This window comes from Puma concolor, chromosome A2, assembly GCF_028749965.1.
Source record: "Puma concolor isolate L17-30 chromosome A2, mPumCon1.1.hap2, whole genome shotgun sequence".
Lineage (NCBI taxonomy): Eukaryota > Metazoa > Chordata > Mammalia > Carnivora > Felidae > Puma > Puma concolor.
The window spans coordinates 100,859,199-101,147,556 of NC_141668.1; the positions used below are offsets into that span (position 1 = coordinate 100,859,199).

General features: G+C 43.6%; 1 protein-coding gene and 1 pseudogene across 2 annotated transcripts; one reads left to right on the forward strand and one right to left on the reverse strand.

The window, feature by feature from the left end:
* Positions 1–10,512: 10,512 nt before the first annotated feature.
* On the reverse strand, positions 10,513–223,547 carry EGFR (epidermal growth factor receptor). Of its 2 annotated transcripts, none has more exons than XM_025923287.2 (28): positions 223,208–223,547; positions 77,509–77,660; positions 75,967–76,150; positions 72,711–72,845; positions 69,202–69,270; positions 68,231–68,349; positions 66,495–66,636; positions 64,329–64,445; positions 60,397–60,523; positions 60,224–60,297; positions 59,292–59,382; positions 56,023–56,222; positions 54,956–55,088; positions 52,866–52,956; positions 51,066–51,223; positions 48,980–49,018; positions 45,849–45,990; positions 44,865–44,987; positions 44,096–44,194; positions 37,130–37,315; positions 25,964–26,119; positions 24,973–25,048; positions 21,592–21,738; positions 20,043–20,140; positions 18,493–18,660; positions 18,041–18,088; positions 17,223–17,325; positions 10,513–16,546 (listed from the first exon to the last, which is right to left on the reverse strand). In XM_025923287.2, the coding sequence occupies exons 1-28, from the start codon at positions 223,293–223,295 to the stop codon at positions 16,188–16,190; spliced, it is 3,624 nt and encodes a 1,207-aa protein (XP_025779072.1). In that variant the 5' UTR covers positions 223,296–223,547; the 3' UTR covers positions 10,513–16,187. The 2 variants fall into 2 exon arrangements, with proteins under 2 accessions (XP_025779072.1, XP_086553190.1); XM_086697064.1 differs by lacking the exon at positions 223,208–223,547 and adding an exon at positions 148,708–149,212.
* On the forward strand, positions 215,748–215,832 carry LOC112860244 (U5 spliceosomal RNA; annotated as a pseudogene).
* Positions 223,548–288,358: the final 64,811 nt, after the last annotated feature.

Below are 288,358 nucleotides of genomic sequence, written 5' to 3' on the forward strand. Positions count from 1 at the left end.
CTAAACTATAGAAATTTACTCTCAGGAAAGTCCTCTCCTCTTCCCTAATCTCTTGCTCCTAAATTAAAGAAGACTTTCTGTTATAGACTGTTTGTGTTTCCCCTCACCCCCAAAGTCTTATGTTGAATTCCCCGCCAATGTGATGGTAATTGGAGATGGGGCCTTCAGGAGGTAGAGTTAGGTGAGATCTCAAGGGTGGGGCCTCAGCATAGGATTAGTGTCTGTCTAAGAAGAGACAACAGAGATCTTGCTTTCTCTGCCATGTGAGGACCCAGCAAGGAAGAGGACTTGGACCAGGACCAAATCAGTCAGCAGCACCTTGATCTTAGATTTCTCAGACTGTGAAAAATAAATGGTTAGCCACTCAGTCTGTGGTATTTTTTTTATGGAAGCCTGAGCTGAGTAAGACACTGTCACACCAGAGGGGTTCTGTCATCCTAGCTGCGTGTCCGTCTTTGGTCATCGCAAGAACCCATGCACTCAGCCCCAGATGCTCTCTGCCCACCACATCCTCCCTGCCACACACAGTGCCCGAGGACTGCATTCTCCTTCCACTGATGGCTTTCCCAGGAGACGCTGCCACAAGGATTTTCTCGGACAGAGAGATCAGGAAGAAGAGAATGCTAAACTAGAAATTGCTAAATGTCTTGTGAGTGGAGGACAGGGAAAGGCTATGAACTGATATAGTTTAAATTTTCTAGCATCAGCAATCAGGCAACAAAAGGAAATCAAAGGCATCCAAATTGGCAAAGATGAAGTCAAGCTTTCGCTTTTTGCAGATGATATGATATTATACATGGAAAATCCGATAGACTCCACCAAAAGTCTGCTAGAACTGATACATGAATTCAGCAAAGTTGCAGGATACAAAATCAATGTACAGAAATCAGTTGCATTCTTATACACTAACAATGAAGCAACAGAAAGACAAATAAAGAAACTGATCCCATTCACAATTGCACCAAGAAGCATAAAATACCTAGGAATAAATCTAACCAAAGATGTAAAAGATCTGTATGCTGAAAACTATAGAAAGCTTATGAAGGTAATTGAAGAAGATATAAAGAAATAGAAAGACATTCCCTGCTCATGGATTGGAAGAATAAATATTGTCAAAATGTCAATACTACCCAAAGCTATCTACACATTCAATGCAATCCCAATCAAAATTGCACCAGCATTCTTCTCGAAACTAGAACAAGCAATCCTAAAATTCATATGGAACCACAAAAAGCCCCGAATAGCCAAAGTAATTTTGAAGAAGAAGACCAAAGCAGGAGGCATCACAATCCCAGACTTTAGCCTTTACTACAAAGCTGTCATCATCAAGACAGCATGGTGTTGGCACAAAAACAGACACATAGACCAATGGAATAGAATAGAAACACCAGAACTAGACCCACAAATGTATGGCCAACTCATCTTTGACAAAGCAGGAAAGAACATCCAATGGAAAACAGACAGTCTCTTTAACAAATGGTGCTGGGAGAACTGGACAGCAACATGCAGAAGGTTGAAACTAGACCACTTTCTCACACCATTCACAAAAATAAACTCAAAATGGATAAAGGACCTGAATGTGAGACAGGAAACCATCAAAACCTTAGAGGAGAAAGCAGGAAAAGACCTCTCTGACCTCAGCCATAGCAATCTCTTACTTGACACATCCCCAAAGGCAAGGGAATTAAAAGCAAAGGTGAATTACTGGGACCTTATGAAGATAAAAAGCTTCTGCACAGCAAAGGAAACAACCAACAAAACTAAAAGGCAACCAACGGAATGGGAAAAGATATTTGCAAATGACATATCGGACAAAGGGCTAGTATCCAAAATCTCTAAAGAGCTCACCAAACTCCACACCCAAAAAACAAATAACCCAGTGAAGAAATGGGCAGAAAACATGAATAGACACTTCTCTAAAGAAGACATCCGGATGGCCAACAGGCACATGAAAAGATGTTCAACGTCGCTCCTTATCAGGGAAATACAAATCAAAACCACACTCAGATATCACCTCACACCAGAGTGGCCAAAATGAACAAATCAGGAGACTATAGATGCTGGAGAGGATGTGGAGCAACGGGAACCCTCTTGCACTGTTGGTGGGAATGCAAATTGGTGCAGCCGCTCTGGAAAGCAGTGTGGAGGTTCCTCAGAAAATTAAAAATAGACCTACCCTATGACCCAGCAATAGCACTGCTAGGAATTTATCCAAGGGATACAGGAGTACTGATGCATAGGGGCACTTGTACCCCAATGTTTATAGCAGCACTCTCAACAATAGCCAAATTATGGAAAGAGCCTAAATGTCCATCAACTGATGAATGGATAAAGAAATTGTGGTTTATATACACAATGGAATACTACGTGGCAATGAGAAAGAATGAAATATGGCCTTTTGTAGCAACGTGGATGGAACTGGAGAGTGTGATGCTAAGTGAAATAAGCCATACAGAGAAAGACAGATACCATATGGTTTCACTCTTATGTGGATCCTGAGAAACTTAACAGAAACCCATGGGGGAGGGGAAGGAAAAAAAAAAAAAAGAGGTTAGAGTGGGAGAGAGCCAAAGCATAAGAGACTGTTAAAAACTGAGAACAAACTGAGGGTTGATGGGGGGTGGGAGGGAGGGGAGGGTGGGTGATGGGTATTGAGGAGGGCACCTTTTGGGATGAGCACTGGGTGGTGTATGGAAACCAATGTGACAATAAATTTCATATATTAAAAAAAATAAAAAAAATAAAAGAAAAATAAAAAACAATAAAACTTCATTCACAATAAAAATAAATAAATAAATAAATAAATAAATAAATTTTGTCCCAACACAATTGCCAAAGTAATACACATTCATTATAAAAATCCAAACAACAGAGAAGTATAGAACATAAAAGGTAAAATTCCCTCCTTGCTACTTTATTATGCACATTTTGCTCCCTACTCGCCACAGGTCTCCTCCATTAATGGGTTGACATTAATGTTTCCAGATGGTTTCCAGATTGTATACGTAGGGGCACGCTCATGCAGTAGGTATATACACAAATATAAGCTTTCTTAGAAAACCAAAAATATTATTCAGCATCTTGCTTCATTTCACTTAAAACCATATCATACAATCTTATATATCATATATCATATATTGTATATCACATATTGTATATCATATATCATGTATTATAAGGAGGGAATATACCTCCATCCCACTGCATATGGATTTATCCTGTTCTAACAACTGCACAGAATTCCATACTACCATGCTCCATGACTCATTTAATAATTTCCCTTTTGATGGACATTGAAAACTTTTTTCCCTATTACAAATAATGTTTTAGTCAACATTCTTATTCATATATCTTTGCATAGTTGTTTGAATATCGTCTTAGCTCAGGCTGCCAAAACATAAAATACCATAGACTGGGTGGCTTAAACAACAGACATTTATTGTGGAGGCTGGGGTCTGAGATCAGGGTACCAGCATGGTCTGGTTCTGGTGAGAACACTCTTCCTGACTTACAGGTGGCTGCTTTCTTGCGGTGTCCTCATCAGGTGTAAAATGAAGACCTTATTTTCTTATAAGGACACTAGTCCCACATGGGATCCCAGCTTCACAACCTCATTGAACCCTAATCACCTCCCAAAGACCCTCCTGGGGTTAGGGCTTCACTATAGAAATTTTAGGGGACCCACATTCAGTCAATAACAATATTTTAGTAAAGTTTTTATTTCTGCAAGTGAAACTGCATATCAAAGGATACACATATTTACTATTTTGATTGTCTTCCAAAAAGATTGTGACACTTCCTGTTCCCACCAAAATGTGTCTTGAGATGACATTATCATTTCATTTTTACTGGCATTTTCTTAATTGTTAGAGGGGCTGAACACACACTTTCATAAATGTTTTAGTCATTTATAATTTTTCCACGAATTGTCCATTTATGCACTGTCAGAGTTTTGGTGGGTGTTTAACTTTTTATGGGCTCATTGGAATTCTTCATATTTTAAGATATTAATCCTTGCTGTATCTTAAATTTTTTTCTTCATATGACTTTTGACTTTTTTGAATGGTGGTTAGTTATTTTTTTTCTTTAAAAACTAAAAAAAAGAAAAAAGAAAAAAGAAAAACAAAAGGAAATTTAGGTGGCCACATTGCCAATCTTTTTCTATGGCTTTGGGGTTTTGTTGTTATGGGTTAGCAGCTTCTCATCATGAGATTCAAAAATACTCACATACATTTTGCCCAATCCTTGGATTGTTTTGGTTTTTATGCTTAGATCTTTAGTCCATCTGCAATTTGTTTTGGGTAAGGTGTGAAATAGAGCTCTAATTAATTTTTAAATGTATAGATGTTTTTTCTAAAACCATTTACTGGACAGTCCTCCATTCGTCCACTCTCCGGAAAGTTATCATTGTCATATGTTGCATTTACACACGTAGTACGTGTCTATTTGCAAACTTCTGAAGTATTTCCATTAATTTGTGTCCTGGACAGCATTGGTAAACTATGCAGCTTCAATTATTAAAGTTTTACATAGTGTGTTTTTTTATCATTGATATCAATTGAAAACTCAATTGTTTTTCACCTGGTCTTGGCTGTTGTTGTGCATTTTCTTTTCTAGATTCCAAGTTCTAATACTTCTACTTTCTGAAACAATAATTGGAATTTTCATTTGAATTGCATTGAATTTATATAATAGAATTGGTATGTTTACAAGGTTAAGTCCTCACATCCACAACTGTAATATATTTTTAAGTGTTCTTTTTTATGCCTTAGCAGAATTTTGTGGTTTTTGTTTTCATGCTCCTCTTGCACATTTAAGTGTGTGCCTAGGTATTTTGTAGTTTTAGTTGCTATTTTAAATAAGATTCGTTCCATTATATTGTCCAGTTAATGATTGGTGGTAAATGCAAAAACTATTGATTATATTTACACATGGCCACCCTATTGAATTTTCTTGTTTTTTTTTTTCAAATTTTTATATAAATTCTAGTTAGTTAACATACAGTGTAATATTGGTTTTGGGAGTAGAATTCAGTGATTCATCACTTATATACAACACCCAGTGCTCATCATAACAAGTGCCTCCTTAGTCATCAACCCTCAGTTTGTTCTCTGTCTTTAAGAGTCTCTCAGGGTTTGTTTTAATAATTTTTTTCCAGCCAGTTGTTTTGGGGTCAGCAAACTCCTGTAAAGGGCCAGATGGGAAATAGTTTTGGCTTTGCAGATCTTAGGATCCCTGTTGGAAGTACTCAACTCTGCCATTATAGTGTGTAAGCAGTAATAGGCAATATGGAAAGGAATGGGTTCAATTGTGTTCCAATAAAGCTTTATTTACAAAAAACAGCCTGCTGGCTGGATTTAGTCCTTGGGTATGGGACAAGTCTTGCTGACTATATTTTATTTTATTTTTATTTATTTATTTATTTATTTTTCAACGTTTATTTATTTTTTTTGGGACAGAGAGAGACAGAGCATGAACGGGGGAGGGGCAGAGAGAGAGGGAGACACAGAGTCAGAAACAGGCTCCAGGCTCTGAGCCATCAGCCCAGAGCCTGACGCGGGGCTCGAACTCACGGACCGCGAGATCGTGACCTGGCTGAAGTCGGACGCTTAACCGACTGCACCACCCAGGCGCCCCTTGCTGACTATATTTTAAAGATGCAAGTATATCATACATAAATAATATGTTTTTCCTTGTTTCTAAAACAGTGAACTTCAGGACAGTGTTGAAAAATAGAAGTGTTCTTGTTCTTATTTAAGGTGCTGGTATTTCACCATTAAATTCAATGTTTCCTTAAAAATTTTTTTTAATGTTTATTTATTTTGGAGAGAGAGAGACAGAGTGTGAGCAGGGGAGGGGCAGAGAGAGAGGGAGACACAGAATCTGAAACAGGCTCCAGGCTCTGAGCTGTCAGCACAGAGCCTGATGCGGGGCTCGAACTCACGAACCGTGAGATCAGGACCTGAGCCGAAGTCAGACGCTTAACCAACTGAACCAGCCAGACACCCCTAATTCAATGTTTCTTATTAAATTTTTGATAGATATTTTTACCCAGTTAAAGATTTTACTTATTTGTAGGTTACTAAGAGATTTTAACAGCAATATGAAAGAATTTTATCAAGAGCTTTGTGAGCATCTCTTAATCTTAACATTTTCTCTATTTTGTTTTTCATGCATATAAACAAAATATCTTATGTTGAATTATCTTTGAATTCCTGGAATAAATGGCTCCATTTCCTTTATTTAGGATTTCTACACCTACATTCATAAATGAAGCCATGATTTCCTTTTTGTGTATTTATTTGATTTTTAGTACTATTCCAACATTGTGGAATGAATTGGGCGACTTTCCATCTTTTTCTATGTTCTGAAATACTTTAGTTTTTAAATTTATTAATTGATTGATTTTTTTTATTTTATAGAGAGTGTGAGCAGGGGAGAGGGACAGAGGGAGAGAGAGAGAGAGAGAGAATGTCTATGCTAAGTGTGGAGCCCGATGTGGTGCTCTATCTCATGACCCTGGGATCATGACCTGAACCAAAATCAAGAGTCGGGTACTCAACTGTCTGAGCCACCCAGTTGCCCCTGTTCTGAAATATTTTAAATGACATAAAAAATAACTGTTCTTCGCACGTTGCCCAGAACGCCCCAAAACTCTTTGAGTCTAGTGAAGTGTTTAGTGATGAACCTTTGTCATTTCAATTTCTTTTATGTTATTGTTCTATGTGAAAAACAGTGTTCTCCCCTGGAAGCCTGGTTGTGTGCTGTATAAGGTCAATTTCACTTAGACTTGCCCTTGTGGAAATTGATCAGCCAAGTGTAAGAGCTGAGGGAAAGTTGTTGTAGGTTAAAATATCCTTGTTGGTTTATCTGCCCATTTCTGTTTGTGGTCAACAGTAGAAAAAGATAAAAGAAGAAGGCTCTGGAAACATAGCAAAGGGAAAAGCAAGCCATTTAGAAATAAAAACAGTTGGTAAGGTGTGGCACTAGGCTCTATCTGAAGTAGAAGGGAGGATGCTATTCTTTTTCCAACCTTTGCTTTCACCTAGATGGAGCATCACTGTTTTGTTTTTGTTTTTGTTTTTTACATCACTATTTAAATTTTTTTTTTAATGTTTATTTTTGAGACAGAGAGAGACAGAGCATGAACGGGGGAGGGGCAGAGAGAGAGGGAGACACAGAATCGGAAGCAGGCTCCAGGCTCTGAGCCATCAGCCCAGAGCCCGATGCGGGGCTCGAACTCACGGACCGCGAGATCGTGACCTGAGCTGAAGTCGGACGCTTAACCGACTGAGCCACCCAGGCGCCCCTACATCACTATTTAAAGAAAAGAAAGGATGGTGCATTTTAGAAACTGAATTGGCCTTTAGGCTCCTGGAAAGTGGAATCAAAGAAACCCAGTTTCTATTAAGTTATCAGGTCTCATTTGCTTGAGCAAATGGGACCACACCTGGTCCCAGGTGTTGGGGACCCTGGGTTGTAGACCTCCCCAGTCTCCCCAGTCTGTTCTCTCGCCTCCCCCTCCCATTCCATGGACTGTACCCTTTCTCAGGCAAGGGAGCACCTACCTGGAGCCTGCCCTCCCTCTCCTGCCCCATGCTCAGGTCCGGGATCCTGGGGATTTCTTGCCAAGTGGTCCCAGGCTGGAGGCTTGTTCAGCATCTTCACCTGCGCTGATCTCATGCCAAAGAGTGGCCTAGGGGTGGCCTACATGGTGGGGGACTGAGCCACAGGTGAGAACACAGTGGGAGGCACCACGGGTCCACCTGTTCTCTTGCTCCAGGTGTACACGTGTTGGATTTAGGACTAGGGATGTGCTTTGCTTGGGCTCAGAAGGGTTGCTTTCAAGAATGGGGTAAAGGATATATTTTTATTTCCTTTAGACCCTAGCATCCAGCTTTTCTAGCTCAGTGTCCCGGGCAAGGAGAGAGATTCAAGGTAGAATCTGTAGAAGCATTTCAGAGTGTGGACTTGGCTGTTCTTCCCATGATCTGTATCTCTCAGGGTTCTCAGTGTGACTAATGGGGAGCAGAATGGGAGGCTCCTTCAAGGGACTAATTACAAATATGCCCATAGGCTCTTTCTCATATTTTGTTTACTATTTTTGAAAGTAGGGTGGACATCAGATCTGTTCTTAGGGCTTTTCTACCCAAGTTTTTAATTTTTTTTTAATGTTTATTTATTTTTGACAGAGAGAGAGAGACAGAGCATGAGTGGGGGAAGGGCAGAGAGAGAGGGAGACACAGAATCCAAAGCAGGCTCCAGGCTCCGAGCTGTCAGCACAGAGCCCAACATGGGGCTCGAACTCACGGACCACAAGATCATGACCTGAGCCGAAGTCGGACGCTCAATTTACTGAGCCACCCAGGCGCCCGGTCTACCCAAGTTTTTAGATGTCCTTTCTGGGTATAGAGGAAAAACCTTGAGAGGAGCAAGGTCTGGAGGACTTGCCCAAGCCCCGAGCAAAGGGAAACCCAAAGAAAAAGAATTCTGTCCTCCTTTTCAGACCCTCCAGTTCTTGGGAAAACTTTTCTCTACCCAGGTAGTTATAATTACTTTCACAAGATTATTGGCCCAGAGCAAAATCTCTTCAAGCTGAAACTCCATTTGTCCTGAGCTTCAGTTTGGAATTATGGGGAGCAGGATGGTGGGGCGGTGGTGGAGATTATGGTGTTAGGGAGTTTGCCCTGAGGTAAGGGCACTCGTCTGGGATCATAAGCCATGACCTTCCCTTGGGCATGACATTGGAGACTTGAGGGGGCCAGTGCCCCATAATGCTCTCCAAGTCTACCTCATTTGCTGACATTTGCCTTTCTCTATGTGGGGCTAAACCCCCTAATCGAAGGCTTTGAGCTCTAAGAGGTTTACTCCTTCCCAAGGTGCCTGACAATACCAGCGTGTGGAAGGTCAGGAGGCCAGGAAGCCAGGGGAGCCTGGGGCCACAATGGGGAACTGGAAAGTTCCCGATTTGCTTATTCTTCAGGGACCCGGTTATCCTGAAGTCTTGCTTCCACATGAATTACAATTTACTCTCAGCCCTCCGTTTGTATGTAGGCGACCAATGATCTTCTGAATGAACAACACAAAAACAAAGCTGCAATTTTCCTGGAAATGATGAGAGTCAACCCTGCAGGGATCAGTGGTGGTCGTGAGCCAGCCGAGCCCCACTTCCTGCTCTCTGTCCTCCTGTGTAACAGGAACAAGGTAGAGCATTGTGTGGCGACCAGCTGGTCCAGGAGAAAGCAGTGGCAGAGGGAGTTGGGGCTTTATTCTCTGGGGTCAGAGCACTGAAAGTCAAAGAAATCTGAAGCCCTGTGGACGATTCCAGGCCAGGGCCAGGGGATTCCAGGTGCTAGTTCCACAATCTAAAGCCAACTTAAAACCGCACGCCCACCTCTTCCTGCCCTGTGCCCTCCCACCTCCCAGCTGGTCAGCTGCTGGTCCCGTTTCCAGTTTCCTCTCCAGTGCTGGCACCTGCTTCATCACCAAGTTGGCTTTTCCTTAGCTGTTGAGATGGGTTTACACCCTTTGACTCGCACTCTGTGGTTACTACAGATGAGAAAGCTGCTTATTCCCTTACGTGTTCAAGTACTTAGCTGGAGAACCGGGTTCTTACAGAACTTTTACCTTGACTTTGGCAGAACAATTTCCCTCCATGCTGGTGGTTACTTTCCTGGCTCACAGGAAGCATAGGATATAAGTGTTTCCGCCACATGGAGTCCTCATGGACTGGGAAAGCCCTCAGATGTAAGGGAGGTGGGTGGTAAGGTGTAAGCCGTGCAGCCCAGAGTGGGGGGGCGGGACCCTCACACAAGGGTGTGCCTCGTTCATTCCTCAGGCTTCTAGCATTTGTGATTTAGCAGAATCGCAACAAAACTTCTGTTTGCTTTGGTGCCTGCCATAGGAAAATCCCGTCCACCGAGGAATTCCCTCTTGGGAAAATGGGTGATGGGCATTGAGGAGGGCACTTGTTGGGATGAGCACTGGGTGTTGTACAGAAGCCAATTTGACAACAAGTCATACTCATAAAAAAATAAAAATAAAGTTAAAATTAAAAAAAAAAAAAAGGAATTTCCCCTTGGCTCTGTGTTTCTCCACCATGAAGGAAATCAGGGGAGGGGAGGTCCTAGGAACAGGTGTGAAGAGGCTGCAGACCCCGGTCAGACCGCACGCTGCTGCCACACAGCACGGCATTGAGGAGTCCCAGTCTCGCACAGGAAATCTCCAAACATTAAAAAGTTCCCAGGCCACTTGGGTGTGGACGCGATACAGTGGAGGCAGGAGTGGGGGGCAGGGAGGATATGGGAACCCTCTGTACTTTCCGCTCAGTTGTTCAGTGTTTGAAGTTAAGACTGCTCTAAAAATAAAGTTTATTAATTAATTTAAAAAAGTTATCGGGAAAGAACATCTACAGTAGGTCAGATATGATTAATAACTACTGTCAACACTGCATCGCTAACGAAGGATACAATATTATTATTTATAAGGTACTTATAAGAAAAGACCAATGAATAATATACATCTAATTTTTTAATACGCAATATACAATCAACATGTTCTGATCAACAGTGTAAACCATATAAAAGAGAATCTTGCTTTTCATTTGTACACATATTGCTTTCATCACAGCAAAATTTTACATTGTTAAGACGTACCATATATAGAAGCTATAAAGCTATTGCTTGCTTGTTTTAGAAATGAAGGTATTGCTGTCTGTTGTTAACTGGACATGGTCACACTGATTATCAGGCATCAGATCTATAGGATCTCTTCATTTCCAAGACATGGTGTTACAGTATAAGATTGTTTTGTAACCAAATCAGGTCAAAGGGTTTAAAAATAACAAATGCACCTAAGGAAAAAAAAAAGTATGCTTTTCCTTGAAGTTTCGTCTGCTAGGTGATAGGGTGGGGATGCATAGTAAGAACTTTTGTGGGCAATTTAGACAGGACAGACCTGTGACCTCGGAGGGCGTAACGTGGCTGTAAAGTTTTAACCGTGGAAGAGAAAATCCTAATTGCTTTAGGTTTTTTTTCCCCAGATGCAATTTATGGAAAATATATAAAAGTGTTTCTTAAAGCAAGAATCCTTTTCTTGGACTATTGTTTTGTAAAAGCCATCCAGCTACTTACACAATCTTCTTAATGTCTCCCCTTTATAATGTAACATATATGTCAATGTTTTATTTTAGCCGGGCAAACAAAAGTTACCTGCTTATGATGGGTGCCATGTTGGTTGGACCAGCAGAGAATGCGCTCTACCTTTATTATACCACCAGTCCACCTTTAATAGGGGGAATGGAAAAACCTATCTGTTCCACATTTCCTTCCCTTTTCAATCAGCTGGTTAAACCTCTCCCTTCTAGTGCTTGGGCAGCTTGTCATGGAACCTGTCCTCCCCCGAAGCAACTGGCACTGAGGTCCTTGAAGTGTTAAGTTGTCCAGGCACCTAGGTTGGTGGTTCTCAACCTTGGCTGTCCATCAGAATGACCATTAGGAGCTTTCAAAGGCACGGATGCCTGGATTTCACCCATAAAGATTTGTATTGAATTGGTCTGGGGTGCAGCTGGACCTCACTAGTTTCAAAAGCTCCCCAAGGGATTTCACTGTGCAGCCAGGGGCTGAGAACACTTTTTCGGGAATGGGAAGGTGAGGTCATGAGGCGGCTTGGGAAACATGGACTTCATCAGTGTACTGAGTAACCAAAACATGCTGAACATTATTAGGGTTCTGCAGATCTGTTTAGTCTATTGGTAAATGCATATCAGCTATAAATATAAAAATAAAAATAATTTGTATCAAAGTCAGATTAGTGTATATAAACCAACAAAGTGCTATATTATTGCTTTTTTTTTTTTACATCGACAGGATCATGCTGGCAGTTGAGTACAGCATAGCATGCAGTTGGATCCGTGTTAGCAATAACAAAGTCATTCTTTTTCTCTAACATGGAGAGAGCCTGCTTTAGTGGAAGACTAAACCATATGTGCTTTTTACCTTTTCTCATTTTATAAATATAAAAGGCATGATTCCTCTTTATCAGGACAATGACCTAGCTTAGCTCTGCGACGAGGCTGTGCCTTTTTACGAGAAAGAGGAGCGTTCCATTGCTTTAATTAAATCCCTTCAAAGATTTCAGTTTCGACTTTTGATTCTATTTCAGTCTAACTTTTAGTAGAAAAATGAGTTTTTCTAAAAACATACCTTACAAAGTTCAGTGCTACAAGAGAGGCTACTATTCCTCAAAAAAAAGTTACAAAAATAGATTAACATTTACAAACCCTATGTGAGTGTGTCTTTCATAGTACAAAAATGTATGCCCCTGATACGGCAGGTGTGGCTGGTAATAGAGGCAGGGATTTCTTTTCAGTAAGGTTTTACAGCCCGTGGGCAGGGAAATATAAACAGATTGTTACGTTGTAATAAAAACGTTCACTTATCAAAAGAGAAATGCAAAGTAGACGTTGAGGGCAATTCTACCAGCTGTCACGCGGTGAGCGCCTCACTGTGAGAGAGACGATTTTTCTAACTTCTTAGAAAACGCAAACTGTTCCGGGGTTTTCTGGAGGCTCAGGTTTGGGTATTTGCCACTTTCAGGGTAAGCTGCCGGTGACGAAGAATTAGAGGCTTTGGAACGGTCACGAGTGGGCAAGTCTCAGGAATATTAAGGACTCCACCACCTTCCTTTACCTGACTCAGGCTTTTCTATTCGGCCCTGACTTGGGGGCATGGTATAGACGACCTTACAGGTCACCTTAGAGGTGAGGGTTTAACTCTGCCCATTAGGATCACGTGGGGAGCCCTGAGAGTCCCCTTCATTGGTCTGCAGGGACCCTGCCCCTGCTTTTTAAGCTCACCAGGTGATTCTGTTTGGCAGCAAGGGTGAGATCTGTGGGTCACCATAACTCAGCAACTTGACCCCTGCTTGTGTAACCTGAGGCCTGGAGAGTGTGCAACAGGCCAGCGGGATGCCTCCAGCTGAGGGACGGGCCTCCCCATAGGCCTTTCCTTTATACCAGTGTTTCCCCAAACTTTGGTGCTCATCAGAATAAGCTGGGGAAGCTCTGAAAAGCCCATGGGCCCAGGCTGCACCTGAGCCAAACTAAGTCAGAATCCTTCAGATTAAGCACTTTCAACAAATACCTAAGCCTTGTTATCAACTGGAACGCAATATGGTGCCTCCACAATGCTCCTGGTTATAAAACCAGTGACAACTGGCACTCAGCAAATCTAGAATTTGGAAGATTCATCTTTTTTACTTTGTGAGGTGACAAAAGTGTGTTTCATAGAGTATGACGGCAGGGACTCCTTAAAGTTTATACGAGACGTGTGAGGACGCTGGCCTATTGTAAGCGTTCACTTACAACTACTTTTCCCTGAACTGTTTCCAAAGACCAAATCTAAGGTGGGGTCAAGGGGAACATTTCCAGGAACTGACTGAGAAGGAACAGGCTCTTTCCAGGGTCTTTGAACCCAGTGTCAACAAGGAGGAACTGAAGAGACAGAGTAGAAGCTTTGAACCCTGGCCAATCAGGGCCATGAAATGGAAATACTGGTGCTGCGGGGAGCCCTCTCCTCATCTGCCCACAGTGACGGCTGGGGCTCTTGACTCGGGCTCTGCATTCTCAGGTTCTGAAGCATCTACAAGCCCCCTCTGCACCTCCCTGGATAGCCATTGTGAGGACATTTTGGGAAACACAGTCCTACAATTAAGAGAATTTAGCAACCAGATTTTATGCAGGAAAGCTGAAATACAAAAAAGAAAAAGCTTGAATAGTTTTTGCCGTTTTATTATGTTATAGTAAAATATTGCAAATTACAAAAATACTAGGATTTAACTGCTACAGTTGAACTCACATTCAGTTGCTCTCCCTCACTAGTCCCTTGCTTCTTGAAAAATAAGTGGTGACAAAAATGTGCATCATTCTGTTTCCTGGGGCTGGAGAAACTTATCAAAATATTTATGTTCTGAGGTGAATAAATAACAGAAGTGCTTTACTGACAATGGCATAAAGTGTTAGATTCTTAGAACGATGTTTAATCTTTTTGCTCATCATTTTCAAATCCCCATAAGGACCCACATGTAGGGCACTTGGGAAATGTTACAGGCTAGTTCCCAGGCTTAAAGGGACAGTTTGTAAAGACTACCTAAGGCAGGCTTTTCTCCCACTTTCATTAGTGGTTCCTCTGGCAGATGCTTTCTTGGTCAAGTTTTCCTCTGCTTGGAACACACGTCCCATTTCCCTTGTGGCTAAGACCCTGGTCCTGTTTTGACCCAACTCCACCACTCCCTCCCCGAAGAGCCTTCCAGGTCCCCCCAGGCAGGGCCCATCCACTATTCCCTGTTCCGTGCTGTCTGTGCTCGGCAGACCTGTCTTGCCTACCATCCCATCATGTTGCTTTAAGGTTGGCCTTTATGAGTCAATTCCCTCGGCCAAATTGTGAATTTCTTGGAATCGGGATTATGTTTTATTTATTTTTCTATCGTTAGTGCTTATGCTGGGCTGGGATAGTTGCTTAAGAGTATTGAATACCATTGGGACAAGATCAATATTTTGGTAACAAAGCTGTGCGGCCCTGACCTGACAGTCAATAATTCAATAATTTAATAGCAAAAGGACAATTGTGTGTGTGTGTGTGTGTGTGTGTGTGTGTGTGTGGCTGAACACATCCGTAGGCTGGAAATACTGTCTGCAACATTCTTCCCTTGATAAGCTGGATGTTGACTAAGAGTGTTTAAAACACTGTATACAAAGCACTGCCGTGAACCGATCGGGTTACAGGGAAACACAGGTTGGAAAAACACTTAACGTCCTAAATTATCTGGATCTTCCAATAACTGGGAAATTGTTTTAAGAGGGAATTTTTTTTTTCTAAAATACCCGTAGATGTCGTTAAGGCATTGTCATCAATTTCAAACTCTGATTTCATATTTACCACTTTCTTCCCCTATATATAATGTTGTCTTTATTTCCACCTGTAAAATGCGCCCCCCAGCGGCGAGGGCTATGCGTTCCCGCACAGGGGCCTCAGAGCCTGGATCCCTTCATTCCCGAAGAGCGAGGCGGGCGCTTTGGGGCAGCTCATCAGAAAGGAAAAAAGTACCCTTTGAGTAAAAATCTTCTAAAGTGACATAAAAAGAAAATTATCTCCCATAAGTAGCCTAATTTGGTGGTGGGAGGCTGAAAGTGTTTTAGGAGCGGCTGTACCTCAGCAGTGTCCCGATATATGGCCACTCCTTGACCCCTAAGGGACTTGATGTATTTCCTTTGAGACTCAAATTTGAGAGCCATGTTCTTGTGTGAACTTTTGCATTATTGTTCCATCTTGATTAAAGGCTATTGGTCTAAATACGAGCTGATGCTGGTTATGGTTTGATGTACTGTCTCCTCCTACTGACAGGGAAAGCATACTGAGTTTCAATGGAATGGAAAATAAACAAGTAAGTCTAATACTTATAACTAGAAAACACTGGACAACCAATGGAGAGTAAGTACCATGAGGAAACCTGTATAAAAAGAAGTCTGAAGAAGAGTTCCCCCCCCTCCGTTTCTTCTTCAGTCAGGAAGGGTTCAAAGTGGCTTTATCCTCTCGTACCTGGTATGACTTGATACAGTACCAATAAGTCCCGCTCAGGACATAGAGCACTTCTAGTTTTGTCTTGCAATGGAAGAATCATGAAGCAGAGTCAGTGGAAGCAAATGTTAGCTGGAAGACGCTGACCCTTGCTTCTTGGTCACAGTTGGGCCTGGATCAACTCAGTGCAGCAAGTGCTACAAGCAAGCTTCTTCCTCATTGGAAAAGCCCATTATAAACAAAATCAACAATGACAATTAAAAACCCCAAGGGCCCCCAAGCAATAAAACTCCTTACACAGTTTGTTTCATCAGATATACCTCATGGCAAGGTGAACTTCTGCCCAAACAGACAATATTCTTGCTGGATGCCTTTTTTGTGGAGGCCTCACAGTTCGAAGACAAAGGAATGTCCCAGAAACTTCCCCAAAGTGCATCCAAGTAGGGGGAACTTCCTGCACGAAAGATGGGTCCCATCGGAGCAAATATGGCTGAACCAGTCCACGGGTCCAAGAGTTAACGTGGGCATGACTATCAGCACTGAGTAGCTGCCGTGGCTTGACCCAGGGACTGAAACATTGGAGATTGTGATGGCCAACACAATCCTCCGTGGTCATGCTCCAATAAATTCACTGCTGGGCGGTGCTACCCTTAGGTAGTCTGCATTTTCAGCTGCAGGACCCTTAAAGATGCCATTTGACTTGGCTTCCTTGGGAAAGAAGTCCTGCTGGTAGTCAGGGTTGTCCAGGCTAATCTGGTGGTTGCCTTTCTGGGCCCAGAGGGTGGGGCCATCGAGCACACTGTTGACGCAAGTGGGGTGGGTGTTGAGATACTCAGGGTTGTCCACTGCATTGCTGTGGGGATTTTGGTAGTGAGGGTCTCTGCCAGGAGCTGGATTTAGAGGCTGATTGTGATAGACGGGGTTCTGGACGGAACCCGCAGGCCTTTTGGGAACAGCCTGGTTTATGTATTCTGAAATGGAAAAGAAATCGCAGGTGAAGTACTCAGCAAAGCATCGTCCCAAGCAGGATTCCTGTGTACCATCTGAACCCTATCAATACTCTTCCCTGAGGCAACCAAGTGTAGGGACAGCTGGGAGGATGATTCTCTGGCTGTTGTTGCAAAGTAAATTACGTTGCTTTCTGTATTTCTCAAAGCAATTGGCACACCTGTCTCTTGCCAATTTAAAGTTTGGAAAAAGATGGCCCGCCTTGAGGCGCATGTGTGCACACAGGTATGGTACGTCTGGGGATAAAGCTCGGATTAGGAAAATACATGTTTCATGGGCCAAGAATGGAGCCAGGATCGAATCTGTCACACGTGTTCACACACTCACTGGCACACACACAATCATACACACGCACACACACGCCTTTAATGCCTGCTTCAAATTCTAGAACGTCTTCTGATTGATTCTAAAAGCACACCTCCAACCTGGACGTGACTTGAGCTCAATACAAAGACCCTCACGTGTGCTCGGTCGGTTTGTATTTCTCTGCCTCTCACTGTCTACATTGTGTCTGTGAATTTGCCAGAGTCCCCACCTCCGGATTAGCCTGAAGGAAGCATGTCCTCTGGGCACCAGGGGACGGAGGCTGGCCCTGCTGCCTGGGGAAGCCTATGACCGTGTTCAGCGTTAGCCACTCACCAGGTGCCGGGAGGAAAGTGTCATCCATGTTGTCCTCAGTCAAGGTGCCAGTGGGGTCTGAGCTGTACCGCTGCAAGAAGCTGTCTTCCTTGAGGGGGCAGCTCTGAGGGGAGGGAAGAAGGCAAGGTTATTAGTCGGTGCTGCTCAGACTTCGATGTGTATAAAAATCACCTGAGATTTTGTAAAATGCAGATTCTGATTCAGCAGGCCCTAGAGAGGGCCTGAGATTCTGCATTTCCAGCAAGCCTCCCCCCACCCCCCGGATGATGCCAGTGCTGCTGGCTCACAGACCACAGAGCAAGTGGCAGGGACCTGGTCAGTGCTGTGAAGCAGGGATTTCGGCAACAACAGAAATGTTCCATAATCTGTGCTCTTCAGTGGTTGCCGACTGAAACTGAAGCAGACTTGTGTGGCTGGCGGCTTCTCTCTTGGTAAGTATGGGTCTGGATCAAGGCTTCATGTGATCAGGCATGAGCACCCCTTGGAAGGCCGGCTCAAACACAGATGGCTCGGCTCTGCCTCCAGCATTCCTACGTAAGTAGGTCTGGGCCGGTGGCTCGACAGTTTTCATTTCTCACAAACTGCCAGGTAATGCTGCTACCCCAAGTCCACAAACCACATACCGAACAGCACTGTGATAAGTGATAGCTATTACTGGCCTCAGAGTAGGGGTCAGGGAAACCAACCAGGGAAGAAAGGAAGGAGATACAGGAAGGAAAATCAAGATTAGTTGGGTTAAGACAGGCATTTTCTATGTCCAAGAGAGCCATGATCCAGAGCTGTTGTTTAATCCTGGTTTATTAGGTGTTCACACATACCCCATTTCTATCGATGCAAGTCACGGTGGAATTGTTGCTGGTGGCACTCTGAAAGAGGTAAACAAACAAACAAACAAAAGGTAAACAAAAAATTGCTGATCGTACACTTGCATCTTCTCTCCCATTTCCACTGACTGGTGGGTCTCATGGAGGGGATATAACTAAAGGTGCTTAATTTCGTCTTGACCCATTAGCTTTAGAAAACTAGGCTTCATTCTGATTTAATTCTAATCCTTAGTAGACCTAAAAAGGTTATGATCCAGTAGAGGCAATGCAATAAGAGAATTCATACACTTAACTGGTTCATTCTGACATTGGCTTGACCATTGGGTTGAAATTTACTTCTTTGACTCTATGTATGTTCCACTAGATGGGTCTCATTTTCTCTCACTTTCTCTCAACATGTCATTCAAATCAGTGGATACAGCTTGAGAGTGAATGACGTTTCCTACCAGAGAACTCAGGAGGGGGGTCCGGGATGTGGAGGGGCTGTGGAAGAAGCCTTGCTGGGGGATGAGGTACTCATCGGCATCTACGACGTCTTCCATGTCTTCTTCGTCCATCAGGGCGCGGTAAAAATTGGAGTCTGTAGGGCTTGGCAGATGCATTCTCTCATCTCCCTGGTGCAGAGATTGTGAGATAGTTAGTGAGGCCCAGAGAGATGCTAGTCCACTTCCTGCCTAGAGGAGGGATCTGTGGTCACAAACAGGGAGGCCTATTTGTTCGCCAATTTAGTTATAACAAAATCACCCTGGTTCTCTGAAGTCTAGCCGCTTCCTTCCCTCCCCTACTGACATTAAGACACTAAAAGTTCTTTGATGTTTTAAAGGCCCTGGACGAGGGGCGCCTGGGTGGGTGTCCCAGTTGGTGAAGCGTCTGACTCTTGATTTTGGCTCAGGTCATGCTCTCACGGTTCATGAGATCGAGCCTTGCATTGGGCTCTGCTCTGTTGGCACAGAGGCAGCTTGAGATTCTCTCTCTCTTCCTCTCTCTGCCCCTCCCCTGCTTAAGCATGCTCACGCTCTCTCTGTCTCTCTCTGTCTCTCTCTCAAAAATAAATAAATAAACATAAAATAAAATAAAAGACCCTGAATAAAATAGAAACAGCATAAGAGGAAGAAGACAGGGGCAAAGCAGCAGCATTTATTGAGTGTTACTATGCTGTTAGGTGCTGTGGTCATTTGTAATAAGAAATTTATCCCTACTCAGGACACAGAACTCTTAGACCCCAGGAATTTCCGAAGTGATGAGAGCTGCAGAGGTGTCTTTTGCTACATTAATGAGTGGCTTTAGGACCACACCCAAGGACTGGAACTATCCGTCTCACCCCTGATGTCTTGGAATGGGGGAGGCGCTGGAGGTTGCATCAGTCCCCATGGTCAGCAATTTAATCATCAATGCCTATTTAATGAAGACTCCATATAAACCCACAGGGACCAGGGTCAGAGAGCTTCGAGGCCAGTGCACACATGGAGATTTGGGGAGAGACACCCAGCTAGTGTCAGAGAACTGCTTGCTTGGAGGTGCGTGGAGACCCCCTCTCCCCCACCCCCCAGCACACACCGGAATGCTAAGCAGCACCTTTGGGTGCTATGAGATATGTTCTGCATTCATTATTTCACTGACTCAATTAAAACAGCCCCGTGAGTTTGGTTTTAACCTAAAGTGGGAAGTGGAGAGCCAGAGATCTGAAGCCAGATTGGTTGACACCAAGCCCCGCTTCTCCATCAGACCGCGCGAAGGCTCTGGCTAACTGAAATGTAAAGGTGACATACGGGAGGGGGTGTGTCTGGGTTCTAGACTTTAGAAGGGAATGGCAAATGAACTTGGAGGCACCACACATGCCCTCCTCTTAGTTCAAGGCTTGCTGCAAATGCATTGAGGATTTAAGGACGGGACCTGGGAGACAGGGAGGCCGAGCTGGCCCACGATGCAACACGGTGACATTTGACGCCCATCAGAGGGACCTCTCCCAGTGGAAGTTCAGACTGTGATCTGGTACCTGGATGACAAGGTAGCGCTGGGGGTCTCGGGCCATTTTGGAGAATTCAATGATCAACTCACGGAATTTCGGGCGACTGTCTGCATCTATCATCCAGCCTGGGGAAGGAATGAGGAAAACAGTACAGTCAGGCCCTGAAAGAAATGGTAGAGATGGCACTGCTTCACGGGGGCATTTATGGTGACCTCTTTGTAGGCAAATAAGTGATGCAGAAACCTAATCTCTGTGATAGACGTTTCTGTCTTGGCAGACGAACGTTGGTCACAGTTTACAGACCGTGATGACACAGTACACTTGAATCAGAATGACAGGAGCATCCTCTAATTTTCTATGCCTACTCTTCCTAGAGCCAGAGTGCCGGCATTTTCACCGCAAGTGACCCAGCATCGGGGGCCGCACTATTTGTGAACTGCTCTGACTGTAGGCAGCCCCCGGCGTGCAGGCTCTCCGGCAAAGTCCTCCCTGGACGTCCACGCTCGTCTATATTCACTTGGCAGTCTTGCAAGCTGGACACTCGATTCAATTTAGAGAAAGTTAGGGACTTTCTTTAACAGCCTCAGGGTTTGGGAACTTCCCATCCTGGTGCTTTCATTGTCTTACATATTCAGTAACCAAGCACGCAAGCGAGGGGGGTGCTCCCGAGTCTTCCTTAAGACACATGTTAACCTCACTGGCACATTTGATTACACAACGATCTAAGTCTGGATCAAACAAGCTGGAGGAACGGTTCTCAGCTGGAAATCCTCGCGTCTCTTGAGGGTTCACATTTACTTTCTATCAGCAGGATGTCAAGCTATTTTTGGACAGACTGCTTATGTGACCTTAGAGGAATCATGTAACCTCTCTGGGCCCCAGCTTCCCCGGCCCAAAGCGAGGAAGTGAGAGTAGCTTACCTCTGTGGTCTGAAGTTCAGAAAGGCAGTAATATTTACATCAACTTGGCCCTGTCATACCCCCTGTGCTCCCTTGTTTCATCAGTATAACGTTACCTTCAGAGCCTGCTGAACGCGTGGAATAACAGCATCAATCAAGTTACACACTCTTATTTAGATTAAAATGCGTACTTGCTACACTGCACAAGACCTCATGTTGATCTATTATTTGAAAGGCTGAAGTCAAGACACAAATGTTGACTCTGTTAGCCTCATGTGCTTACTCATTGTCAGGCATTTAAAAACATTCTGTCTCTCTGGTAACGGGCCTCAAAATGCAGAGTGCCTTTTTCATTGAGCAACTCAGAGACTAGAATATTTCGGTGTAATGGCTTATGGAGGAATTTGATTTTATTTATTTGCTTCCAAACATGGGCACATGCCAGGTCACAGTGCTCAAAAGGTCAAGCAAGTGCTTCCTGAAGAATGTTGGAAGAGGGTGTTTACAGATGTTCCTGGACTTGAGTGCCAGCTGTAAAGATGTGACAATATTTCCTCAGGGAATCAGAGGCCTCAATTTTTTTGGCTAAGGGCAGTGATGCCTTTCCAGGCACAACAAGGGGCTCTGAGTGCCAAGGTCCAGCTAGGCAAGAGTGGATGGCCACAGCAGTCACTCACACTTGACCATGATCATGTAGACATCGATGGTGCATATGGGTGGCTGTGGGAGGCGCTCTCCTTTCTCCAGGATGGTCGAGATCTCACTTGCGGGGATTCCGTCGTAAGGTTTAGACCCAAAGGTCATCAACTCCCAAACGGTGACTCCTGAGAGGATGAAGAGTTGCTTTACGAGTCGATAATAATCACACGGCCTTGCCTTTAGTCATCATTTACATGTTTCTAACATTTAAAAACCCATGTTCCTGTGGCTTTGGGCCATTAGCTTGAGTGCTGGAAAACTCATTTTACCTTTGGGTAAAGTGGGATAATAACAGCATCTGTCTTAGAAGACAGTTGTGCAGATCAAATGAGATAACACAACGGAAATGTTCAGACAAGGCCAGGCGAATAGTAAGTGGCCAATAAATGGTAAACTTCAGTAACAGCAACAATGACAACACAAGCACCGTAATGACATACATGTTATTATGCAAGGAAGCAGGAGTCACACACTCAGACATCTCCCCTAAACGACTTGGATCTACGGAAGATGGAGACCTACAGACAGGGTTATATACACTGCACGTTTTAAAATGATAATAAAAACTGGAAACAGAGAACCCCATAATCTTTTTAACAAACCTAAAAACACCATACCTTTTATTTCAAAAAAATAATCAAGCATCATGATTAAAAAAAAAAAAAAAAAAAGCAAAGCAGTTTTAGAATTGGTGTTTTTCCAGGCCCTCCCTGAGTTCTGACGATCCTTCCATCTCTGTGCCTCCTCCCTTGATGGAATTCTCTGCTCTAGAAACCTGGACAGCGAAGGAGCACTGGGGAGACTAAGAGAGGAGTCCGGTGGGACTGAGCCCAGGTCCCCGACTGCATGGAGAGGGACAGACACAGGATCCTGGCAGTTTCCTGATAATCCAATTGGTCTGATGACAGACTTTCTTTAGAGCTGGCCTCTAGATACCTGTTACCACAGGTCTGCTTGGATCATCCAGAGGCCATCACCAAACTGAATGACCTGAATATGCAACATGCAGGAGTGAAAAATGGAGTAAAGTAATGGTTCAGGGGTAAGAAAGTAGATTCTCCTGTCCTTCCTCACCAGTGTCAATATGGACTGGATGAAAAAATATCTCATCTCCAGATCCATGAAGTCAATGAATTCTCCTATAACTAGGTTTAGACATTGTGTTTAAATATGCACATCGAGGGATGCCTGGGTGGCTCAGTCGGCCAAGTGTCCGACTTTGGCTCAGGTCATGATCTCACGGTTTGTGAGTTCGAGCCCCGCGTCGGGCTCTGTGCTGACAGCTCGGAGCCTGGAGCCGGCTTCGGATTCTGTGTCTCCCTCTCTCGCTGCTCCTCCCCCACTCGTGCTCTGTCCCTCTGCCTTACTCTCTCTCTCTCAAAAATAAAGCAACATTAAAATTTAAATGTGCACAATTCCTCTGGGAAGTCAAGGTTTGAGTGGGCCTGAAACATGGCACAAATTCTCTTTTCAACTCCTAAGCATAACACATACATTCTTAATTTATTAAAATAGTTTGTCTTGAATGGGGACTAGAGAGTGGGGTAACAGGATATGTTTTCTAAACTAAAACTTCAGGCTTATGGTTTAACAATTCCAGCGTACTGCCAGGGACAACAGATCGATCCTAATGGCTGACAGCACATCTTCCGCCGAAATGAAAACCACATGACCGCCATAGTGATGCTGAGTCTCTGATACTGGTAATCATTCAAAGGTATTAAGTCACAGAACTGTAGAGAGTGTTCATCGATTCAACAAATGTGGATCAACTCGCGGACTGTGAGTTGGCTCACGCCAGTGGCAAGGATGGAAACTCGGCCACATGATCCTGGACAAGCCAGACCTGTCGTAATTGTGATCTCACCCACCGTGGTTAGGGGCTCAGGTCTTATTTGGAACATACATGGAAAACCAAAGAAGGATGATACTCAGAGAAGTAAAAGCCTGCTTTAGTTTAAAAATAGTTTTTGCCTGTTGTCTGGAGAATAGATGAATGTGTGTAGAACAGGAAGAGAAAAGACCCATGGCAACTCTTGCTATGGTGTCACTGAGGGAGGGAGGTGACAATGCGGATGCCTCTGGCCGGGATTCAGGATCAGGAAAAGAAGCATTTCCTCCTATCCCTCTTGGGGAGTAGACATATCTTGGAAATGACTAAACTAACAAGGCATCAGAAGAGCTTTATTTCCTCATCTGGTTCATTCATGGCAGGCAGCCCCGCTCACAGGCACGTGTAAAAATTCACTTGTTCACCCACAAAGATCTCTGTCTTTGTAAAGCTTGCATTCTCAGCAGAAGACAAAGATCCATAAAATTAAAGCACATTTAGAATATTAGGAAGTCAATAGTACTATGAAAAAAAACCACTAAACAGATGGTATCCTGAATGATTTGGTTTTGTGATAATAACTAAATTACTCTTGGAAATTTGTTTCAATATTTCTCTCCCCAAGTACCCATTTCTACGGAGGGGGTGGCCCCTCCCCTTCACCCCCATTGCTTTAATAGTGGAAATAGACGGATAATTCATGGATAAATATATTAGATGAGCTGTTTGGCAGCCTTCCAGCAGATTGCTGGACTTGTGAGGGCTGACTGTGAAACAGGTGTGGGTGCCTAGCACAGCAGTCAGTGAAAATGTGCTAGTGACACTTTCTTAAATGGTGAGGCCCTTGTAGGCTCAGGATGTCCTTTGTACAAAGGCAATGAGGCAAGAATGGGAAAGGAGTGTTTGAGAGGAGAGGCACAGGCCTGTGCAGGGCCATGGGGAGATTTGGAGGGGGAAACAGAGAGTCAGTCCCGATGAGATGTCCTCACTAGAGCCACAAGCAGTAACTATTTCCCTTGCCTACTATTATTATTTTTTTCCCCACAGACACATCCTCACAGTGCACTCTTGTCAAGTCATTCTCTCTGATACACACAGACCACCATTCACTGCAGGAAGCAACAGCCACTGAGTTCGTCTGTCACAAGACCTCATTTCTCTACCCGGAAACTCTTCCCCATGAAACCCCATTTGTCATCTGCTTTTGGTTCACTTCAAATCCATGGCAAGAGGTCAAGTTTGGTTTGATGTCGCAGGTACAGGCATTTCCTAAGTCCAAGCTCTCTCTCTCCCTCCCTTTCCCCCCTCTTGACTAGTTCACTGATATCTCCAGTGACAGGCAGTGTGGTAGTTAGACTCAATTTCCTTTGTCATGTCCTTAGTATAATAGACAGCAACGAGGACACTATTATCAGCCATGGTCTCAAAAGACAGTATTTGGATGACAGAGCATATAATGTAAATCAACAAACGATCCAAGCCGGCTTAGTTTCAGTACGCATTCATTAGCATCAAGATTTTGACTCACCATAGCTCCAGACGTCACTTTGGTGGGTGTAAATTCGGTGTAAAATTGATTCCAAAGCCATCCACTTGATAGGCACCTTGGAAGGATGAGAGAAAAAGTAATAAGGTAAACTGTTAGCTTCCCTCTGTTGAAAAAAAACCAGATCACATTGGAACAAATTACAAGTGACAAATGTGGGAGAGCCAGGCCACTGTACCCCAGTACCCCAGGAGCAGTGCTCCCCCCGCCAGCGGGAGGAGCAAGTTTAATACCTGGTAGAAAACAGGGCTATTCTGTTGGTCCCCACATGCAGTTTCATAAATGCCTCAGCTGAGGACCTTTGGTCTGTGGGCTCTTCTGGTGAACTGGGTGCACCTGATGGGGGCTGGGGGCCCTGGTCATGCACTGTGGTCCTAGCCACCTCACGTTTAGGGGTGTTTGAAGCTGCTTGGAGCCATAGAGGCCAGAATGAAGCTTAAGAGGGGTACAGCTGCTTTGGAAATCCTGGGGGACCTGCACCCCTCAGTGTTGGGAGAGAGTCCCCCGGAGGATCCTTAAGCCTGTCTGGGAGGAGGGAGCCAACTCTACAAGAGTCATGGAGACCCTCAGGAGCTCTAGAACAGCATGGGGAATTTTCCATATTTCTAAGATGTCCTCAAGAGCTGTGTGCCACCAAATTGGCTGTAACACTTCCCAGATGCTCCTCTGAAGGTTGCTATATCCTGGAGGAGGAGGCTGAAACCTAACCCTGGCCAACGGTCACCTGAAGACAGAGCTGGCTCGCGGTTGTGGCTTTGGCCTCTGAACGTGATAGAACCATCTATACCCACTCTCCCAGCAAATCCTGTTCTCAAAGCAGCGCCTCCAGCCTGCGTGGCCAGAAGACGACCCTGGCTCGATCCAGGTGTCAGGGCAGCTGCTGTGACCTCACCCAGAACTTCTGAGAAGGTCCCCTACATGGGTCAGTTTGCTGGCAAGAAAATGCTTGCTGGTCTACCAGCCAGCTTCTTACTTTGCCTCCTTCCGCATGGTATTCTTTCTCCTCGGCGCCAAGCAGTTTGGCCAGCCCAAAATCTGTGATCTTGACATGCTGTGGCGTCTTCACCAGGACATTCCTGGCTGCCAGGTCACGGTGCACCAAGCGCCGGTCTTCCAGGTAGTTCATGCCCTGAAACATGGGGCCGTGCGGTGAGGGAACGCACTGGTTAGCCGACTCCCCTGGAGAGCGCGGACCTGGGTTCATACAAAGATGGCAAGGCGCTCCCCTCGGGAGAGCTGGTGCCTGCGCACAGGGATTTGAGGCCATCTTCCCATAGGCTCTGAGCTTTCTGCATCAGGGACTTGTGTTTGCACCCATCTGTGTGCTTCCCCTGCAGGACACAGTTACTTGCACCTTCAACACTAGTAACCACCTACTGAATTTTTTTTTTTTTAACGGTAATTCATTTTTGGGAGAGAGAGAGAGAGAGACACAGAGTGCAAGCAGGGGAGGGGCAGCGAGTGAGGGTGACACAGAATCCGAAGCAGGCTCCGGGCTCTGAGCTGTCACACAGAGCCCGGCATGGGGCTCGAACCCACAAACTGAGCCGAAGTCGGACGCCCAACCGACTGAGCCACCCATGCGCCCCAGTAACTACCTACTAAATAGTGACAGAGCCAGAAGTCTGCTGTAGGGCTGAAACTTGGCTGGACGACTGTCTGGACTCGGGCAACCGTGCCCCCTGCCTGGTGTCCCCTTCCCTGTGCTTAGTTGATCTACGAAGCAGGGAAGGTAAGGGTGCTCACCAGGCTGGGGCAGAGCCCTGCTTCTGGGTGATGTGAAGCCACACTCCCCTCCTGCTTCCCTGGACGACCTGACGGGATTCGCTACCAATGGAGAAGATTGTTTCTTTTTCCAGTTTGATTTTTTTTTCATTGCAATCACGTGGATACCGCATCTGCTTTTACAAGGTGGCCCTTCCCACCCCCTCTTTGGGTTGCCACCCTAATTCTGTTGTAACCAGAGTCACTGCTAAAGCAAAAGAAAGAAAGAATACTTGAGAAGCACCCAGCACATGGCCTGACACCTGAATTCCCAGAAGTGTTACCCCTCAACGTCTGTCCTTGCCCACAGCTTTCTTGGGGTCTGTCGCACTCACTTCCTGCTGGCAAGTGAGGTCACTTCCGGCCGCTACTCCTCCTTGCTCCATGCCTGCCTGGCTCAGCCAAGCGCCCTGAGACCCTCCCAAGCTCCAACCTGTTGACATGAGCGTGGAAGCTCTCACCTCTGTGCAGGGCCAGTCTGGCAGGTGGGAGAAGCCATTAAGTTCTGCAGACACCTTATGTTGTTTGTCCCACATTCTCTCCCACTTATTCACAAATGTGCCTGTCTCTCTCTCTCCAGCCGGGAGAATGGGCCAGGTTTCCAACCTCCTTTACAGACAACACTCATGAGGTCCCCAGTAAAGACAGGCACAGAAATGCTTATTGAAATGCATGAAATGGAGCCAAATGGGCTTCACTGACCCTGCATTACTCTCTAGCTTTTTTGTAGCTATGGCAGGACTTCCATGTTGGGGCAATGGAAGGGAGTACCTGTAGGTAGATATGGATTCCCAGATTTTCTGGCAAATTCTTTGCTTCCTTTTGCACGGATGTTAGGTAAACATTATTAGTGAAGTGACATTAAAATTTTTTTCTTCTTATTTTTTTTAATGTTTGTTTATTTTTGAGAGAGAGAGACAGAGCGTAAGCAGAGGAGGGACAGACAGAGAGAATCCGAAGCAGGTTCCAGGCTCTGAGCTGTCAGCACAGAGCCCGACGCGGGGCTCGAACCCATGAACTGTGAGATCATGACCTGAGCTGAAGTCGGATGCTTAACCGACTGAGCCACCCAGGCGCCCCCAATTTTTTTCTTTCTAGAGCAAAACTAACCCTCATAGGAAAGTAGGATCTTAGGAAGATGCTACCAGTAATTAGTCTTTGCGGGCTATTTTTGAGGGCTTCAATGTTTTTCTTTCCTTGGGAAAAAAATGATTAATTCCCATGTCTCCCTTCTCTGTGGTACTATCTAGAAAGTTCCTGAATGTTTCAGATACTGTTTGACTTAAGTGCCCCCGTTCTAAGATTTCTCAGGTGCTGCATAATAAGGTTAATAGGGCTCACGTCTACTCAAGAGGAAACCAGCAGGCTCTCCATGGGACAGCGTTTCCAAATTAGGGATTATTATTTAGGAATGGCATGTGGAGAGTGAGAGGGAAGGAACAGAAGCTGAGAAAACACTTCCAAACAGAAGGCTGACTTACTACGCCCTGTCACCTCTCCCCACGACCCCTTCACAGGGGGCTCCATTCATCAGCTTCCTTTTCTCCTTTGGTTCCTGCTTGGTCCTCCTGTCTCTTATACAAGAGTAAGTCCTCTATTAAACATGGTGTACTCTTACCCATTCCAAAAGGGTTAACTGAGCTTGGCCTCTCGCCTGGTTAGCACAACATGTGCATTCCAGGCTGTATTAGCTCACTTGTTCTCCCTCCTTCCTTTTCTCTCTTGCCCTTGTTTTCTCTTTTTCCTTCCACCCTGCATGGCTTGTGTGCTCATCAGACCTTTCCCGAAGATTGCCTCAGTGGTAGGGATCACGTAGCTGTTGCACATTCATATAGTAATGATCACACATTAAGTCCTGACACACGGGAGCCCGTCAACCTTGCCCTATCCCTCTGACTTTATTTCAAATTTGTGCTCTGAGTTCACAAGACCCCCAAGGGGGGATGTTAGAGGGTATTTCCAGCTTCATCTAACTACCATCTCAAACCTTTCATTCTGCCTATTGGAATGCCTAACAATCTGTGCACTGGACACATTTGCACAAAAGTTGTTGAAAAATGAATGAATGAATGAATGATCAGAGCAGTGGACAGTTGTGAGCACTGATGATGTGCCAGACATTTCAAATACACCTCCAAAGAAAGCCACTCTGGTGCTGGGGTCCCGGCACCCACATGACCACCTTGAGAGCCGCCCCAGAGGGTCTAGAGGCCGGTCAGACCAAGTGCTCTGGGTCCTTAAGACCACCATTGGGACCCAGACCTAATTTCCTACTGATACTCGCATGCTGGCCCAAAGGCTGCCTCAGATGTCGAAGAAACTCCAAATAAACAAACAAAAAGACCCTCCGGTCTTTAAAGGACCAGAACCACTTTAATAAATTGTGACGTTTTCTCAGAACATCGGTCTTTAGAGAAGCCTTGGGAATGGGGAGGAAAGAGCCATTTACATCCTCTGGAGCACCAGCTAATCAGCCAGAGGGGTTTAAATCAGAGATGATTTGGGGGCGGCAAGATTAGGCTCATTTGAACTTAGATAAAACTCTATTCATCAAGTCTCTGTCCCACACTTATAGAGGCAGTTTCAAAGACCATCTCAGTGCCCAGCAAAGTTATATTTTAACCAGTCAGCAAAGATAAGAGACGTGATAAGAGCCCATCTACACAGAGAACCACAGGAAGCTGTATCATCACGGGCTCAGTAGGGCCTCTTTGGGGAGCTCATTTCCTGAAGAGATCCTCTCTTTAATTTAAATCAACATATTTATTTTTGTTAATTACTACAGGACAGCTAGGATGAATTTTGAAATATGAAGGTTATACGGGAATTTGAAGAGCCAGCTTGGAACCTGTGTGCACACAAGAGAAGCCCAGGGATATGCTTCACACGGATATTAAGGATTTTTCTGGCATACCACCTACGGAAGAAGAAAGGACTGGGGGTGGTTGAGTTTGACATTTGCAGACTCTTTTCCCTGAGGGCTGCAGCATCCTACAACTCTTGGGAGGAGTCCAGAGTGAGAGGCTGGGATCCATTTCTGTTCTATTTCATAAACAGCTATGGGGAGTCCATTGACCCCTGACTTCGTGAGTACGGAAATGGCACAAAGTAGGAAGTAGAGAGGTTGGCAGATGGTTTTGGCAGAGTAAACTCAATAGTATGTTTCATCTACCACTGAGCCCCTACCCAGAAGAGGTAGAAAGTGTCAGAATTTCCAATCCCAGACAGGGCTCGTTTGGCACCAACATCCTACTGTGAGGGGACAGGAGACCAGCCAGGCTCACTGGTCTGTGGGTTCTGCCCTGAGCCATGACAGCAAGTGCAAGAGTACGGAAAATGAAAACCACGATGAGATATCACCTCACACCTGTCAGAATGGCTAAAATTAACAACTCAGGCAACAATAGATGTTGGCGAGGATGCAGAGAAAGAAGAACCCCTTTGCACTGTTGGTGGGAATGCAAACTGGTGTAACCACTGTGGAAAATAGAACAGAAATTCCTCAAAAAATTAAAAATGGAACTAGCCTACAACCCAGCAGTTGCACTACTAGGTATTTATCCAAAGGCTACAAAAATGCTGATTTGAAGGAGCACACGCATCCCGATGTTTATAGCAGCACTATCAACAACAGCCAAAGTATGGAAAGAGCCCAAACATCCAACAGCTGATGAATGGATAAAGAAGATGTGGTTTATATATACAATGGAGTTTTACTCGGACATCAAAAGGAGTGAAATCTTGCCATTTGCAACAACGTGGATGGAACTAGAGTGTATTATGCTAAGCGAAATAAGTCAGACAAATATATGATTTCACTCATGTGTGAAATTTAAGAAACAAAACAGATGAACATAGGGGAAGGGAAGGAAAAATAAAAACAGAGAAGGAGGCAGACCATAAAAGACTCTTAACTATAGAGAACAAACTGAGGGTTGCTGGAAGGGAGGTCGGTGGGGGATGGGCTAAATGGATGATGAGCGTTAAGGAGGGCACCTGTTAAGGATGAGTACTGGGTGTTATATGTAAGTGATGAATCACTGGGTTCTACTCCTGAAACTTTATGTTAACTAACTTGACTTTAAATAAATATATTTTAAAAAAAGAAAAGAAAAGAAAAGAAAAGAATACAAAACAGTATGGACTTGGGAGACTGGCTGCCTGGGGCCCAATCCTGATTTTGCTACTTACTAGCTCAAGACCTCGGCAAGTGACTTACACATGCCTGTGCCTCAGTTTCCCCATATGTAAACTGGGCTCCTCAGAAGGTTAAATAAGTTAATCCATGTAGAACACTCAGGATGGTGCCCAGTGAAAGCCCTTCATCATCTCCCCGAACTGCCAAATCCACCCACACTTCTCCCTCCTTTTTGCCGTGAGCTTGAATTAGGCCGCGACTCCTCCACTTTCCCAAAAAGTCTGATCGTGAACAAATTCCCGAGAGGCGCCCTTTGCTTTCTTCATCCGAAGCTGTCTTCTTGGCCCTGCCGGGGCCTCCCCTCCTCCTCTCTAGCTCCGCACCCTGCCCTTCCCTTCCCGGAGCAGCCCAGCTCTCAGCCCCTGAGCTGCTCTGCATTCCTGACACTGTGGGATGGCCACCTCTCACTGTGTGCTCACTGCCAACAGGCGGGTCAGGCCTCTCACTCACGTCTCCAGCACAGAACTCTCGAGGCTAAGGCACAGGCTGGTGTGCCCATCCCCTGCCCATCCCCCCCGTCCCCTCCCCACTGTCCTCACAGCACCTGGTGCCTGGTTGACAGACTGAGCCCACCTTGCCGGACCCCGTGTGTTCTTCATAGCAGCCTTCGGGAGTCCGTCCTCCGTGCACCCAGCTCTCCTGCTCTGACCATTCACTCCCTGCAACACTGCTAGCTGTGTGGCTCCGGTTCCCTCACTGGCTTATAAACTGGGGAGATAAGAAATTTCATCTTATTTATACATCTATTTCACACGATTCCTAATACTGGCACATACACGCCCAAGAAATGACGAAGTGAAATATCTAAACGTTGGTATTTTGATGCTTTGATATTTTAATAGCACAGTAACTTTTGGCTTTTTAATGACTTCCTGCAAAGCGATCATTTAGGTTGATTAAATGCAACTGTAACTTTTTGTGGAACATTCGAGAATAAGTAAAAAATAATCCAAATAACTGAAATGTCTGGTAACTGGATCTACTGTTTGGCTCTGTTGCTGATCTGTCTTGTTGCCTAGGTGTTTACAGAGGAGGGTGCTTTGCAGTCGTCCTTTCTGAGGACGGAGCAGAGGTCAGTGGTGAATCAGCACCCTTGGGCTGCACCTTGAACCTCACCTTGATGAATCCTGACCTGGAGTGTAGAGGGAGCTGACCTGAGTGGGAAGGCCAGAGCCCAGGCAGGACCAGGAGTCTGTGCATCTGAAGTTCCAGAGAATGGAGTGTCTCTTTGCCACGACACCCTGGTTAGACTAACAGACTGTAGTTCTTTTCCTAGTTCTTCAGCCAGCATGATTTTCATTCTCTCACACCCCTGCTCATCTATTATGACCACAGTAGAGTTTGTCAACGTGGGTTTCATGACGGGGCACCCAGAACCGAACATACGTGGCCTGGAATGTTCCGGCTACATCAGGGTAGAACGAGCACTTCCTTCTCCTCACCTGGACCTGATAACCTGCGAATGGCTCTGCCCATCTTGTCTCCTCCCCCTTTTAGCGGCTCCCAGGCAGTGACGGTTCTGACAAATGTGTGGCCCATGAAAACACCTGGGGCTTCTTCAGATAAACTTACACCACACCAAGTAATCCCGTGTACTTCCAAAATGAAAGCTTTGAACTAACTTTTTAAGTTTATCCTTATTAAACTGTATCTCACAGCCTGACCTAAGCATGGTTTGGTGCCCATCGAGCTGTGGTCAGAGAATGGCCCTGCAGCCCATGTCTTCCCAAGAGCCTCTGCTGCCTCCTGCCTTCTGTCTTCAAACCCCACTGGGCCTGATCCCGAGGATCCGTGATGTATGCCAATTCCCTGAAAACTCAACTCCGTGAGATCTTAATCAGGGTTAGGTGATGAGAAAGTTCTTTTGTCCCAAAGGTTTGGGAAAATGACGGATTAAGCACAGTCTGGAGAGCTTGCTTTCCTGCGGGACTTTGCAATAATGTGCGGGACAACGGATACTCTGAGGGGTATTTTCCAAGAGATGGATGATAGGATAATAGGATCTTTCAGATTAGAACATACTATAACATTATTGTGCCATCTGATATATTTTCGGACTTACTAGCTGCCTTATGTAGCCAGAAAGAGTAGATACACTTTCTGAAGCAGCTAAGTCCCAGCAAGTGGGAGCTACCCGGCCTCATGAGCCAGGAGCTTAGGAAACAAAGATCTTTCTGACTGGGGGCAGGTGGCGGTCCTGAGACCGGAGAATTGAATCCATTTTCACCGTGTGTGGTGAGGGGCTGTGGCTCTCTTCTGCTCTCCCAGTCCCATCCTGACCGAGTCCCTTCCTCCTTCTCTTTTCTTTTCCTTTTGCCCAGGTGATATAATTTGTCCTCTCAGCAGTTCAGCCAGGAAAATAAACTTGCCTAACAGTGGCCAGCTCTCCATCAATATTGAGAAAACTTCCCAAGAGAGCCCATGCCTTTGTAAATCAATGCAGGACGTTTATAAGTCAATGCATCCCACTTTAAAAATGCCACGAGTTTAGTTTCTGGTCAGCCACTAAGTGTTTCTGGGTGGTTTCAAAAACAGCATTTCATACTTAGATAAAGAGTCACTAACCCAAGAGCAAATTTCTCTCTTCACGACTGAGGAAACCATTATTTTCCTTTCCCTCCGGGACAGGCACTCCATCACTACAGCTATTCAAATAGAGTGGGAAAAGATTTCTCTTCTGAATTAGAGAGCAAATCTATCCCAGACCGCTAACAGCCACCACCTGGAAGAACATCAATGTGAAGTAGAGCTAAACAAAGTACAATAGACAGAATAGTGGATTTCAATTAACGGGCTGAAATTGTGAGTAACATTATACGGAGAACGATCTTGCAAAACTCTCAGGCCCTGGAAACTCAACTCGGGGACTCTGGTAACTCCTATGACAGGGCCCAGGCAAAGCTGAATTCCTCCTTGCTGTGGCTACCAGCATATTTATGTTTGTGTGTTTTTTTTCCATTTTGGTCGGAGAAGCTGGTGTTTAGGGTAAAATACACTTCCAACTTTGTAGACACCAGGGGTCAGGCAGATTAAAACGTAAGGTTGCAAAGGAGAGAGAGGAAAAAAAAAAACAAAAAACTCACGACTGCGAGAAGATCCGGAAACAGGAGATGCTCTACTAAATGAAAGCGGATGTACAACTCGAGAAGACAGCACTTCAGCTTAGATTTCAGTTGTTGATGCAACAAAACTTAGCCAAAATACGGGGCAAGAAACGGAGAGAGGGAGCGTTCAGTGAGCACCACATGCATGCGGGAACCATGATAGATGCGTCACAGAGGCTAAATGGGGTTGTCCTCACCACCCAGGAGGACCGATGGCAGAATCTCGTTTACAGCCAAAGAGGCTAGGCACAAAAAGACAAGCAACTTGCCGGAGGTCACATGGCTAATAAATGCCACCACTGAGATTTGAATCTACACTCCGCTGACTCGTAAACACAGTTCTGTATTGGACAAAACTTGCTGAGGCTATGTGCCCCATCACAAGAAATGCCACTTTCGTGGAGCTGGTGGTTGCCATGAGATAATTAGAGAAGAAATGCTCAGTCTCTTGGCACCCTCTGGTGAAGTGGGCCTCATGAATCTGGGAGGAGAAGCCGGCCGCAGATATACAGAAATGTGGACGCTCTGCCCCGGGTGGCGATGCGGCCAGGACACCCACTCTTCCAGGGCTCACCTTCCAGATGGGGCAGGTGGGCACACACTCGAGTGAACAAGTACATAAGCCACATCTTCCCAGGTAGCAAGATGTGCTTAAAAGAAAATAAAGCAAATAAAGCAAGGTACGGAGGGCCATACTCCCAGTTTGTTGCCTTAGATAATCGAGGAAGAAAGCTAAGTGAGAATTTCTGGGTTCAGGAGTCAGCGTATGAGCAGACCTCTAGGAATAATTCTATATTCAGTAAAACCTACTTGGGGCTAACCACCTCCTTCCCCAGATCAGCCACTGTTCCGGACTGAATAGGGTCCCTGAGTTTCATGCTGACCAGGAACCTCAGAAAGTGACCTGGTTTGTTTGGATACAGGGTGCTGGAGATGTAACCAGGTAAAGGTCTTGGATGAAATCACCCTGGATTTAGGGGTGACAGGTGTCTTTTAAGAGAATGGAAAAGGCAATTTTGACTGAGACACAGAGAAGAAGGCTATGTGAAGACTCAGGCAGAGGTTGGAGGGACTCAGGCAGAGGTTGGAGGGACACAGCCAGGAGCCTGGGGATGTCTAGAGCTACCAAAAAAGGAAAGGCAAGGACAGATTCTTCCCTAGAGCCTTCCGACAGGGCATGGCCCAGCTGGCACCTTGATTTTGGACTGCTGAGCTGCAGAGTTGTGACAGGGTGGGTTACCGTTGTGGTAAGCCACCAGTCTGTGACAATTTGTGGCAGCCTCAGGAAACTAAACCAGTCACAGAAATAATGAGCATTTTCATGAAACCACAGCATCGGAGGCATGGCTCCCCACTTCCAGGGCTGTTCTCTAATAACACGAATAACCCCTCTGCTCTGTGGCCAGGGTACGGCTGGGAGAATGACAGGAACACCAGGCGACTAGAGATGGTGAGAGGAGGAGAGCCCTCCCACTTCCCAGGGTACTGGGAGCCTCCAGCAGCTGTAGATGGCACCGGAATAAACAGCAACGTGCTGCTCTCTGGTCATCCTGGGAGGTGGCCTCCCACTTGGCCAACATGGCGCAGAACCCTGGATTCAGGAAAGGAGCCTGCCTTCCCTTGGTGCCGGTGCTCTCAGCAAGAGTCTGTCCTGTGGTATTATGGGCATCCACTGGCTGGCCAGTGCCCCAGACATGTTTTATCTGTCCTATCAGTCACCTCGCACACCTGCTAGGAATTAAGATCAGAACACTGCCAGAGTAATTCCACAGGACTGACTACCACCACGACGCGGGGTGATGTGAGCAGGCAGGAACCAAACAACACCCGGTGGAAGACAGGCTTTCTGACTCTGTGGCCCCAGCACACCCCTCCACACCCTGCTGCACTGGGGAGACAGACAATGTCAATGACATACGCGCTCAGAAAGGGGCCTGCCCACAAATTCCCCAAATTCAACCCAGTAAAACATTGCCAGGAAAAAACAGAATTTGGCCAGTTGGGTTGCAAATAACTGATGCAGTGCTGGGGTCAAGAGAGAGAGGTCTGAGGGGAGCCTGGGCCACTCCATCAGTTCAGTAACCGACTTCGGCTTGCGTCATGATCTCGTGGTTTGTGAGTTCGAGCCCCGCAACGAGCTCGCTGCTGTTGGCCTGTCAGCACAGAGCGCGCTTCAGATCCTCTGTCCCCTTCTCTCTGCCCCTCCCCACCTCGCACTCTCTCAAAAATAAATAAACATTAAAAAAAAGGGGGGGGGAGTTTTGAGATTAAAGTACAAGTCCTTTGGAGGCCAGATGGGTAGTTAAATACCCAGCACATGGCTCTGCTTCTGTCCTCAGCACACAGGTAGGGCCACCTGGCCACTGTCAGCGTTATCTGCCCTCCCTCACTCTGGATCAGGCCTGTTAACAGAGGAGGGGTGGGCACATGAGGAGTCCCAGTGAAGCAGCAGAAGCACCTGTTCACCTGCTGGGTCTCGCACCCAGCACCTGCCCTTGTTGTCACAGCCACACTGCCATCTGAGTCCCAGTCTCAGCCTCAGCCTCCCTGCTTGCCTTGTTATCAAGTCCCGACTGGGCAGAAGCCACATCTTGACCGTAATAGTCAACACAAAGGACGCCAGAGAAATAAGAGCATTGGCCATCAAATCATACTAACACCTAATAAAGAGAAAATTGTTTAAATGTAGTCATATCATTAGATTTTCAACGTGCAGTGGGACAGGCACTGATTTGATGCCAAAGGCAATCAATTCAACTGAAACCAAAATAAAGGAGAGCGAATGCTGTGTGTCTGGGTACACACGCGCACTCACGCGTGTACCCTCGCGGCAAACTTAGTTGTCCCAGGATGGAGAACCCAATTGTCGATTTTCCAGCTATCTTTATTTTTTTCCCCTTGCTGTTTTTCTTCGGGGCTCCCACGAATGACCGCATCATCCCAGGCCATGAGGGACAGGCACCGCGAGCTAAGGCAGCCGCACCTCCTGTTTAGTGGGCATCTCTGCCCTACTTTCGGAGCTGGGCCCTGCTCTGTGCACAACCCCTCTGGGTGGGCTTCCACATCGACTTACCTTCGCAATCTGCACACACCAGTTGAGCAGGTACTGGGAGCCAATGTTGTCCTTGTGCTCTCGGACATAGTCCAGGAGGCAGCCGAAGGGCATGAGCTGTGTGATGAGCTGGACCGTGGACGTCAGGCAGATGCCCAGGAGGCGGCACACGTGGGGATTGTCCACACTGGCCATCACGTAAGCTTCCTGCATGAAGGAGAGGAGAGGAAAGCATTAGAAAGGTCCCCCTATGGTGGCTGACGGGAGAGGCAGGCAGAGCCCTTTCTGGGTAAAAAGAAGCAAAGCGCAAACGTGATTTTGAGTTCCAAAGTGTGTACTTGAGGAGGACGGGGCAGCCCATGAAAGATTCAGTGCAACGGACATTTACATTCATGCGAGGTCTACTGCATACATATTAGGCTGTGAAAGGACCCGTGAGTGGAAGACGGGACCCTGTGAGTGTGAAGCAAGGCTTTCCGTCTACAGAGAGACCCACGCCACGCAGCATTTGGCAACAGCACACTGAATGAAAACGGAACCCGCTGACATCTCTGTTCTTAAGACCTCTGTCCGAAGGCCAAAGCTGCTGCACCCTGAAATGTTGTCAGGGCTGCAGAAATCCGTGTCTGGGCCCCTACGCCTTGGTAATGCCTTTCTCACTGAATGGAGACACACGTGCAGAGGTATGATGGTGAAAGTTCCCAGCAGAGGTCACACAAGTCCGCAAGTGGCCCCGGAGAGAGACCTCACTTCTCAACAAGGCCGGGTCTCAGCGGGCAATGGTCCACCGCACCACTATGGTCCTGGGAGTAGAGCCAGAGAGGCCCTTCTGGGTGGCTTTGAACCAGACAGAGGGCATTACGTTACAGTGACTGCAGACTCTGTTGGCTGCCCGGGATTCATTTGTTTTTTGTTGATGTTGTTGTTGTTTTAAGTTTTTATGTATTTTTGTGTGTGTGTGAGAGAGAGAGAGAGGGGAACGCGCGCCCACATGCGAGCATGTGGGGGAGGGGCAGAGAGAGACAGGGGGAGAGACTGAATCCCAAGCAGCCTCCACACCGTCAGCGCAGAGCCTGATGTGGGGCTCGAACCCACGAACTGTGAGATCATAACCTGAGCTGAAACTGAGAGCCAGACACTTAACCGACTGAGCCACCCAGGCGCCCCTGCCCAGGATTCATTTCTCAAGAGAGGGGGGTCGATGTGGCCGCCGTGCCTCAGTCTCAAGATGGGAAACTGCTGTTCTGCAAAGTGCCCCCTCCCTCATTTAACTGGCTGTCACGGCAGAGGCCTTTTGGGACACAGAACTGTGACTACAGACTTTATTTTAACCCTTCTGTTCTTGGGTGCAAGAAGCAGGTTTTATTTCCAACTGCGCACACAATGGGACCCTCTCTTCTGTCTCACAGCACCCATAAATTCTGTCCTCCCTTCGAACACCTTTAATTCAGATGTGACAGGGACCACATGGCCTGCAAGAAAGAGCTCAGAAGTTCTTTCATATATTCCCACCACTCCTGAGGGCGGAATGTGGACTTGGCCCCCAGGAGAAGGGGGATGCTTGGGTGAGAACATCACAGGAGCCAGGGGTGACAGAGGAGACCGAGGACACAGGTCGCTGGGCTGGGGGTGGAGGGCAATACACATACTCCCAAACTCAAACCTGATCACATCATGTTTCTTGCCTTCAGCCTTTCTCCGGCCTCACAGTTCCTGGGCAGCCCCAGGCCTTGAACGTCAGCCCCTCCTCCGGAACCCCCCACCCCCCCTCCTTCCCCTTCTTCCTGCTCTGGGCTCTCTCAACCTCCCTCAGGCCCTCGCCCACAAGAGGGCCTCTGCCTGGAATGTCTTTCCACCTCCTCTTTCCTTCTCTGACTCCTCCTCCGAGGGGCCTTCCCGACTCCCCAGTCTCAAACTCTCTTGGCATCTCGCAGTTTTTCCTTGGGGGAGCAGGCTCTTTACTGCCTGGGAACTTGCTGGAGATACAAATTCCTGGGCCCCACCCAGGCCTACCCTACCGTGTGAGATGCCGGGAGGTGCGCCCAGCAATCTGTTTGAACAAACCCCCCAGGGGATTCTGAGTGCTCAGGAGCACTAATCATAATCTGCTCTTAAATACTTGTGTGATTCTGAAAATGTCCTCCCTCCCCATCAAGCTCTTTGAGGAAAGGACTACATTCTCAGCTCCCGTCATTTGCCTATTTAGCGCCATATTTTGTTGGCAAACGCTGTTCATTTGTCGCCTCAATATCCCCTGCATGTACCTGAGGCCTCAGCAAGTGGGGTTAATGCCTTGGTGCTAGGGTGGACATTTATTCCTCTTTTGTCCTTCCAGTGGTACCAAACATCTGTCTAGGCACGTAAGTGCCTCAAAATGGTCAGGACTGAACTACACTGAAATCATACAAAGGCAGAAATTCAAAGCAAATCAGAGACCGTGCCACTCCCATTAACAACAGCAACAAAAATTCCCTTAGCTTTTAACATTTGCTGCCAACGTCTGTGTGGATGCTTTCCTGCAGGCCTAGGCCCTCTCCTTGCAGGGAGAGCTGGGAGAGCTGGTATTTCTTCTGTATTATAACCATCGTATCACAACATTTAAGGGCAGGGTAGACATTTGACACTTATGCACATTCAAACATCGTTTAATCTTGGAGAAGGGCTGTTTATAAAACTTAGAACTGGAGGGTCCTGCAAGTCCCATTTCTTCTGAGGCCGTTACTTGCCTGAAAGGGAAACTGAGGCCCAGGGAGGCGAATGGAGACGCCTTGTGTCAGAGCTGGGCCCACAGAAGGGTCTCCTCACAAGGGAGGCACCCTCCACGAGCCCCCTCCTCACCCCACACACTGCACCCCGTGGTCTCCTGTGATGCCTTGTTGAGCGCTCTGGTTAACAGGCTACCAGAAAGCTCGGAGACCTCGTGACACACACAGCACATATATAAATGTTTGCATTCTTTTTCCATTGCCTTCCCTAAACTTAAACTGGGAAGTCTATGGAAAAATTAAGAGGCCACGCGATTGCCAGAAAAGCACAAATCACGTCTCTCCCCCAAGTCTGGGAAACTGTACAACCATAACTCCAAAGAAGTCCTCTGGCCGTCCCTATTTTCTCAAGATCTGGTTGAGATTTGGAAACATGTTGTATTCATTTTCGAGGGGAGAAAAATCTGCAGAGCAGAGCAGTTTGAGCTGCCCATCTGTTGTGGGGCCGCGAGGAGCTGACCTGGACCGGGGGATCGGGGAACGGAGCACGGGGCGTGGGTGTCGGGCCACACAGAGCCTGGAGCCCTGCCAGGTCCCCGATCCTATTAAAATCCGATAGTGCAACAGAACTAGGTCATCGCTTCCGCCCCGCCCCCAAATACAATGGACAGGCTGTTTGGTCGTGTGTCCTGTTTGGTGTGCACAGAAGTTGAAGCGAGCTTTGTTCTGAGCTGTTTATCTTGGAATCTCAAAGGTGCACTGTGACTTGCAGAAAGAATGCATGGTAGTCCACAACAGTGTCTGGACTGGACACGCCAGCCACGCGCACAGACCGGCAGGCAGAGCCCACGTTCAGTTCAGAGACCCCGAGGCTGAGTCACATGGCAGGGTGCCTCTGAGGCTTTGGGACCTTGAAAGTCTATTATTTTGTCCTTTGCCAAAATGATGTTTGATGCCTTCCTTTTCACTTTTCTCCTTTAGCTGTGAACTATTTTAGGTTAAGAATTGGGGCAAAGAGGGGCGCCTGGGTGGCTCAGTCGGTTGAGCATCCGACTTCGGCTCAGGTCATGATCTCGCAGTTCGTGAGTTCGAGCCCCGCGTCGGGCTCTGTGCTGACAGCTCAGAGCCTGGAGCCTGCTTCAGATTCTGTGTCCCCCTCTCTCTCTGCCCCACCCCTGCTTGTGCTCTGTCTCTCTCTGTCTTTCAAAAATGAATAAACATTAAAAAAATAAAAAAAAAAACACAAAAAGAATTGGGGAAAAGAGGGCACCTGGGTGACTCAGTTGGTTGAGTGTCCAACTTCAGCTCAGTATCTCACAGTCCATGAGTTTGAGCTCCGTGTTGGGCTCTGTGCTGACAGCTTGGAGCCTGGAGCCTGCTTCAGATTCTGTGTCCCCCTCTCTCTCTGCCCCACCCCTGCTTGTGCTCTGTCTCTGTCTTTCAAAAATGAATAAACATTAAAAAAAAAATTAAAAAAAAAAAAAAGAATTGGGGAAAAGAGGGCACCTGGGTGGCTCAGTCGGTTAAGCATCTGACTCTTGATTTTGGCTCAGGTCATGATCTCACGGTTCATGGGATTGAGTCCCGCATCAGGCCCTGTCCTGACAGCATGGAGCCTGCTTGGGATTCTCTCTCTCCCTCTCTCTCTCTCTCTCTGCCTCTCCCTTACTGGCATGAACTCTTGCAGGCTCTCGCTCTCTCTCAAAATACATAAACATTAAAAAAAAAAAGAATTGGGGAAAAGGATTCCACTACATTTTAAACTCCTTCAGGAAGGCATACACTGAACCTTAAGAATGAAAGGTAGGTGCCCCTACATTTTTGAAACCGTACCAGTTAACTAAGCCACCAGCATCAGCTTAAACCAGAGGCTGCCTCGTGTATGTTCTGGATCTCAGTGTCTGATCTCAGTAGGGGAAGAAGGGTAGCCAGTATTGGGTGCGTGGGACCATTTACAAGTGAGTATGAACACTTCAAAGGACACGTTCAGCCCCATCGGGCTGTCCTGTCACAGAACTGACTTGCCCTTAGCTCACTGTTGAAACTGGCCTTATAATCACTTCCCTTACCGGCTCCTCCTTTCCTTCAGGGGCTCTCCATCACCCAGGAATCAACCTGCCCTGATGGGATTGCCTGCGAATTCTGGGCAGACTGGGCTTCAGGAAAAGCAAATGACAAGTTCTCAAGTGTGTCACCCATGAACTGTGACAGCTGTGATGTCTGCTATCAGAAAAGATAAGAGTCCAGTAGAAACAAGAATCAAAGGCAGGAACAAAATAATGGGGGGCAGGGGGGGTAGAGAAAAGGAGTTGACACTGTGGTACGGTATACAAGAAAGTTAAGAGAGTAGATCTCAAGAGTTCTTAGGCAGGGAGCAACTTTTCTTTTTTTGCTTTTCTTATTGTATCTATATGAGGCGAAGACGCTAGTGAACCTTACTGCGGTATCACGTCACAGTATGTGCAAGTTAGGCCACCATGCTTTACGCCAATTATATCTCAGTAACCCTGGAGAAAAAAACGCAAAAAACAAAACAAAACAAACAAAACTTCCCCCAAAATGGAGGGAGAAGAGAGCAGGAGAGAAGCAGAGCAAGAGGTAAACAGAGGCTCATGTTTTGTAAACTTTTCAGGGTTTACTTTATTGTCCACCCCTCCTCTACCCCACCACAGCAGATTTCCTCCGGTTTCAGGGGACCTGGAGGTCCTTTTCAGTGAAAACGACTTCTCCCCCAAAGCACACCTATTGTCTTCAAAATCCCCCTTACTCTGGGTTGTAAACATTGCTGAAATTCACATTTCAGCATTGTTTTGTGAGATTTATTGGAATGCCCTGAATGAGTAAAGCACGAATTAAGGAAGCAGACTCCGCAAAAAAGATTTTCTTTTCAAAGCAATACGTGAGGGAGCTGGAGGTTCTAAGTCAAGAGCCTTCGCAAACATATTTCTTGAGGTTATGCCAATGAGAGTTGACGGTATATGTTAATTGGACTTCACGTTAATTTGTAAGCCATTGAAAATGAGAGGTAATTTTGCTCGATACGTATATCTTCAACGTGTGCGATTTGCTACTGCACTTTATTTATTAATACATCATCTCTCATTTAGGGTGTGCCAGAGTGGGAATCTCCTATTATAAAGGAGGGAAGTCAGCTGGGGGTAATTGAAGTGTATACAGTGTTATGCCACTGGGAAGCTCATTGTGTCTAAACACATTTTTTAAAAGGCCCATGTTTGCTTTGTTTGGTATATATCCTGTGGGTTAGATGTAAGATGGGGGAGTATTACATTTGCCTCCTGTCCCTCCCCACTGTAGGATAACCAAATTTTCTAGATTTTTGAGGCGGTCGGTTTTCTTTTGCTTCGACTTTGTTCCCCTAACCTCCTGCTAAGCCTCTCCAGCTTCTCTTTCTCTGGCTCTGCCCTGGGACAGGAGCAAAAGTTTGCATCAACCCACAGCAAACAGAGGCCAATGGTGTTCACAAGGACACCCCAACGGGATTGTCCACTGGATCCTCCTGGGCATCCCTTGAAGCGGGCTTGGCCACATTCCATGGTGGCCCCTCTTTCAGCCAACTGCTGTTTAAAGGGATGCAGTGCCCTTGCCGACTGGTGAGGATCCAGAGAAGATGACAAAAGTTCAGTGGTACCGAAAGTAAAGACGTGCAAATAATCTTGTGGCACATTTCAAAGTCTTGCCCCATAAACTAACGGAGAACACTGGAAATAACATTTAAGCTATTTGGGGGAAAGTACCAAAGAGGGGCAACACTTTACAGAGCTTCTAGAGAGCATCCATACTATAATCCCAGGCACCTTTAAAAAAGCCACTTCAAAGATAACTTGGTAGAGCAAAATGGACACGTGCTTCAGGGGCAGAAATAACGATAGGCTGGAATCCTGTGCCAATCGCATGAACGTGAGCAAGCTTCTTTATGCCTGCAAAGCATACTGAGTGTTAACCCCTGCATCACAGACTCATGGGGAGAGTTCCTCATGTGCAAAGCAACTAGTCCTGAGCCTGGCCCTTGGTGGACAGCCAGCGATTATGAGTTTCTATCCTTTTGGGAGACATAGCAGAATGGAGGACCCAAGTCTTCTCTATCGGAGAAGCCCTGAGAGGGAATTATACCAACTACAGCCTGAAGGGAAAAAAAGACATGAAAGTGAACATTTAGAATGTGGTGATGGAGAAAGTCTAAAACAGGGCAGGGTGTGGCTTCTAAAATGTGGCTTCTGATGTCCACGCCTGTGGATAACTAGGAAACGAAGGAGAAACTCACATCAAGGATTTCCTTGTTGGCTTTTGGAGATGTGGCTTCTCGTAACTCCTTGATGGCCACGGGAATTTTAACCTTCTCACCTTCTGGGATCCAGAGTCCCTGTGACGAGGAGGGAGAGAAGACATTAACTGGCGACTGTCACACTATGCAATATGCTGACTCACAAGATGCACGGACTTTACCAGTGACACCATCCGAAAGGGTGAGGGACCTTGAGCACAGCTCTGTGCTCCAAGGTCACCAGTGCTAGGAGCCATGATATCTCAGCAGCTCTTTGGCTATATCGTGTTCCATGAATCAGAGTAGTTAGATTACAAAAAACCCTAAGCTTGTGTGAGTTATAAAACCAGTGTGGATCATTTTGTCCAGAATTCTGAGATACTGGCTCTGGGTCTAATGGAAATCAGACTTGATATAACAGGATCCAGGAAAAATAAATTAAGAGCTGTTTTGACCTGGGCATTATTTGGATGCTGTCATGCAGTGAGAGGCAGTCCCCCTTCAGACTCCATCCCTGCCACTCACCCCTTTACAAAGTCAATGCTGTCCTCCACGATAACTTTGTTGTCTGTGTACAGGTCTCACAGGACCACTTATACGTCACCAGTATAAAAGATTCCCTCTCGACAACTTGGGGAAAACATCAGAATTTCCCAAACCCTGAGCTACACATAGAGTAGACAAGCTTGATAGACAGTAGACAGCCCAGGACTTTGAATATGCCCACCAACCTGCATCCCCAGAAGTCTCGGTGCCCTGGTGGCCTCACCTTGTACACTGTGCCAAATGCTCCAGAGCCCAGCACCTTGATCTTTTTGAATTCTGTTTCCTTTAAGATCCTCAAGAGAGCTTGGTTGGGAGCTTCTCCGCTGGGCGTAAGAGGCTCAACAAGCTGTGAGAGACAAGGAAGGAGGGTCGCGGCCTCAATGCTCAGGCCCACATGGGAGGAGGTGTGAGCCAGGCCCAGACACAGCCATGTGTGGATGGGCGTCAGCACCAAGAACCCGCCATGCTCACTCGGAAGGAGGAACGCACATGTTCTCTTTAGGACTTCAGAAAAGATATGTTGGGACAGGGACTCCCTGATACAGGTGTCCTCGCACAGAAGAGCTCCATTTCAACAAATGCAATTTCGATTTCTGTTTCCAGCCAATAAGCCGGACTGAGAGAATTCTGGTGAGGGAAGTTTTGATATGGTTGGTCATTTTGGTAGCCTGTCGGGCCTCCTAATGCACACAAGTGCCATTGTGCTATGAGCTGCTACGGGTCCCTCCTCCCAGGGACTCTGGCTTCTGACACACTGCCGGACACAAAGATGCCGGCCAGTAGAGTGAGTCACAAACAGAGCTCAAAATGGAACGGCACTATTGAAGACAATGGGATTTGCCAAAGTAACATCTCAACATGTGCCTTCACAGGAATCACCAGACAACCTGTTTGCAAGCCCTTCTCCTGTGCATGTACCTGAGTGCTGTATGTTAAACAGGACTCCTATGGCATTTGTATCTGTGTCGTGAGACTTATAATAGGAACATTGGCATCTCACTTCAGAGAGGTACCAAAACATCATTAATTGTTTATACCTGGATATTCAGAGATTCTTTCTGGTTTTTCCATCGTAAGCAATAAGGCATAATAATACAATTACATATTTAAAATAGTTGGCAACACTTGGCAGGAGAGCCTTCGTTCCTGTCTGGGGTGCTGGGAAGAGGGGCACTGGTGGGCGTGCGGGGCCTGGGCACCTACTCACCTCTCTTTCCTGCAGCAGTCTGCGAAGTGTGCGCTTGCGGACGATGTGGCGTCGGCGCAGAAAGAGGCCCACCCCAAGGGCCACCACCACCACCAAGAGGAGGCCCCCAACAATCCCAGTGGCGATGGATGGGATCTTGGGCCTGGAACAAGAGGGAGACGTGGAAAAGTGAGGTTTGGTGACAGACTCTATTACATTGGCATTGTATGTATTTCCTGCATGTTTTGGTACATTGACATCATTTAACATCATCTCAGAAAATAGATACCATGTGGCTTCTACAGAGAGGAAAGAAAGCAAAGAGTTTCTAGGGTAGTGTTTCCACCTTCTTGAGCATAAGAGGCTTTGTCCCCAGGTTGTTTTTTTTTTTTTTTTTTTTTTTGCATTTTTTAAATTGACCTATCATCTGGACATCTCCATATGACTCCTTTTCTTTTCTTTTTTCTTTTCTGTTCTGTTCTTTTCTTTTTCTTTTCTTTTCTTTCCCTTATTTTCCTTTCCTTTTCTTTTTTCCTTCCTTCCTTCCTTCCTTCCTTCCTTCCTTCCTTCCTTCCTTCCTTCTTATTATCTATCTATCTATCTATCTATCTATCTATCTATCTATCTACCTACCTACCTATCTATCTATTGAGAGAGAACATGCACACACACACATGGGGCAGGGGCAGAAGGAGAGGGAAAGAGAGAATCCCAAGCAGGCTCCACACCTAGATGGGCTTGATCCATGAGATCATGCATGACCTGAACCAAAATCAAGAGTTGGACGCTTAACCAACTAAGCCACCCGGTGCCCTGACAATTATATTTTAATCTTTTAAGAAACCACATAATTCAAAAAGTAACTCAGACTTCAGTAATGCTTTTTATATGAATTTTCATGTATCCCCAGAGTATCTCCATACATACGAAGCCTAGAACATCACATCACATGTATTAAGACATGCATTGTCCCTAGGTGAAGGGACTCTTTCCATAATGTTGAGATTCTTCAAAGTGTTCTTGGCTTTCAAGATGGGATGACAGCCATGTGGAATGCTTTATGAATAAGCTTGGGGGAGGTTATCATGTGATAGGATTTCAACATAAAAAAGATCATTGTCATAAATGAGTGATGTCACCATGCAACATCAAACCACTCTGCCACATTCTTCTTCCCACAAAGGTGGTGTTTGATTCAGGGACAGCAAAAACTCAAAACTCAGGTTCTAGAGCTCACTGAGGAAACAACCATCTGAATTCGTGGGTTCTGAATTTAGAATCTTCAAATTCCATAAATATAATCTGTATTTATAGATTCTAGAAATACTATAATACAATCTTCAAGTCCTATAAATATAACCTGTATCAATTTAATATAAAATAACTTAATTTTACATATTAAAATTCTATAAAAATCATCTTAAAATTATTGTTCTCAAGTATCTATTCTATTTGAATTTCTGGCAAACTTTGTATTTTTAGGAAGAAATGTTAAAGAACATCAAGATTAATTAGTATCATTAGCACATAAGTATCCCAAGATCCTTATAAATTGCTTGTAAGTGGGTCAAAGGTACTTCATGACAATGATATTTACAACACTTTCTTCTCAGTGAGTGAAAAAGTCATCTCCTGCATTATCCCATCTCCCCAGTGAATGCACTTTGGATTAATGAGTTTTTATTATATTGAAAAGAACACCAGAAACATATAAAGAATAATTGGTTACAGACTATCTGTTCCATGGGGAGCTGTAGTAAGGGTGAGTGAATAAAAAAGGAAGAAAAACATAAAAAGAGTAAATATCACAAAGAATGGCCATTGGCTAGTTTCCAGGTGGGGCTTTGATGGAAAACCTCATTACAAAGGTACCGAGTGTAGCATGAAGATAGGACAAATTTTGCTGACATCCCGGTAGGCTCAGCAAAGAGGAAGCGAGAGACTGCCTTACTTGTCTTTAAGGTTTCACTTGAGAGTAGGGTTAATTCTGGGGCAGAAGAGTCAGCTGACAGGGAAGGCAGGTTATTGAAGGGATTTTGTAGACATGATGAGAAATGGAAGAGATGGAGGTTTGGTTAGTGTTGGGGACGTCAGGAATGACAAAGAGGAGCCTTGAACATCATTCTGAATCCTCGCTAGACAGTGTTGGTCGATAACACCACTCTGTCCTGAGGAGTCTGAACAGCCATTCCCGATTCTGCCTTTCCTAGTGCAGCATTTCAAGCAATGATAGCAAATGAATCAGAACTGAAATGCTAGTGGAAGTCATTGTTTAGAAAAGGGGAGAAAGTCCCCCCAAGCTGGAGCTGTCATCACACAGGAAGGTTTGTGATACGGTCAAATGGATCATCAAGCAGGAAAAGAAGAGAAGCTAGAAGGAGGCTCTAGCAGAACTGGTGTGACCAAGAAGTCATAAATAGACTCCACATAAAGAGGAGCACTGTGTACCAAGTATGAGCTGGGCGTGGAACTGGCCCCAGGGCTCACATCCTGCATCCCTCCCGCCGAAGCACACGACAAAGTAGGCACGGGAGACGTGGGTGCAACCAGCAGGATGGTCTCTGCCAGGGATGCTGTGCCAGCCCAGAGAAGAAATAAGAACTGTGAAGGTAGGGGCACCCGGGTGGCTCAGTCGGTGAAGCGTCTGACTCTTGATTTAGGCTCAGGTCATGGTCTCACAGTTCATGGGACTGAGCCCCACCTCAGGCTCTGCGCTGACAGTGCGAAGCCTGCTTGGGATTTCCTCTCTCTCCCTCTCTCTCTCTCTGACCCTCCCCTGCGAGTGCTCTCTGTCAACATAAAAAAAAAAAACTTAAAAAAAAAATCTGTAAAAGGGGCGTCTGGGTGGCTCAGTCGGTTGAGCAGACCTCTGACTTGGGCTTAGGTCACGATCTCACATTTGTGGGTTCGAGCCCCACGTTGGGCTCAGAACCTGGAACCTGCTTTGGATTCTGTGTCTCGCCCTCTCTCTGCCCCTCCCCTGCTCGTGCTCTGTCTCTGTGTCTCAAAAAATAAGGTAAAACATTTTTAAAAATCTGCAAAAAAAAGAACCTGTGAAGGCAGAGGGGAATCAGAAATGCAGGAAAGCATTATCTGTGCAGATAGAGTGGTCATTTCTGAGAAGGTCCACTAGACTCAAGTAGAACACTTACCCATCTGTTGCACAGCCTTCAAGACCTGGCCCAGAACAGCTGTGGGTATTGAGGGAGAAATACACATTTTGATCATAAGTCAACGTGCTTTAAATTACTCTCAAATCATTAAAATCACCATGAATCTCAATTTGGGGGGGCAGCAGTTAATTATTTATTTATTTTGCATTTATTCATTCGTTCATTCACTCCGCATGTATTTTTGAATGTTGCACTCTGTGACACGGATTGTTCTAGCATTTAGCAGAGTGGACATTTTCTGGCCTCTGTTACTGAAATGCGTTCATGCGTACTTTATGATATAGGTATAGCTGTCTCATATCTGGCTCTAGGATGTCAGTACAGGCAGGGGAGGAGAGGCGGCCAAGACTAGAGCCATACTGATTAAGGGGTAGGAGGAGAGGAACCGATGTGTGAGGATGAGTCTCAGGGGCAGGGCAACGGCAGTGATGACTTCAGACCCTGGAATCCAGGGGCAGTACGGGAGCTGGTTTCCTCTCCTCCCACAGGACTGAAACGTCTTACATACAGCAGAGACGGCATTGGTCTTAAATGACTCTTGAGAAGCTGGGTCCCCGTTCTAGTGAGGGAGGCCACCATCCCTTATTTTGATTACAGAATGATATAAAAAGGCAGAATACATTGGCTTTGAAGTATGGCAACACTTGCCAAGACAAACATCAGTAGGAAAACAGAATATTCCAATTAAATGCAAAAGACAACTCATGCTGTTGCACATGGATGGACCTAGAGAGAATTATGCTAACTGAAACAAGTCAGACGGAAGAAGACAAATCCCGTAAGATTTCATCTATATAATGGAGCCTAAAAAAAATAAAACAAACGAACAAACAAACAACAGCAACAGACTCATAAATACAGAGAACAAACCGGTGGTTGCCACAGAGAAACAGGGGGGATGACTAAAATGGGTGAAGGGGTTAAGGGGTATGAGCTTCTAGTTATAAAATAAATAAGACATGGGGATGAGAAGTGCAGAACAGAAAATACAGTCCATAATGTAATAATTTTGTCTGGGGACAGATGGTGACTATACATATTGTGAGGAGCACTGCATAATGTATAGAATTGTCAAATTGTTATGTTGTACACCTGAAACGAATAGAACATTGTGTGTAAGCTCTATATCAATTTAAAAAAGGAGATGGGGGACACTACCATTTCATGGCCTGGGGAAGGATGAAGGACTACATTTCAAGTATGTGACCAGGCCAGAGGTGCCTGTCAAACACCCCATTTCCTACCTCAGTCAAGGGCTGGGATTTGTACACTCCTCCCGGAGGGTAGGGTCTGTTCCCTCCCCCATTTTCAAGCAGTCCTGCTCCTTTCTCCCCAGTGCCTTTGGGCCTTCCTTCCTACATCTCTCTCTCACACACACACACACACACACACACACACACACACACACACACAGGCTTTTTCAGGAAGTGGATGCATGGGAGTCCTCCCTATTTCACACTCTATTATCTCCTAGGGAAACCAAAACTCAAAGACAAAAGGCATCGCTAATGAGTGACCACTGATAAACTCCCCGCTCACTAGCTTTTTCTCCCCCACAATGCCCCGCAGTCTCCAAGAGGGAATACTACACAAAGTGAGTGCAAATTGAAATTGTCCATTTTGGGACCACATGCGGGGTTTTTTTGTTGTTTTTTTGGTTTTTGTTTTTTTGGTTTTTTTTGGCAGCCTCTGAAGGTGCTGCGGGGGAAACAGCAGGGGTTACTAGGGAGAAGCTACTGATGCAGAAGTAGCTCAGGGGGGAAGAAAAGCCAGTTTACATCTGAAGAGGTGACTTGACAAGGACAGTGACAGGACAGGCGCTAGAAGAGTCTTGATTTGAGTACCCAGCTCGAGCTCCTTGGGAAAGCTGATAACACCTTTGCATAATTTTGCAGAAACAATTGTTGAATATGAAGTACAAGAGCCCATATCACGCTATCATTTAATGTCGTCAGAAAACTGATTCTCTGTCCTCTACTTGACTTCTTCTTTTTTGGTTGCGTACAATGAAAACAGGAAACATTCTGCCCGGCGTCGTCTGCACCACAGTCAGGCTGTCACTCACCCGTAGGTACAGTTTGAATGGCACAGGTGACACATGCGATTGGCGTCTGCAAACTTCCAGACCAGGGTGTTGTTTTCTCCCATGATGCCAGCTGGGCAGGTCTTGACGCAGTGAGGGCCGTCAATGTAGTGTGCACACTGCACGCAGCTGTCTGGTCCCTACACCAAGACGGACAGAGACACGTATATAGGCTTCCTTCTCTTTCGAAACTGAAGTAACTTTTTACTTATAATACTTTGTGTGAAAAAGAAGTCAAACAACAGACGTTCTTAAAGCAGAAACACAACAAGCTTGTGACTGTGAACCACCGTTCACAGCCTACTGAGAAGTCTTCGAATGCATTGACGATATAACAACGGAAAAGAAACTATACTGTACGCTTCGTGACAGTTTACTTAACAGACTGTGGGCAAGTTTCTTTGTCAAAACAATCTTGATGAGTCTACGTGTACGTTTACATCTCTATCGCTCAGATGGCATTGTTTACATATCATATCTGAACTTAAAGAGCAGCTATGTGGGAAGCCAGACTTGCTGAGGTGAACTGAAGAAAGCCCACATCTATGTTTCTCCAGGGACAAGAAGGCAGTAAGTGGAAGTAAGCGGTGGGGGAATAATTAACTGTATACCGTGTTTATTTGATTCCGTTTGCTAAACTCCGAAAAACTCACAGAAGTGAAACTTGACTGTTTGGGTTGTGCCCTACATCAAGGGAGTGAAATAAAGCTGGTAGGGAAGGATGTGCTCACTGGTGAAGTTCTCTGATGTCTCTGTTTTGTCCAAAGACTGAGCGTTCCCAGAACCAGAACGGTCAGATGACTAAGTCAGAATCACCAACAGACTTATTTCAATGATGAAAATTTAACCTAACACCATGTAAACTTATAAACCAATGGTTTACTTTGTAAACTGCCCTGTTAGCAGCTTACACCTCAAAACACAGCCTTCAGCCCGATTTAGAGACAGCTTTTGAAAAATGTGTTCAATTAGAAGGTTTAGATATGGCTGTTGAAGCTCAAATACAAACAGAACTCCTTATAAATAATATTGAGAATGAACAACATTGGGACATTGATGTGAGGAGGACCTGAATTCTCACGTATACTCTTTATGTAAATAGAAACCTGAATTTTGAAAAGTTTTGCTAGGTGTTTGTTTAAAAAAATTTTTTTAACGTTCATTCATTCTTGAGAGACACAGAGACAGAGCATGAGTGGGGGAGGGGCAGAGAGAGAGAGAGGGAGACACAGAATCCGAAGCAGGCTCCAGGCTCTGAGACATCAGCACAGAGCCCAGTGCGGGACTCGAACCCACGAACCGTGAGATCATGACGTGAGCCCAAAGTCAGAGACTTAACCGACTGAGCCACCCAAGTGCTCCGCTAGGTGTTTCTTTAAGAACTCTTCAAATAATTATGAACGAATGTTAAATGAGAATCTGATGATGTTTGATTAAGATGACGAAGCAATGATGACAGATGTCAGAAACAGTGAACACTGGCTGTCGATGTCCCCAGCCTCCCATAGGCATCCCTGGTTTTTGGTAAAAGAGTAGATGTTATTAGATTTGTTGGAGGGTGTTGGACAGAAAGGGTGAATGCTCCTACAAGGTGGGTTGCGTGATGACGTCAACTCAACCACAGCCTCTGTGACCCAGCTGGGAGGTCACAAGGCCCCCTGTATGGGCATGGCTGCCTCTTTGGTAGCCGCAGAGTGATGCTGGCTCATTGCTATGGTTCTGCTGCTTGGGAAGGCTTTTCCCTTGGACGTATGAGTGAATAACATCAAACGTGCTCCTTACTCGTCCTGTGCAGGTGATATTCATGGCCTGGGGCAGGCATTCTGGATGGCACTGTATGCACTCAGAATTCTCCACAAACTCCCTTGGCTCCCTGAGAGAAGAAAGAAAACCAATCAGTGCTATTTCTAGAGATGCTGATTCAAAATGCCGGCAGGTTACCACTGTCTGAGTTGCAATTGTCTGAAATTTCAGGTGACACAGAACACCTTTCTCAGAAATGCGAGAAAAATTTAGGTAAACATTTAACGGTAGGGAATCTAGGATTATATTGCAATATGATAAACCGATTGTATTAACTGAATCCATGGTCATCTCCTCTCCGAATAAATGCACAAGCTTCATTTATAATCAAAATATCTTCCCTACATTTTTCTATAAGGCACAGTTTTTGTCTATTAGGCAAACAGGTCAACAAATGAAAAAAGTAACAGTCCGGAAGAGGTGACCACCTCCCCCACCCCCCACAATATCAGATTCATGGATATTTAAATTAAGCTAGAAGGAAATGGTAACTGTAGATTGACTCACAGGAAAGGGAAGGAGAGCTATTAAAACGTACTCAATGATTATTAATAAAAATAGGAAGCATGGAACACAGGTGTGAACACTTTTGCTTGAACTAGTTTCCCTGTTCCTCAAAGACGTATGGGTCAACATTAAGCAAGAAGATGATGTTTGATTGAAAAGACAAAACAGTTGTGACAGCTATTAAGACTGAATGCCGCCTGGTAATTAACTGCAGGCTTTCACGCCAGTGAACAAGGAAACACAAGGAATGTTTACACCCCGCAACATGTTCCCTAAGTCTTCCCTTATGTCATCAATTAAACCAAATGTGCCCAGTTTTTCCTTCCCTCCTTCTCTGGGTCATGATGCCGGCCAGAGGAGCCCATCTTGCAAACCGAGCAAGTGCTGCCGAAAGGCATGGACACCAACAACATGGTGGTTTTAATTCCCTCTCCCTTTAAAAAGATGTAGAAAACACGACATTCACGTCTACTCATAGCAGTAAGGATTGCATTAATATTGTTGAATTACACAGAGGACTCTGTTAGGTTACTCGGCGTCTCTGCTAAAGGATTCCTACAGAATTAGACTTGGTCCTCTCATTCTGATCCTGAATATTTCTTTTTTTTTTTTTTTTAATGTGTCTTTATTTTGAGAGAGAGAGAGAGAGAGAGAGCAAGCACTAGTTGGGGAGGGGCACAGAGAGAGGGGGGCAGAGGATCTGAAGTGGGTCCTACGCTCACAGCAGTGAGCCCGACACAGGGCTCGAACTCACAAACCGTGAGATCATGACCAGAGCCGAAGACAGACGCTTAACCGACTGGGCACCCAGGAGCCCCCTGAATATTTCTGAATCCGCGCTGTGGCCCAAGCCCTGATAGCAAAATAAGAAGAAAGATTTCCCGTAGCCATTTGTAATTCCTATGGCTCTCCTCTCTCACAAAATGTCCCCTTTCCTTTAAATTAAAAAGGAAAAAGCCTCTGCTTCTCTCTATCCTTATATTTTACTTTCCTATTAATTTATTTTTAGTCATTACTTGTGGTCATTTGTGGTCAGAGCTTTACATCAATATCAAGATTCCCACAGAATCAAGCAACTGTACTTTTAACCGATAGCAAAAAAAATCCAACAAAGTTTATATGATTATTTCTTTGTCCATGGTTATGTTTCAAGTTATTTGCACTGTTCGATATTGCTTGAACATAAAACAAAAATTAACCAGGAAATATAATTTGTATTACTATATTCTGACACACCAGGAAAAATGTACTGCAAAGAAAAGTCTAAGTGACTGCGGTCTTGGCCACATGAACCATTTATGGCTTTTCCATTTCTCTTGGGAACTTTGTGTGGCTTCGAAAGAGATTAGATATTTCCAAAACCGAGACTCTATAAATTAGTGGATTGGATTAAGTAATGCAAAGAGTTTGTTCATTTCCTTTGGTGATTAACAGTTGTCAACAAATAAGCAAAAACAAAGGAAAAAGAAAAAAAGGAAAAGTATCAAAGTGAACAACAGTAAACTTATAAAAACAATCGCTTTAGTTTTTATCAGAACAAAGGGGTTAAAAAATAACCTTACCCCTCCAGAACATTGCACTTCTCCACACATTCCTTGCCACGGGTGACGTTTTGGCAGGACACGCAGTCTTTCGGCTCTGGGCCCCAGCATCCCTCTGATGAGCATAACGGATGACAGACATGGCCTATGGCCTCTGAGAAGACACAGGGAGCCACAAGGAGTCAGCTAGGGGACAGCGACTAGAGGGGCCAGTTGAGACAACACCTGTAAATGAGGCGCTGGGTTCTCTGTGACCCTGAGCTGCACAGACATGCTGGGGGTCCCTGGAAGAAGCAGTGACACAAAATGGGCTTCTAGAGGCCAACTTCAAGTTCCCTTTTCCAGACTGGGAGTCAAGGGCTCCTGGTCCGGACCTGGGTAGCACTTTGCTGATGAGTGTCATAGCTGATGGAGACACAAGGGAAGGTTTGTGGTTCCTTGCCGTGTGCTGGGCACCATGTCAAGAGTTTTATATACAGAATTTCACTTCACTCTCTCACTAGCAGCGGGAATCACTGCGGTCTCCATTTCATGGATGAGGAAGCCAAAGCCTAAAGGTATTAAGTACATTGACCAAGATCTGTAAGCTAGGAAGGGCTAGAGGCAGAATTTGAACTCAGATCTGCTTCTCCCAGTGACCAGGGTCTCGGTAAAAAGAAATGTGCATGGCCTGGCTTCAAGAGAAGCCTGTGGCTCTAAACTCAGATGAGGAAATGTCACTGTAAAATGCTCATTCTATCTGCATGCGTGTGTGTATGCCTCTATGTGTTGCCAGTTAGACTCATTAGAGGCTAAAATGAGCAGGGAGAACGGCTGAAAGGTAAAATAATTAATGCTGAACTTAGTTCTGTACGTTACAAATAATTGACAGCTTAAACCTCCAGGCAAATTCATCCTACAAAATGTGAATGATCTGGAAACAATTCCGGTGAACTTCCCATGATAACTTCACATGTAGGGCTGTACAGATTTCTTTTAATCTGCTTCTTTAGGAATGAAAAATATAATTTAAATGTTTGGGAATCTTCTAAATCAACATACATGACCCACGTGAACCATTTCCATGATCAACCAAAGTGATTACTTACTGCAGCCTTTTTCATCTTTGTTGTTTATAATTTTGGTTTTCTGACTTGAAGTCCCAAACAGTTTTTTCCAGTTTATTGTATTTGCATAGCACAATTTTTGGTTTCCTGAAACGATCACATCTCCATCACTTATCTCCTTGAGGGAGCGTAATCCCAAGGACGTTATGTCCAGGCCGACAACCGCAAGAGAAAACTGACCACTACAGTGGAGGGAAGAAAAATAACATTGTGAAAAATGACCAAAAAATTCTATCACTAAAAGCTTTATTTTAATTTTCTTCTGGACCACCTTATATGTACTACAATCCCCCTCCCGGTGACTGTAAGTCATATTGCAGGAAGTCTGTATTGCAACTTTTGAAAATGACAACAGATTTTTTTAGCTCCTCCAGGGAAAAGCTAGTTCCTTGTCCATTTACTATCTTTAACCCCAGTGGAATACTGAAGGTGAATAAATATTAATGTCATTATTATATTTACTGCATGTTTTTTTTTTTTTTGCCTGGGAATTGAACAGCATCTTCTTCTTTTTTAATGTTTATTTATTTATTTTGAGACACAGAGCAAGAGCATAACAGAGATGGGGGAGGGGGAAGGAATGCATGGGAAGGGGCAGAGAGAGAGGGAGAGAATCCCAAGCAGGCTCCACACTGTCAGCACAGAGCCCGATGCAGGGCTTGAACTCACAAATCTGAAGATCATGACCTGAGCCTATTGAGAGTTGGACACTTAACTGACAGAGCCATCCAGGTGCCCTGAGAGCATGTTCTAATCCCTCAAATATCCAAATACACTTCAAAAATCATAGGTTCATTTTTTCCATCCACCCACCTACCCATTAATCTATCTTTCCATCCACTCACCCATCTATTGATCCATTTGTCCATCTACTTATCTAGGCAGGCATGCTTCCATCCATCCATTTTTCCATCTATCTATCTATCTATCTATCTATCTATCTATCTATCTATCTATCTATCTATCCATCCATCCATCCATCCATCCATCCATCCATCCACCCTTCCATCCTCTCATCTATGCATCCATCTACCCACTCATCTATCCATTCATCCATGGATTCATTCAACCATCCATCCACTCAGCTATCTATCCATCCATCCATTGATCCACTGACCCATCAATCCATCCATTAACCCATCCATCCATATATTGAACAAACATCTGAACCATCCAACTCTGTCTGTGCTAGAACTCTATAAGACTATCCATATGTTTTCATCAAGAGACTAGATAAAAGTAATTCAGACTAAAAGGAGGGAAATCCTGAACCACCAGGAGGAAAAGGAAGGCAAGAAAGCATCTGATGGGGTGCTGAGAACCAGGAGCTCCTGCTGGAGCAGAAACCTGGAGGTGAGGAGGCTTGGGCAAGGGATCTAGGGAGGGTGACAGAAGACCTTGCACACCTTGAGCTTGGTTGTTGTGTGCAAATGATGCGGAACTACAGGAAAGAGACTTGCATTTTTAGGAAGCTCATTGGACACCAGGACAGGGAACAGACCAGCTGAGGCAGCACTCAATGAGGAGTCATCAGACAGGAGATGACAAAAGTTGAATTTGGAGACCCCTCCTCTCCTTGTTTCTCTTTCTCTCCTGACCCTTTTCTCCTCCCTTCCCACAACCCGGCTCCTGTGGAAAGCAAGGAGCCCTGTGTTGAAGACCTGTAACTCTACTGTTTAGGAATTCTCTCTCAACATGTGCCCACAGAAGCCTAGGCACTGGGACAAAGCCAGTGTCTTCTGTGCAGGCCAGACCTGGCTCTGATGAGCTGTACCTGGAGCCAGCGATCACCTTGCCCCAGGAGGGACTGTGTATTTCTGGACTTCTCATAAATGTGAAAAGGAAAAAAAAAAAGTAATTCTAATTTTGTTTAAATTCCAAAACGTAAGCCAACTGGCACCTGCCAGTCACTTAAGAAAATGGATCTGAATCTCTTGTCTCTATGAAAGAAGTGGTTCAAAAGAAGTGGTCTTGAGAACTCAGAACAAAGGGGTCTTTCTGGGAAGCAATGGTTATTATCAGAGATGCACAGCCAAGAATGTTTTTATTTTTTTTTTATTTATTTTTTTTTTTCAACGTTTATTTACTTTTTGGGACAGAGAGAGACAGAGCATGAACGGGCGAGGGGCAGAGAGAGAGGGAGACACAGAATCGGAAACAGGCTCCAGGCTCTGAGCCATCAGCCCAGAGCCCAACGCGGGGCTCGAACTCACGGACCGTGAGATCGTGACCTGGTTGAAGTCGAACGCTTAACCGACTGCGCCACCCAGGCGCCCCAAGCCAAGAATGTTTTTAAAAAGCAGTATATATTTTATGTGTACTATACTCTAATTTTCTTTAATATAATTTTAAAATGTTCATTTATTTTGAGAGAGAGAAACAGAGAGTGCACATGAGCAGGGGAGGGGCAGAGAGAGAATCTGTCAGTGCAGAGCCTGACGCGGGGCTCGAACTCACAAACTGTGAGATCGTGGCCCTGAGCCGAAATCAAGAGTAGGACGCTTAACTGACTGAGCCACCCAGGCGCCCCATGATTTTCTTTAATGTTGAGTGATATTATGTAGTCGTTTTAAAGGACAATTAATGAGTAATAGTTCTCAGCATCAGACTGTTTCCAAGGCAGGTCTGACAAAGAAATTCTCAAACCATTATTACTCTGAACTATATTCAAGATGCTTCTACGTGAGTATGCCACTGTCGGAATTGGAAAAGTGGAACCGCTGAACCAGTCGTGTATTAAAAAGTCTGTCAGCCCCCTCTGACGCGGTGCGCTCATAAGGACATGTCATTTCAGGACTCCTCTTACCAAAACACATACAACCTCCATCGAATCATGAGAAAACATCAGCCCTTCCACAAAATGCTTGGCCAGTACTTTTTAAAAGTGTCAAGGCCATAAACAAGATGAAAAGACACAGGGACTGTTACAGACTGGAAGGGACTAAGGAGACACAGCCACCAAGTGCAGTGCGGGGTACTGGACTGCACACTGACACGCGGCATTCACGAGCAAACTGGTGACATCGGAGTGACGTGTGGTGGTGGAGGTCACAGCAATGTGCCGATGTCAATTTCTTCCTCTGCCTCTCGTGCCATGCTTCGGTGAGAAGCTGGCTGGAGGACTGATGGCAGCTCTCTGCAGGATCTTTGTAACAGCTGTAGAAGTCTAATTTCAAACTCTTCTGTAGGTCTTAACTTAAAAAAAAAATTTTGCTTTTTAATCTACCAGGCTTTGGCTCGGGTCAACTTACTGTTGCTTTGTTCTTCCACGTATGATTTCTAGGTTCTCGAAAGCATGGAGGTCAGTCCTGTTTTCAGGCCAGGCCTGAATCAGCAAAAACCCTACAAAGGCAGAAGGAAGGCTCAGACATGCACCGCTTATACGTTTCTTTTTTATGAGACATTTTAGGATTCTCGAGAGACTGTAACAGGACAAAGAAAGGTGAACATCTGATTGGATTCTTTTTCTAATCTTTACCTTACCCACGTGTTGATACAAGCCAAGGCACAATTATACAGCGGACATCCTGCCTCTGACGTAGAATCCCCCGTCCCTCCCTGCATCTCTCCCACCACCCAACACCCCCACAGGCTGTCCCGTGGTGCCGTAGCCCTGACAGCCTTGCTGGGGTCTGTATCTGATGACCCAGACTGGCTTCTTAATGACAAGTGCCATGTCTTAAGCTGTCACAGAATGAGATTCACAGATTTTCCTGACTTAATTCCAATATTCCAAACAATCTTGTTATTTAGGTCCAATTATTCCCTTTTTATGGATGAAGGCAGTGGAGCTCTGATGGCAGTCATGGACCAAAGGTTGGCCGGTGGCCGAGCAGGGACGTGAAGTCCAGTCTGTGAGGCTCGAGAGCCTGTGCTGTTCCTTCAGCACTTTGCCTTTCCTCTCCCTCTACCCATGAAAGTCACTGGGCCATCAGGATGGCTGGCCGGGGCCGAGAAGACAAGGACACAAAATTGGGAATGACTCGTCTTTGATTAAAGTGTTTACCCTTCATGTGCGGGGGAAAGCGCATTTGTGAAAATGATCAAAGAACCCATTAGTCATTAGTGGTAGACGTTGAGAAGAAATGTCTTTATGCCGAGAGAGAAGAGATTACATCCACAAGTTCTCTCTGTACAACACCCATTTTCCATTTATGTTGATGGATATGTTAGCAGCACACACCTGTAATTTCCTTTACAGTTTTTAGAATATCCAGTTCCTTTGGATCTAGAGGTGGAGTATGCGTGAAGGAGTCACTGAAACAAGCAACAGAATGATTACTGATTAACAATCTCGTCCAGTGAACAAAGTGGATTTTGTGTTTCTCCCTACCAGTGCCTTAATCTGTTACTTACCCTCTAAATGCTACTGGCAGGATATGAAGATCTCCACTGATCGAGGTGCAATTTTTGAAGTGTTTAATATTTGTAGCATTGATGGAAAGTGTGTCTTTAAATTCACCAATTCCTATTCCATTACAAACTATAAAGAGAAGGGAGATGTTTATTCCACTCACATATGTTGGATTAAGAGTAGCTAGGGATCTACAGGCAGAAGGAAGCGGGAAGGGAACTGTAGCCATGACACTATCACTGCCATGCCATCATTCATTCATTCAACAAACATTCACGGAGGCCGGCTGGGCACCATAACTGTGGCAGGGCTTGGAGTTAAGCGGTTGGAGAAGGTGATGCTGTCCTCGTTGATTGCCGTTGCTGCCCTCAACTTGGGTTCTCTTCCTCACGATCTCCCTCCTAGACTTAGTCTAATTGCTCTTAACTACTCTTGCTTCCTCTGGTTTGTGTCCTTGGCAGTGCAATCCAAGGCTGCCGCCAGCACCGCCTCTGTCCGGCTCTCGTCAGGGCATTCCCCTAAAACTCAACACCTTTCCATTGTTCTAACCTGGTTACGTCTTTGTCATCCGTCTTACAGAAACAATGGGCACAGATTTTTTTTTTAATTAGTAAGAGTAAGGTGCATTCCTCTGAGGATGTTGAGAAATAGAATAAAGGGACCAAAATGACCAGAAATTCCACTCTAGGATATTTTGAAAAGTGTTCCTTCCAGCTATCCTCCGTGGTGATGACACGCCAGATATGTATTTTTTTTCGCTTTTTCTGCCGTGAACATTCCTCATATCATATAAACTATTTGTTGAAGGTGATTGTTAATGGCTGTCTTATATTACATCATAGGGAATACTGTAATAACTTTTATCAGATTAACTGCTGTTCTTCCCCTGTGTTTACTTCAGCCAAATGCTTTGATCTGCGTCCTATTGCTACATCAGTCTCAGATGCCCTTTTCCACACCCTGAGCCCATTTATTAATTTATATCCACTCCTAAATTTCCATCTCAAATGCCATCTCTGCCCTAAAGCCCATATTTATCTGCTGTAATTCTCCCTCTAGAATTTGCAGATAAATTTTGGTACCTATCTTCCAGACCTATCTTGACTTTGAAGTACAGTCACTGAAAATCTCATTGCTCAGGATAAGGTCCTATCCTGTCCTCCCCCTGGACTTCTAGGGGGTACAGTCAAGCCCCGCTGTCCCACCGCCGGCCTCTGTGCTCTGCTCCATTGGGAGTCCCTTGTTGCAAAGAACCTTCCACTCTGGCAGCCATGACTGTCCTGCTGGGTCTCTGGGCTCACTCTGTGTGCCAGCCTCCTCTCTGGTCTGGGGGTGGAGGGGGCTCTTCTAAGGACTCCTGTGTCGACTGGCTCACTCAAACCTTCTTTAGGATTCATAGGGTCTGGCTGACAATGGAGAATGAGGTGGCCATATAAGGACTTGCCATTTAATTACAGGTCTGGCAGAGAATTCCATGTGTTTGAGAGAATATTCATTCTCTCTCTCTTTCTCTCTCTCTCTCTCTGCTTGTGTGTGATAGTGGGGGCAGGGTTACTTTAATTCCTAAATTCAGAGATAAATTATGTATTCACCCCTAGAGATTCCTGCACTGTCATCCTTACCCAGTGGTATTGCCCTATACCTGAAGGGCTCTGAATTTGGGATATGCAGAAAAATAGGTCAGAATCACTATGGGAGAATCAAACTGTTTACGTGTTCGAACACATAATGTGTTTGAACACAAAATGGACAAAACCAAACCCAAACCATCTCTGATTATGTCAGTCGTGCGAGGGCGCTGACAGTAACCCTCTCTTTCCTCAGCGGACTCTTCTCTCTTACTCCCTCTGTGCCAGGCGCCGCCCCGCATTCTTATTTTCCTCCTTCTATGTCTCCTCTGCCAGACAGTTTCCTGAAGCCAAAGGACACTCATCCATCAGGGCACTGACCCGCCTGCCCCCCAGGGGTTATAAGACCGGGAAGAGGTGGACCGGGCCGACGAGCTCATGGGTCTGGCCTAGGACCAAGCTTGCATGAACTTCAAATCTTGGCTGTTATTCTTAGCTGTTGAAACTTGGGCAAGTCATTTAGACTCCCTGGTACTCGGTGTCCTCATCTGTAGAATGGGATCATGATAACACAGAGGTGTTGGGAGGGTTCAAAGACATGGAGGCTAAGCTGGCCCCGTGGAGAATGCGTGTCAAATGTCTATGGGAGTAAAAAGGGGAGCAATCAGTTTCAACCGAAAAGACGGATAGCTTCACAGGGAAGGCGGCACCCGTGGATATCAAGGTAAGCAGCTGGGCACTGAGGTGCTGTTTATAACACCGAAATAGTGGAACAATCAAAATGAGCACATAAAGTGAGATGGGTTGAAAAAATTCTGGTGCAGCCACAGAGGGGAGCCTATGCGGCTGTACCGGAGAATGAAGAAGATTTACATGGACTCATCCGGAGTGATTTCTAGGATATATGAAGTTTTTTTTTTTTTTTAATTTTTTTTTTTCAACGTTTATTTATTTTTGGGACAGAGAGAGACAGAGCATGAACGGGGGAGGGGCAGAGAGAGAGGGAGACACAGAATCGGAAACAGGCTCCAGGCTCTGAGCCATCAGCCCAGAGCCTGACGCGGGGCTCGAACTCCCGGACCGCGAGATCGTGACCTGGCTGAAGTCGGACGCTTAACCGACTGCGCCACCCAGGCGCCCCTAGGATATATGAAGTTTAAGAAGCAAAGTACAAAGAGCGTAGACAGTGGCTTTTGAGCAGAAGACACGACTGGGACACAGGAGCCAGCTGTAGGGGCTCCCACCGGCCACATGTTGAGCTAATTTGAGCACCCAAAGGAATGACAGGAATGAATTACAAGAACTTGAATAAAGAAGGATTCCATGATCTCATGTAGGAGGTAAAAAAAAATTTTTTTTAAAGAATGCCAACTAATAAATGTAGAAGAAATGACAGAAATAGGAAGTCACTCTTTTATAACCACCCAAAAATCTTTTCTGATTTGTCATCATTAGTAATGAACTAACATGGCATCCTATGTCCCTTGCTGTGAGACGATGAGAGGAAATCAACATGACGTATAATGCTCCTGCCCAAAAAAGCTCAACGTGAATGTGACCATGAGGAAAAGCAGCCAGTGAAGCCATACTGAGGGACCTACTGCAAAATACCTGGCCTAGACTCTTCACATCAGGTCACGTAAGACAGAAGGAAAGCAAGTGGGGTGAGGGGAGCTGAGCCACAAATGTCAAGTAATGAAGAAAATGGGGGCAAGACATCTACCTGAAACCCATGATTGTTGATTGGGGTCTGGATTGAAAAGCAGCTAAATATGACATAATGGGGACAGAAAGAGGAAGTCTGAACTACGTAAAATACTAGGAAAGAGTATTGAGTCGATGTTCAACAATCCTGAGTGTGAACGTGGTCTTTCTTTACTTAGGAGAATGGCCCCCTTTGTAAGAAAATAGGCTGACAGACGTAGGGGTGAAGTGTTACAATATCTGTAACTGTCCTATAGATCAGAGAACAATTTCACCCATGCATGCGCACATAACATACGCACACACACATACACACAAATATGGAGACAGTGAACGCAATGTGGCAAAATGCCAACCAGTGGCGAATTCATATATGAGAGGTATATGGTGTTCACTGCACCATACCTGCGATGTTTCTGGGGGTTCAAAAATTTTTACAAAAATTATAAAGTAAAAGCCCAAGTAGGAGCACGCTAGCATTGAGGATACTCCAAGAACAGGGCACGGGATGAAGGAACAAATTTGCGAGCCTGAAGAAAAAGACTTGCTCAAATCTCTTCCCGAGTCTGATGCCGAGGGGGGTCCGGCGGAGGTAGGGCAGAAAACCCCCAGCTTTGTGACCAGAGAGAAAGCCTCATCCCCACCCCGTACAGGCCTCCTACCTTTACGGCAAGGCCCTTCACACTTTTTACACTTGCGGACGCCATCTTCCTCCACTTCGTAGCTATCAGAACTGCAGGCACGGACACACGAACCGTGGTCTGTCACCACATAGTTACCTGGGGAGAGATAAGGAAAGGAAGGTGCTGAAAGCAGCAACAGGTGTTTCTGGGCCTCACACAGTTGTCACCTGTTCTCCTACAAAGGGGCGGATGAAAGGGGCCTATCATCCTCTGCTTTTATTTACTTTAAGGACAAAGAACGAAAGGTTGCAAACAGACAAGGTATCTAGTTCAAGAGTTTTTAACAGCTTACGCAGCCATGACATGGAGAAATAGATTTCAGCACGTAGGAGACGGACGTGTCAGGTAGAACGTGGTGTCTGCTCACAAGTTTGGAAACATCTCCTCACAGCTCATTTTTCTGGACGTTCTAACTTCAGGACCTATGGTTAAAGCCTGAATACTTATTAAAACTAAGTGACCCCGAACGAAGCCCACTCTTCCAGCGAAGCTGCCTCATCTGGGGATACGCGTAATTTGTGTGGCAGACCTGCTGCCCTCTGTGGTTCTGTCCAGCCTGACAACCTTCCCTTTGCTGGGGGCTGGGACAGCTGGTGCTGCATGAAGCCAGGCACATGAGTCATCTTGCAAGCCTCCCCTCACGCTGACTTAATTTAACATAAATATCAATGTTTCTGGAGCTCTAAGTGTTCCTGTTTTGACTTCCCCCAGTATGTCCTCACACATATTTCTTGGACATTTGTAATTTTTCTTTCTGTAAATTGTCTGCTTTTCTCCCAGGTTCTGTTTTCCTGTGGATTTATTTTTTTTTTCTTTTTTTAATGTTTATTTATTTTTGAGAGAGAGAGAGACAGATCGTGAGCAGGGGAGGGGCAGAGAGAGAGGGAGACACAGAATCCAAAGCAGGCTCCAGGCTCCGAGGCATCAGCACAGAGCCTGACGCGGGGCTCACACTCACCGACCATGAGATCAAGACCTGAGCCGAAGTTGGGCGCTTAACTGACTGAGCCACCCAGGCGCCCTGTTTTCCTGTGGATTTTTATTTTTTATTTTTTAAAATTTTTTAACATTTATTCATTTTTGAGAGTGAGAGAGACAGAGCATGAGCAGGGGAGGGGCAGAGAGAGAGGGAGACACAGAATCAGAAGCAGGCTCCAGGCTCCGAGCTATTAGCACAGGGTCCGACGTGGGGCTTGAACTCATGGACTGTGAGATCATGACCTGAGCCAAGGTTGGATGCTTAGCTGACTGAGCCACCCAGGCGCCCCTCCTGTGGATTTTTAAACTCTACCTAGTAAGCCCTCCATCAAAAATGATACCTGTGTCATAATTGTGGCAATTTTTAGAAATTTTATTCAGTTAGTCTCCCATTACCATGGTGTACTGTTCAATTTGTAAATTATTTTTTCTGTATAGAATTTAAAGGTTTGCATGTCCACAAATCTGGTAGGGCAATGCTCCCTCTCATAATGGTACTTACAATTGTTTTTTTCTCTTGGTTAATTTTCACTCCTAGAAATTAGGAATGGTTTATAAAGCTTTTTAATTAGACAACTCTACACTTTCTCTTTTAGGACATAATTCCTATCACCATTTACCTGAATACTATAGCCATCTGTAGAGGGCAAATACAAATAAGCAAAACCCAATTCAAAACAATTAAAACAAAACAAACCAATACACAAAACCCCTCCTGTGCAGTGTTAGAACCTCTAGAAGGCACAATTTTGACCAGGATTTTAACCACTAAAGAGGACGGGTCTTGTGACACACTCTTTAACTTAGGTCTACTGGGGCAAGAGCTAAACAGTGAAATGACCCAGTGGCCACGGGTTTGTGCCAGTCAGACAACTGATATTCTGGACCAGTACAGCTGGACCTCGGTCCCAGGGTGTGTTTCTTGTCCTGGCCACCATGGATGTGAAAACTGACAGTGGTGAACAGGGCACCAGCCATCGCCTGTCACCTGTGGCAGTGTCTTAACCCGTCCCCTATACCATTGGACAGGCCTACAGTCACCTGTCTGACAGTGAGGCAAACATACGGACAAAAAGATTACCCAAGACAGAGGGACTCAAGGATTAGGAGATAAAACAGGAAATGGATGCCTGATAACTGAAAGGGTTTTGCATGTGATGAACTCACGGGGGCATTTCTTCACACAGGTGGCACCAAAGCTGTATTTTCCCTCTGGGTTGACGTCCATCTGGTAGGTGGTGGGGTTGTAGAGCATGAGTGGCGGGCAGGTGTCCTTGCACGTGGCTTCATCCCGGAACTTGCGGCAGACCTGTTCACAGGAGGGACATGCACTGGTCAAACTGGCAAGGACGCTCAGCACTGTGTCAATTCTGTGCAGAAAGCTCAGGTTATAGTTCCCAATGTCCAGGAATTTGATTCAAGCAAAAAAAAGAAGACAAAAACAAGCAAAAAAAAAAACAAAAAAAAAACTGGCCAAGTACTTTCAGTAGAGTCAGAAAGACCTTTTTCTTAAAAGTATGATTTTTCTTACACTGTCTTAGCTGTGATAATTTATGGTTTATGATGGAAAAAAATACATCTTTATTAACTACGAAAGGATGCAGGAGTTCACATACTAGAGTGAGAACTATAGAGTGAAATTATATTTAAACTCAATTTACATTGGGTTTCCTTATAAGGAACACTTGAGGATATATGTTAAACATTTATTTTTTATTTTTATTTTGGGAAAGGGCAGAGGCAAAGGGAGACAAAGAATCTCAAGCAGGTTCCAGGCCCAGCATGGAGCCTGACGCAGGGCTCAATCTCGTGACTGTGAGATCATGACCTGAGCCAAAATCAAAGGTCTGACACTTACTGGATTGAGCCATCAAGGTGCCCCATTTTTTAAAAAGCATTTTATTTTTACTTTTATTTTTTTGAGACAGAGATTAAGAGAGAGAGACAGAGGCAGAGGGAGAGAGAGGATCTCAGCAGGCTTCACACCCAGCACAGAGCCTGGAGGATATATTTTAGCACTTACTGCCAAATTACAGATAACCTTGATGAGGAAGGGTACCATGCAGAGGGGACCAGACCATATACGGTCATGGCCCTGAGACCTACATGCCATCTCCCTTCCAGGGGCACATTACAATCAGCCCAGACGAACCAAGTCAAAATCCTGGCCAGGTCCAGCCTCTGGACTTTAAAAATCCTCCCTTCCCTCAAATTGGGAGTCTTCTGGATTCCACCTTAGGTGGGCCTCCTCGCCCGGAGCCCACAAGGGCGTCATAGCACTTGGTGCTGCCTCCAGACACACATCTGCCAGCCCTGGTGTCTCCAGGACTCCCATGGTGCCCACAATTGAGGTACCACCTACATGTGGTGCCCACAGCCCCTGGGACACTAGGCTTTTGCCAGGGACAAAAGCGACTGCTTCAAGACCTTGTGTCGGGGGTGTGGGCAGAGGCTCTGAGCTGTGGTGGAAGGAGCAGAAGGACTCGGTCCGAAGATCCAAACATAGCTCCAAGCCGTGCTGAGATCCGTGTGGCTCTGGATGTGTCGCGTAACATCTCTGTATCCAGGTTGGGGGCCTTACGAAATCAACTCCATAGGTTTATACTGAGACTGACATGGAACAATAAAGAGTGTGAGAACAGTGCTACTGGCCGCAATACACATTAACCCAGAGAGCTCGTATTTATTCTGATGCTCATTCGATGCCCAGGTCCCAGTTATGGATGCCACATGCGCTGTGTCACTTAAATAACCTAACAGGTGGGTATTTGCTATCCATCGTTGTCAGGGGAGGAAACCGGGGCACAGAGGGGTCATATGATTTGCCTGAAGTCACAAGGTGAGTGGTGAAGGCGGGACGATACCAGATGCTGTGGTCGGGCTGGGGGAGGGGTGAGCCTTACCAGGCAGTCGCTCTCTCGGGGCCCCGTGCAGCCGGCAGCACACTGGTTATGGCAGCAGTCGCTGGGGGACCTGCCGCGGCAGCGCCCGGAACACTGCTGGGCGCAGATGATTTTGGTCACTGAAAAGGAGCAAAAGTCACCTGTGAGCTGAAGAGCCAGGGAAGGGTCATTCCTCAGGAACCTTGCAGAGCACTTGGAAACAGATGAAAACGTGAACCAGGTGATGAATTTAGTGATTCCTGGCTCGTTAAAATGTTCCCAAACATTCACGCTCTGCCTAATAACACTGAATCATGACATTTCTTTATTGCGCCTCTGTTTTCTACTTATTTTTAATCACTTAGGAGAACTAACCAGATCAAGTCTAGACTTCTGGACCTGCTCGATAATTACATGTTAGTTAGAACTGAGATTCTGGATGATATGGAAAGCACATCAAATAACAGAAATGCTGCCAGAAAGGAGTGTTTAAAAGGGCGAAACCCTCACATCACAATTAAACTGAAGGACAGATAATGAACTTTTAAGGTGACAGCTCCCCAGATCCCTAGGCCACCCATGCTCGTAAACTAGGATTCCTGCAGAAAAACCCTCCTGAGAAGCATTCCTCCTGCTTTTGTATAGGCGGGCTCCCAAGAGAGAGAAAATAAGAAGTGTTGTGACGCTCAGGTAACATGGCCGAGTCTTCTGTTCCCAGGAAGATCTGCCAAACATACTGCTCAGAGAGAGTGGCTGTATGCGTGTGGCTGGCTTTCACTCACTTATGACAGGCTGGAGTGCCCCAAAGAGCCCACTCTGGATTAACCGCATGCAGGGAGATCTGCAAGAATGTCATTCACATAACTGCTCACATCTGGCCTTAAAACAAGACCGCGTTTAGGAATCTTCAAAGGGAAAACACATACAGTTCGCTAAGCATAAGGGGAAGAAGGTGGGCACACATTTATCCGAAATTTTGTTTGCTGACTTACATTTCTGGCAATTCTCCTTTCCCGGACCCCAGCAGCTTCCATTGGGACATCCTGGATCACACTTTTGGCCTAAAATGTAAAGGTAATAGTTGAATTCGTATCTCAGAGGAAGCAAGCAGGCTGATGGCAGGGACTGCCCAAACCCCTGAGCAACATGATGTTCTAGAAACAAGGAACAGCTTTCACATTTCTTATTCTCTGTTTATTTGCTGGTTGACTTGTAAGATGATTCAAAAGACTTTGATAAGAAAAAAAAAAAGATGAACCACATTCTGCTTTTATTTACATTTCAGCTGTAGAAACTGAGGCAGAGAGTAATTATGGACTTGTCACAGGCTATGAAGACTGGAATTCAAATGAACTCAATGGTCCAGTTTCCCATATTTGTTTAAGCTTGGGAGAAGTTTTCAGCTTCTCCCATGACATTAAGTGTGTCTAATCTGGTGGGGCTGTTATGCACCCACTACATTCTCAGTATTTTTACTAGCATGGTTGTATCATAATTTCTTTAACCAATCTCTTATTTTTAGATATATAAGTTCCTTCCAAAATCCATTATAAATAAGGCTGCAAGGAATATTTTTGTACAAAAATAATTTTTTTATATCCTATAATTTTCATTCTCCTTATAATTTTTTCTTATTCCTAGACATGAAGTTCATAGTTCAGGGGGGTGGGGCATACTTTAAAGCTTCAATACATATTGCCAAAATTCTATCCCTGACCATGTCTTATTATTTTATATGCCCACAAGAAGAATATGAGAATTTCTGCTTCTCCATACCCTTCCTGATCTGAGTATCTAAAAATCAAAAGGAATCCAAATATTTAGCAAAGACAAAAATGAGATGCTTCTTTGTTTTATTTTGACCCTTTTAAAATTACAGTAAGAAATAACTTCTTACTTTATTTCTTGGCCATCTTGTGTGTGGGGAGATACAAACTGTTCATGTCTTTGGCCCATTTTTCTTTTTTTATTGGGAGGTTCACCTTTTTCTTGGGATTCCTAAGACTACTTTATACATTCTTATCATCAAGAATATTAGCCCTTTCCAAGGCAAGCAGATGACGCACAATATTTTCTGTTTGTCGTTAACACGGTTTATGGTATCTGACTGGCTTTTCTCCAACTTGATATGACACACATTCACCTTTAAGTTTCCTTCTAGCACTTACATATATATTCAGTGATTTATTACATATAATATGATTTGGGATTGATATGGATGTACAAAGTGGATGATTGATTTATTTTAGTTTCCTCTTAAGTAAACCCACCTGATATAACTTTGATTGCCAAACAAATCAACAATAACGTAGTGTAGGGGCACCCTGGGTAACCTTTCTGAATCTCAAATCCATTGTCCATAAAATACTTAAATCACCTTATCAGATTTTTTGGCTAAAAATTTAAGAAGACAAGTTCTCAGAAGATATGTGTGGCCTGAAAAGGGCTGGAAAGGGAAGGGTTTCCCTTTCCACAAGGACAGCAGCAGACTCCTGCACTTGTCGCCGGTCAGGGGATTAATAAGGATGGCCAGGGAATGGTGTTCCTTTTTAAAACAATCATTACAGTTCTGTCACTTTGACATTTTCTCCTTAACAGTTAAATAATTCTGGAGGAATTTACTGGATAATGAATTCTTCCCTTATTTGCTTGAAATGTCATTTCTTCATGGACATTTAATTTAGCAAGGTTTATTCTTACTGTCTTTCTCTTACATATTGGTGGCTTATTGTTACATATCTATTCTTGACCCAATATCCTATCAGATTGCAATTTGTGGCTTTGTTGTATTTGAATCTTGTTATTGCGTGCACCTGTCATTCTTCCTTCCCAACACTTTCTTCTGGGTCTTTCCCATGGTCTTGGTGTGATGGGGGCACGTGTGCCATTCAGGCTGTCTGACCTCATGTACAGGAAACCCATATAAGCCTCACAGCCTTCCTGTGTCAGTTTTTGTTTTTGTTGTTGTCGTCATAAATGTGCACGATTTAACTTCCTCATTGTCCATCAGATAGCTAGGGAAAGGTTAACCTTGATGTGATGGATAACACAAAATCTTGTGTCGTAAAATACAGGTTTCAGTTTCTTGCAAACACAGTAGGTGCCCTGCTGAGTATGTGTGGGAATAATCTACTTATTAAACCAAGGGGCTCAAAACCCATGTTCATAGCAGCGTTGTTCATAATTGTCAACAGATGGAAGCAACGCAAAAGCACATCAACTAATGAACGGAGAAACAAAGCATGTGGGATGTGGGTACGTATACACATGCAACAGAATACTGTTCATCCACATCAAGGTAAGAAATTCTGATGTATGCTACAACATGGATGAAACTCGTGGACATTATAAGTGATCGAAGCCAGCCACAAAAAGACAAAAACTATGTGACCCGACCTGTACGCGCTCCCTAGAATAGCCACACTCACACCGACAGAAAGTAGCACAGTGGCTGCCATGGGCTGGGGGCAGGGACGGGGAGTTAATGTTTGATGGGGACACGGTTTCAGTTTCGTGAGATGAAAAGAGTTTTAAAGAATGGAGGGTGGTGATGATTGCACCACGGTGTGAATGTACTTAATACCAGTGAACTGTATACTTAAAAATGGTTAAGATGGTAAATTTTACCTTAGAGGTATTTCACCACAACGAACAAACAAACAAATCAGTAAGATTAAGTGAAATCCCCACAAAGGGGTTCCAGTCTATTTTGAAGAGCCGTGTGCGCTCCAAATTCTTTGAGACCAAAGAAAACAACAACAACAACAACAACAACCAGAAAAAACCCCAAACAAAAACATGCATCCATGGCATAGTTTAGGGAAACAGAGAAGCAGGAAATGGGGATGGCTTCTTATTTTAAAGGATTGAAAGACGAGGGAGATCAGGAAGGGGGATGCTTAGCGGAGCCTGGTAACTGTAGGCAAGTGTCTGCAGATTCCCATACAGCACTGCCAGGGAGCCAAGGGGTACAGCCTTGACCTACAGCCTGGCCCCCTGCCAGCCTCTCCCTGGCACGGGCCGCTTTACTGATGAATGGCAGTGACTAGGTCATGGGCATTAGGGGGAATACGGACAGACTCCCGCCCTGTGTGCTGTGCCCAACCTTGCCTGAGGCTCCGTGTAGGAGGGCGGAGGTCAGCTTAGTGCTTCCGGAGGGACCTGGCATCACTCTGAGGCTCAGCAGCAAGTCAGAAGCACACAAAAGTTTGGTCTGCCTCCTCCAGCCAGGACGGGAGAACCCCCCGTGCCAGGACTCAACGGCCACACGAGGGCTCAACTGTCTCAGGGGTGATCTGCCAAAACAGACTTTCCCTCTGTCTTAAATAGGTGCTCTTCTCGTGGGCAGATCAACTGTCGCTAGATATCTTGGGTTTAGATTAATGTGACTTAAACAATGGCTCAGCTTTCCGCCACCCCCACCCCCTCCCGACCCCAAAGCACCACGGCTCTGTCCCACCACAGGAGCTACAGGCAGAGGGGACGTCTGTAGAACACTTACAGTTGCCCACGTGGTTCTGGAAGTCCATCGACATGTTGCTTATGAAATCGTTGTCAACGATATCCCGCCACTGGATGGTTTCCACGTTGCAGAGGACAGGGTTGTTGCTGAACCGCACAGCGCCTTGCAGGATTTCTGCACGTGCAAAGAACCTCAGTCAGCCATCTGCCACGTCTTTATACTCCCACAAAGTACATACGCATTTCTTTACATTTTGAGTCCTGCTAAAATGCCAGTGTGCAAACGAGACTCCCCATAGAGCTTTAGTGGGGGCAGCTGAAAAATGAGTTGATGATAGTGCCTTGGAGGAGTTAGGTTCCCCCCACCCCGAAATGGGCCTTCGATCAGCAAACTATCAGAATTCAGAAATGTGAGGAGGAAGGAAGCTGTACGATGATGTGAAGGGGCAACCAGGAAGGCAGGGCCACGGCAGTCACTCACTGTGGGCCGGGGAGGCCAGGAGAGGGGGCGATGCTGTGGGCTCCCTCTGAGCTCCTCACTGGAGAAAGCGGGGTGGGGGTGGGGTGGGCAGTGAAGGGGTCTGAGAAGAATCTACATGCATGATGAAGAGATGGCAGACACTGGGAATGCAAATGGCATGAAAAAAAAAACGTATGATTGTTTCAAAGGAAGAACTGATAGGACAGGAAAAATCAGGGCAGATTGAGAAGAGATTCGAGCGTAAGCAAAGGGAGAGCTTTGCGTCGATGACATTAGACAGAAACAGTGGCACGAAACACTGCAGCAAGAGCTGTGGACCCTGTGAGGATGAAGCACATCTAGCTGCCGACAGGCAAGGGGAGCAGGGCAGGTCACATGACGAGGTCACGCCACAGAAGACCGTGCATGCCATGAGACAGGGCCAGGTACTCTGCTAGTTGATTCAAACACATTATCTTAATTAATCTTCAGAATGGTCCCAGGACTCTCTGTGCACAAAGTACCATCAGGGAAAAGGAAGGGGTCTCCCGAAGAAGGGGTCTGAGGCTGCTGGAAAGAATGGCATTTTGCAGAACACAGACAGGAGTGCACTCTGAAGGAGCACGGAGGGAGGGCGCAGTCGGCTTTCTCTCGCCAGGAGACCGCAGCCAACGTGTGTCGGTGAGACAGGCAGGCATTTTCCTCGGCGGGTGGTGGGGAACAAAGGAATCACGGAAGGAAGGCTGGGGAGGTCCAAAGGGCCAAGTTGTGGAGCTTTGGGTATAAACTCAGAGATGACAGCAGGACCATCAAGAGAGAACATCCGGCCAGGCGGCAGCCAGAGTGGAGAGGACGAATCTCTGATGAGAGGTCAGCACTGCATACGCACACTAGGGGCATCAGAGCTGCTGCGACAATCAGGACAACAGACCACGGTGGCAAGAAAGAGTGCGCGATGGAAGGTCACGGTGGGGCCGTACAGAGTACCTACGATCTCCAATCACGACAAGGAAAAGGAAGGCAGCAAAGTGCCGGGCAATTCAGGTGCCCCTGCCTAGGCAGAGAGCACCTAGAAGAGAAAGAGGTGATCCATCTGTGTTATTCTTTTAACTTTCGGTATTTCATGATTATATACCTGGTGCTGGGCCCTGAGTTAATTATTAACAACAGTACTTAATATTAAAAAATTCACAATAATTACTTAATAACATTAACGAATCCGCATTTCTACAACCCCATGCCAACCCCAGAAATAATACCAACAATGGGAGTAACTTCTAAGTGCTTTTTCTATGGCAATCCACTTAATTTTCTCAACACCCCTAGGATGTGTGCTACCATTGCTACCCACATTTTTAAAGAGGAGGAAACTGAGACACAGAGAGAATCTGCTCCAGGAGGCAGGGGCTGGAACCCAGACAGTCTGGCTCCAGGGTCCACGCTCTTAACCACATCTGCCTGTCACCATGAGATACAGGCAGATTGAGGCCAGACAGGCAGATTGAGACACGCTAAATGCACATACTCTTTCGCAAAATGTGTAAATAGCACAAATTAGTATTAGCGTAAACACAGACCGTGTGCGTGGGCGCTCTGAGCAGCTAAAGCGGTGGGTGGAAAGTCTTAGGGCGGTTTTATAGAATGGCCAAACCAGGAGCCCCGCTCGTGTGGTGTGCCAGCCGCCCGCACGCCCGGGTTTGGATGTGTTGGCACATTCCAGCACTGTCGCCTGTCAGGCCTCCACCATCCCCAGGACTCTGTCTTGCATCCTCTGCTGTCACCCCCGCTCCCCTCACTTTCCTGGTGAGCCCCCTTCCCATCAGAACTGCACGGCATGTGGGAAGGGTAAGGACTCTGGGGGCAGACATTTGGTGGCCATTCCTGGCCATTTTTTCACCAACTTGGGACCTTAAGAGAGTTACTTTGCCACCATATCTTTATGTATAAACTGGTGGGAGTTTAAACGCCTGCCCTGAGGGGAGGTGGTGAGCACGGAGTTCCTGATTTAACATGAGTGGCACTGTGCCTGCCACATAGCGAGGGCACGGTCGTCATTATCTTCAGTTTTGTTTAAATCCACTTCCTGTCTCTTCTATGATCTTCCTTAGTTCCCACTCAGAGGATCTTCACAAGTGTCCTACTTCAGAGGAATTCAAACTTCTTCTGTAATCACGTCATTCCCTGCCCTTAACTTACAGATGAATTTCTGTATAACAGCATTATGCCAAACACGGTCTCAAATAGGGGTTGGTTTTTAATGTGTATCCCTTATACCCGAGGTCCAGGTAGTAAGACAGGCAGTTTATTCACTCCCTAGGCACAGAAAGCCTGCATTCCAGCCAAGGTCGTCTGGATATTTTTCCATGAATATAAAGGAAGTGGTACCTGGCTTAAATCTTCTCTTAACATTCATCAGCTACCATCTTCTTAAAAACTTCCATCTACTGTATCTTGCACACAGTTGGCACTCAATACCTTTGTATTTGATGAATAAAAGTCTTCTCGAGTGGCATTAAGAAAAGTGACAGGTTCACTGAGGGGATGCCTGGGTGGCTCACTTGGTTAAGCATCCAACTCTTGATTTCGGCTCAGGTCATGATCTCATGGTTTGTGAACTTGAGCCCCGTGTGGGGCTCTGTGCTGACAGTGCGGGGCCTGTTTGGGATTCTCTCTTTCTCCCTCTCTTTCTCTGCCCTTCCCCTGCTCATGCACGCTCTCACTCTCTCTCTCTCTCTCAAAATAAATAAGCTTAAAAAACAAAAGAAAAGAAAAGTGACAGTTTCGCTGAGTACCACCTGAGTGGCTCTCTGCACCCACAGCCTCCCTGTACCCTCACCATGTAAGTTTCTCATGGGCAGCTCCCGCAGTCCGGTTTTATTTGTGCCATAGTTGGATAAGACGGATAAGGCATGGGTGTTTTCATAGAGCACATTTCCTCGGATGATCTGCAGGTTTTCCAAAGGAATCTTCTCCACTGTGTTGAGGGCAATGAGTACATAGCCGGCAACCTCTTGGATGGTCTAAGGAGAGAAAACATGAACACGTTATTTCTCTTGTGCAGAAGTCAAGAATGCAAGATCTAAAATGGGTCAAGAAAGCCCAGGGCACCTACGTGAGCTATGCACGTGAGTGCTGACAAACATAAAGCATGTAGATAACTACAGTGGAGACACGGGAGGTGACAGAATTTACGATGATTCCTGTACTTTCACCTCTTGAGCCAAAGGGCAATCAATGTACATCATTCAGGAATGCTGTGACTCATTTTACTTGGTGTTCAATATACTCAGAAGAGAATGAAAATGTTTTATTAATTCATTTTGTGTCTTTCTTGCATGCTTTCTTATTAGAAAAAAAGAAAAAGAAAGGAAGGAAGGAAGGAAGGAAGGAAGGAAGGAAGGAAGGAAGGAAGAAAGGAAGGGAGGGAGGAAGAAAGAAAGAAAGAAAGAAAGAAAGAAAGAAAGAAAGAAAGAAAGAGAAAGAGAGAGAGGGAGGGAGGGAGGGAGGAAGGAAGAAAGAAAGAAAGTAAGAAAGGAAGAAAGGAAGAAAGAAAGAAAGAAAGAAAGGGAGGGAGAGAAAGGAAGGAAGGAAGGAAGGAAGGAAGGAAGGAAGGAAGAAAGAAAGAAAGAAAGAAAGAAAGAAAGAAAGAGAAAGAGAGAGAGGGAGGGAGGGAGGGAGGGAGGAAGGAAGAAAGAAAGAAAGTAAGAAAGGAAGAAAGGAAGAAAGAAAGAAAGGGAGGGAGAGAAAGGAAGGAAGGAAGGAAGGAAGGAAGGAAGGAAGGAAGGAAGGAAGGAAGGAAGAAAGAAAGAAAGAAAGAAAGAAAGAAAGAAAGAAAGAAAGAAAGAAAGAAAGAAAGAAAGGAAGGAAGAAAGAAAAGAAAGAGAAGCCCAAAAGGAGGCCAATCAAATCCAAAGTTCAACTATCACCAACATCTGAAGCCTTCCCAGCTGGCTCCTATTGGCTCACAAGAGGCTACTGTGAAATAGCTGGGAGATTTGTGAATTGGTGTCACTGAAACCAACCAGAGTGGAAGTATTTACACAAAGGAAATAGGCAAATGGTACAAAACAGGACTTTTTTTTTTTTTTTTTTAAGAGCCAATATATCAGGATTCCCCAGCTAAAGCACTGGTTAAACATTTAATATCAGTGTCTATGATGATAGAGGAGCGTCAGGCTAGCTTCCTTCTCTTTGACATTATTTCGTAGCTCTAACTTCACACCAGCTGGTGAAGTAGCTTTCTGATAAAACCTGTAATTGGCCCGTAATTGCCATGGCAAAAGCATATAGACTTCCAGTTAAATTCTGTCAAGGTCTTTGTCTACTTCTATTTCCTTCCATCATATGTGGGTTAGACAGTCAAATTCATTGAACTAACTTTTAAGAAGGAAAGGTCATAATTCCTTTGCATGTAGGTGATTTCCAAATTCCCAAGGACCACCTCACAGTTATTAAACATCCTCTGCAGGCTGAGAAAGTGGTCCTCAAAAGTGCCCAACTGGGTGAGCCGGTTACTTGTGCCTTGGCAAACTGCAAAAGAACAAAAGGGAAAAAGATATCACATGAAATGCCAAGTAGAGTAGCAGAAATAACATAAAATGTTCACAAATTTCAACAAACTTTGAGAGTCTCAGTGACTTACAATATTAATTCTGGTAAAGGGTCACTCAAGACAAATATGGCCAAAAATGTTTATCTAAGGTATACAGTTCATAACAAGAAATAGCTCATCCCTATAATGCATGGAATCTTTATAAAATGTTAAAAATTCAAGGGGAAAAGGGAAAATTCTATGAAAATCTTTAAGACACAATAGTCTTTTAGAGCTTTGGTAGACAAAAACATATGTATCATTAGATAATAAGATAATTACAATGTTGAATTAATAACTATATAATGAATGTTTTACATTACGACAAAGACAGACTATCACATTACTGTGAGCCCAAAGGATATTTACAAACATAACATACGCTAGCCGATATTTTCTGACCGCGGTGTTGTACAACTTAAAATCAGTGACAAGAGTGTAAATTAAAATCCAACTGGCCAGAGATTAAAAATATTCTTCTAAACTAATGCATCAAAGAATAAATCAAAGGTCTACTTATACATCTAGAAAATAATGAAATGGCAAGAACACACTCAGGTACTGAGAAACCAATACGTCCTTCTATTTGTCCACACTCTATGTGAATCCACGGTGGAGACACAATTGTACACAGTCTTGGCATGCTCACCTCCCTCATGTTTTAACTTAATACAAGAAGTAAAATGGGGGACAAAGTTAGACTATGGAAATACACTTGACAGTCTATATTTAAAAGCAAAGGAGATTATGATAGTCATAGCTCTTTGAAAGGCATGTTTGAGCAAGCATAACAAAACAAAGAGGTTTGGGGCTTTTGAAGCAGGGAGCTTGTTAAGCGACTATACTTTGAACCAAAATTATCATAAGAGTGAAGAAATATGGCCTCTGGCTTTGGAGGTTAGATTCAGAACTAGCCAGGTTCTTCTACATGTGCGAAGGCATGGCTGCAATCCGTAACCAGGTGGCTGAACGCAAAACCAAGGCCAAAGTCAATATGCAGGTACTTTCCTCGGAAACTCTTTCTAAATTTACATTTCCATTTTATAGACGTCTTTGTTCCCTCCCCATGGGAACTGCTCCGAAGGGCACCATCTGACCGTCTGCCCTCACATTTTGGTGCCACGGCCGTGAGCACATGTTGAGACACCACATTCTCAACCCAAAGCATTTACACCAACATTAAAAATGAAGCAATCGCCACATCCTCTGCAACTCCGTGGGGATTTCCCTCCTCTGCTCTTCTGTGGTCTCATTCAAATCTGCGGTAGAGAGAACGCTCGCATGGGAACTTCGATAGTCGACAAGACTAAACCCCTATCTACTGGCTCCAGGGGCAGAATGATTCCATATTTCTTCCAACTATAACACTGGATGGACCCAACATCTCGGGGCTGCTTTCACTCAGGAGTATGGGCCGCTCTGATTGCAACCTCACTTTGGGACAGCTGTACACAGTTGGGGCCAGACTAATCACATAGATGGGGCCAGACTGCTTTCCCAATTCCAAGGTCCTTAAAGATGCCACCACCAATGTAGGTATGGGGTTGTGACAACAACCCATGACCTTTCAGTCGACACACGGGTAAACAAAAGCTGCTTTCCCTGCTGGGAGACTACGGTCCCTAAATTTCATCCTAACTGATTGGCTATCCTTGAAGTAGCTCAGTATTGGTCACGCCTTCATCCCAGCCAGGTGAACAGCATCCTAGAACTCAGGGTTGGAGTGCGTTTCAGAAGAGTTTCTTCAGTTCACAGAGAAATGAAAAACAGTAACGATTGCTCTCATTTTAAATGATAAAGGATTTCAGCTTGTAAATTTCTCTCAGGGGGCGCCCCTGACTTTTCATTACTAAATCAATGACAAAGTAACTTTTGTCAGTAAAAAAAGAAAACATGCCCTTTAAGTTTAGCCTGTTACATCATAGCAAAAATAATTTCAAAAATGCTGTATTTGTGCTTTCATTCAGTCATTCAAAAAAGTGCCAAATGAGCTCCTAAAATATTTGTTTGATGAATCTCTACCATCATCTGTCATTGTTTACAATTAGCATGAACTACTTCTATATTCAGAAAACCAGATGCTGCTATATTTGGAAGCAATAGCAGCATTGCACAATATTGATATGAACCTTTATTCATAAAACATTTTGGGAAGCAACTAGACAACTTGTGTAAAGAAATAAATATGCTTCAAAAAAGCTTCATGCAAAATGTTTTTTTTTAAATGATGGCAAAAAAAAAAAAAAAAACCGCAAAAAGCCCTAAATGTTCAATTGCCTGTCACGTGTATTCTTTTTTTTTTTTTTTTCAAAGTTTATTTATTTTTGGGACAGAGAGAGACAGAGCATGAACGGGGGAGGGGCAGAGAGAGAGGGAGACACAGAATCGGAAACAGGCTCCAGGCTCTGAGCCATCAGCCCAGAGCCTGATGCGGGGCTCGAACTCACAGACCGCAAGATCGTGACCTGGTTGAAGTCGGACGCTTAACCGACTGCGCCACCCAGGCGCCCCTTTTTTTTTTTTTTTTTTTTTTTTTGGTCACGTGTATTCTTGAGAACAAGAAGGCAGCTGATACGCTGCGTGATTCAGCGTAAGACAAGTCCGTCTTGAATTCTATTCCAGGATTAATTACTAAAGGATCAAGAGAAATCATTACAAAGGTGTTTCTTCAGGGGCTTTCTCCTGCCATGAGCCCCAAAGGGGATGACAGTGTCCAAGTGAAATCCAGAGTGACAATCAGAATGATTTGACCTAGGTTTCCTGATTCAACAAAGCCTAATCTTTGCTCTCTCTTTATACCAAATGTCTCATATTATGACTATAAAGCAATGGAAAGATTTAAATGCGAGACCACTGAATTAGTAAAATTATTATGTTTTAAATCACAAAGCAGGCAGATTTAAGACAAAACTGCCAAGAGCAAGAGCTTTTAAATTCATCCAGGAGAAAGTTTTTGTTTAGCCACTTCCTCATGATGTGACCCTGGATGACTTCTCTAAGCTCTCTGCGGCAGGCTTTCCTCAAGTAGCAAACGTGGTGAAACTAATACTGACCTTCAGAACTGTTTCAAAGGCTGAATGAACACAAAAGCTTTCAGCTTTCTTTTGTTAAAGTTAACTACTGAGAACTGTGACTGTGATACAAGATGCAACTGCACAGATGTTAGTGGACCTCTGTGGACATAAACTTGCCCGAAGGTATTGCCTGAACTGGGAATATTTGTATCTGCAGATAACCTGACTCAACTATTGGGCATTAGATTACTCTGTCTGTAGAATATGTATCAGAAAAGGAAGGGAAAGAAAAGGAACACGTTTAATGATTTCATTAAAATACACATTGAGGGGCGCCTGGGTGGCTCTGTCAGTTAAGCATCCGACTTCGGCTCAGGTCATGATCTCGTGGTTTGTGCGTTCAAGCCCCACATCAGGTTCTGTGCTGACAGCTCAGAGCCTGGAACCTGCTTCGGATTCTGTGTCTCCCTCGCTCTCTGCCCCTCCCCTGCTCGCACTCTGTCTCTCTGTGTCTGTTTGGTATCACTTTAGGGCTATACATTTGAAGCCAAGACAATTAAAAGTGTATCCAGCTCCATACAAAATGCTATTGATTTGCTCTACCTCTTACAAATCTGAAGACAAGTTCTACTGAATCAAGAGCAGCAGTCCCCGGGACACAGGCCCTACAAAGCACTTGGCTTTTCATCCTCCAGTGTTATTATGAAGATTCATAAACGGGCAGACAAGCTGAAAGAAAGATACAGTGTGAATATCCTTAGATTAGCCTTGTGTTCATTTTGTCACATATCTATCCATCTTACTTTTTTTTTTTTTGATGCGTTTTAAAGTAAGGTATAAATGTCAGTACATTTCACCCTGGCATACCACTGATCGCAGCTCAAGATTAATTTACAGCTATTGTTGTTGTTGTTGTTGTTGTTGTTGTTGACATCATCCACAACTGTGCAACATCACAGTACAAACTGTGAGGTAATCAACAGTAAGTATAGCATTTGAGAGTTTCAACAAATGCACACACCCACATAACCTGCACTCCTACCACCACATAGAACATCATCCATACGGGGCCCCCTCATGCCTCTTCCCAGGCAATCCTGGCCCCTGTATACCATAAAACACACGGTGATTTGTTTTCACTAAGAACAGTCCTGCCTATTGTAAAATTTCATATTAATGGAATTACGTAGTCTTGCCCTTTTGTGTAAGGCTTATTTCATAGTCTACTATTTAAAAAAAATTTTTTTAATGTTTATTTTTGAGACAGAGAGAGAGAGAGAGCACGAGCGAGCGGGGGAGGGGCAGAGAGAGAGGGAGACACGGAATCCGAAGCAGGCTCCAGGCTTTGAGCTGTCGGCACAGAGCCCAACACGGGGCTCGAACTCATGAAATGTGAGATCATGACCTGAGCCGAATGGACACTTAACCGACAGAGCCAGCCAGGTGCCCCGAGACAAGTGTTTTATGGGAAGTTATCTGTGTATTATCCTTGGGCATCTAAGGCTGATCCACAGTCTGGTCGTTCTTTTTCTTAAGAACCCCCCAGTTTATCTTAACTGAAAATAAAAACAATACGCCTGCTTGAAGTCTTGGATCCCCCTGACTTTATGGGTTAGGGCCTGTGGCTTTCCCGTGTCATTATGGGGGTGGACATCTCTCTTTCCCCACAAGCCTGGGCAAATATGTCCTGCTGATTAAGACACAACATTAAAACAAGTTTCTCCAGATTTTCCCAAACCCACTTAGACACTTCTGAAATTGCCTAAGAAAATTTATAATTGTCTTAATTCGTTGTTTTCTCAACTACATATTAATGTTTGCCAAAGCAGTTGGGCTCTTGTAAATCTCTCCCCTGGGCCTCCTAAATTATCTCTGCTTTCATCCGTGCCCCATTTTCCACAGAACACCTTGTTTTGAAGCAGAAATCACATCACACTATTCCTTGGCTCGAACCAAAAGCTTCCCAGTGTAATTGGAACACAGTACAAGCTCCTTTCTCATCAGCCCGCCTTCTCTCAGCCTCTCACTGCTCACTCCCCTAGTTCTCTCCAGCCGGCCCAGTTCTGGCCCACTTCAGGGCTGTCCCATCTGCCCGGAATGTTCTTCCATTGCCCTCCAGATGTGTGCATCTTGGCCTCCCTTTTATCATTGGGATTCCAACTCAATGGCCATCCTTTCAGAAAAGCCTATCCTAGAACCAGATCAGCTTAAGTATCTACCATTACATTCTATCACGTCACCCTGCTTTCTTTACTTCTTAGTAAACTTATCACCACTTAAAATTATTGTTTCTGCAAATATATATATTTATTCATTTATCTAGATGGTGAAGAGAGGTGGACTTTGTATAGATATATGGGTATCTCGTTGCCCTGACTACTGCGAGACGTGCGCGTGTGTGCCTGCATGTTTATTTTCGGTGGGAAAGCAACGGGTGGCTGTGTGATCATGGATGACAGAGATGTGACCGTGAAAGTCTTACATGACTCGACATGGGTCTCTTTGCCTTTATTGTTTCCAAATGTCTGATAGAGGAGGTGGAGGCAGGATGTCTTACGAGAGGGTTTGTCCTCACAACCTTCTAGTTGGTCACCGCAAAATCTTTCTAGTCTAAGTAACATATTTCATTAAGCCTTAAAAGCCAGTGGACTTTTTTCCACTTTCATGCTGAAGAGGTTTAAGGAAATCCCAAATAAGATGACATTTATACACTGGATTTTAAAATACAGAAGAAAAAAGGGGCGTCTAGGTGGCTTGGTCGGTTAAGCGCCCAACTTCGGTTCGGGTCATGATCTCGTGGTTCGTGGGTTCGAGCCCCGTGTCAGGCTCTGTGCTGACAGCTTGGAGCCTGGAGCCTGCTTCGGATTCTGTGTCTCCCTCTCTCTCTGTCCCTCCCCCGCTCAAGCTCTGACTCTGTCTCTCAAAAATAAGTAAATGTTAAAAAAAAAAATTAAAAAAAAGTACAGAAGAAAAAGATCATCAGAGAACTTGCCAGAGGTTTTATCATATCAGAACTGCTCATTTCTTTTGCCTTACTGAAACTGTATTGTGGTGGTAATTTTAAAACGTGTATATATGTACATCTCAACTATGCTAAAAATGCCCAGAAAACACACCAAGTTGTTAATGATGGTCTTTTATGAACAGTGGGATTCTGAGTGTTTTATTTCTTCCTTATATTTTTTCAAGTTTTCTATAGTGATCATACATTCCTTTATACTAAAAAAATACCAAGGGGAAAATTTGCAAAAATCCATGTTGAATAAAGCCAAAAGAAAGACATTTTAATAAAATACATTTTTAGAGGGGCGCCTGGGTGGCGCAGTCGGTTAAGCGTCCGACTTCAGCCAGGTCACGATCTCGCGGTCCGGGAGTTCGAGCCCCGCGTCAGGCTCTGGGCTGATGGCTCGGAGCCTGGAGCCTGTTTCCGATTCTGTGTCTCCCTCTCTCTCTGTCCCTCCCCCGTTCATGCTCTGTCTCTCTCTGTACCCAAAATAAATAAACGTTGAAAAAAAAATTTTTTTTAAAAAAATACATTTTTAGAGGAGCAATGATCGAGTACAGCTACGAAGATCCTCAAAGTTTTGCATTATCCGTGTTAAACAGCTTTATAAAAGTGCTTTAAAAATTAGAAATAATTGATGAATGGTGAAGTGCTAGACAGAGAAAATGCTAGAAGAGAGAGTAAGCTGTAGATTATTCACCTCATTGTTCTGAATAGCTGCATACTGGAGCCCTTGGAAAACACCATGCATTACGCAGAGATAGTTCTGTTCCAAACAGTGATGGGCTTCTCAAATTTCATTTTTTCCCTGATCTATAAATTTATTTTTTAGGGGAGCATAGGGTAAATTTCTCCCATGGAAAAATATTATAAATTGTGATTACAGTACCACACTACCCTATGAAACTGATTTAACTCACACAACAGCTTGTAATGGGAACACAGAAAATCTATGGTTGAGCCATAATAAAATAATTGGGAAAACAATAAAAGTAAATACAAAGTAGCATTTAAATTTTCATTGGAGGTGGGGCGCCCGGGTGGCTCAGTTGGTTGAGCATCTGACTTCGGCTCAGGTCATGATCTCATGGTTCGTGAGTTTGAGCCCCGAATCAGGCTCTGTGTTGACAGCTTGGAGCCTGGAGCCTGTTTTCGATTCTGTGTCTCCCTCTATGTGCCCTTCCCCCGTTCGCCTGTCTCTCAACAATAAATAAATGTATAAATAAATAAATAAATAAATAAATAAATAAATAAATAAATTTTCATTGGGGGTTTAACCAAAGGTTTTGTAGGTTTTGTAGAAGGGGAAAAGTCTCTAATTTATTATGAAGATTTTTCCTTATTTTCCAAAACTTTATATTTTATCAGTAGTTCGTTTGTCATATTTGATTTTTAACTAACCAGCAGTTCTCAGCTTGCAGGCATCCAAAGATAGTCATCAAGCTGAATTTGAATCTATGTTGCAATTTGGAAATGCATATGTAATAGTCAAAAAGTCCTCCTGAATATTGGATGATCTACCAAGCTCTGGCATATCCAATACAACGGCAAACTACAGTCACTCCAATTAAGTTATCAAGCAGAGGATTTTAAAATAACATCTCTTTTATTTTTGAGTTAGGGAAGAGAACACCAAAACTGGTTGATTTCCATTCCCATGACCCTCCTCCTAGCCATTAACATAATCCCAAGCCACGTTTATGATCTTTAAACAATATGTGGAGTTGGGATACCTTTGTATAGTGTGTTCAGTCTCCTGGTAATTAACTAATGTGTCCGAGCCTCAGGAAGTCCAGTTCTATGACAGACCGTGGAATATGCTTCCAGTGACATCAAACATCTATCAGAGTGACGATGGCGATAGTATCCTTATGGGATGGTCTCCCGCCAGTTAACTCTCTGGGTCTCAGTGTCCTGACTGGTTAAATGGGACCAACTCAGCATAGTTGACAGGGTAGGGTGAGCAGTAATGAGATCACGGACACAGAAGTACTTCATAAATCACAACTCTCTCAAAACATAAATTATGTCTGACACTGAAGCTTCACCCTAGCAGTATCCACAGCAACCAAACCTTTGCAATCTATTTCTGCCTATGTTTTCAATGATACCAACAAACTATTTTTCCCCCAGGGTCTTAAAATTTTTTTTTTTTTTAAAATAGACTCAGCAGAATTGAGGAGTTGTGTTGAAATCTGGGATGCTTTAAAATTCTGGAATAGGGGCGCCTGGGTGGCTCAGTCGGTTAAGCATCTGACTCTTGATCTGAGCTCAGTTCTTGTTCTCAGCGTCATGAGTTCAAGGCCTGCGTTGGGCTCCTCACTGGGCGTGAAGCCTACTTAAAAAATAAAATAAAATCCTAAGGTAAAATCCTGAAATAAAAGTCATCACTTCTCATTGTTACAGGATACTATCCAAAGGTTGGCCCTAACAATGGAAACTAAGTATCTTAAACCACAGGGCTTGGCAATCCGTTCCATTTTTTAATAGGTAGTTGAATGGCTAGTCAGAGATGAATTTGACCTACATTGTTGGACTATGAGAAACTGATTTGGATTAAAAATGATTTCATAAGGCAATACTCATCCATCTTTTATTCATTCAATCCAATAAATCTCTTTTGAACACCTACTATGTGTCTGGCAGCACTCTGTCTTGGTGGCCAGTGTCTCTGTATTTTAAACATGGTGACACGTACTGAACACAAATCCACAGATGGAGGAATTACGTGTATCAGATTCTCTATCAGCATCTACATCAGGTTATATAGAACTAGGGTTGTAGGTGGCTAACATATACCTTCACTGAATGCTGGATGCTGAGCAGGGCACCCTGAAGAAAAGAGAGCACTGGATTTGGTTTAAAACCTCTCCATGTGAAAATATAAACAATAGTGAATTTAGTGTGTCTGGTTTTTCCTTTCTAGAGATATCATGAGTAAGTTCCTCCTCTCTGGCCTGAGCTCTGTTTTTCTAATCTCCTAGCTGGGGATTATTGCTGACTCATATTCAGGGGCTCTCTCTTCACATATAAGAATACTTCTGAAGTGACTAATACCACTTCCCTTCCAAAAGTCTGGTGGCCAAGCTGCCGCTTGCTTATATCCTTTGCCTCCACTGCAATTTCATACTTCTGACCTATTTCTTCAGAGTTCTGTTGCCTTCTCAGACCTACCAGTGCAGGGCAGTGCAGAGTCAAGAATAACATTAGCGTGTGACATCTGCACAGTCCTTCAGTTTTTAAAGCTCATTCTCATGAAGGCTGCCCTAAAACCTGCCTGTTCCCTGGATGAGGAAGAGCTGTGGCAAAGCCATTACCATAGAAGAACCCACTGAAAGGATGGGCTTGCCCATCTACCTCGTTGTTTGCCACACAGACGATGAGGGGACTTGAAGGGATGGGGCAGTAGGGGGTGGGATGGATGGTAAAGGTTACACAAATGATTGCCACCGACGGTAAGCCCAGAGAAGGGCTGGTGGAAGAAAGTGGAAAATAGAAAATTCCAAGATGGGGTTGGTGTCAAGGACACTGCTTGAAAACTGAGTTTCAAACCTGTGGGAAAGTCTACCTCAAGACTGCCCTCATTTTAGCACCGCCTTTCAATTCTGACTTAGCTGGACTCTGTTCAGTAGAGAACTGGTAAGCAGAACACAGTCTGAAAGGCGAAGGCTGGGTGAGAGCATGCCAGAGCCCTCGGTGTGCTTGGTTGGCGACTTACTACACCTTCAACAGCTTCTCATAGTAGAGTCTAGTGTCACATCTCAGGGTGCAGCTTTTCTCTCCGTAGATACAGCCTCACAATCTATGTCCTTCTCAGCAAGGTGACAGGGAGGTGAAGTGAAGCCGGGCTGACAAGATTTCACTCCTCTGGGCACAGTCCTCACCCGACTCACATACCTTCTGTTTTATATTCTGCCCAGGTCCGCATGACTCACCCCCTAATGACAAAGGGTGAGTAACATTCCTCACATTGGGCTATTTAGTGGCTGGTTGAGTTGTCCCTCCAGAATTCATCTGAATGCCATGCATGGCTGAGAAGCATCATGGCAAGGTACAGTCCTCACCCTTAGGTGTTGCTACAGCCTCTCAGTAAGGGTTCAGTCCCCAGTGCTCTGTGATCTTCACCTGGGCCACGAGGGCCTGGGTGTTCTTTTGTTCATTCACTTAGTGAACTAAAGCATGTTTCATAAAATAGTATAAGCACAGTGGCCAAGAATGGCTCAGAAGTACTCACCGCCCTGAGGGAATATATTCGCTCTTTGGGGAGATGACACATGAAATAATCACAGGATATCCCAAAGATACTCGAGGTAGAGACATACTAAAGGAACACAAGTCAAAAAGCAGAGAAATCGCCAATCTGGAGTCATCTGGGGAAGGGATTCCAGTATCCTTTACTACCAAGCAAATGGAAACATGATACTCTTTTACTTACGTTCGGAGTAAAAGAAAAAGTTGCTCACAGGTGCCAGGTGATGAGCCTGGTGACTACCATACACAGTCCCACAATATACCACACCTAGAAAATCGGGTTTCTTCCATTCCTATATGTTTTTCTGCGTTGTCCTCCTCGGGGTCATTGCCCGTATTCTAATTTGGGGGTACAAGTGACCCTTCCTGAGTTTGTTTATAGTCATCTGTAAGCGTCATGTCTCCATCCATTCTTACTGAACAAAATTCTGAAAAAGATTCGTAATTTGCAAGAAATAAAAGGTTTCCAACCCAAAAACAGGGGACACAGATCTTTTTTGCAAGAGTTTCTCTGCAACTCTATGAGGCAATTCATGTCTACCCCTACCCCAAGATGGCTTAAATGTTCTTTTAAACTTTTTCCTCTATTATTATCCATGTTTTTAAAAAATCAGTCTGCAATGCACAATTGTTTTTAAGTCTGTCTCTAAATACACACACATTTGGAGTGCCTAGGTGGCTCAGTCGGTTGAGCGCCTGACCCTTGATTTCAGCTCAGGTCGTGATCTCACAGTTTGTGAATTCGAGCCCCACACTGACAATGCGGAGGCCTGCTTGGGATTCTCTCTCTCCCTCTCTCTCTTTGACACCTCTCTGCTCGTGCTCTCCCTCTCTCTCAAAATAAATAAAAACTTAAAAACATAATTTGAAAAGTTTAAAAAAAATAAATACACATACATTTAAGTTGGTTTACCAATAAGCACTAGAAAAAAAAACAACACAGAAGTAGCCACCACCACCCCTACAAAAAAACAAAAAACAAAGCAAATGACAATAAAAATTGAAACAAGGGAGCAATCACTAAGACACCAGGAAAAGGCCATTACGCCCATGTTTCCTCCTTAAAACAGTCCCAGCTCTCCTCCGTCCCCTCCCCTAGGCAGCACCTGCCATGGGAAGGTGTGACTAGCTCCTTAGCTAGCCTGCGATCCCAAAGGTGGCTCTTGCAGAACCACAGGCAAGCCTGGAAATGAAGTGCATGGAGATCAAAGGGCACTTCTACCCGGGAACCTCCAGGAGCAAGGGTGGATCTGGAATCTGCCCTGGGCATCGACATAGAACAATCAGTGCCCAAAGGAGCAGGGGGAAAGGAAGCATAGATGTTGGAGGCAAAAGGAAGCAGAACCATTTTATAGGGGGTTCTTGGGAGACAGATGGATTTGGGAGACGGGGTCAGAGTACAGGGGGCTCGTTAGGGTGGGGGGTACAAAGCGGACACAATTGAGGTTTCCAAGCTGCTTCTCCGTCTGAGCTAGCACTGTGCTACTTTGGGGTGGAATTGTTCTCTGTGTCATCATCTCCTCCCTTTTGCTGCTGGGAACAAATGAGAAGCAGGGAGCGGAAGAAAAATAATCTGCTTACAAAGATTAGTGGCTTGATTTCACTAATGAGGAAAGTCTCCCGCTTGCCTTTTTTTTCAAGATACTGAAACATACCAGGACCTCAGCAGAACTGTATGAACCAATATTTCACTTTTATGCCATAAAGGATTTGAAAAGTAAAATAAATAAATAAATAAATAAATAAATGTAAAAAAAGAAAATAAAGCAAAGTTAAGGAAAGAAAGAAAGAAAGAAAGAAAGAAAGAAAGAAAGAAAGAAAGAAAGAAAGAAAGAAAGAAATTTAAAAAAGGAAAACGTGGAAAACCATCCCCTAGCCATTCCGGCTACAGAACAATAAGGAAACTTTCACTGGCATCTGTCAATGATCAGTGACCCTGGAGTCACAAGGTCTGGATTAGAACTCTGGTTCCACCATTACAGAGGCAACTTCTTGATCACGTTTGGTCTCTTTTTCTTCATCTATGAAACAGGGACTTGTGACTCAGGAGGATTCAATGAGACTGCAGAACCCCTGGGCAAAGCACCTGACATGTGGCAGACCCTTAACAAATAGGACTATGGCTTGAATCTGAATTACATCTAGACTGGACCCGAGTAGAATGAATCGCTTCCTTCCTCCGAGCGCTCTCAGTGGTGGACCCTTCTGCCTTCTGCTCGCAAGCTGTGTGTGGCCTGGCCAGCAGATGTGAGCTCTCGCCACTGAGCTACCCAGTCTGCCTGGGTCCAGAGACAAGCCCATGGTGTGAAAGGAAGGTGTCTGGACCCATACCTGCCCAGGGAGTCCGTGCTGGGCACTTAAAGCTGAGGAAGCCACACCTATTACATGCCTTTTAGAATTCCCTTAAGAGAACTCCCAACTTGCTGCTCAGAACATTCTCTACTGTTATTTTTCACTTAGAAAAAGCCTCGTCTGACCCTTTGTGGTGGTTTCGTAAGAGTAGTTGGATTTTTGTGCTGTGTGCATGCACATGTTTTTATTTAATGCTTGCTTTAAAATGGGCATTTTTTCATTTACTCCTACTTAATCTAAATATTCCTTTTAAGTTTCACTTTCAAATGAGAAGAGGAAATAGCAGTGCAGAGAGCAGATTTAGGAGGACAGACCTGGTCCCAGTGGGGGAGGTCCAAAGCCTCTTTCCCTAGCTAGCTCCGTGTGCCCAAGCCCACTTCCCGGGTTCATGGACAAAGATGAAAACAGACCTGAAAATCACTGACACTAAGTTAAGTCAGGAGAAGCCCAAGCCAAGTTTCTGCCACAGGAGAATTTTCATTTTCGCTCATATACTATTGTTTCTAGACCATATTCTCCCCTCCATGAAGAGAGCTGTCAATCAACATTAGCCATTCTCCTATGCAACCATTTGCTATTAGATGCATCACCTGCCTGAAAAAAGGAGGAAATAGCAGGTCTAAGTCTAGAAAAGAGAGAACCTGAAACACCCTTTATCGTATTCCAAAGCAGGGGCTGGCAAACATTTTCTGAGAATAGCCAGAGAGTAAATATTTTCAGGTTTGCAGATCATAAAGTGTCCGTCTCAACCTCTCAGCTCTGCTGTTGGCAGGCAAAAACAGCCAGTAGCTGGAATTCATTTAAGCAAATGAGCAGGCGTGTGGCATACTGTGCCAATAAGCTTTGTTTACAAAAACAGCCAGTAGCTGGATTTGAACCATGGGCTGTGCTTCACCAACGTCTGTATTAGAGGAAAGCCTACAAGGAGGTCAGGAAGTATACGATTAGATTTCCCTTTTCCGTGTCCTTTCTAGAAGGTACGCGTGGTTAAAAAGAATCATTCTCCTCCAAGGGCAAACTCCTAAAGAATTTTCTTAGGGTTTTACCCAAGGGATACAGGAGTGCTGATGCATAGGGGCACTTGTACCCCAATGTTTATAGCAGCACTCTCAACAATAGCCAAATTATGGAAAGAGCCTAAATGTCCATCAACTGATGAATGAATAAAGAAATTGTGGTTTATATACACAATGGAATACTACGTTGCAATGAGAAAGAATGAAATATGGCTTTTTGTAGCAACATGGATGGAACTGGAGAGTGTTATGCTAAGTGAAATAAGTCACACAGAGAAAGACAGATACTGTATGTTTCAACTCCCATGTGGATCCTGAGAAACTTAACAGAAGACCATGGGGGAGGGGAAGGAAAAAAAAAAGGTTAGAGAGGGAGGGAGCCAAAACATAAGAGACTCTTAAAAACTGAGAACAAACTGAGGGTTGATGGGGGGTGGGAGGGGGGGAGGGGGGGTGATGGGCATTGAGGAGGGAACCTGTTTTGATGAGCACTGGGTGTTGTATGGAAACCAATTTGACAATAAATTTCATATAAAAAAAAAGAATTTTCTTAGGGTTAAGATCTTCCTATTTCACCAGCTAAATAGAGGAATTGAAGATAACAAGGTACTAAAAACTGATAGGGAAGCGTAGGGGCTGGGAATCGCCACTGACGTGTGTTTGTGTAGGCGGTGTTGCAGTTCTACGCTAGGCATCGTTTACTTTTAGAAGTGAATGTCCAACTCTACACCTCCCCACCTGAGAATCCTGGTCTTCCATGTTCATGGCAAATGTTTATCAAGTCCTGCTAGTCTGTCCTGAATTTCAATCCTGCTACGAGTTTGTGAAGCAATATACTTGTATTTCTAACTCTATCACATAATCATTCCCTACAGTGATCTGAAGCTGGGCCCCTGATAATTTCTGGCTTAACACAGTTGCAATTTATTTCTCCTCTACCTTACAGCCCTGCAGATATGGGAAGACAATGAATGATTGCTTCTCACTGCTCTCACCCTGTGTGGCCTCCCTTCACAGCGACATCCTCCCGAAAGACTACCCCATCCAGCTAGCTCCTCTTCCCAGGTCCTCAGTCCTGTGGCTGACTCTTACGGACTTGCACTTGCTCATACTTGGGCGGTGAGAGCATTCTGTTGTTTCACAGCACATTTTGTCTCTCTTAAAGAATAATGTGTCATCTGAGAACAACAGCAAACATTCTGTCTCCCTTGGCTCCCATTTAGTTCATTATACTGAGAAATTCAGCAAGGAATGAAAGACGAATAAATACTGCTGAATTACTCAAATTTCTGCATTAACGTCACATGTGAGTTCTCAGACTTGATTCACTTCTTTTAAGTTTAATAACTAATAAGGCAGTTGAGCAATGAAAATGGAATCTCTCTGCTGCATCTATTAATAGTAGGGCTGATGGTAAATTCCTCTCCAACTTGGACGAGGAAGTATTTTTCCTTGCTTGGGTCTCTCTTACATGTTCGTTTCTATCACATCCCAGTAGCCTAAGATAATTAGACTGGCTAGTGACTGCAGATATAGAATTCTGACGTTGAAAGCCCATCTTCTGACTGAATACATCTGAGATTAACCAGCGCAATCAATGTCTTCCCCAAACATAAGTCTGTTAGAATAATAAGAAAACATATCATTGCCATCCTTGCTCCATTATTATTATCCAACAGAATACATAAAAACAACTCATCCAGGTGACTTACAAAACGTATTTCATATCTTCCTTTGAAGAAATTTCTACCGTCCACTTTTCTCTTACGTTTTTATCTTGCTAACAGAAAACATTTTGTGATTCTCTTCTTCCCTAAGCTCTCTTAAACAGCCTTCCCATTTAAATACAATGACTAAGGTGAACTGTTCCACCACGATTAAAAAAAAGTCCAGGCCAAAGAATACTAGAGTGGACTTCCTTACCTCTTAGTAAGAAACTATTTGATTTTTTTCCCTGCAGGGACAATTAAAGACTAATCTCCAGGAGGCACATATGCTGCTTTGGGCCAAAAGTGTCTCTCAAAATGCAGGTGCTATTAGGTGAAGCGATAGGAAGTCCACCAGGATGCTCTGTGGTGAAAGGAACCTGCGGCCAAGTCACCGGGCTGAGAAAAGCACTAAGAATGAAAGCTCCTTACCCCTGTGATCTAAGGACCAAATCCTGGCTCAACAATTCACTCCAGGAGATCGGAAACCTTTCTATTTGTTCTCGTGCCAGCCCTGGCTTCTCTGGCTGTCCCATTCAATCTGACAGAACATGTTGATGAAGATAAAGTCATTCTTGGCAACCCGGGGCTCTGCATGTCCCTGCAAGGCCAGTGCTGCGTGAGGGTGGCATCCGACGGCCTTTGAAATGGCTGGAGGCCTAGGCCCCGTATACTGGACATATTTCAATAACTAAGTAATCTGTAATCTAAACCACTTTTTTGTGGTTTTTTTTGTTTGTTTGTTTGTTTGTTTTTGCTTTTCCAGCTGACTCTCTGGTTATTGAGGCCAGTAACCAGAGAAGCAAAAAACTGTAAGGATGTGCTTTATGCCTTAACGGAACTCATCCTTAAGCTGTTTATTCTGGCAAGTTGTCAAATCTTGAGGGGGGGGGCGGGCGGGGCGGGGAATGGTGGCCACAGAAGGGGGCTGTAGGAGTGCCTTCCAGTGAACTAATTTCTTCTCTGCTGAATGGCCACTCAAATCAGATTGTTTTCCCTGAAGCCGAGAAAGTTTTCTACACAAGCATTTCTTTGTAAGCTCAATTAACTTTTACAATAATTTGTGCTTCTAGTTGAAGAACTACAGATGTTATGTGGGTGGTGGCCAGGGTGAGGGGCTGGGGATGAGAGCATGAGGGAATATGGCCGCCCCTTCTGGAAAATGTGGCCACACTTCCTCTCATGGAAAAAGCACATCAATTTTTAGGATTACTAAAAAATTTAAATCGTTTGTAGAATTAGAGAAAGCCAGGGATGTTTGGTTTGGGGGAGGCCAGACTGGGCCATCTCCCAGCTCCCCTCCCTCCTAATGAAACCCAGATCTTTGTGACAGGATTATCTGGAATTGTAATTTCATGCTTGGAAACAGTCCAAAAGTTGGGTAGCAGAACCCGGTCATTCATCAAATGCTTGCCTCAATTTGCAAAAGAAATACAAAACCGAAAATATCAAATAACAATTAGGAGTAAGTACTAATGTGCCAAGCGAGAGAGGAGCTCTTATTAACTTAATTAATTTTCACTGGGAATGGTTTTTACCATTAGAAATACACTTGCTTTTTTCCTCTGAAGTCTATTCATTTATTACTGAGTGTTGATTTGAGGTTAAATAGGGGTGTCTGTGTTTTGCTGGATGTTGGTGTTATTTCATAAAACAATTCCTAAATCCCACAATACTTGTCATATAATGAATGCTATACTCAGTATACACTCATCCACTCACAAATAAAATCACATTTACAAAATGCCTTATAGTTTATACTTGCAAATCATCTAGACTTTGTAATTCATGTCTAACACGTAAGCTATTAAAAAAAATAAAACTAATAAGGAAACCACTGAGAATCAGGTCCACCAGAATAAAATGCTCCTTGTAATCTTCGTCCACTTGTGACTTCCATGCAAGTGGTTAATCAGATCCAGCTCAGAAAATATTTCCCTTCACCATTCATCCAGCATGGTGGCCAAGTGCACAAAGGTCAGCCATCGGGGCCGAAGGCTGTCCTGCTGAAGCATGTGGGCTCCAGCTCTGGATGCCTGCCTGTGAACAAGCTAATGGTGTCACCTTGGGCAAATTACTTCTTGCTGAGCCTCACTTTGTTCATCTGTGAAATGAGGATAAGAAGTGCCTCCCTCATGGGAGGTGCAGTTATTAACATCTATAAAAGAGTGTTGGGCTCCTGTGAACCATCGTCATTGTTGTCATCATCTCTGTGGTGTTGCTGTGTGCCACACAACACTCGAGGTCCAGGGACATGCACAGATAGCAATGACACTGTTCCTGCCTCATGAAACTTAACAACCCCGTGGGGAAGACAGACTTGCACCAAACTGTTGAACAATTCGGGACCAAACTGCAGTTGTGATCATGGCTGTGCGGATGCTTCTAGAATGTAGAAACTCAACCTGGTCTGGCAGGTTGTGGCAGGATTCCTTGAGGAATGGCCATTCAGCTGAGCTCTTAAGGACAAGAGAAGCTTGGAAAAGTGTGTGGAGAAGTCTCGGGGCTTCCTTGCGGAAGGAGTGGCCATAGTGAAAGGTTCTGTGACTGAGCAGAAATCTAGTACAGAGGAAACTGGGAAAGTACCGGAAATTGGGAGGCAGAGGATGGCCAGCCGAGGAGCTTGTTAAGAAGGATTTTGATTCCATTTTAAGGGCAATAAGAAGCCACTGACAGGTTTTAAACAAGGAGGAACTTGCTCAGATTTGTGTTTTTAAAATACCTGCTGCTTTTTAAAGAAGGATCTAGATGGTGCCCAGAAGTGGGCATGTCTATAAGAGGAGGGGTCCTTGTGGTGAAAGAAATCTGTGTTGCCATTCATATCCTGCTTGTGATATCACATGTTCCTGCTGGGGAAAACTGGGTAAAAGATACATGGGACTTTTCTGTTTTATTTCCTACACCAACATGTGAATCTATACTTCCCTCAAAACAAAAAGTTAAAAAAAAATTTTTAATGTTTATTTTATTTTTGAGAAAGACAGAGACAGAGCACAAACAGAGGAGGGGCAGAGAGAGAGAGGGAGACACAGAATCTGAAGCAGGTTCCAGGTTTTGAGTTGACAGCAGAGAGCCCGATGTGGGGCTCAAACTCACAAACTGCGAGGTCTTACAAAAAACAGTCATCCCTAAGTATGTGTTAGCTTTGCAGGAAGAGCCAGCACCCTAATGCTGGAGGCCCACGGTGCTACTGGTAATGAAATGAGCTTGGGTTTTGGCAATGCCTGGGTGACAGGTGACTCATCCTCTAAGTGGGATGGATAGAGTAACGCATAATAGCTTATACTTTTTAAACACTGTGACTTTTTTTCTTATAGAGATAGAAGCCATCATTTTTTATTTTTCATTTTATTTTTTAAGCTTATTTATTTTGAGAGAGAGCAAGTGGGGGAGGGGCAGAGAGAGGGAGAGAAAATCCCAAGCACAGAGCCCGATTCGAGGCTTGATCTCACAAACCCGTAAGATCATGACCTGAGCCAAAATCGAGAGTTGATGCTTAACCGACTGAGCCACTCAGGAGCCCCCAGAAGCCATTATTGTTTTTTTTTAATGTTTATTCATTTTTGAGATGGGGGGAGGTGCAGAGAGAGAGGGAGACACAGAGTTCGAAGGAGGCTCCAGGCTCCGAGCTGTCAACACAAGCCCAGTGTGGGGCTCGAACTCACAAACCACAAGATCATGACCTGAGCCGAAGTCGGACACTTAACCAACTGAGCTACCCAGGTGCCCCCCCCCTTTTGTCAGTATTTCTTTATTTTTGAAGAAGCCATTATTTTTTAAAGCATGTGGTTTTTCAATGGTGCATACTTGTTTATGACTAAGAATTATTTTTCTCCGTGCCATGCTGCATCTTGGTAAAATTAAATAATCTCCCTCTTCTAACTTAAAAAAAGAAAGAAAGTCCTTGTCACCATGTGGAGAAGGGAGTGTGGCCTCCAGAGGGAGTGTGGACAGACCAGTTAGGTGACTGCAGCTGAAATCTAGAACCTCATGACTCTGGGTGCAGTGTGTGGGCCAGCGACATCAGCCTTGCCTGGAAGCCTGTTAGAGATGGGGAGTCCTCCCCACAGACTCTCAGGATCAGAATCCGAATCTTCACAAGCTTTCCAGGAGATGCCTCTGCACCGAGATTTCCACGCAGTGCGCCAGAATGGTGAAAGGGTCACAGACAACCCTGACAAATATTAAGGAGTCTGAATCAACAGAACTGGGGATGGCTTAGTTCTAGAACTACAAGAGACTGTCAGAGGCCATGGATCTTTCCAGGTAAAAATCTGGAATATTCAAGCAGCAGGGGACTAGATCATAGTTCAAAGGCCTAGATCACAGGGGAAGACTTTAGTTCAGTCTGGCCAGGGAAAGAAGGGCAGACATCCTTGGGCAGTGTGTCCCTGCTAAGGCTGTGGAGAACAGCAGAGCCCTTACGGGACAACCAGGTGGTGATGGCTCTTCACTGTTCTGTTGGGCTCGAGTCAGCAAAGTGCACTGCCCGTGATGGCTTTACCCTCTGCTTAAGTTATACCCTGTCCAAACCCACATATGACAACACACATTTCATCAGGATCCCAAGATCCATAGGATTCACACGGGGTCCCCTATCATTTTCCAACCATACTTTACAACCGAAGAAGATTATACACACTATGATAACTTTGGGCTTAAGTTGGAGATTTTGGAAATCTGAAAACTTCACAACACAGTCCAGTAAGTCTCTGGAGCCTTGCTCAGTCCATAGATGTAGTCTGTGGCCTCTGGTTTGAATGATTTAGTCAATTTCATGCCTAATGTGCCTTAAAAAACCTGGCAGAGATTGGAAACATATTGATATCCATACAACATGCTGAAACAAAGCTTTTAGAGTTGACTGAAGTACCATGGGATGTCACAAGAACATTCTGTGCCAATAGCACAAGGGGAAAATACCAACAAGCCCGGGCATCTGAAAAACATGACCGATCTAGAGCAAAGTTTTTTCCTATAACTTAAGCTATAGTTTTCTTGCTTGTATCCTTGTTCCTTCATGTACGGTCCCTAATTAGACTTTGGAACTACACACACACACACACACACACACACACACACACACACACACACTGCCCTCCACACAAACACATACACAGCTTTGATTCTGTGTTTGAGCTAGGACAAGTCAGCTGCTCTAATGTTTTATTACATTCCCCCCACATTTTGATCCCTGTCTGTGTCTCCTCCTGCAGGCCTTCCTTTTCTTGGATTTGCACTGACATTTAGATCAATCAGATGTCGCAGCTCCTCTCTTCATAAAATGAAGCATGTGATAAATACAAGATAAGACTCCCCAGGATGTTGCCTGCAATTGTTTGCCTACAAGTAAACTCTGAAGACATCTTACAAGTAGGTACACTTCAAATGTGAAGAAATGCATTTCCCCAGACTCTATACTAAAGTGGAATGGGGGACCTAAAAGCTTGTAAGAATACATCCATTCTGGGGCATAAAATCTGAAGCAGAAATGTAAAATACTTTTAGTTAAATTTCTTTATATAGGTTTATAAAAGAAATGATGATGCTAATTACTATCAGTAAATTTTGAACATTAAATTCTTACTTGGTTGAACAGATATTTATGTGCCAAAGAATGACTCTTTGATTCCTTGGTTTCCCCACAATGTCCCTGTTATTTCATTAATTTATCTAGTCTTACTAGGTCATGCCATTTTTTTCTAGACAAGAAATTTAAGATGAAACTGGTAAAATGGAGGCACCAATATCTCCTACAGCAAGCCAGTAGACAAAAAAGGAATTTGTGACCTAGTCTAATGACTTTTTGCTGATCATAGATTAGCCTAGTCGTCATTGGAAAATAACCCAGCATGTGGATTATTTTAAAGTGATCTTTCCACCCAAGGTATGCTACTTGTAAACTATTAATTAAAAAAAATTTTTTTTTTAACGTTTATTTTATTTTTGAAACAGAGAGAGACAGAGCATGAACGGGGGAGGGGCAGAGAGAGAGGGAGACACAGAATCGGAAGCAGGCTCCAGGCTCTGAGCCATCAGCCCAGAGCCCAACGCGGGGCTCAAACTCACGGACCGTGAGATCGTGACCTTAGCTGAAGTCGGATGCTTAACCGACTGAGCCACCCAGGCGCCCCGTAAACTATTAATTAATTAACTAGTCAATTAAATCCTCCATCACTATTTATTTTATTTATTTTATTTTTTAATGTTTATTTATTTTTGAGACAGAGAGAGACAGAGCATGAACAGGGGAAGGTTAAGAGAGAGGCAGACACAGATTCTGAAACAGGCTCCAGGCTTTGAGCTGTCAGCACAGACAGAGCCTGACGTGGGGCTCGAACTCATGGACCGCGAGATCATGACCTGAGCCGAAGTCGGACGCTTAACCGACTGAGCCACCCACGTGCCCCCCTCCGTCACCATTTATTGAAGGCAAGACGCTGCACTGGCCCCTGCCCCAAAGGAACTCAGCCAATGACAGAGACAGAAGGCGACATGCTGGGAAAGACGTTAAAACAAGCACTCACACTGCTGGTTCTCAGCTAGGAGAGGATGGAAGGCACTTACAGACAAAGCTTCCTAAAGGAGGGGATGCTGGAGCTGTACTGTGAAGAATAGCTTGCAGGTGCACAGAGGAAAAGAGAAAGCAAAGGAATGGAGCATGAGAAGACACACAAGCACGCCTACTGAAGAGTGGGAAGGGGATGCTGGTCAGAATAGCCGCTAAGTGAGCCTGACACTGACTGGAAGGGAGGGGGTGCCCAGAAGGCAGCAGGGCCAGAGATTTTGCAGGGGCTGGGGCAGTGAGAGGAGAGGGGGAGCCGCCCCCGATGGGCAAGAACGCTGAGCAATGTAGTCTACTTAAAAATGGCAGTGAGTCTACACGGGAGCTGCTAGATGGAAATGCCACGCTATCAAAGGACAGGGCGACTGTGGTCTGGAGAGCCAGGGGCAAGGCTGAGAGCAGGGAGGAAGGGGCGGGGAGGGAAACGTGGCTGTTTGAGGTCGCAGAGGTGGAGCGAGACTTCTGGGTGTGGGAAGGTCTCAGAGGGCTCTTTGGGAAGAGAGTCCTCTGGTGAGTTATATGCCTGATTCGTGAAGATTACCCAAGTAAATTGTTACCATTTCTTCCAGAAAGTGGGCTCAGATCCACCTTCTCAATCCTTCTGGATATTAAAGAACCCCTAGTGTGGATTAAAGAGACACAAATGGTCTGAACTGATTTTTCAAAAAATCAAACAGTGTGCCTATTTAATTTTTAAACACTTCATTGTGGTAAGACACTTAAAGTGAGATTGATCCTCATAACAAGTCTGAAGTGCACAATCTGATATGACTTGATGGAATCGGACAGCCAGGAGCCCCCTGGACTGAAGAGACCTTAACAGGAGGCTCTCCGTTCCCAGTCAAGGTCACCAGTCACATCAGGATGACAAATGTACTTGTTAGATGACTGAATTAATTACAGCACACACTTGACTGCATCACTGAAACGTCTTTTCACTGTGGTAAGGGAAGGTTCTCCTCATACTAGGTTCCATGAATCAAACGTATCCAGGAGAGCCTGTTAACCTAAAACAAAAGACAAAAAACACCCATTATGCTGCAGAGGGTTGTATTTCTGGTCTGTTTTTAATGGCAAGTCTCTGAACCAGGGGTTCTATGGAAAGAAAGAAAGTAAAAGCGGTTTGGTTGGGCAGGGGAGTGGGGAGGGGGACAGAGCAGCAGAAAGAAAGTACAGCTCCGGCCGGCGGCTTTTTAGGACAAATGAAATCTCTAGAAGGTCTGGACCTTTGTGTTCTTCCCGTGAAGGCAAACACAAAGATGCCTGAGACATTCCCGTCATGGTCAAGCCATTACCTGAGAGGCAGGGAAGCACATGATGCCATTGAGATGACAGCTCGGTTTTGTTCCTGTTCTGGCGGAGGAGTAGGAATGTCTGTTTGCATCGCCTCGGTTGGAATGGCTTCCGAAAGGGCAGAGGCAAGGAAAGGAGAGGGAACAGCCTTTTCCCACGAATACCTGCTAAAGATTCACGTTTCCTTTGGTATCAGCGTTTTATCCCAAATCTACTCACGGCCGTAAACATCCAAGCGCTCACAGTTCTGTGGGCTCTCCAAAGACGACGGCGTGAAGAATTTTTATGTTTAATGTTCAGTCGGGGGCTGCACTGCCCTGAAGTCTGAGACATTTCCCTGTGTTGTAACCCTTGGATCTGGTTCATGGAATCTTCCCCGCTTTCAAAACAGATGACCTCTCACTAGAAGACTCACTTATCTCTTTCCCCCTGGCCCTGTAAACCAGTCCAGCAAAGTCTTCACTTGCAACAAACAGGCAATTCACTCCACCAGAAAACACAGGTTATCTAATCTCCCAAAAATGACACCTGGCAAGTTTCTAACCATCATGCCATTTGACTCATTTCCATCAACATTTCTTCTGAAGAACAATATTAATGATGCCTTTTAAGTCTGAAGGCACTGTAACCAGTGGAAAATAAGACAATAATAACACACAGCCTGATGAGTGAAGATGTGTCAACAGTGCTCCGAGGAGAACGAATGGGTCCATGCGCCACTTATCAAATGTTCACTGGGCCCTGAACATGTGCCAAGTCCTGTGCTTGTGGCTGGAGATACAGAGGATCTTTGCCCTCATGGAGCTGAGAGTCTAGGAAGGGAGACAGACACTCAGTACTGCAGTACGTCTCACAGCACCACTTACTTGCTGATTAACAGGGAAAAATGAGTACTTGCCTTTTCAGGCAGGTCATTTACACGTGAATGTCCTCACTGTTGTCATACATTCTTTTTTCTACCAAAGTGAAGAATCCAGTAGAAATTATTCAAGCGAAAGGATGGGAGCGATTATGTGTCAAACCCAGAAAGTACTTCCCTTGGCCGTTAATCACGTTGCTCAACATCCATGGAGTGAGCTCAGTTTTCCACACAGAACACCAGGAAGTAGACACGAGCCACAAGCCCTCTTTGGCCAGCTAGGTGTAGACAGACAAGCCAAGCAGGCGGGCGGGGACCCCAGTCTTGGGGAACAGGCATGTGTGCTGTGTTATCAGAAATGCCGGGAGCTCATCCTGTCCATGGCCCTCCTGCCAGGAAGGACAGCACCTGAGCTTACAGAGAGACACAGCAATGTGAGAGAGAAATCAAGAAGGAACAGCCTGTTCTGGCCCAGGTGGATGGCCTTGGGTCCATTCAGGCTGGCAAGAAACACAAAGATTCCACACTTATATGTAGCCGCCCAATTAGAACACTGACCTCAGCAATATTTGTACTCCAGGAGCTCATTAGACCCCTTCTCAAAGCCTAAGGAACACACAAAATGCCAGGATGTTGTCCAAACATTGATTCAGAGGTTTCCAGGGAACCTGAGATTCTGCATTTCTAACAAGCTCCAGGGGAAGCTCATCACAGGAGGCATTAGGGAGATTGACCGCTCACGGATTGCAACAGTGTCCTCCTAACAGGAGAGGCCGCTAAAGACATAAGGAGAGACCTCAAGGAGACAGGAGAACCTGGACAGGGAGGGGCCTGTCCCCAAGGCAAAAGACAAAAGCAGATACCATGTTGTCAAATTCTGCAAAAGGATCTAGCAGATAAAGAGGCAAAGGCATGTGCCGGATCCAGCTACAGAGCGACTGTGGTGGTAAATTCTTTGAACCTTTCCGGGTGAGGTTCAGTGGAGTGGCTAGAACAGAGATTGTAACCCGCAAAAATTCAGGCATTGAATAGGCGGGGCAAATGCACAGTGAAATTCTCTTCTCACAACATCTACTGGGATAAGATCATCTCTGACGACACTGAAATTCTAGTTTCCAAGCACTAAACATCTGCCGGAGATGTGCAACTCCAGAGCCAACGTTATTCCCCCGTATTTTTCCCTAGCTTTACTGAGGTCTAATTGACAAGTATAAGCTCTATGTTTAGGGCTTCCAACGTGATGATTTAATATACGTACATGGTGTTAAAGGATTACCACAATCAAGCTAATTAACACATCCATCACCTCACATAGTTAGCTTTTGTTGTGGGGGGGGGGAGTGTGAACACTTAAGATCTACTCTGCTGGCAAATTTCAAGTATACACTACAGTATTATTAATTATAGTCACCATATATTTTTTAAACACTCCAAAGGCTGTGTTGGTATCAGGCACTTATGTCATATCTCTACTGCATCAAAGCACAGCAGAGTCTGACTTCCCTTCTGAGGCTGTATTGTCACTATGTTACAGCTCCTGGGAGAGAGATGTGGCGACAGCTGTACACACTGCATGTGGAGAAAAAAGAGTACTCAGTGTATCACAGTAACACCTGAGGTGTAAGATGAGCAGTAGGGGAAGGGGTGGGAAGGGCCGTCTTTTCAGGCTTGCTTGATCTCTCCCCCCCCCCCCATGGAGCCTTATTCTTTAGTCCTTGACTTTGGAGGAAAGGGAGGCTTTGTTAAAAATAAAAATGTCTTTGGGGCGCCTGGGTGGCTCAGTCGGTTGAGCGTCCGACTTCGGCTCAGGTCATGATCTCACGGTTTGTGAGTTCGAGCCCCGCGATGGGCTCTGTGCTGACAGCTTGGAGCCTGGAGCCTGCTTTGGATTCTGTCTCTCTCTCTCTCTCTCTCTCTCTGCCCCCCCCCCCACTAGTGCTCTGTCTCTCACAAATAAATAAAGGTAAAAAAAAATTAAAAATGTCTTTGAAATGTATTTTTAAAGTTAAACTCTAGCTTTCCAGTTGGAGTTTTTTTAAGCGAAATAACCTGACCAATTTTCCTGACAGTCTGGTACTGAGAAAACATTCACGGGCAACATGTGGGCCTTCTCATCTGTCACTTCGATATTCAGTCTTCCCTGGGAGCCTTCCCGAGGGATCAGCCAGTCTCCCATCCTGGTTGCAGCCCCCTGACTTATGCTATGGCTGTGAATGACTGATTTACTGGTCCATGTGTCCGGGGGATGTGAGATGTCTAGAGGGCAGGCAGGGTGTCTTATCGGATTTGCTATGGCCAGTGCCTTGCCGGTCGCTGACACATGGAGGGAGGTTGCTGATTGATATGTGTTTGCTGAATGACCAAGCCAAAGGTGATAAGCTTTTTAAGCAGCAGGGAGCGGGCATGTTGGTGTGGTGGAAGGGATCTTCCTCCTCTGGGGTTTGAATGGCATCCTTGGCTCCTTACTGGCCTTACACTCTAGCATTTCTGCTTACAACCCGAAGGGGTAACTGGCTTCCTGCTAAGCATTGTATGAAGGCACATGGAGGACTCATTAATTAATAAACATTTAACTTGTGTTAGAGACTTTTAAAGCGACCAGTAATGTAAGGGTCCGACTATTTTTTTTTGCTTCTGAGTTTTCATTCAAATTCCAGTTAGTTAACATACAGCATATTAGTTTCAGCTGTAGAATTTGGTGATTCACCACTTTATACAACACCCAGTGCTCATCACAAATGCCCTCCTTAGTCTCCATCACCCATACAGCCCATCCCTCTGCCCACCTCCCCTCCAGTAACCCTTGGTTTATTCTCTACAGCGAAGAGTCTGTTTTCTGGTTGCCCTCTCTTCCTTTTCCCCCCGTGTTGATCCGTTATGTTTCTTAAATTCCACACACGAGTGAAATCACATGGTGTTTGTCTTTCTCTGACTGACTTATGTTTGCTTAGCATAATGCTCTCTAGTTCGAGCTACCTCACTGCCAATGGCAAAATTTCATTCTTTTTGAAGGCTAAGTAATATTCAATTGTATACAATACCACATCCTCTTTATCCATTCATCACTCGATGGGCATTTGGGTTCTTCCCATAATTTGGCTACTGTCGATCGTGCTGCTATAAACACGGGGGTGCATGTGTCCCTCCGAATCAGTGTTTTTGCATCTTTTGGGTAAGTACCTAGTGATGCAATTGCTGGATTGTAGGATAGTTCTATTGTTAACATTTTGAGGAATCTTCGCATGTTTTCCAGAATGACTGCACCAGTTTGCATACCCACCCACAGTGTAAGAGGGTATAGTTATAATACCGTTCTAACAGCAACTTACAAATACTGAGTCTGGGTGGACAGTCCATATTTAGGTCCTCTTCTTCTCCTCCTTTCTCCAGGTCCCAGTTCTGCATGGGCCCTAACGCCAGTCTCCCTGGCATGAGCACGGAGGGTCCTAACTATGATACCTGCTCCGTTTTTCTGTCTGCAAAATCCAATCTTTTGCAATTTCCAAGACCTCAACTGTACCTTATTGGTGGTTTTCAGCAGCCACTGTATCACTCTCAAGCCCCATGGCACAAATACCCACAAACGTGAACCTTAAGAGACAAGGTTTTCCTTCACACTCTGCTGAGGGCATTCTGCAGAACGCTGTGTGCAAAAGTCTGAGAAAACAGTCTGCAAATTGCTCTCAGCAAGATGCCTGCTGTGGCTTCTCTGGGTATTTTACAGAGTTCTTTCAGTTAGGGCAGGGCCCTGTTCCCGGAGGGCTTTCACTGCTCATTCAGAGCCTTTTCTCCAGGCCTGCCATAGCTTTCCTGGGATCAAATGTCCCCCGCCCCCCTCCCCCACTGCTGCTGCAGCTAGGGCCAAAAGTCCTTCCGTTTTGACGAGTTGCCTTGTTTGTTTTTTGCAGCTTAACTGTAACATGCTTCCTAAATGTGGGAGTTAGAAAGCATGGGTTTTCCCAGAGGAAATGCTTCTCTGTTCTAGATTGTTACATCTTTCCTTGGACGATGGTAACTCGATCGCTCACATTCATTCAATCACCATCTACCGATCTAAGAAGGTAGCTTTAATCATGTCCCGATCCCACTTTATAAACCATTTAAATCAAAAGAGCAAGTAATTTCCCTTTGAATTTGATTTGCTGAATAATGAAGTCATTGGTGTGGCAGATGTACACAGCAGTCTTTTAGGGTTTATTGGGAACAATTTGTTAATTACAGTAACTGCCTTTGTCAGAAGTTATTTTAATTTTCATTATCACTTAAGAACAGATATAGGCCGAATTACCGGAGTCACCAAACACTGTGAAACTGGCACTAGACTAGAATCAGAGAGTTTGAGTTCCGTTTGCTTCTAGACCACAGCTACCTGTGGGGTCTTAGAAAAGTCATTCAACCACGCTGAGGCTTAGTTCCGGTTGAGGGGAGTGAATTGTTGGGCTGGATGGCTTCCAATCTCTCTTTTAAGTGTCATCCTCTATAATTTTAGAAATGGCCATGGGAAAACTATGAAAATTCATATTATCTAGGAAGAGAACAAAGCAGAAACTGTATGTCAGTTCACCATTCTTGGTCATGGTTAATAGTGGCTCATGGCCATACACAACCCTCATACTCTGCTAAGAAAAGCAAGCTTTTCTGTAACAAGTATAAATTTGTGTTTAAAAAAAAAAGAAAATCTGGGGCGTCTAGGTGGCTCAGTCAGTTAAGCGTCCGACTCCTGATTTAAGCTTAGGTCGTGATCTCACAGTTCAGGAAATAGAACCCCATGTCAGGCTCTGCACTGACAGCACGGAGCTTATTAGGGATTCTCTCTCTCCCTCTCTCTCTCTCTCTGCCCTTCCCCTGATCAAACTCTCTCTCAAAATAAATAAATAAACGTAAAAAAAAGAGAGAGAGAGAGAATCTGTTGGGAGTGGGGTATAAACAAGAAACCATGTGGCTCAGGGCTTTACTGGTTTTACACGCTGTCATTTAATCTTCATTCAATCCTGTCCTTTATTCTAATTTTTCCAAAGGAGAAACCTAGGTTTAGAGGTAAGTTACTCAGCTGACAAAAGGCAGAAGCAGTATTCAAGCCCATTTCTGCCTGACTCCATACACACTCATACACTGTGCAAGGTCCCATGTTGCCTCCTTGGCAAAGAAGTCTATATCTATGAATTTAAGGAAGTTAATAAATTTTTTAAAAAGTTGATTAATATCAATTTTCATCATAACATTTCTAGGGAGCACACTCATCAGAACAGCTAAAATGAAAAAGCCAGACAATACAAGCATTGGGGAAGATCCAGAGACACTGAAACTTTCTTTTTTTTTTTTTTTTTTTTAAAGCTTTTTTTTTTTTTTTTTTAAACGTTTATTTATTTTTGGGACAGAGAGAGACAGAGCATGAACGGGGGAGGGGCAGAGAGAGAGGGAGACACAGAATTGGAAACAGGCTCCAGGCTCTGAGCCATCAGCCCAGAGCCTGATGCGGGGCTCGAACTCACGGACTGCGAGATCGTGACCTGGCTGAAGTCGGACGCTTAACCGACTGCGCCACCCAGGCGCCCCGACACTGAAACTTTCAAGCACTTGCAGGTAGACTGTAGTTTGCTAAAACCACTTTGGAAAACCTTATGGCAGTATCGACTAAAGCTGAGCAAATTCATACCCTACCACCTGGCAATTCCACTCGTAGGTACCTCACTCACTGTGGCATACACAAGTGCACCAAGAAACACGTATGATGATTTCACAGTCCCATAATCGCAAAAGAAGAGAAACAACCCAAACATGGGAGAATGGACGCTGTGGTATTCTTTTACAATGAACTGTACAGCTGAGAATGCCTGAAACAACTACACAGAACAACATGGACAGATTTGAACACACGATGTTGAGTGAAAGAAATCAGATACGTAAGGGTACATACTGGATTATTTCCATATATACGAAGTTCGAGAACAGTCAAAGCTAGGGGCGCCTGGGTGGCTCAGTATCTTGAGCGTTTGACTTTGGCTCAGGCCATGATCTTCTGGTCCGTTGAGTTCGAGCCCTGCGTCGGGCTCTGTGCTGACAGCTTGGAGCCTGGAGCCTGCTTCAGATTCTGTGTCTCCCTCGCTCTCTGCCCCTTCCTTGCTCATGCTTTGTCTGTCTCTCTCTCTCAAAAATAAACATTTAAAAATTAAAAAAATATATATATATAATAAGCAAAGCTAATCCACAGATGTGGCATCAGAATAGTGATTACTATATCCCAGAAGGAGGCACAAAAGACCTTATCTGGGTGCTGGTTCCAAAGGGGGTTTGGTTTGTGAAATTCGTTGAATGGTACACCTTTGGTCTGTGGACTTTTCTGATTTTACGTTATACTTGAATTGAAAGTGTACTTGAAAAAAATTCTAGGAATGCTGCTTCCTCTGAGAAAAGCTATCTGGTGGGATGGAATCCCTCATCAGGCATTCAGGGTTTCAGAATGGGGTTGTATATGTGGCTGGCCTGGGACACGAATAGGGGAGCAGAGAAAGGCCAGAATGATGGGATCCAGCTCAGGGCCTCTCACTAAGTTACCCACAGAAGATGAGAAGCTTGGTACAGCCAGACTCCTCCTGGAATGCTGCCATGGGTAGAATTTTGAGCACACTATAGGCTCAGAAATCTCAGTCACCTGCCCTTGAGCACACACAGGCCTAAAGACCTGAACGCTCCCAGAACTTGGTATCAGGGGATCGACCATGCTTTTCGTATGGTAATCTTTCTTTTCCAGCATGATTAAGATATATGTTCAGGTGGCAAACAAGGTTTTAACAGTAACTATGAACCCACATGCCTGCTCCCTATTCCAAACTGAGTAAACTAATAAAAAAACAATAAACCTTCACTTAGGAATACTTCTGTTTCCAACCTGAGATGCTTATCCACATTACTTGGAAAGTGTGCATATGTGTGTGTGCGTGCACACCCATCTTCCTGTACATCACCTGTTGTCCTTTAAAATGTAAAGTTATAACAATACACGATTGCCCTGGGGATTATAAAGGTTACTGAAGTCATTCTCCTCTCCAGCTCTGCAATCAGGGGCCGACCAGTCCAGCCTCGCAGCAGACACAGGCATATTGTTGTGAGTGGACTCAGATGGCAGAGGGATGGGCACACAGGAAGCTCTCCACGTAATTGACAGGACCGATGTAAATAAATAACCAGGTCAGTATTTGTTCAAAGCTCCGTAGCAGCAGCCTGCTCTTCTGGAGAAAACTTGTGGGTGGAAGCAAAACCTGCAGCCTGTGTCCCTGCTGGTCCCTATGCCAGGTGCTGATCGATTCCCAACAGTCTCCACCTTCGAGAAGGCTTCCAGGAAACCCTGGAGATTGGAGATCTGTCACTCTCCCATCCTGTGATTGATTATAGAATCAACTGATTTCTGGGGTGCCTGGGTGGCTCAGTCGGTTAAGCATCTGATTTCAGCTCAGGTCATGATCTCAGGGTTCGTGAGTTTGAGCCCCGTGTGGGGCTCTGTGCTGACAGCTAGGAGCCTGGATGGAGCCTGCTTCAGATTCTGTCTCCATCGCTCTCTCCACCTCCCCCCCTCATGTTCTTTCTTTCTTGCTCAAAAATAAATAAACGTTAAAAATTAAAAAAAAAAAAAGAATCAATCTATTTCTAAAAGATAGAATATCTAAAATCTTAGGTAATGATAATATTTCTGGGTTTTTTTAAGTTTATTTATTTATTTTGAGAGAGAAAGAGACAGTGCAAGTAGGGGAAGGGCAGAGAGAAAGGAAGAGAGAATCCCAAACATGCTCCACGCTGTCAGCACACAGACCAATGTGGGGCTCAAACTCATGAACCTCGAAGTCACGACCTGAGCCAAAAGCAAGAATTGGTCACTTAATCGACTGAGCCACCCAGGCGCCCTGATAATACAACTTCTTAAATGTGATACAGGACAATGTACACTTGTCAAACAGAATTCATAAAAATAGCAACCATTGACTGAATATTTACTTTATGCTGGCAGTACGCATGATGTTTTCACAGTAATCCTAGCAGGTAAAATCCTTTTGTTGCCAACCTATCATGGGGTTAAAAAAGATCATGCCTTTAAAGTATCTGACACACTTTTATTGTACATTTGCCTAAGTAGAGTCTTGGTGATATTTTAACTTAAGGCATTTTTTTGAAATCATCTTTAACTTTTCACATGAACTTAAAGAACAATAAATAAAAGGCAGCAACGTTTCATTATTTCTATGCAGTCTCCTCTCAAAAGTGGACATTTACGGGGCGCCTGGGTGGCTCAGTAGGTTAAGCGTCTGACTACAGCTCAGGTCACGATCTCGCGGTCCGTGAGTTCGAGCCCCGCATCGGGTTCTGGGCTGATGGCTCAGAGCCTGGAGCCTGCTTCCGATTCTGTGTCTCCCTCTCTCTCTGCCCCTCCCCCGTTCATGCTCTGTCTCTCTCTGTCTCAAAAATAAATAAACGTTAAAAAAATTTAAAATTATAAAAAAAAAGTGGACATTTACATAGGTTGTAACAATATATTTCATTTTTTTTTGGTAATGCCAGGAAAAAAACCACATATATTAATACTTCCAGTCTATTGGACACATCTTTTAAAATTATTAAATGGCACAGAAAAATCTCAGTATTCTTGTTAATGAGTAAAAACCATATACATACAAATGTGTTAATAATGGTGTCTGGATAACAATATTTTGTGTGGTTATTATTTATTACATCATGCTTTTCTATATTTTTCTAATATTCCTGAATGGCCATGTCTTACTTTTTAAGTCAAGGAGAAGGTACGAAGTGCAGACAGAAAGGAAAGAAGGCATCAGTAGCATCTTTCTGGAGCAGAGTTTCCTGCCCTGGATCCACAGAGTCCCTGGAAGCTGTTAAAGCCGTCTGCCACCAGAGCAGAGACAAAGGACATCAGAATGTCAGGGTGGGGCTTGGGCAGTCTTTGTTCCAAGCTCCCTAGGTAGGCCCAGGGTCACTGCAGTAAAGCATGTCTTCTGCTTTCTAGAGGTTGGACAGGACTTGAACTTACATCAAAAAATTACAGAGTCCAAACAGCCCTGCTTCTTATCAAATCACCTTGGGGTCCTTGTCAAAACTAAATATTCAGGGATGTTTCTATAGAATTGAAGTTCTGTGAACTTACAGGGCAAGAATGTTGAATAAAAGTTGGATTTTAGGGTGCCCCGGGGGCTCAGTTGGTTAAGCATCTGACTCTTGATCTCAGCTCAGGTCATGATCTCACGGTTCGTGGGTTTGAGCACAGAGCTTGCTTGAGATTCTCATTCTTTCTCTCTGTCTCTCAAAAAAATAAATAAACTTAAAAAAAAAGGTTGGATTTCTGAGCTAGGTTTTCGGGTCAAGAGTGAATCTAACTGAAGCTTTCAATGAATTTCCCCTTATTGATTACTTATTGGAGGAGGTCCATTGAAAAAATATTGGGAATATGGGGAGAAGGTGATTTACTTACCTACCTACAGGAAAAAAACATAATGTTTATATACACCAAAGACTCTTCCCACTATTTTAGGGGTAACATGAAACTAAACTCACCGTCCTGTAAACACATGGGGAAAGTGAGAGCTATCAAGGTGTTTTCAACTATCTATTTCACTTGGGGAAATAAATAAGGAAATGGCCTGGACACTAGTGATCTGACTAGGAAATATTTTTATGGGATAAACATGTTTCCTGACTGCTCACCATACACTAAGCACGCACATTATCTTCTTTAGTCAACCATGGGACCGAGATAGCAGTGTTATCAGCACTGTCTCATGATTAGTCAGCATGTGTATGCCATGAGTTGCTCTAATTCACTGCACTTTCTATTTAACTAGAAGCTGAGTAATGAAGCCTCTTTCCATCTTGACTTTTGAAAAACTTTCTGAAGTGTATGGGACACGCTGTGTTTCCAGGGTCTGGTCATTTTCTCTCTTTTCACTCTCAAAAGTGCCCTGGTTTGGAGGGAAAAATAATATGGACACGCTGAGTCTGTATGGCATTTTATCTTCCTTTGATGACTATCTCAAGATCTCCATGATATAATCGATGCCTATCATAGAAGACCAAGGCTGGAGTCCAAGAACTCTGACTGGAAGGCTCTGGGGCAAAATGAAAAGTGCCCAGGGAAGGAGTGAATAGTGAAGGTCAGGAGACAATTCCAGTGCCTGTGTGACCCTGGCCAGTTTCAAAAGCCCTGTGGGCTGCAGTTTCATAGCTTATACAAGGATCGTCAAGATACCATATTCCAAACAGTATCCGTACTCATCGTTTCTTAGTTTTCAATTCTAATAGCAAGCCTGAGACACGTGTAGGAAAACCCCTCTCCCTTTTCCTGTGAAACTACTGAGGCATAGACAGGGCGGCCCGGCTTTCTGACTCGGACCTGCTGTAGCCTTTCCTCCCTGCTTCCCCGTCTGCCGTGGAGCCTGCCAGGGGGCCCAACAGGTTCTGAGGCCATGTCTAGACGACGCTAAAGCCCTTGATTGAAAGTGACAACCTCCAGCTAATCATCTGTTTGTTTTGACCCCAAATTATGGGTTTGAGGATAGACCCCCTCCCACCAGCTGCCTCAGTCGTCTGGTTGTTGTGCTCTCACGGTTGGCCCGAGATTCTGTCCCCCGCCATGCAGGGCACTGACGTCTTGGCTGCACTCGGAGCACAGAAGTGCTGGGACGCGGGAAGGACACTGAGATGTGGCAGTCAAAACATCATGACTAAACCACCCTTAAAACAGTGTTGACACCAACATGGGCATCCACACGACATGGAAGGACGGAAAGGCACCACTCTGTGAAGGTGTTTTCATATTGCGGCGGGGGTCAGCCGCACAGACTGAATTCTTGTTTCTACTGCGTGGGGGTTTTTCCAGCCTGAGAAGGAGTAGGTAAAAGGAAGCTTCTGTGCATCAGGTGGAATGGCCTGGTTGCCCCACTGCCTATGAATCTCGGTGACTGATCAGGGTGGGGGTGGGGATGGCGGTTAGGTGAGGCTGGAGAGCCCAGGAGTTGGCGTCAGTCACCTCGAGTTCCAGTTCTAGCTCGGTCAGGCATTAGCATGAGATCTTAAGCCCATCCCTCAGCCTCTCCCAGCTCCTGTATCCCCACCCTAACACCAACCCTGGGCTCTCAGGTTGAGCAAGATAATGTGAACAAAAGCATTTAGCACAATGCCTGGCACGGAGTAACATGTAATCAAGGGGCATACATTTCACCTCCTTCCTGTTTTTAAAACCGTTTCCTTTTATTGGCACCATCCCAAGCCCTCCTAAATGTAGTGTTTATACAGTATTTACCTGGTGGGCTGCTAACACAAAAGCCCCGGGCTTTTCACACAGGGGTTCTCTAATAGAAAGGACTCCAAAATGCTTCTCTGGTGAACACTCATCCATTGTGATCTTATCTGAATTTAACTTATTCAACTGAACTCATTTACTCCTGAGGTAAAGCCAGCTCTCTTACACAAGTCCAGAAATTCCTTTCTATAGGATTTTATCCGATCTAGATGGCAACAATATTTTTAGTGATTCTTAGAGCACATTTTGGGCAAATTGAAACCTACAAATACATTCACTGCCACACTGTATTCAGGAAGGCCGGCAGGTCCTGCTCGGAGGCTGATTCCACGGTCACTGAAAAGCTCAGGAAACTGAAATCCAAGTCTAATTAAAAAAAAAAAAAAGGTGTGAGGGTAAAAAAAAAAAAAAAAATCCTCAAGCAAGCAAGATGAAACCCGCCTAGTTGGGCAGCTGTTCCGAAACCGGTTACTGTGGATTGCAAATCATACCCCGGTTGATTGAGCCCCAAACCACAAAATGTCTAAAGAATGAGGCAAAACACTTGAGTTGGAGCGCACTTTGCTGTACGATGGCAGTCCGCGGCGTTAGAGGCCCTGGCAGGACCAGCCCAGGAGGGCATGCACCACTTGATAGCCTAACCCAGCTGGCAGGATTTCTTGGGAAGAGTGCAGTCAGCTGTCTGCTAGCATTCAGCGATTCCAAATCCAATTTCTATGGTTTCTGAATCAGTTCCTGGGATATAAATGGAAGGGGGAAAGCAACAATGATGCTTCCAAGAATAAAAGCGGTGGAAGTCTGGAAACCCCCCAAAACTCTGCTCACTGGAAGGAAGCTTTTCTGAAGGCACTTGAATCCCCTTCATTTCTGCATAGTGTCAATGGAAAATGAAATCACTCCCTTCTTGGCTTTGAAACGCTTCTCCAGCCACTTCACACCTGGGCCCAAGATCTGCCAGGGGCCAGCTGGTCATTGTGCAGTTTGGTGGCCGATGGCCAGCAGAGAGAGGCAGGAGAAAGGAAAGCGGAGCTAAAATGGGTCCCAAATAAAGTCTGAAAAGCAGTATTTGAAATTCAACTTCCGGATAGGAACAGGAAGCAGCATGGAAACCCGGTAATTACAAGATAGTTGCCTGGGTCCTTCATTCTGTTCATGATGAAATAGTCTCTTACGAATTTCTTGGTTATAGATAGATGTTCGTTGAGTTATAAGTAATTTAGTAATCTTAAGACATTTAAGATGTAAAACAAAGGCCTGCAAATCATTGGTTGGTGCCAGTGGAAACCTTGGGCTGTGCCCAACCTCTGCCAGTCTTTTCTGGTGGCCGACGGCAGGGAAGGGCTGTACCATGCTGAAGGGTTGTCCCCAGAAGGTCAGGTGGGCTTGGCTGCATGGACCCAGACACACACTTTTGTTTTGTTATCTACTGGGATTAGTGATGATCAAGTCACAGAGGCATCTATCTCTATAGAGATCCTTTTTCTCTCACTTTGGCTACATTCCTATGAAAATTTAAAATTTCAGGGCCACCTGGGTGGCTCAGTCAGTTAAGCATCCAACTCTTGTTTCCGGATCAGGTCATGATCTCACAACTTGAGAGTTCAAGTCCCCACATCGGGCTCTGTGCTGACAGCATGGAGAGTGCTTGGGATTCTCTCTCTTTCTCTGCCCCTCCCCCACTCTCTCTGTCTCTCTCTCCCTCAAAAATAAATAAACTTAAAAAAACACAAAACACTTCCCTCTCCTTTCTCTCTTTGAAATTTCTCACAACATTCATATGGATCCTCTCTACTCCCTTCTTCCCCAACAGAATCTTATAGCATTACACTTCTCAACAACATAGGTTTATATAATTATATCCCATATTTTTCTATCTTGTTAAGCCTCCCAATGTACTTTCACATTTGCTTATCTAGATAACCTTATTCAGTACAGAGAGGAAACCCATCAGAGGTCACACATAACAGATGCATAGCCAATCCCAGAGTAGGACCCCAGGGTTTCCACTTCCTTCTCAAGTTCACATGAGAACTATTCTGGTACTCATTCAAAAAAAAGAATGGTGTTATATGTCTGTTTTTATTTGTTGAAATGCCAAACAGACGTCTTTGCCATGCAAATAAACAAATGCCCACAATCCCAAGCTCAAAGAATTGATAGGGTATGTCCTTTGAGACAAAAGCTTACACCTAAGCCAAGAGGAAGTATGGCTTTAAAGTCTGAAAGGAATTAAGCCTCTCTGCAAAGGTAATATTCTCACTAACAATGACTCACATGGGAAAAGAGAGGAAGGCTTTGAATTACTGCTTCAGGACCTGTCTTATCTTGCTTTCTGCCTGGTCTCTGGCAGTGGGAGCGCTCAGATCAGGGAACAGCCTTGTGCAGGCCCCTGGTTGTTTTGAAGACAGCCACGAGGCCGCAACTTAAGGGCAAAATCAGCCTGAAGTTACCGTCGCCTGGGAACACATCCCAATGCCCGAAGATCTTTCGTTCCTGTGGATATTCCTCACAATTTTCCCCCACAAGAATGTCAGCATCCCAGTTTAACTACAATAACACTTGATACTTGGGAAGAATAGGAGCCCTTGTCGATAACTTCTGTTTGGATGACATCAATATATCTTATGTGGAAAGAGACTTTAAGCGACTTTGCAGATCCCGTGATTTAATCCTCCGTGCATATTAACATATCCCCTTTGTAACTTCCAAGAATGCAGAACTGACTGTCCAACAAGGCAGCGTGCTCCTCACTGGAGCTTCTGCTGTGTGTCCTATGAAATGTCCCTGTCCTGCCTCCCTTCTCCTCACGCTCTATCATGTTACCCTATTTTTTTTTCTTTTTTTTTATTCAACGAGCATTGACCAACCATTATGGGAAATTTCCTTGTTGTTTTTTTTTTTTTTTTCTTTTTTATAAGTTTACTTCTTCATTTTGCATCTTCCCCACTGAAGTGTAAGCTCTCTGAGAGCAGGCAGCTTGCCCGGCCTGTGTTCCCGTTGCCAAGGCCTAGCGCACGCCGGGCACTGGGGACACTGGTGAGTTCAGATAATTCCAAGCCTAAGGGAGTTGCGTATCAAGTCAAACTTTGGTACCATTCACTACTCATATTCTGCCACCTGAGGTCCTAACAGATTAAAGATGACCCTTGGACAACATTGGTTTGAACTGCACAGGTCCACTTAGATGCAGACTTTTTTTCCCCAATAATTACAGTCCAGCACCATAAACATGTTTTCTCTTCCTTATGATTTTCTTAATAACATTTTCTTTTCTCTAACTTACTTTGTCGTTAGAGTACAGTATATAATACATGTAACAAAAAATTATGTTACTTGCATTACTGCTCACATTATCGGTGAGGTCCACAGTAGGCTATGAGTAGTTAAGTTTGGGGAGAATCAAAAGTTATACTTGGGGGAGCCTGGGTGGCTCAGTCGGTTAGGCGTCCGACTTCGGCTCAGGTCATGATCTCGCAGTTCATGAGTTCAAGCCCCGCGTCGGGCTCTGTGCTGACAGCTCAGAGCCTGGAGCCTGTTTCCGATTCTGTGTCTCCCTCTCTCTCTCTGACCCTCCCCCGTTCATGCTCTGTCTCTCTCTGTCTCAAAAATAAATAAACGTTAAAAAAAATTAAAAAAAAATTTTTTTTTAAAAAGTTATACTTGGATTTTCAACTGTGTAGAGGGTCGGTCCCCCCCCCCCCAATCCCCACGATGTTCAAGGGTCAGCAGAGAATCATATTCTGCTTTTGAATGACAGTTCTTTGAAAATTTGAGGGTGGCTGTCATACTTGCAACTCCCTCCCCCTCTCTGCTTTCAAGATAAATACGCTCAGCCCTTGAGACTACTATACGCGAGTCCCAGGCTGGCTACTTTTCTTCAGTCTTACTGCACTTTCTTACTTTCTTCAAGGGCAGCGCTTAAAACTATCACACAACACCTTGAGTTTTTTTTGTTTTTTGTTTTTAATGTTTATTTTTGAGAGACAGAGCGTGAGCAGGGGAGGGGCAGAGAGGAGACAGAATCTGAAGCAGGCTCTAGGCTCTGAGCTGTCAGCACAGAGCCCGACGTGGGGCTCGAACTCACCAACCGTGAGATCATGACTTGAGCCGAAGTCAGACGCTCAACTGACTGAGCCCCCCAGGCGCCCCTGTCACACACATTCTGACTGGAGATTTCAGTTCTAGCACTTGTCCAAAGGAGACTTGCTCCAGTACATAATAATGTATGAACAAGGATGCTCATTGTAACCTTTTATAGAAATAACCCAAATAGCAGGGGTGCCTGCGTGGCTCAGTCAGCTAAGCATCCGACTTCGGCTCAGGTCACGATCTCACGGTTAGTGAGCTGGAGCCCTACGTCAGGCTCTGTGCTGACAGCTTGGAGCCTGGAGCCTGTTTCAGATTCTGTGTCTCCCTCTCTCTTTGCCCGTCCCTCAACTCTCTCTCTCTCTGTCTCTCAAAAGTAAATAAACAATAAAAAAAAAAAAGAAATAACCCAAATATCAGACAACAGAGGACTTGATGAATTGGGGATCACCCACACACTGCAATACACGGCAGCTAATAAAAGAACGAGATGGGTCTTGATGGATCAACACGGAAATCTTTTCAAGTTGTGGTATGAAGTTAAAGCAAAAAGGGACTTTTAGAACATGGTTATGAACATGAGTCGTAAGCTCTAAATAATGGTTTCAAACATAAATATGATTCTAGTTTTGTTAAAAATTCATTATATATATATGTATATATATTCATGCACACACACATGTGCTTATGAAAGGCAAAATTGGGGGGAAAGCTATAAACTTGTTATTCCTCAATTGGGGAGGGATGTGTTTATGGGGATATTTTACCTCACGTTACGTATTTCTGTAATTTTTGAAGGTTTTTACAAATATATATGTAAGTCTAACGTCACTTTGACTATCGGAGAAGCAAAATGTTATTCCAGAAGCAGTCTGGCTGGGAAACACAGATCAGGATTATTCTGTCCTTTGCTCTGAAGACCAGGCATCCTCCCGCTAACTCCTAAGAGGGTCTCAAGAGGGCTGTTTAGGAACGCCATGAGTGTGCACTAGCTTTCAGGGTGGGGACAGGAGCAGCCACATGTGGCCTCCCATGAAGCCTGCAGTCAACCCCACTGCTGGGCTGTCCCCGTCACCTGGCCCACACTTTGCCAAGGAGCCTACACATGGCCATGTCCCGTCACTCATGGCTTTTTCTAGGCTCCTACATAAAACACAGAGCTAGCTCTGGGTCAGAGAATTTTACATTTGGGATGAGTCATGGTACACAGCAAAGAATCACCTTTCAGAAGTTCTGCCAACTTAAAAAGAATAGAACTTTTGTTGCAATTTCATCTTTCAAGGACAACTGAAGGGGAACCACATATCTTTGTAAGAGATCCAGTGGGATCCAGTAAAAAGATGATTCATTTACACAGCAGTGAAATTGTTTAGGACCTGTTCCTTATTTATTGGCATTTTTACGCATAATGTAAGATAGTATAACTATTTATATGGATTTTAAACATTTTTCTTAGTTTGCAGATCACTTATCTTACAAGTAGGCCTGTCTCGTCAGTAGATTGTTTCAGATAACAGGCAGGGAGGGACAGACTGGACAGGCAAACTGTAGATCACAGGTAGACACTTGTGCAAAAATCATCTTCCGATTTCCTATGCAAACATTGCTCTGTCTCCCAATCTGTGACCTCAGGAATTTGGAAGTCAAATGTAGTCCGGACCCTTGCACTTCACAATATGCTCTGTCCGCAGGACACTGCAAGGACAATACAAGAGCCAGGCAGTCAGGAGTCCCGTACTCATTCCTCACTCTCTATGGCGTCTCCTCCTCACATATTTCCTTTGCTTGTGTTAAATTGCCAATATTTCATGTGAAATCATTAAACACCTGAAATAATAGAGGCTTTATAGCACTTAACTCCATAGGAGTTATGGAGTTTTCTTTACTGAGAGAATAAAACTCTACTAGTGATCATTTGCTTATCCCGTGGCTTGTCAGTGGAAATGGAAAAAAAATAAATACCTAGCATCAGAAAGAAAAAAATGGAGAGGAAGAGGATGCACGGACAGGGAAGGAAACAACTGTTACAACATTAACTATTTTGTGTAAACGATGAGAATGTTTGAGTTTTTCTTATTAAAATTTTTTTAATGTTTATTTAAAAAAAATTTTTTTAACGTTTATTTATTTTCTTGAGACAGACAGAGACAGAGCATGAACGGGGGAGGGTCAGAGAGAGAGGGAGACACAGAATCTGAAGCAGGCTCCAGGCTCTGAGCTGTCGGCACAGAGCCCGGTGCAGGGCTCAAACTCACAGACCGTGAGATCATGACCTGAGCTGAAATTGGACGGTCAACCGACTGAGCCACCCAGACCGCCCCAATGTGTTTATTTATTTTTAAGAGACAGAGAGAGAGAGAGAGAGAGAGAGCAGGAGACGAGCAGAGAGAGAGGGAGACACAGAATCCAAAGCAGGCTCCAGGTTCTGGCTGAGCTGTCAGTACAGAGCCCAACGTGGGGCTCGAACTTACATACTGTGAGATCATGACTTGAGCCGAAGTTGGACACTTAACCGACTGAGCCACCCAGGTGCCCCAAGAATGTCTGAGTTTTAATAAACCAGATGCTTCTTAATTATGCCTCTTAATAGATTTTTTCTGACAAGACAGACTGACTTTTCCTGTATTATAATTTTCTTGGAAAGGTACAAAGTTGGAAGCATTATACATAAGCCTCTATTTACAGATATATATTTAATGCATTTATCATGAAAACGAGTTCAGGAATATTTGAGTTACAACAACTGAAAACAATTTGTGGTTAATAGGGTGATGTCTTGACTCCTCGGTTTTTAACATCTCCAAATACCATTAAAAAAAACCTGATTTTAAACTACACATTGTAAAATGTAGGTTTGGGGGGGGGAAAACTACTGCATTAAGGATACGTGTTGAGGGGCGCCTGGGTGGCGCAGTCGGTTAAGCGTCCGACTTCAGCCAGGTCACGATCTCGCGGTCCGTGAGTTCGAGCCCTGCATCAGGCTCTGGGCTGATGGCTCAGAGCCTGGAGCCTGTTTCCGATTCTGTGTCTCCCTCTCTCTCTGCTCCTCCCCCGTTCATGCTCTGTCTCTCTCTGTCCCAAAAATAAATAAACGTTGAAAAAAAAAAAAAAAAAAAAAAAGGATACGTGTTGATAGGGTGCAACAAAATTCCAAAGTTGGGGGGACAATGTCTTAGAATTAAAGTCCAAAAAGTCATTTTGTATGAATCAGGTGTAGACTTCCACATGAAACAGTTTGAAAGCTTTTACTTTAAGTCTGACGTTGGGGCGCCTGGGTGGCTCAGTCTGTTGAGCGTCCTACTTCGGCTCAGGTCATGATCTCATGGTTTGTGGGCTGGAGCCCTGCATCGGGCTCTGTGCTGACAGCTCGGAGCCTGGGGCCTGTTTCGGATTCTGTGTCTCCCTCTCTCTCTCTGCCCCACCCCCTGGCTCGTGCTCTGTCTCTGTCTCAAAAATAAACAAACATTAAGGGCGACATCAAAGGCACATTCTCTCAGACCTGTGGACTGTGCAGCACACACAGCATTCCAGACACAGGGGCTGATGTGTGAAGGGAAATGACTGAGTGTTGACGAACAACCACTGGACGATTTGGTGCCCAGAGAAATGACATCAATGTCATGTTAGGAGCAGGGCAAAACTCATTATGAAATACAGATCAACTGCTACAAGTACAAAAGGAAAGGACGGGTATGGCCCACTGGAGAGCCTTCCTGACACTGTCCATCAATTCTGACCCAGAATGAATTCGTGGTCTGGGGTGAGAGGTACACAGCTTTCACTCCTGAGCCAAGAGAGGGCACGAGCCAACGGTGAGACACTTGGGCTCGAATTATTCCCCATGGTGTTTGGGAGGGGAAGACTAAGCATTTACGTTTTTCTTTAATATCCAGCTATGTGTTATCAGGATTACCTAGGCTTTGAGTTCGGCATCCTGACACAAGGTTTCCATCTGCTCTTTACAATGGCCGTGGTAGTGGCTTCCTACTGAAGTGGTCCAGCCTCGTGCAAGGCCATACCACCCTGAACGCACCCGATCTTGTCTGAAGTGGTCCAGCCTGCAGGTCTTTATTACTTACTCTCATCATCCTACTTCTGTCAAAGGGAAGAATAAAGATATCTAGTATCAAAAAAAATTTATTTTAAACGATGTCCCATCTATCAAATAGATCTATCTCACAAAACAGCTACATTAAAATAGTTTATACATTTGGAATAATGCTGACTATAAAAGAACTTTAGCATACAATCAGGATTCTTTCACTCTTTTTATTCACAGGCTCTGGTTAGAATAAGTTCTGTGATTCGCCCCGGATACGGATAAATCCCGTAGAGGTAGACTGAGGTGGGCTAGGTTTGCACCAGAGCTCCCTACATGCCCCTTAAGGTGCGCTCATGGTTCATGCATTTCTGTGCATCATTTATGCAGGCCTTATTTTCACGATGAAAAGGAGTGTCTACATGTAGGGCATGAAACTGCTAGATACGGGTTCTTTTTTTTTTTTTTTTTCTGCGAGCCTTACTGAGGAATAATCGAAAAACCTAATTGTATGTTTTTAAAGTGCACAACGTCATGCTTTGATATCCGTATACATTGTGGAATGATCACCAAGATCAAGACAATGAACACATCCATCACCTCACATAGTTAATTCTTTTGTGTGTGTGTGTGTGTGTGTGTGGCTGTGGGGGGGGGGGAGAACAGAAGATCTATTCTCAGCAAATTTCTTTTTTTTTCCTTTTTTTGTTAATTTTAGACAGAAAGAGAGAGAGAACAGGGGGTGGGGAGAGGGGAAGAGAGAAAGAGAGACCGAGAGAGAGAGAGAGCAGGTTCCACGCTCAACTCAGAGCCCGATGCAGGGCTCGATCCCATGACCTTGGGATCATTACTGAGCGAAAATCAAGAGTCAGACGCTCAACCTACTGAGTCACCCAGGTGCCCCAAATTTCAAATCCACAACACCTTATTATTAACTATAGACACCGTGCTGTACATTAGATCCTCAGAACTCATGCGTCTTAAAACTGGACCTACAAGTCCCCGTTTTCCCTCCCCCCCAGACCCAACTTCTGTCTGATCACAGAAGATACCACTAACCCTCTGTTTTATAAGGTTATAAGGTAAATTCCTCTCTCCTAGCAATAGAAAACCATTTTTAAAACTTAGGAGGACTTACAAAACCACTTGGAACGAGATTAAAAAAAAAGTAAGAGCAAATGAACTGGTTTCATCTCAAGTACTTGAAGCAATTAAGGCACAGCCTTTCTGCTGTTTCCCACATGCACAGTCTCTATTCTTCTCAGCCATAAACCACACCAAAAAAGTACATGGAATTGTTCTGAAGAAGCTACATTACAACTGAACATATTACTCCTGCCTAAGTATTTGACATCAGGGCAGATAGCTGAAAATAAGCAACAAAGACAAACAGACAACAACCATAATCCCACACCATAATACTTTAAAACACAGATTATACTCCAAATCCTAAAATCAAAAGCAAATATCCACTATGCAATTAATGTGTAAGGGGGACTCTGTGGTATAAGTTGACCATGTTGACCAAAAAAGGTTGTTATTAATTCTTAATAACATTTCTCTCACCGAAAAGATGGCTAACCCAAATCCACTCCCCCCAAACCTTTTCTTCATTTAACTTTCTGAGAGCAGCTGATCTGCGTTAGATCAAATGATGCCAAAGTATAAACAGGAAGTGATTCTAAATCACTTTCCCTGCCAGGCTGCCCACTTCCTGCTTCATGGGAAAGCAACAGAAAACAAGAAAAATACATTTGAATGAAAGGAGCCAGTCTTCCCCCAAGTTACTGACCTGAACCCTTCCTTACTATGGGGTGCGAGGAGCTGGTAAAGTGGGAAGGTGGGCTAATCACCCAGCACAGCGAGGCCAGGCACAGGTGGCCGTGTGATTTGGCATTTCTGGCCTCTTTCTACTGAGGATAGTACTGAGCACAGCTTTGGAATCCTTAAGATGACACCCTAAAGGGAGTGTCATCTTTTATCTTAATTTATAGATGATAAACGAAGCTCAGGAAAATGACTTTGCCAAGGTCACACAGCCTATAGAGAACTGAGGGAGGCTTTAAACCCCGCCTGTCTCACCATCCGCTGGGACTTCAACTCTCCATCTATCTAGATGGAGCCCATGGGGGCTCTGGAACTAACATCCTAGGGCTTCAACCCGCCTGGCAAGTTGTTGGCTGCGTGACTTTCAGAAATTTACTTGGTTTCTATGCCTCGGTTTCCTCATGTTGAACTGCTTAAAATGCTTCTTGCCACACAGGGTCGTTACTGAGAATCTAAAGCCCACAGGACAGTGCCCACCACACGGTAAGCGTTCAATAAATATTTCCTATTATTAGTAGTAACAGATGTGCTTATATACTCAGTGAGTGTGGGTACTTCTAGGTGCATTATATTTCCTCTAAGCTGGGTTCAGATTTAGGCATGGATTTACACTGCTGTTTTTTATTTTTTTTAATGTTGATTTATTTTTGAGAGAGAGAGAGAGACAGACTGTGAGTGGGGAAGGAACAGGGAGGAGACACAGAATCTGAAGCAGGCTCCAGGCTCCGAGCTGTCAGCACAGAACCTGACCCAGGGCTCGAACTCACAAAACCGTGAGATCATGACCCGAGCCGAAGTCGGACGCTCAACCGACTGAGCCACCCAGGCGCTCCTGCGTGGCTGTTTTTTAATATGAGCACGGGCACGTCTACAGTCTGGCATGGAACAATGAAAATGTAACTCAAATAATGAGTTTTTAGAAACCACATCATTCAAGAAAAAAGAATTCTCGTGAATTAAAAGATGTGACCTTCCCCTACAGCACTGTTCATTCTTGCAAACAGAAATGACAAGACCTGTGTGAATATTCCCAAATCCTGTTTAGGTTCAATGATACGCAAAGATATAAAAAAGAATAGGCAGTTTCCAGAATATTGACGGTTTTTCTATAGAGTATTATTGTATAGACTCTCGTATTCAGAAGAACATAGTCTGATGTCTAAATTTCCTCGGTCATGTTCCTTGTTCAGGTGTGGACACCACCACCAACCACCACCTCGTTTCTTCCCAAAGAGCTCTATCTGCACGGCTCTGTCTATTCAAACTTCCGTCATTAGATTAAGCTTCAAATGAAATATGTCAGCCTTCGACTCATTCTCTTAATGCGACACTACACATTCATGAAGGTTTGATTAATTCTGTAAGGGGATCTTTTACATTTACATGGCATTAGACAGTGTTAGAGGGGGGAAAAAGGTAGAGATATTTTAAGACATATTACAATTAGGAACTTCTTCAATGAGGCCATCTAGTTAGCTAAACCATAATATTAATCCGTAAATTCGTTTTTTAAAGAATGACGCCAAAATAAAACATCCCTTCCCATACATGAAACACATGATTCGGATAATGCTCAGAGAGGACACTTTTTAAAGACTTGTCCGGACTTGGCAATGATTACCAACTTAATAAAACGTTCCGCCTCTCCTATAGAACGGTTCAAAAGGAATCAAAGTCTCGGGAATTTCTTTGGGATTCGTAGTTAGCAATTCAGTCTTTGAAGATACCGGATGTGGAGAGAATCCCTTAGTGAGAAGTATCTGTCTGCCTTGTTGTCCAGGAATGTGCTGCATGTCTACCAACAGAGGAGGCCTCAAAGAAGTTCGAGATTTGAGTTTTGAAGCAGCTCGCCACCTCCACGAACCAATACTGAGACCAAACCTAAGAACATCAATGCAAAAGAGCCTTTGTGGCCCACTTGGGAATTCTTTTCCTTACATTTTTCTCCACCTTCCCAAACGTCCCAGTTTCTTCAAAGGAAAGAGAAAACCACAGGGAGGTATTTAAAATCCAGAGCCAAATCATGTGGCCTTTTACTACACCATCTGAAATTTCCCTCTCGAATATAAGGACTTCAAAATCTGCAGGGACTGATTTTCCATCCTCCACGCGAAGTATGCGATTTTAGCTAAGTACGTCAACTGACAGCTACGTAATGTGTCTTATATTTTCATCAAGGCTATTCTTACTATAAAAAATTAGTTTAAGGGTCACAACAAAATTGAGGGGAAGGTACAGGGAGATCGTTCCCATTTACCTCCAGCCCTACACATGCAGAGCCTCTCCCATTATCAACATCCCTGCCAGAGTAGTGTATTTGTTACAACTGATGAACCTACAGCGATACGGACTTCTCACCCAAAGTCCATAGTTTACATGAGGCTCCTCTCTGAGTGTTATACATTCTATGGGTTTGGGAAAATGTACGATGACAAACACCAGCCATTGTGGTATCATACTGAGTAGTTTCCCTGCCCTAAAAATCCTCTGTGCCCTGCCTATTCATCCCTTGATGCAACCCTTGGCAACCACTGATCTTTTTACTGACTCCATTTTTGCTTTTCCAGAATGTCATCCAGTTGGAATCATACAGTATGTAGCCTTTTCAGATTGCCTTCTTTCACTTACTAAGATGCATTTAAGGTTTTTCTATGCCCTTTCATGGCTTGAGAGTTCATTTTAATGCTGAATTGTATTCCATTGTCTGGATACACCAGTTTATTTATCCATTCACCTACTCAAGCACATCTTGGTGTCTCCGAAGGTTTGCAATTATGAATAAAGCTGTTATAAACATCTTTACGCAGGTTTTTGTATAGACATACATTTTCAACTCCTTTGGGTAGAGACTAATGAACATGAAGAAAATTCTTGAATAATTTTTTAAATCTTAATTCAAGACATATAAATGAAATGGGAACCTGATGGGAAGAACATGGGTCAAAATAGCTGAACCACCATTGCTCAACCTTAGGGAATGTTTTGAAAGATTGAAAACTGTTGACAGGCAAATGCTCTCATTTTCAAGAAGGGAAGGAAGATGAGGATAAACACCTACCTCAGGAAAAATACAGCTATTAAAATCTGGTGTATGTGCCTTTAAAGACAAAGGATTGGTGGCGGGTACATCGAGGGAGTCCAGTAACACAGATCATATGTGGTTAACTTGTTTCACCTTGGGGGCAGCACCACAAAGTTGACAGACCTCAGGCAGTAGCTGAGGTCAGCAAGCTACACAGATAATGATGTACTTGGCAAGTCTGCCTCAAAGCAAAGATGTGCTGGCTGATAGGATTTCACGGATTCCTGTAGTGTCAACAAAGCCCATTGATGGTGGATTGATTTCTAAACAGATGAGGGGTACTACAGTTAATAACGGAAAATTGAGCCTCGTTCCACATTTTCAATCCGATGCAGTACATAAAGCCCTAGGAAGCACAATGAAGCAACGTCAAGCAGAACTCTGTATGCCGGGCGGCAGAACTGGGTCGGAGGTGACCCCGAGGAGCTGGAATTTAGAGGTGTTGACAACAGTAGTAATTTTTAAAAAGGATTTTTAAGTTTCAAAATTTCCGTAGGCCCCGAGCCTCGATTAGACTCAGGTAGAGTGCAGCGGATGGGGGAGGGCAGCAGTGGTAAAGGTAACAGGTCCCCATGGATGCCTTCCACCCTGGGCTGCTCAGAAAGCACCAGGTCCCTTTCCGGGCAGCACTCACAGAGCTTGTCAAAGTGACGCCAACTGTCAGCTGCTTGCAGGGAGGGGGCTGCTCAGCCCCTGGAAGAGGAGAATCAGCTGTCTTTAAATTGAGGGGCTGGCATGACGGAAAAAATCTTAGTATGTGGTGTTAGAGGGCAAGAATAAAGGTGAGGCAGGGACTCATGTTAACAAGTTTTTTTTTTTTTTTTAAAGCATTACAGCTGTCAAAAAACAAATGAACAAAAACCCCACAAAAACATAACCCTCTCCCCCAGACTGTCTCTTGTGGTGGTTAAGTTCCCTGTCATTCTAAGTGTTCAAATGGACTTGAGGGCCCCAGCAGCCCTCGGGGGTGCTCTGTAAGGCTCATGGCTGACTCCCACATAGCACAGAGCATCTGTGGTGGCTCGATGGCTCAGGTGGCAGGCTCCTTTTCATGCGTCCCAGTGAGCGCAGGACTTCAAGGACACATGCAGATTGACAATGAAGTCCCCTGCATCGCGCTCAAAGAGGGTGGGAGCTGAGATCCCCTTTCAAAGCCCCGCGTAACCATAACTGTGAGCAGGGTCCCTGTGCAGTAAACAGCTGTGGTGGCTCGAAGACAATTTAGAGAACAGCAATGGGAAGGAGAGAATTTCCTGCAGACATGTCTCTCTCGAGGGCCCTCCCGCCCACCTCAGACTTCACCCAACCCTGGAGAATCTGAGGAGGACTATGTTTTCAAGATGCAATTAATACAACTGTTTACACAGAACATCTGCTGGGTCATAGAGGATCGTTGTGTGCACAACACAGCTGTGATGGGAGCAATCTCATGACCGTGAGCTCATATGAGGGACCCAAGGGAGCTACCGTCTTTGTGAAGCACTTGACATAATTAAAATTAGAAAAAAAAAAAAAAAAAAAAACCACAAAAAAAACGAGGTCAGGTGGCCCAGCACAGCTTGGGCGGAAAGCTTTGTGATTTTCTAGTGCTTTCTCTTCTCCATGAGCATGGGCAGGAGTCCAGAGGAGGCTCGCTCCACTGAAGAGGCAGGCCACTCTTGGGGCACTCTCGGAGATGAGCTCGTCATTCAGATCGGCCACGAAGTCCATGATGAAAACTGACCTCCTTTTGACAAAACAGCTTGGTGGATTGCATGGAGTGCTCCTAGACACAATGTCTTAAAAAAAATTATTACAGAGAGAAACCATAAAATGCAGCCCACCTTGTAATTTCTGTAAACACCAGTGCATGTAATACATCCGTATTGATGTATTTAAGCAATTGATTAGCTTGTGCTCTTCTATCAAAAATGTTCCGGTTATAACATTGAGAATGAAGGTCCTTAGCCTTTTTTTTTTTTTTTTTTTTTTTTAAATTCCACAATTCCACATCTGTTCATAGAAGTTGGCAGAAGGTACTGGGAACGATTGTGAAACCCATTCGCGCTTTCTCACGGATCAGATTGAGGAGGATGCCTCCCACCCCACCACAGCCTGGTGAGGCTGCTCTCAAAGAGGAGCCACAGCTGGTGACAGCCGGGCAGCCCTCAACAAGGTGGCTTTGGCAGCAGTGAGTCCTGCAGCGCCTGACTGTAGCTCTCAAGGTTACGACGTGCAAAGTGCTCTCTTCCTGGCTAATGCAGAGTTCCTCCAAAGCCTCTGGGACCATGTCCTGCTCAGCAATTTCAAGCAATCATTTCACCTCTTCATAAAAAAGGAATGTTGCCCTCACTCTCATGGCTTGTACTGTCACACTGACTTCAAACTCTGACAGCCAAATGGTGGCTTTTAATTCTTAAAAGAATGTAGCATTAAAAAAATCACCCAGCCCATGACTGCCCCCAAAACACAAGGAGTCAAAGGAAGCCGCCCACCACCCAGAAAAAGCACCTGTGATATCATCTGAAATGTCTGTGCAATTGAAAGAGATGGTGGGGGTGGGGGTGATCAACCACTATATTCACAGCATCCTGGGCATGGAATCCTGACTCAATTAATTCCAGAGAATGGGGCACCTGGGTGGCTCAGTCGGTTAAGCATCTGACTTCAGCTCAGGTCATGATCTCACGGTTCGTGGGTTCGAGCCCCACATCGGGCTCTGTGCTGGCAGCTCAGAGCCCGGAGCCTGCTTCAGATTCTGTGTCTCCCTCTCTCTCGGCCCCTCCCCTGCTCACTCTCTGTCTCTCAAAAATAAATAAACATTAAAAATTAAAAAAAAATTAATTCCAGAGAATGGATCAAGAGAGGAATAGAAAGAAAACGAAGCACCACAATTACATGCACAAAAAACAGGTAAGAAAGAAAACAGGAATATTTAGAAATTGATTTCCTTCTTAAGTCCATGAGAAGGAAGAATGAAAGAGGGGAGAAAACACATCTATTAAGAGCCAGCTAAGGGCTGAATGCTGTGAAGGCACCTTCAAGGTTCTATTCTCGACAGTGAGTCAAAAGAAGACTCTCCTGTGCCCACTGCTGCCTGGGAATCAGAAGACTTTGGGAGTCAGGAGTCGAATTACTTAATAGATGGACTCATGGACAAACACTTGAACACCATTCAAGGTGTGGTTACTCACATATCATTTCATTACCTTGTTGAACATTTTCTTTTTTTAAAATCTTTATTATTTTTTTCTAATGTTTATTTTAATTCCATTTACAGTTTATAGTGTAATATTAGTTTCAGGTCTATAATTTAGTGATTCAACCCTCCCATACATCCCCCTGTGCTCATCACAACAAACGAACTCCTTAATCCTCCTCACTTATTTAACCCATCCCCCCACCACCACCCCTCTGGTAACCATCAGCTTGTTCTCTATAGTCAAGCACGTTTCTAGCTTTGTCTCTCTTACTTTTTCCATCTCTGCTTGTTTGTTTTGCTTAAGTTCTACATATGAGTGAAATCATATGGTATTTGTCTTTCTCTGACTTACTTCACTTAGAATCATACTCTTTAGTTCCATCCAGGTTGCTGCAAATGGCAAGACTTCATTATTTTTTATGGCTGAATAATATTCCATCACACACACACACACACACACACACACACACACACACACACACACACACAATCTTTATCCATTCATTAATCAGTGGACACTTGGGCTGCTTCCATATCCTGGCTACTGTAAGTAACGCTGCTATAAACATAGTGGTACATGTATTCCTTTGAATTAGTGTTTTTGTATTCTTTGGGCAAATACCTAGTAGTGCAATTGCTGTATCATAGGGTAATTCTATTCTTAACTTTTTGAGGAACCTCCATACTGGTTTCCACAGTAGCTACACCAGTTTGCATTCCTACCAACAGTGCACAAGTGTTCCCTTTTTCTTGTGTTGGTGATTTTAGCCATTCTGACAGGCGTGAGGGGATATCTCATTGTAGTTTTGATCTGCATTTCCCTGCGGGAGTGATGTTGAGCATCTTTTCATGTGACTCTTGGCCATCTGGATACCTTTACAGAAATGTCTGTTCATGGCTTCTGCCCATTTTTAATTGGATTATTTTTTTGTGGTGTTGAGTTTTATAAGTTCTTTATGTTTTGGATACTAAGCCTTTATTGGATATGTCATTTGCAAATAATTTCTCCCATTCCATAGGTTGCAATAGTTTTGTTGATTCTATCGTTCGCTGTAGAGAAGCTTTTTATTTTGATGATGTCCCAATAGTTTATTTCTGCTTTTGTTTAGCTTGCCTCAGGAGACATATCCAGAAAGAAGTTGCTATGGCTAATGTCAAAGAAAGAAGTTACTGCCTATGTTCTCTTCAGGGATGTTTATTGTTTCAGGTCTCATACTTAGGTCTTTCATCCATTTTGAATTTATTTTTCTGTATGGTGTAAGAAAGCAATCCAGTTTCATTCTTTTGCATGTTGTTGTCCAGTTTGTTGAAGAGACTATCTTTATGCTGTTGGATACTCCTTCCTGCTTTGTCAAAGAGAAGTTGGCCATATGGTTGTGGGTCCATTTCTGGATTTTCTATTCTGTTCCATTGATGTATGCATCTATTTTTGTGTCAGTACCATACTGTTTTGATTACTACAGCTTTATGATAGAAGTTGAAGTCCAGAATTTGATGCCTCCAGCTTTTCTTTTTTCTTTTTCAGGATTGCTTCGGCTATTTGGAGTCTTTTGTGGGTCCACACACATTTTAGGGTTGATTTGTTAAAATTTTTTTAATGTTAATTTTATTTTTGAGAGAGAGAGAGAGAGAGAGATCATGAGTGAGGGAGCAGCAGAGAGAGAGAGAGAGAGAGAGAGAGAGAGAGAGAGACAGAATCCGAAGCAGGCTCCAGGCCCTGAGCTGTCAGCACAGAGCCCAATGTGGGGCTAGAACTCATGAACCACGAGATCATGACCTGAGCCAAAACTGGACGCTTAACAGACTAAGCCACCCAGGCGCTCCTGATTGTTGTAGCTCTGTGAAAAACACTGTTGGTATTTTGATAGGGATTGCATTAAATGCATAGATTGCTTTGGGTAGTATAGACGTTTTAACAATATTTGTTCTTCCAGTCCATGAGCATGGAATGTCTTTCTATTTCTTTGTGTCATCTTCAATTTCTTTCATCAGCATTTTATAGTTTTCAGAGTACAGACCTTTCACCTCTTTGATTAGGTTTGTTCACAGCTATCTCACTAGTTCTGAGGCAACTGCAAACGGGTTTCTTAACTTCTCTTTCTGCTGCGTTACTGGTGTATAGAAACGCAACAGATTTCTGTACATTGATTTGTATCCTGCAACTTTACTGAATTTGTGTGTAAGTTCTAACAGTGTTTTGGTGGAGTCTTTCAGGTTTTCTATGTAGAGTATCATGTCGTTTGTGAATAACAAATGTCTGACTTCTTCCTTGCTGATTTGGATGCCTTTTTCTTCTTTATGTTGTTTAATTGCTGAGTCTAGGACTTCCAGTATTATGCTGAACAATGGTGGTAAGGGTGGACATCCTTGCCTTGTTCCTGATCATGGGGGAAAAGCTCTCAGTTTTTCCCCATTAAGAATGATGTTAGCTGTGAGTTTTTGTGTATGGCCTTTATTATGTTGAGGCATGTTCCCTCCAAATCTACTTTGTTGAGAGTTTGTATCACGAATGGATGTTGCACTTTGTCAAATACTATCTCCGTGCATTGTTGAACCTTTCCAACAAGTAAGAAAACAAGTTTCACATCACCAAGGATGACAGCTTGGAGGACCAGGTTTGCCTGTTCTTTCTGAATATAATTTAATTATTTTAATTAATTAATTTTTTGTGTCTTTGAGAGAGAGAAAGAGAGAGCAGGGGAGGGTCAGAGAGAAAGGGAGACAGAAGATCCCAAGCAGGCTCTGCACTGTCAGCACGGAGCCCGATGTGGGGCCCGAACTCATGAACCGTGAGATCATGACTTGAGCTGAAATCGAGTCAGACGCTTAACCGACTGAGCCACCCAGGCACCCTTAATTATTTTCTTTTAGATTGATGGAGGAACATGTTCTTCGAAGCAAATTGGTATTACAGATAAGCAAATCGAGAAAAAGACAAAATGAACAACAATATTCATATGGTAATTATATTTTCAGAATTTTTCTTCTATATGTACATGGCAGGTAGGTGAATTTATTTATAAAAAATGGGATTTTACTACATACACTCATTGACACTTGCCCTTTTTCATTCACTATATTGCAAAAGTTTTCATTTTAATATTTATCTACACAATAGTTTTTACTGTCTAGCATATGTAGTTATATACTTAACCATTAGGTACTTAACCCATCCCTCCCTGGTTATTGGAAGGTCACGCGTGTTTCCAGTCAAGCCGGTGCACCACCAGTAGGTGAGTAGGAGTGCCACACCCCCTTCCCACCAGTCCACAAATTGGTTATTCAGAGAAACCCGAGCTCTTTATATGTTGAAATCAATGAGCTGTCAGCTTCTGATAAGGCTACCAACACCCTTATTTTTGTCCTCTCTTCGGGGTCTGAAACCAAACAGAACCTACAGTTAGGAGGCTTTTTCTCCAGCGGCTATATGTATCACCAATGCAAAGGGCAACTCTGGGATCGACGTTGGAAGAAACACCAACTGCATATATGTTAGCGGTAGTTACTGCTACTGACTTAAGAATTTTCCTCATTCTATTTTTAATTACTTTTCAAACGTCCTACGAGAAAGAATCTATCCTTTTCTAATTGGGAAAAAATAATAGAATGAATGTCATTTTTTACATGTTTGGGGATCTCAAGAGTACAGACAGGTATGGGGCAAAAAAATACATAGTTTTTAGAGACACAAATACATATTTTTTTCACAAACAGAATCGTCCTGTGGAGACTGTGGGGCAAAGTGCAAAATCCACCTTGGACGCTGCTCACTGGGCACACTGTCGTCTTTGTCAATCTGTTTGCTGCTGTGCAGTGTCCCCTGGGTGACTGCAAAGGTAGACACGGGGTTTGTGGGTCCTAGGCTGCTGCATACGAATTAGGGACAAAGGGAAAGTGAGTACTAGAACAAGAAGTCCCCCAAATGTGACAAAATGTTTCCTTTTGCAAATCTCGTAACATATAGGACCTTCCCAGCACACTGCTGGGACCACCCAGGGCCTCAGAAGGGGCGTACATTTCATTCGCTTTCGAGTAAATCCCCTCTAAGTGACTGTGGGGTGACACACTGGCCCATTGGCTCCGAAGGCTATTTGGGTTGGTTACAGTTTTTGTGTTGTTGCTTTACGAAAACAATACTGGGTAAATGTTTGAGGGGGAGGCTTTATCCGCTGAAGCCATCCCCACACTGATTTTGCTGTTCCCCCTTCTTCTGTGGATCTGACAACACTGGGGCCACGGGCCAGGAGCAAGGAGGCTGGAGCTCGGCATTCTAGGTGGTAGCACCTTAGGCAAGTGATTTTCAAAGGGTCATCGGATTCACTCCACAGACTCCGATTCTGTATGTTGAGGGGTAGGGCACAGAAATCTGCATTTTGAAAAAAACATCCTCAGAACCTTCTTTGTATGCTAAAGTTCTAGAACCAGTAATTCAGGTTTCAGAAAGAGCAGAGGTCATGTGGCCTTGGGTAAGTCACAATTTCCCTTAGCAGTCACAAGAAGCTAATAACACGTGCCTGAGGATCGGTGAGGAGCTGGGGTAATGGATTTCATTACAGTCATTCCATTCCATCAGGTCCATTACACAAGCCTGGTGCATGAAGACTTTAATTAGTATCTAATCCAGGCAGGACCTTCCAGTACCTTCAGGAAGGGGGCGCTCCAGAAATACAGCCACCCTAAAGCTCTGCTTGCCCCCTGAGCCACACGGGAGCTGACAGGATTCTAAAATGGTGCAGACTGTCACCTGTGTAAGGGAGAGGAGCGCTGTCTTTTTGAAAGGGAACCAATACATTTCTGCTTTACCAATGTGACCGTGGAAGTTTAATCGGGAGCAGCTTGGCCTCGAATTCCCACCGGAACAGAAATTTATGTCAGGGCAGAAAAAACATTTTGGGTTCCTGGTCTCTGTCTGAGATCATAATGCTTCCATCTCTTCCTGGACGTCAAATGGCCATACATAGACTCTGCTGTTTTTAAACAACAGGTGATCTCCGCTATCCAATCCCATCGCTTGATACAATGTTTACGAAGGAGCAGAAAAAGTAAGCATGGATTGGGAAGACATCTTATCTCCATTATACGCATTCACACTTTAATCTACCGGTGCCCCGGAGTTAACCCTAAAACAAATTTCAATACGCATGGGCATGTTTCAGAGGATTCTCACTTGTTACCAAGTACTTCGGTCGATATAAATGGAAAACCATCGGGGCGCCTGGGTGGCTCAGTCGGTTAAGCGGCCGACTTCGGCTCAGGTCACGATCTCGCGGTCCGTGAGTTCGAGCCCCGTGTCAGGCTCTGTGCTGACAGCTCGGAGCCTGGAGCCTGTTTCAGATTCTGTGTCTCCCTCTCTCTGACCCTCCCCCGTTCATGCTCTGTCTCTCTCTGTCTCAAAAATAAATAAATGTTAAAAAAAAAATAAAAAAAAAATAAATGGAAAACCATCTCAACTAAGAGTTTAAAGTCTTCCTTCGGTCAAGAATCTGCAAAGTGAATTTTATGTAAATGAGCAGAAAGAAAAAGGGCTTCTAATTGCAGGAGGAATGACAGTAATTATCAGGATGCTTGGAAAGCTGGACACAGAAGAAATGAACGTGCCTCATCAGCTCGTCCAAATCGCTTTTAGCCTAAGGCCACGGGCAACCCTCAGCCAGGGAAGCCGCCTGCAGCACTTTTGACAGCCCACACACCGCACATCTATAGAAAAGGAAACAGTGTCCGGAGAATACCAAGAGACACTGATCTTCTGATAGCTGATTTCGAAACCATCGTGATGGTGAGTTGCACACACACCAGTTGGTCCCCTCCCACCCCCCCCACCAAAGCAAGACAGAGGGGCTGAACTAGAAGATGTCTGAAGACATGATGAAGACAGATTGAAGACCTGAAGACTAGAATTTAACCAGGAGGGAAAAGGGGTCACATCCTTAAAGGGACGAGAGTTTCACTATGAAAAAATGAAATAGGTGTTGGTGCAACCCTAGCATTTTTTCTTAACCATAGTGTTTAAGTTTGGGTTGGGGATATTAAACTTCAAGATTTCTGTGAAACAGCTCCAATGCCCTGGGAGCGGGGAGAAAATGCCATCTGGAGTGGAAGATCCTTGGAGTTCTGAATGAGTCATCCTCCTGAGTACTGAGTGATAAGCCTGGAGGATGAGGAGGTGGGGACCTAACTGTCTGGAGAGAGCACAGGAGAGCCATGAAGGGCCATCTATCCCTCTAGGAGTCACAAGTGCGGAAGGAAACACAGAGCAGGGGGGTGAGACTAGAGGAAGGCGGGGAGCCACAAATGAGCTGAAGGTAAGTGATTTGTTGCAGAACAGGTTAAGGACCCGGCCAGCAGCACCACAGTAATATTTAATTTTCACATACGAGGAAAGTGAATCCAAAAGATACGATTCAAGTCAACAACAGACAAGGGAGCTGAGAACAGGGTTTGTCACGACACCAAGAGGGGGATTCAATCCACTTAACACTAGCGACTGAGTCGGCCCAACTAGGACTGTCTCAACGGGGGAAATGAGAAGGTAGGACGGGGCCTCCTCCACATCTTCGTGCCCACATGTGCCTGATGATCAATAAACACTCAGTAGATACCTGATAGATGGTGTTGAACAAATGTTTGCTCTACTAAAGTTCCTTTGTTGAACTAAAGGAGCGAATGCATCCATTAGTAACTAGCCACCACTGAAGATAACTCAGGGTTTGTCGACACATTTTTTTTTTAATCCAATGTAATTGTCAGCTGACTAGAAACAGAATTACTGCACAATAATCAGAGAACTGCCATCCGGAAGAAGAAACTTATCAATGTACAAATTCAGCCCTTTTTATGTGCCAAGGAGACAAATCCCCCTACACTTTTCTAGAAACGTGTCGTTAAGTTGAATTCTGACTGGCGGAGCCAACGCTGCTATGAAATAGAATCAAGAAGTACCAGGCCTGGGAGGCACCAGGTAGGGAGCTCCCATGGACAAATAAGAAAATTAAAGGGAAAAAACTTGTCGACGGCTTAATTGAGTCAGATATTCAGTAAGTCATGGTAAGCCACTGGAGGGCTTTTAAAAAATATTACTTGCAGAGTCTGAATTAATCACTGTAGGGTAGGCACTGATGTGTAAAACCTCTTCAGATGATTCCATTGACCAGTGGGAGCTGAGAACCATTGAATTAAGGGTTGGCGAAGGGAAGAGCACTTTCTGGCAGAAGGAAGCGGTCACCTGACTTCTGTGTTCTACCTGGCTTCCGTCAGGATGCTGTATGCTCCCATCTGCTGGGTATTAATATAGGCTCTGATCTAAATAAGACTGACTTTGTGTGTGCCTGTGTGTTTTAATTATGAAGACAGATGCACACATAAGGAATTGTTTGGGGTTCACAGTGCCTTACTGTGCACGAGCCTCTCTGCTCTTTCCCCTGTGCCTGTGACTTGGTTTTCCTAACTTGGAGATTCTGCTTCTCAGGCATGGATGTGTTTTTATCACATTTATCCTCGGTCCCTTTGATGTAACCTGCATAATTATTACCATTTCTTGCTATCAGATCGTGCTAAGACTACAAGTTCGAAAAAAAAAACAAAAAAAGACATTGAAAAATATCTGAGCATGTGTGTCCGTGTGAGAGAAAGAAAATATCACAGAGACAGGGCTCATGGGGGGCCTGGGATACACTTCTGTGTTGTACTTTACTCGCCTTGCACTGAGTCTCCATGTTTCCTTGTGTAAAAAGTGGAGAGGAACGAGATCCACTTTCTCCCTCTTGACTAGTAAATATTACTTCACCTCTGTGAGTGTCTCTGTGTGTCTCTTTGCATGTGTCTGTATGTGTGTACATGTATGAGTGTCTAAGTGTGTGTGTAGTATGTGTGTGTCTGTGTCTGTGTGTATGTGAGTCTGAGTGTGCATGTACGTATATATGTTTGTTTGTGTGTCCCTGTATGTGATCCTTTGACATTGCACAAATCAGGAAACTGAGGCGCCTCGGCTAAGCCGGCCTGAACTCCCACAGCTGCACAGAGCAGGGCCACGGTCACTGGAAGCAGGGCTGCCTGTCCCGGACGACAGGGCCTAACACAGCAGCTAACAGCAGCGCCCCTGCAACAGCTCAGGGAAGTGAGTCCTCTGTGGTGTGCCTGCTTAAAAACAGAGAGGACGCTAATGACAATAAGAACAGCTGCTAATCTTATCGGGCTCATATCACGTGGGAGCTCCAGTTGTTGAATCCATACAACCGCCTCCTGATTTCCGTACTTTAGAGAAAAGGAAATGGAGTTTTAGAAAGGTTAAGTGATTTGACCCTTTGGATTTTGCATGGCGCAGGGACAACTGAGTTACAGGGCTGTGACAGAGGAGAAGACGTGCCTGTAAGGGTGGGTCCTGGAGCTGGTAAGTGTGGGCTGGGGGCTGAAGAAAGCAATGCCAAGTTATGAATGTGTAAGGAGAGTAGGAGCCGGACCAAGGGGCGGGCCCGTGCAAGAGCCGCCCCGAAGCCTGAGTGCCATTAGTTTCTCAGTGAGCCTACCTCCGAGTCTTGGCTTTCTTTAAGACACAAGTCTTTTTTTCTCTTTTATGAGGAGAAATAAAAGCCAGAGATAAGAGAGCCAGGAGATAAGACTGCTGGCGCTAGGCCGCACCCTGGGCTTAGCGTGTGGGGAGGGATTTCCCGGTGCTGCCTCCCTGCTGGATCTAAGGCCAGCCCCGGCCTGCTCGGCCTGCTCATCTACCTCGCTCTGCTAGTCCACCTGGAGCGCCTGACACTTGAAACGCTGACTCTCTGGTGTGCGGGATGCATCTGAGTGGGACCCAGAGAGTTCTCTGAGGTGGATTCCTCTGTCAGGAGACCTGCCCTGTGTTTGTGGAGACAACTGGAATGTCACTGATTTCGGGTGGAGAAAGAGAAGGCAACTCCCGGAAGCTGGTAACCAGGAGCAGAGTGCAAGACGGGCCCGCGTAGGGGGCTGTACAAGCCCCTTTTCCCAAAGTTGTGGTTGGCTCTGTAAGTGCCACTAGGAACTGAAAATTAAAACATTCAGTTCTCACAGGATGGCTTCTAGCAAGGGCATTCCGTAGTGCTTACTGAGTCAAAAGTAAATAAAACACAGACTTTAGTTATAAAATACAATTTTCTCATTTCTCATTTCCAACCAAATCTTCCAGAAAGGCTTCCCTGATCAGTATTGAGAGTGAATAAAGCTCCAGCGTCAACCTGCCTTCATCCCTGATTTTCCTGTTTACCGGAGACAGTGCTGTTTCCAAGGTCACAAATTCATTCTCCCAACAGTTCCCAAGTGTATGTACCCGTGAATTGCGGTGAGCATTATGGGGTCCAGAGATGGTCTCAAGAGATCATGCCATCAATGCCCTGAGTCTGGGCACCGGGTCAGTTACAAACGAGTAAGACCAAGTTGGTATCCTCAAGGAAATCACTACTATCTTTTCCTTCATACTTGCACGGCATTTCAGCTGGAAGGGGGCAGTTCCAAATTATTGGAGTCCTCACTTGAGAAAGGAGAAGAGGCATACCACTCAGGAGGGAGCCCCCTCCGCCATGTCTTCCAAAGTCTACAGAGCAGTAACTCAAGTCTGCACTGCACGCCCCCCCCCAAACTGTTTCTTTTTGTTTAACTAAAGTTAGAGTCAATGAATTTGCGTTACGACCAGTCCTGGTTTCGAACGGTCCAAAACGCTTCTGCAGAATCCATCTGGGGCCTTTCTCATATCCCAAAGATATCTGCCTCATTTGCCAAAGAGCGGGGTCTGTCTAGAGCCTGTAAGATAAACACACGTGAAAATGTAATGCCAGAGCAATTCTGAGGCCAAAAATACACCTACGGTACTGTGCACTCACTTCTCTTCACCCTGTTTCCACACAGACCTGAGATAACAGCATAGATAAGCGGCCTTAGGGGATCTAGCCCTGTGAAAGATGAAGTTCCAAGGGAATTTTTGGAATGCTCTGTAGCACATTCCTTTCCCTATTTCCTATGGACTCTTAACAGAAAACTATGACCTAGACATTGGCTTCCAACTAGGATTCTCCGAGCACTGGTCTTCGGCTGCTCCAAACCTAACTCCTTGGAAACCCGTCTATGACCAGACTTCCCACTCAACAGGCCAGTCTGTCCCCAAATGACCACCTCGAGAGGAGGGCCCACGCCTGTGAGGCGCCACTGCAGTGCTCAGGAAGAGCACTGTGCAAAGCTTCTGGAGTTGGCGCTCCGATCGGGCAGCTGCCTCTCCTGACTGGCCACAGGCTCTCCTGAGAGTAAGGAGCTGCTTGCTAGTTAGGTCAATTCATTTTCCTCCTCGCCAGTCAACGGAAACTCACTCGAAGCCCGATTTCCAAATGAATCAATGTTATCACCAGATGTCATCCTGTCAAGCAGCCCTTCTTGAAAACAAACTTTTCCTCAGCCTTGGAGAAAATGTAACTTTGGTGAGCCTGTGCACAGTTCTGTATGAAAGTTTCACATGCCTCACGTTGGCTGTATTATTAGTTCTTGGTGGACGCGCTTCCTGTCCCACGTATGGTTTTCCCATCATCCGCGATGTAACTGATATTTTATGGAGCCAACTGCTCCATGTCCGTCGGCACCTCCACACTCCCATGCTTCCTCAGCAAACCCCTGGGCTTCCAGGAACAGTTACGACACCCGCAGGAAAATGCTGCTGCCACGAATAGACTGAACTCAAGCATGAGGCCTTAACCCACACCGCCCAAGAGAAACTCAGAGACGTTCGTGCTGAGATAACAGACACAAATTTCCTCATGCCCCTAAATGAAGAGAACTCTCAGATGCTAAGACAAGGCAAATGAAAAGCAAGCAAAAACCCTAACACAAACAAAACCCCGGTCTCCGGCAGAAAGTCTCCTGTCAGAATTAGAATGGGCATAAATGCAGTGTCCTTGTCCAAAAATCACGTCTTCATGATTGATTGTGTGCAGACGTGAGTAGAAATTACTGTTTCCAGGAACAGAAACTTGGGTCACATTGTGAAAGCACAAGGAAACGTAGTGAGAGGTGCCTCACAATCAGGTGAGAGACGTTCTTGCTTTGTGTATCATTTTTTTAAATTTTTTTTTTTTTTCAACGTTTATTTATTTTTGGGACAGAGAGAGACAGAGCATGAACGGGGGAGGGGCAGAGAGAGAGGGAGACACAGAATCGGAAACAGGCTCCAGGCTCTGAGCCATCAGCCCAGAGCCCGACGCGGGGCTCGAACTCACGGACCGCGAGATCGTGACCTGGCTGAAGCCGGCCGCTTAACCGACTGCGCCACCCAGGCGCCCCATCTTTGTGTATCATTAACTAGGACTCAAACCTGCAAAAAAGTAGTGAAATGAGTAGGTTTATTTATTTTCAGAGAGAGAGAGAGAGAAAGCTCAGGGACGGGGCAGAGAGAGAGAGAGAGAGAGAGAGAGAGAGAGAGAATCCCAAGCAGGCTCTACACTGTCATTGTGGAGCCTGACGTGGGGCTGTAACTCACGAACTGCGAGATCACCACCTGAGCTGAAACCAAGAGCCAGCCCCTTAACCGACTGAGCCACTCAGGCGCCCCACCTATGTGATTTATTACTAACCGTGTGTTACCAATTTTGGTTATCGATTCTCCGGGCTACATGACAAACACAACCACCAACACAAGAGCAATTCCATTTAAAAAGCACAGAAATGTGACCTCCATAATTTCAAACATGGAACGTAGAACTAAAAGAGTAGAAGGTAAATCAGCTACAACGGACAAAGGGGCTTTACAGGCCTGACCCCCTCGTGAGCAGTTCACAGGCACGTCCGTTTGGAAGGGACCCATTAGACTAGTGACTACATCTTCTCTCTCTAGATGTCAGTTGAGGAAATCAAGACACAGCCTAAATGGTTTCTCAAAGTACCATTTAAGTTTGGATTCTTTTGATTAAATTAAATGTACCCTGAAAATGTTGGGCGAGTTAGAAAGGTGGGACACATAAAGGTGACCAACTGAGTAAACTTTTGTCCTATATGGGTTTCCATATAGGTTTTGGGGCTAGAACCCACAACACTCTCATTAACCATATAACTGCCAGCGAGAGAAGCCCTCTGAATCCCTGACACCCAATCCAATTTCAGAATGAACAGACCTTTAGCAACATCATCAGAATCACATTCATTATCTGCAAATTGCTCGAGATGCAGCACCAGCTGGCCCCACCAGTGGCTGACGCCAAGGGCAGGCGGCTGTCATTAGCCCTACACAGAAATGACATTCATCTGCTCGCCACTGTGCTCGGTGACATTTGATAGGACAGCGTGTTTTGAACTGTTGAAAAAGTATCTAAACTTGATTCCATAGAGGTAACTCGGGTGACAGAAAATTCAAACACTTTCTTCAAAACCAATGCTTCTATAATAGATATAGAAAAGGCAGGAGCCCCTGGGTAGCTCAGTCGGTGGGGCATCCAACTCCAGCTCAGGTCATGATCTCACAGTTTGTGGATTGGAGCCCCGAGTCGGGCTCCGTGTTGACAGCTCGGAGCCTGGAGCCTGCTTCGGATTCTGTGTCTCCCTCTCTCTCTGGCCCTCCCCACCTTGCGCACGCGCGCACTCTCTCTCTCTCAAAAATAAAAACATTAAAAATGTTTCTTTCTAAGCAATTTTTTTTATATTCATTTATTTTTGAGAGAGAGAGATAGAGTGCAAGTGGGGGAAGGGGCAGAGAGAGAGGGAGACACAGAGTCCGAGGCAGGCTCCAGGCTCCGAGCTGTCAGCACAGAGCCCGACGCGGGGCTCAGACCCACAAACCATGAGATGGTGACCTGAGCCAAAGCCAGACACTTAACTGACTGAGCCACCCAGGTGCCCCCCCCCCCCCCACCAAAAATACATGTTTTTTTAAAAAAGAAAAGAAAAGGCAGTTCTGGGGAATAAAAACCAGTTTCATCTTATTTGCTGCATTTGTGGGGCTGCATAAAATTTAAGAGCAGTGGACCATAGGTCTAGTATTTGCATGGGCCCTGCACTACGGAATAACAGGGAAACGGGAACACACTTCCCACTGAACGTGGCTTCACCGCAGGACTCCAAATGAGGCTGGAGCTAATGCTACTGATGTAGATCTTGCCACAGTAATTAAGGTGAACACTCAGCCTGACAGGGAGCCACCTAATCTCACCCTCTGGGGCATTTCCTGTACTCCTCAAATACATCTGCAGGACTCAGCATCTAATTGAATTGTCGGGCCAGATGCAAAAGAAGCGAGGGACAAGTGTACCAAATCTCACCCACAGTATTGCGTTACAGGCCATTCTGCTCTCAGCACAGCAGGGATCTCAGGCCCAAGGGGAGGACAGAGGCAGCTTCGTGCCAGTACACCCTTCTCCCGTGGGTGCTCACAACAAATTAGCGTTGGACCTGGTGGCACCAGTATGCAGCTCTTCCGAAGAATGATGGGCCTTCTCTGAGGCAAGTTCAAGTGCTCCTCAAGGACGCCTGCTTGCAACTCGTCAGGGCCAGAGTTTAGAACACAGTCCAGGCTTTTTCGACCGACGGCTTTGGCATTTCTTGAAATATCCCCCTCTCCTCAGCCCTGCTCTCTGGCAGGTGAGGATCAGAGGCACGCACACGAGAGCAGGTCGGAGGGGATGACAGCCGACCATGTGTTCCCTCCAGCCGGTACGTCATCTCGTTTTCCTCGAACTGCTGCTAGTTTTTCAACCCACGTACCTCTCTGCATTAGGAACTGCTATCAGCAGAATCTTTCAAGACAACAGCTTCCATCACTTTTTACCCCACAATTATTAGTAAAAGACTCATTGATGATATTCTATTACCATAGCTCTTTTCTAGATATTGCTGATCCTTTTCATTCGAAGGACCCATTTTGCAAAGTTGAGGGCATCCTCCTTTACATTTAAAGCACAATCCCATAGGGGCGCCTGGGTGGCTCAGTCGGTTAGGCGTCCGACTTCGGCTCAGGTCATGATCTCACGGTCCGTGAGTTCGAGCCCTGCGTCAGGCTCTGTGCTGACAGCTCAGAGCCTGGAGCCTGCTTTGGATTCTGTGTCCTCCTCTCTTTCTCTCTCTCTCTCTCTCTGCCCCACTCCCGCTCACGCTCTGTCTCTGTCTCAAAAATAAATATAAACATTTAAAAAAATTTAAAAAATAAAGCATGATACTGTGAAAATGATACTAATCTTTACATTAGAAATTGGGCTGAAAATATTGGCTTTATTATTTGGCAACCTGGTGATCTTGGGCAACAGGGATGGTGCTCTCCTAGCCCAGGGTGGTGCCTCTCTAGCTGTGCTGCTGAGAAGCTCAGATGAGATCATGATCAAAGGAGAGGTGTCAGGCATGGCGCCTGACATCTAGAAGAATATCCCATATCTGGAAAAATCAAAATCCACACACCCAAAAACCTCACATATGAAAGTATAGTTTGTCTTTTATAAAATGCACAGCTATAGGTTAGGTCCTTGAAAACCAGAATGCTGTTTGGGTTTTCAGAGTTAAAATGAGATTTTCTTCTACAACTAAGGGGTATTGCTGCCTGCAGATAAAATTTTACCTTTCAGTGGCCTCGCACCTTGAAGTCAAGATGGTTGTCTTTAAATTCTTTTTAATGTCTATTTGTTTTTGAGAGAGAGAGACAGACAGGGAGACAGAGTGCGAGTGGGGGAGGGGCAGAAAGAGAGAGAGGGAGACACAGAATCCCAAGTAGGTTCCAGGCTCGGAGCTGTCAGCACAGAGCCTGATGCGGGGCTCGAACTCACGGACCGTGAGATCATGACTTGAGCCGAAGTTGGACACTTAACCGACTGAGCCACTCAGGTGCCCCATGAGATGGTTGTCTTTAAAAGAAAGATGTAGAAAGAGAAGATATATACAGTATTTTAGAAGGCCAAATAGTAACAGATTACTCCTTCAACACACATGGCTTGTCATTCCTTGGTATCTCCAGCCATACATCTAAGTTAAACTTTGACTTTTAATTAGGGCTTAACGTGCGCACTTTTCAAAAGTCTAGTGAATCTTTCAAGCTGTAAACTTGGTGTTTTTGTAAATCATATGTTTTCTACTCTTTTCAAGGCTTCTATGTTATGTTTTCTCTACTATTTGGTCATTGTCTCTGAATCCTCAATTTCACGGCCATTTCATGAATCCCAATTCCATGGGAAGCTGGAAAAGTGGTATTAAAGAAAGCACTCCCTCTGGGACGGCAGACAGAGGAGAGGCCTGGGGACAAGGCTTCTTGCCTGTGTGTCCTTAGCCTGCCACCTCACACCTTTGTACTGGCAGCTTTTCTATCAGCAAACAAGGATGTGCACCTTACAGACCATCTGAAGTCTTTTCTTAAAAAACAGACATTACGATCAAACTAAAAATACACATGTCACCCTTGATGCATTATGAAGTACAGAGCATTACCTAGCAAGAAGTCAGGCTGGAAAGCTGAATTTGCATCTCATCAATGCTTTGGGCAGCTTGTGGTGACAGGAAGTAGAGAAAACAGCCCAGCAATTGGAGGGAAGCATGGGAAGCAAATCTGGCAGGTGGGGCATTCCCCAGCACTGATGCAGCGAACGCCGGTTCCCACAGTCGCCCACACACCACGGAAAGGGGCTGTCCCCTCGAGGGGCTAGAGAGCACGAGGAAAGGTGAGGCGTGGGCCCAATTTGGGGATCAGGGTTCCAGCCATCTACCAGTAAAAAGGCATTTTGAGAAACGCCAATGCACTGGTTGGTACATGACATAAAAGAGTGGTGGTTAAGTCTTGTGTGTTTGAAGATGCTCAGGGTGAAGGCTGGAGTGCTGCATGACTTGATTCCTCAGCTGAGACATGACTGGTTTTAAAATATTTCAGACACGGAAGGGTGGATGATGAAAGGAAAAATAAGCTTGACAGTCAGGGGCTCTGGGTGTGTGTTTTGACTTCTGAGTGTTAAGCGAAATAAAAAATAAGAAGTATTAAAAAGTCCATTGGTGGCACCTCCCCTTCCAGATCTCTCCTGGAAAACCACTTCGGACGTGCACCAGAGCGGCTTATTTAAACATGCTGATGGCAGTGCTCAGTCTATCAGCGAACAAATCCAAAGCAATCTAAGTATCCATCAGTAATCACACAAGTGAGGCTGTCTGTTTGTTTTGTTTATTTTGAGAGAGAGAGAGGGAGAGAGAGTGCATGTGCGAGTGGGGGAGAGGCAGGGAAGTAGAGAGAGAATCTCAAGCAGGCTCTGCACTGCCAGCACGGAGCCCGATGTGGGGCTTGAACCCACAAACCATGAGATCGCGACCTGAGCCAAAACCAAGAGTTGGATGCCTGACTGAACCACCCAGGCGCCCCCAAAGGCGGCTGTTTCATACCTACTGCAATTTGGAAAGCTCTCAAGTAAAGTGAAATTAAGTTAAAAAGAAAACAATGGCACAACAAGTAAAGTATATGAACCCATCTGTACAAAAGTAGGAAGAAAACTTATTTTTATGTGAACATGCATTTGCATGTAAAATACAGAGAAAAACTTCTGGAAGGACACCTCCCACATGCTTGATAGTGTGCGTAGGACCTGAGGGCATCTGAAAGCATGGTTCTTGCTTCTTACTAACATCCAACTTCCTGTAACCACTGAACTTTTCCCCAAGAGGATGTGTTTTTGTATCGTGTCATGAAAATACAGCCAAATCGGGCTCTGCACTGACAGTATTGAGCCTGCTTGACATTCTCTCTCTTTCTCTCTCTCTTTCTCTCTGCACCTACCCCACCTGCTCTCTCTTTCTATCTCTCAAAATAAATAAATAAATTGGGGAACCTGGGTGGATTAGTTAAGCGTCCGACTTCAGCTCAGGTCATGATCTCACTGTTTGTGGGTTCGAGCCCCGCATCAGGCTCTGTGCTGACAGCTCCGAGCCTGAAGCCTGCTTTGGATTCTGTGTCTCCCTCTCTCTCTGCCCCTCCCCTGCTCGGGTTCTGTCTCTCTCTCTCTCTCTCTCTCAAAAATGAATGTTAAAAAAAAATAATAAAAATAAATAAATAAATAAGGAGCAGGAGCCCCTGGGTGGCTCAGTCGATTAAGTATCTGACTTCAGCTCAGGTCATAATGTCACGGTTTTCGGGTTCAAGCCCCACATCGGGCTCTCTGCTGCCAGTGTGGAGCATGGAGCCCACTTTGGATCCTCTGTCTCCCTCTCTCTCTGCGCCTCCTCTGCTCTCTTTCTCTCAAAAACAAATAAACATTAAAAAAAAACTTAAAAAAAATTTAAATACAGCCAAATAAATAAAAAAAACAGAGACAGAAAAAAAAAAGGGAGGGAGTGAAAGACAAAGGGAAGACTAAAGGAATGCAGGACAGCAAGGCAAGCTGGTGAATTCCAGAGCTTGATGTTTTCATATGCAAAGGGCCAGGGGTAAGACAGGCGACATTCTAGTTCAAGTGGCAAAGGCCTTTTGTTCCAAAAAGAAAACAATGTCAGCATTAAAGAAATGGGGTTCATAATAGAGCTAGGTCCCCATTAGCAGAATGAAGGAGGCTTTCATCAGGATTGACAGGCAAGGATGACCACCCCGGGTAATCACAGGGAAAGTCAGATGACTGTGGAGGCCACATGCCCCAGGTGCACCCTGTAATTTGTATCGTAATGAACTATTACCTTAGCAAAATCATGGGCCAGGCATTTAATTTGCAAGTGCAGATGCCTGGCAGTTGACGTGAAAATTACTCTGAAATTACCCCTGTGTAATCTGAACAGCCAGAAGTGTGACCAAGGTTCCTCAGGGAGAGTTGCACATGGGAAATTGCAGGCTGTGGGGTGACATTTCCAGCAAAGGTGTTAGATGCACCTGTGTTCTGACTCATGAGGAAGTCCTAGAACATTTCCTAGGAAATGTTTTGCAGCTTCACAGATTAGATTTTGGGGTCTTCCTGGGGTCCCTGACACCCAGAGGGCCTGCCCTGAATTGATCCCATCTTCAGAGTAGAGGCACATGGGGACCCAGAGTACAGAGTCTGAAAACAGGCTTTCTTCTTGGAGGTGACCATCGTGTTCCTGACTCGGTACTTCAGGCTTCATGGGCTGTTTATGCAGATGAGAGAGGAATGAGCAGGTAGCACAGGTGCCACAGATGTGGGGAAGAATGAGCTTTTTACTCTCCTCCCTTATATCAAGGTTTGAGGAAGAAGATCACGATTTACATTTATCTCCCTCCCTGTGGGCCACCTCAATCAGCTGCCAACACACATTCCCTTCCCCCCTCTGATTACACGATTAAGAAGAGAAGCTACCACAACCAGTTCCTTTCTTCCATGGCCCGCCACACGGGAGGGAGGAGCTGAGGAGGAGGAGGAGGAGAGACCGATGCACATCGGGTGTTAGGATGTCTCCCGCTCACCTGCACAAGTTCCTGTAAGCTTGAGTCAGTCAGCCCTTTCTGCATCCTGACGAGAGCAGGGCAGGGCTGGGGCTAACCTGGGGACACCGGTGTTCACGCACTGATAAACCTCATGGGGAACCTTCTAACTCGTCACAACATCACAAAAATCGTATGAGAAAAATGCCACTCTCTGATTCCTCCTTCAAAGTTTGATCTTGTTCTGAACACTCCTAATAAAAATCATAAATCCTTGGTGTTCATAAAACACGTTTTGCCATACCTTTTAAATGCTTTCCATGCTTCCGGTGCAAACTGCCTTTTGTTAAAGCGATGGCCCTTCCTATTGTGGTCACATAGACTCAGACTCCTAGAGTGAACATCCCTGAGATCCCCACCCTGCAACAACTTCACTCAGTAGTCACCAGGCAGAGTCTAAGAATATGCATTTAAAAACATTTTTTAAATGTCTTTATTTTTCAGACAGAAAGAGACAGAGTGTGAGTGGGGGAGGGGCAGAGAGAGAGAGAGAGAGAGAGAGAGAGAGAAAGAGAGAGAGAGAGAGATACAGAATCCGAAGCAGGCTCCAGGCTGAGCTGTCAGCACAGATCCTGACGCGGGACTTGAACTCATGAACCGCGAGATCCGACTGAGAAGCTTAACCAACTGAGCCACCCAGGCACCCCAGATTATGCATTTTTTTTTTTTTTTTTTTTTAAATTTTTTTTTTCAACGTTTATTTATTTTTGCGACAGAGAGAGACAGAGCATGAACGGGGGAGGGGCAGAGAGAGAGGGAGACACAGAATCGGAAACAGGCTCCGGGCTCCGAGCCATCAGCCCAGAGCCTGACGCGGGGCTCGAACTCGCGGACGGCAAGATCGTGACCTGGCTGAAGTCGGACGCTTAACCGACTGCGCCACCCAGGCGCCCCATTTTTAATAAGTGCCATTGCTGGCGTTAACGCTAAGAAACGTTGGGATTAAAGGGATTGTGAATCATGCTCAGAACACAGACTTATACACACGTAATTGAGAAGCGTCTCGAAATGAATATAAAATAGTGCTCACGTGAACTGCTGTGCTGGGCACCACGACATGGTTTTGCCAACTTCGAGATCTCGATGGAAACGCGCAGCCTCTGAGCATTTGTGGTCAGATGTGAATAGCACCCTCGTGGCGGTGGGGGAAATATTTTCCCTTGTTTCAAGTGGGCAGTGGGAGCAGTGAAAGCCTAAGTAAACTCTGACCATTAGATAATGGGCCATTATAACTCTGGACGACTTCCTGAATGGCTCTAAAAAAATGGGTCTCTCATTTCCTGCCTGCAGGAAAGAGAAATATTAGGATAGGATTGTGTACCAAAAAAATGCAAGCGTGCAAGCCTGCAACAGGAGGTGGACAGAGCGCAGGAGAGGGGCACAGGGTGGGGGAGAGAGGGAGAGGGAGAGACCGATTCATGGCTTAGAAGGGAAAACACAAAGGGAAAATAAAAATGCTGTTCTCTCATGGGCCGTCAAAGCCCCACATCTCACACGTCCCTCCGGCTCGGCCTGCCAGCTGCTGTTTGTCCACAGCTGGGTGGTCACCCTCCATCCTTGCCGCCCCCCCCCACCCCCCGCCTGGGCAGGGGAGTCAAGGTTGCCCAGGCTGGGGGTCTCACCCCGGTACCCTGAGCAGCAGGGCGGGCAGACAAAAGGTAAGGGGAGAGCGATAAAAGCAGGACAGAAAAGAGTCACCCTGCAGCTCCTATTAAAGCAGAAAACTCTGGAATAGATGGTTTCATTCCAAGAGACTGCCAGGAAAGAAAAGACGTGGCCGACAGAAAAGCCACAGCTTCATTTTTTCCCAGACTCTAGTGATACGTCTTTTCATGCTCTCTTTTCCTCCAAGGGAGCAAAATCAACTCACTTTTTTGGATTACCACAGGCTTTTTTTTTTTTTCTTTCTTTCTTTCTTTCTTTTTTTTTTTTTTTTTATAAATCTTACAAGCTGTCATTATGGTTTTAACGCATTAAGAGTGTCCCCAGCTCAGAAGCCCCTGATTCTGTACTGACCAGCTGTGTGAACCTGAGCAAATCACCCTCTGAGATTCACTTTCCTCCACTGGACACTGGAGATATTAAGCAGGGAAATTGTGAACCAATATAGAAATTACACAATTCATGAAAATTACTTAGCACAGGGCCTGGTATATGTAAGTGTTTGACAAACAGCAGCTTTTTTTTTTTTTTTTTCTTACATTTATTTATTTTTGAGAGACAGCGAGCGCACAAGTGGGGACGGGCAGAGAGAGGACACAGAATCCAAAGCAGGCTCCAGGCTCTGAGCGGTCAGCACACAGCCTGACACGGGGCTTGAACTCACAGACCGTGAGATCATGACCTGAGCCGAAGTTGGATGCTTAGCTGAGCCACACAGGCACCCCAACAGCAGCTTTTAAAATACTATTAATAATGGTTTTAAACGAGGTCCAAGGCATAAAGGAAGTCGTTAGTGGAAGAAGGTCATGTGTTCCTGGGGCAGAGTGATGTTCAAATCATGAGTATTGTCCAACTCAGGGTCCCATGAAACATGGGGCTAAATACACATGAGCTTGAATTCTGCATCCCCGCTGTGTCTCGTGGGGCCGGGATGAACCCCCATTTCCTTATCTTCACAGTAAAAAGTGGGTTTGTGAAAATTAGGAGATACAATGTAGGCGTTCAGTCGGTTATGAGTTTAAGCCGCACACAGGGCTCTGTGCTGACAGCCTACTTGGGATTCTCTCTCTCTCCTCTCTCTCTCTCTCTCTCTCTGCCCCTCCCCCACTTGTGCTCTCTCTCAAAATAAAGAAAATTTTAAAAAATTAAAAGAAAAAGAGGTATGATGTATAAAGAACCTAGTGTTGCCAGGAGACAGAAACCTCAAATGCCAATTCTCTCCTCTGTCCTGATACTTAGCAAATCTTATTTAGCAGACTTTCACACCACTCACTTTATGGTATGGCTAAAACTAAATTTCTAAATGTTCAGGGATTCTTGTCCAGTTACATCAGATGTATTTTCAGAAAGTAGGAGAAATATTAGTTTTGAAGCACCAACCAAGTACTGGACTCTTTTGTTCCGTTGGAGAAGAGAATCATCCTCATTTTATAGAGAATCAAATGGGCCCAGTAAGATGCAGCCATGTCTGGGGTTCAAAGAGCACAGAGCCTACCTGACCCCGGAGCCCATGCGTTTTCCATGCCACCAAACAGAAACCCGTGGAAAAACAAATGCACGCTGGAGACCTCAAGAATACAGGAATGACTTGGGTTTTTGTAATATTGAGAGGATTTGTAGGAATGCAGTGCAAAGAGGGCGACTACGTGTCAACTCCCATGCCTCCGGCAAGATCCAACTCATAATGTGGCTGTTAGTATTTTTTTTTTCAACCTGGTATGAGTCCCTTACATGATTAAATACGAACTACCTGTGCGAATGTTTTTATTCAAGGCAGGCTGACTGCTGTCCACTTTCGAAGGCTGCTGGTGTCCTGATTTTCTGTTGCTACAAGGATCATCTCAGGTTCTAGAGACCCAGAGAAGGCAAGGAAGTACCTTCCTTGGATCTGAGCATGCCCTTCATTCCAATGAAAACGTGCCACTGCCACGTTTCTGCTGTTTTTCTGTTTGCTAAAGATTATGGACCGGCCGTACTCCTCTGGAATTCAGACAAGTCACTGAACTGAGGGGGCCACGAAGGAATGCAGGCGAGCACCGGGCTGGAATGAGTGCCCCAGGACACCTCCTCACTCCCATCGGAGGCCAGAACACCAGCATGCCAAATTCCTCCTCCCCATAACTGCCCTCCAGCAACCTGAAGACAACTATTATATCCTCCCTTTGTTTTCCCTCAGAAAAACATCCCGCTCCACCTCTCTCTGTTGCTGTGACTTTTTCCCAGTGCCTTCCCCACCTCTGGGCCTGATCCGGTTTGCAAACACCCCTCCCCCGTGCAGCTCTGGAACTGAGCACTTCTAACCGACAGAAGCTTGTCCAGCTTCCCATTTCCTTCTTATCCCTTACTGCAATTCAACCCAAATGAGAGATGGAGAATACTCTGGCAATCAGGCAAATGGCAGCAGGGAAGGCATTTTGCAGAAGTCATTAAAGTCCCAAAGCGGGGGCGCCTGGGTGGCGCAGTCGGTTAAGCGTCCGACTTCAGCCAGGTCACGATCTCGCGGTCCGTGAGTTCGAGCCCCGCGTCGGGCTCTGGGCTGATGGCTCAGAGCCTGGAGCCTGTTTCCGATTCTGTGTCTCCCTCTCTCTCTGCCCTTCCCCCGTTCATGCTCTGTCTCTCTCTGTCCCAAAAATAAATAAACGTTGGAAAAAAAAAATTTAAAAAAAAAAAAAAAAAAGTCCCAAAGCGAAGTGGAGCTAGCCTGGGTGGGCCTGACTCAATCAGGTGAAAGCTTTTAATAAATGTCTGCGCCCTTCCTGGCAGGAGATACTCGAAGCAAACAGTTCTTCCGTGAACAGGCCCCAGAAAGGGGCAGCCTCTAGGAGCACGGGCCTCAGTCCTTGCCGCCTCCAGGAGCTGGATTCTGCCAACAACCCGGATGAGCCTGGAGAACAGTGAGCTCCAGATGAGAACCCGGCCCGATCACAGCCTTGGGAGTCCCCAGGAACACAGGCATGGAAACAGTGCGATGATATGTGTGTGTTGTTCAAAGCCACGACATTTGTGGTAACTTGTGACAACATCACGGTCTGGGCTTTTATTTCATTATGGTAAAAACTACCCCAACTGTTTTTCATAGGTGCGTTTATTTGTTAGCCAGCTTTCCTCTACCCTGTGTCTCGGCAGCTGGCTTTGGCCTGACCTTGTCACGGATAAAGTCCCTAATTCTGTTCCGTTTATCGTGGGCTATGTTTTAGGATCCTCATCTAGCCAACCTGTGTGTTATCATCTCTCCTCATTTCTTGTATTCAGAAAACCTGGGTACTCACTGAACCTGGACAGTCATTCCTAGCATGCTGCCACTGACCCATGTACATAATAACATACAGACACAGGGGATTTCATTTCACCAAAGACTCCTCAGTATATTTAAATGTTAATGGTTGGTTGCGTTGTATTAGTGAACACACACACATATATATATATGTGTGTGTATATATATATACATATATATATATATTTTTTTTACTTTTTAGAAGTTTATTTATTTATTTTTGAGAGAGGGAGGGAGGGAGGGAGGGAGGGAGAGAATCCCAAGCAGGCTCTGTGTCATCAGCACGGAGCCCGATGCAGGGCTTGAATCCACCAACCGCGAGATCACGACCTGAGCCGAAAGCAAGAGTAGGATGTTTAACCGACTGAGCCACATAGGTGTCCCTAGTGCACATATTTCTAAAACACAATTTTGGCTAATGAGTAGCAATTTATTTTCAGGGAAAAGAGAATTCTCTTTCCTCAGTTTCCAATAATCATCGGTAGACCCACCATAGGTCTCCACTTGGCCTAGAAGCAAGCTCTGGATACGTATGATGCCTCACGGGATCACTTCTGTTACGATGCAGATAGGTTTTCCTGCCCCTGTATGAACTAATGGTTGTCATTCTCATAATGCGCTCATCAAAGGCAGTATTCTACAGAGAGCTCTAGACCTTTGGCACAGGCATCTGCTACAGTCCTTCCGGGACTATGGCGTGGGCTCAGTGTAGTGAGTCATGAAGAACATCCAAAGGAAGTCCTTCACTTTAGAGGGCCCACACTTCATCTGTCTGTGGCCCTGTTGATACTGCAGTGGTTGAGACCACCAAAATCAAAGTCCCCAAGGAGGAGTGTGTAAATGACTGTTGGGAGTTGAATTGTTCAGTAAGACATGTTCGAGTCCTAATCTCTGTCTGGTACCTGTGAATGTGACCTTATTTGGAGACTGGTACTTTGAAGATGTAAGTAAGTTAAAGTGAGGTCACACTAGATTAGGGTGGGCCCCTAATCCAACGACTCGTGTCCTTTCGGGAAGAGGGAAGTTTCAACACGTATACAGAGAGGAGAATGACGTGTGATGATGGAGGCGAAGATGGGAGTGGCTCGTCCACAAGGCAAGGAACACCAAGGATTTCTGGCAACACCAGAAGCTAAGACGACGCAAGGGAGGATTCTCGCCTACAGGCTCTGTAGGAGCCAGCCTCTGCCAACCCCTTGGTTTTGGACTTCTGGTCTCCAAACCTGGGAGAGAATAAATTCCTATTGTTTTAAGCCACCCAGTTGGTTGTAATCTGCTATGGTTGGTTGTATTTGCTATTAGTTATTAGGGAACTAATACACTATGATTGCCCGGAACCAGCCATTCCCACCATACCTCCAAGTGAGGGTCTCAGACAGAGGTGACTTCCAGAAATGCGTGAAGGAGTGGCCTACTGCCTATGTAGACAGAGGGACTGACAGTCTATAAGGGGCCTGAAAATGCAGACCTTGGACAGTAATCCTTCATGAAACAAATCCTTGTTTGAGGTTCTGGAAAATAACCATATGAAGATGCTTTGCTCCCCTCGGTGGTTTTGTGTCTGAGGAATCTGCCACCAGCTGAGTTTAAATACGCTGTTTCTTTGCGAGTCATAGGTAGGAGACAAAGGAAATGAAAGGAAAACAAAGATGCTTAGGAAGAAAGTGTAGGGTAGGGGGGCAAAAGGGAAAAGAAGAGAAGGTGAATAAGGTGAGGTTGATGCATCTCCTGTAGATGCATGAGGTTCAAGGCTACCCCTCTACTCAACCAGGTCCTGTGAACACAGTAATTATGTCATGCAACTTTACATACAGCTATATGTATATGTCATGATTTCAAAATGCATTTTGTACTTTGGTTTGGTTAAAAATGCTCAAAAGCCACTGAACATTTCTATTTGGCAGCCTTTCTGGTGCCAACTTTTCGTGAGTCTACACGTGGCTTCAAAACTCCTTACAGAATAAGCAAGAAAACACTTAACAGCATGTTCTGGAGAGAGGAAAACAGCTTGCAAATTAAAAACAAACAAACGTCACCCACTCTGCTGCCAGCAGGCACCCAGGAGCTGTGCAGAAATGGTCACTCCTGTTCCAGGGTAATCTGGCAATCGCCAATATCTAGGGTACATGTCCCAGGCCGACACTACATCAGAAGATAATGTTCCTTTTGCTCCCGAAAGCCCACAATTGATAACTGCCCTGTTAATCATTTCCACTCCCTATCTGCAAGGAGCCTTGCCAAGCAAGGCACATTTCAAAATGCTTTCTGTTTAAACGGCTATTGCTTTTTCCATGAGGAAAATTCTACCTGTAAAGAAAAAAAAAGTCCTACCTGGAAAACTCTTTGATATAAACGTGGCAATCAGGAGTACCTTCCAAGCATTCAAAATACAGGACTGAGCTTTCATTCTTTGATGTACACCTTTTGCGGGGCATTTTCCTAATGTGCACTGACATGGGTTGGTATGTAGGGGGTGGGGGAGCTTACCATCACCAGCACCCCCACCTCCTGATAAATGATTAATGTCACTGGGTCACCTTAGATTGTAGCTCAACATAGAGGAATCTTCCCCATTTGTTCCTACCACACCCAGTTTGCAGTGACTGATATTTGTTAAAAACACAACAAATATAAACAAGAGCTTCTGATGATTAGAGCTATATAATAACTCTTGAAATCAGGTAGTCTTTTCTCCAAATGATGCTAGAGCAGTTGGACATCAGAGGCAAAAGGATTACCTTCTAACTAACCCTCACACACTATACAAATATTAACTCCAAACGGATCCCAGATTAAAGTCTCAGATGCAAAGCTATGAAACTTTTGGAAGATATCATGAGAGAAAACCTTCAAGATTTGGATTTTGGTACAAGGTTCTTAGATGTGACATGAAAAGCATGAGCCATGAAAGAAAAAAAAAAAATGGAGAAATCAGACTTCACAATTAAAAACTTTTATTCAGCAAAAAACCCCATAAAGGGGTTGAAAAGCTACAGACTGAGAGTAAATATTTGAAAACCACGTGTCTGCTCAAAGACTCATATATAGAATACACAAGAAGCTCCCAAAATATACAAATGCTCACTTCTGGCAACAGCCTAAATGTTTCCAGCTCTGGAAGATGCCCGGGCCAGGGGAGAAAGGGCTAGTTTCTCACAAATGATTGGCCTCTTCCTTTTCTCTCCTCAGGTATTTCAGATGCTTCACCACTGATGGAAGGGAAGAAGAAAACAGGACCCACGTCTCAGGTGTGAAATTTAAGGGGGCACCAAAGACTATAATCAGGACAAATAATATTTATTGCAATATTAAAAAAAATTTTTTTAATGTTTATTTACTTTTGAGAGAGAGAGAGAGAGAGAGAGAGACAGAGTTTGAGCAGGGGAGGGGCAGAGAGAGGAAGACACAGAATCCAAAGCAGGCTCCAGGGTCTGAGCTGTCAGCACAGAGCCCGACACGGGGCTTGATCCCACAAACCGTGAGATCATGACCTCAGCCGAAGTCGGATGCTTAACCGGCTGAGCCACCCAGGCGCCCCCTTGCAGTATTTTTAATGACCTGAATTAATGTCATAAAATCCATGATGGACCAAGTATCGAAACGTAATGCACACAGGTTTCAATGCCCACCTCATTCGTTACCTAATTCTGGCCACAGAAGGAAAAACAATGGAAAGAACACAGCTTTCGGGGTGGGTGTTTCAGTTTATTTTCTCAGGTGATTTTCAGCACATACTGAGGACCATTCGCGCTCCTCCTGCGTCTGATGGCAGCCACTCCAGGCCCCTCTTCTGCCCTGCGGCACTGAGCCCCCACAAAGCGTCGGCTTGCTCCCCTGTCTGCCCCCTTCCGACCCAGGGATCCCTGCTCTGTCTTCTCCCCTCTCCGGGTGCTCCATTCCAAGCCCCTCTGTGGGTGTTTCTTCTCCACCCAGCCCCGGACGTTGGCCCATCTATTCCTGCCTCAGTCTCCCCGGTGGGCTAATTTACTCCCTGCTCCCTCCTGCTGGCCAGGCTTAGGAGCCACTGCGTCCAGAATGCCTGTGGCTCAGAGCAGAAAAGAGTGAAGGACTCCTGAGCGGTGAACTCGTTTTCTCTGAACGTAAGCTCCCTGCCTGGTACCTGGAGGTGGGGAAAGACGTGTGAAAGATACGCCATGCTACCGGAAGACGTGGGGGCTCCACAAAACAGTGGAGTTCTTGAAACTCTTTCTTGTCTTTCTTACCCCATTTCTGTGTGGAGAGGGCGAAGGTGATGCTCTGGGACCCAGAAACCTAGGGCTGTCCACAGGCAGCCCAAACTTCTGTCCTCAGCAGAGCCCCATGTTGTGGGCAGGGTGCTGGGATCAGAGGAAAGGACAAAGTTTGTAAACTCTTTGTATACTTAAGTATTATCTGGAATAGTACATTCAGCATACATCCTAAGAATTAAGGGAAATAAAGTAAAAAATATATGTATATTTTTTAAATGTATATGGTACCTCTAGAGACAGTGTGGTACCTAAAGGTATGGCTGTAAGGGGAAAGCTTTTTGGCACTGCTGTGGGTTTGAGGGAAGGTATGGGGGGCCTGGAGGGCAGGCCCTCCCACCGTTGGCCACAACAGCTGTTCCCCTACCTTCCCCTCCCCACACGCCCAAAGGCAACAGAAGGCTCAGGAACTGGAACGTATCACCAAGGGGGAAGGGATAAAAACTCCAAAGTCTCTAGAAAGCCGGGAGGGGCATACGCAGCCTATTCTAGACTATTTCTCCGCTCAGAGTGGGAAGCCAGGCCCACTGTGTACTTTACCCCAAGAGAGCCAGCTAAAGTGCCTCCCTTCCTCCTCCCCCTCCACGCCCACAGAGCCGCTGGCTCACTACCATGGTGTTTAGCTGGTGAAACATTACAATTGTGTGAAGCCTTGCTACCCAAACAAAACAAAACTCAATGGCGTCAGAGCTTACTCTCCAGGCCCAGCCCAGGGGACAATGTCCAGCTGTCTGCTGCTGCCTTAGTTTAAAAGAAAAACCAAGGCTACCTTCAGAAAAGTACCTCCACAAGGCCTCTTTTTATGAGCATTTAACCAACTCTGGCACTGAAGAGTCTCCGTGGCCTTCCAGAACTTTTCTGGAGGGACCTGATATTTCTGCTCTTGCCTGCTTTCCAGCTCTCTGCCAGACCTCGGCCATTTAGTCTGAAGACTGGGTTAGTTCCACTCAGAGGTCAATGTTTCTGTCATTTGATTACATTATAATCATGCACAATCAATCTAGGTATTAGCCCAGGGATTGTATGGTAGGCCATGTGAAATGGCACACAACACTCACATATTTTTCACAATCAGAGAAGAAAATACAGAAGACAGATTTTTGACAAGACCAAGATCAGAAAATTTAGCAATAAAATTGTACAACTTATTTTGTGCAAAATATCTATTTACTCTTTTCACCACCCAGGAAAATAATTTCACAGTCTTAATATGCTTTCACCTTGAAATTTTATTCTATAATTATCAAAGAATTTCCGTGTGCCCGAGGTCCGATGCTAGGCACACAGATGTGTCTTTTAAAAAATGCCACATCTAGTGCAGAATACTAAACTGCCAATTTTCACTTATATTTACAAAGGCTGAAGATCTGACCTAAATATTCTTTTTGTTGGAATTTTTTCACCTAAATAATTATCTGTAATTGAGCTCATCAAGACATCAAATAAGGTTTATCAACACCTCACTACATGGCTGTTTGTTCAACTGTACTGACATATTGATATGAATGTGGATTTTTGTACAATTTTCATTCTGCCTTTCATGTACTATAATGGTAAGTGAACTCAGTTTTCAAACACCAGAACAGAGAAGTTTCAGACCCTTGGTGGCTTGTCAATTTCCCTCATTCTCTCTGTTTTACTTATCATATATTTATGGACAGCCGACAGGACAATGTCGATGACAGGATGGCAGGCATTACATAGGTCCAAATAAATAAAGGGGTGTTCAGAGTTCTATGGACATTATATTCTAGGAGAGGAGGGACGACATATATACAAATAACTCCTTGAAGAGAGAATGGGCCCTATACTCTACAAATGAAATTCAAAGGAAAAGTATTCATTGCAGGAAAAAGACTGTTGTAAGAAGCAGGGATCAAGTATTCAGGTGAGTATATTTCCTATAAACGAAATAGGTGAAGGCAGGAGAGAGAGAGAGAGAGAGAGAGAGAGAGAGAGAGAGAGAGTGTGTGTGTGTGTGTGTGTGTGTGTGTGTGTGTGTGTGTGTGTTTGCCTGGTTGTTTTTGGCTGGTGTGTATGTGTGGAGAAGTGCGTGTGAAAATAGGTATTCCAGATGATAGAAATAAAAGGATTGATTGTCGACACTGCGTTCCTAAATACAATCCACACAGTATACTGAAAATTTTAATCATAAAAATGAATAAATGCAGTGGTTATTGGGATTCTCTCTAATCAACATGACCAACTTTTACTGGGATCCCTGAATCTTCACGACAAAACTGTCTTGTGGCTCGCCTGGATGGCTCAGTGGGTTGAGCGTCTGACTTCGGCTCAGGTCATGATCTCATGGTTTGCAGGCTGGAGCCCCACGTCGGGCTCTGTGCTGACAGCTCGGAACCTGGACCCTGCTTCGGATTCTGTGTCTCCCTCTCGCTCTCTGCCCCTCCCCCGCCTGCACTCTGTCTCTCTCTCTCTCTCAAAAATAAATAAAACATTTAAAACTTAAAATTAAAAAAAAAAACTGTCTTGTAGTGCCCCTTATTATGATGAGAATCGTATTTCAGTTCAGAATTTCAGTTAGGTATGCCACCTGAAAAACTAATAAAGCTCATATATACTTTGGATCTTAATACACTTCATGCTGATTTAAAAAATGGTAATAGAATGTGATAATAAGCAGTAGCAGTACCTCAAATGTTTTCATTTCCAATGCCCTATTTGTAACTAATTACTAATGGATAATTGCTAGGCTGGAGAAGTAGACAAGGACAATTAATTGAGGGAAACAGGCTTGGACATTTCCAGTTTCATGGAAATTATCATGTAATGTGCTTGCCTGTCTTTTTTAAAGGACTGTTATGCAGAGTTATATTATTGTACCCCCACCAACTGAAAGCCAGTCCATCTAATTTAATGGTCTTCTCAGCTGAGCAAATTCTGATTTGGAGAGTTGATTTGCATGGATTTTTTGTGCAATGCTATTTACAAACCAACTGAAAAACATAAAGCATTCCAACTCCAGAGGACACTGTGTAGCTTGGAGCTTGCCAGGGAAGGCAGCTGTGGGGCGCTTGTGGTAGCCCCTAAGCATCGTCCTCACCACTGTGGCTGGCTCTGCCCCCTGAGGTGTTCCTGTCAGAGGAACCGGAGCTTCAGGTACCCTGTGGTCATCCAGTGCAAGAAGATGTGTTCCCAAGATTCGGGAGGGGCACAGCTCTGTATCAGCTGTGATGTGTGACTGAATCTGGGGAAACAATCGGATGGACAAATTTGTTCCAAAAGGCACTGGGTTTCTTTTTTGTTTGTGTCCTTGTTGTTGCTATGTCCACTCCCCAGTGAGCATATTCTGAAATTCAATATAATTTTTCTATTATAAAAGCCCTAAGACGGGAACTTCTGTCATTGTGTCTACAACTCAACTGATAAAATGGCCTCCATCCGAAGGGCTAAGACACACGCGGACGTGGCTACAGAGGTACTGAGGAAGCCGGAGGCTCTGATCATCCTAAAACAAGGATGGAAACTAGTGAGGCCCAGATTGTCTCAGGTGGTGCCCTCTGGTTGGTGGGATTATTCAAAACATTTGTTTCTTTTAGCTTTGCCTTCTGCTGTGTCAAATCGGTCCTCCCTTTAGAGAATGAAGACCAGAACAGCTGGATCCTGTTCTAGCAGCTAGTTGAGGTTTTAGTTACCTATACACCATTGACCTTCTATTTAGTTACTTACAAGTGTTCTGTAAAAGTTTTAAGAGGGTTACAAATGATGATGCTGGTATCGTGAGGTGTCTTCCTGAGGTTTTTTTTTTTATATTCATTTTCCATTCATGTGACATTTTCAGTAAGAACTTTCACTGAAGATATAAAAACAGTTTTCTAAAATACCGTACAACCCTAAGGTTCAAATTCTGGATGAAAACGTTTTGTTGAAATAGCCTTCCAAAGAGAACTCTTTATTTAGTAATTAGAATGTTAGGTTAGCCATTATTCTTCAGCTGCCTTAAGCAAAAATAATCTTGATTTTGCCAGCTAATCAGCTTGCTACTTAATTACAAATTTCTTTTGACTTCAGTGAATGGATCATTTTGTAGTAGTAGTCTATAATTTTAAAAAAGCATCCCTAAATAGTATATATTCTTTAATAACACTATATATCTTAGGCAAACACATCAGGTGTATGGGGAACTGGTAAGAAGATGCTTAAAATAATTATTTTTTTAAAAATCTGTTAGTGTCAGGCAACCTGGGTGGCTCAGTCGGTTAAACGTCTGCCTTCGGCTCAGGTCACAATCTCGCAGTCTGGTCCGTGAGTTCAAGCCCCGGGTTGGGCTCTGTGCTGACAGCTCAGAGCCTGGAGCCTGCTTTGGATTCTGTGTCTCCCTCTCTCTGTTCCTCCTCGACTTGCACTCTGTCTCTCTCTGTCTCTCAAAACTGAATAAACATTAAAAAAAAAAATTAAAAATCTGTGTCAAAAATCATTCTGAAAAAACTTCCAGTGGTTTTCACAATGAGTGAAATAATACGATGTCACTACTTACACTTTCTGTTTCTGTTTTATATACACAACCCCAACCAGGGAACCAGCTGTCACCCAGGGCTCTGTTTCGATGACATCTTTATATTTTCAACTCTAACCTGGAGAGGGCTAGCATACGAACATAGCAAGGGCGTAAAAGTCATGAAGTAATCGATCAGCTGGGGCAGAGGGGGTGGGATCAAAACGAGATGTCATAGTAAACAAATGGTCCTCTAGAAGGTTTTCGCGGTTCCAGATGAGCACTTATTGTCCACACAGATATCCTGAAACATTTTCAGCATGACTCAGAGTCAGAAAAAAGGGCGGGGAGCCAGGCTCTTTGTTTTCTCTTGGGGTTAATAGTGTGTACCTTGGAGCGAGCCACGGTGCTGTGGGAATGACACAGTGTGGCTGTACACTACCAAAGGACCACAAATCGTGAACAGGAGAGCCACTGGTGACCCCTGGGCCACTGCCTCATGTGCATCAGAACCAGGCTGACAGAGGCCCCGGGCCTGTTTTAACCCAATCCAAGAAATCATTATTTCGATTTTAAAGGGAAAGAGATGTAAACAGTATTGTAATCATAATTTGCCTAAAACGTAATCCTTGTAGAGGACACACATCTCTGTCACTATGCAACGTCTTGAAAGAAAAATGTTATAATTGTTATAATTGCTCGACTGAGGGCACAGAGTAAGCAGCACGTTTGCTTTTTATTATTCTTTCTTTTAATACGAAGCCGATAACATCTTCAGAGGTAGGGAAAACCAAATCTGATGTAGAGGTGGATGTCTCTGTATAATTAACAGTGTGGAAAAGAACAGGAATGGGATTCAGATGACTCTAGAAACTACTTTAATTTTTGTTCCTTGGTGCCCTCAGGGAAAAATGGGACAGCATACATAGACATAAATGTTCTTGACAGCAGCCAAGAGCCAGTAATGTTCTGTAAATTCGAAACTGAGTTCACACTTGAGCTTTATAAAATATCACACATTTCACTTCCCTGTGGGCCACACACAGACCGTGAGCTGCCTGCGAGGTCACGGTCAGGGAGTTTGGGGTAATATGCATATATCCTTGCGGTGTCTACACAAGGCATGGCATCAATCCCAGTGACGGCAGAATTGTTACGGCACGTGCCTTGTCCACATACTGTGCTAAAGTCTTTACTCTCACAAAAAATCCTAGCAGGGAGGCACCATACTCACACCAGCCTCACAGATGAGCAAACAGGCTGACAGGTGAGACGCTATTCCAGGCCACACAGAACCCACTAGCATGATGCGGACGACGGCACTCAGCCATCGCGTGATGCTGTTCCCCGATATCTGACCACCCCTGCTTGGATCCTGGACGTATCCGAGTTGAGTATTTGGGAAAATCGTAATTAAATTGTTAACTAACAGAAAAAAGGTCAGCTAGTTAGCGGAAAGCCTGGCTTGCAAGGGTGATCAGACACAGCAAAGCCTGAATATTTCTGACCTGAAAGTAAATGAGATGTTAACATGAGAAATTTTAGTCTGATTTTTAGGGAACTTTCCAGACGACGGACTGAACTGAACTGCAGCCATGTGCCTAAAATAAATTGGTGGATGTCCGTCGTAGATGACATTTTAGAAACTGGCAAATTTCACTTGGACACGTCAAGGGACTCCTGACATCTCTTTATCTGTGCTGTCATCTTTCAGGGATCTCTTTAAGCACCACAAGAGGACACAAAACATCAGATTTTTAAAAACATGTGTCAGTATTTATGGGGACATAACCAAGCAGTTGACTCCGGCCCTATTCGTGGAAACAAAGAATGGATAAATGAGTTGACACGAAACTATCCTTATGCCTTTGCGAGGACAAGTCACTTCCCTGAAAGGGAGGCCATCGGCGGCATCATTAACCACAGCAACCAACACTCCATGTACCAGGCACCTCTCTACTTACACACACTAGCAAACTCACCCTGCCACAGCCCTCTCAGGGGAAGTGCAATGATCACACCCATGGCCCCATGGGAAAACAGGCACCAGACAACTTACGGCATTTACTAAAATCCCACGGCTGCTGAGTGGGAGAGCCAGGATTTGTACCTCATTCGTCTGACCCCGAGGTACATGCTTTTCCACTACAAATTCCACTACAAATAAAGCACAAACGTCCAAACACGTTCAGGAAGGTATATGCGTCTACGTCTGAGCAAAGTGCCTCGAAGAAGAAAGTTTCAATTTACTTTGCACTAGAGTCACAGCTGTGACGCTTAATGTTATGTAAATTTAAAATGAAGTTTGCACTTGAAATTTATAAAGTATACACATTCCCCTTTCCTGTAGGTTCCACACCAAATGAACGCTGCACTCCAAGTCCTGGTCAAGGACCTTTGGGGAGCATGCCTGTTCGTATTCCTACAGTATACCTATGGGAACTGCACTGATCACTGATGTAGGTCAGGTTTTTCTTCACGGTTTCCTCTGTGTGCTTTCCAGTCCAATCCAAGAGAAAAATGTCCCCGCAATATCAACCTTTATTCTGTTTATGTTGCTAAGTTACTGAATATTTTGCCTTGACTTGCCCAGAAAACAGTGTTGTCTTTAAAGAGATAAGCTGCATTCTGGAACATCTTTGTATATGTGACCTAAATGTGCTGAGAGTATTTTTCTAAAATAAATGTTGGTTATTTTTTCTCTTACACAATTTGTAGAGAATCATGTGATTCTGCACTGATTAGAAATAATGATTCCAGGGGCACCTGGCTGGCTCAGTCGGTTGAGCGTCCGACTTTGGCTCAGGTCACGATCTCGCGGTTTGTGAGCTTGAGCATCAGGCTCGCTGATGTCAACCTGTCAGCACAGAGCCTGCTTTAGATGCTCTGTCCCCCTCTATGCCCTTCGCCCACTTGCACTCTCCCAAAAAATAAATATTTGAAATAAAGATTGCAAACATATTAGTATTTTAGCAGAAATACATCTGTTTAGTGTCCTTGTGAGCTACCCAGTGCATTCACAGACAGACACACACACAGACACACACACACACAGACACACACACACACACACACAGGCACATTGGTAGACTGTTTAGAAAGGAAGAACATTTACACTTGGAAAGAGACAATAATATTGAGGGGAGCAAGTTAATAACCTCTGACTGACTTAGACAGAAAGGTTGTAAGGAACAGAAGAACCTGGGCCCTGTGTTTTAATACACTCAGACTACCGGTTTTCAATTTTCTTTTCAAAAAAAAAAAATTGTGAGAGAACTTTCCATTGATTTCTAAAAGATTCCAAATTTTAAAAAAGAAAAAGAACAGGTGAAACAGAATTATAGGTAACAGAAGGCAAACTGAAGGATACATTCAAAATGATTGCTTCTTTCCTCTTGCCCCTAAAAGCCTTCACACAAAAACACACAAAGTTAATTTCGGAAACAAGCATATGTATTTGTATCTTTTATGAGTTTTCCACTGTCACATATAATTAATGGAATGGGAGTGCCAGCCCCCTTTTACTCACAAGCTCTTCCTGCATTTGAACAGTAACACAAATCCTCCCAGTTCCTTGTCACTTCTTCCTAACGGTGTTGCAAACTGCCCAGACTGTTTGCTCTGCTTCAGTGGTTGGTAGTAGGGAGATCTTTAGGCTGAGACACGGAGGGGATAAGAAAAGAGCCGGCATTTTAACTCTGGGGCTCACCTTCACTGGCTCCAGTTCCGAGAATCTGGCACAGACCTCACCTGCTCCAAACCACTGAAGCGTCCAGCGGGATGTGTATATACCCACGTTGCCATGGAATGAAGCAACACTTTAGAAAGCTGGGATTAAATAAGATTCTTCTGGGAAGAGAGCCCACGCTTTGTCCATTTCTTTTTCTTTCTTCCACCTCCTTTCCTGTCTACAAGACAGGATACGGGGGGATAAGAGAAATGGAGCCTTGGATCAGATAGTCTGTGTATGGACAGAAACAGCAAGATAGGAGGAAATGCAAGCCCTAGCTTGAGGGATTTCTTTTTGCACGGGTTTGCTTGCTAATAAGCACTAGCCATGAATAATGACATACACTGAACCATCCACATTTGTCTCCCGTCTATAAAAGGTGACCACTGAGCTGGAGCAAAGTCCCATCCCAACTCCGGCGTCTTGCCATCACCTTAAGGTCTACTGCTAGTTTACATGAAAAAATGTTCAACATCACTCATTAGCAGGGAAATACAAATCAAATCCACAATGAGATACCGCCTCACACCTGTCAGCATGGCTAACGTTAATAGCTCAGGCACCAACAGATGTTGGCGAGGATGCGGAGAAAGAGGAACCCTTTTTCACTACTGGTGGGAATGCAAACTGGTGCAGCCGCTATGGAAAACAGTATGGAGGTGCCTCAAAAAAATTAAAAATAGAACCACCCTACGACCCAGCAATTGCACTGTTAGGTATTTATCCAATTTTCTTATGGGATACAGGAGCGCTGTTTCAAAGGGGCACATGCACCCCAACGTTTATAGCAGCACTATCGACAATAGCCAAAGTATGGAAAGAGCCCAAATGTCCATCGACGATGAATGGATAAAGAAGATACGGCATGCATATATATATATATATATATATATATATATATAATGGAATACTACTTGGCTAGGAAAAAGAATGAAATTGTGCCATTTGCAACTATGTGGATGGAACTAGAGTGCATTATGCTAAGCGAAGTAAGTTAGAGAAAGACAAAAACTATATGATTTCACTCAGATGTGGAGTTTAAGATACAACACCGATGAACATAAGAGATAGGAAGCAAAAATAATATAAAAACAGAGAGGGAGGCAAACCGTAGGAGACTTAAATACAGAGAACAAACTGAAGGTTGCTGGAGTGGGGTAGGTGGGGGGAAGGGCTAAAGAGGTGATGGGCATGAAGGAGGGCACTTAGTGGGATGAGCACTGGGTGTTATATGTAAGTGATGAATCAGTAAATTCTACTCCTGAAATTATTATTATTTTTTTCAACGTTTATTTATTTTTGGGACAGAGAGAGACAGAGCTTGAACGGGGGAGGGGCAGAGAGAGAGGGAGACACAGAATCGGAAACAGGCTCCAGGCTCTGAGCCATCAGCCCAGAGCCTGACACGGGGCTCGAACTCACGGACCGCGAGATCGTGACCTGAGCTGAAGTTGGACGCCCAACTGACTGCGCCACCCAGGCGCCCCTAAAATTATTACTACATTATATGTTAACTAACTTGGATTTAAATTTAAATTAAATAAATACATAAATAAAGGCTAGTGCTACTCTCTCTTCTGTACGCATTTATGTACGTGTGTACACATGTACTTAAATTCCAGAACTCGATGTGGAAGTTAGATAAGAAATTCCACGTGCTGGTTCTGTTCCCATTCTAGTTGTGGCAACCCTTTAAAGAATGAATCCCTTTACTATACTTTAGGCAGTGGAAGTTTTGCTGAGGCAGGAAAGTTAGCAATTCTTACGATGCCTAAAAGAGAATAAAAAAATCAATGATATTAGCAGAGTCAGAAGCATATAATTTTAGTTATCAACACCTGTGCCTGTCTAACCAGAAATAAAGGACAGTACTGAGCATTGAAAGGTGACTGGCGGGGGGTGGGGGGTTGCAGCGCACGGCTTCATTATTCAAAACAGAGCACATTCCTTTTCTGCATGCATGCAGCCTGGGATGAGAAAGAAACAGAACCTTCAGAGAAAGGTGGGATGAGCCATGTAGCATTATTCTCCATTTTAAGAACTTTGAGAGGCATTTGGCTAGCTCAGGCAGTAGAGCATGAGACTCGTGGTCTCAGGATTGTAAGTTCAAGCCCTATGTTGGGTATCGAGATGACTTAAAAATAAAAAAATCTTTAAATAAATAGTTTAAAACCTGTTTTTCTGGGGCGCCTGGGTGGCTCAGTAGGTTAAGCGTCTGACTCTTGGTTTCAGCTCAGGTCATGATCTCACTGTTTCGTGAATTCGAGGCCCGCGTCGGGCTTTGCACAGAAAATGCGGAGCCTGCTTGGGATTCGCTTGGGATTCTCTCTCACTGTCTCTTTCTGCCTCTCCCCCACTAGAGCTGTCTCTGTCTCTCCCAAAGTGAATAAACTTTAAAAAAAAAAAAAAAAAAAAAAAACCCTGTTTTTCTACGTATGTGTGTGGTCATGTGTTCTCAAGTGTGATGTGTGAAAAATAACACAGCCTGGATCATGTGTTGATCTAAAGAAGCTTTCGGTAATATCTCAGTTTGGTACAGGATGTATCCCTGGAAACTTCTGAAAGAAGAATCTTAAAGCTAAGCAACAAGATTGTGTGTGTGTGTGTGTGTGTGTGTGTGTCTGTGTGAGAGAGAGAGGGAGGGAGGGAGGGAGAGGGGGAGAAGGAGAGGGGGAGAGGGAGGGAGGGAGGGAGGGAGGAAGGGAAGGAGGGAGGAAAGGGGAAAATATGTGGTTGTATGTAATCAAATCTCTAGGGTTGGTGGAAGTTTCAGGCAGGTAACTTTTTGGGGTGCCCTGTAACGATTTTCTCCTTGAAAACATCGGAAATCTATGCAGGCATCTCCCTGGGTTCACCACATCTACCCAATTCTGCTGTCGGTGGTGTATTATTTAAATTCCCACTGACTGTGTCTCAGGGAGCTGGACCGGTGAGGAGGGAAAGGGCAGATCCCTGCCCATCACGGTATCATGACCTAGGAGGTCTCCAGTCCTTGAAAGGAAGACAAGGTTAAGGGGGGACAGGGAGTTGGGTCTTAGCAGGTAAAACAGCTGTGGGTTCTGTGGCCTCCAGGACTGAGCAAGACCCCGGTGTGATGTTCCCTGCTCACCAGGGCCCCGGGGCCCCATGGGGCCAGATGAGGGTTCTAGGCACGGCACCATACACAGGCAAACACTTACTGCCTCTTTTCCTGAGGCTGTTTATTATTCAATCAACAAATTATTTTTGGACATATATGTGTAGCAGAACCCCTGCAAGAGCTAAAAGTCGTCTCCTGCTGGGTAGTCACAAATGACTTTGTTCTGCAGCTGAGCTCATGGAACTCAAGAGACACCTGTGTAAAATGTTTTTCTTTTATAAGCACAACAATTTCAGGAGAATCAGTGGCCTTAATTATCTGAATTTTAGAAAAATGGACTGTAGAGCTTCCACAAGGTTTCTTTGCCTTTCCTGAAATGAGAATTTCATTAAAAAAAAAATACAGTAAAAACAATAGTTTCACACTCCTCTGTATTCAATCTGAAACTGAATGTCTCAAGCTGCTTTATAAGAAGACTTGAGTCCCATGACTTTTTTAATAAATAGTATCAAAAAGAAACAAATACTGTTCCCAAAGCGTCCTAGAAATTCAATAACAAAGCCAGACTTCTCTACTCGAAATACATGGCCGGATACTTCCCCCCATGCTCCCCATCCCATCCCTACTCTCCAAGCTCGTTTTTATACATTTCCAGTAAGCGTGGAGGCAGCCTTTCATGGGTTCCTCTCTCTCTCCTTTCAGCTTTATCCAAGTTTGTTCTCAGATGTTGACAGAATATTGCCTCCTGGCCGATGGGGCATTTCCATACTTCAGTCCTTGGAGGCACTGACATGATGCCTCCCCCCACCCCCAGCACAGTGGTGGAGCTTCTGAAGGACTGGCCTGAGGACAGGACAGCAACCACCAAGGCCAAGACCTCAGGGCGCGTCCAGCTGGCTGACGGTCACTGTGCCCTGCACAGGCAGACACCAGCAATCCTTGCTTTGACCTTGTTGGGTGGCTCGTTCATTCTAGGCTGTCTCTTAGGAAAACCACTGTCTATCTGATGCAGCTACTGCCAGGATTACCGACGCCAGTGAGCACGCTAACCCGAGGAAACCCAAGATAGCAGAAAGTGAGAGATGAAGAGAGTGGGGCCGCCGTCGATATTTCTGAATCCCGTCTTTGTATCCTTCTCTACTTTCAGAAAAGAATTTCACTATCGAGCCCGAAGTCTACGAGGAATATCTGAAACAGAACGAGAGTGTTAACTGAGGAATGTTGTCAATGGAAAATTATCATTGTTCTGAGATTCCAAAACAAGAAGCCAAACCAAAGCAATGACTGTTCTGGAGCGTTCTCACCGCAGGTTTTGAACGCCATCACCCAGTGGCTAGCATTCCGGGGGCTTTTATCACGATTCTGTCTGTTCGGCCGTTCATTCGTTTACTGGACATTTCCAGACTGATGACTTTGTCTAATAAGTGGAATACTTTTTAATAATATTCTCATGGGTTCCATCTCCCCCCTCATATGGCGTCCCTAATTAATCTTGAAAGCATTTGAGGGCACAACAGCCTTTTCCATCTTGGGTTTTTTCCCTGACCTTCGTCATTTGCTCTGAAACAGCAGAATGGTACTCATTCTGACACGCTCTCCCCTCCGACCATCCCAGGGGTAGTGGAGCAAAAGAGATGCCTGAGGATGTGGAAGTGGCCTCATATCTCCTAGTCAGCCATGGGTGATGGAGCTCAGGCATCCACAGGAACCTGTTGGATTGCTACCACCTGTGTCTCACCACCTGCCTCCTGGCAATTACCAACCTCAACCCCAAGTTCTATAATGTCCACTCTACACGAGTACATTAATTAGTTTCAAGCTTTGGGATGTCCTGTGAATGTGAAATGATGTATTTTTGCTTGCTGTATCATTTTCAAGCTTAAGAATTACACACATCAGGGCACCCGGCTGGCTCAGTCGGTGGAGCACGCGACTCTCGATCTGAGGGTTGTGAGTTCGGGCCCCACATGGGGTGTAGAGAGGGCTTAAAAATAAAATCTTAAGAAAAAAAAAAGAATCACACCCATCATTAGCTTAGGCTGCAGTGTATTTCAGGGAAGAGGACCGTGCAGCCAACCTCAGGGGCCGCCAGAGAACTCGACCTTCAGGTGCAAAAGGGCTTTGCAAATCCACAACACAGTGCAGTGAAAGACACTCAGCTCGACTGTGGCCTCCTACCCGAGCAGGCAGGAAAAGTTTATCTTATTTTCCTCATATCAATCTAAGAATCAAAGTTTTTGAATTGCCCTTTTCCGTAACCCAGCAAACCAAGCTTGACAGTGAAAAGAGCCGCCTCTGAAGGACAAGAGAATCTGTTACAGTGAGTTCTGAACTAAACTGCATCCAGAAATCTTGGCTTCATACTGGAACCGAATTCTGTCTGGTACAGGCTCATGACACTCCTCGGCTGTGGTGCATCTGAGATTATGACCTGAGCACACTAGTCCTGCCCCCATCCGCGGCACATTTCACCCAAAGCATTTGTTTGTATTTTTTTTTAAGTACAGCCAAAGTCTGAAAACAATAGAAATCATGGCAATGACTCATTTTCTATCAAACGCCATTTGTATATTAGGACCACAGCATTGATTCTTTAGGCACCAATTCTATGTTGTTGTTTTTTAACCTGGTCTGTAAGTCTCTGAAATGAATCTCGATCATAGTGATTTGCAAATGTTACTTTATATTTCCAAAGATGAGAGCATCACCTGCTGAAAGGTAAGAGAGTCTTTCTAAACAGCGGGAAGATGTTAACTTGCAAAAAAGGGAAGCTAGAAAGGAATGCACAGGGGGACTTCTCCAAATGCTGCTGGAGACATTTTTAGCACTGTATACAGGTGTCACATCTGCACTGTATTTTCATCATGCAGTCACTGCTAGGAAACAATGTGAAACTATTTGGAATCGTTTACTTTTTTTCAGAATACGTAAGGGGGACACACGTCAGGAACCCCTCTCTGGAATTACAAAGGGAGGCAGCAGTGAGAGGCACATAGTAACAGAGGATAGTTTTAGAATGGCAGAGCCTATATGACTCAACTTCATCTGGTAGAAAAATTATCTCACTTACACTGTTGTCCCCCAGTGCCTTTCAGCCCTGCCATGTAGATCTAAAGGCTGTTAGTGGAGAGAAGAAGGGATATTGGGTCCCTGTCTCCTGCCTCGTCCAACACCTTCCAGTGATGCTTCCTCTTACCTTTGGTTTCATTCACAGACCTGTCCCCAGCCAGAGTTCACATGTTTACAATATAATTCACAGTGCCATGATCCCAAGCAATTTCTTGCTCCTTTTGCAACAGGAACCTTTTAATGACTACTCGCAAAAAACGGGGAAACCAGCCGTCAGTTTTTAATGACTTTCCAGCTCTTGCTTTGTACTTTTAATCTTAAAATAGAACCGATCTTAAGGCTACAAATGTGTTAATAGGCACCCAGATACTTCTGGTGAGTCAATTGCTCTGCGGGAAGAGTAAATTAGAGGCTTTTGCAAGTGCATTAACTCTTTAGACTCAGGCAGCACTCTTGCACAGGGAGGGAATTTCCACCCAGCTCATGAGTCACCAAGGAAAGGTTATTCCTTTTCCACCCTCTCCTCTCTAGGGAGTTACTTGCTTTGAACATCCAAGTGTTTACACATGAAAACCCCAGAATGCAGCAAGGATCTCCAGGAAGACTAAAGGAATTCCAGAATTACACTTTACACTTCTGAGAAGGGAGAGAGGAAATCCCCTCCCTCTGTTCTTCCCACTTCTTGGGGATCAAGCCATCGTCAAAAAAAAAAAGTCACCTTCTAGATAACTTAGGTTGACTTCTGTAAGACTTGAGAATCTTGCTTAATGCTTCTGGATACTCACATCCCTAAAACACTTGCTATATGCCTTCCAATGTTACTATGTTGGGTTTGTGCTATGGCGTGTAGTTGAACTTTTCCATGGCAGTACAGGTTGGTTACATTACCCGGGCGATGCTAGGACAAACAGGTCTCCTGGGCTTCTGCTATTTGCCATTACACGAATGACCTAGACTACCAGGTTGTATCCACTTGTCATCATGTCCTTTATCCCCTGACTGTTCCCTTGTTTCAAAATTCGACCTGGGAATTTCTAGAATTCAACAAGAGACACGGAATCCGAAGCAGGCTCCAGGCTCCGAGCTGTCAGAGCCCAACACGGGGCTTGAACTCATGAACCGTGGGACCATGACCTGAGCCAAAGTCAGAGACTTAACCGATCGAGCGACCCAGGCACCCCCAGAACTTGCATGCATTTTTAAATTAAACTGTGAATATCAAGGACACAGTTTAAAGAACTATATCCTGCTGTACATCAAAAACTGTACAGGGGTGCCTGAGTGGCTCAGTCGGTTAAGCATCTGACTTCAGCTCAGGTCATGATCTCACTGTTGGTGGGTTCAAGCCCCGCGTCGGGCTCTGTGCCGACAGCTCGGAGCCTGGAGCCTGTTTCCGATTCTGTGTCTCCCTCTCTCTCGGTCCCTCCCCCACTCGCACTCTGTCTCTCTGTGTCTCTTAAAAATAAATAAATGTTAAAAAAAAAAAAAACCGTACATCAAAAACTGATGTCCAGCTGGTCCTGGAAGTTTCTGTGGTCGGTGAAAGACACAACATTTATTTTTGATGTAGAGCTGACACACGATGTTACATCAGTTTCAACCGTACAACACAGTAACTCCACATGGCCACGGTTTATGCTATGCTCACCGCAAGTGCAGCCATCAACAGTCACTATAAAATGCTATCACAAGGTCGCTGACTGTATTCCCTAGACTATACTTTTCAGCTCTGTGACTTATTCATTGCACAACTGAAAACCTCTCCCTCCCACTCCCCTTCACCCATTTTGTCCATCCTCTCCTTTGGCAACCACCAGTTTGTTCTCCATACTTATGGGTCTACAGCATACCTTAAAAAAATAAATAAATTTCCTATTATGTTCAGGCAAACAAACCTAAAATACTTGATACATTTTTTTCCTGCCACTTGCTCATCACACATGGGAAGGCTGAAATAAGAATACTGAAAGGAATTACCTTCCCATCAGCAACGAAAACCAGTGGCAATCAATGTTTCGTATGAAGGTTTTTACTCTCTGAGGTCTGCATGTGGAGGTGAGAAGCCATTGAAGACTAGACAAAATGTGTAGCACCCAGCAGATCATCGCCAAGAATGGCCGTGCCAATTTAGCGGCATTGTTTAGTTTAAGAAGAGAACGGTTGGAATTCACAATCCAGGACAAGTTAGGAATTGCCTCCAATCTCGAGGCGCCCCTGGTCTGCCTCACTGTTTCATCTCCCTCATGAATAGCATAGCTTCGTAAGTCACTCCATCCACGTGGTTTGCTCCTCTCACTACACAGATCTGGCGCTGAAATCTGTACCTGCTTCTGCGCTCATGACGTAACTTCAGTTGGCCTGGCTGGCGCTATCTGTCCTCCAGTTGATTTCAAGATGGCCCCCACTCAGGAGACTGAGGGTAACCTCTGCGTGTGCCATTGGTAAGATACTTTGAGAGGATCTCCTGGGAAGGGAGTCTTTTCCGTAAGTGCGGGTTTAGTATTCATTTTTTAAAACCCTACTTTTTGTTTATTGTATTTCCTCTCCTACACCTGGTCTTTTACTCTCGAACACACGCGCTCGACCCCTCCACAATTCTACTGCTGTCCAGAGATTTCCATAATCACATCAGCACATGTGGTTCCATCTAAATTATGGGCCAAAGTAATATAAAAGCTTGGGCCTAATGACTTCACCAGGGAAGGGGTTTCAAACAAGATCAAGGAGGAAACACGGGGGAAGAGAAAGAGTGCCAAAAGGCAGAAAAGAATGGGGATGAGAGGAGGTGGACGGAGCCAGTTTTAATGAGGGCAGACGTTCTTTCTTCCGGGCACAGGTTTCTTAATTTCTCTTATTGTTTGAAACTTGACCCCATCTGTTCTTTCCATCTGACCCTAGATGATGAGATTGGAGCTGCAGCGTTGTGTAGAGGGGTAAACACGCTTCGCAGCTCACAACCCTGGGCTCCGGTTTTAGCTCTGTGAGTTTGGAGAAATCACTCTACCTCTCTGATCCTCCATGGAAAGGAACCATGGTGTCTCTCTCGCAGGCTAATTTTAAGCACTAACATGAGGAAATGCCGGGTTTAAAGCACATGAGACAAGCATCCACAACATGGTAAGATTCATCTCATACAAGCAAGAGCTCCATAAATTCTGTATGAAGAGCACATTTTCTAGCACAGGGCCTAGCATTTCACTTGAAGTAGCTTTGCAAAGAGGCCAAAAGTCAGTTTCTGATGTTTTCAAAGAATGGAGAAGAAAAGAAGGTAGCTGGTAATCCAAAGCATCCCCCGGCCCCACCATCTCCGTGTAAAATAACAATGCGAACCTTGTTAAAAAGAAACAGCTGAAAATGGAGTTGCTGACGTTAAGCCCCACCAGACTTAATACCTAACCTAACGGAAGCTTCAGCCAATCACTTTGGAATTTCCTGATCCGCACCACTGAAGTAATCTGCATAATAAGATCCCTGGCCCTAAAGGAAGGTGACCTTGCCTGAAACAATCCTTTCTTTTCTCTCTTGTCTTGCCCCATTTCTGCTTATAAGAGCTTCCATTTTACACAACTCGTCAGAGCCCCCATCTCTTTGTTCGATTGAATACAGCTCCGCTTCACGAATCACTAAATAATGCCAATTAGGTCTTTACATTTACTCCATTTACTCGGGTCGATTTTTGTTCTTTAACAATGTGCAGTAATACATGGCCGTTTGCCTGCATATCAAATATGATCCGTGGCACAAATATAATGGAAAGAAGCATAAAGTTATATTTAGAAGCCCATGCACCCTTTTCCATGCAAATGAGCAGTGATAAAAGAAAGAGAAAACATAAGATATACATGGTCGACAGTGGATTATTTATAAAATAGGTTCAGGGCTGTGTTCTTTTGTTGTTTTCTTAAATTCAATTTATTTAAACTAAAAACAAAAGCAAAAACAGTGTTGCCCATTTCTCTAACTTGTCACCACCGCCCCACCCCCCCATTTCACCTCTGGCAACTATTAATGTTTTTTGTATCTATGAACTTGTTTCATACATATATAATATATTCTATACATATAACATATATAACATATCCTATATGTCATATAGGATATGTTATATATCTTATATACAGTGTGTATAGAATGTGTTATATATCTTTTATATAGTGTATGGAATATGTTATATGTCTAATATAGTGTGTGTGTGTGTATATATTTTATTATTCCACTAGTAAGAGAGATCATATAGTATTTCTCTTTCTCATATTTCATAATGCCCTTAAGGTCTATCCATGTTGTTGCAAATGGCATGTTTTTTATGGCTGAATAATATCCCAGTGTGCGTGTGTGTGTGTGTGTGTCTATATATATCTACTTTGTGTGTGTGTATGTGTATCTACCTATCTATAGATATAGATATAGATATAGATATAGATATAGATATATAGATATAGATATAGATATAGATATAGATATAGATATAATCTCACACCTCTTTTATCCATCCATCCATGGATGGACACTGGATTGTTCCCATACCTTAGCTATTGTAAATAATGTTGTGATGAACATGACAGTACAGACATTTTTGAGTTAGTGAACTCATTTTCCTCCTATAACTACCCAGAAGTGTGTGTGAGGTAACATCTCATTTCAGTTTTGATTTGCATTCCTCTAATGATTAGTAATGTAGAGCATCTTTTCATGTACCTGCTGGCCATGTGTATATCTTCTTTGGAAAAAAAAGTCTATTTAGATCTTCTTCCCGTATTTTAATTGTACAAGTCCTTTATTTATTGTGGGCATTAGCCCCTTATCAGAGATATGATTTGCAAATATTTTCTCCCATTCAGTAGGTTGCCTTTTTATTTCATTGAAGGGTTCTTTTGCTGTGTAGGAGGCTTCTATTTATTTATTTTTTAGCTGCATTATTTTATTGTTAAGGAATCCACTTCTATGATGGTCATGAAGCCCAGACTGGGTTAACAGTAATGAGTCCTGGAGGGCACTGCACCTGGCTTTAGACTTTCTGGTTATAAGCACTGTCTTCTCTTTCCCTCAGCTGAAAACCCAGACTCATGAGGCCTCAAGCCCTGCCTCCCTATTTCCAGAAGATGCCAAATCCAGGTAGCAACCCCACACCACAAGCAGGCTGGGATCTGTGCGGGCCTCGATGGCTGTGCAGAAGCTTTTTAGTTTAAAGGAGTCCCACTCATTTATGTTTGTTTTTATTGCTTTTGATTTGGTGTCAGATTCAAAATATCATAGCCACGACCAATGTCAAGGAGCTTACCGCCTATGTTTCCTCCTGGGGGTTTTATGGTTTCAGATCTTACATTCAAGTCTTTAATCCATTTTCAACTAATTCCTGTGTGTAATTCCTGTTGTGAGGTAAGGCTCCGGTTTCATTCTTCGGCATGTGGCTGTTCACGTTCCAGACACCATTTACTGACGTCTGTCCTTTCCTTGCCATATATTCTTGGCTTCATTGTCATAAATTAATTGACTGTATACATGTGAGTTTATTTCTGAGCCCTTTATTCTGCTCCACTGACCCATGTGTCTGCTTTTCTAATGCCACTACCATACTGTTTTAATTATCATAGCTTTGTAATATAGTTTAAAATCATGGCGCATGGTGCCTCCAGCTTTGTTCTTCTTTCTCAAGACCACTTTCACTATTTGGAGTTTTTTGTGACTCCATGCAAATTTTAGGATCGTGGGTTATATTTCTGTGAAAACTGCTATTAAAATTTTGATAGGGATTGCATTTAATCTGTAGATGGCTTTGGGTAGTGTTGATATTTTAATGATATTAATTTTTCCAATCCATGAGCATAAAATATCTATCCATTTATTTGTATCTTTTTCCATTTTTTTTTCATTAATGTCTTATAATTTTCAATACACAAGTCTTTCACCTCCTGGTTAAATTTATTCCTAGCCATTTTATTCTTTTTGATGCAATTGTAAATTGGATTTTTTTTCTTAAATTCTCTGGTAATTCATTATTAGTGTATAAAAACAACAGATTTTTTTGCGTATTGATTTTGTATCCTGCAACCTTACTGAATTTGTTTATTAGTTCCAACAGCTTTTTTGATGGAGTCTTAACAATGATCTATATATAATATTATGTCATCTGTAAGTAGTGACCATTTTACTTCTTCCTCTCTAATTTGGATGTCTTTTATTTCTTGTTCTTGCCTAAATCTGGCTGGGACTTCCAATACTATGTTAGGTAAAAGTAGTGAGTGGGCATCTTTGTCTTATTCTTGTTCTTAGAGAAAAAGCTTTCAGCTTTTCATTGTTAAGTATGAAGTTAGCTGTGGGTTTATCACATGGGGTCTTTATTATGATCAGGGTATCAGGATACGACAGGCAAAATGAGTTTAGGGGAATACCTTCCTCTTCCATTTTTTTAAAGAGTCTGAGAAGGATTGCTATTCTTTCAATGTTTGACAGATTTGCCGGCAAGGTTGTCTGGTCCTGAACTGCTGTTTGTTGGCAGGTTTCTGATTACTGATTCAGTCCTTACTAGCAATCAGTCTGTTCAGATTTTCTATTTCATCATAATTCGGTCTTGGTATGAATTCAGGTTGTGTGTTTCTAGGAAGTTATCCATTTCTTCTAGGTTGTCCAAATGTTAGTGCGTACTTGTTCACAGCAGTCTCTCATGATCCTTTATATTTCCGTGGTGTCAGTTGTAACAAATCCTCTTTCATTTGGATTCTATTTGTTTGAGTCCTCTCCTTTTTCCTGAGGAGTCCACCTAAAAGTCTGTCAATTTAGTCTATCTTTTCAAAGAACCAGCTCTTAGTTTCTTCGCTCTTTTCTATTGCCTTCTTAGTTCCTATTTATTTCTCCTCTAGTCTGTTATTTTCTTCCTTCTACCTAACTTTGGGCTTTGTTTGTTCTTCTTTTTCTAGTCTCTTTAAAGTTCAGTTGGGGTAAAGTTCAGTTGCTTATTTGAGACTCTCCTCGATTTTTGAGGTAGGCCTATGATCACTATCAACCTCCTTCTCTGAATTGCTTTTGTTGCATGCGATAAATTTTGCTATGTTACATTTCCATTCTCATTGTTCTCAAGGTATTTTAGGGGCATGCAGAAGGAAAGGGAGAGAGAGAATCCCAAGCAGGCTCCTTGCCCAACATGAGGCTCAATCCCATGACCATGAGATCGTGACCTGAGCCAAAATCAAGAGTCAGACACTCACCTGACTGAGCCACTCAAGCGGTATTTTTTTTTTTTTTTATTTCTCTCTTGATATCTTCTTTGACCTACTGGTTGTTCAGCAGCATGCTATTTAATATCCACTTATTTGTAATTTTTCCATTTTTCTTTATGTAATTAATTTCTAGTTTCATACCACTGTGATCAGAAAAAAAGTTTGAGATGATTTCAATCCTCGGAAATGTATTGAGACTTGCCTTGTGGCCTAACATATGATCTATCTTGGAATTGTTCCATGCGTGCCTGAGAAAAATGTGTATTCTGTTGATTTTGGACGGGATGTTCTTTAAATATCTGTTAAGTCCATCTGGTCTAATGTGCCACTTAAGGCCATTAAGTGGCCTTATTGATTTTCTGTCTGGATGATCTATCCATTGCTGTGAGTGAGTAGGGCTATGATCTTAACTAAATAGAGTTAATGAAGGGTATCTGGGATGTGAAATCCTTCATTTCTCTACTGTTTAACCCTTCCATGTTCACGGACTATGCCGATGTTGATTCAGACACATCCAAAGCCAAAACTCCTCGTTATTACATGGTGGACCATGAAGGCAAGAGATAAGTACCTTAATCCTCTCCCGTGACTCTGAAGACTAATCAGGGTTCAGAAATGAAGTTTCCTTCTCTACAAAGTCTTGGATGCGGCTGGTGCTCGGGCTGAGACTTAGTTCTAGAACAGTTCCTCCTCACCTCCTTCTTCATTCTACCTCTAGCTTCTAGCTTTTGGGTTCTCTTGCTCCTAAAGCTGGAGCTATTATTTTTCATTTATCTCCCCAGCACTGAGTTCCTCGCCTGGCTCACTGGGGTCTTTCAGTCCCTCCTCCAGGGTCCTAAATTTTCCCAAATTAGAAATTAAAGTTCCATCGCCCTGGGCAAATAGGGCCCTGCTCCCCCATTCCAACCTACAACTAAAAGTGATCACCAAACACTGGATCTTTTGAGGAATGGTTAGAGCAAACCACTCATCTCCAAAAACCATACCCATTAGTGACTTTGCTGCTTGCAATACATAAATAGACTCATTTCTTGGATGGCACATAAATCATGCCAATCGAGTTATAACAAACTGCCTAGTAGGTCAAGGAGATTAGATTATAGTTAGTCTACGGGTTTCAGTCTTGTGGCTAAGTTCCACTTGTCTTGGTTCCAAAAATTTGCATATGGAAAATGAAGTTTCACACAGAGATATGTTTATATTTATATGGTGATTTGTATCTGTGACATCCTTTGGGACCCTCATCCGTGGTAGGGAAAAGCTTGCCTCACAAACAACCAATCTGGCCTATGAAGCAGTTCAATCAGAGAAGGGAAATTTATGCCGTGCAAGAGCTGCAATGAAAGAGAGAGCTGTGTTATAAAAGCATGTTCATCGTTGTCTCCTTTTCCTCTGTGGTTTAAAATTTGCATCGACATGGGAGAATTGCACTGATAAAGATACAACCCGGGGTTATGTATATCGGGGCTAATTGGAAACAGCTGAGAACAGTGGGAGGCAAAGCCATCCACATTTGGACAATCGCTTTCCTTCCCGTGGGTGGGCCAGTTTATAAAGGCCCCGTAGCCTTCCCAGGCCTGGGACCCGACGGCTGAATTGCAGCACATATCTTACATAAAAGGCAGAATCCCCATCCACACAAGAGACCCAACGTCCATTACGAAGTGGCGTGTTAAATATAACGAGCAAAATCCACTGGATTCATTGAAAATGATTCACAGTGGGAAACTGGTTTTCAACACAAATGTTGCTGGTGGAAATATGGTAAAGAGCAGCCTGCGTGGGGGCTTTGGCTGTGGTCTGCACCACCCTGCTCAAACAGTACAAGGAGTAATTCCCAACATATAGTCTACCTTGCTTAGAGTCACTTTAAAAGACTGATATGTGCCAGGGGGCGCCTGGGTGGCTCAGTCGGTCAAGCGTTCAACTCTCGATTTCAGCTCAGGTCATGATCTCACGGTTAGTGAGATCAAGCCCATGTCTGCCTCTGCACTGACAGTGCGGAGCCTGCCTGGGATTCTCTCTCCCTCTCTCTCTCTGCCCCTCCTGCCATGCATGTGCACTCGCTCGTGCATGCAGTCCCTCTCAAAATAAGTAAACTTTTAAAAAAGACTGTTATGTGGCAGAAGATAAAACACAGTGGATTTGACCAGGTCCATGTGAACAATTGAAAATAAAAATAATTTACTGAGCTCCTACCCTATGCCAACCAAAGCGTGCATGTAATTTTTAAGGATCACATGGTTACACAGTTGGTAATGGGCAGAACTGGGATTTAGCCCAGGTCTCTAGGGCTCCAAAGCCTACACTCTTTCTCCAGGCTATGCAGCATCCAGAGCTCCAAAAGTCTACTCATCGAATTTTCAGAGGAAACTGCATTATTACACTGGGATCCATCTCAAATAATCATCTAAAACTATGGCATCTATTATACAGCCAGCCTCCTGCCCATAACTATCTATGGCTCCCAAAAGTGAAAGAAGGTGAAAAGTTATAAAATGTTTTCCAGAAATGGAGGTTAAATATCAAGAAACCCACAGTGGCCAAACTTATTCAGGGATATTTATTAGATCTTGGGCTCCTGAAGTAGTCAGGTATTCCAAATACAAACATAAATGGAAAAGATACTTTTAAAAGGTCAAGTTTTAAAGCTTTTTTTGTGCCTCAGTACACTTTCCTTATAGAATGTGGAACTTTAAAAATCAACATTACATTGTAGGGGCGCCTAGGTGGCTCAGTAGGTTAAGTGTCTAACTTTGGCTCAAGTCATGATCTCGCGGTTCATGGGTTCAAGCCCCATGTCAGGCTCTGTGCTGACAGCTCAGAGCCTGGAGACTGCTTTGGGTTCTGTGTCTCCGTCTCTCTCTCTCTCTCTCTCTCTGCCCCTCTCCTGTTCATGCGCGCTCTCTCTCTCTCTCTCTCTCAAAAGTAAATAAACATCAAAAAAAAATCAGCATTACGTTGTAAAATTCCAAAATTTACCACAAGACTGCATTAATTTCACTTCTTGAACTATACTGTATGGAAATAACCCACAAGAGAAAACTAATTTTGTGTAAAACTACTGATGCACCATTGGAAACACAAGTATCGCACAACCACAGAAATTGGCCCAATGAAAATATGGTTGAACAAACCAGAACACGTTAACAAAATGAAACAAAATCATACGACTATAAATGTGAATTCCATGATTAAACGTTCATAAACCTGTGCATTGAAAAAGTTAAGAAAACTGAAAGTGACAGAAATAAATTAGAATTAAGCTGCTCTTTGGGGAGTACCTGGCTGGCTCAGTCGGTAGAGCCTTGAGTCTTGACGTCTGAGTTATGTAAGTTGGAGCTACACGTTAGGTGTAGAGATTACTTAAAAATAAAATCTTAAAAAAAGAAAAGAATTATGTTGTTCTTTTGGGGGTAGAGGTGTTTTTTTAACACAGATTAGCCTGTAATCCCCCAACGCTGCCAGCAGGTAACTCAACATATGCTCCCCTGAGGCCGAGCAGGGCCAGGAACTAAGAACTGGCTTTGTGTGTCTCCCACTCAACTTTCCTCCACAACCAGCTAGTTACCTGAGCCAAGAACACAGCCAGTGTCCCCTCCGCACATCTCTGGGACAACGCTGTTTTCTCATAATGATGACGTAATGGAGAAGTCTTACAAAACTCTGCATAGTATTTATTTTTTTAAGATTTCATTTTTTAAGTATGCTACACCTAACACGGGGCTTGAACTCACAACCTCAAGATCAACAGCCACATCCTCCACTGACTGAGCCAGTCAGGTGCCCCCAATCAGCTATTTTAAAATAATTCTTTTTAATTTTATTTTATTTTAGAGACAGAGTGCCAGTGGGGGAGGGGGGAAGAGAGAGAGAAAGAGAGAGAGAATCTTAGGCAGGCTCCATGCTCAGTGGGGACCCCTATACCCCTGGGATCATGACCTGAGTCAAAATCAAGAGTTACACACTCAACCAAATGAGCCACCCAGGTGCCCCAAGAATTCATTTCTTTAGTGAAATGGGCTTTAGTGTTTCAATGTCATCGATCTTTGTGCCTTCTTTGTCAGGTAGTGTTTCCCGCAAAACAGAGGTTCTGTGACTATCCTAAGGCAAGAATGCATCCCCCCCTGGCTTTCCGAAATGCAGCCATATCTCTCGGGTACTGACCTAGCAAAATGTAGGGTACAGCCCACGAGAACTTGGAATGTTCCAGCATCGCCCTTATTTTATGTAAGAAAACCAAACCCCTGGGGTGTCACATTACATGACTTGACCCAAACACAGAAGAAGGCCTGGTGAAACTGTCTTTTGCATAAAAGTGTCAGTTGAAAATAAAGCCACACCCACCACCTTTCTCTCAAATTCCAGTTTTACCCTAACCAAAAATCTTCAATTTTTCTGTAGTGTCTGCAGAAAAGTAGGTACGTTTTACTCAACGGCGTTCCTGAGAAACCCAGGCTGTGGAACTTAACGTAAATAAAACGGCTTCTTTTCCATCCTGAGTTTGTTAACTGACGGAGATACTTGTGCAAAGAGATACTTAAGGCCAGTGAAGCCCAAATTCCTAGCGAATGCTGGCATCTCCTCTCGGGAGAGGAGATTACTAACTGCCCATCCCAACTTTGCTTAAACACTTCCAGGGCGCGGCATTTACAAATTTATGAACCGCAAATTCCATTTTAGGATCGCCGTAGCTGTTTATGAAATTCTTTCTTATGTTGATCCAAAATCTGCCGCCCTCCAACTTCATACCATTTGTCTCTGTTCCGTGCTCTGCAGCCAGAATAAGCCGGCTGCCCTGGCCACATCACAGCATCTCAAATGCTTGAGGACGGCTGTCACAGCACCCAGAAGTCTGTCGGCCGTGCCGAGCGTCCCTCTTTGCACAGACTCTAACCCTCTATCCCCCTGGCCACGCCCGCTTCACAAACTCCACTTGCCGAGGTCCCTTTAAAACGGGCCCTGAATCACCTAGTAACCTCCACACACATGCTGACCAGCACACGGCATTAGCCAGATGATTACCTCCTGAATTCAGGACACTGTACTTTTATTAACATACTCCAACATCAACGTCAGACTGTTGTTGGCTCATATTGAACTCGCAGCCAACTAAAACACCCAGATCTTTTTCACACTTACGCAACCGGTGTTTTTCATTCCGTCAGCCATTCAACAAATATTGCCTTCAAGAAAATTATTTCCACACCGAAAGCTGACAATTTTCCATAAGATGATGGGGCGACAAACAGATTAAGGAAACGCAAGAACGTTTGACCTGCAAGTGAACCTGAAATTAAATGTGTTCACGTTAATTTAACAGTTAGCTGTGTCATTTATCGGCTCGTTGTCAAAGGCAAAACAACCTCACCGAAATCCAGTGGTCTGTGAAATGTGGATTGCACGAGACAAATGAGGTCAAACGTTTCACTTTATGTTCAAATGAGTTTGTTCAGAGGGGCACAAAGAATATTTCTAAGAGTCAGATTTGAAAAGCGGTTTGAAAATCAGTGGAAATCGAACCTTTCGGTCAAAAATATTATTCATAGAAATGATGTAAGTAGCACTGGTAACTACTTTATTGACTAGGACACGTCAGACAAGTTCCTTAGTTTTCCAGGTATGAACTACACATAACCCAGGATGACTACCCTTTTACTTATATATTGAAAATACTCCACAAGTTTTACATAAAACTCTTAAAATAACAATATTGCTACAGAATTATAAGATGCCTTCCATTCAATCTGCCCTCACCTATTTGGTTTTCCATGTTTTGTGAATCATTTGCTCCAAGCCAAAGAGATAACTCACCTTTTGTATTCTCTTTTCAACAGATAAACTGTTGCAGAATCACTTTATTCAGAGCAAACTGGAGGAACCCAGTGGATCAGCCAACCCAATGCTTTATTATACAAATGAGGATACTGAGGCTCCCAGAAGTTGCCTTTCCTTCCTTCAGATTTGTTGAGCTCTTTTCTAAGCATGTGAATGCCTGAAGCTCAAATAAGTGGAAATATAATTAGGAAGAGAAAATGCGGGTGAACAATAGAGTAAATCGCGCAGACTTAAAGGAGTTCAAGATAAAGTTCAATGTAGCTAACGTGGATCCTTGTGTGTGTGTGTGTTGGGGGGACCAGAGAAGGAGGAGAGGACAAGGGGAGAGGGGAAAGTGGATGACCAGATGTGGATCAGTGCAAGGACAGACCCATCTGTCCTGTATTTATGAGGAAAATAACCATGTGTACTATTAAGCATATCACATCTTATCTACAACTACAGTAAAGAGTTCCTAAATAATGCCCGTGGGCTGAATGACTTAATGCACAAGTGTAAATGTGTATCCTAATTCCAGATATGTTTCATTTTGAACTTTAGATAAAGGGAGCTACCTAAAAGAGTGACAGAGTTAGTAACATGATCAGACTGGCATTTTAGAACAATCCTAGCTACACATGCCCACCTGGAAAACTTTCAAAAGATACCTATAAGGCTCCTTTAAGACCCACTATAGCAGAATATCAGGAGTCGGGGCTGGCATTAGGAGTCGTCACGACTCCCCCCGGGGATCCCAATGTGCAGCCAAGGTTGTGAACCCCTGTTCTAGAAATGGTTCTGGCAGCAAAGCAGGGAAGCGCTGAGACAGAGCAGGGGAGACGGGGAGGACACAATTAGAGATGGTGAGGGCTGACCCAAGACCATCATCACAGGGACCCAGAGGACAAGATGGGTGAAATGGGGAAACTGGGGACGTCTAGAGTGGCTCCGGTGACTCAGGTGTGTAAGTGAATAGGAGTGACAGCCCCACTGTACTGCAGGAGGAGGTCCATTGGAAGTGAGTATGGGGTCTGCCAGCATATCCTCCCAGGGGCTCCAAAACAACAATGCAGACAGGATGCTCTCCATCTGTGAGTCAGAGGCCGCCTCCAAACATGAGCATGGAGAGGAGAATTCGGAACAAGGTGGGAAGGTCAAGGATGGGGGTGGGGGGATCCTGACGTGAAAATAAGAGCGGTAATGCCATGAGGGACAGCGAGGACCTATGTACAACCACATGAGGAAGGCGAACACAGATGCACCGGATTATCCGCTGCCCCTTGGTCTGTGTTCAGGGTTTTGGCCTCCAGGTGTTCCAGACTTTCCCAAACATTTTTCACACGTCCGAGCTTGTTGCCAAGCTCTACTTCAGATTAAGTATCCCAATTTTGGAACTAAAGATACCAGCAGTGCCTGGAGCACCACCATAGTTGCTGACCATCTAGAGCGACTGTTGAGAGACTTGAGAGACGCAGCCCCAGCCCCCACAGATGAGCCAGAAATAACGGGGGACTCCTGGCAGGGTGACCTTAAAGCCGTGTCTGCCCAGACCCATGCCATGCCTGTCTGGACAAGCGTGGCCTTTCCTACTGTCTTCAAAATGGGTTTCAGTCCTCAGGTGGTATTTTCCATGCGGTGTTAACTAAAGTCCTACACACCAAAGTGAGGACAACCTGGGGATGAAATTCCCAGAAACTTGCTCAAGGTCACCGAAGGTCAAGTAGGGTGTCAGACCAGAATTCCTAGGTTCTAGCTGCAGGCTGGAGCCCTGGGGGATCTGAGAGACACAGGTGAGGTGGTCTAAAAGAGTAAAGAGGAAATGCCAGCTGTAAGCGGGTTTGCTTAGACCTTCCAGAAAAGGGGGAAGATGGGGACTCCGAGGCAGAGACTGAATAACAGGCAGCCTGGTAGGCAACATTTTCCTCTTCCAGGCTTCACTGAAGTTTCTGACCTGTACTGCACTCAGCAATTGTCATTATAAATGGGAGATTTTCCACTGAGGGGCAGGGAGAGCCCATGTCTTTCTTGCATGTTGGGGAAAATGAAAACTCTTCCTTAGAGACTGAACAAATCATCACTGTCCTTAGGGGATTGGGTTTGTCTGCTTCAAACAAAACCAGTTCAGTGTAAAGCAGATCGGTTAAGAGCTAAAAGAAAGAAGGAAGGAAGGAAGGAAGGAAGGAAGGAAGGAAGGAAGGAAGGAAGGAAGGAAGGAAGGAAGGAAGGAAGGAAAGAAAGAAAGAAAGAAAGAAAGAAAGAAAGAAAGAGAAAGAAAAGAAAAGAAAAGAAAAGAAAAGAAAAAAGAAAATAAAAGAAAAGAAAAAAACACTGTGAGCTCATGTGAATCACCTCAAGGGAATGGCCAGGAATCAAATGTCCTCCTAGGAAATGTGCCACCCCACTGAGGTTACCTGGGACACAGGGGCGGCAGGGCTGGGGAGAAGACAGGGCAGGGCCGACCTGAGCAGGGGAGGTAGGAATCCGAGGGTTCACCAACCCTGGCATTTCAATTGTAACCTCTCCTTTTTGGCTCTGGGAAACCAGCAAATAATTACATAATCCACATTTCTCCCAGGTCTACCAGGGAGGGGACAGGAACAGGCTGAGGATGGCTATTAGAGCTCCTGGCACACAGGCCTCCCAGCAGGCAGCTGCTGCCTGGCTTTTGTCCCTTCAACCTGTCAGCCCAGGTTGACCGCGTTGTTTCTACACGGAAAGCGGTGTAAACGGAGCTCTCTAATGAAATGCCTCGTTCTGTGATCCCTTGGTGAACCTCCTGGGAACAGAAATGAGGCACGGGGGGTGGGGGTGGGGCGGAGGGAGCTCTAAGGACTATCAAAACTGGAACACCCTGGACAAGGCCAAAAGACACCCAACTTGCAGAATGGTCTCGCAAAGTTGCCACAGGCAAACGGAATGCTCTGGAATACACACACTTGCAGACAAGGCATCATCCTTTGGAGCAGAGAACACGCTCGTTTCTTGCCAAAGGTGACCTCGGCTGCGTGGCTGGCCTCCTTTCTAGAGGCACGGCCTTCCCACCCAGTGGTCATGGAGGTTCCCCGGCCTCAACGCGAAGGATTAGTTCCTGCAGGAGGCAGGCTGTGAAGCCTTATTTACCCAAACATGGAGTTAGGACATTGAAGCATGTCAGGGAACCACAGGGATTTTCCTTAAATAAGCAAAGCACACATTAAACTGGTAATAATTAAAACAGTCTGCCCTGAAGAATGTGCAATGGGTTGCATTTTCTCCCTGACCCAAGAAAGGCAAAGATTCTCTAAGAATCAGAAAGCTATGATAACATCTTGCTCCTCAAAATCGTATCCCCCAAATGTCGAAAGGGCACTGTTTTCAGACAGGGGGCTAGGGGGATCGTCCAATGGGGGAAGTCCAGTTTTCCTTGCGTGGGTCCTCTCCTGATAACTTCACAGTCTTCAGGATCTCTGGGGAGCTGACCCATCCCAGGGAAGCAGGAACAAGGAGTGGAGACTAGAGAGCTTACCTGCTGTTTTTCCAGAACAGCCACATTATAACGTGGCAGCCGGCTCCACCCCAATCCCACTGGGAGCCTCTCCTTACCTCACAGCCCTGCCCAGAATTTGCTCCCTGGCCCCTTGGTTCAACTTCCCTGTGCAAAAGCCTGGCAAATGCAGGGGGAGGCCGGGAGCACTTCTCCACCTGCCTGCACCTTTCCTCAGCCATCAGGGACCCACACACCTGAGCGGGGCAATCTCCCTGAGGTTTCTGGGGAGAGCAGCATGTAACTTGCTTTTTTTTAATGTTTACTTATTTGGGGGGTGGGGGAAGAGAGGCAGAGAGAGAGAGAGAGGGAGACACAGAATCAGAAGCAGGCTCCAGGCTCTGAGCTGTCAGCACAGAGCCCAACGCGGGGCTCGAACTCATGAACCGTGAGATCATGACCTGGGTAGAAGTCGGACGCCTAACTGACTGAACCACCCAGGTGCCCCTGGTTTTTTTTTTGTTGTTTGTTTTTATTTTTTAAGTTTATTTTGAGAGAGACAAAGACAGTGCAAGTTTGGGAGGGACGGGGGGGGGGGGGGTGGGGGGAGAGAGAGGGAGAGAGAGAGAGAGAGAGAGAGAGAGAGAGAGAGAGAGAGAATCCCAAGCAGGCTCTGCACTGTCAGCACAGAACCCGATGCAGGGCGTGAACTGTGAGATCATGACCTGAGCCGAAGTCGGAAGCTCAACCGACCGAGCAACCCAGGCGCCCCTGTAGTTTGCTTTTCATACAACACAGCCAGCGCAGGGCAGGATTACTCTCATTATGATTACTGCTATGAAGAATTGATTGATTACTGAAAGTCTTGAAAGACAAGTCTGATTTTTAAAGAATAACAACAAAAGTTGCAACGTGGAGGGCTCAGGCAAGGACATCAAAGACCAAGAGTCGCCATCAGGGCTGAGCATGTATCACTTCCTGAGAAATCATCTCTCCGTACGTATCTAATTAAAGAGCTAAGCTGTGCACAAGGAAGGCGTGTTGCAGCCGTTTCTCTTGCAAGGCTTGGAACTGAGTGTTCCTTGACCTAAGTGTGCAGGCACTGGCTCTGTATCCTTGCACATGAGTCCTCCAAGACAGCCCAGAGAGGGGAACTGGTCATACTTGACACAAAAGGAAACTAAGTCCCAGGGAGAATAAGGGACTTGACCAAACTCACACAGGTACCGAAGGTGCCACAGAGCCAGGATCCGGGTTCTTTCACCTTCAACCCAGCACATCTCATGTCCATCCAGCTGCCACACAGTGCTGGACTCTGTGGGTACACAGGTCAGAGAAGCAGATAGGAGCTCCGCCCTGCTGGTGTTGACAGTCTAGCTAGAGAGACATTTAAAGAGCAAACAACAGGGGTGCCTGGGTGGCTCAGTCAGTTAAGCATCCGACTTCGGCTTAGGTCACGATCTCGTGGTCCGTGAGTTCGAGCCCCGCGTCGGGCTCTGTGCTGACAGCTTGGAGCCTGGAGCCTGTTTCGGATTCTGTGTCTCCCTCTCTCTGACCCTCCCCCGTTCATGCTCTGTCTGTCTCTCTTTGTCTCAAAAATAAATAAACGTTAAAAAAAAATTTGTTTTTAAATAAAAAAATAAATAAATAAAGAGCAAACAACAACTCTTGCAAGGTAAGGGAGATCCTACAACCAAAGTTTTCCAGGCAGAGGGAACAGCTTGTGCAAAGGTGCTTACCTTGCAACAACTCTTGCAAGGTAAGTGAGACCCTACAACAAGTTTTCCAGGCAGAGGGAACAGCTTGTGCAAAGGCCCTGAGGGAAGAAGAACTTGGGTGTGACAAACTAAGCAGAGGCCAGTGTGGCCAGAGCCAAGTGAGCCAGGGGACAGCGGGTCGGACAGCATGCGCTCGAGAGCTGGTGGGGCCACAGCCTGAGTGCAGCTCTTGAAGAGTTCCTTTTAATGTTTACTTATTTTTGAGACAGAGAGCATAAGCAGAGGAGGGGCAGAGAGAGAGGGAGACGCAGAATCCGAAGCAGGCTCCAGGCTCCGAGCTGTCGGCACAGAGCCCGATGCGGGGCTCGAACTCACGAACTGCAAGATCACGACCTGAGCCAAAGTCGGGTGGGATGCTCAACCGACTGAGCCACCCGGGTGCCCCCTGAAAAGTTCCTTTTAATGTTGGACAAGCAGATGTGAGAGGTTCATGACCCTAATTTGACCCAAAAAGGCCGAAAGCCGGTCTTGCACAGAAGGTTCTGAGAGTCACACCTGCCACACGGGCCATTTCTCCGGTGACCAGATAAACTCTTGCAAAGACCTTGGCAGCAAGTGGAATCTACAGAATAACAACTTCAGAAGGGCTCTCATGTGGGCCAGGAGCTGTCACGCCCCTGAAGTAAGTGAGTTCCAGGAAGCTGGTCACTTGATCTGAGAGGAGGATTTCCAGGATTTAGCAGATGCTACGCCCACCATCCAGGAGCCCAGGTCCCAGAGGTGACACGGACACAGACGCACATAACAAGGTGCGACTGTGGAGGGAGGGACAGGGAACAGGCACCCTGCTGAATGCTGTACCTCAGGCCAGGACGCTTGAGCTCTCTAGGTGTTGTGTTGTGTTTTAAGAAGAAATAAGATCTCACCATGCAGAGATCTAGGAATCAGCTTCCAGATGGAGAACAGAGCATGGACACAGGCAGAGGGTGATGGAAATGCAAGGTCCACCCAGCCATGGACACTGGGCTCACTTAACTTGGTCAACATGGCAAATGCTGTCTTGTATGTATTTTATCACAACCAAAACCAGTTTGAGACAGACAGGCAGACAGAGGGTGAGGCTGATCAAAGGAGGCTTGGCAGAGGATCAGGAGACTGTCACAATGCTCTGCTCACAGTGACACAGTGAGACCAGGGTGGTGGAAGGTGGGGGGCGTGAAGGGACAGAGTCAAGCAGCATTTCCGGAGAACGTGGGAGCCTGTGGAGGTGAGGGCACAAGTGGGGATTCTGCAGTCAAGATGATGCCCAGATTCCAGGTCCAGGCTAATTTTAAAAGTTGCCCTCTTGGGGCGCCTGGGTGGCTCAGTCTGTTAAGAGGCCAACTTCTGCACAGGTCATGATCTCACGGTTTGTGGGTTCAAGCCCCACGTCGGGCTCTGTGCTGACAGCTCGGAGCCCGGAGCCTGCTTCAGATTCTGCGTCTCCCTCTCTCTCTCTCTCTGCCCCTCCCCCGCTCATGCTCTGTCTCTCTCTGTCTCTCAAAGATAAATAAATGTTAAAAAAAAATTAAAAAAAAATTGTCCTTGATGCCACATGTAAGGGACTTAGGCTCCTCTGATCGAGTGGACACACAGTCCATATTTTGTTTGAATTTATGCATTTATAAATCAAAGAACCCTGCCGGCCCCCTGTTGGGCCCTGTTCTGTTGGTTCCATGCATCTCAAAGGCCTGGAACGGCCATGATGGATGGCCAGGGCTGGCAGTGGCACGGACCAGACCGGTAAGTGGCCTCAGCTAGTTGCTGACAAGGGAAGGGGCGGGGGGCAAAGTGAAGGAGAAAGCGAGGGCCTGATGTGAAGGAACGCCTAATCCCCAATCGTCAGAAACAAACTAGGAAAGAAGTATCAAATTTCCTTCTCTGGAGGTGTGTACAGGCCCAGGTCCAAGCCCGCGTGCAGGGTTCTGTGGGGAAGGCCCAGTCGGCCGAGTTCTCCAAGGATTCGTGCTGAAGATGAAATTATGAAATCCCCTGGGGCAGAAACGTGCAAGAGTTTCAAGTTTTCCCCGTATGGAAGACATATTAAAATTCTATTTTCTCTGTGCCTCCTACTGAAGGTTACAAACATGGAGTAGAGCTTTCTATGCAGATATCAAAGATCGTTATTCCTATGGTCAGTCTATAAAAGATCATATTAGGATTTATAATGTGGGTGGAATCCATACTTTTACTAGGTTGAGCATAAAAAGCCATGAATACACGTAATTGCGTTAGCAAGATCAAAGTACTTCATATTGCTAAAGCATGCATACTAGAAGTAAATAACACTTCTGTTTATTTTAAAGAGCTGAAAATATTACTTAAAAATCCACTGGAGTATTATTCAGCCATCAAAAGGGATAAGATTGTGCCACTGGTGACAACGTGGATGGGCACAGAGCAGATTATGCTGAGTGAAAAGTCAGACTGAGAAAACAAATACCATATGATCTTACTCCTATGCGGAATCTAAAACAAAGAAACAAAATGAATAAGCCAACAGACAAAAAGCAGAATCAGACCTATAAATACAGGGAACAAACAATGGTTGCCAGAGGGGAGGGGACATGGGATGGGCAAGATAGGTGAGGAGGAATGACAGGGCCAGGCTTCTAGTTATGGAATGAATAAGTCACAGGGCTAAAAGGTACGGGAGAGGGAATCGAGTCAAGGATACTGTAAAGGTGTCGTATGGTGACCGATGGAGCTACACTCATGGTGAGCACAGCACAATGTCTAGAGAACCTGAATCACTATGTTGTACGCCTGAAACTAAAACACTGTGTGTCAACGACACTCAAATAAAACATATATATATATATTATTTTAAAATAGCATTTTGAGTTTCCACTTCTATCTTGGATGTAACCGCGGGGCATTTGGGCTTCCAATTATTAAAACACAGCCTCTCCATGAGTCTATGCTACAGGAATGTCTTCTTAGCAAGAAATAAGCTAGTGAGATTCTGTTATCCTCACAGCCTGGGTTTTTTTCCTAAATGACTTTCTTCTTTCTGATGTTACAGAAGCAACAAAGGTCTAAAGATCTAGGCTTTGGTCGTACGTGTTCGCTAACTAGTCACGTGATCTCCTGACCCTATTACCTTAGAGATACCAGTGCCTGAGACAGCACCCAATTCTATAAAAGCTGGTGAACGCACGAACCAATTCTGGTTACATTTTCACTGATCTTTCACAGCTAATAAAAATATTGGCGCAGCACCTTTTTCTGACTAATAAAAGAATTTCAACCTGCTTTTCAGATTTATTTTTCTTTTCAAATTGCAAGAGAGCGTGTGTGCATGTAATAGTTGAGACTGGACGAATGTGTCTCGTATGGCAAATCTAACCACACACGCTTAATTTTAATTGTGCAGAGGGAGGTGGGTGTTAGACATAACAGACACTCATAACAAAGTTTTTTCTTCTTTTTTAAAAGTTAAATATAGATTCAATTTTCAATGAAGGCTGGTTAAAAGTGACCCAGTAATAAACATTTGGAAAAGTGAAATATGGCTTCTGTACAATTTAAACTCAGAGAACATTTTAAGCATCGGCTCAGTTAAAGCACAGCCAAGACAATAGACCCTTGCCTGTCTGTAACACAGTGTGCAGAGAATTAAGCGCTTTAAAAGGCAAAAAGAACAAGAACTTGTTTGGAGTTGATTTTACACACGTGGTCACCCTTTGTATGTTTCAGAGACACTGTATCGGCAGCCAGGTTGTCACCAGCATCACAATATACTTGTGGACAAGATTTAACTGCAGTGGCTCCTGGGGCGCCTGGGGGGCTCAGTCCATTAAGCGTCCGACTTCAGCTCAGGTCAGGATCTCACGGTTCGTGGGTTCGAGCCCCGCGTCGGGCTCTGTGTTGACAGCTCAGAACCTGGAGCCTGTTTCAGATTCTGTGTCTCCCTCTCTCTCTGCCCCTCCCCCGCTCACACTCTGTCTCCCTCTCTCTCTCAAAAATAAAGAAACATTAAAAAATTTTTTTTTCATAAACAAATGTTAAAAAAGAATTTTTTTTTTAAATAACTGTAGTGTCTCCAAGTTCAGGCAACAACAGTCGGGTGATTTTATTGCCACTTTATACAAGAATTCAAACACCCAGCCCCTAAAACTAACGATCCCCTCTGGGTCCTTAGCAGGTATTCTTGAGAGCAGGACCCACAACTTGGTGTCTGCACCAAAAATCAGAGTGGACAGTTTGGGAAGTATTCATTAAAAGAAAAAGGAGATCTTGGTGAGCCTTGGTTCGAGGTGCATATACATGGCTTGTTCATGTTCACACCAGTTGTGTTAATAGGCTGCATTTCCTTTAATTAAGGGACAGGCCATGTTTGATGCACAGCTCCTTCCTAGAGCCACAAGCATCTTAGGCTATTTTAATTCTGAAAGTCATTCAAAAGAAGGAAACCTGTTTTAGGTCCCTTACTTCACTTTCTCCTTGTTTGAATTCTGAATCGGCTGCTACTGTATTTTACCGAGCTGGGCCACAGCTAGTGCCATATAATCACCATGGACCTTTGTACTAAGCTACCCCATTCAGTGCCTCCAACAGAAGGCAAAGGCTCAACCCTCCCTCCTAAGCTGAGGAATCTGACACTGGACCACATCCAAGGTCTCAGGGCCAGTGAGATGCAACCCCAGTTTGAACCCAGTCTGTCTACAAAGAGATGCCTCTAACCACCGTATTCTATTGGCTCCACAAAAAGTCTGTTGAGCAAAACAAACAAACAATCAAAACCGCTTGAAAAGCATCATGGAAGGTCCTATCATACTGAAAAGATGTGCGTGTGCATCTCCAAAGGTAAATTACAGCGATGTCCAAGGTCACCCAAAGGCTATCAGGGCAGTCCCAGCTGTGTTTCCCTAAACTTCGCCAACTTCGTTATTGCTTGTAAGACACATTCCTAGCAGGACCCAGATACCAGCTTACACAGCTTTCCACGACACACGACTGTCACCTATGACCTGTCATCCCATAATAAGGCATATGCCATTTTAAAAACTTCTTATAAATATCCCTCATTACTGATAAGTCAGTGGATCAAATAGAGCAGGAAGGTCTAAATATTCTTAATCATCATTCCTTGCTTGCAAAAAACATTCTGAGAACATCCCTCTACTAAATGTTATTTAATTATAATGCACTTATATAGTGTACTAATGTATGTTGCACATTAAGAAATAAGAAATGATGGGGCGACTGGGTGGCTCAGTCGGTTGGGCTCAGTTGACTTTGGCTCAGGTCATGATTTCAAGGTCTGTGAGTTCGAGCCCCGTGTCAGGCTCTGTGCTGACAGCTCAGAGCCTGGAGCCTGCTTCGGATTCTGTGCCTCCCTCTCTCTCTGCTCCTCCCCTGTTCACATTCTGTGTCTCTCTCTCTCAAAAATAAATAGACATTAAAAAAAAAAAAAAACCAAAAAACATTTTCATTGAAAGCATTAGGTTTCTTTATAGGCATTAGGTTTATTCTATCTTAAAGAATTTCTGCATTACAATTTCTCCAATAATGCAAAGTCCTATAAACTGAAATCTGCAGTAACTACATGTTCGAGGAGATACTCCCAGAGCTGACCTTGCACACTATAACTTAGGCAGCAATCAGGTCAGGTCTGGAGTGGGGGTCAGGAACCTGCAGAGGCTTCCCTGCAGCGGGGAGGCTCAGAACTCACTTTCCTGCTCAGCTGCGTTAGCCTCTAGTTTCTAATAGTGCCATCTCTGCTCCTTTAGGACTGCATTCTCCTTACCTAACCATTTTGCTGGAATGGTGCCCTGTCATATTTGTAACACTTATAAGATGTGTCAACTCTTTTCAGAAAATAGACTATAAATAAATACAAATTTAAGGCAGAACTTTTGTAATTTTTTCCTTACTTATGTCAACAAGGCATTCTTTTATGAAAAGGGGACGTATTTACAAAACAGCAATCCCCCTGTTTTCTCACCTTCCAGAGACACATACTTATCAGCGATTTCTTCCTGCAAACAGTGACCTCGCAAACATTTTCAGAGGAACTGTTTCCACCTACCCTTCCCTAAAAACACTGCTCAGGTGAGTGGACCTTTTCATTATATGAGAGTGTTTCTGAAACAGTGTTTCTGAAGCAGTGGGGTGTGTCTTAACAGGCGTTCTTTGAAAAACTGATCTGTAGTCAAATAAATGTAAGTAATTGTGGGTTGTAACATGTTAGACCGGCCTCTTTATTGCAGGACTTCTCAGAATCTTTAATATAAAACATACACAAGGAGTGGTCTTGTAGACACAGTGCTTTCCAAGCTTACTTGACTGCAGAATACTTTTTTTTCAAGAGCATCTATTAAGACTAACATGTGTCTAAGGAATACAGCTGGGAGCCACTGATTGAAGGAGTACCAAGCAAAGTGCTGCCCTTGATAATGACACCCAATCCCATTAAGGATACCCCAGCAAGTTCAGTGACATTTTCTCAGTGGGCACCCTGAAGAGGAAGGGATTGTGCCTCACTTTAATTACTGGAGGCAGATTCACGCCTAGATCATATTTCCTCTTGGCCAGAATAGAATGGTCAGAAAACAAATTAAATTCATGTTTGCCTAGATGTTTAGGTTTGTTTTTGTTTTTGTTTTTTTTTCAATCTATGCCAACCCTTCAGAGAAATAAAGCTAAAAAAATAAAAGATTTCAGGTCCAATGAAGATGCAAGGGCTGGAGGCAGAGGAGACTAGGAGATACTTTAAGGTTATAACAAAACAAGCAGCACATTTTGCAGACCATAACCATATAGATTACTCACTATACCATTTCTAATGCAGTGAGAACCACATACATCATCAAAATTTTTTTAGTAGCCACATTAAAAACAACAAAAATGGAACCACCAAAATGAATTTTAACAATATATTTCACTTACTGCAATACGCTCCAAATATTTTTATTTCAATGTCATTAATTCAAAAAAGCTTTAAATGAGATTTTTTACATCCTTCCTCTCATACTGAGTCTTCAAAATCCAGCGTGTCTCTTATACTATCAGCACATCTTAGCTTGGATGAACCACATCTCAAGTGCTCAGCAGCAACCAAATGGGGCTCACGGTTACCATATTGGATGGCAGTCATCTAGAAACTACAACAGCAATAACTGCAGCAGCATTAAAGGATTAAGATCTATTGAGCACCTTCTATACATCTTGTACTTTTCATATTCTACCTCTCTGAATCCCCATGACAGCCTTCAGCCTTAGATCCCATCGTATTGGGTGTTTGGCAGGTGTGGAACTAAGGCATACCGAGGTGTCTCCACTGGACCACACAGCCACCAAGTGATGGTACTATCTCTGGGGTTCTGGGACCCCTCCCCCACCCCCTGCCATGAACACTGTCCAGAATCCTCCCTTTAGGCTACTTTTCTTAGACTTGGAAGACCTTAGCCACCATGCAAGCTAACCCCTTCTTTTTACAGATGGGAAAACTCGAGTCTTTTGTTGGAAAAAACATCATATACAAATTCAAATTAAGTTCAATCAGTTATATAGCTGGGTGTAGTCACACTAAGTTTGATTAGAATGTGTCCAATGTATTTGGAAAATTATGTTTGATTCTCTAAAACTTATTAATTTATACAGGATACTTGCATAGCATTTACACACAGCAATTACTAACATATGCTGAAGTAAACTTTAAAAAAAATCTTACTTAATGGAGTCAAACATTTGAAAATATCTATTTCAGGGGCTCCTGGATGGCTCAGTTGCTTAAGTGCCCAACTCTTGGTTTCAGTTCAGGTCATGGTCTCATGGTTTGTGAGTTTGAGCCCTGCATCGGGCTCTGTGCTGATGGCATAGAACCTTCTTGGGATTCATTCTCTCCCTCTCTCTCTCTCTCTCTCTCTGCCCCGCCCCTGCTTGGTCGCTCTCTCTCAAAATAAATAAATAAACGTTTAAGAGAAGGAAAAGAAAATATCTATTTCATTGTTTTGAAACTAATAATTATACTGAGGTCTTCAACCCCCTGACTATTCATTCTTTTGATTTTCTCAACTGGGTGTGATGCAGATTTGGGGGAACTTAAAGCTGAAGCAATTTTGGAGGCCCTTTTATAGAAAGCTGGGAAGAGGACCAGGAGGGTACCCGTGCCAGCAGGGTGGCTTGTCGCGCGTGTTTTTCTGGGTGTACGAGCACATGATTCACAGGGCCACACAAACCACAGGCCATGAAAGCACCCTTTTTCCTTTGTAATTACAGAACCTCTGTGGACCTTGAGTTTCTTTCCGTGTTAAATGAGAGACTTGGACCAAGATCCCATCCAGTTCTGAGCTCATTCATTCACCCAACAAATATTTATTGAGCACCTGGTGTATGCTAGGCATTATTATAGGATGCGGCTGTAAAATTAAAGAAATTGTTGTGTTTTATGGTACATGTGAATTACAAGGGAAAGACCGGTGTTACTCAACTCAAGCTCACAACCCGATTTGGTTTTCAAGTTGGCCTCTAAATTCCAACAGGACCAATGGTCATCTGTCCTGTGCAAATGTCCAGGGAACACCCCACAGGTGTGTGGCTCTGTTGCGAGACTCTGGTAACTCCCTTCAGGTATGGCAAAAGGCATGGGACTTCTCAGCCCTTGGGGGGATTTCAAGAAACTGGTGGGTCAAGGCCCAACTCTGACCTGGTGACCTCTGCCTGGAGGAGGCTGCCTGTCCCTCTGCTAAGCCATTAGGTGTAGTAATCTAAAACCTTAAGGGGGTGACTGGGTGGCTCAGTCAGTTAAGCACCTGACTCCTGATTTCGGCACAGGTCACCATCTCACGGTTCGTGGGTTTGAGCCCCATGTCGGCCTCTATGCTGACAGCGCGGATTGGGATTCTCTCTCTCACCCTCTCTCTCTCTCCGCTCCTCCCCCGGCTCACACTCACTGTCTCTCTCTCTCTCTCTCTCTCTGAAAATCTATAAATAAACTTTAAAAAAATAAGTAAATAAAACCTTAGCCCAAACAGCATACCACAGAGCAGGAGCAGGCATACATTTACGGTTCCCTTGTGCAACTCACACTATTCAACACGTTTTCAGCCTCGGGCAGGCTGCTACCCAGAGAAAGGAGACTTCAGAATAGGGCAGCTGCCGTCTGTCCATGACAAAGCTGTGCTAGAACAAGCTGGTTTTTCTTTGGGTTCTGAGAGAGCAGCGTGGTGAAAGATTTCTTTAGCCAATGGCGCTCTTACATCGCCTGGGAGGGGGAATAAAGAAGGAAAAAGAAAAGCACGTGCTTTATGTTAAATTTCCGTTGATTCGACAACAGCGAAGGGGCCAATTTCCAACTCCCAGGGCCTTGCCGATTCCTTTTTAAGCAAGTTTACAAGTGGGTATAATTAAGGCGTCTTCACATGACTCTTGCTTTCACTTGGTGAGTTTTCAGGCTGGACAAGACGGTGCAGGTGAGGCTGGAATGCTGGCAAAGCGACTTGTCTGGAATGCCAACCTTCACGCTGGCTGCTGCACTTCTGGGTGCATACAAAACTCAGGCAAAGGCACAATTAACCCCACAGCAACAGGCATAAAGAATACAAATGGATTCTGCTGTTATATTAAAGAAATGGCTAAGAGCTGAGTATGGTTGGCCCGGCCTAGCCCAAGGTTCCTCAATGTCGGCACTGTTAACATCATGGGCTGGGGACCATTCTTTGTGGTGGGGGCTGTCCTATGCAGCATCCTGGCCTCTACCCGCCAGATGCCAGTAACACAACCCAGGGTGAAAACCAAACACCGCTCAGAGGGGCGGAGGGGGGCAGGATGGGCAAAACTGTCCCCAGTTACGAACCACTGGTCTCAACCTCCATATGCCTGAAATCTATTAGCTTGACTGGTGACGCAAGTCTTGGCCACCTTTTAAGTCCTAACTTTGAGGGTAACACCTTGCAGGTAGCACACAGACACTAAATGGCAGCTTGAAGGACAGATGCTCTACCATTTGAAAGAGGTGGAATGCACACCAGAGGGCTGTGCTTTATGTTTCAAAAGGATGACAATTTATCCTAATTTTTCACACTTGAAATGGAGCAGTCCATTTTTTAAAAATAACAAAGGAAGTTTACAGACAGCTTCCACATCCCAATAAAGGCATTCACAGTGCCAATTTACATTTCCAGAGGTAAAATGAAAAATAACCATTTTTTTAAGCTTGTACGCACAAGATCAAGCCAATACTCCTCTCCAGACTCACGTGTGGCAGCAAAGTTTGACCCACTATTATTATTTTGTTTAAATATTTCTTTTGATTCTCTCAATTTTATGTCTTTTGCTTCGAAAATTCAAAATATCATCTGATCATTCAAAATCTGATCATTCAAAATTTTCTATCTTACTACTTTCTCATATGCTTACACGGAATAAATTGCATTAACTCTTTTTCTAAATGAGATTCCTACCCACATCCATGCCACATGGAAATATAATTAAAAATGGGGTATCTTGGGGTGCCTGGGTGGTTCAGTCAGTTGAGCGTCAGACTTCGGCTCAGGTCGTGATGTCACAGTTCATGAGTTCAAGCCCCGCACTGGGCTCACTGCTGTCCGTGCAAAGCCCACCTCAGATCTCAGAACCTCTGTCCCCCTTTCTGTCTGCCCCTCCCCCACTGTCACTCTAGCTCGAAAAATAAAATTCAATTAAAAATAGAAAATGTGATATCTTGCACTGAATGTGTAAAAGCATATGACACTTAGGACATGAATCACAGAATTAAATAAACTTCGCTTTCCCTGTCCTTGAAATTCAATTTTATTTCACTAATAACTCGTCATTTAGTGATGGTGGCCTTATCATCGCTGTGCCAACTCTGGGAAGTTCCAGACACACAACGACACACAGCGCATGACTTCTGCCTCTTGTTGTTAGTAAATAACCACCAGCCATTTGACTTTTACAACGCTCCGGTTGTGTTGTTTCTTGAGGTTACAGTTATTATACACCATTCATAGTGTTTCTTGAGGTTACAGTTAATTATTATTTCCAAGTAAATGAAAGTCAAACTTACTTTTCTTTGATGTAATATTTAAGAGTTATCATGGTTATGACCTTTATTATGCACTTAAATTCATTTTGTCATAATTGATGTAAAAATAGTTTTCCTTTCATTACTGAGAGGACTCTGAAGTCCATATATTTCTCTGAACTGCCTGCTAATTTCTACTAACTTGAATTAAAAACAAAAAAGGAATCTATACCTCTGTGTTGTTTGGATGATGGCAAATACTGCAGGTAACTCTTAGACCCCTCTTTATGAAGAGATCTAAGCATGATTATATGAAGTGAAGATACTCTTCCTTGATAAACTACCAATTCCTTAAAAATACTTTTAAACCAATGCATGTTTATACTTTACAGATGAATTGTCTGAAAAGTAAAACAAGTCAGAAAACACTTGCCATACTCTTTTAGACATGCTTGTTTCTCTATATTCTGCAAAGTAAGTATAAGGAAGGCCAATGAGGAAATTCACGAACTGAGATCACTGTAATCTAATAATCTGCTGCTTTAAACAAAGTCTACCACCCGCCCCCCTTTTAGAATTACATTCATGCTTCTCAGTGAATGAAGATATGTTAGGTTTTCAGAGCTTTATTTGAAATGCAGTCATGCCTTAGGTATGTTCAGTGTATGCACTCAGTACTTATTTAGTACCCACTGTATACATGGCATGATGCTGTGAGTTATGAGGCTGAATGAACCATTCAGCTCCTTTTTGCGTGGAGTTTACGATCTAGTGAGAAAGCTTTACCACCAGAATATAAACAATGATGATGCAGTAGAGAATGTCGGCAAAGAAGTACAGGGTACCTCAGGCTCACCCCGTGTTTATTTATACATATATAACTTTGACTCATAATCAGTGACTCTCATATCACGTGTGTAGTTACAACACTTACCACAACAGAAGCTGAGACTGAATTTACTAAGGTCGCACACCTTTGTGAACAGTCCAGACAGATGGCCCTTGTTAACTCTGGAAAAGACTTGAAGTTTGGTCAGGGTTTCTGTCACTGGATGGAGATTTCCAAAGAGAACCACATACATTTTTTCTCACATCATTAATTTTATTCCTAGATGAATAACAGACATCTTCTGATACCAACACAGCAGCCCTCACCTGATATTCTTAGAAGTTTATAAGGGAATTCTAAATGTTCCAATGACCTCTTACCCAGTTAACAGCATAAAGTATATACAAGGTTACTGAATTTCTCATGCTGCTATAAACAAGATCAGATAAACAGCCAGTGCCTATTTAATGTTAACCTGAGATTTTTCTGGGAAAAGGCATGCTGTCCCCAAAACACGGTAGTTAAAAAACAACAACAACATATTTTTATTAAGTAGACACCAAAAAAACAAAAACAAAGAAAGTTCTCTCTCCAGTTATTTACTCATCCAATGATGAAATGCAGAGTAAAGGAGGGTTTAGGAAAGCACTTTTACATTTTATTTTGTAATATTTCAAATCAGTTCTGAAAAAAAAATAGCAATGGGTAAAATGAATTGCAAAAGCCTAACCCACCCATTTTGTATTTACCAAAGCTCCTCTCCAATGGAAAAATGTTCCCAGGGGCGCCTGGGTGGCTCAGTTGTGTAAACATCTAACTCTTGATTTCGGCTCAGGTCACGATCTCAGTGTTCGCAAGTTCAAGCCCTGCATCGGGCTCTGTGCTGACAGTGTGGAGCCTGCTTGCATTCTCTTTCTCTGCCCCTCCCCTGCTTGCATTCTCTCTCTTAAACTTTAAAAGAAAGATATATATGTGTGTGTATACACACACACACAGACACACACACACACATATATAAATAAATGTATGTGTGTGTGTGTGTGTGTGTGTGTGTGTGTGTGTGTGTATAATCAGCTCCCTAACATATCATGTGGAACAAGACGGCCCATCTCGTTGCTCCTCTGAGCTCCACGACATCTTATACATGAGCTTCTAGTGATACTTCTCAAATTTAATAACGTACTGGTCCTTTTTACAGAAAAACAACTTCCACAGACCCCAACTGGAGAAGCACTGACCGTGGGACTAAGTTTTTCAGTTATGAAATTTCAGCCATACACTTCTGCTTCTAGCAACTAGTCGACTGTTCCCTGATGTACCCTCCTGCTGTAAACAACCAGAAAACCGAGCAAAATATTTGGGGCAACTGTTTTCAGGCAACAGACAATGGGGCAGGGCAGGACTGAATGACCTAAGAGAAGGGAAACACATGTAAATATGTGAGTCAATACATATTTTCTCCCTCGTGATTCCCTTAGGATACAAGTGACTGTTTAGAGTATCACTGCAAGGTGGAGTTTACCATATACGCACATATGCGATGATCGTGATTTACTGCTATAAAGCGGTCTGCACCCAAGTTCGCAAGAATTTAGATTGCCCTCGAAAATGAATAAACACAATGTTAAAGTAATATAAAAAAAGAGGATAAAATTCCAGGTCCCTTGTCCAAGGGTACATTTGTGGCCGTCAATTTGAGAAAATGATCCTGGAGCAGGTTCATCATTGTGCCACTGCTTCGTTATAGCCTCCCTGACGGGGGGATAACAAATACACATGTGTGTGCATCCCAGGTGCAAACGCGGGTCATGACACATAGCAGCAGGTGCTCAGTGCAAGGCTGCCGTATAAACCGACTCACCTGCGGTGCGAGGGGACCCAACAGCACGCATGGTACCCAGGGGCCGGCGCTTCCTCTTTGGGAAGCTTCCTGACAGCCAAGAGTGTCAAGTGTTCCCTTCAGTCTCATCGGGTGTCAATTCCCACCACGGCCTTGTGGCTTGTCCTCGGTCCCGAGGTGGCAGTCCCCAAACTGGGGTGTCTCCCTGCAGTGCAGGGACGTCCCAGGGGGTAGGGGCACGACAGAGCCACGTCCAGGCTCTCACCTTCCATGTGTGCTCCTTCCTAAAGCCAACCCGCCTGCGTGCGCCACGGGCTCGGGCTCTTCTCCCCTTCCCAGTCCCCCTGCTCACCTGCTCCCACCGGAAGTGCTTCAGGCCTCCAGGACAAGCCCTTCTAGGTGCCGCACGGAGGGACAGCAGAGAGGCTAACTCAGCGCTGAAATACTGAGGCCGAAGGTGACCAGCTCACCATGTGTCACTTTGCCTCACCTTCCCATCCGTGGGGTCAAATACCCATCCTAGAATGGGCAGTCAGAACTTAGATCTTTTGAGAAAAGTATGAACAAAAACTTTTTTTGACAACAAACTTTTTTTTGTTTGTTTTTGATCAGGAAAACAAATCAGAATCTCTCTGGCAGAAAATCACTTTTAAAAAAGTCAGAATCAGGGGCGCCGGGGTGGCTCAGTCGGTTAAGCGTCCGACTTCAGCTCAGGTCATGATCTCACAGTTTGTGAGTTCGAGCCCCGCCTTGGGCTCTGTGTGGACAGTTCGGAGCCTGGAGCCTGCTTCGGATTCTGTCTCTGTCTCTCTGCCCCTCCCCTACCTGCTCTCTGTCTGTCTCTCTCTCAAATATAAAACATAAAAAAAAAAATTTTTTTTTAAAGTCAGAATCAATTTGGTAGAAAAGCAGTTGACTACCTGCTTTAGCAAATGATTCAAATTCTCTCTCTTACAACTATTAAGCCTGTCACAAACAATTCAGATGTCAACTTAGAAATGTGAAGAGAGGGCCCCTGGACGGCTCAATCAGTTACGCAGCCAACGCCTGATTTCAGCTCAGGTCATGCATAATCTCACAATTCATGGGATCGAGCCCCTCATGGGGCTCTATGCTGACAGCACGGAGCCTGCCTGAGATTCTCTCTCCCTCTTTCTCTGCTCCTCCCATGCTCAGGCTCACTATCTCTCTCTCCAAATAAATAAACATTAAAAAAAAAAAAAGAATTAAAAAGAAAAAGGAATGTGAAAAGTGTACACAGATTTTCAGAACTACTTGAGTTCTTCCATGAGCACAGAAGCTGGAGGCTTGTTACCTCTTGCATCTCCCTGATCAAGAGATCAAAAAGCGAATTCAGGTCATTATCACATGATTATTCAAGTGAGATCAAGTGTGTCAAAGGCTCTGAGAAAGCTATAAAGTGCTCTGCAAAATTATGTTCCACTTAACATTCATACACACCCCCCTGTGGTTTCTGTGACCATCATTCAGTTTTGAAGTACTCACAAACCACACTAGACTAAATTCTCACTTCTGGGAACGTGGCAGAATGAACGGGGTGCTGGACTACAGCTCCTTACGGGCAAAGGCTACATTTTCTATGTAGCCCAGCACCCAGCAGCTTTTTAGTATATGGGATGCAGGAAACATTTAATGCATGCCTACTGAGTGGAACCAAACTGCAAACTCAAAACAAAACATGCACAGAAGATTCTGCCAAATTATACCCATCTACTAAAATAAACCGCCCTGCCATACTGCAAACCTAGTTTGTGGCTGTGCAATAGGACAGGTATAAGAATCAGGGCTCAGAATGCTCGGAGAGCTGGAAGGTTCTGGACACTCCACAAGACGATCTGCAGTGTGGTGTGTGAAGGTGGGAGCTTTCCTGTAGCATGGGATCGACTTTCTTTTCTCTTTCCCAGGGTTGGTCTGAATCTAGCCCCACAAGAGCCTGACATCGGGAAGTAACAGACAGGGATGGAAGCTGTGGTTACCCTCAAAGACATGGTCTTTCCGCAAAGATTCTGCCCTTGGTTAATACCTGTTACCAGAGACCTTCCCTACAGGGATTTAGAGATGCATGTAAAGGGGGGGAAGCATGCTACTTTGTTGCTACTCTCTTTTAACCGGATTTGTAAAATAATTAATACCTTAGAGCAAACTGAAGTAGGAGTCATCTCACTTTGAAATTTCTTTTAATGTTTATTTTTGAGAGAGAGAGAGTGAGACAGAGTGTGAGCGGGGGAGGGGCCAAGAGAGAGGGGACACAGAATCTGAAGCAGGCTCAAGACTCCGAGCCATCAGAGCCTGATACAGGGCTTGAACTCACGAACCGTGAGATCGTGACCGGAGCCAACGTCGGATGCTTAACCGACTGAGCCACCCGGGCACCCCAGAGTCATGTCACTTTTAAAGAGACTATTGTCATACAGACCAAAACCGAAGAAATGCATTGCCTTGACTGAAATCTGACACCTTCTTTGAGATCCTGAATTTTCTCATAAAATATGAGCTTTTCCTGTAAGTTATCTTCTCTAGGAAGTGGCTGTGAGTATGGTATGTAAAACTTTCATTGCAGTATAACATAAATGTAGAAAAGGGTACGAATCAAAACTGTGCAGATCTATGAATTCTTCACCAAATGAATACATCTGTGTAATCAGGATCTATATCAAAAACATGACATTATCAGCATTCCAGAAGACCCTCATCAAGGGCACCTATAAACTTAATATTAAGGCGGCAAGTTAGGCCAAATAAATGAAAATAAATAAAGAATGAACAAGAATGAATGTGTATTCGGTGCACACACAAAAACCCAACCATTAGTGATTTGAATAGAATAGAAACATAGCTTATGCAAATTGTCCAAAAACTACAAGAGGGCGTTTGGTTGGTCCAATCAATGAATGACTCCATCTCTCTATCTCACTTTTTCTGTCTCTTTTTCTTTTTTTGTTGTTTCAAGTTTTTATTTAAATTCTAATTAGTTAACATATAGTGTTCTGGTAGTTTCAGGAGTAGAATTTAGTGGTTCATCACTTACCTACAACACCCAGTGCTCATCACAAAAAGTGCCTTCCTTAATACCCATCACCCATCTAGCCCATCCCCCTGCCCACCTCCTCTCCAGCAACCCTCAGTTTGTTCTCTATAGTTAAGAGTCTGTTTTATGGTTTGCCTCTCTCTCTCCGCCCCCGCCCACCATGTCCATCTGTTATGTTTCTTAAATTCCACATAGGAGGAAATCATACGGTATTTGTCTTTCTCTGACTGAATTCTTTTGCCTAGCATAATACATTCTAATTCCATCCACGTCATTGCAAATGTCAAGATTTCATTCTTTTTCACAGCTGAGTAATATTCGTGTGTGTGTGTGTGTGTGTGTGTGTGTGTGTGTGTGTGTGTGTACCACATCGTCTTTATCCATTCATCAATTAATGGACATTTGGACTTTTTTCCATAATTTGGCTATTGTTGGTAATGCTGCCAAAAACATCAGGGTGCATGTATCCCTTCAAATTAATATTATTGTATTTTTTGGGTAAATACCCAGTTGTGCAACTGCTGGGTTGTAAGGTCGTTCTATTTTTCACCTTCTGAAGAAACTCCATACTGTTTTCCTATTTCTGTGTCTATTTGTCTGCCCGTCTGTCTGCCTACCTAGGCTCTCCCTCTAGCCCTCCTTCCCCTTTCCTCCTCATTCCTGCAGAGCCCCAAATGTTAAAGGCCAAAAAATTTCATTAAAAAATTAACTTCTAAACAGTATTGTGAAGGCTCTGAATTCTAGAATATCTTCTCACTAGTCAACGAAAACAGTGAGCGTTTAGCCTAGGTCAATACTAGATAAAGATGCCAAACTAAATATTTAAAACTTTGTATGAAGATGTTACCACTGAGGGGAGGTTAGGGAGAGGGTGCACCGACCTCCCTGTGCCTATTTTGCAACTTCCTGTGAATCTGTAATTCTTTCAAAATAAAAAGCTAGCAACAAAAAGCTTTTGGTCTTGCAGCAAACCACTATTCTTATTTATATAACGTGGGCAGTGCTTTGTTTTCAGTATGATTTTTCCAACAACGACAGCAAATTTTAAAACTTTTCTTAACTTCTGTACTAACTTCTAAAAAAGTACTGAGAAGAAATAAGATCAAAATATTAAGTTCAAATACTGACTCTAAAATGTGTTTTGAAAGTGAAGAATTTAATGCCCAAAAACATTATCAAGGGTATGCATGATAGTTAACTTCCTTAATCCTTCCTTCCTAACCCCACATCCCCCATCAACTGCTTTAACACTAAAAAAAAAAAAAATGCTAACCATAAAGTTAATGTTCAAAGAAAACAAAGTTTGCCTCCCAAGCCTCACGTATTAGGAGTGATCGTATCTTCCCGTTGCGTGTCATGTTTTCAAATAGACCGCGCCAAGCATATCACATCTCCATGACTATGACGTTATGGGTCCAGGGAGCTCAGAGAAAAGTGGCACAAAGGTTGGACCTCCCTTCAACCCATTTGTAGATCAAATCATCTCATAAATCATCTCACTGTTTAAAACTGTGATGCTGCCAGTAGGGCTTCTGAGATAAATGATCATCTTTGAACTGTTACCTTTTCCATTTTTGGTGTTTCTTGCAGCAAAAGCAATTTATTTTTGCTCGCAGATTTAAAACAACTTTTACAATAACTTGAATAATATACTGCTGGGAGGAAACAGCAAGTCTCTAGCATGTATTAATGCACGACCAGTCCGCCACTTTGCAAAATTTGAAAACGATGATAGATGAGTTGATGTGTTTTCATGGTCCATATAAACACCTGCAGGCTTTGCTATTATGGACATTACAGGACAGCAGCAAAGGACATTGTGAGGGTGGAGTCCCAGATGAAGGTATCTTGGGTAAGGGCATGCAGTGGCTCAAAACCCACTGCCAAGTGCACGAAGCATTCCCTGTGACAGCGTAATTAGTTCAGGTCAAACAATAAAAGAGAGAATACAAGGGGCGCCTGGGTGGCGCAGTCGGTTAAGCGTCCGACTTCAGCCAGGTCACGATCTCGCGGTCCGTGAGTTCGAGCCCCGCGTCAGGCTCTGGGCTGATGGCTCGGAGCCTGGAGCCTGTTTCCGATTCTGTGTCTCCCTCTCTCTCTGCCCCTCCCCCGTTCATGCTCTGTCTCTCTCTGTCCCAAAAATAAATAAAACGTTGAAAAAAAAAAAAAAAAAAGAGAGAATACAGATTCTATTTTTTTCTCTCTTTAGAAAACTTAAGTGTTGCTGAAAGGGCCAGGGGCTCCGGGGCGCCTGCCTCCCTCCTTGGGAGGTGGTCCAGGTATCCAGGGGACCACGAAGACATAAAGGCCAGACTGGGTAAGTATGCGTGGCCATGACTGCCACGAGTGCCGTGAAAGGGGAGAGAGGATGGCAGGAAAAAACAGACAAAACAGTAGCCTTCACAGTAGCCATAACAAAAGTCTGAAAGTAAAAACAGCACAGGAATAAACCATTAGGCTGCACATTGTAATGAAGAGCATGTTAAAGGTGCCCTGCAAGGAAACAATGATCCTCTTCTGAGGGAAAGGAAGGCCCACCATGGAAGGAAACAGGGGTCAAGATGGTTGGGCTCTGGGAGTCCTGAGATAGGAGGTGAGGGGGGCAGGGCGAGCTGAGCCTTCCCCTGCCTGGGTCCTGTGGCCTTTTGAGGGCCCTGAGGGCAGGGCAGACATCTAGGGCAGGGGCAGGCGGCCACTAAGGGCACAGCCTCCAAGCCGGAGGCCAGGGTCTCCCCTTCCTAGGCAGATGACCTTTGGAGAGTGACACAACCTTTGTAAACCCCAGGTTCCTCACCTACAACAGGGATCATAAGGGTCACGGTGAGGGTTAGAGGTCACAGTGAGAGTCAGCACTTCAAACGGTGATCATATCTACCATTTCTGGAATGTGCTCGGGGACAGAGCCCTGTGCTCCTTCCTCTACATGAATCATCTCATCTCATCCTCTCACCAGCTCTGTGAGATAAGGGCCATTATTACCTCCATTCTCCAGATGAGGAAACCAGGCCTCACGGTAGTTACCCAACTTGGCCAACAGCACCCTGAAACCAAAGGGGTCCTGGGTCCGAGACAGCACCCCTATCTATCATAGCCTGCACCGTCCTATGTGTGTGGAGGAGACAAAGTCTTAATGCACCACCTTTGTCCAAAGAAAAGCACCACATAGAAAGTCTAGACATTTTTTTTTCTTTGGCATATTGTTTTGTATACTTATGTTTTAGTCCCACGTATACATTTTGGTTTTCCTCCTTGTAAAAAAATTTAACATCAAACGGATGCTAGATTTAAGAAGGGTTATTATTGCCTTTTCTGGAACACCACCAACAAAAACATCCATCAAATGTTAATGATGATTAGTTACATTCTTTAGCCCATCATAACAATGTTCAGATTGGGGAAATTATTCACATACACGATCATTGGATACACTTAGAGGGAGTGGAACTTCACAAACACCCACCTAGGGTAGCCTTTGTTTTAAGAGCAGAGTTATTCCAAGAGCCCTGAAAAACTGGCACAGGTGACTTGGGTTTTGTTAATGTTTATTTATTTATTTTGAGAGAGTGCGCGCATGTACGAGCAGGGGAGGGGCAGAGAGAGCGAGGGAGAGAGAGAATCCCAAGCAGGCTCAGTGCTGTCAGCACAGAGCCCTATGCGGGGCTCCGTCTCACAAACCATGAGATCATGTCCCGAGCTGCCATCAAGAGTTGGACGCTTAACCAACTGAGCCAGCCAGGTACCCCACAGGTGGCATTGTGACCTCTGGCTTGGTCACTCCCCTTCACCCCCAAATTGTAGTCAACTCCTGGCTGAGGAAGTATCCCCTTTTCTTCTCTGAGTTGAGAAACCCCAGAACATTTTTCCCATTTTAAGAAAATGACATACGCATTCCAGTTTACAACCAAGAACAAAAAAATGCAAATGGACAGAGATTCTTCAGGAGAATCAATTCTATGCCAGCAAGTGGGCACATCTAGCTGATAAGCGACCATAAGCATGTGCTGGCAAAATAATACCAACAGGGAGAGCATGCGGTCAGAGTGCCAGACGGAGACACAGCGACCCGTGTACATAGCCAGGAGAGCAAGCCGCCATGTATCTCTGGGCTCAGCATGTGCTAACCATAAATGTACCCTGGTCACCCATGTTATGCTACACCACCCCCGCCCCCCGAAATATTGGAATCAATGTTCATCATACCAGGGTTCTGCTGGCTAACCTCTGAAGGCACAACGGAAGTGTGTGCAGGTGAAGCTCTCCTCGGAGAATGAAACTTCACTGGATCGAACTCTCTTCGAAAGGAAATTCATCCGCAGACATACTTTCCTCCCCCAGAGGTGCACTGAACACTCTGCCCGGCCACACTACGGGGCTTCCTCAGAAACAGACACGGACTTGTTAATTTCACTGTTCTCCCTTCATCTCTAAGAGGACCCTGCTGAGTTGACACATGTGATGGCTCATTTCAACATCAGTGGGTATTCATTATCCTCTGTTACTTGTAAAACTACTCTTAAACTTAGCCTAGGCTTTTTTTTTTTTTTCGGCTTAGCAGGACATCTTGTGAACAGCACAAGTGACGATCATAAGATCAGGACTACTGTTATTATACTACGTGACACCTAGTGGGTTCTCTTTTAACTGAAAGTCAACCTTGTAAATAGTGTTCAGAAGTCACCCAGCTCGTAAAGCTTCTGCCAGATGATGCCAGACGGCAAACTCGCGTTCAGCTTCGGCTACCTATCTGACCAACACTGTGCTTCACCTGTGGCTGGCACCTCCCCTACCTCTTCCCTTATCACCTAGATGAGAGAATGCAAGCCCAGAGGGGAAATAACGTCCAACCTCTTCCCAAAACAAGGTCCAAGGAGGAAAGAAAAAAATCTCCCCAGTTGCAAAAGAAGTGTATACACTATCGGCAATTTTCCTCACTCAGGCACCCCATTTTCACGGGCTTCCTTAGCATGGTTCAGGCCCTGACTACCTATTTTCCTGGCTATTGTTTGAACATTCTGTTTTTGCAACTGGGCAACATTATGAATCTGTAGTAGCCACTGCCCAACACTCTAAAAGCCGGTCGTTTCTAGCCAAGACTTTAAGAACCAGACTGTCATGAGGGAAGATGGACGCCAATAACTACCCGGGTCTTGGATCCTTCTGGGACTTTTCCCATCCAATGCGTCCCCTCCAAACCAGGCACAGCGCTGAGATTTGCATGTAAACGAGAGTCCTGAGAAGTCAAAAGTGAAGTGAAAAACGAGCAACTAGTCTGACTCTACGTTGTCCCATTTCAGCAAATTGCTCAACTTTCCGTTCTGCCTTGGCTGGGCAGATTTCTGTTGATTGAAGGTGAAATGCCATAGCTTTTGCCCAAATAACTTTTGCAATGCATAGAGGCCAGTTACGAAGCAAGCCACCCTGAAATCAATACGCTAACTGCCTGTTTGCTGCAAGAATTTACTTCTTCAGCAAGAGATACATCATCTTTGGCTCTAAAAAAAAATCAACATCTTCCCTTCGTGATGTTCTCTAAACCTACACTACATGGATGACAGCTAAGGATCAACTATTGTTTACATATGAGACTTTTTCCTATTCTGCTTTATAATTAAGAAATGTAAATGTGTTGGGGTGGCTGGGTGGCTCAGTCGGTTAAGCATCCAATTCTTGATTTCGGCCCAGGTCACGATTTCACAGTTCATGGGATCGAGCCCCATGTCGGGCTCTATGCTGACAGTGTGGAGCCTGCTTAGGATTTTCTCTCTTCCTCTCTCTCTGCCCCTCACCTGTTCATGCTGCTCTCTCTCTCCCAAAATGAAAGAAAGAAAGAAAGAAAGAAAGAAAGAAAGAAAGAAAGAAAGAAAGAAAGAAAGAGAAACATGTGTTTGAGGGGAAAATCTACTAGAGTGCTGAAAAGTTTCCATGATGTTAGAAATAAACAAGAACACAAAAAGTTCTTTCCTTCCTAATGGAGGAAAACACATACTGTATTTTGCAATTTCTTGTGGAAAAGGTATATTGCCATTAATGAGAGACCCACTAAGTGTCACATTCCAAATTCTATTCGTTCAAACAATGAAGCACCTCAAAGTGAGAATTATGACTTCTGTAGTAATTTCTCCTTAAAGTCAATGCTTCCACATATCATCTCGGGCAGAAAACGTTCTTATAAAGGGTCTGATACAGAAAATGAGCAATCCTGGAATACACACAACTTGTTAAGTTTGTCTCTCTTCATAGGAGCTATTTACACACCCTAATGAGTTTAAGCGTGTGCTTCATTTAAATCACATAAATGACTCTACAGATCTGTGTGAGTGAATTACCACATCTTGCCATAGGCACTGCTCACTGACTCAGCTGCTACATCAAGTTGCTTTCTCTCCTTTTTTTAAAATGTGTTTTTAATGTTTATTCATTTTGAGAGAGAGACAGACACAGAGTGTGAGTGGGGGAGGGGCACAGAGAGAGAGACACAGAATCCGAAGCGGGCTCCAGGCTCCGAACTGTCCACACAGAGCCCGATGTGGGGCTCAAACTCACGAAACGTGAGATCATGACCTGAGCTGAAGTCAGATGCTCAACCAACGGAGTCACCCAGGCGCCTCTCTCTCCTCCTTTTTACTTCAAGTATTTATAGGTCTGGCAAACTTACAGAAGTTTATGACATAACTGCAAAAAGCCACAGTTCTAGTTTCTAAAGTAGATGTTTTCAAGGTGCATAAATGTATTGCCCTGTATCTTATGAAATGGGCAACTACAATACACAGATGAGACTTAACTCTAGGAAAAACTGCTTCACAACAAGAAAAAAGCAGGAAAGAACAACACTGGAGCAGAATATACCAAAATTGGAAGGGGCACTGGGTGTAATAGAAATGTAACAAAAAACTTGAGAATATTTTATGTTAGTCTTTTGACTCACAAATAAGACTCAAAGTGAGAGGAGACATCAAAAACAGAAAAGCAATGGTGTGTTAAAGGAGGAAGAGGGAGACTTTTGGAGACATTTGGTACCGGTGTCAGGAGGCAGTGTTTGTCCCCGCACCTAAATGTTGACCATCCTGGTGATCGTCGGCAAACGGCAGAATTTGAGTCCTTCACCTTCAAAGGTAGATAATTATTCCCACCCTGTGGGGTTGTTAGGAAGCTTGGAGAGATGGATGTTAAGGCATTGGGTAAACTGTAAAGTGCTGTACAAATGCAAGGTGTTATTATGATTATTATGACATCAGTGTTTTGGCATCTAAATTATAGGGACAGCATACTTATTATTTAAATGTTTAAATACATATCTTGCATGCATTTATATTTGCTTTTAATTTCATAGATGTTTCCAGCAGGAAGGCTCCATCAAACAATCTGGTTTAGTTATTTTATGGAAGATGACACCGGGAAGGTAGGTTCTAACCTGTGTTCTCTTCCTATCATAACTAACAACAGATTACAGGGAAAAACACGTGAAGCCATGTCCTCAGAAAAACTCCTTTAGCGATACAACTTTTGAAGGAATGACACATGCATATTCATATTTGTATTAAAATCATCATAAACACCGAATGGCTTTGACGTCCTAACTTTTAAAAATTACACAGTATATTTTTCCAGCCGTTTGTCAGGGTTTTTCATTTATAATCACACGTCAAAGTCTTTCTTTGTGAAGACTTATCCATAACAGCTTGCAAAAAAGAAAGAGAGGAAGGAAGCAGGAAAGGAAGGGAGGGAGGACAGATTAAGGCAATACATTATTCTCACTCATAAATATGCTCCATGCATACAATCTATTAAAGTACCAGGAAACGGAGGCAGAGTTAAAGAAATCAAGAAGTGCTGTAAGGATAAGGCTTCTGATTCTCCATTCACTTTGCAGCAAATCAAAGCCAAGAAAAAGTTCTGAAATTCATCATAGTCAAAAGACCCTTAAAATCAGTATCTTAAAAACCAAACAGGTGGAGTGATAATTCTTCAACAACCACCTTTTGTTTTTCTGGCATTCATCTGGATGCAATCAAAAGTCGATGAAATTCGGGGGGTTCTGGTTTTTTTTTTTTTCTTTTCCTGGAAAAGTTACGATAATTTAATTTCTAATGTTATATTAAAATCTATTTTTTAAAAAGGACCTTGCAAGTGAATACTAGAACACACCTAAAATAGTTTGTCTAATTTATCTTGCTCAAAACAGTGTATCCATCCGCTATGGCTTGCAATATATAAGAATGAATCAGGAGACGCTGTAAATGCAGAGAAGCCATGGTGATGAAATTCCCCTGCAGTTGTCAGGTATTGAATGTTTCCTGGTAAAGAAGCAAAACCAGGTTTTTGATGTTACAAAAAAATCCTGAAACCCTTTCTGAAATCTCATTCACGATGGTAAGAATTTTTCCAGGCGCACACGCCCGCCCTTGAGGATTAGCACAGATTCAATAAATGATTGGTTTTTATTCCAGACTCTAAAATAGCAATAAATTTATGACTATGGGCAAAGAAACTAAAACACGCACAGTTTTTCACATAAAAATGTCAGTGTGTCATATCGGAGAGACTGATGATAGGCACTGCATTGATTTTCTACGAAACCTGGGGTGAAAGGACTTTCAAACAGTTCTAATGGAATCACATGTTAAGAAAACACAACCGCTAAGGGAGTCATGACACCACCCAGCACGTGCAGGCCTCCATGTGCAGAGCGGTACACCTTCAGGTATCACCTGTCTGGGTTTCTTTTTTATTACTATCTTAAAAATTTTTTAATGTTTTATTTATTTTTGAGAGAGACAGGGTGTGAGAGGGGGAGGGGCAGAGAGAGAAGGAGACACCGACTCCTAAGCAGGCTCCGGGCTCTGAGTGCTCAGCACAGAGCCCCACGCAGGGCTCGAACCCACGAACCGCGAGGTCATGACCTGAGCCAAAGTTGGACCCTTAACCGATTAAGCCACCCAGGCACCCGCGTATTTCTGGTTTTAAAATAAAATCCTTCAAAAATGCTCTTAAAACAACTGTGCAGCAAAACGGTCTAGAACCACTTGGATATTTCCTCTTGCATAAAGAGAGGCCTGAGTACCCAAGGTAGCACCAACAGCCACATGTTACTCTTTGTTTCCACATGATCTCTGCAAATAAACAGGTCAATTTGTGCAATTATCAACAATGAATCAGGTCACAGATGTCTTCAAACTTACAAGTGGCAGGAGCTCAATTAATCTGAGAGACGTTTTCTGATTCAGTGTGATTCAATGGGTATTTACTAAACGTCTAGAATTACCCAGACTTTTGTTTCCTTTCTCCCTTTGCTCTCTGTGGTAGGAGTCAAATCAAGAATGTAAAGTAATCATTTTTCTTATTCATAACAAGTTTTAGGGGCCAAGTCATGCTACTGGGAAGAATGTTAAAACTATCAACTATAATCCAGATTCTAGTTCAATTCTTCACATCCGGCCATAAGTTTTTTAAAAACTGCCATTTTCATTTTTAAATGTAAAATGTGCTACCTCTCAGGCACTTTACTTTTGACATTGTAAGTTTCCTCATGGTCGTTTAGAAACATAAAGCAGGAAATTCTAAAACTTTAGCCGGAGCTCTAATAAGACACTCACGTTTAGAAAATGACCAGTGATACTCTGGTTTCTCTTCAGATCGTATAAATCTTTCGCCTTTTACTAAAGATTTCCGTGGAGAGAAAATGACCAGTGATGGGCTTGCTGATGGATCGCCAAGTGCACAAACTGTCCGTCTGCTTTTCCCTTTGCCTGGAGGCGGGCAAAATCTCATGGTTGAGATCCAGCTAAATGTTCTCTTTCTGAGAAACCTCCCCCCTCACAGAAATAGAATTAACCCCATTTGGGGGGCTAGCACTGAAATCCCAAATCACAGTTCTTATGAGATGTTGTTGCATTACAATAGGTTCTCCCTGTTCAGCCCTTCCAAATGTGAGTGCTTCAAAGACAAGCCGTTATCCTATTCCCTTTAAACTTCCAGAACCCAGCATGAGGTCTGCATGTAGTGTCTGTGGTTCTGGAACTGTCATGTGTCAGTGTCTCTGGGAGGGTTCGTGTTCTAGTATCCTGTTCAGAGGTCCAGGTAAAGGATCCAAGAATGTGCGTTTCTATCAGCTTTTTCAAAGTTTCTTGGGTAACACACTCTGGGAGCCACTGCAATAGACTTTTCGAGAATTCGTGAGAAAAAAAAAATCAACTTCGAGATGATTTACTAAAGAAATCTAACACAGTTCCTGGATCTTGAGGAAGCTCAGGCAGTGAGTCTGAGAACAAAGACAAAACTTCTTCTCTGCCAGAAGTGAAACACACTACTTATTGCACTCATCGGGATCACCTAGCAAATTTAAAAAAAATTTTTTTTTTCAACGTTTATTTATTTTTGGGACAGACAGAGACAGAGCATGAATGGGGGAGGGGCAGAGAGAGAGGGAGACACAGAATCTGAAGCAGGCTCCAGGCTCCGAGCCATCAGCCCAGAGCCCGACGCGGGGCTCGAACTCACGGACCGCGAGATCGTGACCTGGCCGAAGTCGGACGCTTAACCGACTGTGCCACCCAGGCGCCCCGCAAATTTTTAAAAACACGTATGCTGGCACTCCTTCCCCTGGAAATCTAGGGTGCTACGAGGCACACTCTTTTTCATCCTCCTCCTGTGATTCTAAGGTACATTCAGGGTTCAAAAGCTACTGCTTAAAAAAAAAAAAGGAAAAAAGTCACCTCTAGTCTTTTCAGTTCAGTCCCTAACGCACACACCAAGTAGTCTGATGCTGCCTTAGATAGAACTGGGGGATATCCATCTAAGGATATGCAGTATCACACAAATAGGAATCCCAATGTACTTATACGCATAATATATTACTTATCAGTTGCTGATAACTGCAACTAATTGGGCTGGTAACCACAGCAGCCTAATGAAGAAAGAAGCTGGTAATCCAGAAGAACCCAGCCTGACTCAAAACAGATGGAGACAGTGAGCCTGAGACAGGCTGGAGGCGGGTTGTGTTATGGCCAAAGACAATGCCTGCAATTGAAATATCTAATAAAACACAATTCAAGGCCACGCTGCTCTCCTGGGCTCCAGACCTGTATACTCTACTGCCCCCTGGATTTTTCCATCTGAGCCCTTCACATCCCCCTGGCTGACTCTACTCCCCGCCCCCCCACCCCAGGAGCATTCACAACCTGTGAATGGCTACAGTGTTTACCCTGCCTTCCAAGTGAGAACTGCTGTGTGTCACCTGGGATTCCATGTTCCTTGCACTGGTTATACATTAACTGCCTCCAGGTCAGCCTGAGTCATTTTTTCTGCATCCTCGCTACTCCCTCTTCTGTATCTCTCCTGGCCCACAGGAATCACCTATCTCCCCATTTTTCACTGCAATCTGCTCCCCGTGCTGCTGATAGAGTCCTCGTTCTTAAACCTCAAAGCCATCATGTGGGTTCTCAGCTGAGAACTCCCCAGTGAGCTCCCCTTCACAGGGGAGGACGGCAAAGCCCTTATGAACTGGAGCCTCCCCATCTCCCCCTTGTCTTCCCAGTGCACTAAATAACCAGTGCTCCTCAGACCTTTGCTACTACTGGCACTACTCTTGGGATGCCTTCCGACTATATTCTCCAGGGAAATACCTACAGCTCTCTGCAGGCTCAGATGAGTACACCCTTCCGTTGGGGGATATTCCCCTCTGCAGGTAGAATTAAAAGCAAAGACTAACACCAGAAGAATTTATCATCTTGTACCTACCATTGCTTCTTTGATGCTGTTCTACACTTGTCACCTATAGATTCCTCTTTCCCGAACTGACTTCCAGATACTTAAGGGCAAGTGCCAACTCCGATTCATTCCTAAATCTCAAAATGTGGGTAGAAGAGTGTGAACTGCTCACTGTAGCTCAAACACAAAGGGGGTGGGGGGAGGAAATAAAGCAAATAAGATCCTAAGTTGTAATAGGTAGCAATACTCGCCCTTATACTCAGAGGACAAACAATAGTGGTGAACTTAGGTAATTATTTCTACTAAATCAGGGCCAGGTGTGCTGGCCCACCAGCATGGGCTAGAACTTGGAGCGAAGTGGGAAATTCGATCCCCCTGTGTTAGCTTTCACATACTACTTTCCGAAGCAAGCTGCTGAAATTTGGTAGGAGTAAAATTTATTTTAAGCGTATGCAATTCACAGATGCTTGGTCAACAGGGCCAGTCAGGCATTTGATATTATACTTCAGGGCCTTCAGAGATTAAAATGTCAAATCCAGCACTTAGCTTCTAACAGGGCTAAGTAAACAAGCCACCACTGCTCACTGGCCCTAGATATCCCTCCTGCTCCCAGCTGGCTCAGGGAACTTTCTAGACAACTGAATTCAGTGTGTCTATCTACATGTGTAGGAAGGAGGCTGTACCTAACGACTCCGAAAAAGTGAAAATCTCAGTCAAACCGGTTATTTGACGTAAGACTGGATCCTTGCCCAAATTCAAACTAACCTGCTCATGGCCATGAGCTGGATGGCAGACTCAGATGTTGTGCAAAGAGCAACTGTGGGAATTGTCTTAGAAAAGACAACCTTTGGAGGAAAATGAAAAGGAAGGAATGAGCAGAAGTGCTGATGTCGAATAGGAATGGCCCACAAGAACAAGATTGATACTCTATTCCATGTGTGTTGATGGTGTGAGAATAAACCAGTAATAACTGAGGCCAAAAATGTCTTTTGTGACAATTTCAAATGTCCAAAAGTGACAGAAGGTAACAAAATGAAAGTAGTTCAGTACAGATCAGAGGAGCAGACTCTAGTTTTGAAACTGTGTACATGGAAATGATGCATGGGTGAACCATATTCTAGAATTCGGAGCTTTTCTCAAAACATACCTCTATTACTAAAAACCTAACTTTAAATAAGCCCGTTTCAACTGTACTAAGTCCAAATCAAAACACACACATAAACACACAACTTTCACAGCAAGCTACATGGCAAGGGCCAAATGATTTCCCAGGTGCGTCCTTCAACAAGCCGCACGTCCCCAACATTCTGATCCCATCCTAATCTCGGGACCTGGGGCACCAGGGTAGGGCTATCTTCTCTTAACATCCATAATCACCAACTTAATATTAGAGTTGGCTCGGACCTCCTGTCAGTAAAGTTTCAGACTAGCTGCTGGCCCTGGAACTTAGATCAAAGGGAAAAAAGAAAAAAAAAAGTACTTTCTTTTTAAACAGGGCGGAATCCTTCATCTTTTACTGACACTACCTCTAAAAACATTTCAAAACATGTTAGTGCTGTCACGCGGACCAAGTCTAATTATGTAGCACAGTGGATTCTGGCCATCGGTTTCTTCAAACTTGAGAATGAGTTTTTGAAAAATTACAGACTATGAAACTAAATAGATACAGCCAGAAATAATGGTCAAAAACCTACTGGAGCTCAACCAGTTACTGCTAGACAGAGCTACCCACAGCTGTGAATGTATGATAGACACACAGACCCCTGGTCTCCTTTTCGGATTTGAAAAGCAATTTCCAAATACAGAATTTTCTTGACTTACAATGGAGTTATGTCACCATAAATTAGAAACATTAGTTGAAATGCTTTTATCATACCTAACATCGTAGCTTAGCCTAACCCACCTTAAACGTGCTCAGGACACTTACATTAGCCTACGGGTGGGTAAAGTCCTGGAACACAAAGCCCCTGTTTTATATGAAGTGTTGAATGTCTCATGTATCACGGGACAGGACTGTACCACATATCACTAGCCCGGGAAAAAGAAAAAACCCAAGTTTAAAATTCCAAGTCCCGTTTCTACTTCACATGCATCGATTTCACACCCTCATAAAAACAAAAACAAAAACAAAAACAAAAAAAACTGTGAGTCGAGCCATCGAAAATCTGGGTCCATCTGTACTTAATTAGGGACTTAAAGAATCACACTGTGGAAGCAACAGTAGAAACTATTAAAATCACCCCTGCCTCTTTTAGCCCATAATGTCTGGTACACTCTGTACACTCAATAAACACTTCTTGAATTCAGAAATGAGGACTCAGGAGCCTGGAGCTGGTCGGTGACATGTCCACCTTGACTCAGAGCTGCAAGGAGAAGGCAGGTGTCCTGGCTTCAGGCCAGGACTGAACTGAACTTCCTCACATCTGAACTCCTTAGAGAAAGGCAGGGAGTGGATCCTCACTCGGGATACAATTCAAAATACCACCCAGCGTCTCTTCCAGAGCGACACCTCTACCGTTCCATCCCCCAAGCGATCTCCAACCTCACCACTGCTCTGGTGCCTGAGCTGCCTCCACAACAGGCAAGCAGAGCGACTACTGAGTACATGAGCAAGAGTCTAGACCACCGCACAGGCCGATGTTTGTTCCAAGTTTCACACAGAGTCCAATCCTAAAACGCGCCCGTTCCTGTGCTTTTCCTCCCTGCTCCCAGCATCTGACATGAGACGTTCACACACACCTGACCTGGCTCTCCCAGATTTCACACAAGGCAGTGCAGCTCAGTTAGGTGGTTGGGGGAGGGCAAGAGGGTGAGAAGGCCCGAGTTCGAATCCTGGTTCATTCCTACTAAATGTGGAAGTCGCTTTATTTCTCTGTACCTCAGTTTCCCCTTTTATAAACAGAATACCCGCCACATATGCTTAATGTAAGGAATAAAAGGACACTTAAAACAGTGTTTGACAGTAGCAGGTGCAGTGAGAACAGAAGATAACCGTCTTAGACCGAACAAGTCTCTCTAAAATGAGCAAATTTTCCTGCACAGCACTGACTGAATTTGATACGGGTCTTTAACACCTTTTGTAAAAATGTTTCATTTTTTATTTTTAATGATTTGCCCTTTGAAATGGGTGTTTTAATGTTACTTTAACAGAATGACATTTGTCCGCCTACTCTCGCAATTTTATTCAGGAGCATTCTGTTTTAAGTGGATACGGGACAGTCAAATGAAGTGGTATTTATATTTTTCTCAGAAACAAATCTCCAAGCGCTAATAGCAGTGTTCAAAGGGGTAACAAACAGCAAAGCGCTGTGAACATTTCAAGTAAAAAAAAAAAAAAAAAAAAAAAGAAAAAAAGTGATGCTTTGGAGGCCTTCCAAGAGTCCATTTAAAATTTAAAATTTAAAAAAGGAGGGGTCTCCTGTGACAGAGAGGGAGAGATACCACCTGCCTAAGAGGACCCAATTGCCAGCTGATTCAGGAGCAGGACCACAGCCCCCAGGGCTCATAGCAAAGTTGGAGAGGGAGCCCTTCAGACTCCTTAGAGGACAGAAAGCTTGCCACCAGCTCTCTCAGTGAAAAGACTAATCCCTGATTACTGAAGTCACCGCCCCCCACCTCCTTTTTCCTATATTCTGCAAGACTGTTAAAACTCCAGACATTCAAAAAGAGTTCCTTACATTGGCAGGTAATCTTTCCATACACTTTACCAGCTTCTCCTCTATGCCAATGATTTCCAAACCTGGCCACCCCACAGAATCACCAGAGGTGCTTTTTCTAATTCCTGAACACTCAGATTTCATCCCAGATCAATGAAATCAGAACGTCTGCGGGTGGGAGCCAGACATCAGTTTTCGTTTTGTTTTGTTTGGTTAAAATCCCAGGTGATTTTAACGTGCAACAAAGTTTGGGGAACCACTGGTCTATGCCTTACCGCTCCCCTAGCAAACTCACTCAGTTCCAGCCCCAACTCCCTATGCCAATGACATCAACAGCAAGTACAGACCTGACTCTTGGAACCCGGGTTGCTTGATTTTGAAATTGTGTAATTAAACCTTCTGAGGCATGTTTCTCATGTCAAGTGGGTTTATGGTCGGTAGTCACGAAGCCAGACTCGCTCATGTTTGGTCTGGACATTTGGCACACATGAACCACGGACATCAATTCCACCACCACCCCCCTCCCGCTTTTTTAAATTATGTTTAATATTTTGATTGGCCCAATGTCAAATTCTTCAAAAAGCTAAAGGAAACATCCCAAAGAGAAAATCTCGGGATTTTGATTAGGAAAGTTTGCTGTGAGCCTTATTTTGAAAAACCGTGGGGACCTGACCAGGATGGGTCCCGCCCCTAGGAAGTCCCGGCAGCAGGACCCAGCTGTCCCCTGGCTGCTGGCCCCACCTCTGGGTCCGGCTCCACAGCAAAGCCTGCAACCAAAGGGCTGCAGGTGGGGACAAATCTCAGGAGTTCCCGTGAAGCGACGAGTTCACAAAAGCCCATGGACCCGAGGGGCGTGGATGCCTGGGAGGGAGCCCTGTGCTGTCGCGGAGCCCGACCGATAGGAGGACCCACAGCGGGGCGAGCGTCGGGGGTCTGCGCCCACGGGGTGGGTCCGACCCCACCCCCTTTTTGCCTAAGAGGAAACGAAGCCCCCGGTTCCCTGTAGCCACGGGTTGAGGCAGACACGAGACGCTCGGGCGTCTCACTCAGGTCAGGGCTGCAGCACCACACCTAGGAAAAGGGCTTGCAGGGTCCTGCGACGTGGGCCTGGCAACGCTGGCAGGGCCAGGGCCGGCGGGGTGGCTTAAGTGCGAGACGCGGGTGTAGGCAAGATGTGAGGTGGGTCTGCTCGGGAAACCGCCCGTCCTAGGAGGTCCGAGAGGGGTGCGATGGATTCCCGGGGGCTGTTCCCTAGCTTCCCTAACACCCCACCCCGGGCGCGCGCGCCCCCCGGCCCGGCCCCCCCCCGGAGGACAGCGCGGGGCGCACGTGCGGGAACGCGAGCCGGCACCGCGGGAACCAGAGCCGCCTCGCGCCAAGTGTGTGCGCTCGGACGCGGAGCCCGCGCGGGAGGCCAAGGAAGTGAGGACAGAAAGTTGCGAGCGCTCCGGGCCGCCGGGCTCCGGCCCGCGGCTCCCACACCCCGCCCGCAGCCCCGCTGCCCCGCGCAGGGAGCCTCGGGTCCCGGGCCGCCTCTGCCTCGCCCAGCCCAGAAACGAAACGTCCAGTTCCTCCCACGGTCCCGGCCAGCAGCGCAGCTGATCCTCAAGGAAACAGGAAAGGAGGGGCGGGCGGCGCGGGACGCCGAGCCGGTGCGGCGGGTGCGGGCCGGGCCGGCTGCGGCTCGGGGCCGGCGGGACTCGCCCTTACCTTTCTTCTCCTCCAGCGCCGGACTCGCCTGGAAGTGCGCAGCCAGCAGCAGCAGGAGCGCGGCTCCCGCGGTCCCGGAGGGTCGCATCGCTGCCCCCCTGCTCCGGCTCCGGGTCTCCGCAGTGAGTCGCGAGCGAGTCGGACGGCCGTGCGTGGCGAGGCGAGACTCGGGTGGACGCGGAGGTGGCCTGTCGTCCGGTCTGCGAGGCGGTGGCCGCCGGGGCTCGCTCGGGACCAGCTCGGCACCCGCTCGGACTCGGGCCGCCTTGGCCGCGGGCGTGCACACCGTGCCGGGGGCGGAGGCTGCTGCCGCGGCGCTGCGCCGGGGGCTGCCCAGACGTCTAGCTCGCGGGGGCGGGGGCCCGGGAGGCTGGGCTGGAAGGAGGAGGGACCAGGCGGAGGAGGAGGGATCGGGAGGAGCAGAGGAGGAGCAGAAAGCGCGGAGAAGGGAGGAAGAACCGGCAGTTTGGACCTCGGGCGGGCGGCGACTAGAGGTGGCGGACAGCGGTGGCCCGCGTGGGGTCCAAGCGCTCGGGGCAGGGCTGGGGTGGCGGCAGGAGGCGATGTCCGGGAGCCGAGTGGGTGCCCTCAGGACGTTCCCTGCGCTGTCCCTCCGGACCCGGAGCTCGCGGACTCGAGCAGTTACTCAGTGACCCAGCCTCCGTGGAGCCAAATTTGTACCAGGGTTCCCATTTCCGCCTTTCGTCCCTCCAACCTGCGGAGCAAACTTGTACCAGCTCCGGGGCAAACTGGCCGAGCCTTAGGCCCAAGACCGGGTAACGGCAGGAATGGAAAACCATCCCTTTATTCTGGCCCCCAACTCCTCCACAGCACCCCGGGACCCTAGTGGGGGTCAGAGGCTGGCCTGGCCACGCTGCGCCTGCGTGGCGGGAGTGCCAGGCTGCTGACATGGGAGCTCTCAAGTCTGAGGACCTTTCACATCCCGTCGAGCAACCTAGAAATCGGCTGGAATGAGGGTACCCAACTCCTGGCTCAGAGACGGGCCTTGGAAAATATTAGTTGAATGAATGCATGAGTACCGACAGAGTCCACAGCATTTCGTATCAACCAGCCACGGGGACCTGAAAAACAAACGTGCTTGGTAAATTATTTCGCAAACAACAGGGCTTCTAATGAAGACAACACAAACGCTAGTGGAGACACACCTCTCTGCCACAACCAGGCCTCTCAAGCAGGAGGAACGACGGGGAAATTCACTAAGGGTTTGGCCAGAAGAAATCAGACGTTCTCTGGCAGCAGAAACTTGAGCGACATTTCTTTTGCAGAGTACAGTCTCCTTCCTAGACCTGACAGATACCTGCAGGCCCCATTCTACAACTGGATTCCCTCCTCTCCACACAAGATTCACTAGTGACATTCGGATCTGATTCAGCTCTGGCCTCCCCACTGTGTAAGTAGGAATTACTAACCTAAAGTAAGTGGAGTTAAAGCTCAGAACCTTCCCGTCGCTAGAGGAGGGGTCCAGGGCACAGGGCCCCTCACCATCCATAGAACCTATATATATTTTTTCACCTGAATTTAGAATCATTCTCATTTGTTCCTTTGTTTTAACAAATCAGGACAACCACTGAGCCTTCTGAACTCACTCAGCCCCTGGATGGGGAAGGCTATGAAGATTCTGCAGGCCATGTTTTAGTTCCCTCCACGTGTTCCAAACAAGGACTGAAAGCACTTTGCAAAGAAACACAACTACAGAAGCATCCCAAACTGGAGGAGAGCAAACCGGAAACACCACAGGGGAACCTGGAATGAAGCTGGAACGGCGTCTTACAGAAGATTTGCACACAGCAAAGTTCGGTGCATTTACTTAACAAGGCCATGGATTTGACTCTAAGGCGTCTGTCAAGGAAATATGATGGGTGGCACAAATCATATTGTCCATAGGTTAAAACACTAATCAATTGAAGCTACAACTAATTTTTAAGACCGCATAGCAATTTCTTCCAGGGACTCCTCAAAAGAAGACAATGTATAAAGACTTCAGAATTCTTAGTAGCCACCTTTTTGTAATAGTACTAAGCTTTCTAGAGCTATTTTGTTCCAATGACCTTTGATATGATATGATGGCATCTCAGGAAGCAAAGCTTTATGAAAACAATTACTCAAGGAGGCAGTGGGACACTTCAGGCACACAATCTGATATTGGGTTGATCCCAAGGAATGGAGAGGACTGGGGAGGAAGGGGTAACCTTCACATCCTCCTGGGGCACCTGTCTCAAGTTTCAGTTTCTCCCCTGAGTTTGTGATGGAAGGGGTGACGTTCCATATGATTTTGTGCTCTTTGGCAGGTACGTGGAGTGTCCTGATAATGTGTTATTTGTGAGGTGAAAAACCATATGGCCAAGCTGGCGGAAATGACATCCTCTCAAGAGAATACAGCTTCGCCCAGACTGGGCCTTGCGTAAAGGGTTCCCAGGCACTCAGTCTCTGCAGAGAGTGCTCCCGGGGCACGTCTTGGGCCCCACACCACCACCACCACCACCATACGAATAGCAGAGGCAACCCCAACTCCGTGCTAAGTACTGATCAGAAATGAGCTCATCTGATTACCCATTAGTTAGGTTATACGGTGTTTGCCTTTTACAGCAAGATGACACTGGCTTGGAGAAGTTAAATAAATAATTTCCCCCAAAAGTCCCAAAGTAAGATTTGCTAGTCATGAAGCCAGCCTTGAATCCAGATCCAGGCTGTGTCCTCCATCATTCAATTACGACATTTCAAATGGAGACATCAGGACTCTAAATTGTGTCAGGATATCTTGGCAAGTTCTTAGAGAAGTTACAACCAAAATTGCTGCTTGACCAAAAAATTTCTGGATAAAGCATCCGTGCATACCATCTTGGCAAGTATGTACTGAGACCCCAGTACTTCCCACATTAAATCTCATATGGTCTATCAATTTTCACGACACAGGCTGTCCGTTCTCTTGGCCAGCTACAAATTGGAAACTCTTTTCTTCCTCTTACGAGCAGTCTTCCTCTTAGAAGAGCTTCCTGAGTATTTTAAGTAAGAGCTTAATCTTTTCTAGAAGGAACGTGGTGGTGGGTCCTCTGCAACCACACACCCTGTGGAAAGGGAAGAGAAACAAATTATTTGACAGAGAAAGGAGGGCCTCAAATACTTTAAGTTCCTTCTCAGGCAAACCTGAGGCAAAAGGTCTTTGACCACCTGTTTTCTCTGGCCTTTTAAGGCAAAGCAAGGATTGGTGACGAAAAACACCTGATTGGCAGATGTCAAAATCTTTAAAGATAGTCTTTATAAACTACTAGAGCAATTGAAAAGTGGAATGAGCCGCCTCTGAATGGAATGGTTTCTTATCCTTAGAAAGCTTGGTATGTATGAGCAGTGCTAAGGGAGGCTGTGAGTTAAGGACTGAACCAGGTCCCTTCCACTCCTAAAATTCCAAAAGAGCATGTATTTCTAAAATACGTTTCCAATGTTCATCCATTCAACAGCTCTTCTGAAGATTTATTTTAAGAAGATGCAAGAATTCAGTAACAGGGTTGCCTCTGGGGAGGAATATTTGTTAGCTGGGGGTCAGGGGTTGGAAGGAGGCCTATTTTTCAACTGTCCTTTTATACCTTTGCAATTTTGTACTGTGACCAGTACCTATTTCTGTAAGGTGAGGGTCAGTGACCTCAGTAGGCCTGCTGCTGAGGGGGTGGGGGTGGGGGGGGTAGGTCCTAGTTACAGACATTCTTCCTTTCCTCAGCCATTTATTCTCTCCCTTTGAGTCAAGTTATTTGCATTTGACTCTGAGTTGAGAGCCATCTCTGGCAAAGAGTAGGGAAGAAGCTGCTGCTTTTTTGGGGATAATATGGCTAGCACAAAACTGCTGAGGCATTCATTTGTCATTAGTATTCTTATTAGCATTATATGTCATTAGTATTCTTCATTATCTCTAGGGTTGAGGGTTACGTAATGCTTGAAAAGCAGGATCACATTTCTGAATGCTAGTTTCTAGCATTGTTGAGATGTTTGTTAATTACTTTGCAAAGGCTCTTGTAGGAAGCTTCTAGACACTGCACAATGTTTTGCCCATGTTAACGGTTCCAAAGTGAGATTAAATAATTTTGTCCAAGGTATTACTGCTTCTCTCAGGGATAGTTATAAGTGAAAGCATTAGCCTCTGGGTTGTAGCTAGTGGCCTGAAGACCAAGTTCAGGATGTGGCTTCTGTGGCCCATTCAATAGTTATTTTAATCGAATTAACAGCAACATTTAAAAATCAGGACATTTCATATTTAAAATATGGATTTTGTGTTTCTTTTTTTAATGTTTTTTTATTTTTGAGAGAGAGAGAGTGAGTGGGGGAGGGTCAAAGAGAGAGAGAGAGAGAGAGAGAGAGAGAAACACAGAATCTGAAGTGGCTTCAGGCTCTGAGCCATCGGCACAGAGCCTGACGTGGGGCTGGAACTTGGGAACCTCGAGATCATGACCTGAGCCAAAGTCCGATGTTTAATAGACTGAGCCGCCCAGGTGCCCCAGATTTTATGTTCCTCCTGAAAACCGGGAAGTGCTGGCCAACTGTGTCTTCTTTCAAGCGAGATGGCAATGTACTGGGTCATAGCTGCCCCCTTCGGAAAGGACATCAAGTCTCTAGCTCACAATGACACCAGCTGGATTCATCAGTCCATGGATCTTCATGGCTACTGTAGACATTCAAGTTTACAGCTGTGTCCTTCCCAGTTAAAGGATGCTAATGCCAATGATGCATTAGGTATGGTTCTCATCTCTGGTTTTTCTTATCTTCCCTTCTCTCTCCAGCTCATCCTTGCTCACCTCATGAGTATGCCTATGCGTTTGTGGATAGATTTCGGTCCGAGTCATAATACATAGCATATCAAGATAGACCTCACTTTAAATTAGCATGTTTCAAACATTAGCATATTTCTATTTTTTTTCCAAAAAACGCAAATGTTTATTGCAGCTCATGCTTATACCATTATCATGGTTGACGTTCTATAGGCATATATATGTATGTAATATATATGTCAATTAAAAATTATTGGAGACAAATAGAGTCCTACTGTAGGATAAAGAAAGAAGGACCTTCTCAATGGATGGTTGTATGTACAATGACCATGTACTGTGAGCTGACCATGTGCTAATGTGGGAGAAATTCGGGGGTAGGAGGTAAGGGCTTAGAAGGCTGTGTGGACAAAATATTATTGCAAATCAGCAAGTTTTGCCCAGCTTATCTGTCTATAATAAGCTGTAATGCATGATAGAATATGTGCTTCATAAGGAAACAACTAAGGAGACATTTTGAGGTATTTTAGCTATTTATAAGTTAATATTATTTTAATTTATTTGTATTTATTATTTTCATTTATTTATATTTAATTTTTATTTTAATATAATTGCGTCTCTTCTCTTGTAAGAAAGAGACAAAGACCTATTGTCAAGCTTAGCTTCTTATAAACAGGAATTCAGGGCACTTCACAAAGTGAGAGAATTGTGTCACTTTATTTTCCTTCATACGGAATATAGAGGAAATGAATGAAGGATTGATCTGTACTAAAGAAGGAAAAAAAATCGCTTTTGAGGGGGTCTCCAGAAGTTAGAGTCAAAGTGGAATTTTAATTTTTCTTTAAGATTTTATTTTTTTAAGTAATCTCTACACCCAGCATGAGGCTTGAACTCATGACCCCGAGATCAAGAGTCACGTACTGTACCCACTGAGCCAGCCAGGTACCCCTCAAAGTGGCATTTCTAGATGATGGCAGGGTCTGTAGGGTCTGTAAGGAGTAGGATGTTATAGATTAAAAATGATCAACAGAGCTGGAGAAATCCAAGTTAATTGCTTTTCTATTTCTGCAATTCAATGGAAAATTAGAAATTATTGCAGTTGTTAATCTGTAGAACTGAGCCACAAGAAAGCCTGAGTCAAGGCTCAGATTGGGCAGGGACATCAGAGAGAGGGCCCTGCCATTTTGCAGATGACAGGGTGAGCACCTTGTCCAAATGAATTGTTTCAGGGAGGGGAAGGACTAATAATATTTCACTAGTAAAATAAAACACAAAGGAGTTCTCAGGGTTGTTAGCTATTTTATTAAAATTCACAGTTGGAAAAAATGGCATTTACTGTCTGCTCAGTGAGTCTGAAGTACCCTACTCAGAGGTCAGGTACCAGTTCCTGCTCTCATAGAAATTATAAGCAGCCTGTAAATGGTCACCTAGACGAACCAGATGTGTGTGTATGTAAGAAAAAGAACCTTTCTACCTTAATCATCAATTTCACTGATTTCTAAACACCACCACAAAAAAAAAAAAAAAAATAGGATGTTTTGCTACTCCACTATAAAAATGAATTCTCAATGCTTGCATTGAAATTTAGGGAAATTACTATGTCATTGGAGATTAGTGAGTTGTTCTGACAATGTGCCATTTAGTTTTGTTACCTGGTGAGCTAATTGGGCAAGTGCCCGCTGCCTTTCCTTCTTGGGCAAGTAACCTCGCCTGAGAACAACCCATGGTAGCCAATGGGGAAAAAATGTAGAGTGTGTCCCTCAGGATCTGGCTACCCCAACCCCCAAGGGAGAGTGGTACTTTCCGGTCCCCTGGAAGTCAGCTGCGTGATATGGTAATGTAGGGAAACACGTCACTTCTGGGCAGAAGCTCTCAGAAGCCGGGCACCCCTTCTGTCACAGGTGTTCCTGTGACACCTCTCCCTCTATCTTGTTGGCCGGTAATGCTCCAGAGAGTGGCTTCCTCCTCAACCTAGGCCTGGAGTGGAATTGATGGCAGAGAGTAGATCCTTCTGCGGGGGACACATAGGTCACATCTACATGATGGGCATGAAACGTGCCAGGCAATCATCCCTTTATCAGGCTATCAGAATTTTCAGGTTGTTTTTTACTCCCTCATACACTAACATAATTTATAAAAGAAGTATTCAACCCCTAATTAAATATTTGTAGATTTTATGTATACTTTATATTAAATTATTTTTGTTTGCTATACATTCATATATATGTCTCTATAATATATACATATTAATATTCTGTATATATTATATGCACACAAATATATATAAATATATATTAAATATATAAATATATAATATTTATATATATATAAAATATATATATATTTAACTTGGGAGGGATATGGAATAACCATATGATGTAAAAATTGCCATAAACTAAATGTGACTTTGAGCATGCTTTATTTTTTTCAATCTCTCCAAAGCCTTAGTTTTTTTTTTTTTTTTCTCTGTAAATTGTCATAAATATTTGCCCCACAGGTTTGTTATGACTTGAAATAATGTAGGCACCTAGCACAGGGCAGTTGACAAAACCTACCATGTACATGTGTTCTTGGAACTATGGTTTGCATATATAACATTCTTTCATTTCCCTGGAGATTTTCTAAGCTTTCTGTATTTGCAGACAGCAGTAAACAAAGCCAGTTCACTGGCTCTGCTCTGAGCCCCCTGCCGTGAAGTGCACTCCATTAGATTTATCCGTCAGTTGGTCTTTATGGTCATATGAACAATCTAAACATAGAATCAGTGTTGTTTTTCGTTTTGTTCTGTTTTTTTGATTACAAAAAAAGAAACCCCCTTCCCCATGGCATAACTTAGCAACAGTGATTTCTCCCTGAGATTTCTAATTATGAACTTTGAGGACCAGCCTTGTTCCTGGCCTTCAAAAGAACTGCTATTTGGTGCAGCAGCTGCAAGGGAAAAAGGGGCAATGAATGTCCCGAAAAGGGCCGACCCCCCCCTCCCCCGTCGGTGCTCCAGCCGCCTGCGGATGGACGCGCTAACGGGGACCACTCAGGCTCCTTCGACTGGCACTTTCGGAGCCCGGCTGGAGCCTCAGCACAAAAGCTCCCCGATTGCCTGGCTTCAAAGGTGGCTTTCAATCCCGCTTCCCTTCCTGTGGGGTGGGGGTGGGGAGCAGTCTCGGGTTCCAGACCGATATCGGGATCTCAGAGCAGCTGTGAAGGTGAAGTTAGCTGTGTTCCAGCCGGAGGGATTTTGAGGCCAAGTGCAGCGCGCTTAGGAGGAGGCTGGCGGTGCCCTGAGGGCTTCCACAAAGACTAGAGGCAGTCCCCCGGGGAAAGCCCAGGGCCTCCTGCCCCCGGGCGGGATTTTCGTGGGATTTTTGGCCCTGTAGAGCTTCACCCGAGACCTGTGGCCAGCAGGCCCCACATCCCAGCCACACCTTGGGATACTTTGTAATTCCTTCCTTTTACTACTTTTGCCCCCCCCCCCCCCCCCCCCCCCGGGGAACTTTTTGTCTCTTTGTAAATCTTTCACTTTTAAATGAGAGATTGGAAGCCGGACCAGCCTGGGAGAATGGGGGTCATAGCTTGATTTCAGCAAGATGAAGAATGGGGATATCTGTTCCTCCCCCACACCCCCATCTCCTCTTCTGAGATTTGGAAGGTTTCTCAAGTTTCTTTTTGGAATTGTTAGTTCGATTTCCTGCAGTGCCTCTTGCCCGGCACCTGCAGAAAAGGGAGGGCCCAGATGTCTCCAGGGCAACTGGCTGGGGCGGTTTGTTTTTCAGCTGGCAGCATTGAGTGGACCAGGGGACACCTGGGGCCTCGGGGAACCAGAGAAAAAAGCAGTGGCTTGAGCTCCCAGCCCCACCCTAGGGGTCCTGGCCCTCCACCACGGAGGGCATATCCCACTGTGCGTAGTGCCTCAGACAAGCCCTGAGATGCCTCTCCTCCCTTACAGGGTTGTTTTGCTCTCAGTTTACCCTAGACGGAGCCAGGGTTCTCCTGGTCAGCCTGCTCTTGGCATAGGGCCCAGCCTTTCCTCCAGTGCCCCCTCCCCCCACCTTAGTCCTGGCCCTGCTCCCCTCACCCAGCTGTGCTGAGTAAGTGCGCTAGGTGGGAGACACCAGTTTCCTCCCTGGCCACCAATTTTAACTCCTCTCCCAGAAAGTGACTGAACACACCCGACCCTTTGGAGAGTCCTCAGGAAGTCTTCAGGGGAGTGCCAGGGGGTAACCTGCGCACCCCAACTCTACAGCCCCTCTAAACTGACTTATGTGACAGGCTAGAACTTCAAAGAAGAGTAGCCACATCTTCTGGAGGAGAGAAGATGACAACTGGGGAGCGGAGAAGCTCTCATGTCTCCCTGTCACCTGATCCCTATAGTTCCTGTACCGCCAGCCCTTGGGTAGGTCGGCTGGCTGTGTTTCTACTGGAGTGTGACACCTTTACCTATTCCTGGAAGATCTAATGACCCCACGTTCTAGATAAAGAGTAAGATAAATCCTGTGGCATCAGACAGCTTCACGGACCAATCTTCAATGGTGATGTACCCTCCCCTGAACCTAAGGCTGCCCTCTAGGGTACAGAAGACAGAAAGAGACCATCTTCTGGAAAATGCAGGGCCCCCTTCCCTGGTTCCAGGATTCTGCCTCGAATGTTACCTGACTCCAAGGCCAAGGAATTAGGGTTCTACTATGACCAGACAATCTAGGACAAGCTCCAGGATGCTGTGCCCTCTCCAAGGCAGTTGATACACAGAAATCACCAGTTCTTTTTCTCCAGAAGCAGCGGGATGTTCTTCTGGTCGCCTCCTGAGACAGCTCCTTGGTTTATCACCTCTTATACCAACTGTGGGACACACAGAGCTATGGAGAACAGACCTCTGCGCATCTTGTTTGGGGTTAAGGAGAAGAGTGAGTGGAAGATGGCCTTCCGTAAGTTCCAGTTAAATGTGTAGTAAACTCCTCAGTCATCACACTTGCGCACATGCACTTGGTTGAGAGACTTCTGTGTACTGAGCAGTGCTTACTCTTGCATTGCCAAATTGTGAGAACAGTGCCCAGCACATATTCTAACCGACAAAAGACTGCCAGTACACATAATATTATAGGATAAGGGCTGCGCAGAACAACAAAGTAAGGAAGCAGCATAAAGATCAATGAATTTAAATGAGATGAGGTGGAGGGCCTCAGTGAGAAGGGGAGCATGTGAATTCATGGAGGAGAGTCAGTGAGTCCAGCAGGGGTCTGGGAGGAGGAGGCTTTGTTTATACCGGGGACAGCAAGCAGGCCGCGTGGCTGGAATGGAGTTCGGGGTAGGGAGTGGGAGAGACAGGGGCTAAGGTCAGAGGGGCAGGGGGACCACAGGGCCTTGGTAGGGCATAGTAACGTTTTCAGCTTTTCCTAAAAAATAGAAAGGGAAAAAATTGGAAGCCTTTGAACAGAGAAGTGAGATACATGATTGACTTAGGTCTTGACTGGATCTCTTTTGTGGCTGAGTCCAGAATAGAATGAAGGCAGGGAAGAAGCTTTTGTAATAATCCAGGTGAGATGTGGACCTGGCTTGGTGCTGTGGAGGTGATGAGATGTGGTTAGATTCTGGTTGTATGTAGATACAAGAGCTGATACAAATTATTGATGAGTTGAATCTGGGGCAGGAGGGGAAGACAGGAGCCAAGCATGACCTGAAGTTCCTGGTCAGCAAGTGGAGGATGGTGGTCTTCACTGAGATGGAAAACAGAGTGGGGGGAGGGGTTTGGAAGGGCGAAATCTAAGAATCTGGTTTTGAACTTGCTATGTGTGAGATCCTTTTAGATTTTCAAATGGAGATATCGGGTAAGAGTTGGAGCTACGAGTTTGGGCTTTAGGAGAGAGGTCCAGGCAAGAGACAAAAATTGGGACCATCAATATACAGATACTACTCAAAGTCTTGAGGTTGACTGAGGTCATAAAGGGATTAGAAGAGAATATTCGTGACAAGGACAGGTGACTGAGTCCTGAGCCCCGGGGCCTCTAATGTGAAAGAGACCCTGGACCTAAGGAGGAAAAACCAGGGAGAGGAGTGGCCTGATCTACTGTTTTGGAAGCAAGTGGAGAACAGGTTTCAAAGGGGAAAAGTTAATCAGCTCCATCAGAACCTGCAGATACATCAGTGGAATACAGTTCCTCGTTCTTTTTGCCATAGTAGAGTACTTCCTTTGCTGTATGTACTATAAATTATTTTTCTGTTCCTTATTGAAGAACATTTAGAGTATTTCCAAAGAATGCTGAAAGAATAACCTGGAGTACTGATTTCACACATTTGCAAGTGAAATCTCTGAGTGTTTTGTTTCTGATTTGAAAAGAAAATTTATTTTAATTCTCTTTTTAAGAGCTGCACTTTAAAAATTAAGGTATAATTTACATGCAGTAAAATGCAGGCATTAAATGGCTTTATATGGTGTAAATTTGCATTTCTCTATTGTCTCATGGTATTGAGATCTTTCATGTACTTATTGGCCATTTGTGAAGTGTTTGTTTTAAATCTTTTGCCTATTAAAAAAAATTATTATCAACTTGACCGAGGTATAGTTTACTTATAAGGAACTGTATCTGCTAAAGGTATAAAATTCAGTGAGTGCACCTGTGAAATCACCACCACAACTAAGGGGACATTTTGAGGGTGCCTGGGTGACCCAGTAGGTGGAGCATGTCACTCTTGATCTCGGAATTGTCAGTTCACATGCCCGATGTGGGTGTAGAAATTACTTCAAAATAAAATCTTTAAAACGTGCACCCCAATGTTTATAGCAGCACTATCACCAATAGCCAAATTATGGAAAGAGCCCAAGTGTCCATCAGCTGACAAATGGATAAAGAAGATGTGGTACATATATACAGTGGAATACTACTCAGCGATGATAAAGACTGAAATCTTGCCATTTGCAACAACGTGGATGAAACTAGAGGGCGTTAACGCAAAGCAAAATAAGTCAGTCAGAGAAAGACATCATAATATTTCACTCCGGTGTGGAATTTGAGAAACAAAACAGATGAACATAGGGGAAGGGAAGGAAAAATAAGATAAAAACAAAGAGGGAGGCAAATCATAAGAGACTCTTAAATATAGAGACCAAACAGGGTTTCTAGAAGGGAGGGAAGGTGGGTGGAGGGGGGAGGGTTAAATAGGTGATGGGCATTAAGGAGGGCACTTTTCGGAATAAGCACTGGGTGTCATATGTAAGAGATGAATCACTGGATTCGACTCCTGAAGCCAAGACTACACTGCAGGTTAACTAACTTGAATAATAAAAAACAGAAAAAATAAAATAAAATCTTAAAAAAAAAATTTTTTTTATGTTCATTCATTTTTGAAAGACAGAGAGAGACAGAGCACAAGCAGGGGTGGGGCGGAGAGAGGGGGACACAGACTCTGAAGTAGGCTCCAGACTCTGAGCTGTCAGCACAGAGCCTGATGAGGGGCTCGAACTCATGAACCGCGAGATCATGACCTGAGCCGAAGTCGAACGTTCAACCGACTGAGCCACCCAGGTGCCCCTAAAATAAAATCTTTAAAAAAAAAGGAGGGATATTTTCATTTCCCCAAAAGGTTTTCATACTCCTTTGCAGAACCCTCCCTTTGCCCCTTGCTTTAGGCAACTACTGATCTACCTTATATCACTATAGACTAGTTGGCATTTTCTAGAATTTCAGAAGGAATCTAGACTTCAAAAGGACTTATACAGTATGAAGTATGTTGTGTCTGACTTTTGCACTCAGTTTATTGATTGTGAGATTCATCTATGTGGTTGTGTTAATCAGTAGTTTGTTCCTTTTCTTGCTGAGTTAGTACTCCCGTGTATGGGTACACCATGTTTTGTTTATCCATTCACCAGTTGTTGGACGTTGGGTTGTTTCCAATTCTTGGCTATTATCAATATCAATAAAATTGCTATGCACGTTCATGTGCAAGTCTCTGTGTTGATGTATGTTTTGATTTCACTTGGGCAAATACCTAGGAGCAGAATTGCCGACTTGCAGGGCAAACACTATTTCACTGCTCGTTCCTCTTCTGCTGCTGTATCATGTCGGCCTTCAAGCTGCTGTATTTTGGTAGGGTTGCCAAAACGTGTTTGCCATCATCGCCAAAGAAGAGCTAAGGGTTTTAAGGTAAATCAGATGTTATTTAGACGGTTGCCTGGAGATCATTTGAAACATGCAGACACGACAGTCTCTTTTCTACATTGAGGGACAATGTACCTAGAGCCAAAAAGGGAAGAAGTTGGGTGACACATTTCTCTAAATACTGTTGTCCTTTAGCAAACTGTAAAAGCTTAGCATAACAATACTCTTTACTGATGTTTCAGACTTTCTATAATTTCTGCTTGGGTGGAATCTACAGGTAAGTTTCGTCATGATAATGGTCATTGGCTTGAGTACGACAGCTCAGGAGGGTTACATATCTTGCTGTCTCCTTGGCACGACTCAGCCTTCCCAAAGGAAAGAATAGAACATGAGTTCCTAGTGGGTGTCTCTTTGTAATCAAATAAATCTGACTCCTATATAATACCAGTTACCTGGCATTTCCATGTCAGCATTAAAAATGGGGTGTGAATTAGTAAATTAAAATCAGAGGTCAATCTCTCTTCAAGGGGGTGCACTTTTTTCAGACTTCTTGAGAAATCATGGAGATACTAAATGTTAATGAACTTGCACACTTGATTTCTCACAAAATACTGGTAAAATAACTTTAAAAAATATTTATAGCTGAAATGAAAATCGTGGAGATAACAGAATTTCCAACTAAACTAATAAAGATGAGAAAAAGTAGACACAAAATACAACACTAATTGCCCGCCTAATTAGGATCTCTCTTTGACTCATTGGATATATAAAGTAATATTTTTGGAAGAGCTTAAAGTAAATACACATGGCATTAAAATATTAAGATATGTACCATCTATCTAAGGTAAAACTGTAAAAGGAAATGGACCACAATCCATACATAAAAACCTATAATGGGAAGGACAGCAAAGAAAGATAACCAGAGAAGGAGTCAAACAGAATTATACATGACAGTGAAGGGCAATACAAAACTCATCCAAATAAGGGGACGTAAAACATAAACATATAACTCAAGTGAGAATAAAACAAATGGAAATGAAAAATGTTTTTTGGGACGCCTGGGTGGCTCAGTCGGTTGGGCATCTGACTTCGGCTCAGGTCAAGATCTCACAGTTTGTGAGTTCAAGCCCTGTGTCGGGCTCTGTGCTGACAACTCAGGGTCTGGAGCCTGCTTCGGATTCTGTGTCTTCCTCTCTCCCTGCGCCTCCCTCCCCCACCCCCGCTCTGTCTCTCTTTCTCTCAAAAATGAATAAACATTAAAAATTTTTTTAAAAAAATGAAAAATATTTTTTCTTTGAAATCAGAGAAAACTTAATCACTTTTCAGTGAATATATATATATATACATATATATATATATATATATATATATATATATAGCCGATGTGTTCATGGTGAAACTAGACATTTACTTCTTGCTGGCAGGATTCCAAAAATTTGAGAATATGAAAAAAAAAACAACAACACTTCAGGATCTTTAAAAATGTTTATACTCTTGGAGCCACTGAGTTTACTCTTAAAACAATTCAATAGTAGCACTCATGCAAATGCCACCTTTCAAGGCAGGGGACAAATAGCCAAACACACCAAAGCCTGCCATCTGCATCTGCACCTCTGCTAAGCTAGCCTTTATGTAGAGAAATGATCCAGCTCTCAGTCCAAGACGTGCCGAGAGGCTCGCTTGCCCTCCTGGCCTTCCCAGTGTGGGTGAGGCCTCAGTCTCACTTTCCTGCTGCTGAGAATTTTCTCACAGCTCCTTTCTGACTGCTTAGAGACCCGAGGACCTTGAAGAGACCTCAAGTTCTGCAGAGATGATAAAAGTGACCCAACGAAAGAAAATGTGTTTACGAGGGAAGAGGGATGCTGGCTCCAGACATCAGCTCACCGAGGCTCCTGCTGCTTCCCTGGCTGCCCTCCTGGCTGGAGGTCTGACCATTCTTCACCTCACGGTGGAGGGGCAAAGGGAAGAAGGGGAGAAGGGGAGATGCCCCCAAAGTCATGAAATCTCTCAGGCCCCCGGGAGGCTGTCTTCATGGAGGACACACTTGCTGCTCTGACTCTAATAAATGCTTTTAGTTAAAAACAGAAAATCTGGGGCGCCTGGGTGGCTCAGATGGTTGAACAATCTGATTTTGGATTTTGGCTCAGGTCATGATCTGAGTCGTCGGATCGAGCCCAGAGTAGGCTTAAGATTCTCTCCCTTCCTCTGCCCTCCTTCCCCATTCATGCATGTTCTTTCTCTAAAAAAAAAAAAAAAAAAAAAAAAAAAAAAAGTAAAAAAGGTAAGAAATCCATGTTGTCTATAGGACTTGTAATGGAATTACTACTTTTGTTTTTGGTATACCCATAAAGTAGATGTACAACCTGCATGATCTGGACAGGAGAGAATAGACAGTTACTAAATCAAGAAGGAGCTGCTTAATATCCAAGAGGGAAATGGTAAAGGAACTCTTTAATGGTCCTCAGAGACTCTAGATGGATTCAGAGACCCCAAGAAGCATTTTCTAAAACATCAGGGAAATACGATCTTTCTGCTTACTATATATATATAAAGGAAACGTAATATTTTATAATGTCATGTTGCCAATAAAATGGTCACTATGAAGACGGTGTAGAAACACGAAGCAATGCCAAATTTCAATGGCAAGTTACAATAAAAACACATGCAGAAATTTGGATGCAATGGTGACAACAATGTGAAGTGTAAAAATTATCTTCCTGGGAGATAACGTGCAAACATGTAAGTAGTGATTTTGTTACGGTGGAAGAACAAAGGGCATCGTGTCATTAGTGGATATGGTTTGAAAGTGAAGGCTCCGTTAGCGTTTCCATACAGATTTGCATTTCCTTTCATCATTAGTTTGCATGGCTGAGTAATTAGGGTCAATGTTAGGATGCACATTAGGGCAAGAAAATCAATTCCCTCTTAGCCAACTTGACAAATTATATTTAAAAAAAAATAAAAATAAAAAAATAAATAGATAAAAATATTTGGTAAAAAAGAAAAAAAACAGTAATTTTAAGCTTGTATCTCAAGCTTGTAGAGTATATTGAGTTAATTATTAGCATAGAGATCAATTTATTATAATTATTTGTTCGTTTCTGTTTGTTGCACTTTGCTTTAAATTAAACAATAGGTTTTTAAAATACCAAGAATCAACTTAATGACGAATAAACAGGTAATGGGCGGCAAGAAAAATATATGCAGATTGACAGAGACAACTTTAATTAGGAATAAATGATTGAGGGTACTGTTAAAAACACTGTCAGCAGTATACTCTGGTTTGGGTGATAAATTCCACCTGAGACAATGGCAAAACTATTAATACTAACATCTAATACAGTATTTTTGAGTCAAGGGAGATCAATCTGGAAAGGTTCAAACACAAATACGCCATTCTGAATAAGTTCTTGTCATCAAATTTCAGGCTCTTAAGTTAGTAATTTTTTTTAGGTTAGTAAATGTATAACAAACTGCATTGTTATTTTTATTAATGAATTTTTCCTGTGGATGTTGAAGCGATGCCTCAGGAAGTCCCAGCTTTCCTACAGCTTACCAGCTGAGATATTGTCAAACATTTTTGCCCACCTTAGCAGGTGTGAAAAGAATGTCTTATGTATTCATTTCTATGAGTTGTCCAGACCTCTTAGCTGTTTAGGCTAAGAAGGAAGAGAAACTAAATCCCAGGTGTGGGATAAGGTCAGGACTCTTCCATTTGCAAATAACAAAAAAACAAAAAACAAAAAACAAAAAAACAAAACACAAAGAACCCCCACACTCTGATTGATTTAAGGCAAGGAAGAGAATTTACAGGCCCTCTGCTGAAAAGGCAAGTAGTCTGTAAGCCAATCTGGCTGATGGCCCGTTATTGAGCTACGAATGGTTTTTACACTTTTTACGTGGTTGGAAAAAAATCAAAAGAAGGATAACATTTCAGGGCACATACAAATTATGTGAAATTCAAATTTCAGTATCCGTAAATAAAATTTTTGGAACATTAGCCTCGCTCATTAGTTTACATATCGCCTATCATCGTTTTTGTGCTATGAGGGCAGTAGTCACAACTGGCCCACAAAACCTAGCTTATCTACTGGTTGACCCTTTACAGAAAAAGTTTTCACCCCAGCCCCTATGATGCACTGACCACCAAATTATGCCCATTGACATTATCTTACCAACCCCCACTTATGCTTTTCTGTGTATTAGCTCCATTTTCTTTTCCTTTTTTTCTTTTTTTTTTTTTAATAAGAGGAGGGTATTTTTTTAAAGTTTACTTATCTATTTTGAGAGAGAGAGAGAGAGAGAGAGAGAGAGAGAGAGAGAAAGTGTGAGTGGGGAAGGGGCAGAGAGAGGAAAGAGCGAGAATCCCAAGCAGGCTCGTCCCTGGCAGCACAGAGCCCAATGTGGGACTCAAACCCATGAACCACGAGATCATGACCTGAGCCAAAGTCAGACACTTAACCCACTGAGCCACCCGGGTGACCCTCCCTTTTCACTTTGTTGGGGCAAGAGTGCAGAAAGGCAAAGCACACTAACTTCTGTTCTTTCAGCCAAGGAAAGAGGAAGGAAGGAGAGTTTCTCTGTTTTCCGCTCAGTTCAGAGAACCAGAATTGAATTCCATTGGCACAACTGTGTCCTTCTGTGTGCCAGTCATTTTGGCCAGGGGAAGTGGTACCCTGATCAGACATGGATCACTCGCCCTCCCCTGGGGCCAGGGATGGGTCAGTCCCACCCCAACCACATAGACTGACTCAAAGTGGTCTGCTAAGGGAGTGCACTTAGGGGCTCTTATCAGAAGAGTGCTAGATGCTGTATCAACCCAAGCAATCTGAATCCACTGAGGATGGTCTTCAGGCCTAAAGAAATCTCTTTTATCATTGAAAGAAAAGTTGGATGGGCCACCTGGGTGGCTCAGTCAGTTAAGCATCCAACTTTCGCTCAGGTCATGATCTCACAGGTGGTGACTTCAAGCTCCGCATCAGGCTCCGCACTGACAGCTTGCAGCCTGGAGCCCGCTTTGGATTCTGTGTCTCCCTCTCTCTGCCCCTCCCCTGCCCAATCTCTGTCTCTCTCTCAAAAATAAATAAACATTAAAAAAAAATAAATTTCTATAATGGAAATGTGTCTCAATTAGTGAATTAAAAGTTAATGGGGAAATATAATTTACCAAAACAGCAACAATCACAACAAAAAATTGTTAGCAACAGCTCAGCTTTGTGAAATCAAAGAAATCTAAAGATGAAGTGAGATGTTTTTTGCCTTATAAATAAATGGTACATATTCTCTACTGATAACACTACATCTCTCTCACTTTAAGCCAGATATACCTGGGCCCTGCCTACTCACTGCCTGATACATATAAGCTGTTGATACCCGAAAGGCCCTTCAGGACTACATTTCTTCTTCCTTCCTTCCTTCATTTGACAAATACAGATCCTCCTTGTGCAAAATGTTGTGTTTCTTTCTGGGACAAAATGATGAGCAATCTCCATGCCCCCCTTCTCCAAGATTATAGTTCAGTGAGAGAGACAATCAAATTATACAATGTATAGGGACCTATGAACAAGTATGTTGGGTATTAGGGGAACTTAATCCTCTGTGTGTGTGTGTGTGTGTGTGTGTGTGTGTGTGTGTGTGTGTGTGTTATGGGGCCTAAAATGTACATGGACCCTGAGAAAGTAACATTTGAGTTGAGATCTAAGGATTGACCAAATGCGGGGTGATAGAAGGGAGTGATCATGTTTCAGGCAGAGGGACAGAATATGTCCAAAGCCTTAAGGCCAAAGGGAGCATGATATGTTCTACAAACTGAAAGAAGGCCATTGGTGGCAAGAACCCAAAAGTAGAGAATTAGTACAGATTGAGATGGGCCTAGAAATAAAGGCAGAAGTCACTCAGGAATATATAGACCATGTAGAAACTGGGGTTTTATTCCATGGTTATAGTGGGATGACATAGTCAAATTTGTGTTTTAAAACCAAATCTCTGGTGACAACATAGAGAATGGATCAGAAGAGACGAAGGGTGGAGGTGGAGAGACCAATTAAGTGTGCTTCCAGAAAAAAAAAAAAAAAAAGCCCTAACCCATTATTGTTTCTCAGCACCCTTTATGTTTTCTTCCCAGCACCTATCAAAACTTGTAATCATGTTATTTATGACCTTACTTTTTTTTTTCTTTTGGTCTACCTACTGCATGAGATATGAGCTCCATGTGGCAAAGAGCCACGGTCTCCCTGATTCATCACTGACTGACCAATTCCTGGCTCGGTCCTTGTCAAATGTAAGGTGCTTGATAAATAAATATTGGGTGAATAAAGAAATGTTACCAGAGGGCGCCTGGGTGGCTCAATCCATTGGGCGTCCAACTCTTGGTTTCGGCTCATATTCATGAGAATGGATGAGTTTACCTATAGACATGAGGTGTACAGACGGGGAGACAGAAGAGAAAGAAGTCTCACCTTGACCTTGAAGCTCTGATATTTATTGCCCAGGTAGTGCAGAGTGAAGAGGCAAATCAGACTGAGATGGAGAGGCAAATAGGTAAGAGGAAGACCAGAAGGGAGGGTACAGGGAAGCCAGGGGTAAACAATGATTCACAAAGGAGGAAATGGTCAGAATGCCAAATGCTACTGAGACACCATGCAGGATAGAGAATAAATATTACCCATTGGATTTGTTGATGTCGAAGTCATTGATGACATTAATGAGAGCTGTTTGGGGAAAGTTTGGGGGTAGGAAGCCAGATTTTAATGGGCTGAAGAGTGACTCATCCTGTCTTCACAGGACCACTGACATTTGATTCTGTCCTTTCCTAATTCCGTGTCTGGCCTTTGAGCTTCATCTCTCTGCCATGACTCTCAGACCTGACTCAGCCACAATCTACACGAACTTTCCCCTTCCTCCCTTCCTCCCTTCCTCCCTTCCTCCCTCCCTTCCTCCCTTCCTCCCTTCCTCCCTTCCTCCCTTCCTCCCTCCCTTCCTCCCTTCCTCCCTTCCTTCCTTCCTAATTAGTCTCTTTGGACCCTAGTTCTTGGTTTGGACCCATCCAGCATCTCAGACAATAAAAGAGTTATCTCGTAAATGAGAATATTGAAGATTTACCCATCTAAGTAATGGACTTGAATGCAGGCTTTCCCGCTAAGTCACAAAACTGGAAAGTTGCTTAACTTGTTTCCTCATCAGTGAAATGAGGACTAATCACACCTATTCTACTGCGTCATTGTGAGGATTAACATTCCTGATACGTCACAGTTGCTCAATAAATGGTGGTTATCTTTTCCCAACCTTCCTGTCCTTCCAGGAAATAACATCCTTTAACCACCTTTCTGAGGAGCGTTCCTCAATTAAAAAAAATGTTTCTGGGGCACCTGGGTGGCTCAGTCTGTTAAGCATACGACTACAGCTCGGGTCATGATCTCACGGCTTGTGGGTTCAAGTCCGGAGTCCAGCTCTGTGCTGACGCTCAGAGCCTGGAGCCTGCTTCAGATTCTGTGTCTCCTTCTCCCTCTGCCCCTCCCCCACTTGTGTTCTGTCTCTCTCTGTCTTTCAAAAATAAATAAATGTAAAAAAATTTTTTTTAAATGTTTCTTTAAAAAAATATTTTTTTTAACGTTTATTTATTATTGAGAGACACAGAGTGTGAGCAGGGGAAGGGTAGAGAGGTAGAATCCGAAGCAGGTTCCTGTCTCTGAGCTGTCAGCACAGAGCCCAATACTGGGCTCGAACTTACAAACTGTGAGATCATGACCTGAGCTGAAGTCAGTCACCCAACCAACTGAGCCACCCAAGCACCCCTTAAAAAAATGTTTCTAAAGTGATACATTGTAATTAAGGAATGTAGGTGCTTCCCTGGTAACATTTCTTTCTTTTTTTTTTAAGTTTATTTATTTATTTTGAGAGAGATGGACAGCCCAAGTGGAGGTGGGGGGGGGGGGGCAGAGAAAGAGGGAGAGAGAGAATCCAAAGCAGGTTTCATGCTGCCCCACGTGGGGCATGAACTCATGAAACCATGAGATCATGGACCTGAGCCGAAACCAAGAGTCGGACGCCCAATGGATTGAGCCACCCAGGTGCCCTCTGGTAACATTTCTTTATTCACCCAATATTTATTTATCAAGCACCTTACATTTGACAAGGACCGAGCCAGGAATTGGTCAGTCAGTGATGAATCAGGGAGACCGTGGCTCTTTGCCACATGGAGCTCATATCTCATGCAGTAGGTAGACCAAAAGAAAAAAAAAAGTAAGGTCATAAATAACATGATTACAAGTTTTGATAGGTGCTGGGAAGAAAACATAAAGGGTGCTGAGAAACAATAATGGGTTAGGGCTGCTTCCAGTAGGATCACGGGAGAGGTTTCTCTGAGCATTTCATGTGCAAGCTGCCATCTGAAGGGCATGAAGGAACCACGAACATTCATCATTCTTGACACTCACTGATAGGCTGGCCGATCAGATGGCGGTCCCCTAGGCACTAAGGTGGTTTGGGGTGTATTAGCCTCTAACCTGAATCCACATCTAGGTGGCTATGCATTTATTAACTTTCAGTATCTCTCCTTAACCATTCGTCAGTTGAGCAAGACAGCTACCTTTTAAATAGTTGCTATTTCTAACGTAATTGTGGGCTGAGGAGTCTCGTAATCGTGCTGGTTAGAAATACGTAACGATAAAAATGAAATTGGCTTTGGATGAGGCCTCTGCCATGAGTAAAGTACCTAAACTTCAGAGCCTGAACCTTGCTTCAGTCCATCTCGTTTTTCAGGGCACCGTTTTGTTCCTGTGTTGTTGGCCGAGTTCTGACAAGCGGGGTTTGGGGTTACTGATCTCTGCACAAATGAGGTGATGCTGTGTAATCCTAAGCAATTATAACACATCTTCTTTGTAAATTAGGTGACCAGTTGAATATGTGCAGAGTCCCGATTTGCAAAGGATTAACTGTAAAGCTGGGACGGCCCTGGGCAAACAGACTAGCTCCCTCTCTGATTTTGTGGTTTTCTGTGTCTCCACTGACAGTGTCACCTTTGTCACATGCTAACATGTCCCCTCATCAGAATCTCTATGTTTGCATTCCTGGGACAGACAACTTTGTCGAAGAGAACTGTGTTTAGAGTAAGAGGAAATACTCTAAGAGGAAGGCTGGAGTGCCTTACCTCCTGAGTCAAGTTCATGGATGAGTTGTTTTAGAAGCCTAGAGATACCCTCCACATATTGAACTTGAGTTTGACTAGGCACATAGAAGAGAGAATAGAAGGAGTGTTTTTATAGCAACTGCTTTTCCAAATTCATCCAAAATTAACTTTCCCCTCCTACAAGAAAGCTTGGTGATGGGGAGGTGAGTGAAAAGGAAAGCAAATCCTAAAATGACTTTCTATCCTTAGCAAGAAATAAAAATTAATGTGTTCTCTTTGCGACCATAGCTTCCCTGCAGGATAATTTTTTCTTATTTCTAGATCATCTTCTTTCCTCCAAGAATACCAGGCCTGTTTCAGATAACTCCAAGTCAGAGCCAGCTGGAGAGACAGGAGGACAAAGGGCAGATTCAATATTGAGATTTTATTCTTGCTACTCAAATGCTTTTCTCAATTGTGTGGTTGAATTGAAGAATAGGTCTCCCTCCTCAGTAAATGAAGAGTTCAGCCCCTGAGAGGACTCAAGAATTATGAGTTTGCAGGAACTGTCTATGAATTCAAGACAGAAATGTAGTAATTTCTTAATGTTTTTTAAATTTATTTTTGAGAGAGAGACAGAGCATGAGAGGGGAAGGGGCAGAAAGAGAGAGGGAGACACAGGATCTGAAGCAGGCTCCAGGCTCTGAGCTGTCAGCACAGAGCCTGGTGAGGGGCTTGAACTGTGAGATCATGACCTGAGCCCAGCACAGAGCCTGACGCGGGGCTCGAACTCATGAACCACGAGATCATGACCTGAGCCGAAGTCAGGTGCCTGACTGACTGAGCCACCCAGGCGCCCCATAGAAATGTAATAACTACAGGGGAGCCTGGGTGGCTCAGTCCATTAAGCATTCGACTTGATTTCCACTCAGGTCATGATCTCACGGTTCATGAGTTCGAGCCCCACATCACTCTATGTTCAAGGTGTGGAAACTTCTTGGGATTTTCTCTCTTTCTGCCCCTCCCCTGCTGGTGCTTGCTCTCTCTCAAAATAAATAAACACTAAAAATTAAAAAAAAAAAAAAGAAATGTAGTATTTATATACTCTTTCTGTGGTAGCTTTCCAAAAAGCTGGCCTAGCCCAAGAGCTAAGAAAGAGGTATGAGGGGCTGGGAGAGCTCCAGAGAGCCTCCTCCAGTCGATACTAATTTTGGCAACAAATGATTGACAGGCAGTGGGTGTTGTGGAAAGCGCTAGAGAGCGATCAAGGGGCCTGGTGGCGGTGGTTGACCCTGAAACTAATTCACTGTTTAACTTGGAGCAAATTACATAATTTATTTTGGTCCTCATTTCCTCTTCTTAACAATGAGACTGTACTCTAATAATTGTTATGGGCGCTCCCAGCTTGGAAATGCTGCCTTTGTGGATAGATAAGGCACTTTTAGGAACAGTCTACATCTACTGTGAATTTAGGGAAGTCGTCAAAATCCATTTAGACGTTTTATACGGGGATGTCGAAGTCAATACAGCATTCAGTAAATTAGAGGATTAGGTGCATCAGAGGTGGTATGTGCAAAGAGGCTCCTACATGGAAATGTTTCCCAACTGGTAGTCATTGTTACTGCCATTGTCATCTTTATGATTGAAATTGCAATATTTCATTTAAAATCATAACCTAAATTGTATCTGGTGCTGACGATAACTGTGAAAACAAGACCCCTTTACCGGTAAGGAAAAAGACTAGAAAGAAATAAAATGCACTCTTTTCAAACATAGTTATATTTGGATAGTGGAACTCAGAAGGTTTTTTCCTTTTTCTACATTTTTATGTTTTTCTTTGAGTATCGACTATTTCGTGATCAATAAAGTAAACACTATTTCATTTTGAAATCTTTTGTACTTAATATTATGCCAACATTAATAGTAGCAAAATCATTTTAGCGTCCTGGCCAAATTAATGAATCTGGAAAGATACTTCACCTTTATTCCTAAAAGTTTGCATCAGATATTTAATTACTGTGCAAAAACTTAGTTAAAATTTTTTAAATGTTTATTTATTTTTGGGGGGGGAGGGGCAGAGAGAGAGGGAGACACAGAATTCGAAGCAGGCTCCAAGCTCTGAGCTATCAGCACAGAGCCCGACATGGGGCTTAAACCTACAAACCACGAGATCATGACCTGAGCCGAAGTCGGAAGCTTAACCAACTGAACCATCCGGGTGCCCCGCAAAAATTTACTTTTAATAGAAACATCAGAGGTAAAGGCAGCACTCAGTTTTGCAGTCTTCTTAAAAATATTTTAATTTAGATGAATTTCACAGGCCACGGTGGTAACAGGGAGAGAAAATATGAAGACTCTTCTAGTTAGCAGAATTGGGGAAATATCAGCCTTGTGGAAAAGAAATCCTCTATACTTAGAAAAGTCAGCAGCTCAAACGATTTGCTGGAATTTTGGCATCAGACATTCCACATATAATTTCTCTTGGAGGATGAGAAGCCGGAAAAAAAGGACTCCATTTCTTTCTAGCAATACAAGGGCCATTAAACCCCATCTTGGTTTGGAATTCCTCACTTTTCGTTATTTACGTTGGTTCTTATTCAACACTTCTCTCTTTCTAGATTTCAAATAAAGTCAGTTCTTGTTACTCTATTTTTAGGAGCTGTTAATGCCAACTCTTTTTTGCTGCCCCTGCCCTCTACCAAACTTTGAAGATCGGATTTCATTTCAGGTTTTCAATTGCTAGCTGAAAGCCCGCCTGAGATCTTCTTGTTCCCTGGATTTCTGGTGGGAAATGTGTTTTCTCTCTCTCTGAGTGGGGATATATTGGAGTCCTTCTTTACTTTTCCCACAGGGATCTCAGACATGATGCCTTTGGGATAGGAGAGGGGCCTTGCTTTCTGAGCACGGATGGCAGCCCAGCTGGCCTCTATTTGATGCTTCTCACCGAAGCTTCTGGGAGCTGCGCAGGCCACGGGAAGCCTGTCATCAGCTTCCATCCTGCAGGGCCTCGTGGCCCTTCCTCCTGAGGTTGCAGCTGTTCACCAACTACTGTCATTTATGCTTCTGTCATCAGTGGCTGCCACTGGCTCCCAGCAGCAAGAAGTCCCCCCAAAGCATCTCTTATTCCAAATGCTCTAACGAGAAAGTCCAGCAGCGATCACCATGCGGAACTGGATAGTGTTCTCTGTGCTCCTGCAGGCACTGTCACCTCTAAGTCGTTTGTTGCATCCACGTTGTCTAGTGAGCTGGGCGCTTCTCCAGAGGGCAAACTCAGCTCAGCCACGCACAGCCTGCGGTGAGAGGTGCCTCCGTACCAAGCTCTTTCAGTGAACACCATTGGCTCATTCACTCATTCATCAACAACTGTTCATCGAATGCCAGGTATGTGCCAGACGCTCTGCTGGGTGGTAGGGATTTCCAAAGGGATCTGAAAATTGGCTGAGCCTCTGAGACCAGTATGAAGGATCCAAATTAAAAACAAAGCAAAACAAACAGTGAACTCGAGTAGGCATCGTCGGGAATGTGTTTGCACGAACCGTGGAGGGGAGAGGAGGTAAAAATGAACCCTCCAAGATCCCCTCAGTCATCACGGAGGACGTGAAGGCTTAAGCCTTTCTCCTGGAACAGGGTTAGAGAAGGAGCATGCACAAAGGCACACAATGATGGAACAGCCTGCAAGGTTTTCAGTGTCGATCGAATGAAAGTTTCTAAGAGCAAGGATGTGGCAGGACATAGAGCTAGAAAGGAAGAAAAGGGTCGTGGCTTGATGGGCGTTACCGATCCTTTGCTATGGAATCTGTACATATGCTATGAGCACTGTCAGTGCAAGAAAGAAAGTGAACACCCAGGAAGCAACAGGCAGGTTGCCCGGGACATGTACAGGTTGGCATCCGGCTGACATGCGTTTGCTCGTGAGCATGATCTGGATGCCCCTTGGGGCCTCCCTGAATTAATTAGGTAGAGGTGAGGAGCAGCATGTCATAGCTGAGATCCTATGAGACATATTGAACTGTCAGACTTGGATTTTAAATTCTACCTATGGGTTGGTAAACATTTGGGGACAGTTGAATTTTTTTCTGAGGGCTAGACAAAGTGTAAGGGAAGTGTTTGTCACATAGCAGAGTATTTAACTCCCCACAGCAAGATTTTGTTTCTTCTTGACAATGAAAGTAAAACTCAAGAGAGGTTGAGTAATTTGCCCAACATCACAGAGTAGCACCCTAGCTGCTTGTCTAAGGGAGACTCTCTGAACTTGGCCTCATTCCTGATTTTCTCTCCTCGATGAGAATTGGTTGAGTTCTTCTTGGGAGCGCAGTAGTCACTCGTGATGATGCAATTCACATATCGTTCCTTAATGAACAAGCACAGTAAGCTTCTATAATAACATTTGTATAAAAATGTGGTTTTCAGCAACCAGTCAGTACAGGGTGAGGTTAGGTCCCTGTTTCTGTCTCCACCCCACCCTATTTATTTTTCAAAACAATAAAAGAAAGGAAAGCATATGCTGTAAGTTCCAAAACACCGACACTTTTACATACACACATCAGGAAATACACCATGAGGTTTTCATAGACATTACCCAGCCACGTGAGATGGATTCTGAGTTAAGTACTCCGCAAACATCATCACATCTGGTCTTCAGAAATGACATTTCTTTTATGTGGTCTGTGGACAGTTTTCCAATTATATATCGCTTGAGTGTTATTAACTTGTGAAAGTGGTTCAAGCCATGTTTTCATTGTTATAAAAAATGGCATTAAGTGCCCACATGTGTGATGTGTTGTTCCAGACCCAGGGGAAGAACTGTGGCTCTAACACAGGTGTGGCCAGTGAGCAGTTTTCAACAGTTGTGCCTACCAGCGTCCCCCTAGGCATCAGTGAAAGAAAGACAATCAATTGAATTAGCCAGATTAAAGGTTTCACAGTAGACACTCTAATTGAAATACTCTGACGTATTCTTACCACCGCTCCTCCCTCAGAACTCACGCGCTTCACTAGATATTCACTGTGCACTCAATAGCTCCCTAGAGGCTGGCGAACTCCTAGATCAGTTTTATTTGAACTAGAACAGGGAGACAGGTGTATAGTCAAGTGTCGATGGCTGTGCTGCAGCAGGGACGTCCCCACATTTCCTCACATCAAGGTCCTTGCAGCAGCAAAAATCCCAAGAACTCTTTTACGGTTGATGGTAGTGGTATTTCCTGGATCGTGTCATTTACCCCGGCATCCCTCCAAACAATGACCCCCATCACCCCTTTTCTTCTCCTTACATGTGATTGAGATGGAGTTTGTCATTGGCGACCTGAAAAGTTATCTTGAACACAAACAGCGACTGGTGTAGAATGTACGAGGTACGCCTGTAGAGTAATGAGATCGGTCCCATGGATGTCTCTCAGTTTGGATTGTGTGGAACCTTGCATCCATGAAAACTGACCAACTGGCGAGTGGTGAGTTTCCTGAAACTGGAGGTACTTAGCCAGGAGCTGAAGGACCATATGTCAGGATAGTGAAGATCGTGGGCAAGATGGTACCGATGAATGCCCAACGCCATGATTTAATTGGGGCCAATTATGTTATTACACAATTACACCGTGTAAATAGATGGTGACATGCACAGTTAACTGTGCAAATATTAGACACAGATTCAATGCAAGATGTAGATTATTCATCCCTGCTAGCACCAGAGTTTTGGGTGTGGCACCAAGCCTGGAGTAAAAATTGCAAATTGTATGTTCAGAGATTGAGAAAAGGGACAAATTAATCCTTGCTCCTTAATGATTGGGGACATTTCCAACTGATTATGAAAACTGAACATCTGAATGCTCCTGTAACTTTATATATAAATGAGAAAAGTAGGCTGACCGGCACACTGCAGTGTTTGCCTTTAGCAGCATCTCCGCCAAAGATAAAAAGACATGGGTTATGCAAATGATGAAAGCGATTTTTTGAAAAGCGTCTTATTCAAGTCAGGTTCTGCTTGTTAAAACTATTTTTCATTAAGATAAATAAACAGCATCTCGGTCTCCAAATCCATGCTGTTCCACTCAACAGTATTTCCCCCTTTGCGAAGTCATGTCAGTTAAGTTATCAAAACTAATGAAAGTGGGTTTTACAGTGGAAAATCTGACACAGTTTTTACTGCAGTGTGCTTTTCCCAGACAGAGCGTGTAAAATTACCGAGAAATGAATGTTTTAAAAAACCATATTGTAAAATGCTTCTTCACCCCTGGGCAGGCTCCTCTCATCCCTGACTTTGGGCAGTTTCAGTTTATTCCTTCTGTGCTTAACCCTTCAAGGTCAAGGACTGTCATTGTGATGTTGTGCTTGTTATTTGTGTAGGGTGACAGATGGCACATATCCACAACTTAAAAATCATACAAAAATCCAAAAAAGAAAGTGAAAAAACCCGCCTCAAACGCCATTAATAAGAAGGAGCCTTTTGTGGTACTGGGTGATATTTTCCTAAACATCTCTTAATGTGTGGTTGCAGGTATAAAGAGAGAGAAAATATAAAGACAGGAATAGTTTTAGAAAAAGAGAGTCATTTTACTTATGCTATTTTAAAACGTAACCTATTTTAAAATTATGTTTAATTTTATTTGAACTTAAAAGAAACTAAGTTAAATTGAAAAAACAACTGGAATTTATTTTCATCACAATTCTAAACGTTTATTTATTTGAGAGAGACAGAGAGAGAGAGAGCAAGCAGGGGAGGGGCAGAGAGAGAGGGAGTCACAGAATTTGAAGCAGGCTCCAGGCTCCGAGCTGTCAGCACAGAGCCTGATGCAGGGCTCGAACCCACAAGCTGTGAGATCATGACCTGAGCCGAAGTCGGAAACTTAACCGACTGAGCCACCCAGGCACCCCTCATCACAATTCCAAAAACTCTCTTTACATTAAAAAAAAAAGTCATACAAGGTCTATTAAGACCAAAGTAATTATTTGAGTTAACTAAATGTTTCAACGTTAGGCTTCAGTTATTTATTCTGCCATAACCCCCAATTTTTTCTTATTTATATTATATAAATACATTAAAAAATGTCTCTTGAGATGATTGTAGATTCACATCTACAAATGTAAAAAATAATATAAAGAGATCCTTCCTACCCTTCACCCAGGTTCCCTCAAAGATAACATCTTGCATATGTGCAACATTACAACCAAGAAATCAACATTAACATAATCCCTCATTCTTATTTAGATTTCACCAGTGTTACATGCATGTGTGTGTGTATGTAGTTCTGTGCAATTTTATCACATGTGTAGATTTGCGTGACACCCAATTTGGCAAGATGCAAAATAGTTCCATCACAAGTATCCTTCAAACCTTTGCACCAAGAATCTGTTCTTCATCTCTATAATTTTGTCATTCCAAGAATATTACTGGATTTCCATGCATTTGATTTGATTTTTTTACACTTAGTGGCATCCCCTTGACATCCATCAAGTTGCTGCAGGAGTCCGTAGTGTGTTGTTATCACTGGGTCATAGTCCACAGAATGGATTATCCCAGTTGCTTACCTGGTAACCCATGGAAGGATATTTGGGTTTTTAGTTTTAAAGTATCGCAAATAAAATTTCTATGCATATTTATGTACAGGTGTTTCAGTGAACATAAGCTTTCATTTCTCTGGAATGAGAATGCTAAATTTTATGGTAAGTATGTACCGAAGTTTTGTAAGAAACTGCCAAACTCAGAGTGGTTCTACCATTTTACATTCCCACTCGTGATGAATAAGTGGTTCAATTTTTTTGTATCCTTGTAAACATTTGATAGTATCATGTATTATTTTTACTTATTTATTTTTTATAATATTTATTTATTTTTAGGAGAGTGCAAGTGGGGAAGGGGCAGAGAGATGGGGACAGAGGATCCAAAGCAGGCTCTGCACTGACAGGCCGACAGCAGTGAGCCCGATGTGGGGCTCAAACTCACGAACTGCAAGATCATCACCTGAGCCGAAGCCAGATGCTCAACCGACTGAGCCACCCAGGTGTCCCTCATATATTATTTTTAAATGTCCATGGCAATAATGTATATTCTTTCTCGCCACAATTGTTTCTCCCCACAGTTGTATACTTAAAAAGGTTGAAAAGTCAACACAAATGAATGCTGTATTTGGATTGGTGGCTGGATTTTATTAAGCACTTTTGTTGTTGTGCCCCGTGTTTTAAGATGTTATTCAAAAAATCTTATTGGTGTGGTTGTTCCTACATTATTACATGGTTGAGAATATTTTTGGCCTTTATTACTTGAAGGAAAACTTGAGTGTAAAACAATTTTAATGGCCATTGTTCCATTGTCTTCTGGCATTTCTAGTCATTAATAAAGAATGTAAATTCCACCCCCTTCCGCCCCCTGCCCCCCAAAAATGTTACTTGTTTTTTTTTTCTACCTGGATGGTTTAATGATTTTTATCCTTTAAATACAGTAGTTCTATTGGCTATATCTTACTGAATTTTCCTCAATGTAGTTATTCTGGGCTAATCTGCAGAGTCAAGCATTTCTTTATTTCATACAAGCTTTCTTGTGTACTTTGGAATGCTTTTTTTTACCTCCTCCTATTCTGTTCTTAAAAAACAACAGTTTACTTTACCTCTGGTAGACTCTCTCTACTGGGAAGCAATGGAAATGGCCAGCTGATGCATGGTGTTGAAGTAGGTCTTTATGGGGAGAGTCCGCTGTCCCCACCGTCTGTCTGCATCTTACCGCTGTGATCTCAGTGACATGACTGATCCATCTCCTGATTGGAGCTTCTAGAAGGAATCCTAAGTCTTGCTGGACCACAGGTGAGTCCAGACTTGTGTAGCAGTTGACAGATATGCTTCACTGTTTGTCACATGAGGTTTCTTGATTTCTTTGATTCATAAAAACTGTGTTTTTTTTCCATCTACCTTTCATCTTGTTTTGATTGTTTTGAAGGATTTCAAGAAGGAGAAAAAAGCAAAATGCCCAGCCCATCTATCTTTAATAGGAAGTGTCCATGACCTCATCTTCACCTTGCTCTCCCCCTGCTCCAGGCAGTGTTGACACAGAGTTGGATAATACTCATTGAATGACTCAACAAACGAGTAAATTAACAAATGGATTATGTTCTGTACTAAGCAGAGTCATAGACAATGATAGTGGCTGTAATCAGCTAAAAGAAATAACCAAGACTGGTTCTGACAACCATGACTGAGTGGCCCATTAAAGAACTCATTTGATATTTTCATCATTTCCTGAATTGCCCATATACAAATCAAGTAAGTGAATCACTAATAATCTGTTCCCACTGTGAAAATTGCTGAAATAAAAGGATCATTACAGTCCAGTAATTTTGGTTGTAAGAATATAACCATCTTCATTAAGCTTCTAGGGTCTGCCAGATTTTAACTATTGTAATTAGTATTGAAATTTCATGGGAAAGAAGAAATAAAAGAACTTCCAGGTTCAAGAAGAGCCTGGCCACCATAGCACCATGTTCTTCGGGTTTTCTGATTGACCTTGTTCTTTGTGTTCAACACAGGTCTGGGCACACAAGGTATGGTATCAGAGCTCTGGTTTTCTGAGGTGACTGTAAAATCATGGGAATAACTGCAAAGTTTTTAGAACTCTGAATCCTTGTGTCTTAGGTGCAAATATTTCAGTAAGTCTTTATTAAACTTAATAAAGATTAACTAAAAAAATAAGTAAACAAGGGTTGCCTGGGTGGCGTCTGACTTCGGCTCAGGTCATGATCTTGTGGTTTGTTGAGTTCGAGCCCCGCATCGGGCTCTGTGCTGACAGCTCAGAGCTTGGATCCTGCTTCAGATTCTGTGTCTCCTTCTCTCTCTGCTCCTCCCCCACTCACACTCTGACTCACTCTCTCTCAAAAATAAATAAATAATAAAAAAATTTAAAAAAAAGTAAACAAATGAACCAAGGAACTTTTGTACATTGTTGGGGGGACCAAAGAGGTACAACCATTGGAAATTGGAACTATTAAGGGTGAAAAGTGCATTCTCTGCCAAACAGCATTTTAACTTCTAGATATTAGACCTGACAAAAAAATTCATGTTCATGTGCACCAAAAGAAATGTACAAAGTATTTATAGCAGGGTTGTTTGTAATAACTCCAAGTTAGAAACAACCAAAATGTTTATGAAGAGTAGAATGGACAATAAATTATGGTAATTCATATGAGGAAATACTATATATTAATTTAAATTAGTGAACTAGAGCTACATAGATTAATCTCACAAACATAATGTTGAGTGAAAGAGTCCAGGCTCTAAGGAATAAATACTGCACCATTCCTTTGATATAAACCCCAAACTAGGTAAAACCATGTTTTAGAAGTCAGCATGGTGGTTCCTTCTGGGTAGCGGGAGGGGGTAATGATTAGCAGGGGCATGGGTGAAGCTTCTGGTATGTGGGCAACATTTTATTTCCTGACATGGTGAAGGCTATGTGAGTTTTAACTTTGTGATTGGTCATCAAATTGTTCACTCTTGATTTATGTGTTTTGCTGTACGTGTATAATACCTCAATCAAAAACTAAAAATATGTACAAATCAACAGAACAGAGACTTTCTGATGGGAGATTGGAAAAAGAAGGAAAATAGTGGAAAACAAACCTGGCAACAGTATGTGTGTGTGTGTGTGTGTGTGTGTGTGTGTGTGTGCATGCACATGTGTGTAAAGGAGTAACACTAAACATCCTAGGAAAATAAGTATGACTGACAACTCTTTAAACAAAGAGACAATTTCTAAAGGAAATCCTAATAAGTACTAATTTACATTAAAAAAAACATTGGAGTTGTCTGGCATGGGGTAGAGAAAGAGGCATATGACTGTGTTTTAAAAATGTCAATGAGATGAGAGACTTAAGGGGTGGAGAAGTAAATCTATTTTAAAGGATTGCTCTGTTGTATGATGAAATAATGATGAAATAGAGTTTCATGGGGGAAATAGTTGGTCCCTTTTTTAACAAAAAATAGTAGCATCATAGGTCTCTGTCTCTGAGAGCAGAGAAAAAAAATACAATTAATGAAATAAAAAAGTATAATGGAATTCAAAACAATCATGGATAGTGGTATTAAAAACATCAAAAAACAATGACAAAAATCAAGGGAGGAAATAACAATGTAAACAATGAACTGAATGGGTATTAAGTACATCAGTGACTAAACTACGTGTGGTGGGCAGTCTTAGGAGGACCCCAATATATACTTGCATCTTGGTGTTTGCATTTTGTATAATATCCTCCCTTGAATGTTGGCTGGACTAAGTGACTTTTTCTAAGAATAGAACACAGCAAAAGTGGCAGGATGTCACTTCTGAGATTAGGTGACAAAAGATCTGTGGTTTCAGTCTCGGACTGCCCTCTCTTGTTCTCTTGGGCACTTGCTCTGAGGGAAGCCAAATTCCATTTGTGACTTTTTTTTTTAACTGTGGAAATAAATGAAGACCAATCCAATGAAAAGAGGTGAAGGCTATTTTTTCAGAGTTTGCTATAGCAAGGGGGTCTTCCATTATCAGAGACTCAAAGACAGAAGAGTGGGAAAACTTTTTAAAGAGTGGGAAAAGGGAAGGCTTCAGGTGCCATGACGGGAGGCTGTAGGCATGTGCAAGCTGTAGATAGCTGCTTGAAGTGGGGCATCTGATGAGATTTGTTAGGGGTACATATTTGGCTTTCCCTGATTGATCCTGAGTTGGAAAGGGAGGTCAAAAATTAAGGGAGCTGTCAATAATTAATCAAGTCCTGGCCATTTGAGGCCAATTGTTACGATGGTTATTGTTTGGAATCTCAGATTTTTACCAAGATTTCCTCCAAGTCTGACTTCCAGCAAGCTGGTTGTAAGGGGGAAGAAAGACAGCTGGATAGAGGATGAAAATGAAGGACAAGAAGGGGAGCATTTACTAGGGAAATGAGTTTGTTTCTTCTTGCTTAACTTGTGAATTGGCCTACTAACTTTGGCCAAAGAATCTTATAGTGAGGCACTTTTATTTTTATTTTTTTGGGGAGAGAGAGAGAAAGAGAGGGAGAAGTAGAGAGAGGGGGAGAGAGAGAGAGAGAGAGAGAGAGAGAGAGAGAGAGAGAGAATCCCATGCAGGCTCTGCACTGATAGTGCAGAGCCCAAAGTGAGCCTCGAACTCAGGAACCATGAGATCAAGAGTCAGACACTTAACCAAGTGAGCCACCCAGGCACCCCAATGAAGCACTTTTTTTTAATGTTTTTTTAATTTTTAAATTTAATAAATTTTTAATTTATTTTTGAGGCAGAGAGAAAGACAGAGTGTGAGCAGGGGAGGGTCAGAGAGAGAGGGAGACACAGAACCTGAAACGGCCTGAAACAGGCTCCAGGCTCTGAGCTGTCAGCGCAGAGCCCGACGCGGGGCTCGAACTCACAAACCGTGAGATCATGACCTGAGCCGAAGTTGGACGCTTAACCAACTGAGCCACCCAGGTGCCCCAATGAAGCACTTTTTGATTCAGAATTTCATTTGAAGTCCTCACATACCAATCAAAAAATGCTGCTCACTTGGCTTGTGGGAACCTATTTCCTTTCTTTCCAAAGGCACCTCTCAAATGACTGATTTTGTTCAAGTCAAACGTTCCCAAGAATGGCCAGCGATGGCCCAAATCATCCTTGGCAGAGTTGTGCTGCTTAGAAAAATAGACACAGAATTAGGATTATGAGAGTTCACACAAGAAGCAGGAGTTTTTCCTCGAAGAGGAGAGGATTTAGACTTACTTACACAACCCGGGAAACCTGGTGATTGTTGGTACAAATGTAATGTTCTGGCACCTGGTCTCGGGCCTTTAACCTGACAGCTGGCTACCCCCAACCAAGGGTTGATAGTCTGTGCCCCCCACAGGTGGGGCTGTCTGCTGTCTCTGGATCAAAGCCAACCTCACAGAACACGACATTAAGATGGAAGGAGAATCTCATCCAGCTTTACTGGTGACTCACAGCAAAGTTTGTCTAAGAGGATACCAGGCATTGAAAATTCACCAGTGTGTGAAACCAACTTAAGCAAGAGGCTTTTAGGACCTATACTTGTGTTTTGTACTGATTCTCTTTCTTATCACAGCCTAACATGAAAGAGTAACACAGAAGACAGCAAAAAGGGATGAAAGGAATGGCTTGATTCCACCAAGAATCCCAAACAAATGGGAACCAATAACAAAACCCAGGTACCAAACAAGCAACTCATTGAAAAGAAAGCAGATTCAGACCAGTGCTGACTTACCATGTCTTCATGGACTGAACAAGCCATGAGCAGTGGGGGCAAAGAGGCATCTGTGGGTACCATACCTTGTTGAAGGTCAGAATCACAGCAATGGGCAGTGTAGACGGTTTCAGGGGGGCCTCCACAATTAATTGTGGGAATAAATGAAGACTAACTACATGAGAACAGAGGCTATTTATTCAAAGCTATAGCAAACAAGGGAGTCAGACACTGTCACTTTAGTTTTGTCAGGGATTCAAAGGCAGGTCAAGGAGTGAGAAAGTTATATTGCACGATAGAGAGAAGGCTTTAGTTTTGCCCTGATTGGAGGCTAGTGGCACGGGGAAGCTGGCAGTGGCTACTCACAGTGAGGGGAGAATCCTGGATCATTGGCTAGGGGTGAATTGCCACGTTTAAAGCAGGAACAAAATCTGGGAATCTGTCAGATATTATTCAAATACTCACAATTTGGGGCTCAGAGTTACAGAAGTTATTGTTTGGCTTCCTGGATTGTTATTAGAGATAGCAGTCTGACTTCCCTTAAGTCTGACTTATAGCAGGCTGGCTTCCTGGGCTGGTTGCTGTAGGTTGTGGATTAAAGCTCTATTCTTTTTTTTTCTTTTTTACATTTACTTATTTTTGAGAGACAGAGAGAGACAGAGCACAAGTGGGAGAGGGGCAGAGAGAAAATGAGACACAGAATCCGAAGCAGGCTCCAGGCTCTGAGCTGTCAGCAGAGAGCCCAATGCGGGGCTTGAACTCACGGACCCGGAGATCATGATCTGAGCTGAAGTCGGAAGCCTAACTGACTGGGCCACCCAGGCGCCCCTAGAGCTCTATTTTTATATGTAGTCTGGCAATTGTTCATTTTTATATTCCATCACTCACCACCAAGAGCCACAAAAGACCCAAGGCCTGCCAAAAAACAGGGATCTTGGTTAAGGGTCTTGGTTGTGGGTCTTTCCAACTTGGGTGTAGACATGGTGAAACCCCTGGTCAACAGCATGATTGGAACCTTGTCAAAGACCCTTAATCAGAAGCATCCGGACAAACCGCTTCCAAATTCCTGCCTCAGAGAAACCGTGAGATAATAAGCCACTATGTTTTGAGAAAATTTGTTGAACAGTGACAGATATGTAATACCTAAGTATAAAAGAACTTGACACCCATAAAACTATCAGGTTGCTTTAAAAAACATGAAATCTATTTATGTTCTCTTTGAAAGAAAGGTGGAAAAAAAGATGAATGTATTATATTCAGGAAATAAATGGGGAAGGGGAGAGTCTATTAATGAAACTATAAACATTAATAGACTTGACTTTTTTGGCTACAAAATAATGTATTAGAAAGTGGAAATTGTTATTCCTCATTTGTGATATTATGGATGAATTATATTTTCTTTTCATATTTTTTTTTTGTTTTCCAATTTTCCCATATGGAACATGATATTTCTAATCAGAAAATCTAAGGAAATAAAGTCCTTCTTCCTTCCTCCCTCTCATATTCCCTCCTATCTTATAGAAAGGTTGAGATCTCTTTGAAGACTTTTCTCATCCTTTATTTTGATGCTTATTATTTCTTGCTTTCAGCCTTTTGAATTCATTGTCTCTCCTTGTATTTCTGTCCTCCCTTTGCCTTTTAGATATTCATTTTGACTATCTCTTCCTGGCTCAGGTGAAAGTCTGTTTTTAACAATCATTTCTATTTCTAATGCACCAGTGGTTTGCAAGGGACTCTAGAAGGCCCACCTGGCTGATTGGATGTCAGTTCTTCACTGTCATTACTTCCTTTTCAACACCAGTAACACTGTGGGCTCCTGGAATCTCTGAACATAAATGTGTGGATGGCTAGACTAAAAAATTGATTCTCACAAGTGGATTAATAATAGATGTAAGTCAAATGTAAGTCACAAAATAACTTTTGTCCAACACAGGTTAATGAGTATGACATTTATCCAATTATAAAACTATCAAAAACTGTTCTGAAAAAGATTAGTTTAGATAGATTTTAGCCCAGGGGCACCTGGGTGGCTCAGTTAGTTAAGTGCCTGACTCTTGATTTCCACTCGGGTCATGATCTCACAGTTTGTGAGTTCAAGCCCTGCTTCAGGCTCTGCACTGGTGACACGGAGTCTGCTTGGGATTCTCTCTCTCTCTCTCTCTCTCTCTCTGCCCCTCCCCTGCTCTCTCTCTCTCTCAAAATAAAAATAAACATTAAAAAAAGAGTTTTAAATAGATCTTAACCCAAACATATAAAAATATAATATACGGGCATAATAATTAGAATGCAGTCATACTGGCATGTTCCTAGGCAATTAATTTAGTGGAACCAATAGGGATTATAATTATAATTATAGATTAATGACTTCAAAATTTAATAACTGAATTTTAGAAGGCAATTTAGAACACTTCAAAAAAAATAGAGAAATACAGGTTTGGAGAAACTCATTAGTAAATAGGTAATTCACTAAATCACTTACCTAATTTTTAACTTAACAACTATATTTTACTTCTTTCTGCTGGTCTGCTCGAAGCACTCAGAGTAGGGATACAGCACTGAACAAAAGATACAAAACCCCTGCTTTCCCAGAGCTTATATTCTGAAGTGGAGGAAAAGGTAGGAAAATTATAATTTCTTCAAGATTTGAACAGAAAATACAATGATTGAAAACCTATAAGAAATTATGATTAAGAATTAATCGTTTTTTTATCTTTTCTTACTCTAAAAGAAAAAAATCATAAAGAAAAATTAGATTCGATTAGATACAATATTATTTGCCTGTTTAAAATTTGTTACTTTTTCCGATCGAAAAAATAATGTATGTTTATTGTAAAACAATGATGATAAATTGAGATGAAGAGATGATGTTAGAACCCACGGATCATTTATTAAAATGTTAGATGTCATATATAAAATAAATTCTGTTGAAATAATATTCAAAATGTTAAATAAAAACAAAACAAAGAAGAATAAAAATCCATAGAAGTAGCACAAATTAAATCAGAGTTTGCTCCTATGATTTGGGTGTAGAAGGGCTTCCTAAATAGGCCAGTACATCTACTGAAGAAAAGAAAAAAAATGTCTGTTTTAGCTCCATAAAAACACATAAATATTATATTGTGAGAAACACTGTAAAGAAGTTAAAACTGAAGGTGTCGGTCTCATTGAAATCACTCAAGAGGAAATTTTAGGTGGAGAAGAGGAGGGCTGGTTGTTCATGCTATTTGGTGACTAGCTAGGGGAGGAGGAGGAATTTGCAAAGATCCAAGAGAAAGCCAGTGAAGAGGTAGGAAGAACAGGATGGTGAGCTGTTATGGAAGCTAAAGTGTCAAGAAGAAGGGAGAGGCTAGAGATGACGAGGGCTGGAGAACAAGGGACTTAGGGACTCAGCAGCCCCTGGTGGCCTCTGGCAGAACATTTGCTGTGAAGTCATTGGCCCAAAGCCAGTTTGGAGTAGGTTGAGGCAGAAGGGCATGGTAAGAAAGTAGAGACAAGACAGACAACACTGGATAAGGTTTTAAGAGAAGAGGGTCTTTCACCGCAGGACAGGAAAGAGGTCCCTGATAGAGATGGATTTGTTGCTGTTTTTTAAAATGGATCCTATTTGAGCATGCTGTGTAGAAGAGGTGATGGGAAAATACCTATCTACAAGGCTAACTTTGCAGATGTGAAAGCTGTGTAGTCTGCAGGGTCCTGCACTTATGAAAACTCTGCACTTGGTTTAATAATTTGCTCTTAGCATCTTGAAATTCTTAATTTTTGAACCAGGAGTCTCACATTTTCGTTTTGCACTGGGGCCAGCAAATTATACAGCCAGGTTGCTCTGTTGATAGGGAAAAGTTTAATGTACAAAACCAACAAGGGTTTCTTTAAAAAATTTTTTTTAATGTTTATTTATTTTTGACAGAGAGGGGGGGCATGAGTGGGGGAGGGGCAGAGAGAGAAGGGGACACAGAATCCGAAGCAGGCTCCAGGCTCCGAGCTGTCAGCACAGAGCCTGACACGGGGCTCGAACCCATGAGCTGTGAGATCATGACCTGAGCTGAAGTCGGATGCTCAACCGACTGAGCCACCCAGGCGCCCCCAAGGGTTTCTAATCATTTTGATGGAGAAGCTCCAAAGCCTGGGTGAATGGATTGGACAACAGGCAATTTCTTTTACACTAGAAAGGCAATAGGATGCATGAATCTACAGGTTAGTTTCTTGTCTGTATGATAAAGGAATCACATCTGATGTCTTTAATTTTTTCTCTAAAGTAAAAGGTGAAAAGATTTGTTGAAAGCGCTGGGAGTAAGAGCAGAGTTGGAAGTTTGGTTAGAGAGACACAGTTATGAGACAGTGGAGGAAAGTGAGACACGAGTAGTCGAGGGCCCCCTGTATATGGGAGCCTCTCTGTGTCTTTGTGGGTATTTATGCTCTGTTGCCTGAACAAAAACTCAAAACAGGTTGATCCAACGTTGCTTTTTTCCAGGTGGGTGTAATAAAAAGTCAGCTTCAATTTTAAGGTACTCATGGGTCCAGCTTTCTGCAGGAGCCAGTCTATTGTGCACTATCCTCTTTGCCTTTACTTATTTATTTATTTATAGCATTTATTTATTATTGAGAGAGAGAGACAGCATGAGCAGTGGAGGGGCCGAGAGATGGAGAGACACAGAATCCGAAGCAGGCTCCAGGCTCTGAGCTGTCAGCACAGAGCCTGACGTGGGGCTTGAACCTACAAACCTGAGCTGAAGTCAGACGCTCAACAGACTGAGCCATCCAGGCGCCCCTACCTTCTTTGCCTTTTAAAGTTTGAGTCATTTTTCATTTGTATTCAACTTTCTACTTGTCTCATATTGTCTTATGGTCTATTTAAATTTATACTTACAATCTTCTAAAGTATAATCAGTATGTCTGCACTGTTTTTACTCACAAGACTTCTACACTAAGAACCGATTCTCCAACTTCCCCAAACCGCCTGGATATGCTACAATTCAATCCAATTCTGACACTATCTGGAGTTGCCATCAGACTCCAGGAGGTTTGCCGGTTCAGTCCCACAGGACTGCCCTCACTTCAGATGCCATTTGCAAGTAGTGGGTACTCAGGGTACTTCTTCTTGACTTAGCTACAGAGTAAGAGATTCCCACCCTCTCCAAATTAATCTAGCGATAATTTGCTGGAATGGGTCACAGAACTCAGGAACACTTTTACTTAACATTTGACAGTTGATTTTAAAGCATACAAATGAACAGCCAGATGAGGAAATATCTAGTGAGATCTGGGAGGGTCCCTAATGCTGGAGCTTCTGTTCTGTGGAGCGGGGGTGTGCAACGCTCCTAGTATGTGGATGTGTTCACTCACTCAGGAACTCCTCTAACCCTGTCCTTTAGGGGATTTTTATGGAGGTTTACATGGGCATAGTTGATCGAATCATTGACCAATGGTGATTAACTCTGTCTCCAGCTCCTCTCGCTTTTGGGGGATAGGGCTCAAAGTTCCAGCCCCCTAATCATGCCTTGGTCTTTCTAGAGACCAGCCCTTATCCTGAAGCTGTCTAGAGGCCCACCAAGAATTGTCTTACTAGAACAAAAGATTTTCCTATCACTTGAGAACTTCTAAAGGATTTAGGAGCTCTGTGTCAGGAACTGGGGGCAAAGACCAGATATATATATTTTTTTGATTCACACTATGATAAACAAAAACAATACGTGTAAAATTAATAGAAGGAAAGGCAGAGTAATAAAATAAATATAATTTTACCTTTCCCTATTTAGGTGCCACAACATAGCCAGTTCTTTGCCAATACCTGTGATTCTTTCATATTATAGATGGCCACTTGACTCTGCTTCCCACATCCGCCCTTAGGTAAAGACTACTGAATTTTGTGTTGTTTTATTCCTTTTAATATATACAGGGAGTGATGTTCTATTTAGGGATAGATGATAGATAGATGACTGATAGATAAATGATACATAGACACATAGATACATGGCTATAGATGACATTTTAGAGTAATCTTTACGCCCAACATGGGGCTCGAGCTCACAACCCTGAGATCAAGAGTCACATGCTTTTCCAACTAAGTCAGTAAGGTGCCCCATACTATATACTTTACCTAGTCTTTTGCAAATTGCTTTTTTCCCCTTAACTCTAAGATTAATCAATGTTATTCCTTGTGTCTATAGTTCATTCATTTTCATTGCACATAATGTTCCTTTGTACAAATACACGGACATTTATTTAACCATTTTTCTGTCTAACAACATTTGTATTGTACTATATTAACATGTTTGTACATGTTTCCTGGGAAACATGTACGAGAATTTCTCTAGGTATGTAACTAGTAATTGAGTTGCTAAATTATAGGGTTGTTGGATTATAAGGTATAGGTATAGGGGTTATTGGGTATGGATTACAGAGTATGTTCAAAACAATGCCAATTTTTTTTTTCCAAAAATGGCTACGCCTATTCTGAAGATGGAAATTCTCATTGATCAACATCTTTTCTAACACATGATATATTGAACTTTTTAATTTTTGCCAGTTTTGGGTAGTTCTAGAATGATATCAGTTTCTTATTTGGATAAAAGTGTTTTATTGTGTCCTCAATTTGACAATAAAATAAATTTTCCATCATTACTAATGAGGCCGAGCAAATTTTCTTTTATTTTTTCTTTCCTTTCTTCTTTTCTTCCTTCCTTCCTTTCATTTTTTCCCCTTTTATCCCCCCCACCCCCAGTTATATACCGCGTATTGTGAAATACCTAGTTATGTTTCTTGCTCATTTTCTTTTTTGGTCTTTTTCCTATGGATTTATAAAATTTTTTATATATTTAATATGTTAATCTTTTGTGCAATATATGTTATCATAAATCTCTTCTCCCAGATTGTGGCATATCTTTCAATTTCATAAGGAAATAAAATATAAAAATGCTTATATTCTAAAAGTGTAAAATTTGGCCTTTCACATTTTAATCCGTCATTTATCAAAACATTTTTTGAGTATGTCAGGGATAATTTTTTTTTTTTTCCAAATTGATGACCAATTTCCCAGGCCTATTAATTCTATAGTCTTTTTTCTTAATTGTCTGTAGTGCAACATCTTTTATACATAATGTTCCCTATATTCGTGGACCTGTTTCTGGGATCAGTATTCTGCTCTGCTGAGGAAGTTTTCTATTCCTGCACTGATATCTCCCTGTCTTAGTTGTCAGAGAATCACAGAAAACCTTGAAATCCAATGGAGCAAATAACTCATTTCTCACCTCTTCTTTTCCTTGTTCTCCTCGTCCTTTAGGGGTATGCGGCTAATTTTACTTTGCTTTTTTTTCTGATCTAAAATTAATTTTTTTTATGTTTTTATTTTATTTTTGAGAGAGAGAGAGTGCGAATGGGAGAGGGGCAGAGAGAGAGGGAGACACAGAATTCGAAGCAGGCCCCAGGCTGCCGAGCCGTCAGCACAGAGCCGGATGCGGGGGCTGGAACTCACGGACCCTGAGATCATGACCTAAATTGAAGTCAGTCGCTTAACTGACTCAGCCACCCAGGTGCCCCTGATATAAAATTTAAAAGCAACTTGTTAGTTTCCAGAATAAACCCTAAGGGGTAATCCTTTTGAGTCTGTATTTCAATTTGGGGAAGGATAAAATGTTTAAAATATTGAGTTTTTCTATTTGCAAATGTAATTACTTGTTTTCTTTAACATTTTAAACTATTTTGAAATGTGAGTTTGGTTATAAATTTTGAAATTTATGTATAATGTCATAGTAATGTATATTATATGTATCACAAATATATGGTAATATACATATGTTATATAGCTATATATATTATTTTTAAGCATTGTATCTTTTAAGCAATATATTTTTAAATTGCTTATTAATGGCACATATAAGGCAATTACTGGCCAGCTACTTAGTAAATTCTCTTATTACTTATAAGTATTTTCCATGTATCCTTTTGGGTTTTATATATAGAAAATCATCTGCAAATAATGGCAGCCTTGTTTCTTTCCAATATTTATGCCTTTATTTCTATATCTTGCATTGCTCTTCTAGATAAGATCTATAGTGCACTGTGGAATGGGACAGTGATAATGGATACTCTTACTTCTGATTTTAAAGACACTGTTTCAAACATATTACCAGCAAAAGCTGATGTTCTCTATATAATATTTTTGTAAATAATCCTTCAGTTTAAAGGATTAAATCAAACCTGTCTATTCTGGGGCGCCTGGGTGGCTCAGTTGGTTAAGCAACTGACTCTTGATTCTGGGTCAGGTCATGATCTCGTCATCAAGGGATCGAGCCCTGTGCTGGGCTCAGCACTGGGCATGGAGCCTGCTTGGAATTCTCTCTCTCCATCTCCCTCTGCCCCTCCCATGTGCGTGCTTTCTCTCTCCCTCTCAAAAAAAAAAAAAAAATAAATAAAATCAAACTTTCTATTCTGAATTTTCTGAGGTTTTTTTAAAAATAGTGGATGGTGATGAATTATCAAATTTTTAATTGAGATATAATTGTTTAATGAGGTGTAATTGGTAATTGGTGTAATTGACATATAATTCAGTAAAGAAGTTAAACTGTCACTCTTTGCAGATGTCATGTTTCAATATATAGAAAAGCCTAAAGACTCCACCAAAAAACCACTGAAAGTAATAGATGAATTCAGTAAATTTGCAGGATACGAAATTAACATCCAGAAATTGGTGGTGTTTTTATACACTAATAGTGAAGCAGCAGAAAGAGAAATTTTAAAAACTTCCATTTACAATTACACCCAAATGGATAAAATACCTAGGAATAAACTGAACCAAGAAGGTGAAAGATTTGTACTCTCAAAACTATAAAACGTTGATAAAAGAAATTGAAGAAGACACAAAGAAATGGAAAAAGATTCCATGTTCCTGGATAGGAAGAACCAATATTGTTAAGATGTCCATACTACCCAAAACAATCTACATACTCAATGCAATCCCTATCAAAGTACCAACAGTATTTTTCACAGAACTCAAACAAATAATCCTAAAATTTGTATGTGACTGTGAAAGACCTCAAATAGCCAAAGCAATCTTGAGGCAGAAAAACAAAGCTAGAGGCATCACAATTCCAGGTATCAAGGTACACTACAAAGCTGTAGTAACCAAAATAGTATGGTACTTTCACAAAAAGAGACACATAGATCAATGGAATAGAATAGAGAACCCAGAAATAAACCCACACTTATACGGCCAACTAATGTATGCCAAACGAGGCAGGAATTTACAATGGGGAAAAGATAGTCTCGTCAAAAATGGTGTTGGGAAAACTGGACAGCTACATGTAAAAAGAATGAAACTGGACCACTTTCTTATACCACACACAAAAATAAATTCAAAAGGATTGAAGATGTAAATGTGAGACCCGAAATCATAAAAATACTGAAAGAGAACACAGGAAGTAATTTCTCTGACATTAGCCATAGCAACATTTTTTCTATTGTATGTCTGCTAAAGCAAGGAAAATAAAAGCAAAAATAAACTATTGGGACTACACAAAAACAAACAAACAAACAAACACTTTTGCAAAGGTAAGGAAACCATCGACAAAACAAAAATGCAAGGAAACCTACTGAATGGGAGAAAACTATTTGCAAATGATATATCCGATAAAGGGTTAGTATCCAAAATATATAGAGAACTTATACAAAAAAAACCCCTGACAATCTAATTAAAAAATGGGCAGAAGAACTGAATAGACATTTCTCCAAAGAAGACATACAGATAGACAACACATACAGGAAAAGATGCTTGACGTTACTAACCATCAGGGAAATGCAGATCAAAGGCACAATGAGATAGCACCTTACACTTGTCAGAACAGCTGAAATACAGAAAAAGGAGAAAAAGGAATCCCCTTACACTGTTGGTGGGAATGTAAATTTGTATAGCCCCTGTGGAAAACAGCATGGAGTTTGCTCAAAAAATTAAAAATAGAAATACCATATAATTTAATAATTCCACTACTGGGTATTTACCCAAAGAAAAGAAAAAAAAAACCCATTAATTTTAAAAGATATATGCATCCCAATGTTTATTGCAGCATTATTTACAATAGCCATGATATGGAAGCAGCACAAGTGTCCACTGACAGACAAATGCCCAAGGAAGATGTGGTGTGCACCCACACATTTACACACACATCATGGAATATGTAGCCTTAAAGAAGGATGAGATTGTGCCACTTGCAATAACTTGGGTGGACCTAGAAGGCTTTACACTAAGTGAAATAAGTCAGACTGAGAAAGATAAATACCATATAATTTCACTCATCTGTGAAATCTAAAACAACAATAACAACAACAACACCCAACCCAACAACAATGAATAAACAAACAAAAAGCAGAATCATACTTACAAATACAGAAAACAAACTGATGGCTGCCAGAGGGAGACGGGGGGAGAGATTGACAAAATGAGAGAAGGGGAATGGGAGACACAGGCTTCCTGTTATGGAATGAATAAATCATGGTAACAAAAGGCACAACATAAAGGCACATAGTTAATGATACCGTAATAATGTTGTATGGTGGCATACGGTAGCTACATTCGTGGTGAGCATAGCATAGGGTATAGAGAGGTTGAATCACTATATTGTACACATGAAACTAACGTAATGTAATGAAAAAATTGAGGTATAATTGACATACGACATTGTATTAGTTTCAGGTGTACAACATAATGGTTTGATATTTGAATACATTGAGATAGATTCTGCATAAACGTGAAATCACATGGTTTTTCTTTTTGTCTGATTAATTTCACTTTAACCTAACTTCAAGGTTCACCCATGTATTGCACATGACAAGATTTTATCCTTTTTATGCCTGAATAATATTCCATCTCTCTCTCTCTCTCTCTCTCTCTCTCTATATATATATATATATATATATATACACACCACATTTTCTTTATCTACTCATCATCCATTGATGAACACTTAGATTTTTTTCTATATCTTAGCTACCTTAGATAATGCCACAAGAAACATGGGCATGCATATATATTTTGAGTTAGTATTTTCGTTTTCTTTGGATAAATACCCAGAAGTGGAATTGCTGAATCCTATGGCAGTTCTATTTTTAATTTTCTGAGGAACTTCCATACTGTTTCCTATAGTGGCTGTGCCCATTCACATTCCCACATGTGTAGAAGGGTTCCCTTTTCTCCCACATCCTCCCCAACACTTGTTATTTCTTATCTTTGGTAACAACATTCTGACAGGTGTGAAATGATATCTCATTTTGGTTTTGATTTGCATTTCCCTAATGATGTGGGACATCTTTTTATGTACCTTTTGGATAAATTAGCAAATACTTGTTCTGCATCTGTTGGTAATTAGGTAATTTTTACTCTTTAAGCATTTAATGTGCTGAATGATATTTATACATTTTGAAAAAAAAGTTATTCACTCTGTATTTCTAGCTATTTCTTTTTTTTTTTTTAATTTTTTTTTTAACGTTTATTTTTGAGACAGAGAGAGACAGAGCATGAACCGGGGAGGGTCAGAGAGAGGGAGACACAGAATCCGAAACAGGCTCCAGGCTCTGAGATGTCAGCACAGAGCCCGACGCGGAGCTTGAACTCACGGACCGCGAAATCATGACCTGAGCCGAAGTCGGCCGCTTAACCGACTGAGCCACCCAGGCACCCCATATTTCTAGCTATTTCAACTTGGGCATGATATATTCATTATCTTTGTTCTCCATTACTGGCTTTACTTGCTAATACTTTTGTTGTGGTTTTACCGAAGATTTATAAGTTTTAGGTAAGATTTATTTTATCTCTGTTCATAAGAGAATATAAAAAAAATTAAGAAAAATAATTGATCAGATGTAAAATACTGCTCAAAGCAAAATACTGATCAGAAGTAAAAACAAATCAGTTGGAAAATATTCTCAGCATGTGTGAGAAATGTGTCTACTATTCAAACTAATGAGCTTCAAATGAGATTTCCAATCTGAGTATAGACAATATACCTACTAGGAGATAGTTTAAATATGGAAACTTTAAACACTGGTCAACATTGCTATTTATGAATGAAATTATATTTAAAAGATATTTTCATACTTAGTGGGAAAGCAATAACTGGTATCTTAGAGATGAAGGGGGGGCAGTCATCCGTACTACATGTAATGTAAATTAATGCGATGCTTGTTGCAATTAATTTGGTGGCCTCTATCATGAGAAAGATAACTAGCAAACATATCTACTCACAAGCAAAGATACCTTCTGATCAGAATCCTACTTCTTAGAATTTAAATTAAGGATTTTATTTAAGAGTAAAAGGATGATTACTGTAGTATTTATATATGATAGCAAAATATTGGCATCAACTTCAATCTTCACAAAAAATTTAAAATTGAAGTAAATTATAGGATGCAGAACTTAAAACGGTAATTATAGAGTTTATGCAACATGAAAACGGTTGGCATAAAAACAACGTGTATACTCATTTCTATGTCAAGAATATGACTGTGTGAACGTTATATTCTTTTTTTCTGTGACAAAAAATGGAAATACTTTGGCATATTGGGTAGCAGTGTCCATTTAATTAAAACATTTTTTTTAATGTTTATTTACTTTTGAGATTCAGAGAGACAGAGTGCAAGTAGGAGAGGGACAGAGAGAGTGGGAGACACAGAGATCCAATGCAGGCTCTAGGCTCCGAGCTGTCAGCACAGAGCCCAACACGGGGCTCGAATTCACGAATGGCGAATTCATGACCTGAGCTGAAGTCAGACACTTAACAGACTGAATCACCCAGGTGCCCAATTTAATTTTAATTTAACAACTGAGCAAGCATTAAAAACATACTGCTATTCAGAGTTGCATATATAACATTAAAAATACTTTAATTCCTTGTAATTGGTATTGGTGATATTAAAGGATTTTGCAAATGCCAATCCCTGTCTCTTCCAACTCCAAATTGCCACCCGCAGCCTCAACCCTTCTGAACCTATGGTGTATACACCTGGGTATACTGGCAGCTTCTCCTCAAGCACAGAATGAGGTCTGCAAATGGTTTTCTGGCATATTCCTGGGAATTGTGTTGGGCAGTGCCCATAGACACACTGGGTTAGCCTCGTCTCCACTCACCACCGGGTGTACGACTGATCTGCCATTACTAGGTCTTTGTTTACACTGTAGGTCATGCTGGAACTATGTTTGTTTGCTTATTCAGCCCTCTTCCTGTATTAGTTCTGCTAGACTCTTCTTGTGTCTGGAATCAAGTATTATTCCTCAGAAAGTCCAGGTGAACCTCCCTTTTCTGGGCTGTGCATGCTACCCAGATATCAACAACTGCTACTGCTCCCTTCTTTTCTACTTGTAATAAAATTTCTTGGCTACCAGGACTATAGAGGTCTAGAGTTTGTTGTATCTGTTAGGTGTATTTCAGCCCTTGGAAATCATTGACCTAGTTATGAATAGACCCAATTACTGCTCTGTCCACAATCTCTTAAAAACTCTAAACTTGATACCGTGACTCTCCTGGGTCACTTATTTTTTATTTTTGTATGTTTTTTTAGGCTTCACCCTTATTTGCGATGTTTATCGCTCGACCTGAGAGCGTGAGTTTCCCGAACGTGTTCAAGCAATGGGACCAGGGGCTGTTTCGGTTCTTGTTTGCATAAAGGTATGCAGTGAACTATGGAGACATAGCTGGAATAGTTGGCATTTGTTTGTGGCTCGGCACATTCCAAGGACACGTTCAGGTGTGTAATTGCCCAGGCTGTTGCAATACATCGAATGGGATGTTCTGCTGGAGTGAAAACAATCTCAAACTGCAAAGTACAAACTTCTCACAAATTGAAGTTTCTCTGGAATCCCCGTGTACCTACTGAGCGTCAAAATCCTGTTCCCCCTCTGAAAACAAATGGATTAAATCAAGCTAATAGACTAGTAATCATGAAAGTGTCTCACACTGGGGCTATGTTAGAATCTCACTTGGAATTCAGGTGCTTGTCTGAAACTTGGCATCTTAGAACTGGAAGGGAAAGACGATGAAAAGACTATTTAATTTGCTCCATGCAGAAACTTGACATCTGAGTGCTATTTAAAGAAACAGTTTTTATCGTCTGTAAACTTAACATTTTGAACAGTTTTGTTAATTAAAACCCTTATATCTTTTCAGTTATGCTTTTATATCTCAAAAATAGCACCTAAACACTTCACTTATGGAAAATTATTTATTGATCTGTTTCATCTATACATTTCATACTATAATAACTGCCCTAAGTATGGGCCAGACAATGAGCAAATTTAGGTTTACTTAATTTAATCCTCATGACAGCCTTATGGCATAGTTATAATTTTTTGTGTATATTATACAGCTTGGAGAATTGAGACTTACAAAGGCTTGTTAGCTTACCTTAATAAATAAAAGGCTTAGGAAGTACTAAGGTCTACTAATGTCCATAGCTCGAATTCGAACCCAGAGGGCTTAACTCCAGAGTCCACTTGTGTATTTAACCACTGTGCCTTGTGATGAATGACAAACACAAACAAACAATACTTTGAAATGTCAGAACAGATGTCCTGGCATCATAGCACTGAAGGTAATATCCTTTTCTCATGAGCACAATCCTGGTTTCTGTATTCTACTCTGTCTTCTGACCTACCTCCATCACTTTGGTAGTAAAGATATCAGTAAAGGGACAGGGTGTATGTGTGTGTCAGTGACTCTGTAGCATTGCTAAAATGCCATAAGGTATTTTTCCCGGACACATCTCAATCTGTTTTGTATCTGTCCCAATGGCTGAGATCAGTCTAAGAAAACTGATCGCAAAATAGAGGATGAAGTTAATACCATGATTCTGGAAAAGATCTAACCCTTCTAAAGATAACAAAGTTAGCTCCAGAACAGTTAAGATCACTAGACCAAGTGTAGAATGAATTGTCATTTCTCCTTTCCCAAGAGAGGTATCCTATAATGAAATTGTAAGTATAAGAAAAGGCTTTAACTTAGTAACTGCTGAATCCACCTTATCTTGAATCAGCAGTCCAGGAAATGAAAACTTTCTTCATTTAAAACTACCAATTATGGGGCGCCTGGGTGGCTTGGTCGGTCAAGCGTCCGACTTCGGCTCAGGTCATGACCTCACGGTCCGTGAGTTCGAACCCCGCGTCGGGCTCTGTGCTGACAGCTCAGAGCCTGGAGCCTGTTTCAGATTCTGTGTCTCCCTCTCTCTCTGCCCCTCCCCTGTTCATGCTCTGTCTCACTCTGTCTCAAAAATAAATAAAAGTTAAAAAAATTTAAAACTACCAATTAATAGTAAATTAATGAGTCTAGAATTCCTGTTCAGGGCAATGAAAGTTTTGGAATTAGGTAGCGATGATGGTTTTCCAACACTGAATGTAATCAATGCCACGGAATGATACGCATAGAAACAGTTGAAATGGTAAATTTTATGATATATGGGTTTTTTACCACAAAACAAAAAATCAGTTATAGTGACCTCCTCAGGTTCTCAGTTAAAACCAAAAAGAGAGAGATATTAGAATGTGCTTTGGCTCTGCTCAAGGACATCTCAAAAACTGAGTGACAGAGTAGTAAGGTACAAGTGTCCTCCCAAGAGGAGGACCCAACAGTCCAAATCATTCAAGGTCAGTTTGCATTAAGTCTTTAAACCAGTGTAAAGGGAAAGGGTCTCTTCATTCAGGGGGAAGGCAGCAAGATCTTGGCTTTAGTGTCAGTTGGGGTCGAGGCAAGATTCTAGTAGGCGGAGGTATATGTGGCAGGATTATTTAACTAATCAAGGCTCTGAACATAGTGAGGCTCAGGACATAGCCAGCAGACACCAAAGGGCAAAACGGACACCAGCACAAAGTTTATTGGATGGATGAGACCCCTATGGGAGAATTGAGAGAAAAGCTTTAGTTTGGTGAACAGCATCAGTGGGTAGCACTAGGTAGCATCAGACTGCACTTAAAGGTCAACATTTATATGGAAGATACATGGGAAGACGGAAGCCTAAACACACATGCATAACATCATATTCTTCTAGACTCTATGCTTTCCTAAAGAACAGGCCTGGAGGGCCACATGGAGGGCGCATGGCCAAGAACTTCAGTGGATCTGTGGTCACAGGATAGGAATTTGGGTCCAGGAATCAGGGAGAAGTCTTATATCTCAATCGGAGACCCTGGGAAGGCACAGTATTTTAGGGTTACCCAAGAGATTCCAACGAGTGGACTGGCTGGGGAAAAGGGTTTGTGTGTGGAATTTTTTAAGAATGGTGGCCCCCTTATTCTGCTGACACCAGTGGGCTAAAAGGAACCACAGCTCTGAGCTGAATTCCTAGTTGATTAGGTGATTATCAGAGGACTGCCTCTCTTATTTGTCCCCAGAGAGCCTGAGAACAGAGAGATTCCTGCAACCCTCAACCCTCCCCTCACTTTATCTGAAGGGTCCAAGTTTTCCAGCTGCTTTCTGGTTTATCAGCATCCAAGAGATGCCAAAAGCCTGATCTATACAGGCTAAGAGAAAACCCATACAAGTAGATGAACAAGAAAATAAGTTACAACTTAATTGATGAATCTTTGAACAGAAGGGTTCCATTGAACAAAACTAATGGAAAAGAACCTTAATAATAATATCTGAGATAGATTCCTAGTAAAATTGCAAATAATCTAGAAAAGTAAGTGGGTATAAGAAACCCTGGAAAGGCTATACTTTCGGGGATCATTTCTACAGTTCTATATAGGAAGTTCCTCTGATAAATAAATATTAGGGATGTAATATACAACATGACTATAGTTCACACTGCTGTACACTGTAGACAAGTGGTGAAGAGAGTAAATCCTGAGTTCTGATATCACAGGATAATTTTTTTCTTTTTTTTCTATTTGTATGAATAAATGTAGTCCAATTTATTATCTTGCTTTTTTATATGGTTAGTGATTTTTGTGTTCTGATTAAGAAATATTTGCCTTCTGTAAGTTCTTGAAGATGCTCTCCCTTATTTTCTTCTAAAACATTAAGTGCTTTGCCTTACATTGATCTTTTTGTGTGTGTATGGTGTGAGGTAGGAGCCAAGATTAATTTTTTTCATGAGCGTATCTTCTGTTGACTCTCTCCCATGTACTGTCATAAACCTGGTGGCTATATGTATTGCTGTGTCTGTTTCTGAATTCTCTCTTCAGTCCATTGGAAAATTTGTCTAATCTTTGCACTAGGTTTTTTATCTTAATAAAATGCACTAGGCATTTTATCTTAATTACTATAGCTTTATGATAGGTCTTGACAACTGTCAGTGTAAGTCTTCCAGCATTGTTTTTATTTTTTAAAATAGCTTTATCTATTCCTAACTTCTTGTAGTTCCAAGTAAGTTTTTATTTGATTTTCTTTATTTATTTTTTAAATTTTTATTTAAATTTTAGTTAGTTAATATACAGAATAATATTGGTTTCAGGAGTAGAATTCATGATTCATCGCTTTCTGAGTAATTTTTAGCTTGTCAACAAAAAAGTACTGGGGTACTGAATGGGATTTTGCTGAATTTACAGAGAAATTGGAGGAATACTGACATATTTACAATATTGCACCTTCTAGACCATGAATATAATAAATTATTCTGTTTATGAATGTGTTCTTTACCTCAGAACAATAATATTTTCTAGGTTTTTTTCCTATATTTATTTTTCTGTACATAATTTGTTAGATTCATTCCCAGGCGTTTGATGTTTTTCAATGCTTTTGCAAAAGCTATCTTATTTTATTAAGCTATCTTATTTTAATAAGCTATCTTATTACAATTTTCATCTTTTTGTTGTTGCATAGGACAATATTTCCTTGTATTTTATTATGAAAATATATAGAGAATTTGAACAAATTTACAGTGAACACTTATATACTGTTAACTAGATTCTAGTTATCATGCTTTTTCACATATTTATCCATCTATGCAATCCTTTATTCATCCATCAATTTATCTTATTTTTTTCCTGCATTCTGAAATAAGTGCAGACATGAGTACTTTCTCCCTAATTGCTTTCAATATGCATTATCATCAGCTAGAGTTCAGTATATATTTGTGGTTTCCTCGTTTCTTTTGAGGTAAAATTTCATACAATAAAATGAATAAATCTGAAGTACATTATTCAAGGTTGATAAATGTATACACTCATGCAACCCAAGTCCCTATAATTATACAGGGCATTACCATCACCATGTTCCCTCATGCCTCATCCCAGCCAATTTCCACGCCCACACTTCTAGAGTCAACCCCTGCCCTAAATTTTTCAGCACAGTTCAGTTTTTACCGGTTAGACCTTTATATAAATGGAGTCAAACAATTGTTGTGTATATAAATAATTTGTTCCTTTTTATTCCTGACTTGTATTTATTCCTGACTTGTATAGCAAATGTATTTGGTATATAAATATGCCACAGTTTACTTTATCGATACTCCTGCAAAGTGACATATGATCTGTTTCTAGTTTGGGGCTGTTACATTGTTTTACAAGTTTTTGTGTGAACATTAATTTTCATTTGTTTTGGATAAATATTTGGAATTACTGACTCAAAGGTAGTTGTAGGCTTAGCTATATAAAAACTTCCACTAGTTTTTCCAAGGTGGTTGTACCATTTTATATTCTTACCAACCACGAATGTGTTTTGGTTGCTCTGTATAAGTGATCTTTGCATATGGACATTGTATTCAAAGAGGTGGCTAATATGACTGATTAAATATAATATTCTGGGGTTTTGTGTACATGAGTAGCCTGTCTTTAAATAATGGATTTTATTTCTTTTTTATTATGTCTTTACCTTTTCTTTCTTTACCTTGTCTGGCTAGAATCTCCAACTCAGTGTTTAATGAATGATTATAGACGTCTCTGTCTATTTCAAAGAGAAAGATTTCAAAGAGAAAGCTTTCAATAATTGCTTATTAAGATGGATGAAGGTGGTCAAGGGTACAAACTTCCGGTTGTAAGATGAATAAGTTCTGGGGATCTAATGTACAGAATGGTGCTTATAGTTAACAATATTGTATTGTATACTCGAAAGTTACCAAGAGAGATCTTAAAAAAGTTCTCAACACACACACACACAAAAGGTAACTACGTGAAGTGATGTATGGGTTAACTAACCTTATTGTCGTAATCATTTCACAACATATACATGTATTAAATCATCATGTCGTACACCTTAAACTTCTGCGATGTTATATGCCAATTGTATCTCAGTACAGCTGAGAAAAAGTATTCATCCTGAGTTAAAAAAAAGTATGTTTGTTCCCTTCTATTTCATGTCTGCTAAGATTTCTTAACTTTATTTAAAAAAAAAAATTTAAGTTTATTTATTTATTTTTGAGAGAGAGAGCACAAGCAGGAAAGAGGCAGAGAGAGAAAGAGAGGCACAGAATTCAAAGTAGGCTCCAGGCTCTGAGCTGTCACTACAGAGCCCAATACGGGGCTTGAACTTACCAACTGTGAGATCATGACCTTAAGTGAAGTCAAATGTTTAACCAACAAGCCGCCCAGGCGTCTCTAAGATTTTTAAAAAACCATTAATGGTATTGATTTTATTAAATGCTTTTTCTGAATTTATGGTGATATATATATATATACACATATATATGTATATAGACACACGTATATATACACGTGTGTCTATATACATATATATGTGTATATATATATTTTCTCCTTTGTAAATTATTATGGTATATAAGTTTTATCTATTCTGATGTCACAAGTTACCTCAAAACTTAGCAATGTAAAACAACACATATTTATTTTCTCACACAATTTCTGAAAGTTAGAAATCCAGGAGCAGCTTAGCTTAGCAGCTGAGCTTAGCAGCTGAGCTTCTGGCTCAGGATCTCCAATGAGGCTGCAGAAAAGATGGCGGCCGGTGTTACAGTCATCTTTAGTCTTGACTGGGGCTGCAAGACCCACTTCCAAGATGGTTGACTCACATGACTGTTGGCAGGAGGCCTCATTTCCACTCCGGCTACAGGCAAAGGGCTACAGTTTCTCAAGGAGTGGGAATTTTCACACGGCTGCTTCAGTATCATCACTACAAAGCTGTTGCCCAGTTCCTTTTATGATGTATTCTCCAAAGTTAGATGCCATTCCTTTGTTTTATTCTATTAGTTAAGAGGGGGTCATTAAGGCTAGCTCACACTAAGGAGGAGGGAAATTACACTCTACTATTGAGGGGAGAAGTATTAAACCATCTGTGGGCATGTTTTAAAACTACCACAGGTGGTGAACTCTGTTGAATATCTTTCAAATTTTAAGCTACCCTTAATTTCCTGGAATAAATGTATTTGGTAATAATATATTATTCTTTTATTTATTACTATATTTGATCACTAACAGTTATTTCATATTTTTGCATGTATGTATTCATAATGTGGTTGTGCAAATTTTTTATTTTTTGTGTTACTTTTGGTAAGTAATATTTTTCAAGGAATTTGTCTGTTTTACAAAAAATGTCAAATTTAGAGTTGTGAAGTTATTTATATTTACTTTTTAAATCTTTCTCCTATCTATAGGATATGTAGTGATGTTTCCTTTTTCATTACCTATATTGGTAATTTATGTTTTATCCTTTTCCTTGATAAGTCTTGCTAAAGTTTATTGACTTAATTACTCTTTTTAAGGATATAATGCTTGCTTTGTTTTTCTTTCCTTAAACAGCTTTATTGGGGTATAAATTACATATTCCAAAATTCACCCATAGTGAGTATGTAACTTTATGAATTTAATAAATTTTAACCAACCTTACAATCCAGTGTTAGAATATTAATAAAGCATTCATTATCCTCCATTATTCTGATAGTTCTCACTGACTTTTTTTTCTGCAATCTCATGAATGACCTTGATCCTTGAAAGGTTAGTTACTGATGTTCCTGTTGCCCCAAGAATACTGACCAAGTCCAAGATCTTTGGGAGAAATTTATTACCTCTTTGGACATACCAGGTCCTGCCACTTTGAAAATTTTTTTGGCTTACTCTTCACCTACTTCCTGGTAAATACTGTGGAGATAATTTCCAGATTAGTGCATGGCTTCCAAAAACAATATGAACACTGGTCAAACTGCTGCCCAAAGTCTTTTAAGGTCACTCTCTAGTTTGAGGTTTCTAAAAGACCCTGTTGCTAATTAGGGAGTGGGTAGGCTACTGGGGGGAGGAGAATAAATTATTTTCCTTTGTTTCTTTTGATCCTTTTGTAATGTGACTTTCTTCTTAGAGCTTGAGTCTCGTAAGCACTATTTTTTGCAGCTCACTTTCAAGCTGGCAAAGATATTGCCATGGCCACAGGTATTTGCCAGGAGTTGGGCAGTTTGTCTGTGTGTTATTTTTGCCCTTAACACTGAGCCCAGAAAAAGGAGGCAGCATGATGGGGCAAAGAAACTCAGTGCCAGGGCCAGGACTGTGAAATCTGCTTACCACCCAGGCATTACCTGATTGTATGACTTGAGGGCTGGGTGTTTAAATTTTTAAAACTCTAGGATTAGAGTTTTTATTTTGGAAGTGGTTCTTTGATAGTTTTAAAAAAATATATCTATTTATTCCCAATACAAACTCAGAGATGGGAGATACCATCACTATTTTACAGATCTTAAGCAAAACCCGATCAAATAAATAACAAAAAAACTAAGGGTCTTAATGTAACTTGCGGTAGTTATCCTTCTTGTCAAGAAGAATTGGGGCTGGAATCCGTCTTTGTCCAGTCGTTGCTTTATGTGGGGAAAAGATTTACTGTTGCTTTGAATTTACCGGAATCGTTAAAGGGATATTTGTTATTACCTTTGATCCTTTCTACCAGAGAACTACTTGCCAACAGATAGTTTTTGAGCTGCTGGCATAGCCCCACAATCCATCTACTACCCCTGCGGCTCATGCTGGAGCGCATGCCAAAGTGGCTGGTGTCTGGACACATACAGCTTGGCCCTCACCAGAACCCCTTCTCCATAGCCATCTTATCTCAACCTCAACTTTTTCCACCTCCCACTGGGCTACTTGCTGTTGCCTTCCTGGTTGGTATTTTCTTTGGGATTTTATCACTCAACATCCAGGTCATTTTGGGTCATTCCACTTCCTTCCCCATGGTGTTCTCTGTTTGGTGATTTTCAGGTGGTTCACCTGTGTTCACACCTGAGACTGGTTACACATAGTCCTAGTCATTGATTCATCACGGAAGAGCAAGGGTCCATTTTCCTGTGCACATTTCTACTCAGCAAGGTCAGCACTCTCAGACTGAATTCATCTGCCTTATCCACTAGCCTGGTGAGTCAACTTCCCCCCATGGTAGAGACAGTCACATGGAAATCAGGTTTTTGAGGTGCCAAGTGTCATATCAGGTGCTAAGTAATGTAAATCTCCTTCCATTCGCCCAAATACAATAATGGAAATTGTGGTAGGGAGCATAATTTAATGCTGTTGTTTCTAAATGATTTTTTCCCTATTCTTTATCTTGATATCTTTGTGATATCTGAATCCTCTCTATTTCTTGAGAAGTTTCTTCTGTATTGGTTTCTTTGATGGCATTCTCCCTCCTTTCAGGCCTTTTATTTTTTAGGTTTCTTTTTCTAATTTCTCCTGAAATGTTTGTATATATTCAGGGCTCTGTCTATGTCCTCTTCTTGGATGACCTCATCCAAACCTGGCACAACTATTTCTTGACTTATTACTATTTCTTCCAGTTAAAAGAAAACAGGGGCGCCTGGGTGGTGCAGTCAGTTAAGCATCCGACTTCAGCTAGGTCACGATCTCGCGGTCCGTGAGTTCGAGCCCCGCGTCAGGCTCTGGGCTGATGGCTCAGAGCCTGGAGCCTGTTTCCGATTCTGTGTCTCCCTCTCTCTCTGCCCCTCCCCCGTTCATGCTCTGTCTCTCTCTGTCCCAAAAATAAATAAACGTTGAAAAAAAAATTAAAAAAAAATAAAACATGAGAAAGGATTGTTAGAGCTGAATATCAACATTTTTTTACCTCTAATGAAATAATAGATCCAGAAACTGGTGGATTTATTAACGGCTGCTAATATTAAAAAAAGAGAGGCAAGTAGACATTATGTGCCTCGTGGTTAAAATATATAACATCACCTATATATTTTTTGCTAAAATTTTTAACTCGGATCTGATCAAATATCTAGAATTAATTACCAGTTTACAGGCAATATAGAGGATAGTATACAATCAGCAAAATTTAGAATACATAAAATACTATAGGACAAATCATTCACTTTCTTCAACAAATAAATTGGGAAAGAGGCAGGGAAGAAGAGAGAGAAGAAGATAAAAATGAGACAGAGGAAGGGAGGAGAGAGGAAGAGAGGGCAAGACAGTGAGACAGAATAGATAAAAAAAAAAAAAAACCACAAAAAAACCTTAAGAGTTGTTTGAATCTTGATTCAAACAAACTTACAAGCGTATATTGGTCATTGGGAGAAATGTGTATACTTACAGGATATTGGATAACATGAGGAAGTTGTTAATTTTTTAGATGTGATAGAGATATTATAGGTTTTTTTTAAACAAAAATATTTATTTTTGAAACATTTACAGGTGAAAAGATATGTCTGATATTTAGTTCAAAATAATCCAGGCTGGGGCATTGGTGGGGATATGCGTAAAACAAGATTGGCAATGAGATGAAAATGTTTTAAGCTGTCAAAGAAAGCCTCCTTGTGAAAGTGGTATGTGAGCACAAACTTGAACTAGTTGATGTGGTGCCCCACGTGCCTATCTGCAGTAAGAAAGTTCCAGGGGGGGGTTGGCAAGTTCAGAGGCCCTGAGCCGGGAGCTTGCCTGGCAAAGAGCACGGTGAAGAGCAGGCAGGAAGCAGGGTGGCTGCAGGGGAGTGAGGTGACAGCAGTGGGGAATGAACTTAGAGAGGTGACAATAACTTCAGTCCCGTAAGGCCTGTGGGCCATTGAGGAAATTTGGCTTTAACTTCTTTTCTATTTGGGAGCCATTGAAGTGTTTTGGACAAGGGCATCTCATCACTGACTCACATATAGTAAGAATCACTCAGGGCTGCTGTGTGGAGCATAGACAGAGGTACAGGAGAAGCAAGGTGGTCGATTGGGGGAATTCTCTAATAATTCATGCAGGGGACACCAATGGCTTGAGGGATGGTAGTGACAGTCACCCGAGAAGCGCTGGATTTTGAGTATATATTGACGATAGAGCTGATAGGATTTAAAACAGGCAGGATGTGGGTGTGAGAGAAAAATAAAAGTCAAGGGCAAGAAGCCGTATCATAGGCCTGGCACATGGAGAGTGCACAATATACATTCGGTCAGTGAGCGAATATCACATTCGAATATATTCTTCTTCACTCGGTTAAAATACACTGGAGGGCTGGGATCGCTTCTTACTTGACGTTACACCACCAACATCTTGCACCATCTTGACTCACATTAGGAGCTCACCAAATATTTCCTCCATAATCAAATGTTCACAGTATCCAGATTGAGTGGAGAGGAACATCACCCGAGGAGGGATGGATGGATGTGGCCCAACGGCTGCTTGGAATTCCCGCTTCGGGTCCTGCCAGTGTCTGCATTCACTGCTTGGACACGTTATCACCAGTTCCCAAGCTCACTCAGCTGATGAGGGGCATGTGTTTCAGCTATGAAGCTCATAGTATTCGTTCGAGAGCTACGGATATATTTCAAATGTATTTGGAGACCCGATGTATGCAATAAGAACAAAGTGAGTTCAGTGGGAAATTAAGACCACAGAGACAGATGCCCTGCTTTTTGTGGGTTGCCAAGAGTTCAACTGAGAGGAAAAGGAGCACAGCCATTGTCTTTTGAGGAACAAAGATGAATCTTGCCCAAAATGAAGAATAGGCAGAGCTCTGGTTCTGAAGGTCTCATTCAAATGGCCCCTTGTGTGTGGTGGTTACAGATTAAGGGCTGAGTGGGAATGGCCAGGATTCTAACCTGACCTACTAAGACTCGTCTGGGATGCCAGCTGCTGGGGTTGACTGGAGTCCAAAGTGTTGGACCCAGAGAAAAAGAAATCACAGGGGCCAGGACTGGCCTTTTTAATTTTGTATTTCTGCATCCCAGAATGGCAGAACCCACGATTGGCAAGACTTGCTATTTCCCTGCTGCTTCTTGTTTCTCTGCACGATGGCGAATACAGCTTCCTTCGAACCCCAGAATTAGCTTTTGCAAGGTGAGCCTGGTGTGACTGCTTGCAAGTCTCAGGAAATAAAATAAAATACGCATTTTCTTCTACCCACGCTGAAAGACATCAGCCAATATTACAAATATTACTCGCAAGGGGCTAAATTCAGTGGTGTAACTGGGAAGACAGGAGTAAAGCACTTTATATTATGTGCTAATGATGTAGTAGCACATGACTGTAGAAGCAGATACCAAACAAAACCCAAAATATATTCATGGAATCTCTCTCTCCTTGTCTATCTGTCTGTCTGTGTGTGTCTCTCTCTTTGCCATTTCTATGTACTCAGTATAAACCAAGATTACACACACACATACACCTTATTATTATATTACACAGAATTTGGAGTTATTTTCAGTGCCTTTAGTTTAGTTAGATGAATAAAAACTAAGGCTATGAGTAATAAGTCACAGGTGAAGAAATTAAACGAATCCAATATGTCCAGGGAGGTTTAATAACTCAGCTTAGATGTAGTAAGTACAAAATACTTACTGAGAACTTCATTCCCCTTTGCTAATATTAATTTGGTATTAAGGAAATAAATGAAAAACAATATTGGTCCATGATAACCTTTGTTACATAGTACAACTAATAAATTCCGGGGCATCTGAATAAATTGTAAGTCAATTCTATGTTCTGTTTTATACAAGTATCTTCACGGTTCATTTCGTTTGGCTGTTCTTTCATTTTGACACATTAAAGCTTTGAGATCTGTTAACCAATATGTAACGGTGGCCCCTAAAATGTGGACTAACAGTAAACTCAATCAAAGTCTCAAATAAAAGACTTCCTGGAATGAAATGAGCCAGGAAGTGTTCTCAGTGTTCTCACCTGTGTGCTTCCTTCAGGCAAACTTACCATGTCTATGAGACCAGCTCTGAGGACACACTATCCTGAGTGTCCACTCAGATGTTAACATACTTTAGTATCTTCAGTTCCAGAATTATGTGCCTTTATTCATTGGACTCATTATGATTTGTGAGAGAGAAACTATGTTAAGATCACTTGGTCAATTGGTCCTCTGCTGCTTCAGGCATGGGGGGGAGGTGCGGGGGGGAGGGCGGAGAGCGGGGCACGCTCACTTCCAAGGAAAGAGAGGAAGGAGCTTTTCATTGTTGGGGATGGGACTGGAAATCTGAGAGTTGGACTGCTTTTTAGGTGGACCATTAATCAATCCCTTATTTTCAGCCACATTCTCAACCTGGTCTTAAGAGGGAGCTCTGCTGTCAGTTGCTAAACCTTTCAGGATTCTGTGGTCCAGACCTGCTTGTTCCTTTCTGGTGCCTTCCACCAACCACCATGCATTTCCATTCTCCTAAGCCAGTGGCCATGCCATGGTCCATATGCCTCCTCTTCCTAACAGATTTTGGTTCTCTCTCACCTACTTCTTCCCGTTCTCATTTTCTTTTTCCTTTTGGAGACATTTAAATAAAGATATACATTTTCCAATGTCTTTGAAAATTCCTTGAAACTTCAGAAAGTCCTGAAGATAAATGTATGGTTTCAATCTGCCATGTTTAACCAGAGTGTATGCGTTCAAGTTTATCGGCAGGTCAGATTCTTTGTCTCCTTCTGTAGGTTCAGTTACCCAAGTTCAAGGACTAGTCCACATGACTGTGCATTTGCACAAAGAGATCCTGGACCCCTTCCTCCTCATGTAAGTTGCACCTGCTTCTGCTTGTGTATTACAAAGAAGTGACCCAAATAATAGGAGTTTCGTGGAAAGGGAGGCAAATAATTTGAACCAGTGACATGGGGGGTGGGGTGCTCTATAAACTACATCAGGTAGATCATTGTCTGCTTCATTTACTTTAGTCTTTCTCTACGGAATTCAGTCCCTATAATATTATAAAACTAAACAAATTTAGCTTTATAATTATAAAAATAACACACAAATAACAAAGCTTTTGCAAATCTGTGTTAAGTACTTTATTTTCACCTAGAGGAGAAAATGTAAACTGTAGTTGCCTTATTCACTGCTGTTTGGTTTTATGTTCAGCTGATACTTTACCAGGGTCTTTGTAAACTGTGTATTTACTTGGAATTTTTTTCTCAGTGATTTTTATCAAACAACTGTTTCCCTGATTACCAAAAATATACATGCTAATAGTTGACATTTTGAGAAACACAGATAGTGTGACGATACCCACAAAAAATCTTCATGATCTCATCACCAAGGACCAATTATCATTCATATTTTGATGTATTCCCTTCCATGTATAAAATGTCTCCGTGTTAATGTACACACTTTCCCCTTTACAATTTATATCATGCCATATCTGCAGCATCATATCCTATGATGGGTTAACATTATATATCACATTTATTTTTTTATGAAAATGAGATATTCTGTACATATTGTTTTGCAACAGGCATTTTTGCTTTATAAAGTGTGGAGATCATCTTGTCTTCCCCAAGTGCTTTATTATTAAAAATTATTTTCTAAGTTGATAAAAGCATGGTATTTGTTACTATTTCTTTTTTTTTTTAAGTTTATTTATTTTGAGAGAGAGAGAGTGCATGCATGGGCAAGGGAGGGGCAGAGAGAGAGGAGAGAATCCCAAGCATGCTCCTCTCTGTCAGAGCAAAGCCTAGAACTCATGAACTGTGAGGTCACAACCTGAGCCAAAATGGAGAGGCAGTCACTTAACTGACTGAGCCACCCAGGCGCCCCATATTCCTACTTGCATTTGTTTGTTTATTATTTAGTATAACTATGTCAAATCTTATTGTTGATTTTTTCTTTTCCTTTAATGTTATTAATCACCTGCCCCTGGTGTCTTTGGCCCGATTTTCTATTGATGTAGCTGTCTTTCTTTTACTGATTTTTAAGATGCCTTTACATATTAAAGTAAGTAATCTAAGTAATCCTCTGTTGTATGTGTTGTATGCAAATTTATTTTGCATTTTTGTTTTATATTTTCCTTTTTTTTTAACACAAAGAAGAGTTACATTATTCAACAGGTACATTCTTAAATTTTCCTTTATGTGTTTTGCTTTTGTCCTATCCTTCATCTACATTCCTCTGTGTAGACTCACTGTCTGAGTGCTCTCATCTGTTCATTTATTCATTCATTCAATCAGGTTCAGGGTTTTCACCACATTTGTAGGTCACAGCTCCCTAATAGCTCACTTGATAGACCCCTTGGATGCAAAACAAGCATTTTATACTTAGAACGCCTCATACTGCATACATAAAACTCCTGAACTACCCTCTTTTTTTTTTCTTTTTTTAAAAAATATAATTTGGGTGGGTGGCTGATGGGTACTGAGGAGGGCACTTGTTGGGATGAGCACTGGGTGTTGTATGGAAACCAATTTGACAATAATTTCATATTAAAAAAATTAAAAAAAAAATGTATACATTTTAATTACATCCTGTGAGGCTACTGCCTAGACCCAATTGGGTGGCTTATAATAAATAAAATATATTTATATTTTATTTAAATATAAATATATTTTATATAAATAAACTATCTATATCTATATAGATATAATTTATTGATAAATTGGTTTGCATACAACACCCAGTGCCTGAGCTACCCTCTTAAGCCAGTTGCACCTGCTGCTCCCTGGCCCCCCCTCAACCCCCACCTCAGTCATTCAAGCCAGAAGAATTAAGTCATCATTTCCTCATCTTTTTCTCTTAGACTCCTGATCCAGTCTCTCAGGAGATCTGTTGGGTCTCTTCAGTTACACCTGAAGTTTGACCATGCCCCACATCTCCTGTTCTGAGCACCATATACTCAGAACAGTATATGCTGTTCTGCTTACCTGCTAACTGTGCTCCCTGCTCCTGCTTTTACCCTCCTTCCTCTCAAGGTCAATCCAACACAGTAGCCAGAGTGATCCTCTGCTTAGAGCAGACCCCATTTCATCAGAGGAAAAGCCAAAGTTCTCAGAGAGCCTCTGATCTGTATCTTCCCTTACCTCTGACTCCACTTCTGTGCTTCCTCTTACTTCGGTCTCTCAGCCACTTGGCCTCTTTTTTGCTTATCAACATACCAAAGACATTCTTGCTTCAGGAACTCTGCCCTGGTGGTTTCCACTGCAGGGAATGCTCTTTCCCCTGCATTTCCTCATACCTGACCCTAACCTCCCTCAACTCTGCCTAAATATCACCTTCTTGTCCTGCTCCAGTTCTGGTTTTCTATATCTCATCTCACCTTCTAACTCATTGCATAACTTACTTATTTTGTCTGTTCTTTTAATCATGTGTTTGCCCTGCTAGAATGTAAGCTCCTTTAGGGACAATTTTTTTGTGTGTTTTTTTACAGATGTATCCCAAATAACTAGACAAGTTCTGGTATGGAGAAGATATTCAATAAATATGCACTTGCTTCATAAATTCTTAGAAAACCATCCATGCTGAGGCTACAATCTCATTTCTTTTTCATTATAATTTTGGTTTCATAAGGCATGCTTTGTTTAAGGAGTGAAGAAAAATTTCTAACTTTTAAAAAGTTTAGACAGGTGTACATTTGTACCAGGACCACTAATTTAACATTCTAGCTATTCCCCATTTGTTAAGAATACTGGTTTTAGGGGTGCCTGGGTGGCTCAGTCTGTTAAGCGTCCAACTTCAGTTCAGGTCATGATCTCACAGCTCAGGAGTTCGAGCCCTGCGTCAGGCTCTGTGCTGACAGCTCAGAGCCTGGAGCCTGCTTTGGATTCTGTGTCTCCCTCTCTGCCCCTCTCCTGCTCATGCTCTGTGTCTCTCTGTCTCTCAAAAATAAATAAGCATTAAAAAATTATAAGAATACTGGTTTTAGGACATGGTTAATTCTTATATGCAACTCGTTTATTTCTAGAATCATATA

What these genes read in the sequence shown, in the direction of transcription:
- EGFR (XM_025923287.2), bottom strand. Translation starts at nt 223,295, where the DNA reads ATGCGACCCTCCGGGACCGCGGGAGCCGCGCTCCTGCTGCTGCTGGCT. An exon ending in CTGTGTGAAGAAATGCCCCC is followed by an intron (nt 64,446 to 66,494) that starts GTGAGTTCATCA and finishes ATCTCTCCCCAG; the next exon opens with GTAACTATGTGGTGACAGAC. An exon ending in ATATCACCTGCACAGGACGA is followed by an intron (nt 51,224 to 52,865) that starts GTAAGGAGCACG and finishes GTCTTGGTGTAG; the next exon opens with GGACCAGACAGCTGCGTGCA.